This window comes from Pseudopipra pipra, chromosome 3 (assembly GCF_036250125.1).
Source record: "Pseudopipra pipra isolate bDixPip1 chromosome 3, bDixPip1.hap1, whole genome shotgun sequence".
NCBI classification, from domain to species: Eukaryota; Metazoa; Chordata; class Aves; order Passeriformes; family Pipridae; genus Pseudopipra; species Pseudopipra pipra.
Window position 1 is genome coordinate 33,112,086 of NC_087551.1, and position 282,384 is coordinate 33,394,469.

At 37.5% G+C, this 282,384-nt stretch overlaps 2 protein-coding genes and 1 long non-coding RNA gene across 9 annotated transcripts; 1 reads left to right on the forward strand and 2 right to left on the reverse strand.

The window, feature by feature from the left end:
- Nucleotides 1-15,049: 15,049 nt before the first annotated feature.
- BIRC6 (baculoviral IAP repeat containing 6) lies at nt 15,050-186,025 on the reverse strand. 7 transcript variants are annotated; one of them, XM_064648546.1, is made up of 74 exons: nt 185,665-186,025; nt 170,453-170,634; nt 167,795-167,932; nt 167,187-167,380; nt 165,524-165,635; nt 164,182-164,264; nt 162,785-163,007; nt 162,527-162,687; nt 160,810-160,868; nt 158,724-160,118; nt 151,566-151,715; nt 146,798-147,023; nt 142,394-142,554; nt 139,478-139,609; nt 138,091-138,222; nt 137,648-137,826; nt 136,954-137,084; nt 135,927-136,088; nt 135,682-135,813; nt 135,324-135,421; nt 133,953-134,100; nt 129,476-129,609; nt 128,221-128,355; nt 127,599-127,687; nt 126,573-126,887; nt 126,070-126,169; nt 125,383-125,597; nt 124,991-125,199; nt 124,339-124,685; nt 123,099-123,318; nt 122,040-122,173; nt 119,529-119,666; nt 118,665-118,807; nt 118,121-118,252; nt 116,023-116,238; nt 115,493-115,676; nt 114,935-115,090; nt 114,475-114,608; nt 112,700-112,853; nt 111,854-111,970; nt 110,750-110,904; nt 109,489-109,615; nt 108,709-108,819; nt 104,581-104,714; nt 103,466-103,593; nt 100,899-101,461; nt 97,933-98,108; nt 97,259-97,355; nt 96,875-97,069; nt 93,981-94,181; nt 93,074-93,353; nt 90,700-90,956; nt 89,438-89,546; nt 88,736-88,957; nt 85,229-86,009; nt 84,187-84,330; nt 82,467-82,596; nt 79,143-79,274; nt 76,654-76,821; nt 73,925-74,098; nt 72,390-72,586; nt 69,900-70,200; nt 67,877-68,094; nt 65,403-65,567; nt 63,471-63,639; nt 35,880-36,090; nt 28,294-28,439; nt 27,328-27,438; nt 25,914-26,131; nt 25,085-25,246; nt 24,483-24,560; nt 19,782-19,970; nt 17,490-17,624; nt 15,050-16,450 (listed from the first exon to the last, which is right to left on the reverse strand). In XM_064648546.1, the coding sequence occupies exons 1-74, from the start codon at nt 185,900-185,902 to the stop codon at nt 16,271-16,273; spliced, it is 14,472 nt and encodes a 4,823-aa protein (XP_064504616.1). In that variant the 5' UTR covers nt 185,903-186,025; the 3' UTR covers nt 15,050-16,270. The 7 variants fall into 7 exon arrangements, with proteins under 7 accessions (XP_064504616.1, XP_064504614.1, XP_064504612.1 ...); XM_064648544.1 differs by having other exon boundaries at nt 118,680-118,807; nt 127,500-127,687; XM_064648542.1 differs by having other exon boundaries at nt 127,500-127,687.
- LOC135411236 (uncharacterized) lies at nt 52,925-56,105 on the forward strand. The gene is made up of 2 exons (XR_010429058.1): nt 52,925-54,224; nt 55,340-56,105. It is a non-coding gene; the product is annotated as an uncharacterized LOC135411236 (long non-coding RNA).
- Nucleotides 186,026-189,143: 3,118 nt separating the features above from the next.
- On the reverse strand, nt 189,144-203,595 carry YIPF4 (Yip1 domain family member 4). Its single transcript, XM_064648558.1, has 6 exons — nt 203,308-203,595; nt 199,785-199,938; nt 196,637-196,808; nt 194,443-194,520; nt 192,556-192,669; nt 189,144-190,192 (listed from the first exon to the last, which is right to left on the reverse strand). Exons 1-6 carry the CDS (start codon nt 203,390-203,392, stop codon nt 190,055-190,057), a joined length of 741 nt encoding a protein of 246 aa, XP_064504628.1. The 5' UTR covers nt 203,393-203,595; the 3' UTR covers nt 189,144-190,054.
- Between the last annotated feature and the right edge of the window lie 78,789 nt (nt 203,596-282,384).

Sequence of the window (282,384 nt, forward strand, 5' to 3'; positions counted from 1 at the left end):
AAGCACAGCCAAAATCTCTGCCAACATGCAATTTGGAAAGATGCCATTTAACCTCCAGGAAAAAATCCTGCCAGAATCTTGGACTAAGAGTGTTCAGATTCACTGCCTAAATAAATAGACTTCAGAGTCTATTGGATGATCACAATACATAAAAATATATTAGTAAATCCTAATAATGGGATAATGCCAACATCTTAGCCCTACATATGATTGAAAATAAACAGAACACTTTACATAAAGGGGTACGAAGAAACTATCCAGCCCCTTTACTACTGTCCTTACTACCCTGATTTGCCAGGGAAAACAGATCTCTGCAGTCTTGCCTTGCTGACTGTCCTCATTTAATACATTCAGAATCCATTGGCATCATCCGGCCCAACTTAAACAGGGGTATAACTTGTCTCTAAGTTTTTTCTAGGTTTGTGAAAAAGATGGATAGATAAAGAGAAGAGAATTTTGTTGGTCTCCCTGCATGAAAACTTTTGTATTATTATGTAACAGAGAACTCAACCTTGGGACTGTGGGGGGTGCAGGGGAGAGGAACCTTTAAAGCTCTGAGAGCAGAAAAAACTTTGTTTGAAGTTTGCAGTCTGCTGAGACAGGAATCAGTTAGAGGCCACTAACCTTTGTGTATGCAAAACTTCTGATTTAGTTATATCACCATGATCCTTAAAGTTACTGTTTACAGCACACAAATTTGGAAACTGTTTACTTTTCCCTGTAAATCTTTCTATCTCTTAAATTCTCTTTATATAAGGCAGGTTTTTTTGTTCTTACACTTATTACAGCTTCTCCAGTGTTGTAGTGTCCATGTACCTCTAGGCTAAATTCTGTTGCCAGTGGCAATGCAAGCCACTGTCAGAATTCACTTTTGTCCTGTATTGCAATTAGTGATATAACTTTATATCCTGAGAAGCTTACATTTAAGTCTTCTTTTCATCAATAAAAATGTTTCGCTTAAAATCTCCAGATTTCAGTTCTAAACCAGAATTTTTTACTGTAACTCATGCTGAAGATTGAATTCTGATGGACAGTGATTTTCTTTGTAAAGCTTTCCTGTGTTTGTCATTGTAGTGCCAATTGTTGTCAATATGCTCCAGACTTTTTAACATGGAGGACACTTTACTTCAGGTTACGAGCACAGACTTGAAAAAAAATTTCTAAAAAAACACTAGGTAAAGAGGAAGTGTGTGAGGGAGAGATGAAAGAGAAAGGCTTTACATTTTCTCTGTTCAGTAAGATCTGCCAAAATCCTTGGATTGCAAAGTTGACAATGATTTTCTTTTGGCATCTTCTTAATTTCACCCAGGATGAAATATATATTCTTACTGAGACACCTTTGATTGGCAACAGGGCTGAATAGGGATGTATATGAGTAAGATATGCAGCATCATCCATGGCCTTGCAGTTTATCATTTAAACTAAAAAAAAAATAGGGAAAAATGAAATAGCCCCATGAAATACCCTCACCACACCTGCCTTTGCAAAGGAGACCTGGATGTTGCCTTTAAGTTCTTATATTTCAATGAAATCAAAATTTAATGTGCCACAGGGGCACCTTCATGGTGGTTCCCAGCTGCAGCGGCACTGGCTGCTTCCCTTTCACATTTAATGCTTTGTTTGGACCCAAAAAAACAGCTCTGAATTTCTGGAATGGGGTTTCTTTAAGAAAGGAATTCCTGTTTTTTACTATGAAAAAGGTCACAATTCTAAGTTACAATTAAAAAAATGCTGATGGGGAAGGTAGAGCTTCAGTCTCTGGATGAGTGTTTGAGGTCAGAATTTACTTTCTTGAAGGAGTGGTAACAAATAAAAGCCAAATAAGTTTTAAAGGAGTTTCCTCCAAACATTTATTTACAAAATTTTGTGTTGGGGATCAGAGCTATGGTCATAGTGAAAGTCAAGTATAAAACATTCTGGTGTTGCTTTTCTATAAAAAAAACACTAAAGCAAATTAGAAAACATAACATATTACTACTCCTCAGTTGCATAACCTGCAGGACTCCTAGATCAGTTTGTAGCTGGCTTCACATTTTAACCCAAGAGAATGTGAAATTCAGCTTTCATGGCAAGAATGATTGTAGGTGGCATTCAGAACTTCTGTCCTGAAAGAGCCCACCAAGAGCTTGGGGCCAGTCAAGCTTTTCTCCTCCTTGTCCTTCATACAGCAAAAAGCAGCAACCATAGTCAAAAGTAACTGCTGAAAAGGATATACTGTGGAAATATCCAGGTTCCAGAGGATTCATAGAAAAATTGTTTGCAGAATATGACCAAAATGTGAATTAGCTGTCTTGCTTTTTCTTTTTTTTAAAAAAATTCCAAACCCAGATGTCCTTATTTTGATCTTTTTGTCATTCTAATGAGTTAATACACCAGAACTAAAAGCAAAATAGATTCCTTGCTTACATATGTATTTAGATGCAATTCAAGATAGAAGAGTAGTCTAAGACACAAAGAAAGGCTCAACTCTCGGAAATTGTCATCTCCAGTATTTTCACAGTCTTCATAATTTCCCTAGGCATGAGTGAATTCGCACTTCTGTGATTTGTGACTTTTTCTAGAAGATGAAGTTAAATATAATTGAAATTTAAAGAAAGCCAGTGTTAAAGCTGATGCAGCAGCAGTCTACAGGGGTTTTTTTGCAGCACATGCTCCAGTGTTACTGTAGTCAGATACCTGCACTTGGAAAATTTTACAGATTTCTCAGGTAGAACCTTTAAATTTGAGGGTTTTTTTAAGTGAACCTCCTACTTATTATTCAAATGAGTAGTTAAGAAGTGAAAGAGATGTCTCTGATAAATACTGCCTCGTGGTGTGAAACATTGGTTTTACCTATAATTGTGGCAGCTGGTAGATTCAAATGTGAGAAATTTGGCAAGTTCAGCACAGGATAATCCTCAAGCTGTGCGTTTGGATGAAGCCACATAATGAAATAAAACCAAGAATGATTTATTTTAGAAGTGATTCATCTGCCTTCACCCCATGTAAGAAGACTGTGACAATTTTTTCTCTGATGTTGACAGTGCAGTTCAGTGCCACCAGCGAGAGCTTTGCTTACAAATGGAGTGCTCACATAACAGAGTACTTGCAAGCTTCCTATTTGTAGATATTTCTTTTTGAATAGAAAACATTTTAATAATGATTTTTAAGCCCACGTAAATGATGAACGAGGTCATTTCTTGACTTTCCAAAGCTGTGTTGTTGTTTGATCATATTTAGGGTAGTGCCTCTCATAGACCCTGCTGTGCCAGTCACTGTACAAACTCAGTATAAGAGGTTTGTCAGCTTCCAGATAAACAGTAGTCTGAATTCAGTACTGCAATCAAACTGCTTTGCTTACTCATGGCCTGGAAAAGGATTTTTTTTATTTTTAAGGACCTGTATTAAAATAGGGCACAGAAGTCCTGATCACAGCAGAAGAATTGGGTAGCAGTCCTTGCTACAGGAGTGGCAGGGCACAGTGAGTGCTGGCTGAGCCTTAAGGCCATTGAGCTGGGGTGGGGGTACAGAGCTGGTAGGACAGGATCCCCACCAGCCAGGGCCCACTGCCCACAGGGCCTGAGCAAGGCACACCTATAGACCACAGCCAGGCTCAACCAAGGCTAGATCATCATGCAAACTCACAGGGATAAGGCAGGTCCAAGGTCAAGCCAGCCCAGGGGTTCAGTTCAACAGGATCCATGGCTGTGGCAGAGCTGGAGACCAACACTGACAACCCAGCTCAAGCACCAACTGATGGCCCTGGGCTGGGCTTAAGCAGAACTCCTGGGCCCATGGGAAGGGGGTGTGTGGAGGCCCCAGATGGTGCTGGTCAGGCTTGTTAAGGCCTATTAGGGCATTGCACGACCTGATAAGAACTCTTTCAGTGTTTAAGATAGGAAGATAAGAGTTGTTATAAGATGTACTTGGAGAGGCTGTGGAGAGATAATGTGGTAAAAGGTAGAGAAAACAATCTTTTCATAAGTCAGCTGTGTGAACAGCTGCATCTTGTTGGATTTTATCTTTTTAGTGAAAAGATCTGAGTGCTACATAAATGACAGAAATTGCTGCAAACCCTCCACATATATACAATCAGTAGGTTGCAGGAGCTGTCATGGTAGATACTGGAAAAGGATGAGAAAAAGAGTGTTGAGAAGTGGCATTACAGACAAGCCTGGAGGGGGTTTGTTTTAGTTTGTCCATAATGCAGTGTGAAAGATGGCATGAATGTGTTTGTGGAGGAAAGGGTAAATAGGCAATGGAAATGGATATTGCTAGCTGAGTGATCACACTGTACCACTTTACATATGTGTGTATTAAGAGCTCTAGTGTCTTGTTCAGGAGGTGATGAATAAGGGGAGAGCGAGGACATATAAAAAGTCTGATATATTATTGTTACTGACAAAGAAAATAATTATTAATGGTAGCATTTTGTGCTGAGAGTCATGTTTGGGCAGAACCTTCTGTTAAGCTATGGCAGCATTACTGGTAGAGGTTAAGCACCTGGACAAAAGGTTCAGTGGTTGACCAATACTCTTTTGAAGTCTGCTTTGTTTCTTTGGATGCAATAGCATTTTCTAAGCAAATGAAACCTAGTCTGTGTTCTTTCCTCCACCACTAAATTTACAGGCTTTTCTCTAAGACACCTCTTGTTTGTCTTGAAATAAAGAGCATTTCAGCCTTGTAGCTCAAATACAGGGCAGATGGTGCCCTTTGAGAATTTAAATAAGATATCAGCATGTTGTCACCTGTAGTGCAGTGGTTAGAGCAGTTCTGCAGTGCAGTCACTGGCATATCAGAAACAGAGGAAATGCTGCATAGTACAGTTTTACAAATTGTTAAATGTTATTCTTTGACTTACTGCAATGCACCTGGCAGAAAATTGTTAGAGTGAGATACATATGCACACAAGAGTTTAAAAAAAATGTAACTGGTTTCTGCATGCAGTAGGTTGAGGGAATTAGAAGGAATTTAATATATCCATATCTGGCAGGTTTAATTTGTCAGCTTTTAGCATGGCTTTAGAGGATAGTGGGCCTCATTATGAATTTAAAAAACATACTATCTTTATCAACATCAAGGAATACAATAGTTTGAATACTCAGTTTTCTTAAAGTAAATACAAGGTTCCAACATTGAATGCAAAATGGAAAATATGTGCATACATTTCCCTTTTCATTTATGTTACTACTGTCATTATCATTTAAACATGATATTAATATATTTTTCGGGTGAATCACTGTTTCAATTACTGAATTCCATTGTATATTTTCATCCTAAAAGGGGCAGAAAGGTAAATAGCTTGAAAAAATAATGCAGATGGAACACATTTAGGATGCCATTTCAGGAAAAAATGGTGAAGTTTTTACTGTTAACCTAGAAAATACTATATGAGTTAAGAGAATTGGGCATCCAAATATAAGGGAAGTTCTAAATGCTACTTCAATAGCCCGAAGTGCAGAGTCTCACATTATCAGAAGAGACCATTTTTTAAAAGGCAGAAGTCAAGCTATGCATGAGCAAGGAGAATGCAGAAGGGAAAAACAATGGAAAAGTTGATAATAGTCTTTGCAGTGAGAGCAAGATAAGTGAATAGGAAAAATCTGTGAATTGACAAAGGGAATCACACAGGGAAACAGCACTTGAGAACACTGAGTTTAAAATGTTTTAGTGAGAGGAATTAATATTGGAGTCAGTGTTTTTTTGGATCTGATTCTGTTTTGAGTCTCTTGAAAGTCAGCAGTAAAGATTCTGTTTGGGGAGTTGTACCACCCAGATTGCTACCAAGGGTTGTTCTCATTTAAGGTGGCATCCTCCAAGATGCCAGGAAACCATTATGCAATTATAGATAATCCAAACCACTTGATATTGCACATTAATCTATTTCCTTTCTTTTCTTTCAGTATTGACAAATTAATGAAGCTTACCAAAACTCATCAGCAGGAAAGACACTATGCCATACCTGTCAGAACAAAGCAGAGTTATTTCATTTGATTTTGCGTCTCTGTCATGATCAGGGGGCTTGCACTTGGGTACAACTATGGAAATACAATCTCCCTTTATGAAGGGTAAGAGGAAAAACAAGATTTGTTGTCCCTAAGGTGGTTGGTTTTTGTTTTAATGTGTCATATGGGAGGCAGTAGGATTCTTGGACAGTATGCAGAAACATGGAAGAAGAAAGATTACTGTTTTCTGTGTACATTTAGGAGGCTTTACTGGTGACGGGTTTTTTTGGGTTTTTTGTTTGTTTGTTTGTTTTTTCCTGTACTGTGTGCTAAGGTTTTTCTGATGCAAGGGCATGTTAATGATATGCCTTACCCTAAAACTTTCAGAGCACACCTAGAGTAATTGGCAGAGCAGAAGAGCTGGGGCTTTACTGGCATGAGCAGCTGAGCTGGCCAAAGAGCTCACTGCCTCTGAATTGAGAGGTCTCAACACCCTGCCCTTCTGCCTTCCCTCCTTCCACACTGCCCTCTCCATTCCTTGGAGGCTGCAGTTCCTGACAGGTTCATCTTTGTACAGGCAGATTTTGTCAAGTTGAGCATGACACTGTCACAGTGATGGCTGTGGTCAGATGAGCACCAGAGCTCAGCTGCAGGAGTGCAGCTCTGAAGTGCTGGAGACCATCCTCATCCACACAGCAGTGATCTGTTAGTTCAAGTCATTCCATCTCATATGGCTGTGTGCTGTGCTTTAGGATGAAATGGATAATTACAATGTTTGTGTTAACCATTTTACAGAAATAAACTGCCCCAACAAAACTGCTTTGCCTTTGGAGTCAGGTGCTGAAGTATAATTTGTACATGAAAAGAAAAAAAATAGTGAACCAATTCATACTTTTAAGTGTTAGTTCTCTTTTGCCCAAATTAGGTGTTTTGCATGATGGTATTTGTTTCTTTGGGGTATCTAATTTCTAAGTGAAGATAAAAGTCTTGCGTGCAAAAACCTGGCTTTAAAGGAGCTGATAGAGCTACAGCCCCATGGGGCCCTTTTTAAGAGCTGGATGAATGCTGAGGGGATATCCAGCTTTCCATTTTATCCATGTAGGAAATAGATGATTTAAGAGGGACTTGCTTCCTTCATTGCAGCTGTTGTGTGTGGGCTGTCACACACCTCTCATCAGATCGGCTGTGTGGAAAGAGAACTGCTCTGCCTTACCCAGCAGAGCTGTGAACTGAGGATACCCATGGCTACACTGAGGAGGAGGGATTAAAGCTATGTGAAAGATTGGTTTGATTCAAACTTTTTTTTTTTTTCCTATTTGCTCTTTTTTCCTTGGGGGAAAATAGATGAAAAACAAAGTTGGTAATTTCTTCCTAAGGCTGATCTGGAGAAATCTTTCATAAAGAAGTTGGGAGCTTTGACTTCTAAGTTTGGTCCCAGTCCTTCCGTTTTCTGTGATGCCATATATGTATTTGTTCTACCATGCTACTGTAGGATTTCAGAAAATAGCTGCATTTTGCTTAAGGTATAGACTGCAATTTTGGACAAGGTTGGTTGCTTTTGGGGCGAAGAAATAAAATTCCCTTTCTCTCCTATACTACTGCTTCATTGTTTGAGAATTCTTAAGCACATAGGCAAATTAGATGCAAAGCTAATTTCAGTTTAAAGAATTTGTGTTCAACTATATTTTACATGTGCAAATGGTGAACATGAAGCCCTGAATTTCAAAAATTCTGCTTAAAATAAGGAATGAAATTATAATTTGCAAAGTTAATTATTATGTTAATAATCTTTTACAAACTATTAGCTGGAGCTTGATTTTTGTTCTAGAAAGGTCTCGTGTACTTGCTGCACCATTATTAAGCTGTGTGTACACTTTCTTAGTCTGTAAAAGTGTGTCTGTGTCAATATAGTATTTAGGTCTACTTCATGAAAATTAAAACCAAATTTTATTCACTAGCAGCTGACATCAATCATGTCCCCTCTCTCTCCAAGCCCTGGAGTGTGCACCCCCTCTTTTAATGCTATACAATGTTCCAAAAGGAAAATTTATTAGATCACCTATTTAGATTCTCTGACGTCATTCTGTCATGGCAGTGAAGTGATTTACATGGAAAAATGTATTACCTCTGCTTTTAGACAAAATGAGTTTATGATGATTAATGGTTTTACTGCAAGTATGAGAGAACGTGGAAATGGCCAGCCTTTTAAAAGTGAAACATGACCTATGCTCAGTTTGCTCAGTTTTCCTCCTTATTTTCTTCAAGCTATTGCAAAATGGTTTTGGTTTTGAGTAAATTATAACGTACAAATTACGTTTTGTAACTGAAGGAAGCGATAAACGCTGGGTATCCATGGCAACATCACTGTGTAACTGGAACTAGAGACAAGAGGGAGAAAGCAATTAGCTTGAAGCACAGAGTCTAAACTGTCATGATTGCAGAAGACCTAGATCACATATTCCATGAGTAGCCAAAGTCACTGAGGAAGGTACATGTTTGGTCTGGGGAAGAGCAGGCTAAAGGATGACTGCCTCCAGCTGCCCCTCCTGGTCAGCATTCCTAAGATTCTATAACACAATTGACTTTGGGCAGAGAACTTAGTATACAGAACAGTCATACAAATGGTGAAATAGTATTTTAACAGGAAAGCACAGAGAAAATCACCCTTTCTGATACATGCCTTAAAATGACACTTGAGAAACATTTCCTCTAGCTTCATACAGAGCTGTATTTTTCCTTAAATGTCATATAAATAATGAGTAATACACAAAGGCCTAAACTAAGATGAGAAGATGATGCTGAATAAGAATTTTGAAATATTTTCTTTATATATGCAAACTGAACTAAACCCCAAAGGCCATTAGGGCAAAAGCTATTCAATTATGGAAATATTTAAAGTTGAGAAAAATGTGATTAGTGGCATTTTTTTTTTTTTTACAGGGGGGCTTATGGAACAAATTCACTCTGATTAAAAAAAAGACAAAAGTTGAGGTGAACACTGCTGGCAATTGAATCTGCATGGAGACTTTGCATCATTCACAGGATGTAATGTTTGGGAATAAAAAGAGAACAACTGTATGGCAGATGAAACAAGCTTTGCTGTGGGATCTCAGATTCCGACCAGCTTAAGTGCAGGCTGTGAAGAATGCTGGGCACTGAGCACTGTTCTGCTACCTCAGTGGAACTCTGATGCCTAAAAGGTCAGTGTGTCGAAACGAGGAAAATGAACTATCAGGGAAAAATGAAAACTGGATGAATTTACAGCCATGGCTTGTCCTTAGTGACATTGACTGGACAACTGTCTTGGAGGGCACACTTGGCAATGGAAAATCACTTGCTGCTGGCTTCTGTGCCTGAAATCACATTTACAAGTAAAAGCAAAAGGATATTTAAGGTAGTGATTAAAAATACACTTACACAAGTCATACTAACGTTTCAGGAAGACAGCAGTATCACAACAAGCACTTCAACTGTGTTATTTTTATTCAGATGATTAATCCATGTCTTCCATTAGGCATACATTGAATTTAGCATTCTACTGTATTCTCTATATGCAATCTAGAAATTTCAGCACTATCCTTCATTGATTTCTGCTAGCAGTACAGACTCTTGAGAGCTCTTCAAGATAGAACCATCTTTTCTGAATTACACAGTTGTTTATCTGGAGCCATGTACTGTTGTTCTCCTGTTCTTTGTTTAAATGGCTTGGCTTCTCCTCTGATACAGGTTATTGATGTTCAGTTCCTTGCTGTGTGTTGTTTGTTCATCTGGCTATTTGTTTCCTATCAAGAATGATTTCCTCAGAGGAACAGCTACAAAAGAGTGGAAGGAGGTCTAACACATCAGTAGGCAGTGCAGATACAAAATGATATTGTGTTCTTTGGAGTACCTTTGCTTCGGTCACCATTCGCTGGTGACGTGTATTGGAGGACGTGTGACGTGTTCCCAGGGGACGTGTATTAGAACAGGTGTTTCAGTGTGACCTGCCTGCACGCTCTGTTGCCTTTAGTGACCGTGAGGCAACCAGGAGATGTGTTGAAGTGAATTTGAATTTTTTTCCCCTAGTTTGTGGCTTCTGTAGTGCTCTGGGACTTAGTCAGAATCCCACACACTATGGCCAAATCCATCCAGCCAGATGGTTGCAAGATTTCTCTTGTGACTACTACTGAGCTGGAGGCCAGCCCCTGTGAATTTCAGCTATAACACCAAGTTTCTCTGGTTGAAACCGCTTCAAATTCCAGCTGAGACTTGCACGGTGACAACTTGGTAGTTGAGAGGATGGGTCCTGTTGGCAACCACATCATTTCCTTTCCAGCAATCCTGCTGTTGGCTATTAGGTTTTGATCTCCCATGTTGCCTCCATTTCCTCTTAAATCATTGCCACAGTACACTGACAGCAAACATTTGCAAGGTTTTCAGGAGAGCCTGAACTGTAGCTACAGCCAGGATGGAGGCAGGGACTTGCATCCCACAGGACTGTTCCCAGCCATTGTGTGCAGGGATCTGGCATCCTGGATTCTCTAATATGAGAATGCTGGTACTTGGCTAGGCTGGTTGTACATATGTAATGATGGTGGCCTTGTTACATCCTGAATTAACCACACTGGTTATCCCTTGTGCAGTGTTTAGAGTTGCTGTCATATTCTAGGCTTAGAATTGTGCTGCACTGGAATCTAGCTAAGACTGCTGTACAGTTGTACAGCATCCAACTCATTGTCACCTTCTTACAAGCTGCTTAAAATAGTTGTAGAAATAAGTTTACTATTGAAAACTCCAGAATAAATGAAGAAATTTTGACTGAAGAAGTCCTAGAACTTTGCACTGATGTGCTTATTGCTAATTTAGGTATGGGCAAAGGTTTTCCATGGCTGGAAACTTAAGAGTTTCAAGGACTTCTGGAGACATCCAAGCCACTGCTTAGAAGTAGATTGCAAAACATTTTTTGTTGGCATTCTGTTTCTAAATCACATGCTTGTTTAAATACCTGAACAAAAATAGAAAAGATGGAGGGAAAAAACCCTTATGTTCTGCTTTTCCCATTTGCTTTCCTGGTAAATAAGAAAACCCTTACTGAAGCAACAGAGGCAGTCTTTAATAAAGGCAAATTGAATTTCTTTTTATTATGAGATTTTTAGTTTGCTTTCATTTTCTTGTTTTGGGGGCTTATTTTTTTAATATATGTTTATATGTTTGGTATCAGGGACTTGGATATGGTTGTTTGCTCTCAAACAGCTTTATGCACAGAGTTTATGAACTACTGATGGCTTTGTGCATGTCTGGATGGGGGCTGGTAGGTGAGAAAGAGAACAATAAATGAAGGTTCAGGACAAATAAATAAAAAAAAAATGCAGTAAGAGGTTAAGCTGAAAGTATGGAGTCCAAGAGTGGTAACAGGAAAGCATCTGCAGGTTTTTAAATGCAGTATGTTTGAGAAGCATGTTCCTCATGGAAAACCATGTTTGACTAGCTAGTCTAGTGAACTCACTAGATCAGCCTGCTTGTTATTTTTGCAAATATACATTTATACTTGGTTTAAGTATAATTTTGGGCATTACTCTCAAGGTTTAACAACTTCTGTTATATGCCTCACCACAGTTGCTCCATTCCTAAATGTCTTTGAGGGCAGCAATAACATGCTTTTTCTTATTCCCACATTTTCCTAGGGCTCTGCTTGCATTGGTTCCCAAAATGAACTCAGCTATTTTGCCATCAGAAGCAGGGCTGTTAGATGCCCTGTATGGTCTCTGACTGATAAGGAATCTGCTTCTTCCCTTTCTGGGCTTTTAACTAAACAACCTTAAATACAAAATTTTGCTATATGAATTATAGAAACGTTACCAACTCTAGCATTTGAGGGTGATGTTGTATCATTAAATGATACATATATTACAGGCACTCAACGCAAAGGATATATTGCATTAATACACCTGGAGAACTAAGTGGACCAGGTTATTACTTTTTGAGAGCCAAATCTTGGCTCTGAGGCAAGATGCACAGAGAAGAGATTGCAGCTGGCGGAGATGACAGGTCACAAACTCTCTCAATCAAGATGGAGCATTGTAGTTTGGGAATTGTTTTCTCTGAGCCGTTATTATAAATACAGGCAGTGGTGAGATTATTTGAGAGCTCTGCTATAGCAATTCAATACGATACAATACTGTATTTTCTGCATTCATGGTCTAGGAGAATAAAACAACGGCAACAACAAAATTTCTGGAGAAGGAAATATTTTTACCTGTGATTCATTCCAGTAATTGTGGAGCTTATTTTTTCCCCCACTCAGTTCAATGTATTTCAGAAAGCTCATGTTGCGATATAAACAGCTGTATGTTCCAACTAATGCTGTCACTATCTATGGAAAAGCAGAGGAAAAATAAAGCTCAGAAAACTTTTTCAAGACAAATAACTGCCAGAGTAGAGGCATTTATACATAAAAATACATATGTGTCTTTGCATATGCATGGTAAAAAAAAAATTGGGAGGATAAATCTGAAATAACTTCTATACCCTATAATCGTTCCTTATGGTAAGATAAATACAAATCTGTGTCTCCTTTCCATTGAAAAATGCTTTTAGTTTCTGTTTTCTATAGAGAGTTGACATTCCAGGGAGGCAAGTCCACATAGTGGTGGCTGGCTTTTGAAGAAACAAAGAAGGAAACAAGAAAAGAACATTTGTAAAACACACTAATACAAAGGCAGCATGGAGGTAAAAAATGAAAAAGACATGCCTGAGAAGCTCCAACTAAAAACCTAAGGCTAAATAATTATCTTTCACAGGTATCAGAATAACACAGTATAGTCCTGGCTTAAATGTAGGTTAGCTGGGTTTGTGTTCAGGTATTTATGGGTATACAGGGTAAATTAATAATATAGCTGTTTGTTATCAAGTTGTTTGCCTCAGGATGTACAACAGAACATTTCTTTATGTACCACCAGAAACATTTTGGGGAAGAAAGGTAATGGATTACAATGTTGTGTGGAAAGAAAGATCATTTTGTAGTAATGTTTTCTTAACAATGTGATCCTGCCAGAAACTGAATGCCCTATTTGATAGAGCCATCAAAAGTAGTATAGTATGTTTCCTGTATTGTATGGGAGCTTTCTTTTTATTTACTTTTTAAAGCAAAGAATTGAAGTTCTACTGCTCTTTAATACACCATCATCCAATCACAGCACTGGCAGACCCACACTGATGCTCCCTAGAACTTATCCGTAGTCCAGTGCCTTACCTGTGTCAGCACAATTTTACCTGCTGCAATAAGAGTCTCCTCACCAGGCTAGCAGACATGTACAGTATCTACCTTGAACTTATGTAAAAGATTTACAGAAGAAAAATGTTAAAAAAGCCCAACTAACAAGGCCAAACAGGCTGCTGTAGATCTTGTCAATCTATAGTCACACATACTTTATTCTGCTAGTACCTAAACATTTAACATGTAATTACTGGACTGAAACTTGGAAGTCTTTTACAGCTTTCTTATGTTTCAAATTTCTTTTTTGTTTTTTTTTTTCCCTAGATTGTCATATTTGTTTTTTCCTGTATAGGAGTGGTAGAATTACAGAGGAGCATTAATCCATACATTTATGAACATCTTTTACCCAAAGGAAATTCCAGAGGAAACCACCCAGTGTTGCAGAGGTACCATCATTCATGTCCATATGCAAAGAGTACTGTGCCTACAACTGCAGAACAGAACAGTCCTTTATGTGCAGCAATCAGTGTAATAAGGGGTTTGCTCTCATGGAGCACAGGGTCTCATAGATGGGCCAAGTTGTTTCCTCTCCCGTAGACAGTGCAGTTGAATCAGTCAGAAAAGCTTGGCATTGTTGTCTGTGATGCATCAGGAAACATTCCTCACTTACTCTGTGGTGTGCTCTTCCTCTGGCAGAGTGGCTACAGCAATTCCAATGGCTGGTAATGTCCCACACTACACTGCACAGCAACTGTAGTGTCAGCAGTGAATCTTGGGCCAAAGGCAGCACCAAAAAACATGGAGTGAAATTCCATAACGATCTAACTAGCAGTTTACTGCCCTTTGGCCTTCTGAAAATAATTTCTGTTATTTTTTAAAACATTTTCTACAAAATCAGCTTAACAGTTAAAACACAGGACTTGAATGGATAGTTAGAAACTGTGATCTATCTATACAAGTTTCTATTCAGTTTGATAAAATGGTAAGAGATGAGTCTACACACCTCATTGGATTTACTGTGATGTTACTGCAAGGTAGCATAGCTACCTTATGTATATAAAAACCTGAAAATAAGTATTTTGTATCTGTTGCCAAGTTCACAATTTACTTAGTAGACTGTAACACAGTTGCAAGTTATTAAGGATTGAATCTCTGCAATAATTTGGTACAATACCATTTTAGCTCGTGTTAGAGCAAAAAATGGATAATTGGTATGTGGATACAAATTAGAGTTTAATATCCCATGCAGCTGTTTACATTTGCTTAATTAAGCAGCAGTGACTTCACATTAGCATTGCTATGAAACCATAAATACATACCAGAGATGGAGGCACAATCATGTTAGCCACCCTCCTCATGTCAAATCAATGCATGTTCAGTACTTTTTGTTTCAATGTTGCATTTTAGTGGTAGAGAAAAAACTCTTCACTTTTTAAGAGGAGCTTCAGGTTTGATACATTTGGTTTTGGTATGAGTGCCAGGATTTTATAAAAAGACTACGCTCCTGTAGGCAGACGGTTTAGGCATAAGTGCAGAGCTTTAATGGAAACTCCTAACTTAAATATAATTGGAAGTCAGTGGGTAATTTTGCTTTTGGAGCCTTTACAGGAGTATCACAGTCACTTTGTACAGTAATAGAAAGTAAGTAAAATCCAGTCTATAAAAATGCAGTGCTGTTGTAACACTGAAGTTCTAACACTGACTATGTGGCATATGCTCTTTGTTTCATGTATTTACCAGCAATTCTGGCACAGAGCTGCTTGTTTTGCTTTTTGATTAAGGATCCCCTGAAGTTACACAGACGTCGCTAAGTTGGTATTTTGAGAGGTATGTACAATCAGGACAGGCCTTGGATTAACACAACACATCAACAGAACAGAAAAATTGGATTTTGGTCAGGACTATCAGAACTAACTGTTAACCATCAGCATAAGAACACAACCTCAGTTGGTGCCATTTTTAATGATTAGAAATAATACATTGTAAAACAAAAAGTGAAAAAATTCCAGCGTGATACTTATAAACAAAGAACAAATAGAAAACAAAAACCCTTCGGTTTTGCCTGATTTGTAGTATTTATCATACAACAGATCATTAGTCTGAGGTAACACCAGTACTAATTTTTTAGTCCTCCAAGGACTACTCAAAAATTAAGAACAGTGATAGCAATGCATGTTATGTTAAAAGCGAGACTTGATTATTAAGTCAAGCAAATCTGTTACCCTTTTTAGTTAGGGATCTGTGGCTGCAAGTATAAAACTGGAAATAAGTCTATACAGTAGGAACTACAGAACACTGGAGTCCTGCGTGGCATGTTGCTAGCCCCTGTCAGCAATTAAGAGTACAGTTGATTATGTAAAAATCAGACATTTCAATACAGTAAAGACTTTGTTCCAGAATAGCCCTTAAGAAATTTAGAATACTGTTAGTTTGCATAAAATAGCCAAAAAAAGATGAATTCAGAAGTCCAAATTTTGGCATGAGGTAAAACCATATGCATTTATTTCATCTGCATTTTAGATTTAGTATGCATAAAATTAAGTATGTTGACTGTAATGAATTCAGTCATACAAGTGCAAGTCTTCAGCTAGAATGTATTTTATGGCAGTTTATTTAAAAAATGTACCAGTAAATCATAAAAGAGGGATCATGTCCATTTAACGTTTATTGAAGTATACAGGAGGTTTTCTTTAGAATCAAATATGAGCATGAATATATGGCCAAACGTAAAATCTATCAAATTCAGTGAAAATTTTCTGACTTTAAATAGTAGCTGTAAGAATGACCAATATATATTCTTTGTTACAACCGCCCTCACTCTACAAGTAAAAAAAAATAATAAACATTCAGTAAACATTCTTTCCTAAGGTAGTTTCCCTTATATATCAGTGATTTATCCATTTTTTGTATACATAACTTTTTAAACATACCAATCAGTGGTTCTCACAATTGAAAAATAAAAGCACAAAAAAGTTTACACTCTTGTACAGGTAAATAAAAGATCATTTTTAATTAAACTGTATATCCTTAAGGGCATAGTATAGTTTCAATTTCATTACCTATTACATAATTAACTTCTTACATACAAATATTGACATATTTGGCTTGTGCTTCAAAGCCGTTGTGTCTACAAAGTCCATGTCAATGCGACTCATAACTTGAAATCAGTGGGGACATCTTTACTGCTGCTGGGTTTAACCTGTTCGTGCAACATGGTCTCTTCTGAGCTTGTTGTGGCACTGCATTTTTCTGTGGAGTCGTCAGTGTCTGGATCCAATCCTTCAGGACAGGGAAGTTTTAGAAGTTCTTCCCGCAACTGAGCTGTATGACGCTGAATATACAAACAGAAGTCAGTGTAGAAGGCCATAGTTAAAACAATACTTTTCACAACATCAGACAACATAAGACAAACAAAAAGAGTGAGTAGAAAAGGTTTAAATGTACTGTTTTAGTGACTGGATCAACTTCTCCTCCATACTGAAGGATTAGTACTTTCCTTTTATTGACAGAATAATTAGCAAGTGCTGCTAGGGACAAATTAAAGGCAGTCAACAGAACTGCAGCCAACAAGTGCATCAATATAAATGCTACGCTATTTGTCTTGTGGTTGAGTCACATTTGTGTTTGGTGATTGCAGCAGAAACTGGCTCGGACTAGGTAGGTCATACAGCCCAAACAAATTCATAAAGAGTTCATGATGAGATCTGTTACGGAGACAGATACGCAGAGATTTGTATACTGATCACAGTAACTAACAAACAGTAACTTCACTTTGAAGACCAGTCACATTGAAACAATGCAAGTCTAGCAATAGAAAAAAGAAGCCTTTAAAAATTCGGGGTTTGTATCTCAGGGGAAGAAAAAATCCCAAATATAGGTGTGTTGTCTGTGCAGGCACAACATACACAAATGATAATACTTGGCTAGGAAGGCAGAAAGCATTTATAATGGTTATAATTTGATTAAAGTTAACACAGGTAAAAGTGGCTGTAGTGGACCACAGCTTAGTAACTGTGCTTGTCTACTCTAAAAGCTTGTCTTCTGGCAAGGAATTGGTTCTAATGCAACTTTATCATTAACGTCTACCCACCCTTACTGCGAACAAAAAAACCCCTCTGTATCTTATGTAAGTATTCATAGAAAAACAGGCAGGACAGGTGGTAAAGGAAAGTCCAACTTGTAGAAAAAAACCTGAGAAAGTGGAGTGCACATACATTTTATCTCTTACCAATTAGGAAACTTAGGTTTCTTTATAGGTTTTAAAGTTGCCAGGGTTTTCTATTAGCACCATTATAAAACTCAGTCTGTGAGCAATTTTATTGCCCTTTGTCATCTTTGGATTAAAGGACATGAAATTATAAAAATCTCACCTTTAGAGCTGCTGCATGGTGGGACATAGTCCTGCCTACCCGTTTGTCACTGCTGTACTGCTGTATGTCTGCTATCCACTCCTCACACTGAGCCATGATCTCCACTCTTTTCAAGTAAAAGTGTTTGTGGATGACCTGCAAGAAAATATTCCCAATGTAACATGCATAGAAGAACCATATACTTAAACAATACCAAATCTGCAAGACATCTGTGGGTCTAACTGAATATAAGGAAAAAGACAATCAGTATAAGGATAATTCAGCATTGAACCAGGCTGGAGATTAATTGTGGAATTTCTGTCCTTGGAGGTTTCCAAGACCCAACTGGAAAAAGCCCTGAAGAACCTGGTCTGAATTCAGCTGATGCTGTTTTGAGGAGCTCATTGGCCTGGATGTCTCTTCCAGTCTGTGTGAACCTATGATTTGTGTGCAGCCTGCCATTTCAGCAGTTGCTTGTGTTATCTGAGTGCAGGGTAAATGAGTACCAGGAATACAAGAAGCAAAAGAGAAAGTGATAGCAGATTGCTACACACATTCTTCAGTTCAAGGATGAACTTACTACAAAGGCACAATGTATGGACGTTTAAGTTTGCACACAAGCAGTTACACAGATACAGTGTTAAGGCTTTTATTGCTTCCTTCACCACCCTATTTTACTAGAGAAGCACAGGTCTTCCCCTGTCTCTAATCACTGGCTGCCCGAACAGAAAACAGATATGCACAAATGCTGTCAACAGTAAGAGCATGGGAACATAACATGCTTCTGCAGAGAGAAAAAGGATCATACCAGCTGCTACAGAAGAGATGCAATCGCAGTTACATGCCCTAGGCAGAGGCAGCACCTCTGGGGACAATAGAACTCCCAGGCAATAGTAGTTGAGCTTTCCACAGTTTCGGAAGGAGCAAGTATTTGATTGGAGAGTAATTTTGGTATTTAAGTACACGTTTGCGTTTAAAAAACCCAACCAATCAACCCTCACACAAAGTTGTGAAACTTTGCTTAGTGTTGGTTTTGTCCTAAACATTTTTCTAAAACTGTGAATGGTAAAAGAAACAATAAAATCAAACAAATTTTATTGAGCACAGAGAGTTCTTGGCAATATTGCAACTTAATTGGCAAAATCATCTTTCCCTCCGGAGGTTAGAGAATATAGCTATCTGTCTAAAGAGAAACTGCATATTGAAAGTGTGACTTCAATTCTGGATGCATTCCTTAAATCCATAATGGAGCTTGGAAGAACTCCCAAAGACTGGCAGTGTAGATCTCCTCAGCCTACCTGTCATTTAAGACACTAAAGAGAAGACAGCTGAGATTTTTGAAGACAACAGATCTCAGGATGTAAGTTCTGAAAGACTTCAGTTTTCAGTATGCCTTTGCATTTATGTTACTGAATTGATCATCACTGTTAAGGTTCCTAAGATAACCCCACAAAAAACCTAGAGGTCTTAACAACAAGCAAGTCTCCCGGGGAAGTACTCAGATAATCTGAGAGATGTGTTTTCATTTGGATGGGGCCGCAGATGGAATCCAGCATTCTTCCAAAAGCTGCCTTTTTCATACCAGCAAGTGAAAAAGCTGAGCTGCAGAGTAAGCACAATATTGCTGAGACTCTTTTGAAGGAAGCTGCAGCAGCAGTAACCTGGGATTCAGTTACCAAATGCTGTAATACTGCATATCCTTCATTTCTGTATATGTGAGAAGAAACACAGAGCATTACTGTCAGGGAGCCCACTGCTTTCTTATATTTTCAATTAATTTAATCTCATTGTACTTCGAGAACTCCTTTTGCCAAAGTGATATCGTTACATTAGCTGGAAGAAAAGGACCTCTTAGCAGAGGTTATTTGATTATGTGTCACAAGATTATCATAGTCTTCTACTTACTGTCTTGGTATATCTGAAGTGTTTCCTGTTACTTACTTCAAATTCATGTTTCTTGGAAAAATACTTCCTGTTAGTTATGCAGACTAATGAGCAGACTAGTGCCCATTTGTAGGCCTGATCAACAGTTTTTACAGGCAATGTAGAAGGTACCACTCGGCATTAAGAATGAGCTGAGCTGAATGAACCATGTTCTACCAAACTGCACCAATCCTCTGTTCAGGTCAGCCCCAACTTGTGTGCAGTCCCGTTTCCCAGAAAAGAATCTGTGAAGTCAGGTGCATCCTTATTCACTTCAGTCTCTTGAGTCAGTTGCCCCAGGCTAAAAACTCATGCATGATGTTTCCAAATATTTGCATTATTCTTAATGCTCAAACAAGAGAAATATTTACTGTGTTTCACAAAACCTACCTCCTTAAAACACGGTGACGGATTTCTCATTTGTTCAAGCATTGCCCACTTGACTGTTGCCTGTCGTATATTTCCATCATATTCTCTGGAGCTCTGGGTACCACTTGGAGTACCTCTTGATCGTTCATAACCTGGTTCATTAAAATATGGTTCTGCTACCAGTATTAGGGATTGGACAGACACTAACACCTGTCGAGAGAAGAAACGAAATATTAAAATTGTGCTACCCAAATATTTTTACAAATATACATAATTCTGGTCACCTTATGTGAGTGCAAACCCGCTTCTATTGCAAAGTACTTTCATTTGTAACACAGGCTACATCCAAGTTTTTAAACTGAAACCAGCACTAAAAATACAAAAATACCAAGTCCTGTGACTGTGTATTTGGCTCGAACACTAATTAAATGACAAATGTCAGTTCAAAAAAACCCCCAAACCAAACAAACACAAAGATAGAAATATAAACACAAGTCAGTATTTACAGGAATGTCTGACTGTACCCTTTTCTGAAAGAAAGTGTATTTGTTAAGTTCTCAGTCAACAATTTTGATTTTTTTTTTCCTGTGGCTGAGCTTGCTAATTCCTCTAAATCAGAACTAGATGGAAAAGGAATGAGGGAGGTGAAATGCCAGGTGAACCATTGAAATTAATCTTGATCTACATATTCTGCCATTTTTTCTTTCTTTTTTCTTTCTTAGCCCTTTCATTTCATATTTTACAAAAAACAGTGTCATATGCCATTAAAACAAAATCTCAGTATTCCTCTTTAAATAGGAAAAAAAAATGTTGTCAATACTATATTAACAAAGCACCAACTATTCAGTGATTAGGAAATGACAGTTTTCCCTCCTTCGATTCTATGATGCAGCACATGTGGGAATAGATGTTTACATAAATACAAGGCATTTAACTATACACTCAGATATCCCTAATATAAAACAAATAATTAAATAGATACATAGGGCACTTAGGAATCCAAATGTATATGTACTGCATATTAATGATTTGATGGCTTGCTAATTTTTCCAGTATCAAAACATTCATCCCTGTCAACTAACTTTTTTATTAAATGAAGGACAGATCTTTCTTATATACTTAGAACCAAGCTCAGCAACAATTTCAGGGATTACAATTCTGCACACAAACTTAGTTCCAAAACTGTAAAGAATTCAAAAACAGAGATTTGAACACTAACATTTCCTCAATAATTGAAAAGCTGATGATATGTTACAGATGTAGGAATGGCATTTCCAGCACTGGGCATACTTAGGTGCAAGATATCCATGTCAGGGCAGCTGTTTCTGGAACTGATTCTCCCCCCAGCCTGGATACAATTTAAAGCTTGAAGACATTCCCTAATTTAGCAGCCCAGTTTGTGAATTTGGATATGGAAGACAAAAGTCCTCCTTTTTCTTGGTAGATGCAGAATGTACAGCTTACAACAGATAGATACCATGCCAGTGGCAATTCAAAACTTGGGTTCCTTCACAGGGCAGTGCCCTGACAACTAGGTAGTTCTGCTCTGTGCTTATGTGTGGCATTCTCCCAGAGCTTCTCTTGTTGCAAAGCCAGCACAGAAGTGTTCCAGCTTTCCATACTCTCTGCGGTGTGTACTCACTCCACAGACACAATGCTAAATCAGTAACTTGTATCAAAGCAACAGTCCAAGAATCAGCTGAATGACCCAGGTTAACCTCAGTCCCACTACCATCTCGTGGGAATACTCCTTCACTCCTTTAGGTGCCACTGCACCTTGTTAGTTTGTAGTTGGGTAGTGGCTGTGCTTTAATTATAGCAGAGAAGGGCAATCTAGGGCAATCTGATGGATTGGGCACGTAGCTGTGCAGCGGGAAAAACGAAGTAGCATCCCTCAGTGAGCTGAGAAGGAAAATCAAACAAGTTTTTTTGTTCCTCAGGCAGGTGCTAGTACATGATACTGTGTGCACCATCACAGTCTCCTGTACCCGCCCAGCATTCAGCTAGAAGAAGCCATGGCTATTTACTGTCAAACCTTACAGAATGTGCCTCACAAATCAGGTTCCAGCAAGCAAACCAAAAAAGGCAGAACATTAATGCAAAAGTGCTAAGCCAAGCCAGAGTACTCTAGGGCCGAGGCTTCGGGTACCAAAGGTGTTTTGGTGATCTGTGGCCTTTATGTGTTTCAGGAATTAGCTGGGTTTTGCTTTTTAAAAATTTTGTATTTTAGATCTATATAATTGTTTTAAGTAGCTATGGTAGAGAAATTTGACACTGCAGCATTGTACTTTCTGGGCCCGAATAAGCAGTTGATACCTTGAATAATAACTGTAATGAATGAGAAACTCTACACTGATCTTTCAGTTTACCTGGGTTATAAAAGTTAATTTCGTAAGTATTTTGGGTGGTCTGACAATAGTTCAATCTCTGAGCCAGAAAAAACATGTAGTGCTTAATTCTTTCCAAGCAATTTATTTAGTCCTACAGCTGTTTTCCAAGTAATAGCTATAAAGTGTTTTTCTCCCAGTATGGTGGGGATGGGACTTTTTCCAACAGTTTTCATACTATTTTCAAAATGAATCTCGAAAAAAACTTTTAAATTTTAAACTCAAATGCTGCATGTGATTTCTAACAATCAAATCTAACACTTTAATCTAAAAAAAAAAGGACTCTAGTGAAAATAAGACTTCCTAATACTCCCACCTTTCTACAAGGATTTTACAGTTAAAGTCCAAAATTGCAGTTCATCTCTTCATTAAGAAATTTTATCTTGGGAGACTTGCAGTATGTAAGGAAGTCTTGGATACCTATCACAATGTTTGTCACTCCCATGGTGAAAAAATTTTTCCTAACATTTCATCAAAATTTCCCATGTCCCATCTTGTGTCAACTGGTACTTGTCCTAGTGCTTTGCATCTAGAAGAGGTGCCTGGCTCCATCTTCTCTATCCCTTCCCCATTCAGGTATTGAAGACAGCAGTAAGATCTCTGCCACTGGTCCAGCCACTTTTCCAAACTCTTAGAATACACATCTCATCGGTTTGGCTACAAGGTGCTAAGGGAGACTGTATCTTGCTGAAGTCAAAGTGAGCTACATCCACTGCTGTCCCTTCGTGCAAAGCCAGGCACCTCACTTTAGAAGGCAAGGGTAAGCTCTGTTCTGCCCAGTAAACCCACACTGCCTGTTCTCTTGTCTTCATGTACTTGAAAATAGCTTCCAGGATTATTTGTTCCATAATCTTCCCAAGGACCACAAAGTCTTGCTGACCAGCTTACAGCTCCCCAGATCCTCTCTCTTGCTGATCTTGAAGCTGAGTGTGAGATTTGCCAGGAAGCTCCTTTGATTGTTCTGACTGTCAAAGACGAGAGCTGATGGCTCTGCAGTGATATCAGCTGGCTCCCTCAGCTAACCTGGATGCACTGGGTTTGGTTCCAAGAACATGTGGGTCCAAGCAGCTTGAATATTGTTTCCTCTGCTGTAACTCCTCATTCTCAAAAACCTTCCTAGTCAGGGCTCAGAGACATGTGAAAGCAAACCTTACCCCTAAGAGTGAGGCAAAGATGACCTCTGCCTTTTCTATGCCCCACTGAGCAGTAGGAAAGCCTAAGGAAAATTTGTTCTTTTGCTGCCAGTATACTTACAGAAAGCTCTTCTTGTTCCCCTTTATATCCCTCACCATTTTAGAGCCCAGCAGAGCTTTAGTTTTCCTAATTTCTCTCCTGAATGTTTGAGTAATGTCCTTTTATTTTTCACAAGTAGCCCATCTCCTCTTTCTGCCTTCTGTGTACTTTCTTATTGCAGTTGATCTTAGGCAGGAGTTCTTTTTTACCCATGCTGGCCTTCTCCCTCTCTTGCTTGACTTTCACACACTGGAACAGATCATTCTTGAATTTTTAGGAGACTGATCAATCAGTTCTCCACAGCCAAATCCTGAACAAGCTGAAATCTGTTCTGCTGAACGCAGTAATTCTATTATACTGAAACAGAAACTGTACAGGCTTCTAGGATTTGGAACAGAAAATGTACCTTGTGCTATGTAATTACTCCAAAGAAGGAATAAATTCAGAAACTGCCATAGGAAAGAAGCTTTACTTTTATTTAATGCCTGTGCTTATGAGTCAGTGTATTTCTATGAAATAAAGCTGCAAATTATATGGACTCCATGTCCTTATAATGGTATTTATAAGGACTGTATGTCCCAATAAATTCTGCTGTAATGTAACACTAATTGTTATTGAACACAGTATAGCTACACTGTAACTCCCTGCACCTTTATTCCTCTTGTAGACTTCGGAGGAGCACAGTTAGTGTGCACTAGTGTACTACACTTTCTCATCTCTCACAATGTGGAGTCTCTTTTGTCTTTATCATAAAAAAACTTGTGATAATTCCAGGAGGAATTATCTTTTCTTTTTCTTCTTTTTTTAATTTTAAAAAATAAAGCACTTCAAAGCATCTGAGCAGAACCGGTGCAGGAACGATCTGCTCTTCAAGACAAGACCAATAAGAAATACTGGTTTCAAAGAGCACTTTGAAGAACTTCTCTACTCTACAGTGTTCCTTTTCTAGTGTTCCAAGGGTGTTTTCTGGACTTCTGTCCTATTTATGTTTGTTTGAAGAAGAAAATTCTGCTTTAAAAATTCTACAAAAAGAATCCTTAGGACCAACAGACCACTTACTACTCCTAGATGACATCCTGAAGAGAATGAAGAAATTGCTCACCTGCAAAAAACTTGATGTTTGGGGATTCCATTTCTCTTCTGGCCTACCATGCCATGTGTTCAGTATGCTTAAACACACCTGAAAAAGTGATGTTATTAATACCACAAATATTATGACAAAACTGTTCTGCTTGGACAGCACAGAATGTTAACATTACATTAATTTATTTTTTATAAACTTTTGTATAACTTCATTCTAAAAGTCAAATTTGTTTCCTATCACAGAATCAATTAGGTTGGAAAAGATCCTTTGAGATCATCGAGTCCAATCTATGGACAAACACCACCATGTCAGCCAGACCACGGCACTAAGGGCCACATCCAGTCTTTTTTTAAAGATCTCCAGGGATAGTGACTCCATCACCTCCCTAGGCAGTCCATTCTAATGTCTAATCACTCTTTCTGTGGTGAAATTCCTCCTAATGTGGAGAAATTCCTCCTAAACCTCCTCTGGCATACCAATGGACTCCTCTGGCAGTCCACTCTAATGTCTAATCACTCTTTCTGTGGTGAAATTCCTCCTAATGTGGAGAAATTCCTCCTAAACCTCCTCTGGCATACCTTAAGGCTTGTTACTCTAACACAGGAACCAAGTTGACCTACCTTGCCATCATTGTAGAGGTTTGGATTAAATCTCACGCTGTGGCCTCCAGTTGTTTCCAGATTCACAAGTGGGGGGGAATTAGGATAGTCTTGTGGGAAATACACATCAAATTCAAAGCAACCATTTGCGTAAGGGGTGTCTGCAGGACCAGTAATGAGAACCTGTTAAAAAAAAGAAAAACTCTTAACCCCCTCTATCCTTTTATTTGTCACACAGTTGAGATTTGATAAATTACATGAAGCATTTTATTTCCACATGGTACTTAGCAGAAAATATTATTAGACATCATAACCATACACAGGCTGTCATTCTGTTCATTTTGATACTGTGGGTAAGTGAAGCCTTTGTGAACATTCCTTTTTCCAGATTACAAATGGAAAGCAAGACAGAAGGAGGTAAAACTCTTCTCCATATTGGATGCTATTAACAGAATGTTTCCTCTGGTCCAGAGACACTCTGTATACAGAGACACTCTGTGGTACTTCTTCATACCTACTGCCTACCACTTAAATGGTCACAGGCAAAGATACACTTTGACCATAATGGAGAAACAAAATTAAAGTTTTCCCTTTGGAATAGCTGAAGAAGAATGAACTTTGTTCTGGGAATTCTCCTTGGCTGACAGAACACTCCTGAGGCAAATGGACTCTCCCTGCCAAGTTATTGAGGAATCAGAATCAGACTCAAATACTACTTCTTACGTTAACGTCTGGACAGCAGTTAAAGTACACATGAAATGCTTCTGGTTTTTCCTAAGATTTAAAGCACCTTCTTAAAAATTTATATGCCAAGCTGAAGAGAGGAATAAAAATAACTTTGCTCCTTTACCTTCATTATGTCAAGCCGCTCCTCATCACAACGTACAAAAACGCTGGATGAGGATGAGAGAGGCAGTGAGGTTGAAAGAGTCACAGCTTCTTGAGCAAGACGTCGGGCTCTGGCAGCACTGTTGGCGTCACTTGCATTTTTTACCTGAGACATGTAGTGGTAATTTACTTTAAAAACCAATTTTCCGTCATCGTCTTCAGAAACCATTTCAAATGTATCTAGAAGAAAATTTTAATGCATGAGGAAAGGAGTGAAGTTAATAATGAATTAGTCTTGGATAAAGATTCTGACTATTAAAATCAGGAAAGTTTAATTTACATTACACTAATGTACAAAACTACATATTTTGTGAGTTAACAGTGATCACAGAAAACAAAGCATTAACAGTGCTGGGTTGAAATAATTTCTGCAGCAAATTTACAAGCTTTCACATGCAACTTGTCACATATACACCATTCCCAAATTGGAAAGCTACCAGCTACTCCAGATCAGGAATATAATGACACGAATACACAATAATGCTAATAATGGAATTTGTGTGATGCCAAGTGCCAATGGTATTTACTTGTGTGCTGGTTGCAATGTTATCAAAGAATCACAAAAAATTACAGTGGAGCTGGTTTTCTTGAATCACTTGCTACGCAACATCTGCAGCTCGGCTGCCAGAGGGAAAAGCTCCCATTACAAACCTCTCTATCTCCTACTCTTGGCATATACTCCAAAAACATTTGTGAGAAAAACTGCTTAAAAATACAACAGCAAAGTAAGGTTACTGCAAATGCTGTCACTGCAACTAAAAAAATACTCAGAGAACACATTTTTGCAAGAATTCTGTACCTTTTTTTGGATAAGATACTATTAGTTCTTCACGCCTTTTTCTTTGATAACACATTCCCCCTATGGCCAAAGTAAGGACTGATTCCCATCACATTATCCAAATGCAACATATTGCATTCCATGAAAGGACAGTGAAATTTACCACAGTTCCATTTAAAAAACACGTTTTGATTTGGATTCTATTCTATTTAAAAAATAAAAGCTACATAAACATATACATATAGAACCATATATGAGCTTTAAAAAAAAAAAAATCAAACAACACTTCAATGTAATTTGAGAACTGAAAGACTCACAAATCATTACCGTAATGAAAACACAAACACCATCATTAAATTCATCTAGTCCCTCGAATTACTCTAGCATATGCTTAAAATATTTCTTATTAGTTCAAAGCGTGCATGAGTTGGTAACCTGAAAATATAGACTTATTTAATTTTAATATGTGAAAGTTATTAGTGGTCACATATGTAAAATAGTTGTTAACTTTTAAAATACTAAGGAATTCCATCCAACAGAACACATATTTCTTCAGTGTCTGCTTTCTAAACACAAACATTCACACTTCTCAACCTACCAAACTGGAGTTTTTTCATGACAGCCACATACTTTTCTTCAAGAGACCGTAAAACAGACAAAGGCTTGGGCTTCACAGCAGCCTTTTTGGAGTATTCAGCCATCTTCTTTTCTGTTATATAAAATGTGATGATTATTTGTAGTTACCTATGTAATTCTAAGACAAGTACAGCAAGTGTTTGGGGATTATTTAAATTGAAATAACATTTTATGGTTACATTCTTTTGCAGAGAAGTCTCAAAACTGGGCATCATTCAGGATATACAAATCTCTTTTTCTCACTACTGTATATTTCATTATCTGAACAGCTTGAAGTAAATAAAGGTCATAATCTCAGCTCAGAAATAATTAATGACTGCTGCTGTTATGAATATTTTTTTATTGTTTCTTTTATTTTTTTTAATTTAAAACAAGAAGCTTGCTTGTGTGGATGGCTATTTCCACATGAATTCTTGGACTCTCCAAAATCAGGAGCTGATTATACATGCCTTTAGAAAATCCACTTCCCTGATTCAGCTACCTTATCTTTAGTTTTCTTTACTGGACAAGCAGATGGTGCTTTGAAATTCCGCTGGTTCAGTCCAGGTTTTAGACTTTTTTTCTGCATTCATCTAGTCAATGGTTAATCTAATTGATAAGATTTAGTTTTAAAAGCAAATGCCTTACTCTTAAAGGTCACATAAGTTGTTCTTTTCTGCCAAGAAAAACAATAATAAAAAAGGTGCTACGTACCTGTGCTGGAAGTCGTGAGGTTTACTCTAACTTACTTGAATTATTCTGTTTCCTGATCAAAACATTTAAGACTACCACAAGGTTCCAACCACCTTTGAAAACGCAGTCAGTGGTTGGGGACAGAAAGGAAGTATTTTGTCTTGCTTTTAAGCTGATTTTTAAGTTATCTGTTAATGACTGCATTACAAATAAACACTATATACTTTATATACTTATAAAAGTATTTCTATCTTACCTTGGTTTGCTTGGCGCAAACTGGTGGTAGCAGCATAAACTATCTCCGCAGTCTTTTGGATGTCTGGTACCAAAAGGGTCAATCCCTCTGGTTCTTGGTCAGAAGTATCTGGTTTTACTCCTGCTTTAGCTTTGTCTTTTTTAGACCTGTATGGGGCAATGAAATAGGATACAGCATGAGGGAATATTTTTCAGCCAGAATATTTGTAAACAGGGAAAAACATCAAAGCTAAAGGAATCAAGATTAAAACAAGCCTTCTAAAATGGAATGTCTCTCTCTATCTCCAGGTTAATCACTGAATGTAGCAATCAGTTGCGACAACACTGAACATGCCGTCCTGCTTTGACAAACAGATGTACATCTGATACAATGAGTAAAAATATGAACATAAAGCCAGCAACACCAGTATAGCAGTTTCTGCTTCAACCTTTCAGTACTCAATTGTTAAACTGCATGCTGATCTTATGTTTGCACACTTCCACTAAGTACTAGAAAAACTTACAAAATCAATCTGACAAAGATCATGTCATGTCATGAATGTGCATTTCATCCACGCAGACCTTGTGCAAAACTAAGTCCTAAACAGGTAATAAAGTATTCTTTCTTGCTACACAATACACTAGCAATTACTGAAAATACACCAATGGTAAAACTGCAGGAAACCTCTAGTGAAAATTCAGAGCATGTATATGAACGGCAACCCAGGCATCACAGGACAGTAGATCAAACATGACGTTTGTATCTCTCTGCAGTTCTCTTCTGGGCTACAGAGATTTAGACCTTTTATTTCAATGAACAGTTTAATGTAACAATTTAAAAAATCTTAATATATAGAAGGCATCTAGATTATGTTGGATGTTTATAATCTAAGTATTGCAAATTAAAATGTCAATTTAAACACCTGAAATTTTTCTAATGACATAATTTTAATATACAGTATACACTAACACCGTTGTTTGATAGAAGCTAGTTGCCTAGTAATTTAAGATATATTTAAATATTTAGATTGTGACAATCCAGTCTTTACTAGCATATATAGTCAACTGTTGAAATGAAGACAATGGTATTTGATATGAATGTAACCTAAATGTAAAAGCTTCTATGTTTTAAGAACTAACATAAATTTACACTGTCATCCTGCAAAACTTAATAGATTTTAATGCTAACAGCCCCCAAATTATTTTTTTTAAATTTATAAATTTTTTGTTTCAATAGCACTTGTTCATATTAAAACCCAAACAAGTTCAACAGCCAAGATGCACTGGTTTTCTCTTTACCACTACAATATCTAGATGCAAACCAGAGAACTATCTACAGAGGAAAAAATAGCAATTTAATGCCTTGATGTACCAAACATATTTTAGCAACTATAACATTTCTGTATTTTATTCTAGACTGAAATTGTGCATAATGAATGAGTCTCTAAACTATTCAGTAGAGGTGATTACAGTAATATTGAATACAGTCTTTGTACTCTACCTACTCAAATGAGAATATCCCTAGAGCATGAATAACAAAATTCATTACTGCAGCACAGTACATTTTCCCTGTTCCAGATTTGATCCAAAAGGATGTTAGCCCATTGTTGACTTCAAGCAATGCTGAGCTTTCAGATCCTCAAAGTTAGGAGGAAAGCACCAGAACCAGCACCAGGCAGCATCTGAGGAACAGTTTAAGACATAGAAGCAGCAGCTGCCTCTCCCATTCATACTGTCCAAAATCCTCGTTGTTGCATTTTTACTTATGGAAAGCTAGGCCAACGTTTTTAAATAACCTACTAGGCACATTCAGAAACATCTATTTAAAGCCACTAAACCTCAGTGACAACCTGTTTTAATGCCACTGACATACTAGCAGCTACCAGTCCCAAGAAAGGTATACAGATTTAGATCTGCCTGCTACTGACGTAGAAGCCTTAAGCTATTTGCTACAAAACCCTTGGAGAAATTCTGGCTGAAGTGAAATGTCAGTGGGCTTTATCAAAGAGAAAGATGTGTGAAAAGCCATATAAATGTGCTCAGTGAAGGTACTGAAAGAGAAATGAATTCTTACAAATACGTTTTCAAGACAGTTATCTTGTAGGTCTTTCATCTTCCACATGATTTCACAATTTAAACTACTCGGTTTTTTGTTTTTCCTTCTACTTTGTCTCAGAATAAAAAAAATTAAGGTGTTTGCCCCACTAAACAACAAGCTTAACAATTCCTATATATATAGTGAGTTACTGACAGAAACCACCTCAGCAGACAAAGAATATATATCCAGTTGAAGCAGTAGGAAAAGGAGACATCTAATCAAACACAAACTTTCAGTATCAATAGTATAATTTCCTCTCGTTCTCCCTGCTGTATATAACAGTTACATTTCAGCATTTTTGAACTATCAAAAGAGAATGTATTCTCCTAACATCTCCTTTGCCACCCCATGCTGTCCACTGTAACCATGAGCACAACAGACAAACCTCCCCCTTCTCCTCAGAATATACTTTTTAAATCAAGTGTTTGCAGAACAGCTCTACCCTGACACCTGTAGTTATCTGGGGCTTATGTGATGATCTACATTACCAAGCTGCCTAACTTCTGAGTCAGGCCATAACTGTGGAAGAACAGGAAGCAAAATGCAGAAATAAATCTAATTCAGACACACTCTCACCTCACCCCTGCCCCATCCTGATGTCATTTTTTACCTTGATCCTTCCTAATCAGGGATTTCAATCAGTTTCTTAGGGAGTATAAGGTAGCTGGTATCACAAAAATCCCAAGATCAGACATACCGCATCAACATTTGGTTTTCTCACACAAGTCTTCCTTGTATAGTCTAATGGTTAGTTAGGGTGAAGATAACTTTTCCCCCCACTTTTGGGGAAAAACCCAAATGATATTGCCACAACTTGCAAGACTCCTATTAGTGATGACCTCCAGTTTTATTCCCTCATTTTGTTTTCCTACCTTTATTTGATCCAAACCTTTTGCTATAAGAATACCAATTTAGTGCAATCAATCCCATACAGTCCATAAGATTATAGTATCATAGGCCCATAGAAGGGTCTGGATTGGAAGGGACCTCAAAGATCACCTAGTTCCAACCTCCCTGCCATGGACAGGACACCTCCCACTAGATCAGGTTGCTCAAAGCTCCATCCAGCCTGGCCTTAAACACTTCCAGGGATAGGGCATCCACAACTTCTCTGGGCAACCTGTTCCAGTGCCTCACCACCCTCACAGCAAAGATTTTTTTTGTACTGTTTAATCTAAACCTACTCTCTCTCAGTTAAAAGCCATTCCCCCTCATCCTGTCACTACATGCTCTTGAAAAAAGCTCTCTTGTAGGCATCTGCCTCATTATCTTATTCTCTACAACTTTATTGTTATACACAAATAGTTTGAGAAATATAACAGTACTTTACAGTTTCTTAGTTTATTTACAATCAAATAATGGTAAATCAAATATTTCCCTAGACTCTAGATGGGAAAACCTGTCAAAGGATTCCCAGCAGTATGTACTTTCACACTGACCATAATTTTTTAAAGTTCACACAGCTTTGCCACCTGAGACAGAACTGAACTTCATTGCAGACATGAGCTATTACACTTAATTTTATATTTCTTTTACATGAGAAGACCACAAACCCCCCTTTCTAAAAGCATATCCTTAAAACATGGTTTATAATGATTATTAAATAAACGCATTTTAAAAGAAAATAAAGAACAGGTGCACTATAAGATTAAAATCCCATGTGAAACAGCTGCGGACCTGAAGATGGAAGTGTGAAGCTACTCTGTGTGTCATACATAAAAATGTGTGTCATACACAAGTGCTTCAGAGGCACAAGTAGAGCCCCAGCTCAAGAGAGGGAGTTGTTGCAAATTATAGAGCTCTCCCACAACTGTATCAAGGAGGAGATGAAATACCAAAATTAAAATGATAAACCCAGTAAGATCTTTCAGCTCTTTCCTTGCACTCTATCAGCCTGCATATAAATTTATGTATGCAGATAGCTAACAGTTTTATCAAACTCCTGAGCTTTAATGTAGGACAAACCTTTATTTAAATGTTCAGATTTTCAGTGTGGAGGAGGAGCCAAACATTTAATTTAGACACAGAAACTTCCTCATACAGTTTTTCAATCACTGAAGAAAAAGCAGAGAAAATGTCAACTCATATTTATAGGGATGACAATCACTAACATATTTGCTAGAAGAGACAGTAATGTACATGCTAATAATTTAAGCCATTAATTTAGCTTGTACTAGAAGACGACAGCCTTCTCTTCATGCTGTGCTAAATGAATAATGAATGATACGCTCCCAAGGCAACTTTAATTTTCAAAGTCAATACTAATACTTACTCACCCGTGCCTGATACTTAGAGGTAAATGTGATGATACAGAATGATACCCTTATCAAAGCATTCACAGAGTAAAGCAAATGAACCATTCAGCCCCTGTGTACCACAGGGACAGTGCTTACAGCACAACATTGCTCGGTCTCAGATTGACACTCAGTTTCCTGGGATAAAACTATCATAGGTTTGCAACCACAGTATCATTCAGCCCTCATTGTCTCCCCACATTTGTGCCTTCCAGCAATTCACAGATTCTTAAACAAATCTCCTGAAATCAAGCAAAACAAGCAAGGGACCATCCCCCTTTGCACATGACCACTGGTAAACACTGGTAACCTCCTCTGAGATGGCTCCACATACTCCTCTTGGAGGCTTCAAGCACTACTTACAGGCACTAAGCTGAAGCATTCCAAAACAGCAGAGGCTGCAAGACTGCTCCCTGCAGACAACCATCAGCTCCAAACATGAGCTTGAGAGTACAGCAAAAGGAACCGACAGTTGTTCTGTCTTTTAAAGAAAAATCAATTAAAAGAAATTAGGCCTTGATTCTTGGGGCCCAATTATAAAGAAAACATTTTGTTGGCAAAATGCACCTTTGCACATCGAAGTTCTGCAAAATAGCAGTGAAGACAATGAAAAGTCATAGGAGGAAAAATGCTTCAGGCCTACCTGGTTGTATCTAGCATCCCCATGCAGCACAGTTAGCAATTTTAGACACTGGCTTGCTAGACTACACATCACACAAATAAGCAATCAGCTTATTTTGCCAAAATTAACCATTTGCCACAAAGCTCACCCAGCAGACGGTGGTTCCGATGAGCCTGCTTTGCTACACGTCAGCACCTCTGCAGCAGAGGGCTCAGCCACCACAGCAAACTACTGGCTCAAACTCAGCCCTTGTAGCAACATCAGCCTGACTGCACTGCAATGAGTGATGGCTTTTGACTCCCTAGCAGTCAAACAGTCATGAGAAATCATCTCATACCTAAATGTCTTCTCCTTATCCAGAAACTTCCCAATTTTCTAACAGAATATTATGGCCTTTGAAAGTAAAGGAAATTCAGTGTTAACTGGAGTCCAAAACTAAAACGGCTCCACTTAAATTCTGGACACAGCTGCTCCAACATGGAGATGACATTTGGTAGATGTGCAAGTTTGCTGCTCAGATGATAGGAAGTTTTGCCTTTGAAACTAGAACCCATAATTATGTTGTTGTTCTGGCAATTTGACTTAAAAGGAACAGCAGATTGTCCATCTAAGAAATTCATGCCAACACTTGCTTATATTTCTGGCATGCCTTCAACTAAAATGCTGAGAACTCAAACCTTCTACCCCAATGATTCCAGGCTGTTCAGCCTGTCGGTGTTTTCATCTTTGTCTATGAACTGCTTAAAAGATAAACAGCATTATGCTTAAACCAACCAGTGAAAGACAAGCTTTCCTTTTCTGCTGACATATCAAAGTAATACAAGAAAATTGTACAGACATTGTAACTGAATCAACCAGGGAATTCTTATCAAATTCATCTGATGCTAAAAATAATACTGATTGTGATTCTAGAATTCTTCTTTGTTTTCAGATCTTAAGTTGGCACTGAAGAACTAACTAGTCATATCATGTTTATTTTACAAAATTAAAAAGAGGTTATGAGTAGTAGTCATGTGCCATTCTCTCTTTTTAGAATTCAGCCTGGGGAAGTGACATGAGAAGATATAGGTATCCATGGCCATTAAATCTGAGGCTAATGGATGACCAGATCAGCAAAAAAAAAAAAGCTCCCAATCAGTGATTCTGGTGGATAATTACATACATATATATTGGAAATGGATTACATAGAAGCCAAATATATTTTCTTTTTTATTTTAAGAAGATTACAATATACTATGATATGCATAATATTACCAGCAAGCACAAGCTGACTTTTTTAGATGGGTATCCAACATAAAGAACTGGTTTTTGTCCTTCCTAGTTCTGTTTCTTTTACACTAATTCAGCAAAAAAAAAAATCCCATTACAGGTACATTACATGCTTGATATGCAAGACTAGCAATCTCAGTCAAGGATTAGAGAAATTTCTGGGTAAAGTCCAGTTCATCAGCAGTTACTAGAAAGAGTTTCCATTAATTAGATTCCTTCTCAGTGAGTCTTTCAGGTAATGGCTGGTAAATACTCCAAGTTTAAAGTGGGAGAAAGAACATTCTACACACACCTTTTCCTGACATTATATTTACCTTCTTTTCATGATGTTTCAGCATATGCTTAGGGATAGCACTAAATTTCACAGAGAAGGACAGGTTATTATTTCTTAACAAGCTGTCTTCTAATTGGAAGCAAGTAAATGGAATCAAGGAGCCAATTAATTGCTGGATGCAGAAAATTATTAGAATAAAGAAATGAAAATTTGTATTGCAGCATTTGCAGTTACCAATGAAGTGACAAGACTATGCAAACCTACCAGCTTCTATGTGTCACACCCAAAACATTCCTTGTAAATAGTACAGTAATACAGACAGATAGATAGATATAAATACAAATCTAGATCAAACAGAAGGTATGTTTTCACTCTGGACTGCAGCATCCATTCAGAAACATATACAGAACTGAATCTTCTTTCACTTCCATATTCATAACATGTAAGAACATATGTCCTGGTTCTGGCTAGGACAGGGATTATTTTTGCAGTAGCCAGGAGGAAGCATGGCCAGGACCCAGAGATTATTCTATAACACCTCACGTCACTGCTAGGGGTGGGGAGAAGGGAGTCTTCCAGGGAGAAGGGGTTCCTTCCAGTTGAGTAAGCATGGTGGAGGGAGAAGTGGGGTGGTGCCAGTTCCGAGCCAGAGGGAGAGAGGTCGGGTGGCATCAGTGAGCTGGCGGGAGCGGTTGGGGTGGTGTGGCTGTAGTCAGGTCAGGCTCTGTAGTCAGGTCATTTTTGCATGTGAATCACTCTCTCATTTGTGTAGTTTTGTTATTAATATTTTTGCTGTTATTGTTAATTTTCTTATCTCATTGCTGTTTCCAGTAAATTGTTCTTAATTCAACCCATAATCTTTAGCTTTGGTGCCTCCAATTCTCCTCTCCAGCCTGCCACAGAGGGAGAGGAAGGGGGAGGGGGAGGAGTGAGAGAGGGACACTGTGATTTGGAGAGTCTCAGTGGGAACACTAAATTGAGGAGTACTGTTCCTTAACCACAACAACACAATACAGTTTAAATGAAGGTTAGGGCTAATAAAAGTGATTACCTCAGTCGGTTGGTATAGGTATCTACACAGGTCTTCATTTTAGCCAACAAAGTCCCAACAGAAGCTTGTGACTCACACTGTTCTTCCTCCTCTTCACTACTTTCTCCTGACAGAGGAAGAAGTAACGGTACCATGGATGTGCAGGATGCAATAGCCCGGAGTAATTCTAGCAGAGCTCGGTAAAGGGGAACGTGTCGGGCCATATCCAAAACTAAGAGAGACAAACAGTTTACAAAAATTAATAAAATTGAAGAAGATCCTTCCACTCAGTACAGATGTTTTAAATAGAACACCTAGATATTAATAATTATTAAAATATGAATAACATTTAATGGTAAAATACAGCATTTTGTATTAGCCACTTATAATTTGTTTTAATGGACCTGTCCTGAAAAATATTGATAAGATGCGTGTAAAACAAAGGTTAACAAAAGACACAAGTGGACAAAAGTGCTAAGAGGATACCACATGCTATATTAATTTCTAGTAGCTTAATATACAGTCCTGGCTCCAGTTGTATGCTGACAGTAACCATAAGCAAAAATCTATGGAGGAAAAATTGTAACCTATGGCATAGCAGAGTAACATTTGCTGAATCTAACAGCATTAATAAAGCATTAATAAAGACTTTCTTGTCACCCACTTTATTTACAGTTATCTTCTCCTTTGGGAAAATTTGTTTACATTATTGCAAGAATATTTACGGCCCTTAAATGAAGTTATCTACTTAGTAGAAGTCCAGTTTTGCTCCTTTTTGTGGAGAAAGTATCGTTTTAAAAACCATTATGCATTCTTTGGGGCATGCAAAGGCTCTGAAGGAGATGCAAATTTTATCTCCATACATATGAACCACAAAACAGTACAGATGTGTAATAATATATACTAAGCAAACCTCACTGTCTTACTGCTTTTCAATGTGATGTATATGTATTACAGAAGTAACTTTGGGTAGACTATAGATATCAGCTCCTCTGATTAGGAAAGACAGGCAGAGATACACAATTCTAATGGATTCTCTAGCACCACATTGTTTATTTTTCTTTTCCACTTGTTTGGACAAATATGTAATGGATGTCATTTCAACTGACTTTGTATCATTAACAGAAATTCTGAAAATGTAGCAATAGGCAGATACTTTAACACAGCTGCCTCCTCTGTCCCTAGGACATGCTATTTTTAACCTAACTGCAGAAAAAATTTGCTCTAGTTTAAAGTATTCACAAATGACTGAGTTTATGATAAAATAAATTTATGCTTTTTCCAGCAAAAAACTGCAGACAACAAAAAGCCCCTGACAACTTGCATTAGGACAGAACAAAGCACAGAAGAACTCTTTAATGTTTCATTTAGCGCATCTCATCCTCCAAGCTAAAGCAGATCACAAACTTTCAACTCCTGTCACCAAACCCTCAGCTCTAAATACAGCACGATGGGACAGTATAAATAGCCAAGCTAAATTCAAGTAGCCGGTTTATGCAGGTTTAAAGCTGGATTTATCTCTACCAGGAGTTCTTTGATCAATAGCTTGCTATTTATTTCTTGAATATATTACAATGGCACAAACTCTTAACTGGGTGAAGTGCTGTTGAAGAGGAAGAAAATTTAGTGAAACAAAGTATTAATCTGCCAGGCCTGGTATCATGGCTCTAAAATTATCCTCTGTCAAAGTATTCCATATATTTAAAGAAAACTTCACTGAATTTAAATATTGGCATTAAGAAAACCAGTTTCAATTATCTGTTAATGCTTACATTTTTTATATATATTTATATGCATATATATATATATGTCTCCATTTCTTATGCTCAATCTCTAGTGAACAATGGTTGCCTACAGAAAAAGCCCCACAACATGCAAAAAGGCCTTAAATTAAACACAAATAGATCTGATGATGTATGGATTAAAAAAACCCAAACAACAACCCACAACAAAACACAAAAAAGAAAAAAGAAAAAGAGGTGGGGAGGGGAAAGAAAGGGCAAGCATAAAACCTGGCCATAAACCCCCTCCCACCTGTAGAGCTAAAGACCAAGTGGCTCCTCAGTTTAATTAATAGCTGTTTATTATGAGGATAGTGAGTGAGGGAGAGATATGACCTCTTAGATAACCACAGCATTTCACTCTGGAAAGCTTTTATTTATTTATTTTAACAATGAAATTTTCATGAGGCCAGAATATATAATTTTGAATCCTTCAATGCTGGCTTGCCCTCTCTTTTGCTAAATGGATAGTTAAGTTCAAAATTATTGTCATGAAGGGAACTGAACAAACATAACTTTAAAATGGGAATGTTTTCCAGAAAGATAGGAGAGACTTCTGGTTTTAGCCGATTCAATGCACTTGTACTGCTTTGCAATTGTTCCCATGCGAAACAAATTAAATGCATTCACTTGGTTTCAATTTAAACAACCTTTTAGGGAACAAATACTAATTTCTTTTACCTTAATGCCAGATTCTGCTAAACTCAATTTTTTTATACCATTATGTGTCTTATATTATTTTTCTCCAGAACCTTTATTATACTTACTAAGAATTATGACTCATGCAAGTGTGTTTGTCTTTCCAAAATGCAAGAATTCCCCTCCATACCCAATCTGAATCCCCAAAATGTTCATCAAGACTGGATATCTAGATAAATATCGGAAACACTTGCTGTAAAGAACTCAAAATCGGCAAATTACTGTTTATTATCTTTCTTTGGCAGTTCATCTACTCCTTGCTCCTACTCTGCTTTCAATTGAAAGAGAACGCCAAGCTGACTACAGTGTATGTTTTCTGCAGATATAGGTCTGCTTTCTAAAATAGGTGAAAAAGACTTGAGCATTTTTTTAAGCTCTGTGTAATTTTTAAGACACAGTGTTTAAGCCACTAGGACAACAAGACACTCTTGTAAATTACCCCCTTGGCCCAGGTTTGCTCTTTGCTAACCTGTCCACCTCCTCCTGGTGTGACCAGCTGACCCTACAGCTGTCCTAACAGCACTTTTCTGCACTGAGAGAGGCTTAGCAATTCCAGCAGTGTTCCAACTAGAACCTCAGGCTGTACCACGCAGGCTCCATCATCACCCTTACTGCTTTTAGTGTTTGCAGCGTATTTAGTTGGTATTTATGATAGATGTCTTTCCTTTAGATATTATTATGTATATATTTAGGGAGAGTATTTCAGAAATATAAATGATACGGCTTTGTTAAAAAAAATTAGATCCTGTAATGAAGTTCTTTAAAAGAATTGAATTAAAATACTACAAACACAAATTAAAATATAAAATACAAATCTGCGCATTAAAAAAAGCCTACTTCCATCAAATAGAAGCAATGGATTATCATCCTCTTATACAGGTAATCCTGCCAACTAAGATGGCAGCAATATGGATTTCAAGCAAATGTAAACTTCAATGAAGAAAAGTGTTAAAAGTAATCCATTGTATTCTTCAAAGTATGCTGTTCCTTGGGAACACACCTAACTTTTTTTTGCCTGGCTGAAGTGGGCAATGAAGGTGTAGCCTAACACTTTATTTGAATTAATAAGGTAGCTTCTTTTGTAGGAAAAAAAATCCAACACACCACAAAACAGAAGCAAATACATTTGCTTATAGCAGAGTTATAATTCGAATACCATTAGCACACATTTAATATGTCAGAATCTTTTTATATGGACACTTCAGTTGTGTAAGAAGGCACTAACAGTTTGATTTATATGGGCATGTACATAAGCATACCAAACTGCAAATACACAGCATTCCTAAGAAAATGAAAAACGGAGATTAAAATTCTTGACTTTGTAGAAATGGCAGATGGATCCTCTGTTATACCAGATAACGACGAACACCTTTTACAAAGAGCTCACTTTGGTGCTCTCAGGCTCCCGCACTGAGTACACCCGGATGGTCCTGGCTGTTAGGCTCACACCAGCTGTGGGGTCTGTCACATCCGTCCATTTTTGTGCTGTTGGTGCTCCCTGATTCTGTGAGGCAGTGAAGTGCTGAGGAAGGTCCAACTCCTAGCACCAGAAACCAGTTCAGAAGCCTCCCCTTGTCAACTCTCAAATAGAACTGCTGCCCCCGAGAGCCCTGAATGTTCACTAGGTTTCCTGAGCATTTCTTCAAATGACTATAATATGCTACGTAGTTATATCAAAAGAAAAGATTGAATTATTTCATTACTAGACTCAAAGCAGGGATTTGCACTCAGGTTTTATCCTGCTTCCTTGTCTGCCTTGAACAGGGCTGTCAGGACAGGGCTGCCTGGTGACAACAGTGTTTTCTTGGAAGAAGTGCCTGAAACATGGGTTCTGCACCACCTGATCAAAGCTGCTTCCCCTGCGAGCCTGCCATGTGCTTCTCAACTTATTCACTAAATACACATGAAGGTCTCACCTTTTGGCTATACCAGCAGTCAACGAGTTCAACCAGTAGTGCATAAAGTGGAGCACAAGGCTAAAAACTGCTGCTGAACCTGGACTGTGAGCAGCCAGCTGCAGCAGACCCGCACCACAGCCCCTTGCCAGGGGCCCACAGGCAGCTGTGACAGCCCAGGGTGAGGGAGCAGGGCCAGGAGGTGACAGAGAACAAACAGCAGGTCAACATCACCACGGGGTGGGCAGCAAGACGATGTCAGCAGTGCTCCTGAAGGCTAGAATTCCAGTGTTAACACAGGCAACTCTAGCAGCAGCATCTTTATTAACATCTTTGTTTTATTAGTTGCAAGAATTATGAGTGGACATGTCCAAAAAACAGGACAATGTCTTATTGTCCCTGCTAATTAGTAAGGAAGTTCAGAGACAACAGGCAGTGTACATATTTACATATTTATTAATTCCCATTAAAAAAAAAAAAGTATCTTAGATCTAAATTTATTCTGTTGCATTTAAGAAAAGTAGAAATAGCAGCAGGGTCACTGCCATTTACTAAGATAGGTAGAGATGGCAAACATCTGGAAAACATCTCATGGTTACGGGGATAAGGTCTCCCATTCCTTTGGGTAATAAAGGTCAAATTTTACTGGAATCACTACAATTCTGTTAAGCCTCTTGCCACAATGTTTGCAATTTAGAAAGACACTGAAGGCTAAACAGGTAAAATATAAGATATTTCATAAAACTAAATCTCCCTTATATGCTAGTAACAATCAGTCTGATTTGGGTGGAGGGAAGAGGAGTATGACTGAAGTTATTTTAAGAAGTCTTGACTTAAACAAACTGCTGAGCATCCTGCCTTTTGAAAACTACAGTCTTTCACATGCCTGAAGTCTTTCACATGAGATATTAAGGCACTGATCCCATTTTTTAAAACTTCTAACCTAAGCCTACTTATTCCTGGGAAACAATCTATTAACATTCAAAGATTGTGTTTGATTTGAGAATGTTTCAGTTGTTTTCCACACATCTATTTATTCATCACTAATATAGATCTATTTCTTACAAAAACCTAAGACTGCCCATATGCAATTACAACCTTAATATAATGAAAAGGCATATGAGGACAGGTCTTCACAAGATCAAGGCATCATCTTAAATGTCATATATATCTGTAACAACATAATGGCCCAACTGAGTCTAATACTACTTTGCTTTCCTTTAATATTATACAATATCAAACAAAGAATAGCCAGGCCTAATGGCCCGTTAAATAGACAGTACTGAACAGCAATAAATTTTTTTTGCAATTGATTTAACATCCTCAGCTCAACTTAACTGGCTATGAATAAGATTATAAAACTTATTTCCATTGCAAAGGTGCAAAGGATATTTAAAACGTATTGCAAAGAACAGGACATTTATTCCAAAATAAAGAAAACTATTAATATAGCGTATCCATTATATAAAAAAATCTTCACACTTTACAGCAACTTAAGGAAACAAATACAGATGAATAATTTGTAAGAAAACGATGAAAAGTTCTGCTTTGCTTGCATCTAATATGAAGACCTTCCCACTGTGATTCTCACAGAATTCCTACCCCAAAGGAACCTACAAACTTGATGTAAAAAAACCCAAAACAGACACCTGAGGGGAAAAATAAATCAACACCTTTACCAGTTTTAAATATATGGCACGGCCAGATTCAGACCCTCCTTGCTTCTGTGCTACGAGAAAAGCTGTCTATCTATATATATGCTCTCAATTTATCTCCTGTACATAATTTCTAATTTTCTTTCTCATTATTTAAAGACTTAGTGAATTTCAGTTAGAGGCCCACAGAATGACTATTTTTCTTATGTACAATTTCTTTTTACTTCTGACAAACACACGACTGATGTTCTGCCTTTGTTGAAGGAAAGAAGGTTGTGCAGCCACAGCAGAAGGCACCAATGGCAACTCTTCCCGAATTATGTCACTTTTATTTGTTTTCTCGAAGAGATTTGCCACTGCAAATATGAGAGGGATGGTCATCAATTAAATGATCAATTAAAAGGAAATAACTGGGGAAAAAAAAAGTGTATTCTGGAGGAACCCATATGTATACCCAGGAAATGTAAGGAAGGCCTCCTTCTTGCATGGGGTAAAGCTTCCAGTGACCAAGGGGGATGCCTTCAAATTTTATTTCTTATTTTGTTTTTGATCTATTTCAACAAGACTTTTTATCTTCCTGGAAAGATGAATGATTGTCTTTTGTTAAATATTCATCCAGAAGTAGCCATCTAATCCTGCCTCTGTTTTAAGGCAACGTGAAAGAAAACCACTGACAGTTACGTAGAGTAACTATATTATAAAACTGTTCTATTCATATCACACACAAATGCTCGATATTTACTATAGTGTATCCAAACCTCCCCTGCAAAAAAAATCCAAGAATATACCTTTGTATTCCAAGAGATATATTTTTCTTTTATAGTAATGAAGTTTAAAGGACACGGTATCATCAGCTTAAGAAACTAAAAGTAAAATAAGTAATTCTCATTACTGTGCTACTTATTAAAAAGTTTAAGACCAATATTAAGAACAAGACTGCAGTACCTTTTTAACCTCCAAATAAATTTAAAGTAGATCCTAAAGTTCTGTCAATTTTACACCATTTCTAAAACACACTTAGTAATTACTGAGGACATATTTTTTGATGCCTAAGTATGTTATTCACAAACTTAAAACCTATAGACATGATAAAATTAAGGACTTGAGGATCTCATTATCATATTAAAGACTCTCAGCTGCTACAAACAACACTGTTCCAAAAATAAAAAAAAAACCACAAAAAGGAAACACTCATTTTGGACTTTTAATTAAACCTTCAGACACAGTGTTTTGGCCACAAACACTGCCAAGCATGGATGAGACACACTGTCTTTCCAACAGGCCACACATCCTTTTGCTAAATATTTTAAAACTGGAGCCATTCCTCAGCGCCCTGTTACTGCATCTTTGCAAACATATGATCTATGAATGCAGTTCATGCTGCAGGCAATAGTGTCAGTTCCAAATACGTCATGCTCTGCTGCCTCTTGATTTTCTGTTTCAGAATCAACCCAGGGCAAGCCTCTTTTATAATAGGCCTAATTAACACCCTGTGTTCTCCTCTGTTTTGATACAAAAAGAGATTGCCTACAGAGTAGTTCAAAATCAGATCTCTTTAAGTATACATAAGCCTTTGGGTAAAAATAAAACAAAAGATTTTTAAATATTGTCATCTTGCAATTATTTAATTAGCTTGACTTTTTCTTAATTTTTTTTTTAATAAGAACAACACCAGCATTTTCACAGTACTATTGTAAGTATCAGAAAAAAATGACACAGAAGAGACTAGTCCCTTGCATCATGAAGAAGGAGAAAGGGGTTAAGCCTCCTTACAGGTCATGAGTTACAAATCCCATATCAGGGCAGCAAAACCCTGCAAGAAGGGTGGGCCTCTGAATTTAATGGGTACAGTGTAAGGCTCTAAGTTATTGTTATTATTGTTCAGATACAGCCTTAAAATTTTGCTGTTCTTATATCAGCACTGAGCCCACTAGCAGTCAAAAAAATAAATCAGATCAAATGTTACAAAAGGTAAAGATAAATTAGAAATTACTTATTGAGACTGCATTCAATCATTTGTACCACTTCAATACCATGTGATTTCCCCCTTTCTCAAAAACACACGACAGAACTGGAAAAGGGATAAGAGAAAGGAGACTAAACGACACAAGGTACAGAATGAGCACTATTTAAAATGAAACAAACTAAGCATTACAATCTCAGTGACTAATGAAGGATATCATAAAGACATAGTTTTTAAATTATGAGCGTTAAGAAAAGTGAACAGAATTGGACTGATCAATACATTCAAATGAGTGGGCACACTATCAGAAGAAACACTGCCATTTGTAAAAGAGCATACACTACACAACACATAACTATTAAGCTTTGGAAAAGCCTAGCACTAAGTGTCAGGGCAGTAAATATTGTTACAGGTTCAAAAGTAATTGGGTAAATTGATGTAAGAACAGGCCATCAAAGGCTAATACATGAGGGGACACCACCCCTGGCAACATACTAGCAATACCAAAGCAGCATCTGCATTTTAGCCCCATCCCTATATTCTCCCATGGGCATCTGTTATTGTCCACTATCACTGACAAAGTAATGGCCTAGCAACCTTGGTCTGTCTTGGCATTATGGCTTGTGTCTTCTAGAATATTTGAAAAAAAAAGTAACAGTTTAACTGCAACAGCAAATGAAAACTGTGCTCAATTACAGAAGCAAAATGCATTGCTCAAGGTAATTGGTCAGTCATCTGTAGTGTAGAAATGCTCTTAACCATTTCTGGTTTGCCTATTTTTAAAGAATATTTGATTTTGGTGAAGTATTTTCAGGAAATTTTTGTTTACAAGCAAAGTCAAACAACACTTTTCGCAAATTCAGAAGAAAACCTTCGCCAGAAAAAGTGTAAGGCACTATTTCATTAGGCCAGTGTGTGCAGTTGAGTAAACAGACACAATTTCCTGTATTTTGAAAGAACGGGAAAAAGAAACTCAAAAAATATTAAAGACATGAAAACCAAACTGATCTTTTAAAGCATAAGTGACTATTAAAATCATATATGATCCCCAGTTTTGGACATATTACTATTTAATACCACACTCTAGTCCCTGATAATGGAATCCATTAGACAAATCACTCTCTGCCGTTAAACAGAACTCAAAAAAACCCCCTGAAAAAGTGGCCAGGTAATGAAGAGATGCTTCTTGGAGGCTCCAGAGCCATCTTATATGGGGGTTGGGGAATACGTCATCAGGTAAGAATAATTAATGGAATCTAAAAACGCAAAATTGTGTATTCTTTTGTTTTGTTTGATTGAAAAAATGGCCTAGCAGGCATCAGTGTAGAAAGGATGTGAGTAAGTACTGAAGAGTAAGTACATACTGCCATGGGATCCAACCTCACTGCAACTTTTAAGAACCTCTTCTCTGAAAAATAGCTGGATTTATGCAACATCAGTTCTTTAAAACCAGCAAAATATGAAGAAACACAGTTAAAGCATAAAGCTATAAGTAAATCATATTTGCATCGAAAAAAAGTTGTTTGCCTGATCAAAGGATGAAAAAAACCCTTCACTAGTAATACAGCCCTTTATTATGGCATTTAGTAAGACGAAAAGGATTTGAGGTAGATGTACTGAAATAAATCTAATGTTAAAGGTAAGCTATAAGTGTCAAATTAATTTCCACTTAGCCAAGGAAATAAGAAAAATATTTTCCGTTGAGAAAAATATAAGATTTAAATACTCTGCAGACAAAGCCTTTCTTGAAAAAGTTAAAATAAATTCAAAACAAATCAGGAGGCAGAAGCTTGCCTACCATCTCATGTTAAGTGTTTTAAGTGTGCAGCACTCCACAGAGATGAAAAGAAAGGTATCACTGCTCCAAGAACATGGATCAGGATTTTTAAAGGAGTTAATCTGGCCTCCTTCATCCCTGGAGGAGGGAATAGTGATTTCACTATTTTTGGCAGATGAGTGGGCAAGCAGCCACCTTGAAATAGTCCTCAGTCAAAGTGTTACCTCTTCCAGGCCATAAAACAGTCACTAATATTTTAGAATAAGATGGGAATCGAAAATAAGATGGAAACCTGCCATTTTATTGCACATGCTGCAGAAATCAATGCAGAAATTCAAAATTAGATAATGAAGTTGGGGGGTGTTTTTAAACCATTGCTCCAGTAGATGGAAAAAGGCCAAGATTTGGGTCTTCTGTTCTGTCCAGCAGAGGACACCAACATCGTTACTGGAATGAAAGGATGTGCAGTTTCTGTGCTTTTTGATGAGCTTTCCCTATGTGTGAGCACACCTACAAGATCACGTCCTCAGGGGTCAGAAAGGAGACTACTTAAGCATCTCATTCTGCCTTAAATATCTAATTATTTTGCTTGGCCAGGATGGCAAAGCCCATGCAAAACAGAACTTCTATCACTCTAGTGTGTTCTTAGTAAAGGCAAAGCAAAAATGTCTAGGACCAACCCTGGCAAACTGTTCTGCACATGAACAGAAGGGATTATTAGTTTCTTTGGTCAGCAACTTCTTATCAGCTTACCTGATTGGGCTGTCACTACCTCACAAAACCACTAACATGGAAGAAGACAAAAAATAGTAAAAAATTGAAAAAATTCAGAAGTCTCTTGTATATCATAAAACATCTGTGCCCCCTACGCGGTTACTGTATCTTACCAAGAAGGTACAAGAATTACAAAAATAGGAAAGACGCACATGGTACATTTCCGCTATATAATATGCAACTGCAGGACATCTAGCATGGTGTCACATTCTCTTCTCAAAAAAGACTGTTGGTAATAAAAGGCATAATTTTTACAATTAATTCTTAATGCCTCCAGTAAAATCTGTGAATGTTTGTAGCATGTGGCGCTGCACAGAAATCTATTCCAGACACCCAGTACGCATATTCCCAACTGTAATTACCAAGTCTAAATGAAACCACCTGAGATGTCCTGTCTGACTAAAGTAAAATAAGAAAAAAATGGTAGGACCAGTAACATTTACACTGGAAATTTTGGAAGATGCAAGGTGGTATCTCCAATTTTAAAGGGCTGGCTAAACCTATTTACCAATTACCCTCAAAGGGGAAACCAGTCCAGTATTTACAGACTCCCAGTCTTGTCCTATGAGCAGGGATACAGCTACCAGTGCTGGCTTCGAGATAATGAAGGGAAAAAATGAGCTCCTTGATGAAATGCTCGTGGGCTTTTACAATGAGATAAATGGCCCAGGAAAGCCTAAGCTCCCTCCACACTAAACACAGCAGAAACTTTACCGCCTTGTGCCTTGAACAGACAGGTCAGTGACCTGTACTGTTTTCTCAAAATTAAACAGCTATCACAAGATGCTGACCATCCATTGGCAGAGAGAATTTCATGGAACACTCATGGCCAAAACCGAACACTTTTGAAGACAACCATCCATACCTTCTATTTCTCAAGAAAACATACAGAAACTAATTTCAGGAATGAAATGAAAAACAGCTGCATCTCATGTATGATTTGTTAGCCTCTATACGTCCTTGTATCAAGGATCAGCATCTAACTGCATTTCTCCTGAAAGCTTATTAAAAAAGATAACTCATCTGTGGGAGGCAGGAAAGCAAACATCATAGTTTAGTTTCCTTTTACATAAAACATATTACACAATGGAGTGCAAAGCATAAAAGTCTGTCAAAAAAAGTATCTCTCCAGTTAGCACCAGCAGAGTTATGTCTAAGTGGATACAAAGGGGAATAGTAAAAAATTACAAGTCCTTGGCAGGCAGATACAGATACACAAGCAGTCTGTTGCTCATGCTTTCAAGACAGTCATTTTATGCTGTAACCACAAAGGTCCAGAAATGCAGTGGTCTCAGATGAGAAAGAAATCTTGTTCACTTATGTTTTCAGGATTGTCCTGTAAAGCACCTTCATTTGGAAAAATTTCTTTTATTTAAAGCCCATTAAAAACTGACAGACAAAAGCCTCACCCCACTCTTGATTCCAGAGTGAAATATGCTGTCATTTAGGTAGCAGAATATGGAAGAGACTATGTGGGTGAGAAGCAGAAGGGAGAACAACGTGAGATGCGAGAAGCCCCATTGAAATCTAAACTTTACCCCTCTTATTTCTCATTTGATAATTTCTTGAGCATCTTTACCACAAAAATCCCTTCCTTCTGGAAAATTTAACAGGCACTTTAATTCACTGTGATCAAGTGAGTGGGGCCAGAGGTTGCAAGCTAGTCGAGGTATGCTCTGAACGTGCAGCTGCAAAATACACTGTATAAATGCAGCTGTATAAATCAACGAAGAGCCCTCCCGTTTATGAATTTATGTTTAAAAGCCATATAAAACAATGTGCAGTACAGAAACAGATAAAGATTGAAGCAGGACCAGTCTCTCAGTGATCTTTGCTAAATACTGACTTGTTGAAAGAAATACCTCCATTAGCTCTTTGAAGCAAACCTCAGTCTTGAAAAGACTAAGTACTTTATCTGTCATGCAATCTAGTACCTAATTACAACCCAAATTTAAGCTGCTTCATTCCTCATAACAGCTAGGTTTTTAATTTTCAAAGATTTCAATGCCATGATGTTTCAATACATAATTACTCCTTATAAATTACAACAAATTTCTGAACCACAGTGGAGCTAAAAGTACAAATTTATAATTTGTGCTTTCCTAAATCTTTTATATTATTAACCACTCAAACAGATAATCAGTTTTGACATTTAAAAAAATTCTGTTATAATTCTAATCCACAAGCACGATCTACTAGGAAACAGTCTGCTACTTTAAATGCTTTGAAAATATAGTAAGCATGTATTCATATTCTTTTGCAATAGAAAATAAGAGAGTTTGCAAGGTAATATTTTCATCCTCTTATTCCAAAACTAAGGATGACAAAACAGAGGAAAGAAATGTAGTAAAAGGCTCTGGAATGGTGGTATCCTCTATGTTCGCTTTGTTTTTCAAGATGAGTCATCTGAAAACTCCGGAGAAAGGAGTTCTTGTCTGTCAAAGGTATGATGCTTTAAGGTCTTTGGAGAAAGTGGAACTTGGTGTAGTACAGTAGTTCTCTGAGAGCCATCCTGCTGGACCATGATCAGTTCTCACTACTCTGCTTCCTCTTTGCTTGTCCAGTGAGGACCCAACAGTCACTTAACAGACTCTTCTGACAGACCAAAATCTACGAACATGACAGCTCAAAAAACTAATACTTGAAAGTCCTAATACTCCTACAGAAGCATGAAGCCTACACTCAAACCAGTGTGCAGAAATACTCCCAAAAAACATCTTGAGCTGCAGAGAACAGCACTGAAACAGAACTGAAGCATTCTATAAGTTACTAAACACTTTATAAAGGTACAATACCCGTACAAGAGATTCTTTTTGATACCAATAAAGAAAGGAAAAAATCAAGATTGCCCAGCATCACACATGAGACTAGAGACTGAAGAAGAAAAAACAGCCTCTTGCTCTTATTCCATCATTCCCTTCCATCACATTCAGAAGGTCACCACACACAGCTGGGGCTGAAATTCCCATCTCTAACTCAGGACCACTCATCAGTCACCTACTTCTGAATTGCTTCAGTTCATAAAGACATTGACTTAAATAGTTCCCTCAAAACAAATATGTGACATGCCACATGACACCTTTCAAAGGTCAACTGGCTGTTCTTCCTAAGTTTTTACTCAACCATCAAACATCACTTTTCTTGACAAAATACTGGTGTGCATTCTGACCATGATCACAGACAATAAAAGAGGGGTCAAGCTTGACCAGTGCTAAGAGAAGCTGGTGTTGAAAGGAGTGTGGCAGAAGAACTGGTACTATTCCATGTCCATTTAATTGACTTAACATAGAATTATTTTAGAGCAAATACGAGAAACTGGAACAAGCAAAGTCCTGGTAAGTGAAGACTGACAGGTAGGAACTTACTAGAGGAACTTCTGTAGCTAGTTATGAGAGAATTTTGAACTTTTCCAAGGATATTCTGGGTCAGTAATTAGAGTTACAAAATCAGGAAAATCCCCAGACAATAGTCAAAAGGTAATGAAATTCCTCAATCTGAAGGAAAACACAAGATGCAGACACACAGTTGAAGTGTCAAAATCATCAAATCAATGCTGAGCTGTAACACATGAAAGAGCTGTGAATGAGTATAGTAAGAAATCTAAAAATAACTTGTGTTGCTACAGATGAAGGATCTGAGTTCTTCCTTTTTTCCACAGAAGAGTAAAAAAATACTTTGAAATCTGGCTATGCTCATCACTACTGAGTCAAGGGCATCACACATCAATCTGTATCATAAAAAAATAGGATAAGAGCTCCCACAAAGAAAACATTAGCTGTGTTAAGTTCTCAGGAGAGAGAGAGAAAAAGAAAAAAACTAAGGAAAAAAGGAGTGTGGCTATCCACTTCTCACTTATGCTAAGTGAACCAGTTCATCTTAATTTGTGCATACTATTACATCTCCCAAGAGACACAGCTTTGCTCTATTGTTCTGCAATTTAACTGAAAAACTGTTAGACCTCATAAAGAGAAGTTTGTGGAGGTTGTCAGAGAAGAAAACCAGAATGCATCACCTACAGGAAGCGTGTGCTACTACATTTCAACTACCTTCTTAGGGAAAACGAAGAACAAATACAAGGAGAAACAGTCTTCATGGACAACTGATGTACGCACGATCTTTTGGTTTTCATTACAGCATTTTAACCTAACTAGATTTTTAAGTCCAGACAGTTCTTTCTATTATTTTCTCTATTTTCACCTCCCAATTTTCCTTTACATTCTACTTTAACTTGCAATCTTGTTCAGAGTATTTTCTCTCTATAATGGTAAGCTATATCTCACTCAAAACATCCTATTTTAATGAAAAAATACAGCATATAGAATAATCTTAGAGTACATGGGAATCAAAATAATATGAATTCATAAAAATACCTGAGGAACAAGAACACATACACTTTTGTTAAGAGTATTTGCCCCTTTTGTAATTGTCGTGTTATGGGTGTATTGCATTACTCGTGGCAGTAGCGTATAGCAGGATAATGATCATCAAAGGACCAAGACTGTAAATTGTTGAATTTATACCACTGAGTTTCTACAAGATAGCTTGGCAACCTCCTCTGAAGTATGAATATCTTTAAAATATGACACACATTTGTATTGCGTAAGGTTAATTCCCATGCAATAGAAGCGACATCAGCAGTATTGAACAGAGTGACCTCTAATCAACCAAATTTGTTCTACTCTTGGAAAACTACATAAATCAGTTACCAAGGAGTTGCCAAAGTCTTACTAAGTGCTTGAAAGCTCTTCCTAAATGGAAGTAACAGAATTAAATTTAGGATGATTTTGGATACTACTGTCCAAACCCCAAACATTGAACATTACATGTAATGATGTAATGTTCACTCCAAAATAGGTGGGTTTATTACTGACTTCTCTAAAAGGTCCTCCCAGACGCTAATGTTATTTTACAAAAAATGCCATCAAATATTATGGATAAAACAAGGCCCTTTCAAGTCAATCTGTATTACTCACTTCACTCGTGAGAAATCTTGCATGAAATTTTCCCCTCACAATAGAGATGCACTGTAGCTATAAGGAAGTTATTTGTAAATGCCAGCTTCCACCCAACATGGATGAATTCCTTGAGTTTCCTATAACCAACAAATGTTAAGCCTGACAACTTTTATTTTTTAATTCTCAAACAGCAACTGTTTACCCCCAGTAACAGCTTAAGCAGCTACTGCCCCACCCCTCCTACTGTACTGTGCTAGAGATTTATTTTTGGCTGGGCCTGTTTTCCAAACCTGTTTACAGCATGTCCGCACAGACACACGTGTCAATACAACGGAAGGACGTGAGGGGAGAAATCCCATCAAACCATGGCAAATGCTGGACTTGAATCACGGTGTGCAGGAGGCTTCTCTCCCCTCGACTGTGTGCAGAGGGAGCCCAGAGAGATTTGTTTCCCTGAGTTCCCTGTAGCCACTCAAGTGCCATTTGCATCACAACTATGAAAACGGCAGACCACCATGAGACCTCAACCACAGCAATAACCAGGCCAACAAATATCCTGTGAATCTTTTTCTGCTCTCTGTGGAAACATCTTAATTAGCTAGTTCTTTGCAGTGGAGCTGAAAATATATCATTAATCTTTAAATAAAATATGCATGTTGCACCATTTCTCCCTTTCACGAAAGAAAGGGTTTGACTTTTAATGTGTGAGGGTTAATACAGTAACTTGAAAATTCAGTTATTGCTAGGTACTCTCAGAAACGTGAATGGTCAGAATACACAGATGAAGATTTTCACATCTTTGTATGTCTGAATGGCTCTAAATGAATACAAAAATATATTCAAGATATACAGACACAAAAAAATTCCAAGAACAAGTGAAGATGCAGCAGCCTTTTTAGAATAAGAAAATAGCAAGAGCTTGAAATGAAAGACCATATACACATAGTAGAATATATATTTAAGGAAGCTATAATGGAGAAATTTAAATTAATTAGTTAAATCTTCTAGAGTCAAACAATTTCACTGAGGCAACGTAAGTTTCAGGATAAAGGGTAAATAATGCAGAAGTACCATACAGTACTTCAAACATGGTATTTATTATTAAAATAATGCACATGTAATATATGCAGTTTTGTTTCTTACTAAGAAATGTACTTAGACACTTTAGAAAAATAATGAGAAAAACTTTAATGTAAATTCAGTTGAAATTGGAAGAATTCAAAATAATGATTCTACTATCTGCTTTCTCACTAAAAGATTATTGAAAACTGAATCTCAAACAATGCCTTGTAATTTCTAAAATATACTGTTCTGGAAAACTATCAAGGTTTCCAGTTACATTCCTACTGTTTAAATTCAATGTAATTAATTGTGCTTTGACTTTTTATATACATATACAAAAGTACATTTTTGTACATTTGAATTCTGAATTGCTTGATGTTGCAAGTATTTTTGACAAAATAAATTTTCTGATATATGTAAAAAAAGGTTGCCTTTGCATCAAGAAGCTGTGCTATACCAATGAAAACACATTGCATTGGTAGGCTTCACAGACCAAAGCCACTGAATAAAATGATTTGGAACACAGCTGCTTGCAGAGATTATTAAAACTGTGGGGGGTTTTTATCTGAAAAGATTGGGAGGAGAAGACTTTGCAGAGTTCTCCCCCTTTCCAACTGGACAGGAAAAAATTGCCTATCTGATTTACCTAGGAAAAAAAATTACGTTGAGGGTTTCTGTGAAATCAGAACAGGAATATTTTCCTTTAAGTGTGTGTTTTCATTAATTACATACTAACCTGCATTCTTTGGGTGGTGAAATAAAAGGGAAAAAGCGTTAGAAGTAGTATTTCCTATAGAAACAATTGCCTGTCAAACAAAGCATAAAAAGACAAAAGGCAGAAACACTGTTTCAGCTTGAATGCCTTAATGTCACCATTTGTCATGCAGCACTTCCTCAGAAAACCCAGAAGTACAGTTAACTCTACTCCTCTTTACACCACACACTTTCTCTGTTGGTATAGGATTAAAATGTGCCTGGCCTGACAATGAAACAGCAGAGCCATCGCACATTGTTATGCAACTCACTGTCTGCAAGGGTGGCTCGTAGCTCCTTCTTTATTCAGCAAGTGCCAAGTGCATGTTTAATCAATGTCACAGCTCACCACAGTATGCAACTAAAGCCACCGTCATTCCTCTCTTCAGATTTGCCTGGCTGAGTTATGCAATGCTCCGAAGAATACCTTGGAATTCTTTCCAGAGGCTCTGAATGCAGGTGTGTGACAGCGTTCACACTACTGCCAGCAAAGCAGACTTCTTTTCATCCTTTTTCAGGCTGGACTAAAATTACATAGTGTGACTGCACGTAGTTCGCTGCATTTGGAATTACAGCATGTCAACGTGAGAAAGCCTCTTCAGACGGCTGCCACAAAGAGTAAATCAAAGGCTGGCTTTTTCTGAAGTCTTAATAAATAACTAAGTATAACTGAATAAAACCAGGAGCTGTTTGTAATTTTTTTTAAGACAAAACAGAATAGCATGCATTTTGTTGCTCTGCATCATCGAAGGAAAAAAAGCCACAATTTTAATGGGAATTAGTCAACAGTGAGGATCATTATGAGAAAGAGCTTTACTGTTTTTCGACTACACTTGCTTTAGTGGATTACTGAAAGAGAACACCAGTCATTTGGAAGATTCTGTAACATTATTATCCTCACCGATAAACTTCATCAAGAAACTGCTTGTGCTCCTATCTGATCTGTCTGAGTGAGGAGAGCAGCCCCTTCATGAAGATAAAAGCCTGGCTTGCCACTGAATCGACGAGTAAGAAGCATGTCTGATGACATTTTATTCCTGATGCAATGTAGGGTAAGAAATACCTTTTATATTTTACCTTTCTGTAAGATATGCTCTGAGCTGATGGCATTAATTAGACTCACAGCAGAAATACGTTAATCTTTAATGATTAAAGATGTTTGCCAGAAGAGAAAAATGCTGTTGCACTATAAGATGTGATTGTAAATCTTCAGTATATTGGAGTTACGTGAAGTAGTAGACATCCCAATCAAATTTCTGATCAATAAAGCTAAAACGGCATGGCAGATTACATATAAGATCAACATCTCAGTCACCAACAAACATAATTTTACAAGGAATATGTTTCTAGAGGATATTTGACTGTAAATTAAGAGTACTAGAGCAGCTAAGTAATAGAAACGACCTGTCAACCTCACTTTTGCAACAAAAAAAAAAAGATAATAAATCACATGTATCTGGAAATATCCACCTTGAATTCCTATATTGCATAGAATTTTGCCACTGTAACAGTACTACTGTTCTTTGGCATACTGCAAAAATCAGCATATATATCAAAAACCTTTATATTTGAAGAGATAGACATTATCTGTTAAATGTTTACTGTTGCATGGATGTCCAAAAGCTGATCTATTAAACATGAAAAAGGGCAAGATCTTACCTGCAATTGCCTACTTAGGCTCACTGGTGAAAAACAACTGTAATACTGTTTTAAGGAGGCATATTTTACACGTTTGAAAACAGCAGGCATTAACATTCTCAACTGCTTTTGTACCATGGAGTTAAATATTTAGGAATGGCCGAAAATGCACATAACCTCCCCAGGCATTTCAGAGTATTCCACAATGCTCACATACCTGCTTTCATCAATTTCAGGTTTTGTAAGGAAACAAATTATTTGGCTAAAGATAAATTTTAAATTTCTTTTATAATAAAGCACAATAACTGGCTTGAAGCACCAAGCTATTTTTCACTCCTATCAAATCTGTATCTACAGAACAATTATTTTTAACATGGAAATGTTCATACAAAAAGAAAACAAAAGATGAATGCAACTGAATAAACACAGCATTAAGAAATGTTGTGTAAGAACTACAGAATTGTTTTTAAAAAGATCGAAGCTTGCATGTTTGTCAGACCAGATTTACCATTTGCTTTCTTTTTTCTAGCTAGCTGCCAGAATACTGGTGAAGGCATTTGCAGGAAAAATGGGAACCTCTGCCATCACAACACTGGAAGATGTAAAAAGGCAAGAGGAAAAGGAGGAAAAGGAAGAATCTATTTTAGCACTGCTTGGAATCATTGGAACTGTGCTCAATTTATTTGTTATTGTTTTTGTGTATATCTACACTACACTTTGATGACATTTTTGAATATCAATTGCACATCACATAGTGCAAAGACCTGCGATGGCAAAAATGATTTCTAAATTTAAAGCAAAAAACCTCCACTGTCTGAAAGGATTATCAAAAACATTCCAGAGCAAAGTGTCTGGCTAAGGGTGCTGCATCAATGACTGATAAATGTATCTGTAAGCCCAGTTGGAGTGCTACATTATGTAAATGAAGGCAGACAATATTCAACTTCTTGTTGGCAACAGATGAAATCCAAATAGCAGGATCAGAAATGGCACTTTTTTACTGCCAGCAAACATGCAAGATAGAAATGTAAGCAAACACTGAAAATAATCAGAACAAAGAAAGACATAAATTAAATATATAAACAAATATAAGCAAGCCCCCATGATGCTTTCTATGGTTTTATGCAGTATGTCTCTTCATAGCTGAGACCAGAAAACAGACAAAAAGGGGTTTATTTTTAGACCACCATAATTTAGGCTTATAACTTACATTAATGTATGGTAAGTGTGGAAACAGGAACACTGTTATACCAGAAGTTGTAATACTATAAATAAAATTTTAACTATTGACTATATTCTGCAGCATTTTTGTTAGTCTTGTGGAAAACTGAAAAAGGTTAGACTTTCTTGCCTTTACTAAATCTGTATTTGAAATCATCATGCTATACAGACAATGTGCTTTTCTAATTAAAAATCCTTTAAAGTGGTGTGAAAAAATAAAGAATAGTTTTAGTACTTCTTTTAAGAACTATTAATAACTATGACACACTAATACATATCCTCTAAATGAAAAAAACTTAAATTACATTTTCTATATTGCCGTTTTTTGAATGTGCTTAACAGACGTCAAATACAATTCTCATGTTTTCATCCTGATGCTTATTTCCACGTAAGACATATCATACAAGGATTCAAGGTGTCTCATGGAAAACAGGTTTAATAACCTTTGTCCAGAAGACTGTACTCTCCCTTTCTGGACGAGGTCCTGAAGACATTTTCCCTTTTTGCACTGTCTATGATTGAGGCCCAGAATTGCAACTTTTACGCATACTTCATGGAATGTCCAATTTACCACTTGAAATTGATGAAATTATTTCCACATTTTAAACTAAACCTACATATGTCTTTGAATTAGATCCAAAGTTGCAGATAGTCTGAGATCATAGAAGTTTTCGTATATGTGATTTTATCTCACATACATCTTATAAGACAAAAGTTACTTTTGAGAGCTTAGGATTAAAAACACAGTAAATAAACACCACAAAAAAAAAAAACCAAAAAAACAAAACAAAAACAAACAACAAAACCAAAACACCAAGAAACTGATTTTAATGAATACTCTTCCTACTATACATGTGCCACAGCGGAACAATGGAACAGCTGCATTTCTAAAAATCAGCTCAATTTCTTCTCCTAGGTTGCAAAGCTACATCCAGTCCCTCCATAAAACAACATGCAAAGAAATACATCACTTATATAGGTGATAGTTTATTACTGTATAGAATTTCATAACTGCTAAACCAGCTGAGCCTTTGGAAGTCACTTCGAAACAAGCACATGAATAAGATAAGGTCAGGGATCTAGAACAGAATGAATTTGGCAATGATATTTCAGTCAGCTGCAGAAACCACACTGCAACACTGATTTATGGAAGAATGAGGTAGAAGATGGTATATTCTGGTTTTGCAACTCTGAGTCAATACTGGCTCAACCAGAAGAAATGATAAACACAGCTGAGGCTGCACTGGAAGGAAGCACGTGCAGACAAGAAAATTTATTCACTATCCATAGTCTACAGCAAGTCTCTAGTAATGTATACTTATTTTTAGTATATGAAGCACCAAAGCATTCTGTAAAACTAAGCTACATTCTAGAGAAATTATGCAGGTTGCTAATGTTTATTTAATACTACAGAAGAGATATAACCATTATTAATTTTTTCTATGTACTTCTTATATCTACATACTTACGGATATTATTGCATTAATCTCATAATACAAGGATATTTGAGATGGGTCTTAAAATGAAAGGTTACAAGAACCTGAAAACTGAAATTCAGGTAGAAATTACTGCTGTTTATTTTGATCCTGAAGTTATTTAAAACTTGTAGATTCTGTGAAATAAATAAACAATTTTATTTCATACCATTTCAGTGCACAGCTCTCTTCTCAAAATTGTGAATCAACTAGTACACCAGCATTGGAGTGAAAAACTGCACCTTTTTTTTTGTAAGCCTTCAACAGCAAAATAGATAAAAAACAATCCCAAAGTTATAACCAAATGTGGCAAAGGTTCAGCATTATTCTTTTACCAATGAATGAGTTCATTAACATTAATGAAGACTAGGAGAATTTTTAATTCCAGTAATTATATACTGTCTATCTAAACTGCCTCTGTACTTCCAATTTCATTTACAGCAAAGACTTTGACCCTTTGAAGGAAGTCAAAGGGTAACATTATCATTAGATTGCCCTGGCATACAAGTTATATTTTGTTTTAAAACACCAGTCTGGTATTCTCTCTCAACAGGTAACACATGTGCTCTATTCTCATGTGGACCTATGTCTAACTCTTATGTTAAATGAGCTCTGATATACCACTCTGGTGCTCATACATTTAATCCAATACATGCATAAAATCTCAATAACAACAAAAAAAATCTTAATATCAACTTCCTCTCTTTATGCACAGTAAAAAGTCAATAGTCTAGGGAAAAGCATGGTTGTGTGATGATTCAACATTTATGCTGCAGCAGCACATCACCAGTGATGGATGAATTAAGAGCTCAGTGTACCAGTTTCAGGGTACTCAACTTAGTTCAGTGGAACTGGACTATTTGCAAAAGTAAAATAACACCATATAATGCCCTGAGAATAAATATTATTAATAGAAAAGAAGTACTCTACCTTCAGCAGGCAAACTAGTCTAGTTGAAGCTCTGAGGTAAGGAGCCAAGGCCAGAACAGTATGACTTTTATGGATGCAACTAACAAAGGTACATCAAAAGAGGCAGAAAAAAGAATTCAGTACATTCACTTTCAATGTATTTGTCCATAGTACTTACTAAATAAAGTTCACAATGAGGTGTTTGGCAGCAGGATAAAGCAGCATAACTTTTTGTTAATGAATCTACAGGTCCATGGTGTGGCAGGCAGTATTTGGTAAACTATGAAAGGTGCATTGGAAGCAAATATTGGACTCTCATGAAGTGAAACATGCTGGTCAGTAAACAAAATTCTTTCAGCAAAGCTCTCCCACAGAAATGCATCGTCTCTTCTCAGCAGTCAAACTCAGGGAAGACTGAGCTAATCTAACATCACAAGCTATGCTGATCACATCACACAGTCTTTGTCCACTGAAGAAGGCAGGGTGGCTAAAAAAAGGAGCATGCAGAAAACCTCACCTGCCTGCTTTCTGTAACCCTGGGAATTCAAGCAAAGAGAATTCAAGCAGAATTCTGCAATTTGATATGAAGTCTGTTTTCCAAGGAAAAGGTGGTATCAAACTCTCAACATTTGACTTTAAACACAATTCATTTATCTCAGGATTTGCTAGATAGTAGTTTAAGGACAAACCAGTATTTTTAAGCAAGAAGAGCCTACCTAATTGTGGTATCACTGACAAAATCCCAGCTTCACTGGGCTTTTTACTGTCCAAGCCCATAAAAAAAATATACAGTCCTTGTCCTAAAAGTCATTTGATTTTCTTTCTCTCTGTTTCATGACTCCCTTCCACTGCCTTATCTCTATAAACCTTGTTAGCTACAAAGAGTATTATAAATGCTCCTTTCTTCTTTCCCACTTGAAAATACTAGCTTATATTATTAGTCTTCATAAACCTAAGTCCATCAGTCAAATAACTTACTTTTAGCAGCAAAATCATGTACTCCAGTTAGAATCTGATGGTCAAATGTTTGCTAGGAACCTCTTGTTGCACAGTGCAAATTTTATTGCTGTGCATTTTGCTCAAGGAGAGAAGTGTTCACATATTTGAAAGAGATTCAATAGCAATAATTCTTTCAAATGAAATGTGCTAGATACAAGATAACAGTGAAAAGGTCTTACATGACAGCTTTTGGTGTATGATACAGAAGTTAAGAACTACATAAATTTTACACATGTAAATATGAATTAAGCCCTTAATAAAAAACACAGGCATAGTTTGTTGCAAAGATAAACTTTTCTCATTTATAAAATTAAAGATAATAAGAGCCATGGTAATGCCATAACAAGATATGAAATAAACGCGAAAAAAATCATCAAGAAACAGTGAAGATTACAGCAGTTACTGCTCCTTGTGACTAGAGCTATCTTGCATAATAGGAAAGTCCTTCATAGACAGACAAACCTTCCCTCTCTACAAGAAAAAAGCAATTATGGAAATTAATGAAAGTGGTTAGTTCACAGTTTTCAAGGACTTCACAATCACCTCACTTTGATTCAGATGAAGCGTCAGAACGTATCAGAGCAATCTGGTTTGCACTCATCTGGTTCAAGGTGAGGTTTCTAACAGATTAAATGTTATGTGAGCACTCCTTATCTGATCAATATTATTTTAATCTGCAACAATCTAGATAACAATCTAGTCCATGTATGTTATGGGCAAATTAAGCACGATGGTAAAATACAGTCAAGCAACAAAAAACCTAGATAGATTTCTAACTGTGACATAGGCCAATCTGTCAAAACAGTCTTGCAAGAAGGATGTACCATATCTGTAGCTAATTGAACATATGAAATCAAAATATAAAATTCACATCAATACCAAAATACTTACTATCTTATATCACCACAGTGTTAGCAGCCTACTGTGCAAGAAAAGGAACAGCACGCCAGCAGCCTCATTGCACATATTTATCAAAATTTTTTCCCACGTAATTTTATGTATATGGCACATACACAGATATGTGAAGATCACTGTTATTGCAACCATCAACAACAAACCCCAAAATCTAGTAGAAGAATACCTTCAGCATAAGGCTAACCTTCAACTGGTCTCACCAGCACCCATTAAAGTCTGAGAAAGTTACAGAGGTGCTGAAAATTGCTAATTTTTGTTACCATTGTGCTGGGCACAGGTTGTTGCCACTGGGGTGCCAGAACCTGGGAACATTCTGTTAGTATTCTATATGCAGTATCCTAATTTCTCAGACTAGCATGTTACAGGAAGAATAGAGTCACCTGCTCCTTCCACATGAAAGTACCTCTTGACAGCAGAAGTTGCACCAGTATGAAAATTAGAATACCATGTACATGCATGTCACTACTGATGCTGTTCCCTTTCCTACTCTTCCCCAGGCTCCTATTCAGCCTTATCAGAGAAGAGACAGGTATTCAAGACAGAGAAGCCAGAAATTAGATAAAGGTCTATCAGGAAAGACTCAAATCTCTTCTACTACATTGCACTGGTCTTCAAGGTTTTAAAAAATAAATAAAAATAATACTACTAATAAAAAAGTAATTTCCATATTTGAAAGGTTTCAACTATTAAGACATTAAGTGAAATTTTCAGTCTTACAAGCATTGTACCAGAGCTTAACATAACTTCAGAGCTTCTCAACCTCTGTCTTGCTTGTGTTAGCTGTGTCTCCTGACACTCAATATTAGTGACACTGAGAGCCCCACATCATGTGCAACTTGCACTCATTAATGTGAAAATTATCTGTCTGCTTTTGAACTGAACAGTAATTACTGCATTGGAATTATGCCTCGCATATTATCACTAAGACAAACTGTTTTCAGGGACTCCTTTCCAACTAAATGCATCTGGCTCAAATATTAACTCAGAGAAGATGATCTCTCCAGAAGTCATCGTTTTTGCAATTTCCCTCTAATACTGGTATCCTATGGCAGTGCCAAAGACGAGCTTGACTGATATATGCCTGTAAAGTTACGATTATTTTTTAAATCCAGGAGAACATCGTTAATCACAGTTTTATGTATAGACTTTTGAACAAATACAGCAGGAAACATTCACATAACAACCCTCAGATTTTACAGTTCTAAATTTCAATAGAAATAACCACATCCTTTGTGAATTTGTATTCAGAAGAGTAGTTTTCATTTTTTTCTCTCTGAAAAGCGAGGTTTTGCTTTGTTTTAATATAGTTTAGCTGCTACATTAAGTGCTGTTCACTCTTTACTAATTGGTAATTCACAGGCACAGCAATTCAACATCCCCTGCCAACCACAAACAACAGTAGTCCCACAATGGAAAACATACCTAAAATGAATATTTCTCACTGAAACTTTGCCGTTTCTTTGTACTTTGGGAAAACAAACAGTACCTGAAAGCCAAACTAGTCTGAACTTCTCGCCAACAGCCACATATCTCATCTCTTGTATCAGTATCTGACTGTTCTTCCCCAGTTAAAGGTGACTTATACAGAGAGATACATTCTTCTATTGAAAACAGCAAAAAGCAATTTCAACAGCTGTGATTCATCTATAACTCAGGATCAACAGCTTCATCCTTTAGATAACACGTCATTTTTGCCAGACCTTTCAATGACTTTTCCTTTTTACCTCAACAAAGAAGAATTTGTGAGTATCTGTTAGAAAGATTACTTCATTCTTTTACTTTACCATTTACTTTATTGTTTTACATTGTATTTTCATTTGCAATAATGATCTTGGTATATCATTAGTTCATTTTCCTCACTGCAATATGTGCAAAATAAAACCAATAAATTCATCACAAAACTAGGGAGAGGTGTCAAACTGTGGACTAGCAAGTGAAACACCTTCATATTTTTATTTTTACTATAATATCCCAGCAGACGTTTTGAACTAGTTCCATTCCATCATACAAGATTATGTAATGCCCTAGTCACTACAAATTAAGAGAGCCATTCTTACTTTAGTCCTAAGTAGCTTTACAAATACTTAAGACAGAGATGATTTCTCTTTTACCTCTGACATAAAACATACTGTGTAATTCAAGAAGAAGCTATAACATTGTTTCATGAATTCATATCACCAAACCCTCCAACTGGCATCCAAAAGAACTGCAGTAATGTGACAAGACATTTATCAGTTACTCCAAAAATAGGGCAGGCAAAATAAGGTCCAAAACCAAATTATTCAGATTTGGAACAACTCCTTCTGATAGTTCAGAATTAAATCCATCTAAACAAAAGTAACTGAACAAAAATCCAACCTAAGGCTCATCTTCATACTCAAGTCTGTCATCTAGTGAGACTGAACATAAATCACAAATCGAGTTTGCTGGTTTTGCCATTAGTTCCACAGAGGCATTTCCTTAATTTGTACTGCTCCGTGCCACCTTATACAACTGAAATGTTTCCACAGCAAGGTACAACATATCAGAGCAAAACTACCAAAACATCTTCGTTTTGAAATTATGAGTAGAAATTTGATGACAACATAGAACTCATTTGTTTTTCCTTTAAAAAACCCAACAACTTAATTGTTCCCATATATTTGAAATATCTTCCAGTTTTGGTAAGAGGCTTATTTTTGTATTTCCTAAATAAAAAAGAAAAAGCTCTGATCAAAGCAGAACTGCCCCAGCATGTGCAACATTTACCAAATTCAAGCACATGCTTGCTCAATTTTCTTTAAAAATTAACATTTTTCTTCACAATAAGATTAATGGTTTTGCATAAAGTACTCTCTCTACATGTATCTTCTGTAGAAGTACTAACATGTAAACTTTTCAGAAGAAAATACCATCTTCCTATTAGTTTCAATATCAAAGTTAAATTCTTTAAATTCCAAATTTAAAGAGAGAAATGAGCATTTCAACAAGCATGATTCTATTATCTGATTCTGTTTTCTAAGGCTGAAGTAAACGTTCCATTAGTACAATTCTAAATTGGCGAGGGCACTGAAACCAGCAAGAACTACCCATTGTTTATATAAAAACTTATTTGACAGCAGTAAGCCAACTTGAATTTTGAAGGAGACAAAGGCACATTACCTGAATCGTTGCGGAGGTATGATGACATTGCTGGGATGAGGCAAGATTGACTGAGTAGCTCTAGGAGAACGGATGGAAGAGCGCTGCTGTTTTGTGCTCTCCCCTCATGGCTAGTTTGGGTCTCTTCATTTGATGTACTTCCTGCAGGATTTATGTAACTGGCAAGAACCTGAAACACACCCAAATATTTAATCAAAACTGATTTATTTCAGTCAAAAGAACTTTGAGTTTCCTCCCTTAAGGAAGAAGTCCTAACACTTCACTAGCTGTTTTGCTAATTCAGTACTGGCACTTATTACAGCAGTCCCAAAGATATCTCAGAAGAAATTCTATACAGTTATTAATTTATTTTTTTAATTGCAAATGTTTCAAGAATTTTTATAACTTCCTTTGGGGTTGGGACTTCAGGGTTTACAGATGAAACAATAACTTATGGTGAGCATGACAGGTACCTGGAGGAACAAATACTCATGTCTACAGCTCTTACCTCAGTAAACAAAGAGCAACCTTCCCCTTAGTGTGTCAGTGCTAAGTCACCTCACGACTGCACACCTGCTTGTCCCAGGGGTAGTTCTGGCTGGGCTCACAGGCCCTTACCATGTGTTGTAGGCATACAACCTAACACATTTCCATGGGTCTGATTTGTGCAGCTGTACTCTGAAACTAAGAAACTTTGAGGCTTGAAAGGCTGTATTACTTGAAGTCTCAGGGACTCTATTCACCCTTTTAGACTTTCTTTCATTCTCACTCTGTCTTCTAAACCCATTATCCCATTATTTTGCTGCACCATCTTACCAGCACTCCATACAACAGAATTTTTCTAAATCTTTCTATAGAAGGGACCAAGGAAACTCTGCTGTACAACTGACTGACATATTCCAAAATGTTGAAGGGTTTTCTACTGCTGACTGCCCTAAGAAAATGCCTCTTTACTTCACAACTTGACACAGTTACAGCTAAACCTCTGCCTGGAATAATACAAAATACTGCCTAGAAGCTTCACTGAGAGTAATTCAGGTGCAATTTCCCCTTTCTTGCTTAGGAAATGGTTTCAGATTTTATTTGTTATGCTTTTGCAAGGGATGTGATACTTTTGCCATGTAATCTATAGTGACTGAAATAACTGATTGCATCTAAATGATAACTTCATCAATCAAGGTATGGGCATTTTCAGAATTTTATCTCCTTTGTGCTCTACCTCAGCAACGAGGTTAGCTAATGCATTTGAGCTGATGGTTCTGTGAATTAAATTTTTGATGACCAGATACAATCTTATATTCTCTACACTGATCCAAGATAACAGGGATTGGTTGCATTTCACAATGGACTGAACAGGATTTTCTTCTCCGTAGCATGAGGCATTTGGAAGACATCAGAGTTTTACTGAAATCTGGATGTTTACTGGAGATTTATTATTGTCACGTAATTGACATAGTCAAGATTTCACTGTATCTCTGAGTGAGACTTTGCTATACTGGCATAACACATTCATGGACACCAGTAACAACTATAAGCGTTTCCTTAAAGCAGAGCAAAAACATGCAAGAAATTAACAGGTAACACTGCTTACTACACAAAACAAAATGCCTGTTCCTGTATCCTTCTCCTTTAGTGGACAGTCGTTACTTTTCACTGAGTGCAGTGATTTTGACAGAGATAGTGACAGCTCCAGGGAAATACACTGGAATGCTTCTTGGTTCACTTTCTTTCAGAACTGTCACCCAGATCTTTTATGCAGCAGCCTAGTGATGTTTGAAAATGGCCTCTCTCAAAATATGATCTATATAATTTTTCATGAAGACAGATGATTGCAAATATTTTTTCCCAAAATATCATAATCACTCCGCTATTTGACTGACAAAACTCCAGTTTTACTATTCAGTCCTAATGTCTCAAGTGCTTATCGTTAATCAAAAATTCATTGTTACACACCTGTAGAAGGCAGGTCACATGCTCTTCTTCTAGCCTTTGCTTAGTCAAAGCCTGTTCAACATCCCATCCTGAAGCTGTGGAGCCTGTTCCAAAGCCTGTACCCTTAGCCCAGTACAACTGCTGTTCTTCTGTTGATGCACTGTTGTGTGTACTTGACACCTGTGGCTAGGTTAAAAAAAAAAAGTCACAATTATTTCATGTTTTCATCTTAGGAACATTGTTTTTAAAAAGCCTTTGTTCTGCAAAAGAATGTAATCCCAATTTATTAACTTTATAAAGATATCATCAGGATCCAGTGAAATTCAAAACTTTAGATAGGAAAGACTGCCACATACATGGAGTTCTATTACAGGTCAGTGCTAAATTCTTGGAAGGGATTCTTCAATTTGACTAGAACTGTAAGCCCATTTTTGTTCTCTTTTAAGATACTATTCCTGGTTATATGATGAAAGGTATTAAAATACCTTTAATCAATATCCCGCTAAACGTTGTAGCTCTGTAATTATTACTGTTTAACACCTAGTCAAGTTTAATAACATAAGATGAAGAAGAGGGGAGTGGAAATGTTCTCAAGAGCACATAACTGAAATACCAGGATGCGCAAGCATTTGCTGATTTTGAATAAATGCTCCAAAACAGCAAGAGGAATAAGTTACCTGTATAGCTCTGACACATGATCTCTGAGTCACTAAAATACACACTATTTCCTCTCCAGATAAGAGGTGGGAAATATCTTGTCCTAAAAATATTCTGAGATAGCATTTTTCCACCAGTGGTTGTACAGCTTTTTCCAATGGTCTATCTCAGTGCATTTTACTAACATAAATCCAATATTATATTGCTTAGCCCTTATGAAACTATTTAATAACTTATGCTAATTTTGATAGTTTACCAGGACTCCAGTGAAAAAGATGCAGAAAAACTCTGATAAGCATTTTTTTAACTAATGCTTTCCTATATGTATATTTAATACCCTAAACAAGTGACTTGATACTTTCACTACTTGGTGACAATTAGCTGGAAACCAGGTCACGTAAGTGCCCAACTTTATTTTGCAGTATTTGATTTATGGCTCTGAAAAGTTTCATTTTCTGCTCAGATCTTCTTCAGTGACTTTGCTAAAGATTACACTTGAAGGAAAAGAAATGATGTATGAACAGACTGCAACGGTAAAAGAAGTTATTGTCTGTGAAGTACTGTAGTGACAGTAGTCTGGAATAATCTTCTAACTTTTACATTGGGAATGTAATGCATCTTGGTGATGAAAAAGCTGTGTGGTTATTCTTGTGCAGACATTACTCATTACGTCACTCATGAATATATTGTGTCTTTAACACTCAAGAGGACTGTTGTGAGCACTGAATTAAAGCACTTACGGGAGAACCCGGCCCCAGAAATACAAGCCTCGGTGCAGCCCTGATGGATCTCTAGTTTCAAGTTACCATCTATCACTTGATAGATATGGCTTACGAGAAGGCAAGCTATTCCAGGGTTCACGGTAGAACTAAAGCAGAGATAAGAATTAATGGTTGCCCTTTCCCTCTAAATGTGCAGAAATGCTACGGTATTAACGTATCAGCAGCCTGATACCCCATTAGAAGCAGAATCTGTCAACTTCCCCTTAAATTTGATTAGCCATTAAAGTGACTTATTCTCAGGCACAGCTTCATATCTCACTTGTTCAACCTTTCATCAGTATCAGAGCTGCTAAAATAGAGACGAGCCTATATTTTGCAGCTACTTAGCCATATTCAGCCACCAGGAACTGTTGCATTCAAGCCTCTGCTATAACAGTGCTAAAGAGGGCAAGTCTTTAAACACTTTTATAGACAATTGGTATGTTATACAGAAATGGTAACTTACAATCTTAAAAAAAAAAAAATCAAAGGATACGTGTTCGGAATAGAGGGTGGTATAATATGGGAAGTACCTTGAAAAACTTTAATTTTGGAGATTCACTAGTGATCTTGAACACTATGGAAATTTTTTGTCCTTAGATCTCATTTCCCTATCAGTGCGCAAAGGGTGTAACAAAAATCACTGCATTAATTCAGTAATTTTCACAACTCATTTACATTTGTGAAGCATTTAAAAGGAAATAATTTGCAACCAGTGGAGTTTAGATGATGAATGTAGACAATGAGGTTATGCTATCTAATGGGGATTAAAGAACCACCATCCACTGGACATTATGCCTCTCGTGCACCAAAAAAGAATGTCCTGTGAAAGAACGTGATTACATCTTAATGCCTCATGACAAGGTTTCTTTGTTGGTTATATTTCATGATTACTATGTTTATTTGCAACATGCATGGACAATTACTTCATTGAGTACTTTATAACTATTTTTGTTCTTCAGTCAAATGCCAAGTCTGCAAAAATTAGCCTATAATGAGAGCAATGAGATTATTTTGTTTTTTATAGCTATAACTCTTACTACTTCTCAGTGGTACATACTCTGCTGATAAACATACCTCTGCCTGGTTGGGACTAGAGTTGGGCACCCTTGGTGCATGGTGGCTTAGAGCAGACAGACAAGCAAGGATAAGGTGTATAGCCCCAATCTCCAGTGCCATCCGCCTAAGCAATACTCCATCATCAGTAGTCAACGGCGTAGTGCTGAACAAACTGCGCAACACATGGAAGGGCAGGGTTGGAAGCACGTTTGCTGAAGGAGACTGCAGGATATGACCTAGATTGAAGAAGAAAAACATCAAACCCACATTTTCGTTGAGTAGTTCAATACAGCCTATTAATGTCTGCAATAGTTTACGAACATACAGAAATCTACTAAGAACTTAAGCATTTGCATATATCAAGCTATCTAATATAGGTTTCTCTAAACAAAAAAATTTCATAACAAGGAGAGTGTGGAAGAAAGAATGTTTATTTTATTCATGGATTTGGTTAAGAACCAAATTTAAAAAATCTGATTCACCATTTCTAGGGAGAAAACTGGTTTGGAAGGCAGTTCAAAATAATTTTACATACATATATATATATTTTTTAACATTCCAAATACAGCAAATTAAAGAATGCACGTGATCAGCTTAGCTGACAAGGAGCTGTAGTTTATCATGACGTAGGATTCTTTTTTGTATTTATGTGCCCAAAGTGGGAACTAACTCACTGACACAGACCAAGCAGTGGATGCTATTCAAGCTGAATATGTGGTGAAATACTAACGTGATTTTAAGTAGATGAGTTGCATGTTTGAATTTTGTACTAGAATTATTTAAAATTTTTAACTCCTTTGCATTATGAGCAAAAATTACTTCTTTTAAAAGCCACATTTCAAATAATGGTGTGACCTATTAATGGAACATACTCAGATTTGGGAAACTGTCTTGATTTTTTCCTGTATTTAACAATACATTCCACATTCCTCCCCCAGGGCATATGTAAATAGAGACAGCTGACAACTGGAAATGCTTCAACTACTAAAAATACTTTGAAATAGCCAACTCCATTCAGAAGTTTCCTTCTAATTTTACATATATTATTTTCTCCCTCATTCTTAGAGTTTATCAGCTATATCATCATCTAAATGTCTAAACTGAAATACATTACAAATATGTACAAGAGAAATAAAAAGATAAACAGAAGGAAGGGTAAATGAGACTCCTATTTTTTCAGCTGGTCTCATGAGGTACATGTTGCACACCACTCTACAGACTGCTAAATAGAGACTAAGTTCAGACGACTGCAGCCTAGAAAAAACAGCACCTCTTTTCAAAGTCATAATCATGGAATCATGTAGGTTGGAAGAGACCCTTGACATCATCAAGTTCAACTGTAAACCTAACACTGCCTGATTTCATCGCAAAGCCACGACCAATGAAAGGAAGTGTCTTAAACATACTAAACCATATTTCATACACACTCTTCCAGTTTTTCAAAACAGTAAGAAACAGAAATATTAGAACTATATGCAGAGTTGCAGGTTCAGTTGCAAAGACATCAACTACAAATTGTCTCTTGGCTTGTCCATTAATTGAAGAATACCCTACTTCTCCCTCTGAACTCACACCATAAAGGCAGAGATCCTGCTTAGGCAATTTGGTCACTGTGATCTTTAGATTTTTCTCTCCTTTTCCAAAACAGTATTATTAAACAGTTTATTCTACATCTGTTGTAGCAATGCTCCTATCCATATTTTTCTCCATTTGGTTGCAGAATTATAGGATGTTTGGTCAATTAGTTGAGCGTATCCGGCTACTCAGATAGTTTTGTCTGAACGCAATCATCCTGACAGTGTCATTGTAAGTTTAATCAGCAGTTATTTTACAATTACTCTGACGTCTAGATGAGAACACTTGAGTACTGATGATTGTGATAAAACTTTGCCAGAAAGAATTTAATATTAGAAACAACAGACCATCAAAGATTCTAGCAACACAGTTCTAGCTTTCTGCTAAAGGCAATACGGTGTAAATAACTCTAAGTAAAACGATCTAACTGTGGTCTACAAAAAAAGGTAATAATTGCAGCACATACTTCCTTCACCATCATCTGTAACTCCCAACACCAATCTCAACAGACACTGAGCATGTTTCCGTTCTTTTAGCAGCACCTCAGCATAGCCCGGGAGACGAAGAAATAAACCAAAGGCAGCCAAAGAATGCGCAGGTATAGGAGACATAGTCTGAACTGTTGACTTGATGGGTGGGGGCTCTGCAGCAATTGTTTCCGGTGCTTCATACACCAATTCCCCTGATTGTTCAATGGTAACCCATTCAAACTGATCACTGTCCTTCTGCTTTTCTTGCGTGGCCGATGTAACCACTGGAGTGCTCACCTTAACCAACAAAAACAACAAAGAAATTTGCCAGTCATTCAGTTAGACACCTTAGACAAAAATTTATTGCAGTTAGGATCTAAAGGACATGCAATTTTAATACAGGACACAAGAAAGATGTCACATGAAATACACTACCATTTGCACACAAAGGGACCAGGCTAAATGACTGAAAAGGGCATACTTGCTGCACCTTCCATACAGTGCTAGAAAGTCCTGCCTCCACAAGCAAGTAAGCAAGCAAATGCATTTTCCCAACCTCAAATCCTCAGTTAAAGTGTGTTAAATGCTTGAAACATAGAGGCATAGGAGACACAAATTATACTGAAGTAAACAATACAAAGATTAGTTTATATATCAGATTGTTATCAGACTGATAAATGGTCCTTTTAATTTTAACATTAAACACTGATGGTGAACTCAAGTGTTTAATTTTTAATGACATACTGTAAAAATGAAGCAAAATTCATTATCGGGCCTTTAAAAACTAAGAATAAATTTGTACATCTTAGCAGTCTTACAGCAACTCATGATCCTTTCAATTGATTTGGCAGGCTTTATTACTATTGTACTCTAATGGAACAGTCTGTTTTATGACCTGAGGACTATGCAATCAGGCACTATGATGGGAATCAGAGTTTAAGGGGGTAACAGTTGTACAGTGCCCCAAGACACAGTCAAATAATTTTAAGGAAGGTATGACACCGAGGTCCCTCTCGTAATTAAACGTTATAGAATTTTCAGGCTTTCATGCTATTCAGATAAACTGATTCAATCATATTTAAAATTTTAGTATGTATCACCAGACTGATCTAAACTGGAAAAGATTAATCTGAAACGCCCTTGCAGAATTTATCCAGAATACCAAATTCCTAATTTAAAGTCAAAGCCATGTTTTGCTGCATTCATTCCAATCATCTACACATTAAGTGAATCAGAAGTACCAGTGACTTAGAGAAATATAAAAGTAAAATTAAAGTATTAAGGCTTTGGAGAAATCATCAGTATTCACTCTGAATATTCTATTTGGTATTATTGTACTTAATTTGTTTTTATGGATCACAGAATTCTTACTCAGTATTTGAATCCAAACATACATCTCAAGCTAAGAAATTGTGAAAAGACAATAACTTCCCAGGACTATAGAAAAAGAAGGAAAAAAAGGAATGAAACTTCTCATGGTCATACTTTGCCTTTCATCTGTTGCAGAATTCCATGTACCAGTTTTCTTTAATGCAGAGTACACATTAACTTTCTTGGATTTCATAATACAGTAACTGTTTATGTTAACACATTTCCTTAACTTTTAATTTTTGAATTGCCTTGGTATTAGACCTCTAAGACCTCTGCAGAACTATTTACAAATGATGCATACTAATTACCCAGTTTCACTACAGGGTTCCTATTGCTGCCATAATTTTACAGACAGGGTACTGAACAGCACCCTTAATTCATGATTAATTCAGTTTCAAAGGGAATAAATATTCTTTCCTATTAACAGTATCAGCCAAAGACTTCAAACGTATAGTCAAATAGAATTTGAATAATTCACAGGTTATTTTTTCCCTTTTTAGCAAACATTGTGTACCTTGAACAACAGTCAAAGAGTAATTCCAGACTAATGCCACTGCTGACACTTTTGAAATGCCTATCAGTGCCTCCAAAGAAATTCTCTATATAAGTATACAAATAAATAATGCATATATTATTTATGAGTATAAATATAATTAAGATTACACTGTTATTTATTATTTATAATAATAAATCTAAAATAAAGTTACACAGTAGATTCATAGAACTGAATTTAACTTAACCATAGAAATATCTCTCAGGGTACATTTACATGAGCAATTACATGACAAGCAAGTATACCTTTATAGTACTTCAGCAACTCTATGTTACTGTACCCTCCAAGATATTTTATGAGCTAACAGAACCGAGGCAAGCAGCAACCAGTTCATGACTTTGTCCCACAAGGACATGGCCACACAGGCAGCCTATGGCAACTACAGGGAAGTAATCTGTATAGCTGGACTGGGCTGTGGAGTTATACGCTTGCTTATTTTGAAGCAGCTTCCCCACACAGCTGAGATGTTAAACTGAACCATGGAGAAATATAAGGAAAATATTGTCCTTAAACAAACAAAATACTCTCAACATGTGTTCTGACACTTATTTTTTTCACTCACTTGCTGAATTACATCAGGATAAAGCATAGGAAGTCTCTCTGCAATAAGAGCCAATCCACCCATGCCTGCAAACACTTGCAGTGGAGACTGAATGGGACAGGTTTCAAGAAGCGATTCATCTAGAACTGCATCCATACACTCATCCCCAGGACTGATGGCTTCATCTTCAGGGCAAGGTCCCAGTAAATCTGCATGCTCTACAAAAACACAGAGGTAAAAGAAATTAATACATCATCATCCATACCGTGTTTATTTCTTTGTTCTCATTTAAAAGTGAACTTCAGAAGTATTGGTTCTTTCACAAGGAAAACCTGAGCCAAGAACCTGAAATGAATGAGGGCAAGAACATCAAAAGAAAATAAAAGTATCAGTGATAGCTCTTGCCACTGATGGCAGATCCATGTATTCATCTCAAGTTTTAAAAAAAAGTGCCTAATAATTTAATAGAAGTTCAGAGGACCTTCATGTCTTCGCATGCAACTCAACTCCTAAACTGAATCTCCTCTAATGATTTTTGAGTTTTATTCAAATAGTAATATATCTATTGTCGGTTTAGAGTTTAAATAATTCGCAAAACAGAACAAAATTATGATTTGAAAAAGAATGGTCTCTCAATACGGCAAGAGATCTGTATATCCAGCCACTATACAGAGTCATGAAATACTTACTTCAGGCCAGATATCAAAAAAATTAGATTTTTTTTCAGCACTTGTTTCTTATCTTTTCTAGAAACAGACTACCAAGTGAACAGTTATTAAAAGGAGCCTCTGTCTTGAAATAGCTGAATGATTAACTTTGGAATTTCATGCTGTGTCAGCAGGCTGATGAGAAGCAGATCACAATTAGCTTAATTTCAAGGTCCCATTTCTCTAAGTCTTTGCCTAAAGGAATGATATAAAAATATTTCAAAACAGATTCTTGGGATATAGCTCCTCCCTTCCCATCCCCCAGCACTTTCCCAGTAAGTAGATTGCAAGCAATTGGCAAAAACATTATCAAGAAATAGACCATATTAGAAAATGTTAAAAATAATGTTTTTAAAAGCTGGAGTTATAAGACCTGCTTAGATGGGCTTGAGAGAAATCACCATTTTCAAAGCAGCATTAGGCACCCAAAGATGTTGCAATAAAAAACTCCACAGGCTTCTATAACTTCTATGGTTTCAAACAACTCTTGTTTTACTTAATCTGCTCTGATTATCAGGACAAACACTTACTACAGAGAACTACTACACATGTCAAGAAATAAAATATACTGTATCTATAAAATCATATAATCATTATCACATACAACACTACAACAATGAAAATAAAAGTGAAACCAGAACAACTGTATTGGTCTATCTTATAATACAGACAGGCAATGAATTTGTACTTTATCATGAAGTTTAGCATGTGTCTAGAAAAGAATGGCTCAGGAAACTCATCCAATAAAATACAGAAAACTGCTGTTTCTTATCAAGAAAATCAAAACAATTTTTGTCCAAAATTAAAACATTTTAAAAAGGAATATACCAAAAAAGTAAGAACACTCACCTTTTTCTGTGTGAAGACGTTTAAATGAATCTGTTTTTGATAAGCTTGGATCTGAGATGACTTTGGAACCAAGTTTAACTGTCAAATCTATTGATCGATATCCTTGAGGGAGTTTACGGTCATACAGCAGAGTCAGAAGCTGGGCAAGTGTCATTTCAGCTGGTAATGGTTGACCTAAAAAACAATGGAATCAAGTCAGAGAGGAAAATTCTGATTGGGTTCTTTTAACATACATATCCAGGTGCTGTTCATTACTTGCATCATAGATGCCAAATAGACTAAATATTATCTGGCTCCAAACCAAGGCCTTAATTTTACCATTTGTTCTCTTGTGAAAAGGGGTCCCATCAGTTTGGAACCAATCCTTAGAAAGATCTATGCCAATGTTACCTAAGGCAGCTCTGTACTGAGAGACCAAGCACTTGGCATATTTAACAAATGGCTAAGGCTGTAATTTGATGTGCATTTTAAGTGGGTACTGGCTGTCCCCTCCTCTTAAACACCACCTACACATCACCTTTGAATTGTGAGGGCAGAGATGTGTGTGACCATTAGATAAAATGGCTGATGTGGAAAAAACTGAAAATCAAAGAAACCTGCAATTCTTCTTCAGTCCTATTGGTCTCAAGCATAGCTCACTACTCTTGTATAAGGACACAACTCAGCAAGAAAAATGAAGGGCACTGCCAGGAATACTTTTCTCAGCTGCAATGTAGATTTGAAATGCACATGCAATACAGTCCAAACCGATTACTCAACTCCAGGTTTTGGCCACTTCATTGATTATGAATATGTTCTTCCCTGAAATTACAAGTTACTCTGAAGGCAGAATAATTTTTCTTGAGAAAAAGTAGACTTATACATGAAATATTTTAGATGGAGCATGCCCATTTCATCCTGACTGCACTTAATTAAGTTACACAACATCCAAGAAGTCTTCAGTAACAGCCTGTTTCTTCAACTGAAGATAGTGTCTAAAAATAAAAATTAAAAGTGCCTTGCCATTGTGCAAGTTCATGCCCTTTTTGCCATCATTCTGCTTTGCATGGCTTATTTTTTTTAACAACTGTCTGCTGCACAAGACGTGACCAACCAGACCACAAACACAGAATGTTCTACATTACCATCAGCAGTTACCTTTACCAGCTAGATACTGAAAATAGGCACTGGGTTTTGATCTTGTCTCCAAAACTGCACTATCATAGAATGTCCTGAGTTGGAAAGGACTCATAACAATCAAAGTCCAACTCCTGCCCCTGCACAAGACAGCCCCAAGAATCACACTATGTGCCTGAGAGCATTGTCCAGACACTTCCTGAACTCTGTCAGGCTTGGTGCTGTGACCACTTCCCTGGGGAGACTGTTCCCGTGCCCAACCACCCTCTGGGAAAAAAATCTTTTTGTAATATCCAACCTAAACCTCCCCTGACCCAATTTCAGACCATTCCCTCAGGTCCTGTCACTGGTCACTGCAGAGATGAAATCAGTGCCTGCCCCTCCTCTTCCCCTCACAAGGAAGTTGTCGACTGCAATGAGGTCTCCCCTCAGTCTCCTCCAGGCTGAACAGATCAAGTGAACTCAGCTGCTCCTCCCATGGCTTCCCCTCAAGGCCCTTCACCATCTTCGTTGCCCTCCTTTGGACACAGCTTAATATCTTTCTTATATTGCAGTGCCCAAACTGCACACAATATTCAAGGTGAGGCTGCACCAGCGCAGAGCAGAGTGGGACAACCTACTCCCTAGAGTGGCTGGTGATGCTTTGCTTCACGGTCACTTGCCCTCCTTATCACTTCTGAAGAGCCTGTAACCATCCATCATGGCACACCAGACACAGGATTCATCCCACCAGGTTTAGCCTATCAATTTTAGATATTTTAATCCAAGTATATGATCCCCATAATAATTGTCAGGATAGCCTCAAAGCCAGTGATTTGGTACTAAGTTTCGAATTAAGATTTTATGAGTGAAAATTACTTTGATCAGAAGTTAACCACTTAATTCCATTAGCTGGCTCCTTGTTTTTATTCTATAAAACAGATAGAAGCTCTTCTGCATAATATTGAAGTGTTGCACGCATGTTTCTGTCCTGTTTTTCTTGATCTAAGTCACAGCAGTCACACCAATCTCTCTCTATACAAGAGAGATTGCCAACCTTGCCACCAGCTTTGTCCAGATAGCTCATAAAAACGTGAGAACATATCTGCTATACGTAAAACATGACTAACTGCTTGGGACATGCTGTTTTTTAAAACACAAATTTTATGGAATTCAAGAATATTTCTGAACTGGCAAATCAACCTTCCAGGGAGCAACGCAAGTTGGTTGCCCATTCAGAACATGAAATAGCAGGGCACTAATATAAGTTCAGTTCTGTCTTGCAGGTAAAAGAAAATGTGGAAAGTGAGTCACCTTACAAACCCACCCTGCTTTCATTTGTGAGTGAAAGTGGAAACTTTTTGAGATTTAGTTTAGGAACGAGGAACTAAACTTCAAGGAAGATCAACATAATTGTTATTTTTTTCAAGCCACTATGACGCTGTAATGCTGCAGTTGAAGAGGCTGTAATGCTTTCCAGTTGAAAGCCGTTACAAGCCCAGAAGGGCTCCACACTTCAAAGGCGCTCAATAGAAAGATAAAGATGGCCATTAGCATTGTAACTACTTCCTGATGACGTATCAGCCACTGAAAAAAACATAATTTTGGTGTTTAAAATGCATTATTAAAGTTACCTGGTAGAAGTTTATGGTAAAGATTAAAGACTGGAACACTAATGGTCTTGCTGGAAGATTCTCCTCCTGAGGAAGACGAACCTACTTTATCTGCCATCACTCTTCCTCGCCTCGATGGTGGACGTGGGGGGGTGGATGAAACAGCTCTTTTTGACTGAGATTTCAAACCTAGTATGAAAATAAAAAAATCAAAAGTTGTTCTAGTTTAATACCTTCAGTTAGCCAAGATACAATGTAGTCAGTACCTTCAATGATAGAAAAAAAGTAGAATTTTACCTCATTGGCTAATCAAATACCAGAATAGCATTCATATATAAAATATATTTGCATATAATCCTAGTATTTTTACATTTAGAAGCTGTGCATTCTCCTAAGCCCCAAACATACACCATAACTGTACTAGATGATATCATCCATAAAAAAAGCAAAAGCCATTCTGATTCGGCTCTAGTTAAAGTGTGTCTCACAATGGGCCCTACAATAGAACTTTTTTAAGTTGTCTTTTCAACTGAAAGCAGGAAAGGCAAAATTTTTCAAATTGACAGATATATAGACAGGTAACAACCACTTGTCTGGCCTATGAAGGTGACTTCAGCTGCAGTACCGACGGTACCATATGAAATGAACGGTGTTTTTAAATGTGCTTTTAAAGTTGCCTAGCTCAAAACATTTGAAGTAAGCACTACATGAAAATTATAAGGCAGAATAGGTACATAAAAGCTTACTGATCTTACATAGCAAGACTGCCTTATTTTGGGACAGCTTAAGTTGACTTAAAGTACCTCAAAATTATACTACAATCATGTACCCTTGTAAGCAGGTACCCTTGTAAGCAGGTACCTTGTAAGCAGGTAAAAAGCCAGCAGGCCAAGATACAAAGACACACACAATGACTGACATCATTATCCAAGAGCAACTGCAAGACTAAACATCCACACTTGAAATGCTGTAATACACTCTGGTTTCAGCTGATCATTAGGAGCAGCTCAAATACATAATGCATTCTCCAATAATCTCAGTACACTAAAGTAGCTTACTTCAGGAAGATCAGGCTCCAAATACCACCTTTGCTCTCTATTAATTCTACCAATATGTAAATAGTTAAATACTGTTCACATGAGACTCTGAGGACACTAAAAAATCGCCAGAACGTATGAAAAATCAATGACAAAATAAGAAAAGATTTCACAAACAGGTAGTAAAAACAATTGCAAATGAAATAAGTTTACATTTAAACTCTTTTACTTAACTGGAAAAAATCAGAATCAAAATAAGAAAAAACTTAAATCTGCTTCTTTCTAATATGTAATGGACTATATCAGGCAGCAGAATTAGAAATGCAGCTGGGATGAGATATGACTGACTATGCTATGTCCTATTTTCAAGGTTGGCATAATATTTTTCTTTCTTCCTAGATTCTTTATTCATGTTTCAACCCTTTGCTTGCACCTATTAATAGTATAGATATTCCTAAAACATGTTTACCACGTTTAAGTGGCACCTACTGTAAATACCTCGTCAGATAAAGGTGGTGTAATTAACATCAGATGTGTTGCTTTAAACATATACTAAGATCCACAAAACTGCAGCCCTATTCAACATTTGAGTTAAAAGTTATATCTACATCTAAAGAGCCAAAATAAAAAGCTTAAGAAATATTGGTGCCAAAAGTCAAAGGAAATCAGCATCTCTCCTTCATGCTTCATGAAGTGTAAATGAACTTGAGGTACCTCAATGAAGGCAGAAAGCCAGATAGGAAAAGAATAGCTTGAAGTTCATTAATCTCTCTCTCACAAATACACTCCCCAGAATCTCAAACTGAAACACTAACAACCTCTACAGCTGTTGTCTGAACTATAATCTTTGAATATAATAATTTTTCAGTGATATTCAATCTATATGCTCCAACAGTAGTTTTGGAAGAAAATGGTTTACATGAAAGATTTCACAAGGTTCTTCACATTAGGTTTTTAGAGGGTGAATGCTTTGGAAGAAACTCCAGTATTTGCTGCTACCAAGTGGAATGGTTTTATGCTTACATCTCCATGTGACAGTTTTTAGCAGAGTACCACCAGTTGTTACACACAGTACATGGATCCTTTTATTTCCAAAGTATATTTTGGGAGTAGAGGTGATTAAATAATGATGCAAGAGCTACTGCAAGAAGGTAGAGGTAATAATACCCATCAAGCTCCAGGTGTGTCTTTACAGAATCCTGTAAAATATCCTAGCAACAGTATTAATGAAGATATCACTGACACACATACTTAGATACAAATTTGTCAAAGTATATAATCTGCTAGAAGCAGCTTTTCTACCAGGAACCAATCGTAGTTGCCTAACAGTCAGTTACATTAATTGGGTACTACAATTTTTGTAACCATTATTAGTAGTAAAATTAATTGTTGGTAGAGATTTTCTTCCCCACACACACTTTTAGCATGAGAAAGATCCATTATTTAAAAGGTAGAAAAAACCCCCCAACATACCAGAAGCAACAACAACGCTGTAATTGTCCTGAAATCCATTTTCTGCTTTAACTTTTTCTTTCTCTTCATAGTTCTTTTTTTCTTTATCTTCCTTCTGTTCATTAATTAGCTTAGCTGTAATACTGGGTGTATCTACAGAGGGGAAAAATAAAAAAACAAACCAAAAAAAAGAGAGGAGAGAAAAGCATTTTGAGACATCACGTTGATTTCATTTCAGTTTCTAAGTTGTTAACAAGGCTATTCTCAACTATTTTAGTCTCTCAGAGTTCCAACCCCGGCAACAACAGTCTTGTAAATATCTATCAATTAATGTATTGTGGTAATTCGGGTTCCTTCTTCCCCAAAAATGTTATCTAACAATTTAAATCTGTAACAGTTTAAAACCATTACTTGTTGAGTCAAATGTATTCATGTTAAAAAAACCCACTAAACCATTTCAATCAACCAAAACTGAGATTAAGCAAAAAATCCCCCTCCAAACCCAAACCCCAATGAACCAAAAAAAAAAACTCGACAAAACAACAAGAAAAATGGAACAAAAAAAGAAATTCCAAAACGTTGTTTGTTTGTTTTTTTTAAGGACAGCTGTACACTTATTTAAATAAATGTTTTATTTAGGTCTGAGTATCTTGTATTACAGATTGATCCAATTCCAGTAGTGGCAAGTATGACTGTTCCTTTGAAATCGGAAGATGCCTAAACTACATTACATATCCAAAACCTGAACTGTTTGCTTAAGTGAACATTAGATTACTATAGTTCAACCATTTTGATTCAATCATTAGTGTAGATCACAAGTATCAGCAAGTTATTAAATCTAATCTAATCTAATCTATTAAATCACTGATGATTGGTGACAATGGACCATTTCACAGCATGTGAGGTACAACACTGGCACCCAAAATGGCCAAATGATTCTCTAATTGCTTCTGAGTATTAACTTGTTTCCACACAGCCACAGCAGCTTTAAGGTATAACCAGACTCAAGACCTAAAAGTACTATCAAACTACCTTTAATTGTATGTCACCAGTGGATGAGGTGCTGAAAGGGATGTGGTTTGGCTGCTAGGAAATATATTATGATTTGTGCCTGAAGACATTGGTTATGTCTGTATTAGTATTGGAGACCAAAGAAGATACAGAGTGTGAAACTGCTGCTACTCAGGACCCAACATTCACACATGCTCTCTCTATATATACATGTGTGTGTATATATACCTATACATATATGAGACTGGGTGTTGGCTTTTCAAAAAATTCTCATCATTATTCCTACTATTATTATTAAACTGCTCTAGCAGTTTAATGAGTTGCTCTAGCTTTGTCCCATTAAAGGTCATTAATAAAATGATTAAGGAAGCTTAAGCAATGGCATTTTCTTCTACTCAGGTGATACCCAGATTTGTTGTTCAATTTTTCTGACCAGCCAAGACCAGTAACTTAAGAGTAAAGTGCACGAAATACAAAGCAACTGGTACTCATCCTAGACAATGCTATCTGCAGGGTACTGCACATTTTCTTCCTATGGTGAAGGGATGTAAGCAGGAGATTTAGCAATGATTTTAGACTCTCTTTTCCCACCCCCCCTTTTTTGTAAAGCTGGGAGAAAACATACAAAATGAATATGCTTATTGTGATTTATTTGTGGAGAAAGTATGACATGATTAATTTGAGACATTAACAGTGTAGTTAAGAAAAAAGAAGTTAACCCAAGGGACAGACTGACACAGGATCTTCATGACTTCAATTGTTGCAGTGGTGACAGTCTTTTCTTTCTTTTCCCACCCAGTCCATCCCTTCTCTCTCCCTCTCACCCCAAACACACAGTTTACTCCTCATACATTCAAGTCTTCTTCACTCTGTCCTAACCATGGACTTCACAGAATGGCATACAAGAATCACAAAGTTTTTGAGCCAGAGAAATCACATTAGGTGAGGGGTGGAAACATCAGCGAACCTTAACGTTTCCACTAATTCTTTCCATTTAAAATGGGAGTTAAGTTGGGGCTCAACAATTCTGTAGCAAAACCCAAAGTTACGGTGCCCTACAAAATAAGCATTTGACCATTTTCAATTACAGACATTACAGTCTATCACATCATCACATTCCCCTCCCCAGTCCTTATTAGTGCTGGCTATCAAGTTGACCACAATGCACCACTAAGGCAGCTATTCAGTACAGTTTATGTCACTGTTCAACAACTGATCCCTACCTCATATGAAGTGACCATCTCGCCCATTACAGTAATTAGTTCCTTGTGCAGTTTGTGGTCAGAAAGACCTTAGTCACACTCTACACACGACTGTGTTCGGACAGTAAATAAATACAGAATTCTATCAGAAATAGTGAACAATTCCTTGCTAAATAATGCTCCAAGCATTTTGCTAGGAATCAGTATTTTTGGATTAAAATCCCAAAGCACATCTTGTTCTATCTAGTATTCTGCCAAATACCATTTTTCCATTTAGTACATTAAAACAGTTGAGTACTTCAGTACTATCAGCTTGTTAGGTAACACATTTATTGCCCTAACAAATTTGTTAAAAATGTCAACGTAAGGATTTTCAGTAGATATAAAAAAGCAATAATTCCTCTTATCTTCATTTGCCTCAGAAATTAGAAGTTGATCTACACTTTCCAAAAAAGTACACATACAAGTAAACCTACCTGTAAGAACACACATACCTGGATGTGCAACTAAGTGCACACCCTTCAGTGTGCCAAAATGGCAAAAACATAATTGCTGTAATGGTCTTTGACTTTTCTTTGACATTATTGAGAACCACATCTTAAGAATAAAGAGGAATTCCTGGGCTTGTTGTTGTGTGTGGTGTTTTTTTTTTTAATTAGACATTTATAAAACTGATTTATCACATAACATGTCCAAACAATTTCTGCTCTATTTATTACTGGAGGAGAATCAACTTGCATCTTGCCTGGTTTTACCTGCAGAGCTTTGGCATGGACATGACATCTTCAGTATGAATTCTACTCTTTAACTAAATTTAAAAATTTTAAAAAACATCATTAACCCTAATCTTTAACATACAGTTTTGTTTTCTAAAGTATTAAATAAAGTAATAATTAAATAAGTACTGAATAAAGTTAAAGGTGAGATTCATTCTAAGATTAAGATATTCACCACTCAGGATATTTAACTAACATAACTGGGAATATTTTAGTGACTGGATGAAAGACATAGTGTTTTAAAGACTTATATTTGCAGTATCATTTGTATAGTCAAACAAACAATAAGAGATTTTTTTTTCTGAAACTGTATCTTAAAAAAAAAAACCCAAAACCATGAGCTACTGCAAACTTGCCTGACACACGATCAAGAACCTCTGCCAGAGTTGTTGAGACAGGCAAGTGAAGGGTACGAAATTTGTGTCCAGCTCCGTACATTGGATGTTGAATTACATGACTAGTAGCATTAATTCTACCTTTGTACAGCTGAAAGGAAAAAACAGTCAACATTTAACATAACTTTAACACTGAGAAATAAAAACTCTTATAAAGCCACCTTGGCAAGATGAAGCTAAATTCTTAGTGTGCTAAAAAAGAAAACTGACATATCCTTTCATGTTGGAGGTATACAGTAAAAATGCATGAAGTTAGGACAAGTTTAATTTTTTTAACTCAAAATAATTTGCTTTGAAAGCCTAGAATAGTTTTAGGATCAGAAACAGTACGATATCATCTTTGCTTTAAAAAACCCAATTATTTTACGTAGCTGTAATATGAGAGAAAAATTGAGTGTCTGAGACTTGCGATTATTTATGAAATGAAAAGTTAATTCTGAAATTAAATTAGAAAAATCACAATATACTTGGAGTAGAGGAAGATAATGTTTCTCTATTGCTCTGACTTGAGGAGGAAGTTTATTGTAGACTTAATATCTACTTTTTCCTATTATGACATATAACTAAGCCAAGACTAGTTAAAACATTTCAAATATCTTATTATATTTTAGACTGAGCCCTGTTCACATTTTATATCATTCTCTGCTTTGGTAAGAACTCTAAAGATAGAAATAGGGATCCAATCTTTGAAAAGTTATGCTGTTGGATATACTAGAAGTATATGTTCTACATCCACATTATTTTTAGGGATTTTCTCCTGTTAGAGGAGGAATCATCTCAGTAAAAATAGACTTTCCCGGTGTTTTTAATAGAAGAAACTGAATTATGACAATTTCAAGATTTGTTTCCTGCTTTTCCATATCTAGTAACAGTTTTCTGTGAAAATCTGTTGTATGTAAAAAAATTAGTAGAAAATTGATGTTACTTTACTACATTATCAATGGCCCTGTTAACAACTAGTCAGGCAGGTTAAAACAAACATTTAAATGTTTGTGGTAAAACTGTATTTGTCTCTCCTTTTCCATTTTATATACTATCTGATCCAGTTTCCCTGTCATATATCTCATGTAGTACTTTACTTCTGAGATGCAGAAACCAAAACAGAAAATATTTTTTTTCCTGGCTGAGAGTATCAGATCTTTTAATAACTTCTGTTTTTCCCATTTTTTTTTATTCACAGCCTTCAATGGAGAACACTTCAGACATTAATTACAGTTCTGTTCCAGTGAAGCATGTGGAAGCATAAAGCATACATCTGCTTTATAAATTAATTCAAGTATTTGTCACTCAAGAATTTATTCATGGCATTTTGGCTAATGCTGAAGGATCTCCGCCAATTTTGACTATGACCAATCCTTAATGAAACTGATAAGGACTACTGAAAGGACTAGATATTCTATCTATATTTGCTGCTAGTGTGTAAGGATACTTATAAAAAGTCTTATGTAAGATAAATTCAGTTGTCAGAAGCAGTATATTTTCAACAAGATGACTTTATCTTAACACAGTGCCTTGAATTTTTTTCTAAAATGCCAACTTACAATTCAACAGCACTTTCCAGAATTTCATGTGTGCAGCAGGAAAAGCTGCTGTGTGACATTTCAAAGTTGAATATACCCAGACTTAGTTTATAAAGGCTAAATTTATTCCGTGTTTACCATACGGTATCAAAAATTCTTACTGGACAAGGGGACTGAAGAAACAAAGTCACTTTCTCATCCTCCAGCATCAGCTGCAAAAAAAGCCTTCTAATAAATCCTGAAATATTTCCAGAGGTTGGGAGGTTCCCACGCTGAGGAGAGGACTGAAACAATTCACAGAGAACCTGAGAATGCAAAATGACATCAGAGTTAAAATATTTCTATATTTAGGTCTCTAAAATACAGCTCTACATGGCCACAATAGGCAGTGCTTGAGATTTACCTTCCAGTTATCATTCAAACCAGATCAGAAATGAGCACCATTGAAGAAAATACCAGCAGCAAATAAGGCTCTTTATATAAAAGTTCTAAACACTGACTACAGCAAAGCAATTATGAATACATAGACTACTCAAAAAGATAAAAACCTGAAAATAAAATAGTTAGAAACACAGCTTTTGAATTTCTAAAGCAAAAATTTCCCACTGCATAATGCAGTATTACTACCAGCCATTAACAGAGAAGTGACCCAATTTTTTTACTGAGGTCTACCTCTTCCCAGGGCATCATCATTCTTAATATTGAAAAACCTTTTTTTCATTATACTCTTACTCAGCTAGGTTGGCAAGGTTAATGAATGTGAGGAAGATAGCTGATTTTGCACTAGAATGGCAAATGCAAAGCCATATTCTGCAATATATACCCTGTATTTCCTTGGACACAGGTTGCACAAGCAAACTTGCCAAGAAATTTCCTTAGGTGACTAATATTAAATATGTGTATGAAGCTTGATGTTCAAAGTCCATTTCACAGAAGTTTAGACCTATCCAACTAAATACAGTCTTTTGCATTTTGGTTCAAAGTTTATTCCTCTTAACCAAGAGGAATACAAATCTAAACACAGGACTGCATGGCCATGCCAAAACACTTTTATACTTTTCAGACTCAGATCAAAAAACTTTCCCAGTCAATAACAGCTTACAAAACTCCAAATTATACGAAAGAAAGATAAAAAACATAGAAAGTTTTGAAAGTTAGTTGAAGCTACTAATAAATTAAAACATTATTATTTTTCTCTCTCACCTGTGCCATAAGTCTCTGGTTATTCGGATGGCAAGAGATGCACTGTAAGAAGAAAGCAACTGTTGCATTTTCAATTGCTGTCCTCTGCTGAGTGGTCAATCCTGTTGTTACAGTCGAAGAAAGCAAGCTAGATCTTGCACTGGTCTGCTGCGCCGTCATATTGTGTCCTCCAGAGGTAGCACCAGAATGGCACAACAGAAATAAAAGTGCTGTCCACAGTGGATTGACTTCAGAGCCACCCAACCAATCCTTCATCATGTGGCTGTTGCCAACTTCTGTCAAAAACCTGAGAACAGGAGCAACCAGGTCTGCCGTGATAGGCATTTTATTAAAGTGCTGTGGAACATGATGCCTCCTGAGCCTGTCCTGGGTGACATCCATTGATTGTGCAGTGCAGTCAGAGCTAGAAGTATGGTTAAAGCAAAAACTAGCAAGACTTCTTACGAGCAGTGAAGGCAAACCTGAGTCCAATAACTGCTTGATAGCTTCAGGAGACTGAGATGAGGCAGCAAGAGTAGCCAGGTGAGATTCTGTTAGTGCAAGAGGGGCTTGTGCATTTTTAGAGTCATCTGTTAAAGACGAACTAAGGTCCTGCTTTTTGCTGTCATCAGTCATAGACAGTCTGTGTTGACATTGCATCGGAGGAGGAGTGATACCCATCCATCCCATCAGTAAGGAAAAATAATTTGGGTGGATGTGGCACATTGAGCAAAGCAAACTGTCAACAGCTTTCTTCAAAACCATGTTGCAGGGAAGAGACATGGACCAGTTAAACAGTGACCTGTAGAAGACAGAAAATCATGTCAATACACAGTTTGCCACTCATATTTCCATTTTTTTCATTAGTTCATAAACCATCTGTCCATATTTATGATTAACTACTGTAGATGCTGTTGTAAAACACTGTGCTGAGCCTGAAAGCAGGACACTTTACCAGATTACCCAGAAGGCATTTCTTAACTGTATGCTTAAATTACTTTCCTTGTATTGTATTTAAAATAGATATAAACCCAACTTTTCTGGTATGCTGCACACAAAAAACAGATTTCAGTCTTTTGTCAGTTGTTGACATCTTATCTGTTTTTTAACCAACTGCAACCTCTTTGTGCTGCAGCTATTAGGATCTCACACATGCACAGGTCTCAATCCTCTGTAAGAACTGAAAGTAATTTATCATCTTTCCAAAATTTTTTAGGATTTGCTTTATTGGGCTTCTACCTAAAGATGCTGCAAAAAAAAGGGAAAGTAGCAGCAATCTTGTTGGTTGAACAACACTACCCTCGCTGTCCCCTTGTTTAACTTAAATTTAGGATGCAAGTTAACAACAGAATTATTCCTCAGAGATATTAAAATCCCACCTACCTTTGACCTCACTTACATCCAAGTACTATCTGCTTGAATGCTAATCCAAGCCACATGAATGCAGAAGCTAATTTAGCTCCTGTTATTCAAGCCTAAATTTCAGAAGTGTTACTTGTAAAATAGTGAAATGATCCTTTCTTCACACAGACTTGTTTAGAGTAGGTGAAATACTTAAAAAAACTCCCGCAGTTTTCCAAACTGCATTCCCAGTACCTTGACACCATATATAAGTTACATTAGCTTAACATTTACATACGAAGGTGAACACACACTTGTGCCATTTCAATGTTAGGTTATTAAGTAAGTTTGGATGTATCATTATACATTACATTCCCATTTGAAGACAAGGATTGTTTTTCCCTCTTCTGGATGGAAATGTTATTCTGTGTTTAGACTAAGGGCACTCTAGAGAAAGCAGAACAGAGCACAGGTCTAACCAAAAGTTTATCACCAGTCTAGAGAATGGCTGATAAAAGCCCTCCCCAACACAAAACTCATTTCAGTGACCAAATGACCCATAACTCTGGAAAGATAGTCACAATTTCCCAAAGTCCACATATAATTAAGCTACACTTAAACTCCTCTCCAACTATACAGTCACACAATCCTAATGCCAAAATTTTCTGGATAAGTTCATGCTCTATGTAAAATAAGATTTCTTTTTCCAAATGCGTATTTAAAAATAACTAAGGATTAGTATCCACTGGCCAAAGCAAAAAAATTGAAATGGAAAATGGCGGTGATGAGAAAATATTTCCAAGAAAAAAGTAAGTTATCACATGAAGAAGAAACTTGGGAGTTATAGCTAGAATCCATTAAAATATTTCAAAAGTTACAATATCAAAGAGGATGAAGAATACACATGAAAAGTTATTTTATTAGAAGAATTATTTATCCATAAGTCTGACACCAATGTTTTTACATTTATTAAAAAATGTTTTTTATAATTTGCTCCAGATGGTGGCTGATATGAGATATAGTTTTATATCTGGCAGGAGGTAGAGGAATGGGGCTATACTACAACATGAGTAGTCAAACTAGGTACAATGGTTTTATTAGTATTCTTTCATTTTGCCCTGTATGAAAACAACATACTCTCCTTCAAAAGACAGGAACTCAGTTGTGAAACCCACTTATATATCTATTATAAATCTAAATCCATTGTAGGAAGTCTGTTAAAGATTTTCCTTTTCAAATGTGAAAATATATACTGAAAATGTATTTTTGTTAAAGCGTATTGCTAAAAGGACTGACTTGCAATTTAAAATCCTTAAATTGATTCTCAAAATGAACAAGCTCATTTTGAATTAACAATTATTTATATGACAGTATCACTGAAGTGTCTTCAGAAAATGTCTCACTTGTAATCGTGAACCTAATGACATCACGTTGCACATACATACAAGCTCTATGTGCTTGTACCTATAACTGTAAATTATACACTTCCTGGTGTTCGAATGTTTGTCTGTGCCTGAAGGAGACAGTAAGGCAATAGAAAAAGGGCAACAACAAAATTATGTGTGCAAAGTTCCTTTCATTAACTGGAATTGTATTCAATGGTACAAATGAAAGACGCTTGACTAGATACAGTAATTTAACAGCTGCATTTCTATAAAGCACATGAAACAAAGTTATGTGGCTTCTCTTTTTTTGTTTTCTTTAAACAGAAGAGATGGTTAAGCAACAGAAATTGTGAATATTAATTCATACATTTTCAAATTGGAGTCACTAAGAGTACATATTTAGTGTTTAGAGTGAATTCCTCTTTAGAACCTACCAACATCTAGCAAATTCATAGTTTAAGATTCACTACAGATTTTGTGCTTTTCTTTTTTTCAAATCAGACTGGCCATAACAAAAGTCCAAATAAAAAACTTCAAGAAAAAAATTCCCCCAGCTTCCTAGTTTTCAGCTATCTGTTGCAGATACTAGATACCACAGCAAATAAAATAATGCTTACATAACAGTATACTAATGAAGATCACTCATAAGTACTCTGAAAATTACTGCAAACAATATCAACAAGATTAGTCCACTAAAAGATCTCATAAACAGAAACATGAGTAAGTGCACTCATTTGTATCATTTTAGTGAACAAAACAGTTCAGTTATAAAAATAATGTGTTGCAAAACTGCTATACTTACTCAAAAAGCTCTCTGTCGAGCAATGCTGGTAAATCATATTCAACAAGCAATTCGTAACTGTGCCACAAAATTGCTGCCACGCAATGCAAGTGGGAAGGGGATGGCATCAAAAGGCCATACTCTCTCGTTGAGCTATTTGGACAAATGTAGCTGACTCGGCCACCTTTTTTCATAGCTGCAACTCTTGCAGAGTCACTGACCCATTTCAGCAATGCTTGAATTCTGTAAGGCAAGATGATGTTGCACATTATAAAGGATCAAAGAAACACTCAAAACCAAATTAGCTGGTTTTTTGTAATCCAATTTACACATTTATCTATTCCTTGGAAGTTAAGTTCAAGAGTGAGCTCAAGCTCTGTTTTCTCAAGACTTAGATCAGGGCTAAAATTAATTTAAAACACTTATCTTGGATAGCCCAACATCAACTTTCTTCAGAAAAAGAAAATATAGCAGGTAACTGAGTCCTGAGTGTTTGAGAGAAAAGTCGGTTGAAAATCAAAATTTTATCACATTCATAAGAGCAGAAAAAAAGGCATGCAAAGAGCTAGAAGAGAAAGCAGGAAAGCTTCTCCAGATTTCTGCACTTCCACTATCTTGTAACAATCAGATTTCAAAAGAGTTTTATTTTGTGCACTAATATCAAGCACCATTTAGCCAACTATTTTTGTCTATGTTTCCACATGACAACCCAAGTAACATTACCTATCTTTTGTTCCAGGGTCTTGAGTTGTTCCAAGCTGATAAAGAATGTCTATTGTGGAGTCAGAAGAGAGACCATTTAATCTTCCAAACAGTAAAGGGCTATTCAGATCTTGCCGCATTAAAAAAAGAAAAGGGGAGGGGAAATAACAGAAGTACTTACATACATATTTTTTAAGTGTACTAATGATATTATAGAATTGCAATATTAACATTTAATTAAGTTTTGCCATTAACAGAAGGATGCAATTCTTAAAACACACCACTGCCTCAAAACTGAGCATTTTGTATGTTCAATGCAATGTTCAGCTTTACTATGAAAGGAAAAGCCATTACATTTATCAGATACAGGACTTAAAAGTTTACATAGTAGGATTTTCTTCAACATATTCCAAAAAGACATGACTAATTCCAATAAAGCTATTAAACCTCATGCTTCACAGAAGCAAACACTTATTTCAAACTGGAAGCTTATTTAACTCCCATTTCCATCAATGGGACTAACAGCTGAAGATTTCCTCAGATTATTTCCTATTCATCTTCTCACCGTGTTCATCTCCTGCCCTGCCGGAAACTACTCTCTTATCTAACATCACTCCAGCAAAAGATAGCAATCTACACTGAAATGCTAACTCACGGAAAGAGAGGTCATGGAAGCCATTTTAAAAAGAGTGTTTTCTGTTAGCAACCTCCAAAAAGGAAAAACAGGAATTTAGTTTTCTTCATTTAAAAGCCACAAAACAGCAAAGTGGTATGAAACCATAAATACAACCCCCTCAGTGCATTAACAGAACAGCTTCTGCAGAATTTCACTGTGGGATATAGACTGTAGTTCTATCTTAATTACATACCTCCACATACAAAGATTTCCAACGCTTAGTGTTATTCAGAATTCATACTGACTATTGCTGCCCAAATATTGCTGTTTGTTTTCCTTAGCACTACTTATGGATGCTTTTTATTTTGAAACATCTAGACATAGTATCTATAGTAAGAGACACTTAGGATACATTGCACATCCTACTCTTTGTCTTCAAAACATTATCTAATTCCGAAAACCCAAAACAATCCTGAATGCACTGCTCTACTATTGCAGAACTACCCACGTACAAAGACTGTGATACTCAGAAGCATAACAAAACACAGTGGCAAGTTCTGGCAACCCACATTCCGAATCTGAAAATAACATGCAAATATACTGTACTTGTACTTCTATACAAGCAATGTTTTTAAGCAACAACTGAAAAGAAATACATTGCACTCACCTGCAGGATCGCTCCCTGATGCTGAGCAGTTTCTTAGAAGAATGTCAATCAATTTTAGGCCGATTCTGGTGGACTGAAGCCCAATTTTCACAAGTACAGCCTCAATATTTGGAGAATGCATACCACAGTAAGGTGACATTAGTAAAGCAGCACATGTCTGCAACAGATTAGCCGTGGGTGCTGCAGCACTAGCCATCATTCCTTCCAAATCACTTATGTGAGTGAGGCAGTGGTGTAATAATCTTAACCATCCAATACTGAAAAGGAAAACATAAAAATGAGCTAATGTATTATTTTCTTATTATGTTATTTTTCATCTATAGCACAACTACCTGTATTAAACTACAGGACAAGTACTGCAGAAAACTTCCGTGTCATGATCAAACACCATCTGAGCAAAGCAAATGCCTGAATGTAAGACAACAATGTAATAAACATTAGTAATGCTGTTACAATCATTGGATTAAGACTGTAAGAAAGGCAGGATTTGTGGGTAGGAAGAGTTAAGAGCCTGCAAGTTTCAGTACCAAAGTTTCTCAAGATTTCTCGATTCTCATAAGTATTTCTTCCAATAGGGTCAACCTACTGGGGGGAGGATAGAAGGGGACATGTTTATAATAGTGGAAGGCTGTGGGGTGGTTTTGGGTTTGGGTTCTTTTGGTTGTTGTGGATTGTTGTTGGGTTTTTTTGTTTGTTTGGTTTGGTTTTTAGTTTTGTTTGGTTTTTTTTCCTTGTTTTTTGGTTTTTTTACATTAAAAGAAGCTGAGATGCAATAGTAGTTGGCATTAAAATTATACACCTGAACAAATTCCCTGACATTACAAACTTTTATGGTCATACACATCTACAATAACTTACACTGAACCTTAAGGAACATGACTTAAAATACATACAGAAAAAGCACAGCAATTAAAAATGTGTTAGCCACTACATTTCTCTCATGTCTTTCTTATTCTTTGACAATATCATTCAGAATTCCTTTTAATAATAAATCCTGAGAACTAAGCCTATCGTAATTGAATCAATTTGGAAACACATTAATTAGACTTTATTTATAAAATCCACTACTATTCAAACTAACATCATGAACAATACAGCAATCTTAAGTCGTATGCAAAATAAATGGCATCATTTCACTGACAAATTCTAAACTAGCAGGTTAACTTGTTTTCACAGTTAACCTTTATCATAGTTCAAAAAAAGGCAAACTTACATATAGATCTTAAATTAAACTTACAATTTTATTTCAGGAATAATGTACTCCTAGATGCATTAGATTTATTAATTAGAAGAGAGCAAGTTCTCTGTTATGTCTAAACCAAAATTATATCCAAGTTTATTGAATATAGCTATCATATCATTACTTTCTTGAGATACTTACAAAATTAAGCTGAAAGCCACAATAAAACATGTCAAGACATGAAGAACATACACTTGCAATCTTTCTTTAGATACTGATTATTCTTGTGTGTCTGTATTATAACCTTTTCTGATGTAAAAATATATCAGTGGTATAATTTCGCTATAAAATTTTTTTTACTGCTATTCAAGAGCAAAGACCAATTTCAGTTATACAGCTTTTATTAAATATACACTAAGCAGAATTCATGTTCTCTAAATTTACTTATGTCTCAAATTTTTTCCCAGAAAAAGAAAGGTTTTTAAAACCAATGCTCTCTTTTCAAATTCATCAACACTGAGATTCAAAGATGAAATATTTCAGTTAATGAGTTTTTACAATTTAATAAGCTAAATTTAAGAACAAGAAAATCTCAAAAATCCACACATCAAATTCAAAGTTGAAAAACTTTGACACTTCTTTTTAAAATCTTTAAGGTTTTTTTATTTTTATTTAAAAATGAGTAAGAAACTCAACATGTCACCTAACCAAATAAAAGCTTTTGAAAAGAAATCTTGCTGATATGCCAGAATTGTAACAACATTCAGTTCCTATTTCTCAAATGTTTGCAAACACAAATATTAGATATGACTTCCAAAAAACATTCCATTGTTCTATTTCTATTCCTGCTCCAAAAATTATGTAACTCTATTGACTTCAATAGGAATAAGAAATATTTCGGTACTTCATTTTTTTTGACAACTGCCTACTCATTAAAAACACAAAATGCAACTCTAAATGCTTTCCTGTGCTTTGTATTCTTTCACCATTGCAGGGGTGAAACATTCCCTTTTACATATGCAGATTTAAGCATGCAATTAAATAAGTGAGAAGTACTGCTTATATTTGCCTTCTGTATTGGAAAAAAAAAAGGCACAGTTTGCTACTGAAACACCTGACACAGAGCAGAAAACACCATGGAAAAAACCCCTAAACCATGAACTAGTACACTGTCCACTGATACCAGAGCCTTACCTTGTTTTAGAGACCTGATCCTCAGAGGGAAGGAAGGGATTATTGACGGTTGCAGAGGAGGTGTTTCCGAAGGCTGTGAGGCCCAACAGTTTGATCTGAGAGAGCCCCAGGGTACTGGCATCCCGAGGACGATGGAGACGAAGGCAGACAGCTGAGGCAACTTCAGCTTTTACCAGCTGGATCTTTATATAGGTGAGCCCGCTTGTGATAACAGGAGTTGACAAAGGTAACATATTGACACCATCTGCGCTTATTTCAACAGACACTGACGAAGGGCAAGCTACAGAGTAAGATAAGAAGGTTTAACACTATTTAAAAATCTGTACTCGTTTAAATTTTAAGTGTTGAACATGTATCGATGTAAAAGAGAACAAAATTATTGAAATTATCTCAGGCAAATGCTACTACAGAACTGCAGCTGGAGTATTTGAGCTGTGCGATGGTATACGTTAAAATGGATATGCCTTTGGATACATGGTATATACAGTTTATTTCAAAGACTTCAGATAAAGAAAAGTCCTGTCACTAAAAACACCACACTTTTCCCTATCAGAGCTACAACAATAAGAACTGAAAATCTCATACTTATTTCCAACTACCATACATTTTGCCTGAAGACCCTTGACCAATATCATGTTCTCACTGAGGAAAGTTTTGAGAAGTATGACAAGGTTTTTTTGACATATTAACAGGAACATAAGACATCTACTACACTCAAGAAGAAACTGAGCAGGGGCAGGGCCTTCCATTCTCAAGGAAAGCAGAACTAGCAAGCTTTGCAAACTTATTTTATGGGCATTATTCAAAAAACTTCTCAGCTTTAATTCCTCTGATTACACTTTGTATTGTTTCTAAATACTACCCTTCACATTTTTGAACTGTCATCAATGTCAGTGAATCTACTTACTTGCCAGAGAGGCCAGGTGAGGCTGGATGTGGATCTCCTTGAGCAGCACAGCTGCAGGAAGGTGAATTGTGAGGTCACACCAAGCCTCCTCAGGTAAAAATATGTACGACCACGCTGCAGACCGAGCCCGTCGGTGGGGAGGAGTAGCCTGCAACAGCACTTCAGCAGGCTGGGCAGTGGGACTGCTTGAGGTGATTGAACCTTCAAAAACAGCACCATTAACATTGATTATTAATGTTTATTAATAAAACCCAGGTTAATTTACAACCTGAACTGTGGAAAACACTTTTTTTCCTGTCTCATCTGTTTTGGTTTATTGATAACATCCCATTTGTAATATTGTCAACTGCTGAGTTATTTTTATTTTACTCAGACTGTTTTAAATAGGCAGTTTATACATCTATATGCATGTGCACATCCTTGAAATTTGCTAGGGGACACCTGCTACCAAAATCTTAAACTTACTCTCAAGAGTACGTGACAAAAACAAACCAACCAGAAAGGTGCAGGTTGAACAGTATGCTTAGAACTTGAACTCATTTAATTCATAGTTAACATAATGAAGGTTTTAAAGGTTTAAATATTACAACAACATAAACAATTTTATAACCAAATTCTGCAACATGATGAGAATCAGAATGTACTGAGGAAAACTGGAAGGTTAATTTCAAAAGCAAGCTCCTGACTGTAAGTTAAATATTAAGATAGATGCACTTATGGTAGAACATCAAGAATTGCAGCACTTCATAAGTTGGGAGATAAGGTATGCAAGAGCCTACCACCATACATACTTTTTTACTATTTAAAGTGATAAAGAACCAACATTTGCATGATTCCTAAATTTACCTTTTAGAAATTTGTGAAGAGCAAGGTAGAAGATTTCTAATGCCCTCCTATTATGCCAAATAAACCTCTTTTCCTTTTCTTTTTCAATTTCATTATTTTTGACACTCTTAAATTTGAATGACAGGACTGTATGAACTTCTCTCTTGTTCAACAATTTCTCCAGAAATTTTAAAATTAATCCTTTCTTTCTCCCCTCTTGTCACTGAGACACACTGTATGAATACAGGCTGTGGATGTGGTCTACCTGGACTTCAGCAAAGCCTTTGACACTGTCTCCCATAGCATACTCCTGAAAAAGGTGGCATGGACAGGGGCACTCTCTGCTGGGTTAAGAACTGGCTGGAGGGTCGCGCCCAGAGAGTGGTGGTGAACGGTGCTGCATCCAGTTGGTGGCCGGTCACTAGTCGTGTCCCCCAGGGATCAGTGTTGGGCACAGTTCTGTTTAATATATCTACTGATGATTTACATGAGGGGATTGAGTCCACCACTAGCAAATTTGCAGATGACACCAAGCTGGGGGGGAGTGTCGATCAGCTGGAAGGCAGGAGGGCTCTTCAGAGGGACCTGGACAGACTGGAGAGTTGGGCTGATTCCAGTGGGATGAGGTTCAACAAGGCCAAGTGCTGAGTCCTGCACTTTGGTCACAAAAACCCCATGCAGCACTACAGGCTGGGGACAGAGTGGCTGGAGAGCAGCCAGGCAGAATGGAACTTGGGAGTTTTGAGACTCCCAAAAAGCTGAACATGAGCCAGCAGTGTGCCCAGGAGGCCAAGAAGGCCAATGGCATCCTGGCCTGGATCAGGAACAGTGTGGCCAGCAGGACCAGGGAAGTGATTCTTCCCCTGTACTTAGCGCTGGTGAGGCCACACCTGGAGTGCTGTGTCCAGTTCTGGGCCCCTCAGTTCAGGAAGGATATTGAGGTGCTGGAGCAGGTCCAGAGAAGAGCAACAAGGCTGGTGAAGGGACTTGAGCACAAGTCCTATGAGGAGAGGCTGAGAGAGCTGGGGTTGTTCAGCCTGGAGAAGAGGAGGCTCAGGGGAGACCTCATCACTCTCTACAACTCCCTGAAAGGAGGTTGTAGCCAGGTGGGGGTTGGTTGGTCTGTTCTCCCAGGCAACTATCAGGAAGACAAGAGGGCACGGTCTTAAGCTGTACCAGCGGAGGTTTAGGTTGGATATTAGGGAGAAGTTCTCTACAGAGAGGGTAATCAGGCATTGGAGTGGGCTGCCCAGGGAAGTGGTGGATTCTCCGTCCCTGAAGGTTTTTAAGATGAGACTGGATGTGGCACTTAGTGCCATGGTCTAGTAACCAGGCTGAGGGTTGGACTTGATGATCTCAGAGGTCCTTTCTAACCGGGCTGATTCTATGATTCTATGCAAGGGCTACACTAGGCTAGTGAGCAGCAACAGAAAACATAAAGGCACTAGTGGTGAAAAGGAGCCTTTGTAAGGTATTGCAGTACCTCTACATCTTACAACACAGGCCTTTTAGTTAACTAAAAGCCATTGTATTGATATCAAAAAAGCATTGCACTTCTAACAAATGCTCATTCAGGCAACACCAAAGCAGTTAGGTGTAGATGTGAGAACACCATCAGCAGTATTAGCCTTATGCTCCAGCTTCTTCTACTGTTTGACCCAGCTCAGTTTCATTCTCTGTCATCCAATTTTGCTATTCTTCTGTAACAGGTTCATCAAACCCGATGCGCCTCAAGTGAAATTAGTGAGTCTTAGTGTGTCTATGGCAGATGTGGGCTGGAACTAGGTATCCCCTGACCTAGGGGAGGAGAAACGGGCTCGCCTTGATGCATGACTTCATCAGATACAGATCACTCACTTTCCTTCCTTCTCCTGCCCACATGAGGTCTTATTACCTGTGGAGAAGACTAACCTCATACCCAGCATTATCTTGAAATACCAGCAACTGCTCTGATTAGACCATTTAACAGTATTGCAACATCTGACACTATTGCAAAGCTTTTTGTTAAGAACTTGATACAGATGCAAATGACCAGTGGATATTAATCTAGAGAAAGAAGTATTACTTACCCAAAGGTGCAAAATTGTGAATTCCTTCTGCATTATCAGGCTCCGAAGCTAGAACTCTAGCTTTCAAACTGCTATCTGTCGCTTTGGTGGGACCAGAATCAAGAAATTTCATAATAGTTGAAACCATGCTTCTTGCTGTGTTAACAATAGCTCTTGTGCTTGTTACCATGTTGTTACAGATAAGCTGAACACCACCTGTATATAGTGTGGGCAGAGAGAAAAAAACCCCAATACTGCTCAGAAGCATGCAATAGATTCCACACAAGCAAAGGCCTATTTAGTAAATGGGCCCCTCTAGACACATACATGGATTCTTTCTTTAAGTGCAAAACAAATCTATAATAAATCTTCTACTTGATGCAGCTAAAGAAAAAACAATCTTACCCATATCGTGGAAAGCCTTCAGTGCCTCACTTGTATCCAACACTCGTAAAATGAACCAGAGCAGTGGCTCAGATAACTGACAAGTGGCAAGAGAGCCCTGGAAGAAAAATATATAAGAAATATGTGGTTTCATACAAAATTAGTATGGTAGAAATATGCATGACAGCTCTCAGCCTCCCCTTCTAGTAGGCAAAACTCCTAGAGAGGAAATGCCACCACAGTTGACCTCTCTGCCATAGGAATGCAGAGAGGAATACCATGTTCCACACGGTTCAATTCCTTATGTAGGATAAGTCTTTGTGGTAAAGAAAAGATCAAATGCACGGGGTGAGCAGCTGAAGGGAAATAAGAATATTGAACATTAAAGTGCACACTAATATGAACACAATAAATGTCTTTCCCACCTGCACATAACACAATATCCAATCCATCTTCAAGCCTTTGGCCAGGAACATTTACAGGAATGTCAAAATATCCTTACAGAAAGTCTCTCTCTCTCTCTCTCTCAGGCAACAGAGGGAGGCTCCCTAACTGCAGCACTCAATTGAAGTGAGGTTGTAAAAAATGTTAACATTTCTTTTACGCAGCGCTAACTCAGTTTCTGATCTTATAATGGATCACAGAATTTAGTATTATAAATTTCCTTGAAGCACAGCAGGCCTAAGGGAACTTACCTGTCTTCCCATGTACCCACAGGCCATGTAGGTAAGAATTGGCTGAAGCATCACTTGAACTGTTGTTGCTTTTTTGCTAAGTGTTGTCAGGATAGTGAACAACCCGTCTCCGACTGATATTGCATCTAAGCCACCATGAAAGTTTTCGTGTTTAGTGAGATGCAAGCCACTTGCACCTTAGTGAAAACAGAAATAATTCAAAGGTCAACTGATATTTATCAAACCATTACAGCACATAAGAGAACTCAAGGATATTTAAATGCTCACATGGATTTTACTAAGTACAAATGGACCAGTTTTCAAGATCATATAAACTGCCATTAGTGTTCCTGAAATTCTGCTTCTCAGTGTTACAGCTCAGGATTTATGCATGAGGATTTTCCAAATATCAATATTCGCCAGTATTGATTATACACTACTGAGATGAAGGACAGAAAGCAAATTAATAGTCTTCCCAAGGAAGAGACTACTTCCATAAAAACTACTGTCTCATGAATCATATGACTTCAGTCTGGAAGAGCTTTTAAAACTGGGTTTAGATTGGAATGCGAGGACACCATGAAATAATCCTGTTCCATTTAGAGAAATTCAACTTATACTAAAAACGATAATAAAAACCAGTGTGCTCAAGTGATCTTTGGAACGCGCCTCAGATAAACATTTTGGCAAGAGAATTCACAGGTGTAGTACTTTAACCACCTTCAAGCTGTCAAGAAGGCAAATATTGATAAGCATTGGATGCATGGAAACAGAGAAAGAAGTCTTAAGACTCAGCCTTTGCCCAGTCTAGCAAAGTTAAATGTAATGAATTATAAAGCTTAGGTCAAATAAGGTGAGTCTGCTATGAGGACTTCCAGGTGAGGAGAAGGTAGCATAGGAGGTGAATACTGTTCAGTGTATGATTTTCATAGTTTGTTAATGACAAAGCATAAAACCCTAATGAAACAGACAAGATGGTCATAAAAGAAAAACCAGAAAGAAAAATGTTTCAAATTCATGTGGCAAGTGAATTATTCAAGGCCACCCGGCATCCTGACCAGCTGGCTCACCAGTTGCAGTATATTAACATTATTAGCACAAATTTTTACACCAGAGCCACTATCTATCAGCACACATTTGCGGACATCTTGTTTACCTTTCCTGGGAGTACCTTTCCATGCTGCATTAGTTATTATATGTTTACTAGTATAAGCTGATAACTGATTTTTGGATCATATATACCTTGGCTGCAGTCTGGGAAAAATGTTTTGTTCACAGAAATTGTCTGGAGAGAGCTTAATAGAGTTTTTGATGAAGGAACTACAACCACAAACAGCTGTGTTGCATCTTCCCAAAATACATGAACAAATTAGTTTCAATAACTTATATTTAAAGACCTTGGAAGGAACAATCCACTGAAGGAATCAGCTGGCCCAGTATCCTGAATTCAATGAAAAACATTTTGAAACAACACTATCTTTCCGAATTGCCTTTTAAAAAACGCGAAACAACTGCTGGACAGAAATTAGCAGTTTAGAAAGACATCAAATTTGAGGAGAATAATATGTGAATATCACTCAAAAAAAACACATAGTCAGAACAAAACCCCAGTCCCAGAACAAACTACTTTCAGTGTTCATAGTGTATTTGCAATATGACACTAACTACCCAGAGTAATTGAGGACATGTTCTGGAATTAATTTCGGGAAGGTTCCAACAGCACAATCCAGGCTTGTCAAATCCTGTCTCCTGTTTATTTGACTACTGGAGATTACTATTTTTTCCTATTTTTTGTGCTTTTATGCCAAAATGAACCACTGGTCTAATATACATCCAACGAGTACACTGTTTTCTGATAATAGCGTTGATTAACAGTCTCACATCTGCTTAAAAGCGATCAGCACAGGAAAGGCCAGAGCAACTTTCTTCAAAACAAGGGAATCACTATAAAAAGGAAAAATTTTACAATTATTACACCTGAAACAGAGTGCAAGGTCTTTGTCTGCACTCCTGCAAAATGTTTTTCCAGTTTTGCACACATGGAAACATTCATAGTATTTCAGCCAGTGGTGTAATTTGTGCAAATAAACTCTTTGCTATCATCACTACTCAGAAGCAAGTCACATAGGTTGTCCCTCTGAGAAAATGTACCTCAGATACAAGTCTGACAAACAGAAACTTTGCTGTTCAAAGTATGATCAGCTTCCTCACTTGTTCACAGGAGGAAGATCTGACCCATAAATATATTACTGGAACTCCTAGAATGCGATATTAATGTGATTTCTGGTAAAACAGAGGAGAAGGTAATGTATTCTGTGAAAGAGACAATATTGTAATTTGTCTTTTGCAGAAACTATTAAAAAAAGGAAAATAATCCAATATATAGAGAACAACTGAGGTAAGGTATCTGTAGTACAAACCTGAGACTCATTCTAACCCACACATAGAGGTGTGTGATGGCTACAGACTTAAATACATTTAAACAATTGAAATTTAATTTAATTTCATTTAAACATATGAAACAATTCCATTTAAACATATGAAAAAGGCTTTTCTGTCTCAAGAATGATTGAACATTGTAACAGGTTGGCCAGGGCAGTTGTGGAGTTTCTACCCCTGAGGAATTAAAAGCCAACTGGACTGAGGTATCGAGCAACCTGCTGTCTGAGGCAGGTTCTGAGTTGACTCTGTTTTGTGCAGGAAGGTTGGACTAGACAATCTCCAGAGGCCCCTTTAACATTAACCATTCTGAGATTCAGCAAATTCGAATGCCAAACACATTCCTGTTTGGTTTCAATTACTGTCTCCCACCTCACGATAGGAGTTTTTTTACATATCTCTTCCCCCTTTCACTTCTTCTCTGTCTCTTTTTTCCTGTCATTTCTGTGACACATTCTTTCATGTCTACACCCAAGTTATGAGTTTGTAGAAGTTTTAAATGTTTCACCACCCCTAAAGAATGTCCGCTTTTTTCAGGAAATACCTACCAATAATCATTGCCATAGCACTGCTGTTACACTGGCCAAGCGCAGACAAAATCTGGCTCATAATTTGTTGGTTGGCTAACACCAAGTCTGCCACATATGCAGTTGATCCTTGAGTATTAGGGTTGCTTCCATTGCCATCTTTGCCTCCTGAAACCTTTTCTTCATCAGACACGCTGTCTGTAGTACTGCTTGCTACTGGAACACGGGCACTGTATTCTCGGTTACTGGAGAGCGGCAGTTGAACTAAAATGTTTATCAGCTTTAATAAATCAAACATAAGCTGATCCCTTGTCATTTCTCCACAAACTGCTTTGGCATCACCTGGACGGATAATATTGGCAAAAAGCCCTCCAAAACATGCTCGAGCACCCACAGAGCTGTCTGAGCCGCTGCGAGACATTACTTTGTCTGAACATGTAATGTAATGATGCACAAGAAAGGTTATGGACTCAATTACTGCAGAAATAGTGCTAACTGATACAACTTCAAAATTCTGTTCCAGGGTAAATTCCAAGAGTTTCACTTGTGCGTCCAGTGGTCCCTGGCCTGTCTGGAAAGCACCCCTGAAAGACAAAAGAAAAAAGGAAAAAGAAAAGAAAAAAGAGATATTACAAGCTGCCATTTATAATTTTTTAATATATTGGTCATTACATAGCCTGCTCATGCCATCACTTTCCTGACACCTCAAGGGATCAAAAAGTGACCTTCTAAAAAGTCTGGGATCCAACTTTTTTTTGTTTAGAATTCAGTTCGTTTTGTAGGTATAGACTTGGAATACAGTCCTGTTCAGTTCTGGATGAAAAGTGTCTTATGTTTGCAAGAAAATACCCATGGGAAGCAGTCCCCTAACACTTTAATACCATTAGATTATTTCTTTTCTTAAAGGAAATCATGATGGGTTTTTTTTCTTCCCAAGGGTTTGTTTTTTGTATGTCCCCAGTCCCCACCCCAGAGGTAGGATGAAGAATGGTCAGGTTTTTGCTATCTAAATAGTAACTATACATAAGACTATGAGAAGGTACTCAAAATATCACAGGTTAGTGTGGGAAGATGGATTGCTTGAAGGATCTCTCTTAGGGATACGTTTATTTAACCAATTGCTTTTACACGTATAGTGGTGGACTACAAAATGAACCTTTTGAATCAATATATCTAAAATAGAATTTATGCTAATTCTTGTAGCATTACTTACTGATTTTTTATATACTTCTCTGTATCTTTTCACATTGATTAATGTTCCTGTAACTTTTAAAATTACATACAGACCAAAACAGTTTATAGAAAAAGCCTTGAAGAAAATATTAGGCATTTATTAATTCTAAAGAGTAAAATACTGCTCTGCTCTTCTTCACAATTAATTGTATGCCTTGATCAGATGTGGTACCCTTCAGTAGCTACCTGAGTTCTTAGAAATAACAATCTAAATCCTTTTATGGTGCTCTGCTTCCCATTTTATGATATTTCAGTCTCCCACTTGGTTTGACTCAAAAAAACCCTAACACATTTTAAAACCTACCCTTGCAGTGCTCTCATTAGCTTATTTCAAATAAATGCTAGCATGCAGACATGTATTCCAAGATTCACTGTGAATTAATGATTTTATTGTATTATGACATGTCTTATATAAGTCATTGATCATCAATGTAACCTGGTAAACACCACCCCCATAAATTAAATCACTAAGGTAAAATCTCTTAGAAGGCAGAAATCATTTTCTTTACGATTAAACAATAGGTAACACCAAAGTGCCACCTACTGGGAAGCCAGAACTGAGGAAGCTCATCCCTAATTATACAAAGCCTTTGTCTGGGGACGAGCGTAATACCTATACTAGAACGAAATTATTCCCAATGTACTTCAGAATAAACAATTGCCGTATTTCCGGTGTAACACTGTATATACAGTCACTTGCCCATTGACCAGCCTTGAAGAAGCAGAGTTGTAAAAGACAAGCCATAAGCTTTTATCTCTCTCCTGGCCAGAGGCACTTGACTACACTAGTGGGCATCAGTAGGCCCCAGGAGAGTCGGGCAGAGGATGTTTTCCACTGTCATGTGAAGAGAAAAAAACCTCACCAAAGACAAAGCAATAAATACACATATTGCATAAAGAGAATTCAACAATCTTATATTTCATCCTACCCTGTGCAAAAAGCCATCCATATTATCTTCACAATGTATTGAATAATTTCTAAAATCTTGTGTTAATTCAGGCCTCTTAGAATAAATACTTTTTATAATAGGTAAGCTCAACAGTGTCCTTATTTTAGGGATTACTTCAACAAGGCCTATATCTTAGCTCTAGTTAAAATCAGTTCAGAATTCTAGTGCTTCTCTTCACTGTCACTCACACACAGACGGCTGTGGGTGGATTCCAGATGCACTCTTCCACATGCCGGAAGCAGCTCAGAACCTGCTTGTAGTGCTGCAGCAACAATGAAGATTTCCATTGATACATAATTTGATAGTATGACAAGGTGGGATATATACATCTTAGTTATGATTCCCAATCACACAGATTTGAAAGAAAAAGAGGGCATGAAAGGAAAAAACATCAGTAAGATATACCTTTCTGTTGAAAGTATATGTATTAATTTCAATAAAAATTCACTGAACATATGAGGACAAGTTGAAGAAAGGTGCACTTGTAATCGAGTAAGAAATTCTTGCATAGCTTGTGTTGCTGTTGGTCCAACCTAGAGGGAAAGACATTTTAGTAAGTATTATATATGAAGACTGAAATGTCTTCAAGAACATTAAGCAGTATCTAACAAAAACATCTTCTACAAAGAGAGAAGTATTCTAAGTATTGCAAGTAGCTTAACTTGCTTTTTGAAAATTTTACAGCACTTTTACAGAACTAATCCGTATCAATTTATATTACATATTTTTCAATTCCTAACCCTGAGTCAAAAGCAAGAAATTCAGTTCTTTGTCTAAGACTCGTTTTGCAGCTTGGGAATCTCTTTTCAGTAATGCAAATTATATTTCACACAGAATACATTTCTGAGCTAATCCGAATGTTTTTTCACAAGCTACATATTTACATAAGTACTTTAAATTAGCAGCACTGTGCTGAGTGTAAGTTCTGGAATAGACTATATATTTTCTGGAAAATTTGCTGGGAAAAAAATAACCTGGAAATACCAGGTATTTTCTGCCTCTTAAACTGAGACTCTTGTCAAATATTACATACAATTAAGTTAACTTGGCCTTTTTTTAATCACTATTTGCAGACATTTCAAAGACTGCAAAAAGCAAAAAAAAACATTTGTTGAAATTAGGAGAGGTAGTGTACACCAGATGAATCCAGAAACTAAAAGCACAAATCAGGCAGCAAATAAAAGCATAATTTTAAATTCTGGAATTCTTAGATACTTAAACTCAAAATCTTCATTGGCATTTTTATCCCAATCCAACAAGATTCAGGAAACTAAGTGAATGGAATACTTCACTAACATCTCCCTGTGGCAAGTCTCCAGAGAGTTCCAAAAACATACTCGCACTACACAGAGTGTATCAACAACATGAACTTCCCTATGGTTGCGCATTGGAACCAACTAAGACTAGCCAGAAAAAGAAACAAGACAAGGATATAATACATAACAAATAACACATGTTTCTGTCCAGTGTGTTGAAATTCTACTACAAAGAGTTTTTCTCTTATTTTAATTGCTCATTACCTGTGGACTGTGTTGATTTGTTCCATGAGGATTAGTGCCAGAAAGAAATTTCACTAACACATGAATGAGGTTTGGATCTGACACCAACAATTGGGCAGTACTTTCCTGAGCTCCAATGGCACTGCTTGGACCAGCTTAAAAATAAAGACATAAAAATTAAATCTGTAATCTTAAGCACTAAGTGTAAATCAAACATTTATAGTGCAAATTCCTTATATTTATTTCATGATACAGAAATATTCTCAGCTAAATCAGCAACTCAAAGCTGCTTACTCAGGACTACAGTTTTAACTTTTCTTTTAAGTATACATATAAACCCTCAAAACTGTTCCATCACTGTTCCAAGCTTGCTAAGGCAGTATTCCTGAAAATAGCAATTAATTTTGTAGAAGCAATACATACAGATATTTTGACTTGTTTCTTTTTGTTAGTCCAACATTTTAACAAGGCTTAAGTGCATTTTTTAGTTTGTCAGACAGAGACCAAGTGTTCAGTTATCCTGTAAAAAATCAAAATATTTTTGTCCTTGGCACATGCACAGACTTCTCATCATTGACTAAAACTGCAGGGAGCTTAACAGATCAGAACTTTGAAGACCAGAATTTGAATTAAAATACACCCTTCAGTGATCAAATGAATGAGCTTTATTAAATGTGAACTCTTACTCCTTCAGTAGTGATACACTGAATCAATTCAAAACACAGTTTGAAAAAAGCACACCCACTTACTGAATAAAAATATATTCTTATATTATTACACCTATCTAAATGAAGTTACAGTTTATTACATGCTGAAGATGTGATCTCTTTCAGACTATGTCATCATATATAAACGTTTAAATCACGAAGAAATGATGCTCTGGAACAACAGCTTGGATGGCACTCCTTCATATCCCAAGATAAGTTTCTTAATTAGGGAAGTTGTTAAAAGAAACAAATCCTGACCTACTTACTAGTCATTCTGTTTTTCAGAGTCTTCATGATTCACAATAATTTCCTTAAACTAAGGAGAGTTAAACTAAAGATCACAACCAGAAGGGAAACATCTTTGTCAAAACCAGAACTAAACTCTGACTGCTTCCATCTCAGTTGAAACACTTTTGGCACAATGAAATAAATACAGCATTTGAAAAACACTTGCTCTAAGAAGAAATCCTTACAGGAAGATGGGAGGAGAAGATAACTTAGAGTAAGTTTTCCCTTTACCAAATCTTCGACTATAAACAGATATTTTTGAACTATAAACAGATTTCTTGCTTTAGATAAAATGTAGAAAACTAATGCTTACAATACAAATAATTTTGCATTGATTTATCAAGATCAGCAGTGGAACAAGTCTGTATGGCTATGACTGATGGTATGGCAATAGCTGCAGTTGAATAAAAGCAAGAAAGCATCCCATGGCATTCCAGTTCCACTGTAGACAACAAGCCTGCTCTAGCACACATTTGATAATGCAAAGGATGAACGGGTTAAGGCTTGTCTGGGTGGGGGACAAGCCTGTAAGAAGAAAGTACACAATTTCACATGTTTTTTTTAAAGAAAACTGAAGATGTCAGAAAAACAGAGAGGCCTTCCATTGCAGGATGTGCCTTTATACAGCAGTCTGGGTGAACCGATAAAGTTTATTTTCCCCCTACTGAATCTGAGCATTTACTTAAATAAAATGTAGAGAACACTGATTTTTCCTCTAAGGAAACTAGGTATATAGATTGTTGGAGAGTGGTTATGGTGTTGGTTGGCTGTTTTTGGGGGGTGTTTTTGAGTATATCATGATATAAGTTGAAAATGAAACTGATACTCAGGTTACTAAGAGCCCCCTAAGCTCATAGCTCTTGAATTTATACTTACTACTGCCTTCTGTCGTTGGATTTTTGTTTGTTTGTTTTTTAAACTTCCACTTATAAACTAATTCGAAATTTAAGACAAATCATTATCACTAAAATTCCATTCAGCTGCAGTTGACATAAGTAAGGGGCTTGTATTTTAGATACTAAAAGGGAAAAGAGCCTCATTTTATAACTACACACATCTAGCAAGGCTAATTTAAATTATTCCCAATGGACTGTAATTGACATCTTAGTGGTTTAAAAATAAATCAATAAATAAACCTAACCACAATCTGTCAATACAGTCAAGACCTGAACAATTTGTGCTTCATCTTGAATATTCTAAGTTGATGAGAACTTCTATGAGATGCTGTCTGCAATGACTCAAGAGACTATTATAAGCCCCAGTTCTGAACAAAAGAACACAAAAACCAAAATAGTTGATTGAAGAAGTGCTCTGACGGATCTCACCTTCAATGGTCAAGAATCTAATACAGATTATTTCACTCTTTAAATGTGACAACTCAATGTCATTGAGAAAGAAGATTATGTTGAATTATCAGCTGCTGAGGAATCCTGGCACAGAAGAGATCTGATGGGTGCTTATACCTACTTAGCTGCTGGTTCTCTCAGTGAGTATAGGAAAAGGGGCAGTTAAGGGATATACAGCTGTGTTAATCCACACACATGTATAGGAGACACACTTTCAACCCTATTCTTTACCCTCCACCAAGCTTGCATCTCCAACCCTTTCCAACTCAACTCCAACCTTGGGCTCACAATCCTAGATACAAAAAAAATCCACAACCATGTGGACATGCTGAAGTGTGCCCGTGATGAATCACATTGCTCTTGAGCAGCCTTTTATTCACATAATCACCTACTGATCTCAGGCAATTACCAAAGAAACTCCTGCAAACACACAGCTGCCTGTTAGTGTCAGAGCACACCACTTAGCCTCATACAATTTGGAAGAGATTCACGTATGATCTCAGTGATACACACCACATAAATTTTGGAAAATGGTACTCTACAGTCACAAACTGGAGCGTTGACAATACATGTGCTTGTTAACTGCAGGCACTGTTATCCTACAAATCTGTCCATGTTCCATTCTCAGATATCAAGAATAAGATTATAATCTCAGTTTGTGAATATTACTTAAGTCTCCTTAATTTACTCAGAGCTCGACTGCTTTACTTAATAGCAAAAATTTCAGCAGATTTTTGTAAGACTGAATCTAAATAACATCACAGAAAGGGGACAGAAGGTAAAAATTTTAAGAAAAAACTGCATCCCAAAGTCAATGATTTGAAATGGCAAATATGAAAAAAGATTCATAAGAATCTTTGATGAAAATTCTGGAGAACAACTGTGCCACCCCAGGACAGCAAACTGCTTCATAGAAGTGTGATCTTCAGGTGGTTCATGCCTTCTTCAGGTGGTTCATGCCTTCTATATGTCTCTAGTCATATGCTTGGAGGGAAAACAGAATTTAAAAGAGCTCTTACGTGGCTAACATGTAGGTTTTAAAACATTCCAGTGTCTACGTTCTCACTATTTGGTATTTCTTTAGCCTTGAGGACAAGGTCACCAAAGCTTTCCTCATGACAGCTGTCCTATGATAGTGAGCCATATAGAAACTTAATTTCCTCATTTAAAAACTACTTCCTTTAATTTCTATCAGTCTTGTGTCAAAATCTCATCCACAAAGTGACATTATTTCTAGTGTGCTATGGAGCAATATAGAGAATGTGAGATAAGCTGGTGTGGATAGGGAAACGAAATGAAATGGCTGGATTTCTTTTTTAATAGATTCAGCTTCTGGGGGCTTATTTCCAGATAGCTTAACATATGTAGTGATTGGAGCTTGCATATTTACGAAAATATTCCTACCACATCAGAAGAACATGAATCTCTCTCATAGCACCTTAATCCTTCCTCTCTGATACTTCTTCGCATACTACAAAGGCAATTTCCAGGGATCGTTAGAATCACAGAATATTCCGAGTTGGAAGGGACTCATAAGGATCACCCAGTCCAACTCTAGTCCTAAAATGCACCTTTAAAAGACATTGCCTATCTACTTATAATGACATTCTCTTTTGTCAGTAGGGTTTTTGTTTCCCATGGTACAAGCAATTCAAGGAGCTCACTCTTGAAAAGCTTGAAATTACGGAGAACCAACAAAAGTACTTATATGAGAAAGGGAATGTTCTGGATTGGAATCAACACTCGTTCTTACATCACTAAAACAGGCAACATAAAAAAACCAAAACCAACCCCAAACCCAAACTTACCATTAAGCTGCATATTTGTCATGAGTGTTAGGCTGTGAAGCACAAGGCACCACGTCCGGAGTAAGGTATTAGGATACCATGCCAGAACTGACAGGAAGCTAGTTACTGAAGCTGTCAAGAAAAACAGGTTTTTCCAAGCTTTAATCTTCAGGATATTACTATAGATTTCTTATTTTTACTGTAAGGTGCTATATGTAGTATTGTTATTTACTTTGTTTTGACAACCATTGTTCCAGGAAATTAGGAAAAGAAGCCTCACCAACACTTCACAGGAATTGGCCCACAGAACTTTCTACAGTGCCCAGATCCTGACATCTCAAAGAAAACAATGTAAAGAAACTGATTTCAAAATGCTAAAAAGTAATAGGGCTTTCACATTCTACTGACCCCTTTCTTAAGAGAAGGATCATAGGATGGTATACAATGAGATGAAATCTGTCAGAAAAGTGCATACAGTTGCACAGTTCATCTTATACTAAGAAGTGTATTTTGAAGAGTCCTCTTGGGAATAATGATGAATTAAACCCCACAAATTTTACAATTTAATTTCTAAGGAGATTATGAAAATTCAATGAATCAACTCTCAGTTACACATTAGCAACATATTTTTCAAGTTGAGACAGTGAGCCCAAGAGTTCTTTAACAAGAACACATAAATTATCTCAATACTGATCTTATAAAAAGTACTTACTGTAGTACTTTTTATTAGCAAATATTGGGTATTAAAAAAAAACAAACACCAATAAAACAAACTTATTTCCCATATTTAATATATTTTACCTTGGTTCAGGGAAACGACAGGTATTCGGTTAGCATTATAAAGGAAGATATCAGCGCCATTATCTTTACTTCCAGAGGAGCTGGAATTCAGGCTTAATGTGAGCCATAACTGTAATAAGGATTCAAGCTGGAAAAAAAGGAAACAAACTTCACCATGAGACCGAACTCAGAACCCTAGAGCAATAAAAGTTTCAATTTTAAAAACTTTATCAATATTCTCAGCTGCTACTGTTTCACTGATAACACACCCACTCTCTCCTTTACAGGATTTGAAAACTCTGCTAAACATAATGTTCAAGGCAAATTCAGCATAACTAGCAAATGCTTCTGCAATGTTTTTGTAATTGATTTGTTCTAAATATATTAAAGTTTCTCTTAAGAACTTTCTTCAAACTTGCGTTGAAAAAGCAGCTTTACACACTGCTCAGAAATATCGTTATCATAACCTTACACCTGTAATACTGGTTTGCACATAAGCTTTTGAAATGTTATTAAAGTGATGCTTCCCAGTCAACCAAAATTATTCAAAAGGCCTATTTATTTAATGGGAAACCTCAGAGACACTGATGTGTACTCGGAATAATTCCCTTGAGGAAAATAACTCATTAGATATTCTGGAGAAGCATCAAGGTCGTTTACACTACAAACTGTATTCTGGATGAGATATTTAAAGAACAATTGAGGGATGGAGTCAGTTACTTTATTAAAATAAAAAGAGGCAGACAGGCATCCAATCATTTATATACAAGGCACATGGCATTCCTTTAAATGAATCAAGAAAAGCATTGCTAAATCAATAACCTTTTAAAAAGCAAACTTTTAAATTTAACATATAGAATCACTAGATAATTCAGGTTGGAAGGGAGCTTTGGAAGTTACCCAATCCAATCTTCTGTTCAAAGAAAGGCTAGATTGCTTGGAGGTTTATCCAACTGCGTTTTGAAAACCTCCACAAATGGAGACTGAACACACTGTGACAGTTTTCATTAATAAGATAACAATTATCATTCAGTGAATATACAAACTTGTTTTTAAATACAAAAATGTATACCCACTTTTTCAGCTGTAACAAGATATGTCCTCTGATAAAAGCTTTCAGCAGCTGGTGTTACGTTATTAGTACTGTTGTCCATGACAGATTCACAAGCAAAAAAGTACATAACAGGTTACCTGAATCTTAAGTATCAAGAAGTATAGGAAAACAACTTTTAAATTTAGAGAGAAATATTATTAAAGCATTTCAAAGTTCAAAATGCTATACCTGAACATGGTGGACTTGTAGCATGGAAAAGAGTTTGTTGAAGCACGCGCTCAGCATAGGTATAGATGACAACTGCACAATCAACTGGGCATTTTGGTTAGCAGCATGTAATCCTCTCAGCAATGAGTCATCTGTTCCACTAGGAGATTGTGTTACTAGAAAAAAAACAAGGTACCATCCCCCCATTAATTATTTTGAAAAGTTGCTAAAAGTAATTTCATTATTAGTTCCTTGCATTTTATACTTAAGGAAAAGACACATTTTATAATTTACAAGAACATCTTCAATGTAGTGTTCAGTAGTGTTGGACTACTGACTACCATACTGTGAAAGGCATACTTGAATATCAGACATCTCCATCTCCACAAAAACCATTTGGAAAGTGAGTTATGCAAATACATTTTCACAGTTCTTGCTAAACACATATTATAGCAATGTCCTGATAACACAATGGTAAGACAAATAATTGGAACATGTCCTTCAGGCATTATGGCACAACTAGTGCAGACAATAATGAACTTCCAGAGAAGTAAAGACTGAGGATTGCACTAAACCTATTCCATCCCTAGATATTCAACCAATGACTGCATGCATATTAAGGTACACAGAGGGCTACAAAGTAACACATTTTAACCAAATGGGCAGCACAACTCACTGAAAACAGGTTCAGAAGTAAACCCCTCTATGAATGTTTTTAAAACAAAGTTTACTGAACAGCTGAGTTCAAAATTGCATCAAAATATTTTCATTCTCATCATAGAATAGGTGAAACTGGTGCAAAGCAGCTTTCAAACAGCAAGAAGGAAGCTTCACACAGGAAACTTAACATTTTCTTGTACCTAGATCAGAAAATGAAAACTTTCCCTCCACTGCAGTATAAATCATTGTAGAAGAAATCATGCATATTTGACCAGTTTCACAAAATGTCTTAGAGGTACACACGTAATTCAAAAATCTGAATAAAGAACTATCTCTAAAGCTTCACCTAACAAGAAAATTCAAGCAAAATACAACTTTGTACTAATTTTTTCTGCAGTCACTTAGAAAAATTTCAAAGCATCATGATCATTATGTGAAAAGAATGATTTGACAACATGTAGTTACATGTAGGAGATGTATTTGTTAATGCTTGTAGAATGGAATCAGCCTCCAGCGTGGACATCATTTTCAGCATCAGCTCAGCCTGCTGTTCAAGTCCAACTTCTAGACGTGCATCTAAAGCTACACAAGGCAACAAACAGGGTAAAACTGAATTATATCAAGGACATATATAGTTAGTTACTCTAACTTCTTGTGCAGGCAATATAGATATACAGTATACAGAAAACTGAAAAAAATCTCAGTATCCCTAACAAGAAGATTGACTTTTATACATGATGAAAGCAGATTGTAGAAACTTATACTCTGAACTGAACATAAGATTCTTATAGACCTGAAATACATAATTAATAAAATACTAAATTTCTGTGAAACACACCCTTATTTCTTTTCACAGTCACTTTGACATCACACATGACTAAATCTGCATATGTTTTTCCTAAGGCAACAGCTCTCAAACAAGAACCAAAGTTTTTTTCCCCAGTGTCTTGGGGGAAAGATCTATCACCCTAGTTCAGTAGTGCTCCCTCAAACCAAACAAGTGTGCCACTTCATTCCTTAGAGTTAGAGCCAGCTAGAAAATAGCTTCCAAAATTTCCTGCGAAAACAGGAAGGATTTAAAACTGCCTATAGTGCATTCAAAAATGTTAGAAAATAAGATTTTCTGCTATGTTGGGCTGTTTTAAATACAAGTTTCACACCATATTCTCTCACATAAAAAACCTGTGGCATATAGGAAATGTAATTCTTTCCATGTAACACACAGATTGTTAAAATAGTGTGATGTGCTGAAGTGTCGAATACAGTATAACAGAAAAAAAACCTGGAACAAAACTTCACTTCATTGCTTACCTTGGGAGACTGATATGCTGACAGTCTGTGATCCATTTTTCTCTGTCGTTACTGGTGGTTTTGCAACTGGAATTCCAACACCTCCAATGTAAGGATTGTAATTGTAGGTGCCATATTCGGCACCCCAGTAATCGTACCAGGTGCTGCTTATAGGCTTAAAAATCAAACAAAACAAAAAAAAAAGGAAAAAAATAAGCAGCAATTCTTTAGACTGTCAAAAAGCTTTTAATGACTAAAAACAAAAACTGAAGTTACAAAAAATTAAAACCAGAAGATTGGATTCAATAGCTTTAGAAAATTTTGTTTCAATTCTTACTGCAGTATAAGACTGAATCCTTAGTGATTGTCAAAATCTAGCATGTAGTTAGCTGTCTCACAGACTCAAGAAGCCAATTTCAAAAAGGTTATCATCGGTTTTTATTCACACGTTTGTACCGTATTGTAAATTTGGAAGTAGAGTATCACACAAATATTTTGAGGAGTTATTTATCAAGAGAGAATACTACACTACTAACTGTACTAGTTAAGTACCTTGAAGCCTCAGTGAGGCTCAGGGACTATTTGTACTGGCTCTGCAAAAAAAAGAATTGAATAATCTCTACTTGTGTCATAATTTAAGACACTAAGAAAGCATATGCATCACAAGAAAAAAAAGCAATGTAACACTGCATGAAGGCAATTTGTGTATGCCTATCTTTTTTATGGTGACATTCAATACCAACTCTCGTTTTACAGATACAGAAGCAAATATGAAGAAGGATTAAGAATGAAGAAGTGTTTTTATCTGTTTGTTAGAGGACAACAAATCAGGCAATAAGATTATGAAGGTACCTGTAGATGAAGTGGACTAAGGAGTACTGCCACATGAAATCACAGTAGAATAAAGAAGGCAGGAAACATCAGTAACAAAAAATTAAGCAGTAAATGTAATTTTTGGTGGTAGGGTGAGATTTAAAGAAAAAAATCTTTACAGGATAGATAATTCGCAGAAGGACATATGAGGAAATACAGAAAAAAATTTAGTGTTTTCTGAGCAAGTGGTGAGACAGGTAATTTAGGTTAATTCAAATGAGACTAATGGTTTAAGTCAATACTGAGAGGTGTGCAAAAACTCCAAATGTCATCCTTAAAAACAAACAAAAGAGACTTGACATTTTGTTATGAACAGCTGTGTTTCTTTACAGCTGAAATATTTTTGGTTTTTAACACACATTGACACTATATATACTATTATATCTAAATGTTATTGTACTACCTCTGATATGGTTAGCCCTTGTTTTAAGTATGAAAGCATTTAGTAATTTTCTTGTTCCACAGTGAAATAAGTTTGGAAGTTAGTTGCTTCTCTTTGTAGTCTGAAGCCAGTCTGAGCACTGGTCACTGCTGACTTCCTTTTTTTTAAACACAATACTAATAGTATAAACTTTTAAGACTAATTGCAGCAGTAAATGGTACCCTATTCTTAATAAGAAAGGACAAGACTAGATCTTATTTTTCCTTTATGTTATGCTTTTGTTGTCTTTAACATGTGCTGAAGTATGAGTAAATTCAGAACCTCTTCTTTATATAGGAATCTTCATCCAAAAGCAAGATATTTTGTGGTCAACTGAGACTGAACAATCTCTACATTCTTTCCTGTCATTCTGCATTAAACATTTATAAGAAACTAAAAGCAAGTCTAGGACATCAAATACCACTATTGAAGCAGTATAAGAGAGAAAGGATGTTCATATTTCACATGTAAAGGTTATCTTGAAAACTCAGGTATGATATACCTTGAAGACTTTGGCTGCAAGGGGATCTTTTTCCAAATCAATATCCAAAGGATCAATATCGACTTCCATCAGGTCTTGCAGTAATTCAAGATCAATGTCCTTATCTTTTTCCAAAGATGACAGTGGTGGAGCACCTTTGATTGATTAAAAGAGTATTAACACTACCAAGTAAAAATTATAAAACACAGATGTATCATACACTTAATGGGTAATTTTAAGGCTTTTAATATTACAACTTAGTGGAAAAAGTTAATAAACGCAACCAAGTTGCCTTTTAAAAATAATGGCAAAAATAACCATTTTTTAGTTATCACAGAATTGTTCATAATCTGCCTATATCACAAGAAACTAAGTATCCTACCACCAAAAAATCATTGATTGGTACCTCGATAGATGAGTAAAAGTTTTTTTTTACTCTTTTCAATAAACATATATACATCAACATTATGGAATAATTTACCTGTGATGTCATGTGTCAAGGGCTCATCTATTGTCTCCACTAACTGAACTGTGGACTGCTGGAGAGAGTCATCAGAATCCCCAGCTGAAGCACCAGCATCTTCTCCCAAAGCACTTTCTTCCATAGCTTCAGCTGCTATAGGTGCCAACAACTCTCCTATGTATTAAATTAAGCAGACAACTTCATTTCAAGCTTTATTCCAGTTACAACTTAACATCCCTGTGTCTAGGCCAACTGTCTTGTTTTTCTTCATCTAACTCTAAATTCTCTAGGGGCTACTTCTTCAAGGGGAGAAGTTTTGAATAATTTTCCAATAATCAGGTTCATATAAATCTGACCTTTTCTATGCACAAGTCACTAATTCCGGATTGACTGTAATTGCAATTTTAAACTGCATTTTTACACACTAAACTAAATTTTATGATTTGCTTGTGGCTTTTTTTAATAGTCTTGTGTCAGCAGATTCTAATATAGTAATAAAAAAAACCTCCTAAAACATTAAAGGAAAAAAGATTCAAGTGCAATGTACATTCTGAAAAAAATGAACTTAAAACAAACCTGCTAGAATATCCTGTAGCATACAAGTCAGAGAATACTGAGCCCATGCTCCTCCCCAAGAGATGTCTCCTCTGTTAAAGTCAGTTCCAACAAGAAGCAGCAATAATCGTTCCAACTGAGTCTCATTTACAATCTCACATAAATGAATTGTTGGTCTTGTAGCGTTTGCAATTCTAGCAAGAACCTATAAAAAATACATATGCCTATTCATATTTAATCCTATAAAGTATAAAACAGCTTTAATTTCTATGATTATCAGATTTTGTTTACAAGTAAATTAGGTATCTTTACCAGCTCAAATTTTAGAATTTTGTAAGTGTAATCACATGAACATATTTTTTTAAAGTTAATTTTTCCAGGCAATTTTGAAGCCATCATATTCTAAGTTACACAAAAAGTGACAGATCAGAAAAACTTCCTCACTAGAAATTACTTCAAATTTTAATGCTGTAGCTAATTTTTACCATCAGGCAAGCAGAAAGCAGTAACAGAAAGCTAACTTAATGTGGTCACTACAGAGTTCTGTTTACCTTACAAACAAAAAGAAGTAAATCTGCATGACAAGTAAAGTCCATGGACAATAGAAAGAGTGCCAGCTTTTGCACTACAGAAATACAGCGTTCATGGGCCAGTGTAAATGGAAGTGGTTCAATTTCTGGAGTTTCCTTTGTTGTTGATACTTCTGTGTCTAAAGAAGAACGAGGCCATTCTGCAGTTCTACGCAAGCGTATTAAGTCCTTGAAGTGCTGCAGAAATTAAATTTGAAAGAACAGTTACATTTTAAAACTAACGTCGAAATCTTTTCCCAGTGAAGCAGTGATGCAGCAATAACAGTAAGTGTAAATCTTCTTAAGAAAATAAAAAAAAATCTAAAAATATTCGAGAATCTGGAATGGAATTCAGGCGTTATTGGCAGAAATTTGCTTTGGCAGCGTGGTATCTCAGGTGACAAACTCAAAACCAAATCCAGTTGTGCAGAAGTACCTTTATTAAGCCTTTATGTTTGCCGTAAAACATATTGCAAATATCTATTTTAGAAGTATTTTTCATATTTCCACACCTGTACATAAAGCTATGGTTACCATGAAGCAAACTGCATATAAAAATAGCTAATATGGAAATGCACCCTTACAAGAACACTGCCTTCTCAGTTCTTCACGTTAGATAAATCATCAGTAATTTCTAAAATTCTTAATACTTTCACGGTACAAAATGTGCATTAGCCACCATAAATTGAACTAGTTTGATAGTGGATCAGAGTTCTAAACTACAACCTTTTGACAGAGGGCCTACAAATTTAAGGGAGAAAAGAAGGTGCTTTTATTAATCCTCTCATGCACCAAGGGCATACATTTAGCAGCTCAGCTCATGGTATCAGCTGCACTAGCAGTTATTAGATGACACAAATGCCTCTTACAGTCTCGCTTGAGAAGGAGCTACTGAAGTAGACTGAAGAAAGAGCTATTTACTAACACAAAGGTTTCAGCTTTCTCCTAAATACAGTACATGTTTTAAATTACACAGAGCTTGTCATAACTGAAAGTGATTAGTAGGTGAAAGAGCAAAACCTGCATGAAACGTAGCTATCAAGTATATGGTAATACCATAACTAGAAGTTAAGAAATGGTAAGGGGAAAGTTCTTTAGTTCCATATGGTTTTTTGATGCAACATAGCAGCTATAAAGTGAAATTTAAATATCTGGACAGCATAGTTCAGCCAGTGGCTCAAGGGGGCCACCAGTGGATATAACCTGCTGGAATAAAGCAGAGGACAGTGCAGGAAAGAACAGCTCATGACAAGCATGGTTAGTGAAAACTTAGGGCTTATTTTTATGCTACTGTTTATTTTTTTTTCCCATCTTTACTGGAAATTGTTGTAAGATTTCCCTTTAGATTGCCTGTAAGGTCCAACACTATAATCTCTTTCCATAGACCTACTTTCAGTCATCCTAACAGACATGAGTACTACTGAAACTAGTGAGTAAATATTTAAAGAGATATCTCAGTTTGGTAGCTAGAAAGATTTATACATTTTTTGTGTTCCTTGCAAAGTCCATATTGTCATCTCCAGAAATCCCTAAATTTCAGCACCTCATCTCATAATTCTTTAACTACTACATCCACACTCAGTACCTGGGGCTTACTGCAAGATGCCATAACTTAAGCAGCAAGTACTTTTAGGAAGCTATGAAGCTTATGAGAAAGTTCAAAAAACGTTCTCAAAAGTAATATTTATTAGTTTGGGGAGACATAGGCATGATTATTTTCTCATTACTTAACCAGAAAAGCATCCAGAAGAGCATCAAGCATAAAAGCTAGCCATATAAAGTATTATTTTACGTTTTCATTGGTGCATGTCATCCAAAGTTTAATGACATGACTGGCATTCCCAAAGCTACAAGTTTATTAGTGATTTTGGCCAAGACTACCTAAAAAACCCCTGCAGAAGGATAAACTATTTTTCACAGAGCAGTAAATTTCCAGATGGCTGCTGTTTTCAGTATTAGAATATACCTGATAGCAGCCATAATGAAACAACTTTTTATAGTAAGGTCAAAGTAGGACAAAAATGACTTTGCAGGAACAGGTCTTTTCACGCAAAGGACAAGAAGTCAGTTACAATCATACCTTTGAAGTAGCCTGCTTTAGTTTTGCCTGTTCTACTAAAAGTTTGTATGATGATCCTTTGTTGCTTTGTATTTTCTCTTTTTCCATCTGTTCCACCAAAGCCTTCTGTTTTGCTTTTAATAAGTTAAGTTGCTAAAAGAAAATGTTAATAGGAATAAATGAAAACTTAAGCAATAAGATGTTAAAAGGATCAGTATATGTTCATATGATAGCAATCTTCAGTTTGAACCGTAACTCGAGCTTTTAAAATACTTTTAAATCACAGCTTAGGTACTTGCACTCAGGTGTACTCATATTTAGAAAGTACATTATATTTATTGTCTAATATGGGCCACAGAGTGCAACAGAACACTCCAACATTTGTTCTTCCAGTAGATCCCATGCCCCATGGTTTAAGACAAATGTCAAAGAAGTTAGGCAGCCTTTAGCTACAGAACCAGACCAATGCAAAAGCAAGGCTGAATGAGTCCCAAGGCCAAAGCTGTTCATTCTAGAAATGACAAATCCTGTAAATAATATATACTTATGTGAAAATAGCCACTACCGTGCTGGAAGTCACCTGTTTATGATGCACAAGCTGTTTTCTGATCTTTCGGGAATACAGTCTATCTAGGCTACTGTTGCCTTTAGTAGATCTGCTCAGACTCTGAGTGTGAAGGCTATTGTTTATAAAACTCCACTGGTTTCCTAATGCAAATAGAAAAAAAAAAGGATATATTAATCCATCTTATTAAATCTCACTTAACTCCAGAGACAAGTCTTTGTGTTTCAGCAATGGTTAGCATCTCAATAAACTAAATACTAGAGAAACAAACAAAATCTAACTCTCTTAGCGTTATGCAACTATCACCCCTGACAGTGTGATTTTAAAATGCAGTGGTACCATGTTGTTTTCGTTATTAAAACATATATGGAGGTTAGCAAGACTGTCCTAAATAAAAATATCTGAACAGCTTCATAACATAAAAACTTTATGTTTTTATTTTTAGAAAAGATGTTCAAAGAACATACCTAATCAGCACAATAACAACAACAAACCAAACAAAAAATGCATTTAAAAATACTGGATACAAATACCAAAACAGTGTGAAGTCATACTGTTGCCCTTTCTAACACTACAAAGTGTCTCAATTCTCTCAGTTGTATAGTCCACAGCCACAGGACAATATACAGACATTTTACAACCCAAAAATCTATCCTGCTTTTTTTTTCCTTAAAAAAAATGAAAGAAATTGTATTTCTAATGAGAAGGGAATGCAAAGAAGTAGATAAGAGTGCAAATAAAATTATCATAAAATCCATTTTTAAAATCTCATTTTTCAAGTGAATTGAAAATACATTTTTAGTATTTGAACAGTTCCTAAAGCAATACTCATAGAAGCAAGTTTTGATAATAAGTGTGATATACCTGTCAAAAATCGTTCTCTCTCTTTCCCATTCAGAGGTTTCTTGGCCGTGGCTGCTTCATCTTCAACAGTAGCTACATAATCCAGTAGTCTGGACACCAGCATTACAACCCAACTGATCATGGGAATGTCTAAAACTCCTTCAAAATAAACAGATTTGAGAGCCTTAATTTGAAGCCATAATAAACTTCACACATACTTTACTAGGCCACTCCTCTCTTTTTTTTTGTTTTTAAAGAGGATAAGAATCTGAGCACTCAAAAATGAGGGGAGAAACCAAACATTCAGCATAAAACTTAGATGCAAAACAAAATGTCACTGTTCTCTTAGTTTGATGAAGTCAGAAGTCAAAAGCCTCATCTCTACTATTCAAGCTAAAAATTAAGCAGCATTTTTTCAAAAAAGTCAAAAACTATATGCCTAAATTTCCTAAATACAAAATGCACAATGACAGTTATTTGCATTAAAGCACATAAACCAGATGTCTCAAATTCCATAGTGTGAAATTCCTCCATCAACCAGGGCTTCAACAAGACAGTTACAACTGTGCACACAAATACCTTAAGTTTTATTCCTTTATTAGTGTATTTCCACGTAGCCACTTCAAATGCCGTGTTTTTGTAAGGGCAGAAGGGAAAAAAACAGATCTTGCACATTGTTCAAGAAAAACCTTTGTGTGTGTGGAAAAGTCTAAATGAACAGTTCTAAAGTGAACTCATGAGTGCTCAACAAAGACCAGAAACCTACAAATAATGACCACTTAATTACAGTCATTATGCAAATGGCATACTTCTACATAATGCAATACAGCAAGGACACCAGCACTAGAGGTTTAATGCACATTTTCATATCTGTGCAGCGTGCTGAGCCATGTTTAACTACTCTGTGCTTTTCATGCACTGACTTCAAAAAAGTCTAATTAACTCAAACTATTATTAAGTCCAGACCAAACAAGAAAACTAAGGCACAGAAACAACTTGTCCAAAATCACATGTAGCTGGCATCCAAGTAATAGGATGCAGCCTGACCTGTTAATTCCAGTTTCCTGACCACACTGACAGAAAACAGCCCACCCCAAGCAGGCAGAGGAAGAACCCAAACAGGTAGGTCCATAACAGGACCTGAACAGGAACAGGTCTAAATTGCAAGAACAGAAATGAGGAGCAGTGGTGACCACTACACACCTTTCTAGTCGGCAGAATAAAAAGAAAGGAGCCTGCTGCAGAGTGAAGTACATACCTTTTCATACTTGACTTTAAACAAGAGTATTTCTTTTCATATCTCACAAAAAAAAAAAAAAAAAGAAATTCTCAACTTCTCTCCCTCCAAGTGTCTCTCAAACTTTTCAACTTCTCTCCACCCACAACACTCACCTCTTGCTCTGATTGTCCTTTGTTCCCCGACAAGTTTTCACCCTCTGACCCTTAGTTATGTGTGATAGTTCTCAAACAGGAATTTCTTCTGCCATACCTGATGCTTCCGCCACACATAATATTGCCCTAGTACTCACCTGTACTGTCCAGGAGGAAGGAAGCTGGAAGACCAGCAAACAAAGCTCTGAAGTATCAGTTACCTCTGCTTCCTAAAGTCCTCCATGAGGACAACTAGTAAGGCAAGAGCTATGAAAGGAATTGGAAGCTGTGGGGAGAGTGCAAACAGAGGTAGAGGAGATGTAAGCTTGGGTTTGCCTCAAACTAGTTAGACTATAGCAGGATATGGCCATGATAGAGAAAGTACAGGGTAGACCAGTGGAAAGCAATAGGACAGCTTCTGACACCAGCTGTATGTTTGTTTACATCAGGAGACAAAGTAAAAGTAAGGACAGAGTCTCAGCTGGTATCTACAGACCTCACAAGGCTAAGAATTTTAAACAATATATCTTCTGTGAGGCTCCACTACATATACATAACAAATGAAGTAGCCTACAGTGTGATGTTTTTAAAAGTAAGACTTTGGTTCAACCTCGGGGTGGTTAAGAAAACACCCAAAGAAAATAGAGTTCGAAGACTATAATTTCAGTAATTTTTTGGGGTCAAAAAATGTAAATGCCTCATAATCACCAAAAAAACCCCAAACTCCATGTAGCTTGCAGAAACCATATAGATACACCCAACAAAGTTGTCTTCATATCTGTGTTTCACCTCAAAAGCTTGAAACTTAGAAATGATCTCATGAGCAAAAAGGAGTATTTCTTTCCAAAACATTAAATTCCAAAGTCACTAGAGCCACTAGAGCTGTCTACACATTGGATGCTCCCCACACTCTGTCAAAGCTTCCTAACTGAACTAAAATCAATCAAATAGATTTTGCTCAGATTTAAATGGGATGGGGGAGGAATCTCTTTGACCACCTAAAGAACAAGAAGATTCATCACATTTTGAAAGACAACTGTGTTTTGGAAATATAAGTAAACAAGCAATTTCTTCTTTTATTACACCAAAAACTGTGAGTTAGTCTCTCAATTTTCTAGCTTAGAATTAATATGAAAATAGTTTCCCAAATTAGAGGGCTACCTTCAGTTCTTCTGTGCACAGGTAAATGAGGTTGCAGTGGTGACAGCAGGTTATCCAGGAGATTAAGTAAACTTTCTAAAACACCACTGTTGCTAAGCGATCTTTGGCCAATGCAAGAAAGCAACATGAAGACCCTAAAAATAAAATTTACATATTTAAGATTTTATCTCCTTTTCAGATTCAGTAATATTCTGAAACACCCCTTACAGAGCAATATCGTCCTAGTCTTTCATCTGAGACACAGATTGCTACAGAAAGCAGTACTGAGGCCCAGCAAGCGAACTGGATTTCACATCCTATTGTTTTAAGGTTAATGCAGCATTTTAGGGTGAACATTTTCTCTTTCACCCTCAAGAGGCCAGCAGAGCCTTCCACACGCAAAACAAGATCTCATCCATTTCATTTGCTATTACATATTACTGAATAGCTGGGACAGATAATTAAATCCATGTATTCTTATATCCTTGAATTACCTTATTTTAAAAAAATATGAAAATATAAATGTTGCTGTCCAAAGAAGGCAGAAAGCCACAGAACAGCAACTATGTCTGATTAAAACAAAATGCTAATGTTTAAAATATCAAAGACCTCAATCAATAATCTGAAATAACCAATACATCTAACATTCAGTGCTCAACTCTACACATGCTTCTCTTATCTCAGTGTAATCTTTTGCATTAAATGCTAACAGTGTGCCTTCCAGTCTCAATCCTACTTCCAAATGCAGCAGAAGAGCAGCTCTATGATGAGGGTACATTTAAACTTGATAAAGGAGGACGCTAGTTTTGACACTTGGGAGCAATCCTGCTAGGTATGCAAAGATCTCCAAGTAAGGAAAACCAGGAACTTATTGTAGTGCAAGCACCAAATAGGTGAAATAAATAACTGCAATCAGACATTTATCGTTTGTACTACTTTTTTGGGTCTATTTCTTAAATCAATGAAAATTATGGATAAGTATCCTTCAGTCATATTTTGTCAATTCCAATGTTAAGTTATGAACAACAAAATTACTTCAGTGATCCACAGCTAACTTATCAATATACACTTATATCTTACCTGTCCTGTGGGAAAATGAGAAGTTGTTCTGAATTGTATAATTCCTGCAGTACGTTTGAGAGAAACTGACCCCACCACCTTTCTCCTCCACAGAGCTGAACAAGCAGAAGGCCAGTATGCAATCGTATCTTTGGGGTTCCACTAATACACAGGTGTTTAAATAACTCTTCACAAGCTTGAGCATGAAAAGTACTTTGCAGAACCACAGGAACCGAGTGTCCTTTAAGAAAAAAGAGCAACTATGTTTAAAGAGACAATGACTCGAAAACATAGCAACAAAAAGTATGCAGTAAGGTTTTTAAATGACTAGGATTTGACTAAATGGCACAGGAGGAAAGGAGGGAATACATGGGGAGATGGTAATCTGCAGGTAACTCAAAGACCAGGCCATTTGGTCAAAACCAAATCAATTCCATGTCAGTGGAAATACCCTCCACCCCGAGTCTACACAAAGCAAAAACCAAACCATCACCACACTTAAGAACAAACTGGCACAGAAAATTACAAGACAGCAAAAAAAGCAAAAAGAAAACTAAATCAAAAAACCCACTACTCCTACTAAGACTTTTCAATTTCAATTCTCCAAGAATTCTTTCAATGACAAGCTTAGGAGATAAAAATCTTTACTGGATATTAAAAAATCATGAACTGAGTAGAGATACTGGTTTTATGAATTCCCCCCCACCATCTTCCTTGAGGCAATTTCTGCTTCCCCTGCCCACTTCTAACTGCCTAATCAATCTCCAGTGCTGCAAATGCTTCAATGCTTACAGATCCTTCCACAAGGTGATTCTACTTATGAAAACAACATGACTATTCTGCCTGAGCAGTTTTTTGTTACTTCAGCAAACTGAATCAGCCCACAGAAGGATCACGTGACTATGTGAACAAAGGAATATGCAGCCAGGACTACAGAAAAGGGAGAAGGACCTTGACACCTTCTCTTATACTTTTTGGGAAGTGGTTAAGTCAGCTTGGTGCCACTGATGAAACTGAACACTTATGTTACCAGCTACTAAAATCATAGTAGATGTAGCTTTGAGGAACCTGCCTAGTAGATGTCCCTGCCCATCACAGGGTGTTGGAGCTAGATGGTCTTTAACAATTATACATTTCTATGATTCTACACCCAAATATAGTTTAAAAGATTTACAGTAGGAAAGTATAGCTCAAGAAATAGAAATACTTGTAAATTGTTTCTAAAACATGACAAAAAATAAAACCTCAAAAAAATACTAACCATTGGAAGAATGAAGCAAACTAAGCAAAGTATCCAGTAAGTATCTAATGATGGTGCGTAACTGTTCTGTGGATGACATCTGAATCAACTCTTTTGGATCAGATTGCTCCTTGAGAGTTTTCCTGCTTGCACCTAAAGCTACTTTGAGCCTCTGAACAGCATGGTGAGCCAAGTTGAGTTGAAGCTGTAGCTGAATGCAATCCTGGTAAGCAGAAAATACTCTGCTATCTTCTTCTACCGCCTTGTCTGGCTTTCTCAAAAAGTACTGGGCATTGTTAGCACTATTGAGTGGTGGCAGGTCAATACTCTGCAGAAGAATTTCTAACCGATGACAGGCCAAATTGTACCTAAAGGGAAATATTCGAAGAACACAATTCAATACACATTAGCAAACAGCAATATATTTGACAGTCACCCTTCCAGAAGATAGCTTCTGGTCCATTTTGAATGCACTGTTAAAACAGACACTGAAAAAAAAAACAGTGCAGTCTTTGTTACTGCTACAAAGATATTCACTGCAACAACCCTACAACACAGGCAGAGTTTTCTTCGGTCTGAAGAATACAATGGGAAGAAAAAAGATCTGTAACATTATTATATCCCAGTGTTTTACATCAAAATAACTAGTAAATCCACATTTTTTTCTTCTAACCTGCACTGTATGTCTTCTTGCAGTGCAACCATCATTGCCAAATGTTGGTCAATGTCAGGCTGATTTGCAGCTTCACCTTCTCCTCTGAGGGGATCGTGCATTAGTTTCAGCTCATTTTCAAAGGGTAATATATAGGTATGGCCATAGTAAAATCCTAACGGGATTTTTGCTCTGGCGTTTGTGCTGCCGTAGCGACCAATAACAGTGATCTGAAAGAGAATGCAACTACCTTGTAACACAATTGTAACGAAACAGGTAAAATAAACACCAAGTCAAAAACACATCAAAAGGTTATAGCCAAGTAAAGTTTGGTCTGAAGAGAGCTTAAGTTAAAGTTCACATAGTAATAAATGTCAAGACTTTAAAAGACAGAGTATGCAGTCTGTTTTTACCTTCATAAACCTGCAAACTGGGGGTGGCAACAAGTCATGTAAAATAAGTGAGTGTGTGCTAATGTCAGTAGCAACTACCAGTCGCCTCCCATCCACTTCTTCTCCTAAAGTCCAGATGTCAATTGACAAAGAAGCCAAATCTCCACAAGTGGGAATCAATACATCCGTCAGTAATATAGGTCTTCCAAAATCCAAGGTCACGAATCTTCTTGCTCCTAGAGGAAAAACACAGGGTTGCCTAAAATACCAGTGTATGCTAACCAGTGAAGAGATGCTACTTCTCCAACCATAAAGCCATTGTTTATATATTGTTTAAAAGGTATATTTGTATATTTGAGGCTAAAACCACCTGCTCCATCTCAGAAACTCTCACTACAGCTTGCACACTTGGAGAAGAAAATTCTGGCTTCAACTTAATAAACTTTTTTTGCTTTTTATGCACTATTTCAGAACAGGTGCTTTGTCCAGAGAACCAACATATTTATTCCCCAAGCCCCCAGGATTTTTCAACTGTCACCAAATGCTGGGTCTTAAACCTCCAGATATGACAGAATAGAAACTGAGAAATATCTTTTCTCTGGAAAGCCAAGTGAGACTGTAGCTAAGCAACTTATGTAAGGTCCCAGAAAATATTCCATTTCTTAATAGAAAATGTGTCAAAATAATTATTAGGGATTGTGGTTTTACCTGAGTGCATTCGCTCTATAATAATTGACTGATGAGGCGGAGGCTGAAGAAAGTGTGAAGCGTGAGATATTGCAAGAGCAAGACCAGATCCAAGTGGATTCTGAAGAGTGGAAAAACATCAGTAAAATTAAGTGATTAAAATCTACGCATTTATAATGAGCTGTTCTCTACAAAAGACTGTAAGAAAATCTCTTGTGATTTAAATATGTACAATTTTGACAAAACCTCACTACATTTAGATCTGAGCATGAACCACCAAAATATATTCAAAGAATTAATAACTCCTTATACAGTCAAGATAGCTCTAATTAAGAGAAACCATTCGAGGTACTATAACATATCTTGCTTCCTTTAAGTCCTTTTCATATTGTCTAAATTTAGTGATATAGTTTTCACATCTCACCCAAATAAACAGGTATTTACTAGCACTCAAGTGCAAATTAAGACCCTGGTAATGCTTACAGCATCTTGTTTCTCTGAGAAAAATAAATGAAAATAATTACCGTTCTAGACTTGCTTGTATTTTTGTTATGTGCTGCAAGGTTAACTGTTGGGGGGTCAATGACTGAACCAGGGAAAAGTTGAGCAAGCTCAGCACTAATAACAGCAGAAACTGCTTCATTAGGTGGAGTCAAAGGTGGAGTCATGAAGAGAGGAGTTGTTTTTGGTGTGGGTGGAATGACATCTGAAGGATGAATGAAGAACCCTGGGGCTGCTACTGGATTAGAAGGCACAGAGTTGTGAACAGGACCAACTGCTGATGCTGCTGCTGCCGCTGCCGCTGTTGTCTGATGTAATTTTGCTTCCAGTTTAGCTTTCTGTGGGGAAAATGAAAGCAGAGTATGTAGCAGATAATACTGCTTGTGAACACAGGAGTAGTACTGAGCCACTAATTCGACTTTTATTATACAGCTAGATTTAATAAACCTAAGCTCCTTTCAACATAGCCATGTTAGATGTCCAACTACAAGCTGAAAAATTAAACTCTATTTAATTTGACTCACTTGCTGTAATCAAAAAAATAATAAAACCCCTACCACTGATCAGCAAAGTAGAGCCAACACAGCCAAGCCTCATACTGACAACAGCTTTATGACTGGTACTTCGCTGTGTCAGCAACTGTCCTTTTCATTTCAGCGGGCTTTTTCAAATTCAGACCGATATACTTACGCATTAAGATTTAGTTTTGATTACAAACTCCCAACCCACCCTCAAAATACACAAAAAACAAGTCTGAAAGACCAAAGCAGCATGGGGGACACTCTCAGCACTTTGTTTAATAACAGTGATCCAGAGTGCAGAGCTGTTCCTTCCTCAAATACACTATGGAGAAAAAAAGAAGAAAAAAAAAAGGCAACTAACTTTGCAACTACTTTGTCAGCTTTCGAAGTTTAGAGACAGCACTAAAATATAGCCAAATAGCCTCCAACCTGTTGCTGAAGCTTCAAAAGCTGCTGCTGTTTCTCTTGCAGCACCTGGAGCTGTTGCTCGGCTGAGGCCATTGCATGAGAGAGAGACTGCAAAGCTACCTGGGCTGCTGAACTCAGTGCTGTCGAGGCTTCCCCAACCGTTCCAGAAGAGAGGCCACCAACTGCTGGGGTAACCCCAAAGGTACTCACTGGCATGAAACAAACAAAACAAAACAAAACAAAACATGTATGTAGAAATTGTAAAACATTTAATTCCTTATTAATTGTTCAGAGCAATGTAAAAACGAGAAATATCTCCTTTTATCCAGTTCTTGCTATAAAGTAATACCATCTTGATTTACAAAGTATGTGGCTTATAGATTATTTACACTGGTCATACATGCAACACTTGGACTACAGAAAAGCCACCTCATGCCCCAGAATTCTTCCATCACATAAGGCTGTAAGGTAAAGATGCAAGCTTGTATGTTATACTCTCTGACAGAAACAAATTGATTCAAATTAATAAATTTTTAATCCAGTTTGTTTGTTAAGCTCCAAGAAGTTTAACTTCACATATAGCAACTACTTAAAAAACCCATGTACAAACAAAACACTTCAACACTTGCAAAACTACGGGCAATCTGTTTGTCAAACAGTGTTTTTATGTCCAATGAAAAATATATTGTGGAACAACGTTAAGTAGAAAAAAAAGAAAAATTGTATATACCAGTAAACGTACTTGCATCGTCCCTTTCTATTCTAGTTCCATCACTTGTTGAAACACAGGTAAAGTGCAGAGGTTCAACTTCCAGAAGTCCAGTAAGGGAAGTAAAACTACCTTCAGCAGCTGCACAGCTACCTATTTTCCCATTTCCTGAAAGAGAAACATGTATCTGCATAATCAGGCAATGTTTTCTTGATAGCAACATTTCAAGTCATGAAGTGTTGAAAGGGACAGCTAAACATAATCTACATATTTTATTAGTTCATGTTGTGGAACAAAAACCTTAACATTATCACATCCACAACATAAAACGAAGTGTATTTTAAAAAGGATAATGCTGCCAAATCTTAACAGAGTATATTAATAAGTCAAACTATCAAATGTGACAGCAGAAATGTAGTCTAACCTTCTTAATTCCAGAAATAAATTATACATGGATGCTCTATTCTTTCTACATTGAAAGCAAATTAGCTCGCAAAAACACATTGATGTTACTACAAAGGAAGAGGAAGAAACTGTCAGACCAACTAAGATCATACACCAACTTAGAATAAAAACTAGACTGTTAATCAATTTCCTAAGAAGTTCACACAGTTGTATGGAGGGAGACATGGGACGGAGAAGGACAATAGTATACAAGAAAAGGAAAGGAGTCACTATGAAGGATGAATATGCTTGCTATAAAAAGAATTTCCTGACAGGTAAAAATTATCTAATTCTTTGGACATTCCATGGCCTAAAGATTCACTTACAAACTAACCTGAGAGGATAGATACAAATATGCTTTTAAAGTATTTTAATGGCTCTGAAGCAGAAAAAATACCCAACAAACATGTAATATGTAAGTAGAGGAATGCCATATAGCAGCTTCCCAACTTTGGGAAAATTCATTTAGGTTTCCCTACCTCCCTAAGTGTTGCTAGTCTAAATGAATAATAACACATCTCAAGGAAGCTACTCCATAGAGGTGACAGATGCTTACTAGATGACTCTGACCCAGGGAATGAGAGTAGCCTTTCTGTTTTATCTCTACCTTAGATATTCTACAGGGTAAGAAAATAACAGATTCCAGAAAGAGACTTTTTCCTTGCCCTAAGGCCACAGGAAATGTAGAAGACATCAGGAAGCAAGAGACTATCTTGAACTTCAGCTTGGCTGCACAGCTATGAAACAGATGGCAAGTATAAAACCAAATCTTCACCGAGGGAAAACAGTATAACAGAGAGATTTATCAACTCTTCCACAATAGATTACTGCTAAACATACATACCTGACAGAACATCAGACAAATCGATTTCATCTGACTGTACTCCAATGCTGCTGTTGTATACATTTTTACAAGATGAGCCACATATTTCCAGATCAAACAGAACTGGATCAAAAGGTGAACTATATAATCCATATCTGCAAATGGAGTAAGACAAATAGCACTATTCAAACAATAAGAATTCATATAAAATAATTTACAGAAAAAGGCCAAGTATTTCATCACCAGGATTTATTATATTCTAAACTATTCATTTATATGTATCTTAGAAATTATCATTTACTTATACTTCATTAAACTAATTTATTAGATGGCCTTTTCAAACAGTTTATCATGCTAAACAGATAACTCTTTGTTACTAAATAGTTTTGAAGATGTAGTCCTGGAAACATGATGCACAACCACACTCAGACATGGAAACTAGAACTACAAGCCTTAGACAATTAGCCACAATACACATGCCTGCACATGGTAAATCAGACATTTGTCTGAAGTCAATAAAAGCACAGTACCATTCCAAAACAGCAAAAGAAATTCCACCTCAGCTTGTTCTTCCAGCTGAAGTAAAAATTTAAAAGGAAATGCTGCTAGGCATACCAATCAAGGCTTGCAATAAATATCTCAACAGAAGAAAACTCGTAACATTTACTCTGGCAGTGCTGCAGGAAAACAGAACCATCATTCAGGTAAGAGGGTGGTCCCAAATCAATTAAGGTTTTATAAGCCAAGAAAAAGGAAAATCCAAAGTAGTATCAAAATCAGTGTTGGTTTGTTGTGGGGGTTTTTTTGTTTGTTTTTTTTTTGTTTGTTTGGGGTTTTTTGTTTGTTTGTTTTTGGGGTTTTTTTTGTGTACCAATACCTATTACCAGCAACTGACAAGAGGAAAACAATGGAAATCAGGCCAAATTATTAAGCAGGAAAGAAAGAACACGTGTAGATACAAAAGTGAGAAACAAGACTCTGCACCTTGACTGGCAAGAGACAGAAGAAATATGAAATATTTCCACAAACACACCAGCAGGGACAATAAGTTCTTCTGCCTTTTCCCTCTGCCTCCAAGCAGTTTCTCTTTTCTTTAGCAGGTGAGGAAAGCCCCCAGCAGGGGGCTGAGAAGGCTGGAGTGTTTACATGTCTTTTTTGACCAGGTAGTCACAAATGTGTAAATGTCCACCTGAATACAACACCAGCAGCAAGGCAGAACAGATACCAGACGTCTGTGAATGTTAAAATGCTTCCGCATTAGCTCAAGGTTTTTTTGCCACAAAATACTATGACTGTAATTAGTCAGAAAATGATGAATGATGTTACAAAAGGGCAATAATTGCTACAGATCATGTGAGAATTACAGTTCAACCCATTTCATGTACATTTCCCAACCAAGTTACTTACAAAGTAGCAAATTTAAGATGACAACTTTATACTAAGAACAACACAAAAGAGACTTGGTTGCTCTCTACAAGCATGCATTGGACAGGACCAGGGCACAGGGCACATCTGACAAGACTGACCTGTTAGCTGCCTGACCCTGTTTCATAAGCAAAGTGGCCACTAAAACACACAAAAATGCTCAGACAAAATTCAGTGGGGTACCTTCACAGCCTGTTTTACACCTCAGATTTACAAATTCAATAAATAGGTCAGCTCAACACTAACACAATACTTGCATGATTTAAATGAAGAGTTTGACTTATTAAGTAAGCTTTGTAGAGTTGAGTCAGAATTTGAATGTACAGCAGAGAGTTAAATACATTCTGTCCAACCCAGATTAGCTGGTTGGAGCATGGTGCTAATAATGCAAAGTCAAGGGTTTGATCCCTGTATGGGCCATTCATTTAAGATATGGATTTGATGATCCTTGCAGGTTCCTTCCAACTCAGAATATTCTGTGATTTCAGAAAGCATAGTGCCTTTTACCCATCCTTCAGCTGGAATGATCGGGTTCATAGTTTTAAGCTGCATTAGCAACACTTTTCTCAAAAGATTATAGAAGTTACATCAACAAAAAAACAAAGAATGAATCAATAATGTCACATAAAAACCCATCCCCCTATTCAACTGCGCAGTAATGAATACAAAGTATGCAAAATGCCTCTTCCACTTAACTCCTCAGAATATGCAACTGGAGTAATGTCTAAGATTTTGTGTATCACAATACAAAGAAGATAAGGACCAAAGAAAAGAGCTCAAGGAAATGCTTTAAGAATGACTACAGATCTGGAGAACACAATCCAGATACAAACAAACCCTGGACATCCAAAATTTTTAAGAATGAAACAATCTGCTCTCCATTGCCAATGTGCCAAATTGGACAACACAAGCACTAAAAGGTTTTAGTTGCAGCAGGAGAGATTTCAGATTAGATGTGAGCAGGAGACAGTTCAAGTGTTAATGATAAGAATAATTAAGCCATGTAACACCTTACAATATTTAGAATATTTAAATTCCACCACTACTCGAATCAGGTACTTTTAAGAACAAGTTGGAAAAATTTTGTCAGATTTGTTAGAGACAAATCAACCTGCTTTGTTGTAAGACAGCCTAAAATACTGTCTGAAATCCCTTTTTTGGTTGTTCTTTGAACTGCAAATCATGTATCACACCCAATTGCCCTTATCCTTTCAAGTTGTACTTGCTCTATTGCAGCACATGTAGTAAAATGAGTACTACTCTCCCTGAAGACAACATGAATGTGAAGATCCTTTAACTAGACATCTGCTTTTATCTGACTACCAGATGTTAGACTATTGCACCTGGGACCAATAGAAAGAGAAAAACCACAATACTATAAACTCTGCAACACAAACGCACACAAATATGATAAAATACAACTCAGGGAGAGGGAAGGGAAAAAGGGCAAAGCAATGGCTGCCTACTAATTTCTCTTAAAGATATCCCCAAACTAAAATGACAGTATTCTCTTGATCTGTAGACATATGAAGGAAAGGCCAGTAAATTTTGCTTACATTAGTAAATTAAATCAAATAGTAAGTCCTTGCTAGAGAGCTATAATAATCAAATAAGGAATTAGACAGATGTGTCTGCTGCTTTTCTTAAGCTAACTATAGGGTTACCAATTTAAGAGAATATAAATTTAGTTCCAAGAAAAAAAAAAATCAGTAAAACACCATCTAGAAACATTCAGAAACCCTAAGCTTGAAGGATACCAAGAACAGAAGCTCACTTCAGAAATCTTTCCTTGACATGCAGACACTTGTGCTCACCACTAAGTGATCTGAAATATCACATGTACCCAATTCAAAACTGGGCAACTAGAAAGGAAAAAAAACCTTCCACTTCAGATATGCTATGGTACTTGGAAGCAATCCTTATGAAAGAACAAGTCAATTCCCACAGAAAGGTGCCATTTCTCATGTCAAGTGTAATTTTCACATTTTTCTCCTTCATTGGGTTTCTGAAGAGAATTCCACGTAAGAACACAAAACCTTTTTTCAGTTCAAAATTCCCAATCATCCAGGTACCATTTCTATTGCTGGGATAAGTTTTCTGATCAACTGCAAGGATTACAGATAGTGAAATAAATGAATAACTACGAAGAGGTATGCAGTAGACAGCATGATAAGGATCCAAGTATAACACCTGAGAATAAGTTTTTATCAAGTATTTTGGAATTATAGTCCTTTAAAAACAAAACAAAACAAAACAAAACCCCAAAAACCACCACCACCAACAAAAAAAAACCTAACATCCTCCCTGCCTCCAAAACTTTGCTTACTATATTTTCTACTACATTTACCATTTTATCTGAGAATTCTGAACTAACCTCCACCAAACCTCTTCTACCTTGATCTTACTTGACTTTGAGGAAACCTCTTGCACCCAAACCACAGCTGAAAAAGATGTCAAAAAGCAGCATGTTCCCATAATGCAGCTTTGGAAACTGCTACAAAACTGAACCATCAGAGATTTCCTTTAGGCATCACATAAATACAAATCTAAGTGGCAAATCAGTTCAATATGTAAAATATGCAACATCACAGTCTGAAATTACATTGATACATAATTTAAAATAAGCACCTGCACTCTCAGTAAATTACTCCAGATCTCTACACTTAGAGACCTATCCTTTAGTAGAAATACATCAACTGTATGGTCAGCCTACAGAGAGACTACAGTTTTGTAGAACTGAAACTATTTGGTATATTTGATTCCCTCCAATACTCAAAATAGGACATGCTTTGTTAGTTTTTACACTAAAAATTATAAATATTAACTTAAGGATTGCACAGACATCAAACATTACATACATATTTGCTGATATAAAATGTGAGATAACAATTAAACTCATCTTTAACTTTGCACAAGTTAAAACTGTTTTCCAGAGCTGTAGCAAATTAATCCTTGCTCAAACAAATATGGTAAAATGTATCTTTTTTTTAAAAACACCCAACTTTTTTCAGAACACATTACACATTCTTATGTTTGTTTTTATCAGGTTTACATCATCCACATTTCTTAGTACCTTGTTTGAAGTAACGCTTCCATTGGTGTTAGGCGATCCTGCAGCTGGCGGGACACAGCAGTTAGCAGTGATGCACAAGCTGTACTACATCCTGCCAAATCTTCATCCTTTACATAATTCAGCAATACAAAATACCAGTATACAGATCCTGCATTTAAAAAAAAAAAAAAATCAGGTGAAACATGATATGAATTTTTCACTGAAAAAGCATACTTTGAAGGATAATTAACGGAAGTGATAAACGAAATATCTAATGGTTACTGAATACAGACTAGAAAGTATTCTACCCCTTCTCTTTTTTGAGACTTCAGTTTAGAATCATTCTGTAATCATTAGTTTCCACAAGTACTTCCAGTTGTCTTATCAACTAACACATAACTGAAGGCAAAAAGGTTCCCAAGATACAGCTTTGCACACTTCCTTCATTGCTTCTGCCCACAACAATCAAAATCCTCTTGATCTATTAAGGTGCTAGGCTAGAGGTTCCAATCCTATCAGAGCCAAGCCCTGCTCTAGATTCAACTCTTTTTCTGCTTTTATCCTCTGGTTTTTGATTGCTGTCTCCTTAATCTGTATTTCCTGGAGTCACTGTTTACTTACAAATCAGTTCTGTGAGCACACTGCGGTGGTACTGCATGGAAACAAATCTCAGTTTCCTCCTTCTTTTCCCCTCCCCATCCATTCCAAACCCCTTACAGCAGTGTGTTATGTGGTTCTACCTGGGTGGCAGCACAACCAAGCCTTCTGGAATGCAAACTAATTTTTCTGCAAAACCCCTTGGTGATGCCAAGCTGGAAGTAATTTAACAATGTCCTAGTGTGAAAAGCAGGCCTTGCCACCCCAAATATGTGGGTAAAGTCATCTTCCCATCCCATCTGGCACTCAAGAAGCTTCAATAAGGTGCTAAGACACCATTACTCTGCAATGTAGACAAGGAAGGAATTTAACTTGGTTAATTTCCTTTAGGTGCAGAAAAAACAAAAGTGGATTGCTAGTAGGACATCATTTGGATAGTCGGGTTTCCTAGAATAAATCTTCTAATTTTAAAAAATAACAGACAATTTTGACTGTCACTTATGTCAACAGAATCTGTTGTTGCCGAACACCTTCAAAAATTCTTGCAAAACTTACTTAAGCTCTTCCAGAAATGTCAGACTTGGCATTTTGGTTTAAGCAAGCTCATTTGCTTAAAATTCCACTATCTGCAAATGCCTCCTTCATACTTGGATACCACCTGACCATACCACTCCAAGAAGCATTTTGTACTAACCAAACAATTACCTAATTCTTATCTCACAAGAGAGTCCAACAAAACACGACAAACAGCAAATGTACTGTGTCTATTTACAACAATGAACACTGCATACGTACCACCTGTCGCAGCAGCGGGCAAAAGAGGCATATTGTCAAGCAAAGCTTTTAGAAGAACTGATCCAAACCCCTGCTGACTCGGGTCGCACCTGCCGTTGCTACAAAGAAACACATACACATTTTAACATTTATTTAAGAAAGAACCAAGGATGACATCTCCTCCCGAAGACGAAGCTGAAAGACTGATACTCTTTGCAGTCATACCCTAAACACATTTTTCCTGAACAGATCTTCCAGATCTTGTTCCTTTATGAATTCAATGTCCACCAATAACAAACACAGACTGCATGCAAATCCCCCAAATACATGTAAAACAGAAATATATAAATAAAAATAAATGTAAATAATTAGCACTGACCTGATGCACAGTGCAAGAAATCGTGCACATTTGTGAGCTATGCTCCGCCCAGCTTCAAAGAAGCAAACACGTATAATATCAGAGACACATTTACGTGTTTTAGAAAGCAAACTGTCATTTCCTTCCTTTGAGCTGTAAAAACAAGTTGCATACTTTAGAAAATCATATAAAACTTTTTTTTTTTTTTTTAAGTGAACTGATACTGAGAAAGAGCCGTGATAATCTGAACACAATTCCTCCCTTACCTGCCAGGTCCGTTTGAATACACTCCGGCCAGCCAACAAAGCGTGTCAAGTACAAGACTCTGAGAGTGTTCTGTACTCAGACCATCGTCTGTCTTCTTGCAAAGAGTGGTGAGCAACTTCTCATGGAACTCTGAAAACTGTAACATGGCACACCGTTGAACTCTAGGGAGGAGGGGAAGGAGATAAAAACCAGAATTATCCAATATGGCCATTCTCCCATTAAAGTGTCCCTCCAGCTTTGTATCCTGTCATAAGAGCAGCAAAACAGAGAATCCTAGATAAGCGTAAAACCAGTACACAAGCATATATAATACCTTCCATGCACACATTCCCAATCTTCCTATTTTCTGCTCGCAGAACTTCCTATTTTACTATATACCTAGTAATCTTCTGTGAATTTTTTCCTCCTATTAACTTGTCTAGCAACTTCTAAACATAAACAAACTTTCACCATCCAGGACACTCTTTAGCAAACATTTGCACATACCTCTTTGCAGCCTCTTTGACCTCTTTATGCCCACTACAGTCAGTGCCACCATTGTAGGGTGGTAGCTGGTAATACACTTTAAATACTATATTGTTTGCATTGAGGTCTGCAGTACCAATCCAGAGACTTTAACCACTTCTTTGAGTAACAATTTGTGAGTTATAATTGATTCTAAACTTTTCAACAAATATAATCTCTGCTGTAAGAAACCAGACAATGTGGAAATAGAAAGGGAAGATGCTTCCTTTAAAAAAAATCTGTCCAGATAATTTATCTGCTTTACCCAGAAAACTTATTTGCTTTTTCAAGTCAGGCAAAATAATCACTCAACATATAATTTCCTGCATGATGTTTTTCTACCACAGCTTGCACAGAACAGTGCCCTCTAACTCATAATTTATAGGATTTTCCAAACATAATAAGCTTATGAAATGACAACTTAAAACAGTGACTTGACCCAAGCTATTTTGAGGACAAAACTTTTTATGCTAAGTGTAACTAAAGCTAATATTTCTTCAGAATTAAAAAACACCTACTAACCTTTCCTTTGAAATTGAAGTTTTTTTAAATCTTCGAATTGTTACAGAGACTTCTTGAAGTAAGTCACAGCCTCGCAGATTATCTGATTTTCTTGAAGAATTAGTGCCTTCAATTTTGCTAGATGGCTTTTCCTGATGTTTTTTTGGAAAAAAATAAAATTCAAAAATCACATTAATTTTGATTAATTTTTATACCTTGTTCAGTAAAATGCAAACAGTTCAGTAAAATCTCTCAGCTTGAGCACTGTATTAAAATAAACTAATTTTGTTCACTAATTACAAATTTAATAATGTTCTGTAATCTACAATGTTCTAACTATTCTAATAACATCCTCAAGATGTATGTCATATCATCCAATCTTAGAACTACAATGATCAAGAGTAAAATACACACACACAGATCTTCGTAGGAGGATGAGGCGTATCAGCTACTGAAAATACTCAGGGAAACAGAGGTTTCAAAAACAAGCGCTCAGAATGTGAAAGTGCAGAACAGACCTTTTCAACTAAATATGCACAAAACAAACAACTTAAGAGATGTTGAACTCTTAATTCTTGAAGGTGTCAACACAGTGTCATGTTTACAAAGCAATTTTTTAATGGATCTTAATTCTCCTAACAGTTGTTTGGTTTTCAGATCACATAAATCACACCAAGTCTACAACTAACACACGTCTTCCTTGGCTGTTCATTACCTTGCCTGCTGCAACTTTTGCCAACAATGAAGCAAGTGAATGGCCCTTGTTAGTCTGAGGTTTTAGAGGTGGTATTCTAACAACTGGTCTAATGCCACCATTGCAGATTTCTTCTGTTCCTCTGTCATTCACTGCTTTAACATGAATTAAAAATGAACGATACTTGCCACCAGCCATGCCTAAAAGTGGGGGGAAAAAAAAAGGGAGGGAGGGAGAATATGCATAGTTTACTAAGGCAAGTTGTAAACAGATTTCAACTTCACAGATACAGTGCACAAGCAGAGCTCAACCATATTAATTACAGTACTTGATCATCGGTTTGAAACTGTTACACAGCAAAATTTGTCAATGTGAAAATGAATAAACCTAAGTCTGACTACAGAAGTATGAGATGCACTTTAGTCACACATACTTCATGCAAATAGCATAATAAACTGGTTTACCTTTAACAAGCTTTGGACTTGTTAGTGTCAACATTCCAGCATGTCCTGATAGATCAAGTCCAGTAGCCAGCCATACTGGACCGCAAAGTATATCTTCCTTGTGTTCCTCCAGAAATGGACACAATCTAAGACCTTAAAAAAACATGAGTAACACGGATATGAATTAGCCATAATTGTCACAAAATCTGATCGTTTGCATGGATTAAAAATACACCATGTCAAACTCTGATTACTAAATGCACATAACTCTACATCAAAAAATTACTTGAGGTTCATTTTTAGACATTTTCCAGCAAAATCAATAAAGGTAAATGACAGTTTTCAAACCACTTTCAGCTGTATAATGTGGATAATACCTATGTTGACCAGCTTATCAAAGTCAGAAAATATACAACTGATGAAATAATGAACAAATATTATAGATCCACAACTCTTACTCGGTCTTTACTGAAGCAGGACAGAACTGTTTAAAACAAAACAAAATTAATAATTAAATTTAAAACAAGAAGACTGATTTGTTTCTCCTGTGGTATATTCAAACTATTGAAATCATCATTCACTCATCTCTCCTGCTCCTTTCTCAGCATTAAACATCTCCTTTCAGCATTTTTATCACCCCTTTGATTCCTCCCCTCATCCTTTGCAACACCTTTCTTGGAGGCATAGAATCACAGAATGGTTTGGGCTGGAAAGGACCTTTCTAGTCATGCTCTAGGATAAGCTTGATAACATGAGTGAAAAGAAAGTGTAAAGTAAGACTGTTAAAAAGACAAGAAAAAGAATCCAGAATACTGAATCACTACAGTATTCTGTAGTGATTCTGCAGACAATTTTTAGTCTGCAGCTCTCCTCACTCAGACCCACTCTTATTGCCTTTCACAGCCTAAGTGATCTTGTGGAAGAGTGCTGGTTAACAAAAAGCTATAAAAACAGGCACAGTCAGTGTGATGTGACTCAAAGTCAACAGGACTAGTTATGAATTCTTTAGCTGTTCTTTATTTTGTTTATGGCAGCAATCTCTGTAAAAGCCAGGTATGCAAAGAAAAATTATACTAAACCTAGTTAAAGAAACAAAGTAAAATAATGCTGGAACAGTGTAAGAATTTTAGTTAGGAAGGTGCCCTATCAATCTACTTTATTTCTAAATTCAAATAAATATTAATCTGCTTTTAAGAAACAAACCTCTTCAGTAGTTTGGGACTATTTTGGTGTGTTTGTGTTAAACTTTCAACTCATTAAGCAAACAGACCAGTGAGAGAAACAACTCTGAAGAGAGATGAGAAATTAGTATATTTTAAATGACTGAGAATTCTTTGCAGAGGAATTCCAGTGTATCATTTAAAAAAAAAAAGCTCAAACAAAATATAGCAAGATAAATAAAACTTACATTGTGGTTCCTCTACATCCATATACTGCATTTCTTCATTGAATTCCACCAGTCCTGGTTTTCCATTTCTCTCCACTTCAATATTAAGAGCTGGAGATAAAGGAAATGCGATCTGTCTATCTACTGCTGCTTCTGGAAATAAAAATATTAGCAAGATTTCAAACATTGCTGAAGGCTCAGGAAAAACACAAGCAATAGTTTTCATAGCAAAATTATCAGCTTTCTGCCCCCAACACTATTTCTAATACAAAACCACAAAAATAAAAAGGCACATTTTTCATATTAGGACTGAACTGAAGTTGCAGCAAATAGTTAAAAAAATACTTCCAAATGAGCTCTAAAGAGCCTGTTTTGCTTTAATGCTGCCCAAATTCTTTTCCCCTAATAATCAACTGCAGATTACTCCTAAGCAATTAGATTCCAATACTGAAAGTTTTATAAACTTTAAATACTTTAAACTTAAAATAACTGGATTGGTCCCACTGAACACCAAACATTATTTTGATAATACTTAAATACAGCCTTTTTTTCAATTAATGGATCACATGAATCATAGATGAAGAGGACATGCAAGCAAATTAACAAGAAACATATACAGTGAAATAACTGCCACACCAGAACCATTAATTCCAAACTGGAGGAATTATGCCTCTGGCCTTCCCATTACTACACACTGTATATTTAACTCTTTCCAAGGTTCCTGTCATATAAAAAAATGACTGAATAAACTCTCCCCTATACATCTTCCCTAGGTCTCATTATCTTAAAATTTCAGTTCCTTCCTCCCCTATGGAAGGAGAGAAGGGAATGGGGGGAGTTAATTGAATTTCAGACTGAGGTTTTTATACATTTTCAAGAGCCATCAAACACTCCTGAATATTACTTCTCTCTAGGATTAGAACATTTTGGTTAAGATCCATCACAGATATAAATTATCTAGGTTTGTCTTCCCTTATAATGAAACCATTAGTACCCTATTACTTTATTCAATAGTGCATATTAAAAAGGCAAATGTCACTAAGGTCCTTTTCCAAAATTCGAGAAATTGAAAAAGGGGAGGAAACAACTGCAATGCAGTCACACTTTGGAAACATGTTGGTTAGTTGTGCCTCCTCAATCCTACTGAATAAAAAAAGAAAAAAAAACTTTGCCAAGGCTGCCTTGCAGGCGCTCTCACATTCCCCAGTCCTTTCCAGGCTAACTGACCCCCCATTCCATGCTTTTTCCACCCTATCTATAACAGAAAAAAACAAATTCCAGTATATGTAAGGAAGTGAAATATCATTTTCTGGAAGAGCTCTGTGCAAAAAAGCATTCACAGAGAGCTCTGGCAATCTAGTTCACAGCAAAATCAAGTCTCCAAAGAATTACCAAATTATGAAACTCTTTCCTCAGAAATATTTAAAACTGAAGCATTAAGGAAAAGAGTTTAGTTTTTCTTCTACTGTTTTGTTCCACATGTGAATATTTTCAGACTAATTCTGACATCCAGATCTGCAAATGGACTGACTTCAGGCTGAAAACAAAGCAGGTTCCATTCAGAAGAGCAACATGGCCTATCTATCCCTGTCTTTTAATTTGACAGAACAAATTTCTGCTACATGTTAAAATTAAGGTTTTACTTCAAGCATTAAAAAATGAAGAAACTGAAAGAACACCTGTTGTCTGCTGTCCTGCAGTCAAAGCTAGCACTTCTGCTAAATCTAAACCATCTTGTATCCTAAAAGAATTGACTTTTCACAAAGAATATTACTATGCTAGAATATTTTGTTCTTGGATAACAACCAGTATTTAAAGGAAGCACATCCAGGACACATTTTGTGTTGTTAAACACTGGGGGATGTTACAGAATGAGAAGTTGTTTGGAAGCATGTCAATGATCTTTGGTATCTCTGCACTCATTTTTGAAATTTACAGCACTGTTACCCTTGTTTAACTGGGATGCTCTTACTTAGCAATAAAAAAAATAGGAAAAAGGAAAAAAAAAAGGGCTTTTATGATCATGCTTGCTGTTCTCCCTAACACATTTTATATCCAGAAACCAATTTAATAACATCTGACAGCAAAATTTCTCTGAAGTACTCAGTTCCCAGAAGCTTTTGGAAAAGATGTGGTCAGATAAAGATAACCAATTAATGTCTCAGTAAGAGGAGGTGTTGCATGTAATATCTTCCTCTCCTAGCAGACAGGGCAGGAGAATATGCAATGAACACTCTTACCACAGGAAAATCCCAATGGAGGCACAAACTCTTCCACATCAAAGAACTGACTTTTCAATTTACACTACCCCATCATAGGTTCTCTGAGACCTAGTAAGATGCACAGTCCAGTTAGGAGTCTTCCCAAGGCAAGAGTGTTCCTAACTTTGGTCTCCTCTGTCAAAGCTGCAAGGAACAAAACGTGAAATCATACTGCAGCTTTCACAGAGCTTAGTTAATGAGCCAAAGGATGAGAGAATTCCCAAGCAAGCCAGTTTTTTTCTGCTGCCATCAAGAAAAGCCTTGTCATTTTCTCACTGGCAAATAATTTCCTTCTGTGATTTGGAACGATTTATTGTAATTTTTTTTTTTATATACCAAGACCTTAGAAGAGCACCACTTGCTTTATCAGTCAATCTCTAAGACGATTTACAACTGACAATGTATTTTTTTAATGACTGTAGGATTCAAGCAGTACAGAATAATTGAGTTCAATCTTTTTGAGCTATGTGCTTTTATTTGTACAAATGTCAGGATTTTGACACTGTTTATATTCAAACACGGTAAGTGAAAACAGCCCATGATGCTGAGAAACACAGTGAAATGGAAATAAGTAAAACTGGAATACTTACACTATTTCAAGCAATTTTTATCAAAGAGAATAATGAGTTTAAGAAAAGAAATAATGTTCTGAAAGTTATCTTAAGTTATTTCTTACCATTGACTTTCCCTAAGCCTGGAGCTTTATTTTTAAGTAAAGTCACTTGAATCTGGGGAATGTTGGTGATGTTTGAATTCAAAACAAATTTGAAGTCCACATGTCCAACCATACAGGCTTTGGGTAGAACCAGTTCAAAGACATGCTCATCCCAGCTGTTGCTGTTGGGAAAAAAAGACAAAGACCCAGTGTTAAGAGAGAATTTAGATCAAACAAGATGCATCACACAGTGCATTTTCCATCTATGCAGTGTCTTCAACAAGAAGAAAAATGTACTTTGCACTAGTTGACATCAACATGAATTTCTGAAGTAGTGTCTTTTAAGTTTTCAAGTTAACCATATTAATTTTGTGAAAATGATGTTAAAAAGCCAATCAATAATACAGGGTGAAACAATGTTCAGGTAAAATCAGCAGTTTAAAGATTCCCTGTTACCTTCATTGCAGCACCCTCTTCATATTACTATAAATAACAGTTTCCATGGTTTCCATGAAAAAAAAGTATGAGAAAAAACCTCCAAATACAACATTAAAAAAGTGAAGTGTACTACCAATCAGTGAAGTGTATGAAAGCACAATCTTAAGTACCTACCTTGCAATCTCTTTTAAGCTGCCCTTGATGTTGTTTAACACTTGCCAATGTCACTGTCCAATAGTACAAAAGCCACATCCAGAGACTCAAAACACTAGTTTCAAATTATTTTTAGAACACATTTGATAATTCATACAGGATGAAAAGTGCTTCTTACCAGATGCACACTCAGAAACCTGTGCTGTGCAAAATGGGCACAGCTTTCTTTTAGTAAGTCACATTTTTGTTTTGAAGACAAGTTTGGTTTACACTGAAAGTGTAAACTTGAGATAATAAGTACCCCTCAATAATCCATTCCATAATTTTACACACTAAGGTTCAAAAGGTAGTTCAAATCACAGAGTAATTAAAATAAAACTAACCACCTGTCAATTGTTCTGTTTGTATACATTTTTTAAAATACTGAACTTCCTGATCCTCTCAAGTTAGCAATAAATATTTTTTAAATGTAACTGATAGACTGTGCATATTCAGTTGTATAACTGAGAACACTAAGAAATTGAGTTTGCTGCTATAAATATTTTTGAGATATCTTTCTAACATCTAAATCACAAAAAGGTATTTTAAATCAAATAATATGTTCTACATCGAGTATTATACAGAAAACCATTTGAAAATAGATTAAGGAATGGTGCAACTGTATTTAATTCTTTATAGTAATATCCCTGAAGGCCAGATCTCCCTCAGGCACATATCAGGTAAAAGTAATGTTGCTTTCCAGAGCAAGCAGCACAGAAAAGCAGTGATTTTGGGAAGAAAGATGGACAGAAGGCAGCTTGTGGTTATGATTTAAGAAGCAACAGTGAAGAATTTTCAGCTAACTGTACAGTAACACAGGTAAACAAAATAAAATGGAAATTTATCCTATGGCTCTGGGGAAAAAAACCTCTAAAACCTCTGTAAGCAACTGTAACCCTAAATACTTAGAATCACTAGTGCCTTTCCTCTGGCTTGGAGAATATATACTCCAGTGCAAAACAGGTAGAGGTTTGGGGGTGGTTTTTCATGTCATGCAAAGCATGGACTAAATGAGACATTCAAAGGAGCCAGACTTCTGAAAGACTAAGTAGTATTCTGCTCATCCAGTTTTAGTTAAAGATCTAGTACAAACCCAGAAATTAATAACAAATCACTCTGTCTGCAGTAATCTTTGGTAGTGTGTGTTGCATAGTGAATTACAACTGTTATATGTCTGCTCCAGAAATCTATTTCTGACAGAACTGAGCAGCAGATGCTCAATAGGCATGTATGGAATAACAAACCTCCATGAAGATCTTCCACTAATCCAACAGTAAAGAGATCTTATACCTGTGGCAATAAACTTTACAATCTGATTCTGTGATTAGATAAAAAAATACCCTTTAAAGTGTTTTTTTTTCAATTTCCCCTAAGTGCATCCTGTTTATTCACGTGCAAAGTTTCAAAGTAGTAAAAAAAAAAAAATTTACTCCTTATTATTTTCCTCAATATTTGAGTATATCCACCCTAAGTATCACTTTTCTATCACAATCTAATGCAAGGTCTTTTAGGAACTCTTCTCACCTTTGACACCTTTCTACATCTATAGCATTTTCCTAAAGAAGAACATACAATCCATACTGTATTCTAATATACCATCATTCTCCCATCTACAAAATATTTTCCAATGCACTTATTCATTCCTTTTCTAAAACGTCTCATCATCTGCTCTTCCGCTACAACTCAACTTTGAACTGCAGAGCCACTTTCAGAGTTTAAACACTGGACAGAACATCAGTACATAGCTCTTTCTTCTTTCACATATTTTCAAATATGCCTCCATAAAATGAATACATAAAATACATCCTACATAAATTTGAGAAAAAGCCAGGAAACTCAGACGTCACTGTTTTATCCATGCACATTAGGAATTCATCTATCTCTTTTAAAAGAATTAGTCCCATTCAACATTTCAGTTGAATACCACTGAGGGGACAGCACTGATATTTAGATAATTCACAAGGTAAACCACAGTCTGCTTTTCTGTTTTCTTTGTTACACAGTCTTTTATAAAAAACAAAGTAGGATTGAAAGAGCAGGAGTATAATATAATGCCATTCCCTAAATGCCATTCCCTAAAACACATTTCTATCTGTTTGAGAAACAAAAGAATCACCATATCAAATTGCATTACTCATCCATCTAACCCTGTAATCCCACATCTTGATAGGTATCAGTATGAGGCACTCAAAGAGGAGATAAAAGGAACCTCATATTAACGACCAACAAAATAATCCAGAAATCAAAAAGTTTCTTCCCAGATAACTTTTAATTAAGAGTTAACATTGCTTTCAATCTTAAGCTTCTACCCTAAGAACAAAGGAACTCTAATAATTTTCATCGTGAGTCATTTAGCAGCTGTCATAGATTTCCAGTACTAACCCAAAACTTTTAACTTTACCTCTTTACAACCTTGCTTTACTTGGCAGCAGGCATACTTCTTTTTCTTTAATGAAACAATATTCATAAGCCAATTTTCCGCTTATCACCTTCCAATTAACAGCAATCACCTTCACTGTTTGCTTCCCTGTATCTTCATATTGGTAGCCTTTTACTTTTCAACTGCTGCTGAGCACACTTGGATAATCAATTGTTTTAACTAGAAGTTATTTTCCAAGGAACCATCTCCTTTCCACTTGTTCCATACAGAATATTTTACTTACACAAAGCTAAACCACAAGATAAAAAAAGGTTTTAAAACCTATAATGCACTGCAAGTTTTTAACCACAGCTTATGAATATTTAATTAAAGCAAGTTCAGCTCCTGTTAGGTGTCAGCCCTGACAATGCCTGCAACTATTACCTGTTTTCCCACCTGGAATACTTCATTATCACATGCCAGCTATCACTTGTTTCCACAACATGCTTTTTCTGCCCCATGTATGATCTCTAGCTCCCTTTGGTCATTTCATTGTTTCCACTGTATGGCCTTTCCAAATCTTACATATCAGTGGAACAGATGTGTAACAGCCTGACCTAAAAGATCTTTGTAGTGTCTTAAGCACATCCCTTCATAAAACACACAATAAAACTTATACCTATGTTTTGTTTCTCCATGCATTTTTCACAAAACCTATGCAAAGCTACTTCCGGTAGGTTTTAAGCAACTCTTCAAAGGAGACTGCAACACTGCTGTACTTGTATTTAGGATCTCAGAGGAATTTCAAGTTCTCACATTGTGTGTTAAAAACTAAGTACTACTACATATATCATGCTGGTGCAGTTCATTTCAACGAAAATACTACCTAAATTGTAGCACAACTAGGGCACTGTAGTGGCTTAAGTAAATGTATCATATAAAGATTTAACTTCACATGAACAGACATAAATCTAGATTCTATCTTCATATTTTAAAATAAATTACAATACCATTTAATTTAGGACAACTAATTAGTCATACTGGCACCGTTTTCTGATTAAAAAAATATATTAAGAACATGTATACGCATAAGAAGGGTGAATCAGACTTTTAAAGAATATATCAAGAATATCTGTAACTCTGGCAAGTGTGCTTGTCTAATTACACAATGAAATGGCCACATCTGGCAAACTAAAATACCCCAATTCAAAACCTGATGTTTCAATTTGTTTCAAGGTCCACTAAAACAACTCTGGCAATCTCATAAAGACCTGTAATGCAAACTACCAAGTAGGGATTATCATCTTTAAAATTACACGTTCTTAAACTTGCACACTAGTTAAGAACAATTAAATTGCATGAAATTTGTGACTGTACAGCTATATGAACTAGTTGAGCAATGCACACAATTCCTTCTGGGCTGTTACCCTCCTTACCTGTCTGTCTGTAGCTTCCAGGTTCGAGTGTGCTGAGCTGCATCCCCGTGGTGCTGCTGGTGCAGATGCTGAGGGTGCCGCCTTTGCTGCTGCTCTTGCTGGACTTCTACCCAACAGGGAGGGACAGTGGCTGAAAACCGTGGTGTCAAGGTCTCAAAACGGGTCAGTTCCACCAGGGATGTCAGTGTTTCAAGGGAAAATGGCTGGTCCACCAAAAGATCAACTCCTGAATAATTACAGAACATACAGTAATTACTGTGCAGATTTCTTTTTTTTTTTTCCCCAAGAACATCCTATGAACAGTTTGAAATATATCCAAACTGCTACAGATACAAAGAACTACATGTTATATGAAGGTTTTTCAGTTAAAAAATAATAATAATAAAAAACACACACAAAAAAGCACCACCCTAAACAAATAAAAACACCCAAACAAAGCAACCAAAAAACCCTAGCCTTGAAGCCATTATCCTTTGAAGGCAGTTCATTTGGAATAAATTTTCTAAGTACTGAAAGCTCTGAGCATGCTGTCTGGGATTTAACCAGAATCATCAGCCGTAAGTAATTAGCCAGCTACACTTTGAAGATGTAAAGCTGAATAAACATTTTTTTTTTTAATATCTCTATTGACTCAGATTAAAAAAAAGTTTTATATTTCATGAAAGCAGACATACAGAATTACTCCGTAATTGTGACATTTTTATCACTGTTTAAGACATCACTTTGGTACTTGTTTATCAATACAGACTTGTTTTATGGTGAATTACTAGAATGTTGTGAAAGGTTCCCAATTTAGCTTAAAAGAGGGGTAAGTGAAAAACAAACATGCTTTAGGTGATGCACTTAAATGTAATGCACTGGGCCTAGACAATTATACTGCCTTCTTGTCTTCATATTGAAGCCTTGCACTGAGGAAACAAGGATATTAATTGAAGTACTGAAAACTGAAATATCCCAGGAAGCCAAACACCTAAAGAAATCACAAAGAAACTCTAAAAATAATCAGATTTTCTGACAAAGACCAAACCCCCCCCCAAAACCCCAAACAAACAAAAAAAACCCCAGCCAAACAAAAAACCCCAAAACCATAAAACAAACAAACAAAAAACCCCAAGAAAAAATAAAAAAGCCACCACCACCACAACAACAAAAAACAAACAAAGGGAAAATAAGATATGCACAATATAAATTTTCTTGTATTTTGAGCATTTTCTCTTAAAAATGCATTTTGAAGAAAATCTCTTACTTGTAAAGAAATTATATTTTTCAAAAGGAGAAAGTTTGCTACCTGACTACTACTTTCACCACCCTGGCTGAGGGGATAATAATACACAAATACCACCCTCCCAGTGAAGTCTGAACCTAGAGACTGTCTTGTAAAGCAAGCCAGGTTGAGCTCCAGGTGAGACACCCAGTCATTGCAACTACAATAATTTCTAATCGTCAATCTAAGAGGCAGGAAAATGCTGAAGAAATTAGAAGTGCTTTAAAAATTGAATTTCAATAATAGGGCAGAGACCTTCATTATTTTAACTGCCAAATGTGAACCTCATTAGCTGGATGACACTGCAATGAGAAGTGAGATCATTGCTTAAACTGTACAACAATTCTATCTTTGACTAGACTGGATTTTTCCTGCTTCATTCTCCTTCCCTCTCCAACAGATACAAATACAAATTCAAAGTATTCAGAGCAACCACATACATGTGGTATCAACCCCTAAAATTGAAAAATGAAGGACTTAACTTTCCCGTGTTGCCAAGTATGCTTGACTTCTTTTGAAAAATTATAATACTTTTATTATATTCTAATAGAATGTTACAGCAAGTTGGTTCTAACAGCAAACTTGAAAACAGGTTTTAAACTAGTCAGGAAAACCAATATTCTTTTTCAATTCACTTAAAAAAAAAAAAAAAGCATTATTTTAGGTCATTTCACCACAAAAAACTCTGCTCCTTAGAAGGAAACACCAATCTAAAATTAGTATATTTCTATTAGTAAAACAGAAATATTAACTTAATTCCTTCTAAAACAATACAATTTAAAATGCATCTAAGTTGTAAATTCAGGCTAGAATATAAAATTTAACAAATGCATTCTAGAATGCCAATAATAGAGAAAAATAAACACACAAACAAAGCCCACAATATATAGGAACACCATATGGGCAAAAGCTTCTGCTTGTTGCAGGAGTTCATCTCCTCAAAGAGAAACCCAGAAACCTCTGTTGAGTTGTGTCTCTGTCTGAATAACATGCTAGGACAAAAGTGGAAGAAAATGTTTTTTTCTACTGTATAGTATTTAAGACTAAAAGGGAATTAACACTGATGTTATAAATGTTGGGGACAAAGGCTCATCATAATCATACAGACAATGACTCAGAAGATGTTGGCAAAGTCCTGGCAATCATTCACATATATGCTGAGAATCCTGTATTATTGACTTTAGTATCCTTAACCTGGATAGTTTGGCTAAGAGCTCTGCAAACACCATTTCGTTTCCACAATTCCCACCCAGTCTCCTCATTTTAGCACTGGCTTCCTATGACTATTAAGCTACTCTCACAGCTTTTAGTGGTTCAGTTTGATGGCACAACAAAATAGTTCTCAATTTATCTGATCATTACTCTTTGGAAAGCATTACAGACCAAGATCAAGCAACACTAGACTGTCTGAATTATACGACTATTTAAAGGAGGACCTGCAGCTTGTGGACAATTTAAAGCTACAGCTACTTTGAAATCTATGCATAAATAAATCAATTTCTTGTTCCAATAAGCCATATTCAAGCCTATGCTGAAGGCTGGATGAGAAAGAGATAAAAAAAGGGAAAAAAATCCCCTCTACAGTACTGGCAGAATTTAAACAGTAATGATCAGCTACTTGATTCATTAGGATAGTCAAAGTTACCACTTGATTGGAAGTCACTGAAATCTGCTAATAAGCTACTGTACAGGGAATGCATCCATTGAAGCACATCTATTTCCTTGATATTTATATTCTCTTTTTTGCTTTATTCACCATTAGCAAAAGAAGGGTGCAGAAGAAAGTCACGGACCTTTTTTGCTCATATACATACAACAGTTTATTTCCTAGAGATTTTCAAACTTCAGGAGTGGCTTCTTTGGTGAAAAAGGGGAGGAACTGGAGAAATTCAGTCCTCAAAGCAACTGCTGTAATGCTGCTTAGAAAAAATCTTATGACAAAAAGCATCTTTTCCTTCCCTCTTTTGATCGACTCTTGCAGAATAAAATTGGGATTACACAAACACAGAATAACAGAACTAAAAGTGTCAGAAGGCTGACAGCAAGCAGAGGTTTTGGGAGAAACACAGCAAGTAGCCTGTTGACAACAAAGATGCCATGATCCAAAATGGTCCCTGTACTTCCAGTCAGTCCTCTCCCACCTTTTTTTGTCCTCTGCAGCTGCAGGCAAAGACACCCCTCATCACACACATGTACACGCAAAATTAACATAATTTCTCTGAAACAGTCATAGCTACATGAATGGTTTATTTCCATTGTATCACTGTTTTAGCCTCATGCTTTATATTGTTTAATTTTTGTATTTTATATTCTAGGTAATCTATTCCCAGTGTATCCCTATTTCTGTCCCAACAGACATGACCAAAATTTCCAAACTCCAATCCAACTAAAACAATTATGCTTTCTTTCTCTATCTTCAACAACCGCAGGTTAAAATAAAATCAAAATAATAATAGTTTTACAGGTCTCTCATAAACAATTCCCTTTATAAACTCAAAACAAGAATATATATGTATATACACCCTTTAAAAACCTCAGCACGACTCAAATCTTCCTCAGGCTAAACCAGCAAAATTAGATTTGTTGTTAAGTTTTAGTAGCAACTGATCTACACTGAAGCATCTTTGATGAGCGCTGAGAAAAGACTGAGAGGCCCACACAGGAGCTCCCATAACCTGCAAACTCACTGTTCTCCCTGACAGACAGGAAGAGTCCCTCACATTTCTCCCCTTCTGCTTGCCCACAAAAGGAACAACCCTCTTGCTCAACTACTTATTTAACCTTAGTGGGCTGGGAGACTACAAAAAGCAGCAGATTGTTGCAGGTCAGTATATGAGAACCTCAGTAAAGAGAACACTTAAACAGGATGTTTAGGGTAAAAACAGAATTTGGACAATTCAAAATAATTATTTCTTGCTGTCCAAGGGTGGAGAACCTGTTGAGGAAGGAAACTAATAAGTAAAGGACAGAAGAATTTGAGCTCAACCCAGGCAAACTACTAAAAACAAAAATCCAAGAGTTCACATTGTAAGCTTAATTTATCTACAGCAACTACACTGCCTGATGTACAGAAAGTATCAATTCCACTGTGTGCAACAGTACCTGTTAAATACATGCCTTGTACAGTTTTATTAAGTAGACCTGTACAGCTTCTGTATGAAACTTTAAGGCAACTTTACATAATAAAGACATGATTTTAATTCCGAACAAAGTTCTCAAGTCTATTTAAACTATGTGGGAATCTCAATCACTGCACAACTACCTGTTTCTCACTGTCTGCCACACTTAAAATCACATGTAGAGATTAGAAAAACAGTCAACTACATAGAAGGAACTGCTGAAATATTATGCTTGTACATAATCAGTGACAGCAACTAGAGAACTCCAACTGTGGGCAGCAAAAAAATTATAAAGCAGCATGCTACTAAATAATTGAAAATATGCAACTTCCAAAAATTACAGAAGTTTTTTTACTCATGGTACATTCACACATGTGAAATTTACCTGTAATGCCTGGACTAGAAGGATTAGATAAGGGTTTGGTGCCTTCTGATGACTGTTCTGTGCTTTTGGAAAGGGATCCATCTACAAGTATATCGGCTTCATCTATGTCATCACAGGTCCCTCCAATCTGAAGGAAATGAAGTTCTCCACCTAAAATCATCACAGACAACAAAAGAAGAAGGTTTAGACAGGCATAAAGCTAAACTCGATTCACAAGGCTGGCTTGCAGTTGAACTGCTATGCAATTACAACAGCAACTATGCAGGACCTGAAACCAGTAAGATTATACAGGAACACTCATTTTGCTTTATCACTACAATTTTTTTTCAGGGCAAATGCAAACCAGAACTTCAAAAATACTGCAGTTGTGAACTGCATTAAAGGTAAGACGTTGGGGGGAGGCATTTTAAAAGGTAATTAACACAGGAAACCTCAATAGAGACCACAATTCATAACCATTATGTCACTTTCCATAATCCAAAATATGTTTACAAAGAGAAATATTCCATCATTGAAGTAAAGGCCTACACTACCTCATTCGTACAGGTTACATAAATTTCCTTTTAAAGTTTGATATTTGAAAACTGAAAAATCAACTAATTTCTCTGAATTCTCCTAAGAGGCTCTTCAAATTATTTCATCAAACCTGGAACTACCAGCACTGATCAGGTCAACAGACAAAAGAGCAAGTCCAAACTTTTCAATGGACACAATGTAGTGATGGAATTTTGAAATCATTCAAGGAGGTTGCCCATTATTCACCACTACAGATACACATAGATGAATTCTGTCATTTACAGAGAAGTCATAGAACCATTTAGGCTGGAAAAGACCACCAAGATCATTAAGCGCAACCATTAACCCAGCACTACCAAGTCTACCACTAAACCATGTCCCTAGGCATGACATCTACAGTCTTTTAAATACCTCCAGGGTATTTAAAAGTACTCAACCACTTCCCTGGGCAGCCTGTTTCAGTGCTTGATAACCCCTTCTCTGAAGAAATTTTCCTAATATCCTAGCTAAACCTCCCCAGGAGCAACTTGAGGCCATGTGCTCTTGTTCTATCATTTGTTAATTGGAAGAAGAGGCCAATCCCCACCTGACAACAACCTCCCCTCCTTTCAGGTACTTGTAGAGAATAATAAGGTCCTCTTTGAGCCTCCTCTTCTGCAGGCTAAAGAAATCCCAGCTCCCAAAGCTGACACTGACTTACTCAGTTATCACAAAGGAGACAAATTGAAAACCAGCACCATAATATTTCCCTCAAAAACCAGGTAACAAAATCAAAACATTGGTAATTTAATTCTGAAGTGTATTTAAAATCTGCAATTTGCATGGACTCAAGAACTTGGTGGGTAATACAAACAGAACATAAGAATCATAAATCCATTCAAATAAACTACAAGCTTCCTTCTGGCAAACCAGTTACTGGTTCCAGGAAAGCAGCACTGGCACAAGCTAGACTACATGTCAGAGACTAGGCCACCACAGTCTAAGCCAATCTGGTGAGATGTTCAGTATCCTGAATGTATCCTGCACTCTGGAAGGAGTCTGGAAGAACGACACAATCATCATCAGCAAATCACAACTGAAGGACATAGTTAAACAATATCCAAATAGTTAAAAGGAATTGGAAAACAAAGCCATATCACAGGAAACTATGCACTAGACAACTTACAGTCCCCTACTTCTCTTGACACTGGGCTGTAGAGGACGGGTTAGTTCTAAATGTGCAAGTTAGAACGCTTGAAAAATGTCATCAAGAGAGCTACCCCAAAACCTCACTCCAACACAATTTATACTATTCTTGGAGATTTTACCTATAAAATTTCATCCCAACTTATGGAAAAATAGAATGCAACTGAACAGGGACAAGTGAAAGTTACTACACCTAGCAAGAAATAACTAAAAGAGCTATTATGGGATGAAGAAAAATCAGCTAGCCAGCAGTTCTGCAAAAGAGGCTCTTGTGAGTCAGAAGATAAACCTGGTTCAATTTCCTGCTCCAAAGTGCAAATATTTCATTATGTACACATGCACATGGTACATACAGACTGCAGAGCTGCTTAAGGAATTCTTCTGTTCAAAGACATCTGTAGGATTACTGTGCCTGGTTTTGGCTATCTCATCAAGAAACATGTGGACTGACTTGAGCAGGTCTTTTGGGAGGGGTAAGTAAGGGTTGGGGATTTTTTTTCTTTTCTTTTAAAGTACCTAAGGAAAGTTTAAAAGGATTGGAGATACTCAGCTGGAGCAAATAAATGATTGCAAAAGAACAGCATCTAAATAAACTCTGTCTTCCCCTTCTTTTTTTGAAGAAATCTTTTTGCCATGTTCCTAATGAATATACAATCAGTATGACTCCAATGAGCAAAGATGATATAGGCTAAACACTAGGGGGAAAATCATCATCAAGGACAGCATGCAGTAGAAGAAATTTCATGACTAGGCTGTTAAATCTCCATGCTGAAGATGCTCAAAAATAGGGTGATCACTACTCTTCTGCTGAATGGGTAAGCGTAATTGATCCTGACTTGAAGATGATCTTTCAGCATCACTTCCAACACTAATTTTGATATGTAAAAACTTGACCTCTCTCCAGTCCTATTAGACTCCATTGCCTAAGGAGGTAGAAAACTGAAAATACTAAATTGATTCTTGAACTTCAAATACACAGTAGACAAGGCTGACAAAGCCTAATGACAGGGAAGACACAAATAAGATATCCAAACTAAATCAGAAAAAAGCTACGGAGTGTAATTAGTACACTACTTACAACTCAAGAGCAAGCAATCCGCTGTAAATGAAAGGTACAAGGTTTGGAGGAATCAATTCTTAAAGCTATCAAAATGCCATTCAGTTCTGGCAGGCATGCCATAAGAAGTATCAGCACAGACGACTCACTTTTGACCTACCAAACTCCAGCCTGAAAAAAATACTTTTTCCAACAAAGGGGAGTGACGAGAAAAACTCTTGTTATAATTTAACACCGTTAAAATGTTATAATGTAACACATTTTAAAATGTCAGCTGAGCACAATCCAGCAATGCTTCACTCACTAGAAGGACTTCGAGCACTCAAAGAGATGGTATAGATTTTAACACCTGCTCAAATCAGACAGTATGTGCAGAAAGTACCTTCTTCACCAGAACACCATGAACATTTCCACTTTTTACAGCATTTGTTTGAAATGCCACCACAGCTTCCTATTCAATATTTCTTCAGAGAGCGCAGATACTTCACAAGGGAGAACATCAAGAGCAATGAAAGACAGAAAATTGACACATCTTTATGATCTTTTAAAAATACTCCCAGAAACACAAACATGGACAAATTTCAAAACAAAACACAAGCAGAGATTTGCATCTTTATACTGAACTAAAATAGGTTCAGATATGTCCATTTTTTTACCTAATTCTGTATTGCAAAGCAGAGGTCAACAAAATTGTCTGAATGATAAACACAGCTAAGCAGCTAAAGTAAGTAAGCGATCCAAAACAAATTCAACAAAGGAAAAAAGTAGAACATATGCTGTGGAACATCTTCTTAAGTAATTTTTTAGTCGGACTCTAATTAAAAAAAAAAAGTTAAGATGAAAACTGAGATATCAGAAAGACAGTGACAACTCTATCTCTGGAAATTTATGCATCCACAAGAAACTATATCTGATCCTCTTAAGCACCAGATAATAGGCTTTAAATATCATCAAAAGACCACCCTACAGCTGTATCCCTACTCAAAAACAATGCCTACTGCATAGTTAATGAAGAAATTACTTATTTCGTACTTATCATTTTGAATATTACAAAAGCATAAAATAAGCTGTCTTATATTATATAACACAAAACATTTAAACCCCCATACAATAGCACACAAAGTACTATTAAGAGGAATATTAACTATAGTCTACCTTGACCAAGGGGAGGAGAAGAGAAGAAAGCAAAATACAAAGAGAATAAAGTCCACCATGTTTGTTTAACAGAACTGGAACCAAGAATATACTTGCACACTTCTTCCCAGAGGTCAACTCCAGGTAATCCTTGCAGAAACAGGTAAGTACCTGAAGCTGACACCGAGAGGTAACAATTTGAAGTGGGACTCACAGGGATGGATGACATCAAATGCAGGTCTAAAACATCATCATGGCTAGGCTTTGCGAATGAAGATTTGGGTGGTCTGAAACACCTCTACATTAAACCACTCCAAATCTAAATACCCATCCACACAGAGCTTCCTTTTTAGTCATATCTAAAAGACAGCTATGGAAAAATTTTATGATGTAGCAGGAGAAGGAGAAAAAAAGAAAGGTTTTTCTGCATCCAAAACTTTCAGGTATTAAAGTACCTCTTTCCCTGCCCTCACCATCCGAGCAAGTAAACAGGAAAGAATATACTGCTTAGCTTTTATTCCTGATTAGTTTTCCAACAACATCCAAGCATTTCCAATGTGTGTATGTTCCAAAACTTCTACTTAACATTTTCACTTATGTCTTTGCACTACAAGGTTCTTTCTAGAAGGATTGAATACATCAATGAATACTGTTATTCTGCTTTCAATACGTATCTTCCTAATGCTGTCGGACTGCAGGCACTATCTTATATGAGGCAATAAACCTAGTGGATTAAAAACTCAAAGTGATTTTGGAAGAATTTTGGAAGAAGCCTAGGAAAACTGCATTTGAGAAAAAATATCAATAATAAAATAACCCATCTTCATCCACCTAGCAGCTAAGCAAGAAATTTTATGCACTCACGGCAGAAAGTTTAAAGGGTGATTACGATTCAAGACAACAAAAATTATGCAAAACCTGTTCTGTATAAGAAGGTATTCAAATGTACGACAGGATGCAGAATTAAAAAAGTTATATTAATAGTTGAGGTTCTTGATTTGCTTTTTCTATTAGTGTTCCTGAATTTTATGCCTTACAGTTATTTATAAACATTTCAGATCCAAGTCATTCTTTACAAAGCTTCACATTTTAGCATAAATGTTTTGACTCTGAGGCTTCAAACATACCTAGCACCAGATCCTGAAATCCAGACTTCTAATGGACATTGATCCCTAAATATTTATGACGGCTTTGGGACCTAATTTCTCGAAAGTGAGAAAAATTACACTGGGAAAAGTGATTGAAATGTTAAATAAGGACTAGAAATTGAAAGCTTCTAAAGCATTAATACAATAAAAATAACAAATTCCAAAGTCCATTTTAATACGATTGCAGAGCAGAAGATGGAAGTTCCAACCAGAGGTGCAATGGGTGTATATAAGAGATAAGAATAATCAATGGATTTTTTTTTTAAGTAATCACAGTACTATATTCAAAATAGGAAACTTGTGGGCTGAGGAGTACCTGTAGCATACTGGACTACAGAAGAAAAAAACCCCAAATCTCAGCCATCTTCAAGGCAGCAAGAACAAAAGAAGTCCCAACAAAGCTATTTATAAATTGCTAGATGGATATTATAGTACTCAGAGAGATTTACTGAAAAAGCAGAATGATGTGCTTGTCTGTTATGAGGAAGATGAAGTATCCTCCACTCAGTAACAGAGATGGTGGTTGTCTAGGCAGAGGCAAATACTCCAACACACACAGAATAAATGTTTCCAACTCAACAGACCTGTTATCTTACACTCCATGTCCCAAAACAGGTTCAGATTATAGCAAATGCTACAAGAATGTAATTACCATACACAATAACACCTGATGGGAAAGTACAATGCACAGTAACAATAAGCCCTTTAACTTTTATCAAGAAAGACAAAACAGATTTTATGCAAGACAGAAATTAATAGTAATACAATGCTGTAGATAAAAAAAACACCTTAGCAAGGTTTGAATTTCTTTGTAATGAGATTGCAGTTTGATCAGCTAAGTATAGATAAAAACATTATGACATGGATATGATATACTAACAGTTTTCAAAGGCAATTAACCTTTCAGTTCCATCTTAACCAGGAAGAAGCGTGCATTACTAAATACAGCTGAAACGGTTTAACAGACATTTCTTCAAGAGTAGTTATGAAAAGAGAACAATTTAGTAAATATGAATGTTACCATTGGGAATCTGCAAACATAAATACTAGTTGCTAACATACAATATTTTCATTCGTATTTGATAAGCAAATCTAAAATCTCCACTTCTAAAACTCTTGGTAGGTAAATGATAAACATGGAGCCCTTAACAAAACTGAGATTTTTACACTAAGCTTGACTTTATCTGTTGGAAATAACAGGTAAATTTGATTTAACAACTACTCATAGGATGACTGTGTCATCAGTGTGATTTCCAAAGAAGGAAAGGTATCGATGTAAATTCTTCTAGTAGAGAGAAAGTTCAACGTGATATTGGTGGGAATTAATCTGCAATGTATGAATCATCCCATCAGCTTAGCCCCTCTGAGAGCCTAAGCATTTCCACCAGAGCTGCATTCAACTGCAGGAGAACTAATAAAACACTGATGTGTGGAGGAACTCGGATGACAGGTAGAGCTGTTTCCTCTGGTCCAATGTGACACAAGGGAAGTGGGAGTTCTGTGGTGGTTTAGGGACTTCTATTTGTTGCCTGAACTTGAGTTACACTCCCCTCCTACCCGCACCTCCTTCCCCAAAATGTCTTGTGTTCATTTGAAAAAAAAGATTTAATAATCCTGCATGGATAATCTGGCTCTCACACTCAGGAAAGTACAATCCCAACTGCAAAAAGCTGAAGCAGAACCAGCAGCATGCTACCTGAATGAAGATACAAATGACCACTGGAATAAGGTATAAAAGCATTATCTTCTCTATCCTCTTGAATATCATCAATTACAGATAGGAGACATCTTTCAGAAATGCGATTTCTTTAGCACAGAAATAATTACTTACAAGAACTACTTTTATTTGGTTTGGACTTAAGAAAATCTGTGCTTCTACAAGGCCAAATTTACCAATACATTGGACACATGCAAGAATTCTTGCCATTCTAGAGATGAAAATCTACGTTTAAGATGAGGAATTAACTCAAGTCTATGCTTCCTAGACCAGAATTAAACTCTATGTAAATTCAATAAAATTTGCCTACTACTGTTCTGAAATTTTGGTTCTCAATTCTATAATATAATCCAAATACAGTAAAATCAATAATTAAAAAAAAAATTAAAGAATAGTCTTACCTTTGGTGCATGCACATAATCTGTCTGTGCCCGAACAGTATATCACAGAGACAAACATATCTGGTTCCTCAGTGCCCTCTTTTTTAGGTGGCTCCACTTTGGCTAGAATTTCAAAGTTCGAAAGATCTAATATTTTTACATATCCTCCCTGAGTAGTTATTACCAGGTGTCCAAGAGTAGAGATCTCAGATCTTCTTTCTCTCCCACTGCCATTTTTAGAAGTTAATTGTATTTCCTCTACAGGCTCCTCACAGTCGTCCTCTCGATTATCCAATATGTCTGGTGGGAGCAAAATCATTGAGGTAATTGTGTCTTGGGGGTCTTTGATATGCTGGATTTTTACTGGTTCCTCCTCTAGAGTAACTACTCTAGTGGCATAATTCATCTTATAAAGCACTAGGTATCCACCACTAACACTTCTCTGTTCAGGCTGAATTATTAAAGGAGTTGGTACATCTGCTGGTGACTCATGCTGGATCACATCAATACTCGTGCCATTCACTACAGCGAGACTTGATTCTAGTTCCCCCTTCCTTCTATTACATAGTGCCGAGTTTAATTTATTTAAATTATTCAAGGCCTCTACTTGATTTATTGCACTCAGAGATTCGACAGGACAAGTCCGCAGTCCTACTAACAGATGAACTCCATCTGCACAAGGTGTGATTGAATCTACACACAGGTTCTCCTCCTCTGCAAACTTTGGCAGACGCAGGCACTGAACCAAAGTCCCAGGCTTGGGAACCATGGAGCTCCACTTGTCCGAGTCCGGAGATGTTAGGTTGGCTGCAGCATCTGCAAACTGCTGAATGTAAGTCACAGGGGGATCCTGTAACAGCAATTGTTCCTGACTGTCCAGCTCCATTTCAATGATCTGTGGAACTGTGAAACCATCATCATGTATACTTTTACTCATAATATTGTTCATCTGTGAAAAGAGTTTTCCTGCTTTTTCATCAGATTCCTTAATGCTGTATAGCAACAATACAGGCAAAGTCCTCCTTACTAGAGGGGAATTCAGTTCTGAATTAGTGCAGGATTCATTGTCAGTTGATCCCTGTTCCGAGACACTCTCACCTCGAGTCCTACTTAAACCATCCAGTGATCTCTGAGAGTTACTGCTAACAGGAGAGGTAGCAGGTGATTTGTATGTTAATAGACCTCCAGCTAACAAACAAGGAAAAGGAATGTTGTGTTGTTCTAGATGTTTTTCCTTCATCTTTTCACTCTTACAGTTGGCCAAACAGGGATTTGCTCCAAGTTCTTCTAGATCCTTAACCGTGTCTTCCAGAACATTTGCAACGATTTCCCACTGAAGTTTTTCAGGTTGCTGAAGAACGCTGAGAGCTGTTATATCAAGGCTGACTTCCATAGTTTCTTTTTGTGATGTATGCCCTTTAAAGCAAAAATGTTGAACATAATACGTATGCTTAAAAAAAAAAAGGAATAATATTGCACATATTGCTGTTTGTTGAAAAAAAAAAAAATCTTTACATCTCATGCTCTTTTTTTTCCCCACTTGATCATCCTTACTCAAAGACTTAAACTGGATTATGGGAAATAAACATGCAATCCTCCCCCCATCAAAATTTCTGATTAAACCTCTAAGAAAATGACACAAGAACATCAAGCACAGCACTGTTCTGCTTCCATATGAAATACTTATTCAGGAAGAGAAGTACTTTATTGAAGTGCATACCCCCACGGAAACAATCAAGATATAGGAACTCTTTCTGGCAATCCCCTGAACTTAAAGGGTTTTGTACAGCTGTAATTTGTTCCTGTTCTAAGCAAGTTCTTTTATCTCGAATTGTGTGCTTTATTGACAGCAAGATAAGCAATGATTGTTGTCAAATAAGACATTTATTAACCAACAAAGTAGGGTTTTTCTTTCCTCCTGTATGTAATCTCTCCACCACACAAACAGTGACTTAAATACTAGCATTGCTTTCAAAGTAAATCCTTTTCCTTTTTTCTAATATGGTGAATTCAATATCATTGGTTTTGACAAACCTTTTTTAAAAGCCTGAGAAGAACAATTTCCCCTTTGACCTCTAAACTATTACATAGGTCAGATATAACCTACCTGTCACAGATTCTGATCTGGAATGCTCTTCACTGTCTGAATCCTCCAGTAGGTCATCACTGAAAAAAAAAATAAATGCATGAATGACACCATGTATACAGTAACTCCATGGTTATATTTAATTTATTTTTAAAAATAGTAAAAAAACAATGTTTATTATAACTGGACATTCCTTTTAGTTGGCACTGTAGAACCACTGATCAGTTCATCACAGACACTAAAAACATAGACTTTTTTCCTCCATTATCAAAACAGTAGACCAGCTTTCTGTTTGCCTCATTCTACTATTTTATTTCCTACAATTCAGACATAAATGCAATTAAAATGAAAGCCAGTGTACTGCTTCTAAAAATACTACCAGATTAATCATTTTTTTGATAAAAGCGGATTCTGTTCAAGAAACCTCTTGAAGAGAAATAGGCCATTTAGTAATTCTAAGAATATATTAATAATTTATGCATCTGGCTTTTCCAATATAAGAAATTATTTCCTATTAGAGGCTCCTTACACACAGGAAGAATAGTAATGCCTTTGCAGCTTCAGGTATAACTACTCACAGTACCAAGTCAGATTCTCAAATTTCAACAAACTGGATGCTTCGTCCTCACATCCAAGAAACAGATCTTTTTTGGTCCAAACCTGATCAACTTCACAACATGACAGAGAGAATTCAATACTTTGAAGTAAAATGTCTTAGTTCTGAGCAGTATGATTGCACTATCCTTCAATCATCCAGCTCTTAAAATTGGTTTAATTCTTTAATTCTTAAGGAGTTCACAGCCCTAAAGCTACAGCAGAAGTCCAGGCAGCTGTTAGGCCCCACCTGCTGATGTTGCCCATGTTTCTACATACTCTCTTCAGAAGAGCTTCATATTTTCTCTGCAGTACTGTAGATATCTCACCAAGCTTAAACTCAAAGATTTACTTTCCTGTGCATGAAGCAGCACTGTTAATTTCTGTAATACTAAAGTTTAAGAAGAAACATTCAGAAAAATAGCAAGACTTCCCCAAATACCTTCCATCCTGAATTTTTCAACAATTATTCACTCTTTTGTTTGAGTTTTGGCAATATGAGAAAGGAGTTCCCAGTAAGAGACTGCAAGAAGCATAAATGAAAGAATACCATTTTTTCTCATGTGACTCTTTCTGAGGACTGGCATACTCTCTAGCTTATCCAAAAGCTTGGAACAGCACTGTCTAATTGTTTATAGACTATGTACATATGTATTAAAGGCACACAATGAAGTATAAATTCCTAGCACATCCACATAACTTGTTTTCAGAATGACATAAGCAGAAATTACAGAAAAGCAACCAGAGGAAAGTGTGTTCCAGAAGTCCATGAGTAGCCTTTACTTTCAAAGTCTGAAATGGATAATTCATAACTAAAATAAAAATCCAAAAACTGATCCAAAACTTATATTCCTTTCTCTTTTCAACCTGCCTCTGAAACACTAGCACAGGGCAGCAATGAGATCTGCAATGTCTCTGCTAGAGGAGTATACAAACTGGAATAGCAGGAAACTGGCTTTAAAAATAGAAATTTAGACTACTGTTTTTCAAATGTTGAATTGTGTACAGACATATAGTGACTAAAAATATTATGTCCACGAAAAAAAAGTTTACCAATCTTTTGTTTCACAAAGCATAACAACTAAATGGTATTTACCACTTACACAGCAGCATTTTTTATTTCTAATTTTGTAGATTGGCATACCTGTCTCCTTCTAATTTTGGTATATCTGAGCAGCTAGATGAATCTTCTAACCATGCTAGTGTTGGTCTCCTTGAGTCAACCCCTGAGCTCTGTTCTCCTGATAACATAAGTTGCTGCACAATAGCTGGATCATATGCATTGATTTCAAATTTTAAGTGGACCTGAGAAACAACAGAAAACAGAAGAGGTAATTGATTTGAATCAAAACATGCTTAATAAGTAAATAATTAATAAAAACTGATTGTTTATATTGCATACCTTCATAAGTTTGGAAACATCCCATATGCAGATCTTTCCTCGTTTTGTCGCAGCAGCTAGAAAATGAGGGCAACTTCCAGATCCAAAGCAGGCTATTCTGTCAGTGCCATCTGTGCAGGGAAATTGTGCTGGACTTGTTGCCAGTGTGACTGAAAGAGGTACATTCTGAGTGTGCTCACCCTTGACAAATGGGCAGTTTGGGGAATGTCTCTCATGTTCAGACCTTTTCGCATTAAAAACAAAGAGAGCAAATATTGATTTCTTGCTGTGAAAAATACACACATCATATACAAGCTCAGCCCTAGAAGTAAAGCTGAAAATTAACTGTTTGAACTGTATTGCAGTCAACCATACAAGAGACTTCTGAAGCTACTAACACAGCTTTCCCTGCTGATTCTCAAGAGCAGACTGTATTAAAGCCTTTGATCACTCAATGCACATTCATATTCAAATGGATGAATCTACACACAGTGCTATTAATATAAGTAGTCCAGTAAACAAACATAATTATTCTATAGGCAGGAGCCTATCATGTCCTCATGAAGTAAAGCACAGATTAAATTCTACAGAATGTACGTTAGAATTCCAATTTTATGAGCAAGATATCATAAGTAACTTTAGAAGCAATGTTTTACCTTTAGTTCTACATTCACAGTTACAAAAATGAAAACTGAAAACAGTCCTGAATGACACATTGATGAAGAAGCATGAAGAAAGCCCTAATTTCAATATACAACTAAAGCAGAGACATGAAAGAACAATTACACAATTACAAAATGTCTGTAAACGTTATGTCACAAGGGAAAGGAGCAGACAAAGACTTTGAAGACAATATTATAAAGGAAAGGTTTCCAAAAGGTCAGGAATCTGATGTGTTCAAGTAACAATTATAAATTACTAAATAATCAAGACAAAAATTATGTTAAGAACTCTTCAATCAATATAAATTCCTGCATTTCTGTCACTACGCACAATTTTATGATTTGGGAAACTAGTAGTGGATGTTGCAACTTTACATAAAAGGCAAACATGCACTGCAAAGCCATTGGAGTTTATGGACTTGAAAAGAGACGTGATCTAGTCACAATCATATAGAAGATTGAGTTTAGATCCCTGCAAATTGTTTCATGGAACAATTCGAAATCAAAGAGCAAATCAATTTTAAGAAATAAAACCAACTACCATTTTTTGGGTTTAGTATTATACAGAAATTTGACCTACTACTGCAAACCATTTTGTGATTTGTTCCATGGTATCATTTTGGAAACCCATTCTTGTCAATGACATGCCCTAAACTCAGCAGAAATCCCATCGAGATAATGTTGATTTTTGTCCTTCAAGGATTTCCAACCTCTTCAGCACAAAATTACGTTTACTTCAAACATCATTAAACTTACCAAGGTTCATCTGTAGGTTCCCAGCACACCAAGCACACACTACAGGTAAAGCACATGGCTCTGTCATCTCCTGATGAAGCAGGCTATGAAAATAAGAAGAAACACTTGAAATTTATACATCTATGTACTATGGAACACTTTAACTAAGTGATCAAGTCTTTTCTGCTAGTGACATAGTAAAGCACCACATCAAACATATAAAAGGTCAAAATTATGTACTATCAAGTGGCAGTATTTCACATTAAATAAAAAAGGATACACTACATTACTATAGAAGGGATTCAGAGCCAACATCCATGCAAGTAACTGCATAAAAACCACCAACATAGAACAGAACTGACTTTTTTTAGTTTGGAAAAAGTTCACAAGGTTCAAAAGTTAGAACTGCAGCAGAATAAGTGTACCTCTGCATGCTTGGATAAATACAGGTTAAAAAATATTCCTTCCAATCTCCTAGGACATAAAAGTATTCTCTATTACTCCTATGCAAAGAACAGTTGTTACTAGCAGAAATAACTGAGGAAAAACAATGGAAATTTCCAATCTCCTAACATTTAGCATTCTCATGATCTCATTTCAAGACATGCTTGGGAATATGCAGACACAATTCCAATATATGAATTTCCTGCATTTCTCCTCCTGTACAAGTTTAAGAAATCCTCCAAAATCTTTATCCACTTGCACCTATCAGGCTTTGTAGTTGACGTGAGGCAGACAACATTGCTGTCAAATGATAGGCACTGCCCACCTGTCATTATCTAAATCCATACCATAATTATTTTTTTTACAGTAGAAATAATTTCAAAGAATGAAAAATAGAAATAAGCAAAGGTAGTGGAATAAAGTGTTGAGGTTGTATTTATTCACTAAGCCTAACAATTTAATGTGATCTAGGACCTTTGTTATAATACAGTGTAAGTTCTACTAAGAAAGCATGGTTAGAGAACTCCAATGTCAAGCTTATTGCTTTTTTTGCTTTACTTGTAATATAAAAAGGATGTTTACTCAACAATCTAACAAGGAGAAAGAGATTCGACATAACCAACTTCATCTCTATAATTGTTGTTTAACTCAGATCAATCTGATATTTAGAGATGTTTTATATGCTGAAATTCAGAACAGTGTTTTCTGTGCTCTGTACAAAAAAGAGAGGCAATCTCAAGGCATTAAAAAACTCTGAAGCTTAAAAAGCAAAAGGCGCTGGATGACAAAGTTTTTATGGTTTATGCATCACTGAAGGAATCCATCAAAAAAAAAACAGCAAAGAACCCACACCTTTTTTCCCCTGCCCCCTCAGACCTTCACCTCAGGAACAAATACTAAGAACAACTGAACCTTTTACCTGGTGATAGAACCCAGCTTGAGCCATAGGATCTGGCTGTGCCCACCGATAACCCACATGAGGCCATGAAGTGAATGTCTCCCGTCTGTTAGCTTCACTATACATCAAAGACCTAGAAAGGTGAAAAATTCTACATTATCCAAAATTGACACTTAAAAATAAAAAAATAAACTTTTTTAATTTAGGAAATTAATTTAGTTTATGAGATACTTTCAATGTTTTAGTAACTGTTAGAAATACCAGAGATAATTAACTACAACTTATATTTCAAAATATAATTAACCATTACTGAAAAGTTACGAACTTCCCTCGAGTGCCCAAAGTACAACCCCAGAAAAAGACCAAAAGCAATACAGCAATCTACAGGCTTTAAAAGCAAGATTAATAAAATAAGATTCCAGGTAGCCTATTTGGTCTAACTGCAGAATAACATTAGATACCCAAAGCCAGGCTGCATCTAAGGCAGATGGAGAATCTAGCCCAACAGAACTAGAGAATTGGGGTTTTTTTTAACATGACAACTACTGCAAAAATTTGGGTGTATTAGTTGAACAGATACGAATATGCACATTTAAAAACACTCTAAAGTGATATTTTAGGCTTTAGGCTTAATTGAATACATGGTACAAACCTCCCCAACATTACTCATTCACCACATACTATAATACTTAAAAATTGCAAACTAAGTCACAAAACATGAACCCCTCTGCAACTCAACAGCTACAGACCTTCATGTCCCTTGTCTGCAAGAGTACATAAGAAATGAGTATCAGTTTTTCTTTTCCCTTCACAGAATTTTGTTCTCCAGTATCATTCCAAAAACTAGTGCTGTTAGATGGATAGGTGCCTCATTTCATGTTTCTGCCCCTCAGTTTAAGAAGATTTTTGCTGTTTTATAAGAGAATGGGTATATTCCTGCCAAGGAAGTAATCTATTCTAGCAACACCCACATAAGGGCTGTCTTAACTTGACATTATACCACCTTAAGAGACAGATCTTGGAGAGCTCTAATCAAAATACAATATGGCAAGGTACAGGTAGATCTGGAGGCTTGGGAAGGGGAAGTAAGAGATGAAATCAATTTCAGTAAATTGTTTGAGTAGTAAGAAATGATAATGTGCTTGCAAAATAATATTTGCATAGAAACTTTCACGAAGGAATTAATTTATAGATTTAGAAGATTTATCACTATTCTAATTAGTCTTAGCTTATGAAGGTTAAAATAATGGGTTCCTTGCTTGTTTATACATTATAACTTGGATTAGAAAGAGATGAAGCAACAATTTCAGGTAAAACTTTCTCTGACTCCAAACACTTAGCAGGTGACTAGCAGGTTCCGAAGTAGCATATATATGCTCTGCAAAGCTGTATTTAAGGCTGCAATTGTTACCTTTCTGAAAGTATATGCTGGATTTAAGAGTGAAGTGAATTCAATTTGCCTGGCAATAAAGTTGAAACCCAAATAGGCTTGTGGCATCCATAAAGGCTTCGCTAAGTTTAGTAATATGTATGGCACATTGTGCATTAAACAGTTAATTAACTGTATGCATAAGAGCAACAAAATACAGAACATGACTAATTCCTTTGGCAAATAAAGTCATCTAAGAGCTTATTTTGATACAAATAAGGGGTCAAAGTAATCACTTATTTTGTCTTAATATACCTGTCCACAGATCGACCAGGTCCCACACCAAGTTCTGGTCGTGCGCTGGGTAAGAGGTAAGATAACCTATCCATCACAGAGGATGCTACAGGTAAGGCAGCAATATTTTGATTTATCTTCTTGAGTTCATTTACAATGGCACTGGCGACAGACTTCAAAACATGATGAGGAAGGTGGAACGTAACCGTTGCCCACTAAATTAAGAAAAGAAGTGTTTTGAGTTTTAAAATTGTAACATCTAAACAACAAACAGATCACAAAAGTGTCAAAACCAAAAACAAAAGCATGTCTTCCATACTCCCATGATATCAAGAAGTAATACAGCAACAGATAGACAAAACCAACACATACACAATGCAAGGAAAGTCAGTAATTTCAGATTTTAAGCTCAGTTGGGTTCATTAGTTGACTTTATCTGCAAGAAACTAACCTTGTTTGTTCTCCTAACAAGTGAAGCTTCATACAGAGGAACTAAGAAACATAATATATTCTACTGTCTTCAAACAAAATCCACCACACTAAATCAAACATTTTGTATGTTTCAATAATGGTAGACACACAGATTAGACTTGGGAATCCATTTGGACAGTACAGAGACAATTTCTTACCTTTGCAACTTTATGATTTGCTGCTGTTTCATGTGAGGTATTTTTTAAACCATCCTTCAGTTGCGTGATGAACAAGTCGTATCCCTCTGTGCTAGAAACATCTACTTTTTCTATGCAAGCAGATAACAGCTGCTGAGCCTAAAATGCAGATGTGTGAGAAAAGTTAGCATCCACAACTACAGACAGGAATTACATCCTGTGTCATTACTTCAGGAAATGACCTTTGTCATATCCTACTTTATCATATATTATATCAGCATAATTCCCATAAAAGACCCAAAGTTCCAAATTTTATTTTGTAGGCAAATCAATAGACAAACTTCAGCAATAATGACAGTAATTACTACAAGTTCCCTCAAGGGCAATATTACCAAATGTTAAACAAGTCAATCATATAAACAACAATAACTGAAGACATATTAAAGACAAGCAATAAGGAGACATGTATTGCTCAATGCTTTCTCTTCAAAAGGATTCATTCAGCTTTACAGACAAAAAGTGAGAGCATTTTTCTGCGACAAAAAGTGACATTTCCCTGAGTAGCTTTGCATCTTCAAAAAGCTAGATGACAGTGGAACAACAGTGCAACAAAATTAGAGGTAAATTACTTACAATGCTAATACAAGGAAGCTGAAAAGTGAGGCAGAAAAAACCCGGGCTAGTTTAGAAACTACAAACTCTTAAAACTCAGAAATAATGCAGCTAAAAAAGAATGCTATAAACATCCATTTATAGACTTTTTCTTCCAAGTCTCATTCGTTTCCAGCTTATTCCTCTGTCTGCTAACTTCGTGTTGACAGGTAAGATTTAAAGTTAAGCTTTATGTGCAAAGCACAGAGTATTCTATATCTGCTGTTAGGTGGGTTAACTACTGAAAAATAATATAGGAATTTTTTTCAAGTTACAAACACAGGGAAATATTTCCCTGAGGACAACAGCCAGCCAGTCACACACTGTTCCAAACAGAATGGATCAAATGGCCCCTTGGTTATACCCTTGAGGAGTTCAGGGAAAGAAAGACAGAAATAAGGCAAACCAGTCCCGTAGCTAGGGCTGTATCTGTTTCTCAGATTTCAATAAAAAGACAATTACAATTCTTGTGGCATCTCATACTTTCCAAATTTCTTGCGGATGACAGAAGAATAAGAGATAGATTGTGGAAGTTCCTAAATTTACAGTGTTCTGTGGGGACTTGAAAACAGCACAGAGGTTGCTCCATAACTTCTCAGTGCTGCCAATTAAAAATGCATAAAGATGCATTGCATTACCAGCAGATCAAACATATTAAAAGATTATTTAAATTAACAAATTCACAGAACAGTTCTAGAGACAAACAAAAAAACCCCACTCTTGCCTGGATAAAAGTTCCTGACCTTTTTAGGGTGAAAGAGATGGGCTGGTGCGTTTGTATGATATTTGCTTAATATTTACTAAATTTTTCCAAGGCCTGGGCTGCCTCCTCTTTAAAATTAAAAGAACTGAAGACAGCTAATGTTTTGCTTCCTGTCTCACTGATTTGGCCATGAACTTCCCAAATCTATTCCTACTGAACTATAATTTCCAAATTATTTTAAACAAGAAGGACCTTTACAGAGAACTGCTGTATGATAACCTTGAAATAAGGGTCTGTAAACTCTTCAGAAGCAAAGAATCTTTAGTCAAAACTGATACAAACTTAGAGGTTGTACTGAACCATGTGAGACTGCAAACCAGTGACAGCAGAACTTATGAAAGGAAACCCTGACCTCTGCCAGTTTCTTCGCACTCAGCCACACATACCAAGTTTCTTTAGTAACGCACTAACAGTGTAAAAAAGATGCCAGTGGTAGCAAGCCCGAGGAACCTGGAAAGCTCTCTTCAGAGACCTCTAGGAAGCAACATTCTATTGCTGTTGCTCCTACTCAAGACAAGTAGTTAAAAACCTCATATATAACACACATTCTTGTACCATAAGTGCCTGTTATTCAATATTCCAAGAGCACATAAATATTTTACAACAATGCTGAATGCAACAAAATCCTAAGCATTACGCTCTAAGCAGAAATGTCTACATTAGCTTCTCTTGAAGTGATACTAAATGCTCAAACCAGGGAGTATCACATTACAGCTAAAAGGGAAGCCAGGTTTACAGGGAGAAAAGTCTTTTGTTAGGCCAGCTGACATAGCTAGAAAATTTACATTCCAGCACTAATTTTTCATGTGTAGAAACACCATATTAGCCGATTTTAATTGTCTTCCTTTCCCTGAAAGCCTATACCAAAAAAAAACCAAACCAAACCAAAACAAAACAAATTAACCAAAAAATCAAACTGAATCAAACCAAAAAAAAATCAAGGATACCCAACAGACTGACTTCTAGGAGTGCATGTAGATTCCATACTCAAGCACAGACAAAGCTCAGGAAACATGTCCTTATCTCTAGTCACTAAGAAGTTCTTTCATCTGAAATAATGTGTTCTTGAGGCACACTCTTACTTGTTTGAGATACAGGTAACTGCAAAAAGCTATGGCCTTATGACAGCTAATAACTAAGAAACTTTTCCATTACATGCTGTTAATATTACCCTAGAAACTTGGGGTTTCAAATGTCTAGTTTCAGTATTTCTGACAGAGTTATTTACATACCTCGGGGTTTTTTTTCCCCTCTCCACATCTTACCTCTGTAACCGGCAATTCAAGCTGAACCACATCATCTTGTTTTGAAACAGGCGTTTGCAGAGCTGTGTCTAACAGTAAGATGCCATTGAGATCTTTCCTACATCCTACTGCATAATCATCCACAAAGATCACTTTATCCACAGCAGAAATATACTGACATTTCACCCGTCCACCTGGTTTAGCTATAAAGGGAAAGACAAAAAGCAAGATCCAATTAGAAAACAGTTTTTATATAAGAGACCTTTAATACCTGTTCTGGAAAGCGATGTAACACTTTGCCAAGATCTTTACGGCTTGAGACAATAAAAACCTAACATTTCAGCTATCACAACTTTCACCAAACTTTTATTTCCTACATTAAAAAACAAACTACCAAAATCTGTACACCCCATCAACAACTCCAACCATTTTATTCCTACAATGGAAGCCATTATTCAAGTCCTGCTCCTACCACGAGGCCTAAACTAGTGTTTTCAAGCCTAATGCAGATGCCTGGTACACTTGATATTAGCTGACAGTCAATAATAAGAATTAAATTGTACAAATCAGCACAAAAACTAAGACACAGTTGCTGAACTACCATTAAGGCACCATTTCATCAAGCAAAACAGTACTCAAACTTCTGAAAACTAAGTACAGCACGTAACATGTACCAATGTTAATGTGTTCCTTGAGACACTAAGGTAGCTTATTTCTGCTCAGTGCTGCACACGTGATATCAGTAACAGGTTTGAGAAGTCTGCTGGGGGTGGAGGAAGACTGTCAGCAGACAAATAAGGAAAGGCTGTGCCAATGGATATTATCCTCAGAAATAATAATACTAATGCTATTATTATTATTATATATGTGTCTAAGGCTGGATGGATTGTAAAACTGCAATCCATGTAATATGCTACCTGTATAGAAGGCCACCTGCTTTAATTCACATAAAGTGTGACCTGCGGCTATAGAAGTGGAATGTATGTAAGTTATAAGTATATGGACACATTCTCCAAAGGGCAAAGCTGAAATTGCTGGATTGTCAACATAGATGTCTTCTTGTTGCACAGGAACAGGCGTTCCATTAAATTTTGCATTAATCATGTCCCGTCCCTGTTTTCAGGATACCATTTTTATTGTAAATAATTAAAAATCACCATTTCGGTAGCTAGAATGCAGTAAATTATCCAGGTAAGGACAGCTATGTAATTCTCTCATCTTCATGTTTTGATATAGTTAAATGGAAATAAAAACTTCTGGAAGTAATAGGGCACATGAATCTGACCACATTACATTTGTGGTATCCTCTCTCAAAAATGTAGGTCAAGAACAGTTTTCTGGTGCCCTTCTCACCAAAATTTTTGAAACAATGACTCATATAATCTCAAAATACAGGCTATATCCCTTTGCCTGCATTAAGGATACTGCAATTGTAATCATTGCTATAACAGTCAGAAACACTTCAAGAGCTCTGGAATCACTTGACAGTTGTGAAGTCTTTAGTTCTTCCTCGTCAGAAAAGCATTCTCTGAATGGCAAATCAACTAGTTTCAAACTGCGTTTTTGCCAATACATTTGAGTTCCTCACACGAGACTTTCTACAGACAACACAGCTGCAGACAAGGAAGTAAGTTATTCTACAGGAAAATAACAGGTTTTACAAAAATTCAAATACAAGTTGTAACATCTTTAAAAGTATTAATTTCAACAACGCACTGGAAACTGTTATGTAAATAAACTGAAAGGTATCTCATGCACTAAACTAGAAACCTCAGGAGATTCTGATGGTCTATCCAGTGTGATCCAAGTGATGGATCACTACAGGATGCTTTCTTTAACCCATTACTTCTCCTCTTTCCCAGAGAAAATGGGAAAAGCAGCTCACCCTTTCTGGCAGTGCCAACACCATAACACTTTCTTTTGCACTTGCCTTATTTCCTGTCAAGCTGCTCATGCCCTATGACTAGGAGTTCAGCAGTTTGTAGGGGCCCCAGTCCTTGTGGTTTTCCAGGCTAGACCATTCTTATTTTATGATTTCTGCAGTGAAATCTCATGTCTAAACCAGCAAAAGGCTAATATCCTCTAAGTAAGTAGTCCAAATCCTTAGAAGCCAATGAAGATTACTAAAGAGGCAGATAACATGCCCAATCAGCATAATATTTAGTTATAACAAGAAGTTATAACTACAGCACAAGAAATTGTGCCTAACAGCTATGATTTTCACTGTCTTGGTATATATTTTGTTGGTTACATTTACAGAAAGACTTTAGCCAAATTATCTCTAGAAAATTATTTACAGCTGCACTTTATTTGAAGCACATAAAAACAAATCAAGCTCCCTTAGGCTAAGTCGATGGAGCTTCAAGGAAATTATTCAATCAATATTTAATATTGTTCCAAAACCCAGAGAAACACATTCTGCAACTGACTGGTTTACACTTTGAGTAGCCTCTGAGCTGCTGACAAGCTGTTTTGCAAAAAGGAGTTTAATTTTTGAAGTTCACAAAATACATTTCAAGGTGGTTCACAAACAATAGTCACAAACTATAAAACAGTCTACTTATGGTTGGCCATATCATTATAGTAGTAGACTGAGAACCAGGAAACTGAAGAATTTAGAAGTCACCATTAAGAAGTAACCACAGTAAAAGAAATGCCTAGAAAAGCTAAATCATTCTCAAAGTATTGTCAGATGCGTCCTTTCTAACTCAGGATCAATGTTCAACAATCTGCCAAAGGACTCCAACCAATACCCTTTGAAAAATGTACTGGTGGCACTCTAACATTATATACTGCCTGTCCAGCCTGGCTAAGTTTACTAGCAATATGTAGTGATCTGCATCTTCACAAACCACAGTTCAAAAGTTTCACAGGAACTCACCAAATTACTTAAGCCTGATCATCAAAATCCAGCTGTTACTCTCATTTTAGCCATAATTCCTTCAGCTGTAATTTATTTTGAGTGGTGGAAGGAGAAATAGTCATTCAAAGTTTTTAATGATTTTGCTTTTCAGTCTTGGCACAGGTGGATCATAGCTTCTCCCAAAATCTCCGGCCTATTTGTTTAGGACTGAAACCAAAACAACTTACAAGAAAAGGTCATTAAGCCTTTTGTCAGTACCTGTAAGGAAACCTAGCAGGCTGCTAGCACGCTAGAAGTGCAAACCCTATAGCATACTACATTATGGTATGTCATCTACAACAACCTTAGAACTAGCAAACTGAAAACTTAAAATAAAAGTAAATAAACATCAGCTTGCAGAAATTAAGAATCTGAGAAAAGGAACATTTACCCTCCACCTTCTTTGTTTCTAAGAATACAGAACAGAGATTGGCAATTTCCTGTGATCAAAACCTGACCTTCAAAAACATTACAGAAAACAAACTTGTTTGGAGAATTCATAACAGTCTAAGCAGCATCTATTGTACCCCCATGACTGCAGGCATTAAGATGGACCAAACTAATTAGAGAATTAGCTTTACATTTCAAGACGTAAAAGAATGAAAAAGTTTGTCTCTGTTTCTCTGCTATAAGCAGATTGAGCCTCAAAGCTTTAGAGCTTAAGAGAAAGTGGCTGTCACCTGAATATGCGTGGCCATCATCATGAAGAGATATAGGTTAATGTTAACAGTAACACCCTTATCTTTTGTATTATTGAAAAAAGTTAATTCACCTCGAAAACTGCTAGCCAGGAATGGCACTAAAACATATCAAAGTCAGTAATTCTCTTGACAAGAATCTCCTAGTGTGCAGCAAAAACCCCAAATAGTTTCTAAATTACAGTACGCTAACACTTTTATCTGCAGCTATAAAGTGAGAGTGGTAAACACACACATTACAACACTAACTCCATAATGCTAAGATCCAAGTCCAGTCAAATATCTAAAGGAACATTTATAACTTTGATCTATGAATGCTGTTAGGTCTTTAGATTAGGAATTAAAATAATATTTTTGGAGAAACAGAAATCCCATCAGCTCAGCAGAACTGATGCACCAATACCAGTTTCTGCATTTCCAATTTAAACTAGAATATCCAAACAGTATCTCAGTACTCATTTCAAAACACTGCAAGCCTGGGAAACTAAATGAAGTTTCAGGAGATCAAAAGCCCTTCTATTCCATTAACTTTGTATCATAAGATTTGAACATCAAGCTGTTTTAAAGGCAAGAGAATCTAAAAACGCAAGAAAAGGCCGAGTTGGCTGACAGCAAAACTATCATTTCCATTAGAGGCAAAAACGCTTCTTGCAACCTTACCCAGATTCTTCTCACACAGTTTTCACAAGTACCTGGGATTAGAAAACCCCATATGTATCAGTTGTCCTCATTTGTAGCAAGGCAGGTGCCTTTCCTATTGCTACTGTTTCACATAATCACAAAACCAACTGAAAGTTAGCAAGTATAATATCTAATTATATGCTAGCTAAGCCACACGCTGCCAAATCAAGAATATCAGGACAAATGCAGTTTGAGGAAGTTATACAATACAAATAAAAAAACCCACCCCATCTTAAAGTTCAACTTGCTGTCTTAACTTCCTATATTTGGAGGAAACTATTTTGAACTAATACTACAGAAAATCACAGCTATGGATTAGCTGGAAAGGTTCATACAAATGAGAACAAAAAGCAAACCAGTGCAAGTCTGGTTTAAAAATTAGAAAATTGTCTCCAAATTGTTTTACCTCAGTGGCTCCCAAATGAAACTAAAACATGGTGGTTATGAACATCTGGGAACACAATAATGAGAAGATGTCTAAGGCATGTTGAAATTAGGCCACAAATGCTCATCACTACTGAATTTATCAGTCACAGATTCTCTCTTGTTCCTCCTCAGTGGAAGTTTCTCAAACTTGAGGAAAAGATAGAAAGGAAACTATTAGATGATCACAAGTTTAAGGTCCTATTTTAGACAAATTATGTAAATGGCTTAAATCAGCTATACACAAGCAACATTTTCAGATTCCACTACATGCACACACCTCTATCTGCCACATCAACTGGAAGAGCTGTCCAAAATGACTGAATAAAGCAAAAACACATTCAGAGCTGAAAGAGGAAAGAAAACTAAAATTGTTCTCTGAACAGCAAGAATGCTAAAGGAGGCAGAAATACCCAGCTCAACATCATGACGTGCCTTCAAACCCATTATTTGCCAATACTGGATTTAGTTAATCAAAAACAAGGCATGATCTAAATTTTATCTTTTTCTTTAGCAACAAACAGGACAGAGCTGTTTCAGTATCAGTTTCATTATATGATAGCTGGTTTTAACAATCCTTATTAGCAGTAAGATGTGTTATCTAGGCCAAAGCATTGGAGACTGCCACATGAATATTAACTAAATGTGTCTGATCAAGCAACTACTAACAGAACACTAAGACTTAAAAGGTTTCAGAACATAAACAAACCCCCACTGAGATCAAGACAGCTCATACCTCACTATCTTTGCAGGCAAAGGGTCCTCTTCCACCCTACAGACTTACAATGAGACTGAATCAGCAGGAAGATGCTGGTGAGCTCTTTGTGCCCACGCTCTTTATGTGGTTTCAGATCTTCATGTATCTAACATTACTGCTGCCGTGTATGCTGCACAGTTTTATGCAGTTACCCTGTGAACAAATTATGAAAGATTTCACAGGGTATTCTACAATCCTTCCTGCAAACTCAGATAAACTGTGAAAATGCAAGTTCCTGCAATTCTCCTGCAAGCACCTCACAGAGGACACTGTCTTCTTCAAAATTTTTCTCAAAGTGGAAAACTACGCTTAAAAAATTTCAGGGAAGTTGTCTTTCCGAAGTTGCAGACAGACAGATTACACAGCATCCACCCAGAACCAGAGAGAGGCAAAGAACACTTCTCAGTCAGTAACAGGAAGTTCCCGTTTTTCAAGAGCAAGTCCCATCACAGCATTTCACAACAAAGAACCTTTGCCAGATGAAATTTTACCACCAGTTCCTCATTTTGTCCCTAGAGTGGCTAAGACATTGGAGTTCACCCATTATGTATCCTGCAGCCTCTGCAACAGGAGAAAACATCTCCAGTTATGGCACTTTTTAAAATCCCAAGACTGTTTGGCACGAAATGGTTTAGCTTCTCTCTCTCCCAGGCCCCAATATTATAAGGAGCTTCCAAAGCATCATGCTGGGAGAAGCAGCAAGTACTCAAAAGCAGATAGGTCGGTTAGAAGGCAAGTGAAAAACTGGTTGTCACGTTCAAAGTTAGTAATTACTGACTCCACACCTCGCTGGCAGCCAGTTGAGTGGCATTCAGTGAAACTCAATATGGTTTACTATCTTCAATGGCTTGGATAATGGGACAGGCTGCACCTTCAGTAAGACTGAGGATGATGGGAGATGACTGAGGGCAACTGATGCATTAAATGGAAGGGCTGCCTTTCAAAAGGATCTCAAAAGACAGAGAAATGGCTTGACACACATCTCCTGATATTCAAAGAAGACAAAAGCAATGACTTACATCTGGTATGGAATATAACCCCATATATCAAGAGAAGCTGGGGACCAACTGTCTAGGTGGCAACCCAAAAGAAAGAACTTGGGGATCCTGATGGACAAGCTGAACAAGAGGCAGCAATACATCCTTGCAGCGACAAACTTACCATAGAGGGGATCAAGGGAGAAGATCCGTTTCCTCTAATCAGGAATGTTGAGCTCACATCCAGCTTCGCTCCTCCATCTGAGATATCAATACATATTCAAGTCCCAGGAAGGGCTACTAAGACAGTTAGAGGGCTGGAGCATAGAAGATGTGGGGAAAGACTAAGATAACTGGGCTTGTTCAGTCTGCAGAGAAAAGGTTTAGGAGGAAATCTAACAGCAGTTTTCCATTACTGCAGAAGTAGTTCAACAGCTATGTCAGACTGCAGAGTTACTACCTACCTACTACCACCTTTCTCTTTTGGACATTACTTTAAAAAAAAACGCAAGGGTTACGCTGAACAAGAACTAATCACACTGGATCAGAGGAAAATGTGCATAACTCCACAGTTTGTCCAAGACGGTTGTCTAAGTGGTTAGTGAAGAATTTAAGAAAGGATAGGTATACAATGGCTCTTCCCTGTAACACTCTCAGCCCCTGCTAATCTTTGCTCAGGGACCTTCTGCAACAAAAGGGATTTCGTTTTTCATAGTGACCTTGGATAGGTTTTTCATCTATGACTTTGTCCAACACTGTTGTAATTCCACAAACACATAGTATCCACAATGCCCTGTAGCCAGGAGCTCTATATTTTACTATTTCTCAATTATTTCTTTTGATGCCCTCAGCTTTTGTACTAGAACAATCAATTCCCAATTTACATTTTTCACATGTCCAGAATTTTGCAAACCTCTCACTCTCTTACCTCCCCATTCCAAATCATCCCCATTATCTTTTTAAGCCTGAATATTGCTTCACATGCATAAACCATTCCACACCTTTAGTTTCTAGTTCTGTTATATTCTTTTTGCAATGGAAATATCGAAACTGCACACAAGCAGGCATTGAAATAGACTTATATTATTAGCTGGGTTTTTGACAACTTCTCTAGCAATGCCTTATATGATAAGAACTGAGCAATTAGCTGGTATTTCATATTCTTAGCACAACTTCAAGACCTCATTCTGGCCTTATGAGTCAGTTCAGACCCCAGTACACCAGACTTCAACTCTACTAAATTCTTATGAGTACATCAAGTTAATTAAGTGCATGCATTCTCACATTCTCCTAATAACTGCTTCTACATAGGAAAACTGAAGTAGAACAGACTAGATTCATGCATGTTTAATTTATATTTAAAAGTGAAACTATTCTTTAGAGAAGCTGGCAAAATTGAAAGGCCTTGAATGTTTGAAACACTTATTTGCAGCCTCAGGATATTTGAACATGGTGACTATGTAAGTTTAACTTTAGTTCTTTCACTAGAAGGGAAAACTCAGAAAAGCTAACTCAAGTTTGACTGTGCTAGGCTCCCTCTATAGGCAATGGAACCAGGTTCCTCCAAAAGTTCAGAGTAAGGACTTTTCCTTTCTCTGTATTGCATGGAGAGAGAACCTAAGATTACCTGTTGAAAAATGCCAACCTTGTTATACGAAAGCTATAGAAAACCAAACAGGAAAAATCCATTATTACAAAAAGTCTATCAAGCAGTGTCACATCTTATCATTTACATCACAACATAAATCTAGGATCCAGAAGACAGGTCTATTAGAGTCTACCACAGTATTTCTCCATAAAAACCACAGTGCCTTCTTGCACTCCAATTAAGCACTCTCCAGTCTTCACTGCCATCTTCGCACTGTCATCCAGCTACTCCATCATAGTTCTCAGTCCCATCCTTTACCCTCCCAGCTCTTCCTTTCACTAAGGAGTTTTTTGAGTCTCTGTAGCCTGTTGCCAGTCAACAGAGTTTACCCAACTGTTCTCCTACAGCTGCCAAATGCTCAGATGAGATCCTGATTGCTTCACACTCAGGTCAGAGAAGCGCAGGGGATCAAACAGTTTTCCCTCTACAAACTGCACAGGGGACTGAAGAACTGCCAAGAAACTGTATGCTATACAAGCCTTCATTAACCAGCACTTGAGACTGGATATGTTTTCACTACTGCTACCAATTTTCAAGACTACTTAATTGATAAGCAAATTCCCCCCTAAGTTATACATTAAAAAAGTTATCAATGCTCACTGAACTGCCCTAGCAAATACCTCAAGAAAATTTTAAACATAACAGTGTTTATATTCACATGACAGATGAGTTATTATTTCTATAATTTTACACTTTTAAACTTATGGTAAACAACGTTTATTGTGTATAATTCTTTTCCATGGAGCGTTCTTTCCCCAACAAGCACATGACATCTTCAAAATAAATGTTTTGCAGACTTCCTATTTACTTTTTGACTAGCAGTGTACTCTGGGTCCTTACTAAATCTTGATACTCTTCCCAAAGACAAGGCAGCAAAGGAATTGGGCCAATACACAATTCAGAAACCAAAAGAAGCTGCAAGTGTTAATATTTATGTATACTTCACAAATGAAAGAACTGAAGGCAATAGCTGTTCTTTTTTGAATCCTCTACTCAGTGACAGGCACTCATCCGTGATTGCAAGCAGTCGTTGCAATTAAGAGAGCATTAACTATTTAAAGGACAGCTTTCTAACAGCAGAAAGCAATACAGTGGCATCACTTAGGAACCATCAGGAAAGTGAACTGATCCATGTGTAAATTTTTTATTTAAAAATTAAAAAAAAATGGTGAGCAGTTACTGATCCCAGTGAAACAGAAAACACACAACAAGCTATCTCACATGACCTTGGGCATGATACACTCAAAAGTTGTCCAGGAGTCCACATGGTTGTAAGCCCCATCTCCAAGACAGCCTAAGAAACGTTTTTGAAATGTCATACTGCTAGTGGAAAATCAAAAAACCCTTGTAACAGCAAGGATGGACAGGTTTGTTCCCTGATTTTAAAGTCACTTGGAAAGAAAAACTGAAATAACAGATCAACAAATCAGAACAACAGATCAAAAAATCAGATACAATCATTATTAAAAAAGAGATTAAGGTGAATTTTCAGTCTAGGACAGATTTTTCTTATACTCTGTCTTAAAAAATCCTAGATGTTCTATTTTCACTTAAGCTCAGGTTATGAATATCAATGCAAAAGCAACCATAAAAATATAAACAATATAACTAAAGACTCAGAAAGTGGTTCTACTGAGCCAGCTAACATTATGGTGGGCTGCCAGAAATGACCAGCTATAGGACAGGAGGGTGTACTAGATCCAAACCACTCATCACCAGAATGTCCCTAAGAGTAAAAAGGTCAGGGCTTTTAAACATCACTAGGCTGGGCACTCAGAAGCAAAAGTGCTCTCAATGTTTTCCCTACTTCCAGTCCAACAGAGAGTCACCTGCTTCCTTTCATAATGTTCTAGACTCGAACTATCAATTATCTGTCAGAATATATTTCTGCCAAGTTTCTTCTACATTTTACACAACACAGTATACAACATGACTGGGAGTTGAGCTGAAGGGCATGTCATATAAGCATATTAAAAGCTGACTTGACCAAAGTTGGATCACAATCAGCATTGAGGGTGAAAGTCAGGTTTTTCCTCTGAGAACTCTTCCTATCAGTGAGAAATTCCTTAACTACCTGTGAGATAATTGGGACAGGGAGTCAAAATTCAAATCCCTGACAAAGAGCACAGTATTTCATTTTGGGTCACTAAGAAGCATCTAAAGATTCATCTTTCTGCAGAAGACCTTCAAAATCCATATGCAGAGGTTTATGAAATTTCTGATTATCTGACATTAAAGCATTCTGCAACTTTTAATAATACTGCACTACTGTTGCAATGATAACCATGAATCCATCAGTCCAGATATGAATGACCTGGCAAAAAAATGAAAAAATGTGCTACCATGCCTGGCAACATAACATATGCCTGCACTGCTGCCTGTTGTAACATCTGAGTCCCTGTAAGAAAAACAGAAATGAAAACATCCCTTTAAAGGCATGTGTAAAGAAAATATCTCTACTTTTACTCTATTTTAGCTTCTGCAGAAGATAATCCAGATGTGCTTCAACAGAGCTTGGAAATATCAATTAACAGCACCTTGACAGTCTGGCAGGATGCCTGGCAAGCAAGAAGGGATATCTACATACTCTGATTAAGCTACCAGGCAAATGGAGCTCACAGTGGTTTAGAATCGTTGCTGGTATGAAACTGAACTTAAATCTAACAATTCTCCTATTCTGTTTTCAAAGTCCTTAAGGTTCCTCACGAATGAACTTACGATCATATAAATCAATGGAATGATCTCTTTGAGAAGTACTTCACACAGATTAGCAGTCACCTGAGTACACTCAAATGCAAGGTGGGCTGCAGCAAATCACTAGATATTTGACAGTATTCCCCATGAGATGAGAAAATAAACAAGGAGAAAATTCTGTACTAAGAGCAACAGGCTTCATTATTACTAATTTTTTGTTTCATAATCAAATGAAAGAAAATAATAGACAAGGAGATGAAAAACTTGCCCCAATTTTGAGGAATGAAGGAGACAACTTGAGTAGTATTACCAGTGAGTTTCAAACAGTTGAAACTGCTGATGGTGTCTTCAAATAATTCAGGTGTAGAATTGGATAGCAGAATATCCCAACAGTTTCCTCCTAAAGATTATTACAAGAAGTGTAAACTCTATGACTTCCAAGCTGCAAAAGAAAATCTTGTTTTCCCTTCTGCATCACATGGAAAAGAATCAAAAAGAAACAGAGCTGGGTATCCCTTGAGAGATTTCCAAGGCACCATAATTTGAAATGAGATGGCTGAAGACAAACAAGACTTCCCAAAAGGGATCTCTGACAGACAGACAATGGTGTTGAACTTGCTGGCACAGGTGAGCCTCCTGGGCTGGGATCTATTTACTTCTATATTCTTCTGATGGAGGAACAGTAGTTGAGGGCCTCTTGTGCTAATGCAACATCTCTGTTTCCCCTGCAGGAACTGGTATATGTATAATGACTATGTCCTTCCCTGTACAGATTCAGAAGTCTCTATTTTGATTCCTGTTAGGGTTTCTACAGTAATTTAGAAGGCCTTAGCTACAAAACACTGTGCATTTTAGCAAATGAGGCTCTGAATCAATTGCTACCTCAAATTAATGTAGACAAACATTCAAAATGGTCACTGTTCATGTGACAGCACATTTTAGATTCTGCCCAAGCTTCTCTGGGAATTATAGCACTCTCCCAGTGTGAGAAAACAGTTCAGGCAGTTTTCTTCTTTTGTTTGTAAATAGAAGGAACTGATAAATCAAACATCTCTATGAACACTAAGAGTCACTTGAGATTATTCTGGGAAATTTGTTTAGATTATTTGGGATTTTTTTGTTTGGCTATTTTGGTTTGCTTTTTTTTTGAGACAGAGGAAAAGGCTCATCTTTAGTGCTGTATTTAGAGATTGCTCATTTATGCTTTTCGGCTACCAGTGTTCAACTTGAAACTGAAACCACAAAAATATTTAAATGTCTACGAGGGAAAATAAAGTACTTGACAGACTTGCATGGCAGATTCAAAACTAGTCTTGACTAACCACTACCAGCAAACAAACAGAAATGCATAACATCCAGAAATCACAATTTTCCTTGCACTCCCAGTCTGGCTCTCTGAAATGCACACCACATGTGCAACAGTCTTGATGCAATAAAAAGGACAACCTTGTGACCAAGTAAGACAGAGTTTAATGCAAGCGTCACCTGATTCCCCCCTACTTTTATTCACTACTATGTTCTGGGCTATTGCAAATGATCACCTGGTCCTCTTGAATAGGCCTACAGGGCTCACACAGGGAACAGATTAAACGTGATCACACACTTTCAAGAGATAGATCTGATGAAGATTCAGTATGGGACAATAAAAATCATAATCCTCACTGAACTCCTACCGTTTGGGCTCAGAAGAACAATCCCTGCATCATCACACACGTTAGACCAGTGATATTCACATCAGAAACTGAAGCACACAGACCACATCCAAGTTGTCTTTTGGCTGTGAATCTTTTGCATTGCTCTTTTACACACCAAAGAGCAACCTGCATTTACATTCTAAGGAAGGCAGCCTCCATTGCTCTACCAGATTCAGCATTCCACAGGTTCAGTCTTTTCACAGAGAATGAGCTCAAAGCTTAATATATATTTCCGCACTGAACTGTGACTGCACACTAAGGCTTGGTGGCGTTTCTTTTTCTCCCCTGTCCTGTCTTGATGGGGGATTCTTTTCTTTGCTCTGCTTTCTAGAAAGAGAGGCCTGCTACAGTTTGTTTTTCCTTGGGTAAAGATTTCTGTCCAACACAAATCTTTTGGCAGGGCAAAAGACCTGCAGCCTCAATTACCAAGGAGGACAAGCAGTCTCCCAGGAGAAGCAGTTTTAATTCCTAGAGACTCTATTTTTAGTTATAGCACCAGAAGTCCCTGAAGCAACAATATCCTTTGACCTGTCATTTATGGCAGGGGAGGGAGCAGCAACAGAGTTGGTCTACAGGTCTGAGTGTCCAACTACTACTATCCTACATTACAAGAGCTCATGCTGTACAGAGCAGGCAGACATCAGAGAGCAGCTGAATTTCCTTTTCCTTCTCTTCCCATAGGCAGGCTGAAGAGAGAGAGAACAAGAGTGAACAGTGTTGCTAATAGCCCCAACAGACACCAGCTGCTGAGATGGACCAGATTTCTGCCAAGTCTGAATCTAAAAGAAAATTCAGCTAAAGTTTCTTCAAACTAAACTGAGGTTATAATTTTTTTTCCAGTAATGTAATCATCAGCTCTACCGCACAGATAAAATTTGGGTAGATTGCAAGCAATTCTGTTGTTTTATGTGAGGAGGAGTATAATCCATCTTTTACAGCCATGCTGTCAAAGAGAAGACTGACACTAAAGGAAGTATACATGACTGAATACACGTAACAGAAGCAAAGCAATATGTTATTTTCAAATAGTTACTATTTAGGGGAGAATTGCCATTAGCATTTTGAATACTAAAGCAAATCCTTTGCAAGGATTTTATCACAGCACTTTGATTTACAGTTAACTTCTTTTTCTGTGCCTGAGAATTAAACATCTCCTACACAGACAACCAATTACAAAGGAAGTCCTCTATTTATGCCCCCTTCATTCCACAACTTAAAAGCAATCATCAAATTCCTGCAATAGCTTGAAGAAAAGAAATTAAGTTATTAATAAAAAAGCGCGTTAGGAGACAGCATGGTAGAAGAAAGGGAATTACAGAAGCAGAGTGATCTGAACCCCAAACAATGCAGGAAACACCACACAAGAGCCTCATTTTCCATACGAGCAACTGACAATAAAAGCAGCCGGCACCTTCTTAATTATTCCACAAAACCTTCTTTTTAATTGCCCCAAATGCCTAACCTTTACACACAACGTACCAACTTAAACTCATGAAAGGAAATCACCGATTTTTGTCCTGTTCTTTTCAGTCTGACATTGCAACAAAGTTGCTGGATTTCGGGGTGAAAACATACATACTGCATAGACTATGGCATCCCCTTATAGTTCTAGGCATTACTGTACCACAATCAGGCAGCAAACAACCTTTCATCAACACTACTCAAAGGTACATCTATTAGCAAGACACAACTGTAAGAACCTGAATGTGGAAACACACAACTGGTAAGAAAGTGTATCTTTCTATGCCAAGGGCTGGACTCACAACATGCCAAATAACCCTAACCAGCACCCCATCAATATTCGGACAAGTACAACAGTCTAAGAACCATTAATGAAAAAGGAACAAAAGCTGTTAATTGCATGTGGATCTTTTTCAACAGAGACAGTTTATCAACAGTGTAAAAACACTAATGGTCAACACAGAAAGTTGCTTCATAGTTATGGAGATGCTACAGTCAGCCTCCACTAATTCAGTACATAATCATGCCTCCTGACCACAATAGCAGGGATACTATTACTAGCACCAGAGACAGTCAGGGTAGTCAGCAGCCTGAAGAACTATCCAAGTCTATATAAAAATGTATCATCAAATAACTATGAAAGATTCTGATCTTAAATAATTCTAAGCTGTAAGACAAATGACACTTTTGAGAAGTACACCTTCTTAACAAACCCAGGGTAAGGTTTAATAAATAAATTACTACAGTATCACATATCAATTAGAACTAGAACTATGCCTGTCCTGTCTAACATGCTGCTTCCAATCTTTGGAAGGTTCAACGTCATGTGACCCAAAAGAACACCTGAAGAGCTAAAGTAAAAACACATAGCCCTGTACACCACAGCCTTTCATCCCCATTTAATCTTTTAGTAACCACGCCAACACATTTTGCAGAAGAAAAACACCTGGCGCTGTCTACACAGCGTACAGAGTATCTCTGCCCCAAAGAGCAGAACACAGAATCAATTAGGTTGGAAAAGACCTCTGAGATCCCCGAGTCCCAGCCTATGGCCGAACATCACAATCTCAACCAGAGCATGGCACCGAGTACCATGTCCAGCCTTTCCTTAAACACTCCCGGGGACAGAGACTCCACCACCTCCCCGGGTAGGGGAGGCCGTTCAGGCCAGAAAAACAAGGAGGGGCGACAAAGAGCCAGGGGGACTCCCCAACACCAAGGGGACGAGCCGAGCCAGGCCTCTCCCTCCCGAGGTTGCCCCCGCCCGCCGCGACACCTGTTCCCGCTTGCCCGCTCACCGCCGAGCGCGGACGCCTGCAGCGTGGCCCCCGAGGTGCCATCGATGACTTTGATGGCGCCGCGCGCGGTCACGGCCAGGATGGCGTTGAGCGCCGGGTGGTAGCAGAGGCTGCAGAGCCCGTCGGCGTCGCAGCGCAGGCAGCCGTCCCGCAGCAGCAGCCACTCGCAGGAGCCCGGGCCGGGCCCGGGCCCCGCCGCCGCCGTCGCGGCCGAGGAGCAGGAGGCCGCCGCAGCCATCTTCGCGGCCGCCGCCGCCGCCGCCCTCAGGACAAGAGGCCCGGGGGGAGCCGCTCAGTGACAGTCCCTGGAGCCGCCGCGGCCGCCGCCAGTCACCATCCGGGTCCGGGAGAGGGGGAAAGGGAGAGAGAGCGCCCGCGTGAGCGGGAAGTGACACAACCGCGCCGGATGCGGAACCGACCGCCCGGCCCGGGGGGGGGAGGGAGCCGCTCGGCGCGGGCAGGGCCGGCGCGCGGGCGCGGGGGGGCGGGGCTACGCTTTGCGCGCGCGCCCGCGCGAGCCCCCGCGCAGGAGGAAGGAGACGGGAGCGCGCGGGGAGCGGGTCCCGCCTCGGGGCGGCGGTCGGTCCCGTGAGGGGCCGGGGGTCTGCTCCGCTCTGGCTCCGTGCCCGGCGGGGCTGGAGCGCGGCCAGCCGGCCCTCGGCTGGCCCCGGCCCTCGCCGCTGCCGTGTCGTTACCGACTCGGACAAAAGCCGGCTCGTAGGCGGGCGAGCGCGTTGGCCGCCCCCCGTCTCGGGGAAACCGGAGCGGGGATTTGCGTTTCGTACCCCGGCTCCGAGACTGGTTTTGTACGCGAGCGATGCGAGCGAGCCCCGGTGTGAGCGGCTTCCAGCGCTGGTACCAAGGGACGGAGCCACAATGCCACGGCTCCCTCCGGGAATGCGCTCGGCCCGCGGGAAGGGTGTGCCTGGCCCCGGGTCACTGCACCTGTGACAGCATTTTACTTTGAAGCAGTGCTTCAAAAATAACCTAAGTTTAATAAAACCTTTTGTATTTTGTTAAGATTTTCCCTTTTCACCCACTAGAATGTCAGTGCAGTTCATATAGCTCAGCCTACCTGGATGCATTACTTTTTATCTCCCATAGGCATTATTTTATTTAAGTGACATGTTATACTAAAATATTTCAAAATGATTTTAGGCTACTGATGTTCGTAAATATATTTTTAAAATATAATTAAGTTTCCTACAGAATATTTTTATTAGAAGGACCCAAACTAGCAGAGGCTGCTGTAGCAGGAAAATGATTTAAGAAATGCAACATGTAAAGAAAAACTAAAAGAACAAAACCAAACCAAACCCACAAGTATGTGTGCCACTCAGGCTAATCAAAATTGTGCTGGGAGTAAAATAAGCAGCTTTTAAGCCTGCTTCACTACTTCAAGTAAAGCACTAGGGGTAGCGATAACATTCACAGCAGATCTCAAGCTGTATGTTGTCTCCTCATCATAACAACTGGTTTCACACACTTTTCAAGGAAGCATAACTTTTCTGATACACAGCAGAGTATGTCTGATGGGTAGAAGAGGAAAAAAGATATTTACATGTCTAGCTGCTCTGTAGAGATCATCCAAAAAGCACGTCTAAGGTGTGATACCCATGTCTCCACCTCAGAAGGAGGTATTGCATCTCAGAAAGGCAACTTTTTTGCTAGATGAATATGCTCTAAGTTTCCAGTTTTGACAGACTGAAACAGTATATATATTATCACAAAACTTCTTCATAGCCTCAAAGCTGTTGATGCTATATACATCAATATTTATCGGTGACATGTATGGGATTAGAGATGTGTCTTAATTAATCAATATTAATTATTCAGTATTAATTCAGTAAATATAAATGAGCTTCATACATTCTGTAAACAAGTTTAATTCAAAATTTTTATAAAATACATCTTGTATTTACACACATACCTTATCTAAAAATATGAGTTTGTTGAATGCAAAGTTATTACAAACTATCAGAACCATTTGAGAGTTGTTTGTACATATTTCTTGCACAGCATATGCAAAAGGTGACCCTAGAGACACTAAGATTAAAAGGTGCAAATTTGCAATTGTGTACAAAATATGTACTATGTTAAGTGCATATCTACATTGCATATTACACATGTGCCAAGTCTGTGGAAAGGAACAGTTAAAACTGCACCTATAAATTTCACAGAAAATTAATGTAGAGGAAATTGAGATACTCGGAGACTCAACAGAACGTTCTTGCATCCTTTCAATATTCATAGTCATTTCAGATGCATGGGATCCATTACGGACACCTCACAAACAACTATGCAAAGAGGAACTAAGCTTAAAGCTCTCTGGCAGCCCAGTAACCTAAATATGTCCTTGCCCTTCACCTTGTGGGGATGGTAGTTAAACATGTATTTACAGGGTCTGGGTGGAGTCTCGTAACACTACTTGCATATTCCTGTTAAAAAAACAACATAAGTAATGAAAAAAACAAGGTAAGACCAGATTATCGTGCAAGATTCCAAAGCTAATATGCTTTTTTAAAAATACACCATAACTTGTTTTTTCTTTTTTTTTTTTTTTTTCAGAATGTGATATGAATGCTCTTAAAATACTTGCAGGTAAGAACTAAGTTGCTGGTATAAATTGGTTCAGTATGACTCTGCAGTAATTCTACCAGAACTTCTGCAGAAGTCAAAAACCAGGTGAAAAGTCCATTGCTCTACAAGTTTTTCTCCTTTTATATATTACAAGCTCAAGTATTACACTACAATTTACGTCCAGCATTAACTTCAAGTAGTTCCATTTAAAACCAACACAAGCATCAGCCAGGAAAGCAGACTGAATAAGCAAAAGGTCTGTGGGAGAGTTGGAATTTAATTATATATTTTGCATCAGTAATGACTGGTAAAAATAAGTTACCAAGATGGCAAGTTCCACAGTCTAAAAAGCTGAAAAGCTACAGTTCTGATATGGAAATATGTCCATCAGAGGCCAAGGACAGCCCTTGCAATTACCTTGTCATGTCTGTTTTTTATTTGCAGCATCAAAAAAAAAAAAGGGGGGGGGGGGGAAACACTTTTTTTCTGTTACCAAAAAAAAAAAAAAAATAAAATTAAGAAACTTAAGATCTATTTGTCGATACCAAATACTGAAGATTGCAAATGCCTAAGTTAGTACCATGCAAAGTGAACTTCAGTGGACTTCCCTTGTGAAGATATCTTACCATAAGGACTATTACATAAGCAATCAACACAGTACACAGGAAATATTTAACATGTCATCACATTATTACATAATCCTTGGAGAGTCAAAATTAGCAAACCTGTAACTGTTACTAAGGCTGTAACTCTCCCTTGTTTAGTGGAGGGAGAATCTGGCCTTCCAAATCTTTATTTCTCTTTACAAGGGATCAATATTATTGGTGAGGAAAAAAATAGATGTGTGTTAAATACCGTGCTATTAAAAGCAAAACAGAGCAAGATGTTGTAAAACATAGTTAGGGAAGCATTATTTTTATTTTGTCATCATAAAATAACATTGTTTAAAGATCACACAAATTTGATGGATCATCTTTTTTCTCCAACACTAAGCCAGCACTAGAGTTGAGAAAGGTGTTCACCCATTTCTCCATAAATTTATACTTTTAAGTAAAATAATTTGATTCTCTAAATATGCATTTTAATTAATTATGCCACACTGTAAATATCTTGCTCCTTTGGTCAGAGATAGTAAATGAAGACTTCAAATACTTGTATCTTCAATTTTTAAAAATCCAATATACATCCTTAACCAAGGAGTATTTACGGTACACACAACAATAGATACAAAATACACAGTATATACATGTTTTGAAAACAAATTGGAATTTATAAAAACTCAACAGCCAAATCAAAGTAATTGAGGCACTAAATTAAAAGTAGTATCTTCTTGTCTTGATTATACAGACTATTCTGTGAACAATCAGGACTGTTTCATAAATATATATTATCTACAGAATTTGCTGTGCCAAAAAAAGCCAGCTGTGTTTAAGCTCAAAAGAAAAATTGCACTTTGAGATTGTTACAGTTAACTTCTCATTTTTTCTTCTTGAATATAGTAATATGGTCCCAGTGCTTTTGGCACAGGTATTGAGTTGTGGTTTTGCTACGCGTTATTATAAAACACAAGGTTCTTTTATTTTGTTCATTAAAATCTGAAGAGTCTTAAACAAACCTAGAACTTTGATACAAATCTATATAGCTACAATTGCTTCATTAAATAATATACACAAATATGCTCTTCGATCTTAAAACATCTTGACAACTGGATACAAAACAGTCACTTGTATTAGCTCCAGCCTCCTCAACCTTACACATTATCAGTCTGCAAGTGACTAAAATATGGTTTCTGGCCCCATCTTACACTAGATCACACCCCAGTGTACAAGGACAGAAAATAAATGTATAATAAAAAGATAGGATAAATTAGAAGGGGTTTCTTGGTCTTGAATTCTTCTCCAACTAGTAATGATGCAGCACTGTATGCAGCCCAAAAGACTCCAAACAGCTGAAAAAGAAGATGAACAGTCTTAGCTGACACCACAAGAAAGTCTCGCCAAATACCATGAAAAAAATCACTCTCAATACAATTAAAAAGAAACTCTCCAAAAAAGATTTTGGGGGGAAGAACTCCACACACACAAATACGAAGTCTATACTATGCATTTTCATTGAAGTTTAGAGAAACAGAGCATGCTATTTTTGCTTGAGACAGTTTTACTGAAGTGAGCAGCTAAGGATCTACAGTAAGTTTTCTCTGTGTAAGACATATAGATACCACAAAGCAAGCTGTAAGCTGTAATCTTACATACACCAAAAATTTGAAACCTCACTGGATTAAATTTCTTTCTACCTTGACTGTCCTCAACTATTACCCCACACACATCTTCAAGCAAAATAGTTACTATATTTGACATTTCCTCCTTTAACATACACCAGAGAGTTACAATTAACATTTTTTATTTCAGGATTAATTTGGCTCATAAATTTTTCTTTACTTATGGTGCCCCCACCTCAAGATAACTGAACCTCATATTCCTATTCCTTTCAGGTGCAGTGAGAAGCCTGCCAAAATACAACCTTTATCACAGACTATATTGCTTACTAAATTGAGGAAGAACCAGCTTAAAAGACTGGTAGAAAGTAATATCACTTATGAATATCCACTAAGTTATATGAAGTCAGCATGCACACTTTTAAAGAAAAAATGTCTTGAAGTCAGAGAACTTGACTCAAACCTCAAACTAAGATTAGAGCAAAAAGAAATCAGATATTATTATCCTCTAGCAGCACCCTGAATATTAACAAAGAAGGAAAAATACTTAAAACTGAGTGGTATGCAAAACCACTATACTCTTCTGCAAAATACAAGACCAACAATGGGAGACAGAACAGGACCCCAGCAAAGAACTTTCTCCACAGTTCTGTCAGAGGAGCTGAAGCCCTTGAGGGATCATGTGGCCCATTTAACAATCACTGTAAAAAAAACAAACCAAAACAAAAAAAACCAACAAAAAACCCCTAACCCACTACCACCAACACCACCAAACTGCATGTCATTGCATACTTCTAGTTTTGCTGCTTTACTCGAGGCTGCAGAGATGGACAAGAAGGACAATCAAGACTATGACTGAGTTCCCTAAGATACATTAGGAAAATTGCAGCAATTAAATCAATTGAGGTGCAGTGACTGCAACTAGAAAAGAACTGGCTGGAATTTCCCTATTTCACTGTAGGTTCCCCGACTTCAGGGCTGTGAAATTTTTCCCCAAGCACAGAGCCACAAGAAGTAGTACTTGTCACAGCTTAAGTAGTTTTGGCCATATGGGGCTTGTAATGCATTTTCATACTTATGGTGCAAAGGCAGGAGCCTCAGACAGATTCGCCCTGATGTAAACATAAGACTGGTAATAGTAATCAAGTAACAGAGGTTTCATTAACATATATTTATTTTCAAGTTATATATTAGTTAACTGGCAAGTTAATGATTTACTTCCTGACTATCACTTAACAGTAATTGCAAGTTATAAAATCACAAATACAGCAATTTTTTTACTTATCATACACTTTAGTTATACTTCAATTATACTGTTTACCAGCAAGTTAGAAGGACAAAAATAATCAAATCAACAGAACAACTCCCCCAAAAGCATACAGCTTAGCTGTATGTATGTAATAAAAGAATTTTCCCAGTTAACCTTTCCAGAAGTTCATCAATAACTTCAAAGACTCCCCAAAAGGGCTTTAAGAAGTATTGGAAGTGTTCAAGAACATTATGTAGTTCTATCAGGGAACACTGCTGGTTTCATAAAAGGTGTCCAGCAGCAGGTGGTATCAGGCAGGTTATTCTCGTGCCTTACATTCCACAACTGTAAATCAGAACAATACTTACCTTCTCTGCAAAGAGTACTGAGAGCTTTGTACAGCTATACTATGGGAAGGTCTCAGAACAATGACTAATGTCATAATCATGCTAGAGCAACTAAAAATAAACTGGATGTTGGGGGAAGGGATAGAACAGCTTATTTTCAGGTTCTTCATTCTGAGGTTTAATTATGCATCCTCTTGTCAAAATGAGAATCCTTTTTTTTTTTAATGCAACTATTGGGGCATAGCAAAATACTTAAATACAAGCTAGCCTAGTAACAACAGGTGTTGTTATAGCAACAGCACTGTATTATCCCCAAGCACTCAGGAGCATTTAAGACAAAATTCATTTTCCACCATTAAACAAAAGGATCACAGAGCTTACACCGTAGTTCTAAAAATTCTGACACATCGTTATGTTTTCCTGAGCATATTAATACTTGAAGTATTAGGAAAGTGACTTAAAATTAACCAAACAATTCTCAATAGATGATATGAACTTACTTTTATTAGGGTAGAAACAACTTCAAATGATCCAACCACCAAAAGTACAGGTGCTATGACAATGAGGGGAAGTAGGGAATATCCTATTACACCAAGAACTTGGCCATAAGCAACCTGAAATTTTCAAGCACATATAAATAAGCTTTGCAGTACTCAATCTTTGCCACCAAATGCAATTTGATCTTGTTATAACACTGTGAATAACGATAATAATGTCTTAGGTATTCATGAAATTTCAGCTAATGGAAACTTGCTAGTGTGAAAATTGTTTCTGTATGCTACCTCCTAGAATTAAAAATACCTTGTCTTTTTCTGTTGTTGTTTTTAGACAATGTACATGATCACTTTCAAAGGAAGTATTACACAGGTTAAATACATAAATCCATCCACCCCTCATATTTTCATGTTCTGCCTTAAGTGGTTCTCAACTGTCACTCTCCAAGGAGTGTACATATGATACCTAGGAGCACAGAACTGCAACAGACCTCAAGCAGCAAAGACATAATTTTCTGTATTAACATACTCATACCCATTATATATAAATAAATAAAGTACATGAACGCTCTTGGTGCCAGCGGAAGACCTAGACCTTGATCCCTCTAAGGCACAGAATTCTTCTGATTTCCAGCTGAAATTTATTATGACTATCTTGAACAGCGTCGTTCAAAGTATTTCCATAACTACTTTTAGCTTCAGAATGAAGTGTCTGATTTCCCCCTATCAGAGTTTGAAATGTTCCTGGGCCCAGCTATGCTTCTTGGATTTAACAGGAAAAATAGTGGTCTCTTGCAAGCACTCTCTTGTTGACAATGATCGCTCACAGTGAACTCTGCAGACCTATACTTTCTCCCCAGTTTATACATTCTGATAATTTCACACTGTGAGCCACAAACCAGACTGATTTAAGGGCACCTAGATTGTGTTGATATGCAGAAATACAACCCAATCACATTTATAAAAGCTTTCATGTTCTCACGAGAAGACTAGCAATTATGATTAAAAGGAAAATCTAAAAAATTTAAAGTAAATAACATGGTAAGTCTGCAACACTAGTGCATCGTTAATGAAAGATGCATAGTAAAAATATAAAAATCAATCATCACTGAATATTTAGTTCTTCATGACACAGTTCAATGCATTTTATTCTGTATATACATTTTAAGAAGTTCTATGCTCCTGACTGTTCCGCTGTAGCTGTCTGTGGGCCTTGCTCCAAGTCATTTTTTGTTGTTTACACCTGAATCGATTAGTGACTCAATTTGTAAACAACTCAAGCAGCTATTCCAACTCTGCTGGTGCAAGCAGCTGGAGGAAGGAATTCAGGCCCAAACTTCAACTGGTTTTGCAGTTGAGGAATATGCATTGGCTTTCATCCTTTAACAGGTTTGAACTGCATCAGGCTAAGCATGAAAACAAACACTGATAGGTGCTTTACCCACAAGGCCATCATACGACTGCTGTTAGGCCCCACTAAAAAAAAAATAAAATTAAAATAAATAAAGGATGGTGCATGAGCAGTGCAAAGGAGGAGAAAGGGCCCCATTTAGGCCAGTGACCAAAAAATTGAAAGCACTTGTCCCTTCAGTTCTGGATCACAGGAAGCTGTTAGAATTTCTGGGACTCACAGTACAAACTTCCAGGTTGTTTATCACTTCCAAGGACACCATCCATTGCACAGAAAGATTAGCTGACCATCTCTGTATTTTAGATTTTATTTTGGAGGCCAAGAACCTGAAATGCTGACTTTACACTTACCAACTGCATCCATCCTTAGCTGGCTACAAGGTCCAAAGCCAAGCACTATGAAAACTCAACTACTGCTGAAAAATGTAACCAAGAGGCTTTATGTTACCTCTCTCTACATCCTTTTCGCATACAGGTACTTACTTCTCCTCCAAGAACTCTGGCCAGTAAAAAAATTGTCAAGGATCCAAATATCCAAATAGTTATAATCCAAGAAACAACCTTAAGAGATAAAGAACAATTCATTTATATGAATAATTTTCATTGTCAGAAAGGAAAACTCATTTCCATTAATCACTTTCACTGCAGTCAAGGATTTTATTATGCAAAACTGAATTCTGAATTGCAGCAAGAATAGTTTTAGTTAGTAGCACAATGCAATTTGCAAATAAAATTAAGAGATTACATTTACAGATTCACATTCATGGTAAATTTGCTGTACATGAAATGCACATGCAATGTGTTTTTTAAGTATTGCAATAGGAATAGGAAGTTTAGCTAAAAGTACCCTAAGTGTCTTCACATCCCACCTATTACAACGTGTGCTCAGACTGATTTTAAAGTCAGCCCAACCAATATAAGGAGTTGGAATTCTCCTTCTTGCACCCTTAAAGATGCCACTTTATTCAAAGAAGACAAAGGACTGCAGTTCTCAGTGGAACTTGGTGATAATCATAACTGAATAAAAAGCCCTAGACTCCTGGGACCAAACCTGTCATTATTTTTTTTGCTTCTTTCATAGTTCTGCTCTTAAGGTAAAGAAGAAATCTTAAAATCATTCTCTGGCTTCAAAGTAACTCAGCTATTTTTGGAGTTGAGTCACTGGGAGGACTAGAAATGAAGCTCTCCTTTTTGAAATGCCTTTTTAGAAGTAAACAACAGCATCAGTACAGTCCCCATATTTCCAGTACTCAATTAAGTCAGTACTTAATCCAATACTGTGCTTAACTAAAAATTCCAGATTTCCAGAAGAATGAAATAGGGAAAAAGGGATAAAAATCACAGCATCACTTAAAAAAACCTAAATAACGGCTTTATGCTATTTGTGAAAATAGCACATGGTCTCCTTTTATTTGCTGCTTTCCTTCACTGTCTAAAAGACGAGGATTGGAATAAAGTCTTAGATCAGGAGTGTTCATCTCTCTCCAGGTTTACAGCTCACTGTTCAGTTCACCCAGTCTAGCTGTTGTCAGTCATCCTGTTGCTAGCTGCTAGCTTTCCCTCCTCACTCACATATGGCACTCTGGCATCCCTATGGTAAATCCACTGCTCCTAAGAAACATTAGACCTAGTGTTCCTGTACAGGAGGTACACCAACTGCAGGACGTAGTTCATCTGTCATGGGGTCAAGGAATGGTCCTTATTTTGCTGAGGAGACAGGTAAGTACCCAGAAGACTTGAGTAATACAGTGGTTTAGTCTACTCACTTAAAGCCTCATAGGGACAAGATACTAAGGGTGCATTCTTAGTCACCATTTGGTACACCATACAGAAGCCAGAGGTCCCAAAGACAATTTTATTCCACCATTCACACAAATCCTTTTATAAGCACTTTCTGCTCCCTTACATATGGCTTATTGCTGTACTTCATTGTATTTAAAACAACTGTAACCACAAATATAGAGATTTCCAAAGCAAGATCACCTAGGCTTACATTCAAATTGTTATTATAATTGATAACACTTCTTTATTTTAATCTAAACATAAAGAAAAAAGGTAACAGTGTTTATGGAGGCCAATTAAATATGTGCAATGCCTCTGAATATCTATTCACCCTGGAGTTCAAAAGGAATTATGGAAAAAGTCTATTGACCAGAGGAAAGCTATTTGATTGTAACTGAGTAGGGAGGACAAAACAGCAAATGGCAGTAATAAAGATTAAATATAGCAGATAACAGCAGTGATATAATATGAATTAATCAAGCAGCTTTATTTGTCAGGGAATTAACATTGATGGCATCCAAACAAATGCTTTTCAGTAACATTTTTTAGCAATAAAAACCAAGTTAACAAAAGGTCACAATTAAAATTGAAAGATTCACTAATATGAATATAAACCCACTAGTATCAATCTGGTTCCTCTAGAAACCACATCTTTCCTTTGTTTTACTGTGTAAAAACAAACCTGACATTTCATCATGATTAACTTATCCGTGGGCTATTTAATAAATTTCTTACTGCTGTCTTTCTACATATTAACTTGAGAAACAGCATTTGAAATGCCCCACATTAGTATGTGAAAAAAAGGCTTTCTACCTACGTAAGAATGCAAATTACTTAGTAATCACGTCCCCAGATTTAGCTTAGATTTCTTTTTAGGCAGAAAACTTACACCTACCTTAAATTGTCCATATAACGAAATCATTGAGAAGAAGAGGACAACTGCCAGAGGACCCCAAAAGTCTGGATTGTCTCTCACTACCTGCCTATTGAACCCAAGAGATGGCATAGGCATCAACACACATCGAATTTTGTAGTAAATATCCTTCAGATCAATGTCAAGTTCTTCCCTGAAATTGTAAAGCAAGAGAGCATTACTAAACACCACAGTAATGGAATAGAGCATAAAAAAATCAGTGCAGGGCATATAGTAGGTTTACAGAGCAAGTCTCCTGTCACCCACAAGGCTTCCTGAAGGAACAGTTTGTCTACAATAAAGCAACACCATATCTTCATCCCACATTCAGTAACTGGTGTGACAGTTAAGATTTATTTAATTACTCAAAAATAAATTGCATGACTGAGAATAGAAAATGTACACAACATACCCAGGCCAGGTTGGACGGGGCTCTGAGCAACATGGTCTAGTGGAAGTTGTCCCTGCCCATGGCAGAGGGTTTGGAACTAGATGAGGTCCCTTCCAACCCAAACCATTCATGATTCTAATATCCTAATAGACTGCATTAAGAGAGCAGGTCTATTTTTCTGACACACAAGAACACAACACACTTGTACCACTGTAACTACTTAAAAGTCAAAGACGTACATACACCAAAGTCTGTGTATTCCTATGCCAAGCAGTTTGCCATGAGCACACTTACTGTGGAAACATTTTATTTCAAATTCTACAAGAAAGAATACCATCATATTCACTAATCTTGCAGCACTCCAAATACAGCAGGTAAAACCAACTTTTTAAAATAAAATGGAGTTTAACTTCCCTCACTAACAGTAGTTTACAGCAGACCAGTTTATGCCAATTGTTTAATTTCTGGCTTGATTTCAATATGGGTAAAAATAAATAAAAGCCAATTTAAACTACCAGTAAAATCTATCAACAGATCTTGCCCTTCTCTCATTGCCTTCTGTGCTTCCTGCTACATGCTCTCTGCAAGCAACTACAAATTGATCAGAAGCCCTATTCTGCCCAGGAGACTCTTAACTGGCTCATCTTGCCCTGATTGTCCTAGCATCAAGGGAAGGAATCAGACTTTGCAAGTAAGGGGCAATCCACTTCCTTATGTGCTGAACCTCAGTCATGACTGAGAAGTTCTGAATGTAAGACACTTTTAGAAGATATCCTGCTCTCCAGCAGATATCCTGCTCTACATTTAAGAGTACAGTGAAGAAAAATGTAGAATCATATCCTAAGTTAGGTTGGACTTCATGATATCAGAGGTCTTTTCCAACCTAGTTGATGCTGTAATTCTGTGAAGTCCATTTATGAAGGTTTTGTAAAAGGTTTTGATTTTTGTGTTTTTTTCCCTCAGAAAAGCTGAAGTGAGAAATAAGTGGAAAGACATGATTCATCACAATTTGTCTTTTTAAAAGAAAAAATTAAATAGTGCTCACTGAGTCTCTCATGGCAATTTTTGGATTTCTATTACTGAAGCTACTTCAGAACTGGTATTACTACATAAAAAACATTTTTCTCCCTGAATCTAAGGAGTAGACTAAAAGCACCTATTTTCCTCCATTCATCTAAAAAGGATGTAGAATTCCCATACTTTACTCTGAAGACTGTGTAACACAAATATTTGCTGTCTAGAAATAATTCTTTGTCATTGTCTAGGGCTTCTGACAGTTTCTTATGTGAATGAATTGTCTTTTCCATGAAGCTGACATCTACCTCACCTAAGAAGGTAGCTGTAAGAAGAAACAAGTGTCTGTGAAATAGGATGTCCAATGAGAAAGTAAAATAAAAAAACTCATTTTATTGAACAAAACATTTGCAGTGTAGCACCACACGGGTGAACTTTCCTTAGCTGGCTCCTGTTCTTTCAATCCTTAGTAGAATTTAGATTGCAAGACTTCATTATGGCACATGTTCTGTGAGTAATCAAAACTGCATAAACCTGCATAAAAACTGCTTCATGAAAGTCAGATTATGGTCTTCTCTTTTAGGATTATTGTATTCATCTGTTTGCCAGAAATTGATCATTTCCCTGATGTGTTCTCCTCACTTACAGCAATCAGCAGCTTAGAACACCTAGCTGTCTTTGAATCATAAACTTGGGGTTTGTGGTGCAAAAAGTTACCCAAAAGACAGAATTCATATGTTGTCACCTCAATACACCAGTCTGTTTCTTAATTAAAAGCTAGAAGTCTACAAAACAGACTTATTCACACAAGGAGCTATTTCTCCCACACTTCAAACCAAAGTACTTCTCAAGTAGCAGTGTCGTTATTAAGCTCTCCAGACACCCTTTCTCTCCCAAACTCTCATCTGAGTCCTCCAGAGTACTCTCTGTCTCACTTCAATTTTGTAAAGCATCATTATCTTTAATTCACACAGAAAAACACTGAGACACTGAGAACGAAGTTGCTTAGGTGCAGAACAAGGACTAAGACCTAGGCTGCCTGACTGTGCAGTGTAGTAATCTTAAGATACAAACTTTCTTCAGCCAATCACACTTCTGTGTACAGAACAAGGGATGCAGAGATTTTCGGTTTCAAGGACACTATTGTCTTTCAACACTAGCATCCTTTTAATCTAGCTTTACAATAAAAGACAGCATCAAAGATTATAAAGTTTGTGCTACCTTGGTTCTAGCATCCCTACTATAATAACCTTGATTCAGGATGCTTTTGCTTCAGAGTAACTGACAGAATTGGCTTAGATTTACTTAAGAGAAATCTTTCCACAGGATTGTCTTAGCCTTTGATTCCTTGACAGTATTAAGAAACTTGCAACAAGAGTGCAAAAAATAGAAAGAATGCAATCTCATTTTTTTAAACCATTACAGGATCAACAGATAAAGGCAGAAGACCCACAAAAGCTTTATACTTATAGAGATTAATAACATTTGATTTTACTTCCTCCTTCCTTCCTCCCTGACAGTGAATAACAAGCCTCTCTCATTACACTAAACACATAATGAGAAACATAATGTTTTCATTCTCGCACCAGCAAACACTCATTGGTCAATTCTGTCACACAGAATTCTAGTTACAGCAAAAGGTTGTGGGACAACGAGCGGCTACAAGTTGATTGTTTTTCCTATAGAGCTAATAAAGATAGATACCCCAAAATAATTACAACATACAGGAGTGGCTTGTTATCTTCTGGGTCATCATCTTCCACTTCCAGAAGCCAGCCATACCCTCTCTGTCTTAGGAATGTAGTCGCAGTAGATTCTTTGATGAATTCTCCTCCAAGATTTAACTTAACATCTGGAGTTGTTATGGAGCCACTCAGATCTTAGACAAAAAGGGAGAGAAATATAGATCTTTTTATGTCTTGCCAAAAGCCATTTGATTTCAAAAGTACTGGAAGATAAACAATATACATACAAAGCTACATGTGCTGGTCATCACCATGAAATATTCAAGTTACAGAATAAAATTATACTTTAACAGATACATAATTGGAAAGCATACTTGTGGTTTTAATGCAATAGTACCACTGTTGAGTTAGGTCTCAAATTACCAGGTTTTAGCTTTTAGATGGGAATCTTGTTTTATGACACAGTGTTATGGTATGACAGAAAGGCTTCCACTTGTGCTGTATCATTAAGTGTTTAAAGGCACAAAAGGAAGTAACTAATAGTCTCAACATGCTGTAAGCTGTGGATTATTTTTTCTGACATATTCTACCTCCTTTGGAGCATACTTTTGCATAGTGGCATTGTTTCAGGCAAAAGAACTCCCTGTTCCTATGTGAAATTTTTCATAAAAGGAATATATCTGAAGATGTCTTCATTTGTAGCATGCCTGTAATATAGCTGAAAATGTTAGAGAAAGAATATTGTCAGAGATTCTTAGGCTCCAGCCAGAAAGAAATACAAGGAGTTCTCCTCAATATACTATGATCTTGCTCTGCCACAGTAATAAACAAAACAAAGAGCAATTTATCTATGTTCTGGTTGTGCCAAAATCGCCAATAAATATTAATTTTGTTTGCTCGTTTTATTCAGTTATATACAGATGAAATGTACAAAATAGTATCAGAAAATAAATGAAATGACTTGAAGAAAGAAAAAAATATATAAGAGGGGAATAATTATTCCTTTAGGAAACCATGGATTTCCATTATCTGCTAAAAAGGAAAAATACAAACAGAAACATGCTAATTTTTTGTACAAGGCTTATTACAAACATAATAAGAGAAAGAAACTCTCTTCTCATCCAACAACTTTTCACCTCACCACAGAAAAGCTTTTTTCGCCTTTCCATTGTTGTGTGTTTTTCACATGTAAAAGTTCCTTGGCACAAATTTCCCAAAACACCCAGCTATAGAGCAAGTACTTCTGAAACATGTACTCACAGAGGTAAGTCAGGCCATAGTCACAGATTACATTTGTGACATCTTCTTTAAAAATGCAACACAGTTTTATAGAAACAGAATTTGTATATGACAGAATCTCGCACAGTCTTCAGCCAACATGTCTTAAAGTGTTCACTGATCACTCACTATCTCAATTAATTAATCAGAATTCTCCTTCCCAAATCAGCTTGCTAGGCCACTAAAGCTTAAATTTAAGCTTCTCCACAAATGGTTTTCAATCATTTCATAATCATGAGAGTTCTCACCAGACTCAAGCAAAACCTTTCTCTGCTGTTTACAGAGGGAGGAAAAAAAAAGTCTTAATGGCTGGGCATTAAGGTAGAGAAAGCCTCAGAAGTTTTCTCTTGTCACTAGGACCCCTTTGTCATTTAAAAATATTTGTTTCTGCTACAATACAACACTTTCTGCAAGGAGACATTCTTGCTCTCTGTGCATAAATGCAGCTGTCAAACAAAGGAAACACAACATCCAAGCAGCCATTTATTTCTCCTTTCTCAGGGACAGCTAACAATCCATCCTGAGGAAGGAAAACTCCAACACTAATTTTATTTACCAAGACTCCTTTTAGCAGTCAATGATCAGTGGATACCTGCAAGTACACTTTTGAACTGTGAAACCTATGAACACGATCTTAAGTCTATTTTGCAAGACATGAAGCTGCAGAAACCAAGGGGGGGGTGTGGAAATCGGTCACCTCCTCTTGTATAGGCTGCTTTGAATGAGCTGAGTAACAGAAGGGAACTGGGCACTGAAAAATCTGCCAAGAACTGAGGGCTCTGATGCTTCCTAGTGAGACTCTGGGTGCCTTCACTCCTGCTGTCTCAGGCTCAAGACCACAGAAGCAAAATGTAAGTCTCTCAGCTGCCTCATTTCAATCACACATTGTGAAAAACCAGTTTTCAAAACAGTCTTGGCTCTTAATTTTTAAAAAAACAGTACAAGAGGCAAAACCACAAACATTCTGTTCTTCATACCGTACTGTCCACTTAATTGAGAACACCTCTCCAGCATTCTTTCTGACAGCTCCTACCTCTCATGGAAATAAAACGGGGAGAACAAACAGTTTATATTTTTATTTTTTTTCATATGGATCAAGATTTAGGAAACATAAAAATTGGAGTGCAATGTGCTGTACTTCAGGTTTGTAATATTAAGCTGTTTATGTCTTATGTCTTCCTTTGCTACAGTAGGTATGTGCAGCACACAGGACTACACTTGAACGGGCAGGAGATCACACCTTGTTTGTGTTCATAAGGAACACAGAGCCAAGTCAGATTCAGCACAACCTACCAGAAAGGTGGCCATACTGGATTGGGTTCAGCATTGCCCAACAAATACTTCCAAGGGGAAAGCAAAGGTACATGGATGCTTTTTCAAGCCAAGGTAAAGAAAGAGAAAAAACAAACCAAACAAAACAGCAACAAAAAACCGAACGGCCACGACTGTAACTGTTGATTGTTTTCAGAAGGACTGGGAAATGCAGCAAAGAACAGGTATTCTACAGTAATTCTTCCACTTCAGCAATTCTTTTCCAGGGTGGGACACATGAGCAAGGATTTACGTGATTCCCTAGTCACAATTGTATGAGTAACTAAATACATACATAAAAGCAGAATGCTTGTTGTTTAAATGGGGAGAGCCCAACAGATCACTCTCCACCAAAATAAGTTTGCCCAGTGTTGACTCCCATATGTTCAGTTTTGATGTACATGGCATCCTGGTGCACCACTGCTATTTGTGCAGCAGTTCGGCAGCGGGCCACACTTCACCCCCTAAATTACACACAGGGCTTCTTTTTCTCCCTTATGACGGTGCTGAAACGAGACACGACGCAGGCACCTCGGCACAGCATTACAGCAAACGTGAACACAGGACACAATCTTCGACAGACACCGAAGTGATTTCCCAGCACCGCGGGAGAGCGGGAGGGGCGGTCAGCGACAGCGCTGGGCACGGCTGTGCCAGGTCTGGGCACAGCCTCGGCCCCGGCTCTCGGAGAACGGGACACACGGGGCGCCCCGGCCGCCTGTGCCACGCTGGTGCTGCCGTGACGCGGAGCGCACGACAGCGGGTCGCACCCGCCGCAGCGGCCCGAGGGCAGCGGCCACCTCGGCCACCCCGCTCCGCCTCCAGCCACGACACCAACCCAGGAGGCGGCGGGGAGGAGGGCAGGGAAGGCCCCTCCCGCCTCGGCGGCCCGGCAGCCGCCCGCCGACGCGGGGCCCCGCCGAGCCCTTCTCTCCGGACAGCGAGCGAGGCCCGACCCGCGGCCCCGCGCTCACCTTCGGCGTCCGCCGAGGAGACGAAGGTGAAGTCCCCGCTGCTGGGCGCGTAGAGCGGCGGCTGCTGAGCGCCCGGGGGCTGCATCTCCCCGCCCTCCGCGGGGGCTGCGGGGCCGGTGAGGGCGGCGAGGGGCGAGCGGGCACCGGGGCCTGGGGCCTCCCGGGTCCCTCCTGCGGCGGCGGCGGCGGCACCGAGCCCACGGCGCAGCCGCCTCACGGGGCGACAACAAGCGGCGCCGCCCCTGCCATTGGCTGCTCGCAAGGCGCGCCCGCACTGGCCGGCGGGGCTCCAGCGCTCACTGGATCCGGCTGTCCCGGGCAGTGAGGTCACTTCCACCCCGATGTAAGGCTCCTCCTGATGGGACGGCACACGGCTGTTTCCCCCCTCCCTCCCTTCCTCTTTTCCTTCTTTCCCTTCCTCTTTTCATTCCTTCCCTTCTTTCTTTTCCTTCCTTCTTTCCTTCCTTCCTTCCTTCCTTCCTTCTCTTTCTTCCTTTCTTCTCTTCCTTCCTTCCCTCCTTCCTTCCTTCTTTTCCTTCCTTCCCTCCTTCCTTCCTTCTTTTCCTTCCTTCCTTCCTTCCTTCCTTCCTTCCATCCCTCCCTCCTCCCCTCCCTCCTCCCCCCCGGTGACATTGAATCCATCCCTGGAGCCGTGCAGAGCCTCCTGGGCAACGCACAGATGCCGTGGTGGGATAGGGAGCAGGGACTACAGCCCTGACATAAGTCGCCACCGTTTGCGGGCTTCTAAATGTACCCCGTGTTCCAATACCGCCATCCAGCAAAAATGGTATGCCCTGGATATTTGCTACTTTCAACATCCCAACCCTGCCACCAAAAAAAAAAAAAAAAGTTCCTCCAGCAGATGCTGCTCCAAGGGGAGGCCAGCTTCTAAACATGAAACAGCCACCTTGCACCAGAGGCTCTGGAGGACTGCTGGGGCAGCACTGGCCCTGCTGCTGCTTCAGTGCAAGAACTGCTGTCATCATCATGGGCGGTGTCAAAGACCTGAGATCAGATGTTTGCATCCAGTCTGACCTTCCAGAACTGATCTGAAGGCTGACAGCAGAAACTCGGCATCTGAGGCACCCTGGGATAATGGCTTCATGCCCTCACAGAGTCCCAGAATGGGTAAGGTTGGAAGGGACCACAGTGGGACGTAATGGTCCAACGTCCCTGCTCAAGCAGGATTATCCTAGACCAGATTGCACAGAATCGTGCAATACCTGCCTGTTGCACTGCTTGGTCACCCGCACACTAAAGAAGTTCTTCCTCATGTTCAGGTGGAGCTTCCTGTGCATCAATTTCTCCCCTTTTCCCCTGGTCCTATTGCTTGGCAGGAGCAAGAATATAAAAGAATAACTGACAAGAGCCCGGCTCCATCCTCTTGACACCCTCCCTTCAGATACTTGCAGACATTGATGAGATCCCCTCTCAGTTGTCTTTTTTTGAGGCTGAACAGGCACAGCTGTCTCAGCCTTTTCTTGTAAGAGAGATGCTCCAGTCCACCAGTCATTTTCATAGCCCTTTGCTGGACGCAGTCCAGAAGCTCCATATCTCTCTTGTACTGAGGATTCCAGAACTGGACACAGCACTCCAGATGTGCCTCATCAGGGCTGAGTGGAGGGGCAGGATTACCTTCCTCGACCTGCTGGCAGTGCTCTTCCTAATATACCCCAAGATACCATTGGCATTCTTGGCTGCAAAGGCACACTGCTGGCTCATAGACAGCTTGTCCACTAGGATCTCCTGGTCCTTCTCCACAGAGCTGCTTTCCAGTAGGTTGTCTCCCAGCCTGCACTGGTGCAGGGGGTTATTCCTCACCAGGTGCAGGACCCTGCATTTGCCACCTCACCACCATCTGCAACAGTTTTCCCTGCAGCAGCAGAAAAAAAATCCCCTATAATTGTATGTATCTTATTTGTAAATTGAAAACTGTCTTGATAGTACAAAATGCCCCTACAGATCAGATTTTCCCTTTAAAATGTTAAGCAAACAAGACATATGGTAAGAACAGCTCATTTTCTTGTGAAACTTCTTTGTTACAAGACCTTTGCAATAGGTTTCCTTCAGTTTCTAACATCTCTTCCTCTTTGCTCAATTCCAGCGAGCCTGTCAGAGTTCAAGGAGCTTTTGGATGTTACTCTTAGAAATATGGTTTATTTGTAGGTAATCCTGCGAGGAGGAGCAAGTTGGACTTGATCATCCACGCAGATCCCTTCCAACTTGAGATATTCAATTGTATTTACCTACACTGGTATGAGTGTACTGTTATTTCTGGGGTGTCTTGGACGCTTATAGAAACTGCACCATCCAGAGGATACCAAACACTTCTGTTCTTGGACAAATTTAGACTCATGAAATCACAGGATCATGGAATCATTAAGATTGGAAAAGACCCTTAAGATCAAGTTTAATCATTAACTTAACACTACTAAGTCCACCACTAAACCATGTCCCTAACTGTCACATCTACACAGTTCTTGGACACTTCAGGGATAGTGACTCCACCATTTCCATAGGTGTCTTGTTCCAATGCCTAACCACCCTTTCAGTGAAGACATTCTTCCTAGTAGCCAATCTAAATCTCCGCTGGAGCAACTTGAGGCCATTTCCTCTTGTCCTGTCACTTGTTACCTGTGAGAAGAGGCTGACCTCCACCTCACTACAACCTCCTTTCACATAGTTGTAGAGAGCAGTAAAGTCCCTCCTGAGCTCCTTTTCTCCAAGCTAAACAATCCTGCCTCCATCAACTGCTCCTCACAGGACTTGCGCTCCAGACCCTTCACCAGCTCTGTTTCCCTTTTCTGGATGTGCTTCAGCACCTCAGTGTCCTTCTTGTAGTGAGGGGCCCAAAACTGGACAGAGGACTTGAAATGTGGCCTCACCATGTGGCCAAATACAGGGGGACAATCACTTCCCTGGTCCTGCTGGCCGCACTATTTCTCATACAGGCCAGAATGCCATTGGCCTTTTTGGCCACCTGGGCACACTGCTGGCTCGTGTTCAGTTGCTGTTGATCAGCACCACCAAGTCCTCTTCTGCCAGGCAGCTTTTCAGCCACTCTGCCTCAAGACCGTCAGGGGGCAGAGCATGGGGTTGTTGTTACCCGAGTGCAGGATTCAGCACTTCACCTTGTTGAACCTCTTACAACTGGCCTTGGCCCATGAATCTGGCCTGTCCAGATCCCTTGTACAGCCCAGACTCCTTTCTTAGTTTTTTTCGTTTGTTTGCTTGATTTTATTTTTTTATTTAACTACATATAGTGATGACAACAAAGAATGCCATGTCAAGGAATTGCTTGCACTTTAGGCAAACCTTTCATTGCAATTTGCTTCATTGCAATTCTTATTTATTGAAGTAGTGTTTTAAAGGAGTTTGGTGCCTATCTCCTAACAGGACCAGCAACATACACTGCTAGAATAAGACTTGGAATTGTGGGGGACAAAAGTAGGGTACCTCTTGATAACATGAGGAGTAGCCCCCAGGGCACTGTAAAAGGGTAGGAGGAGAGAAAGTGGTGAAATGTCACATTATCAGCTTTGAAGAGGAAAGTTGAGACAATGATAGTTAATGACAGAATATTATGTAATAAGATGAGTCACAAATGCATATTTTATTAAAGAGGAGCAGTGACAAATGAGATTGCATGATAGGCTGGGTGACTCGTTCTGTCCCTCCTTGTTTCATGGTTTCATGCACTGGACCCAATGTTATGCATGTGCTGTATCATCTTCCAAGTATAAATAAATTACATGTAGGTTGATGTAAAGGAGATGACAGTTTTGTGACACTGCTGATGCCTAGCAAAGACAAGATCTTGTTCGCTATTTGGAAACATTTTCTGTATTTTCTCATTGTCTGTGATTCTGACTATGATCTCTGTATGAACGCAGTCATTTGATTTCTCTGCTTTCAATAGACTATTTATAAAGACATTAATTATTTATTAACTACTTTTTAAACATGATTTTGATAATATAAGGAAACTTCCTTCAATTATTTCCTTTTCTAGGGACTTTTCGACCAGCTGAGATCCAGATGGAATTTCACAAAGAAGAGACACTGAAGGAGACAAAGGAAAGATGTTCTGCCTATACTTAGCTAAAATAAGAACAGCAAGTAGATTTTCAAGAGTTGCTCCTCCTGATGCCCTGTCATACACGAGCAGTGAAGGATTGAGAATACACCTGAGCCAGCCACTCTATATTTTTCTCAGCATTTGCTCAAATATTAGCATTTGGCTGTCCTCCCCCTCCTTTCAGCCCCCTTCCCTTCCCCTCCCCTTCAGACTCTACAAATGAACAACTCATTGTCCTCTGCCTGGGCTGTGCCAGCGGAGGGCCCTCTAGTACAGCTTTTGCCAGATCAGACCTTGTCTGGGCTTCCAGTTTAGGATGGGATTCTGAAAACAAAACAAAAATAGTATTTGAAATCAGTTGAGTAACGCTGTTTCCCCCATACACTGCTACTAGATTTCTGAGCATTTTCTGCATTTTCTCTTTCTGCACACTTTAGAAATGACCTTTGCTGATTAAGGCCCAGATTACATGTAATGCTCTGGTTGATCTGCTGAAGTTTAGGTTGTCCTGCAGCTCTTTGCACATAACCACCTGTCCATGTATCTTAGCTGTTGGCAAATGCTGGCTTCACTCCTACCACCAGTGGGATGATTTACTTTCCCTCTGGCTTATTGTATAGTAGAAAGAGAAAGGAAAAAGGGAAAGACTCTCTGGTTTAGTCTAGATATCAGTCCCACAGTAAACATCTTAATTGTGAATTAAAGGTACCATATTTCAGTGAAACCATTAAAGAATAAATGAAGTAAATGCATTGTAGATACACTCCTTCCTACTGGTAGCAGAAATATCTACTAACTTGACCATTAGCTCTAGACAGAAAGCCGGGTTTTTGATAACTGCTGTATCATAAAATTTCAAATAGTTATGAACTGGAACTTGCTGTACATCAAGAAACAGTTCGGTATGTTTCTGGCAACAGGAAGGCATTGCACAACTTACCCTTTAGGCAAACAAGATATTAAGTAATTGTACAGGGAGGAAACTTGCAGAGCAGAAAACTTCAGATAATACGAAGACAGTGTTTGACAAGCACTACAACACTTTACTGCTTACTCTCTCTTAGCTCACACCTTAATAGAGTATATAGTGCTGAGAATGTGGTGTTTTAACAACCTCCAAAGTTTGTACATTATTACAATTTGAAAATCCCTTTATCTCATTTAGAAAAGTAATTTCTTACACATTTGCACTGAAGTCTTGATATGTGCTGTATCCTAAATGCCACAAAGTATCAGAGTGCTCCTTCAAGTTAGTAATGCATACTGTAGTCAAACAAATCTGACAGACTGGCCCCAGAACAGGCTAATCTGCGTGAACTGCTAGTCAGATTGCAAAAGTTCCTTCACCTGACCTATTGCTGACCTTCTGTGAGGTCAGTCACTGGATACCAAGGTTGAAAAGTTTGAATAATGTTTGCTAGTGCCACACAATCTAGTAACTGAAATGGAAATAGCAATTCATATGTCTGCCTTTGATGGCATGGAAAAAAATGCTTCTCCTGGATTTGTTCCACAAGAAGATCCTATTGATCTTCTATGAGTTACTTTCTCTGGGCTGAGGGGTAGTTTATATTGATTACATGATACAGTAGCTGATCAGTAGGTTGTGTTTATCATTTCAGCAAACAACATCTACCATATATTTCATGGCATCAAACTATAGTTGTAGTATGTGAGGCAGTAAACATCTAATTCTGTCTAGCTGTTTGCTGTGATCAAGATATTATAAACATACCAAAATAGTTCACCTAACAACATGACCTGTTTTTTTTTCTCCATTCCATTCATAGCTGAAGGTATCAGAAACTTGAGAAAGCTATGCTTATTATACATGAATCATTTGACAGCTATTGAGGATGGCATAACCTACATTGTAAGATGAGTCCCTGATGAACCAAGTGACCTTGAAGAAATCCAACTAGTCAACTGCTATATCTTCAGTGATGCTGTGGAAATTCTGGGTAGTTATAATAATAGCAACTTTACAAATTGAATATGTGTGTTTTGAAAATCAATACATAATTCTCTAACACAAGAAAAAGCATATGATTCTATGGTACAAAGTCCTTCTTTGTCCTAAACAATATTTTAACTGATGGCTTAAGTGACAGAATGGAGGATACACTTATAAAATTTCAGATGATACTGATCTTGGAAGGCTTACAAGCCCTGTTGGAACACAAAACCACAAATAAAATTGGATGCATTTAAGAGGAGGTTTAGAAACAGCAATAGGGAATTCATTGTAAAGGGCTGTAACTGGGAATGAGTCATCAGATTCATTAAAATAAGTGGAGATTTATCTGTGTAACAGAAAAAAATCAGAGCTCTTCTGTGAAGGATGGGGAAAACTATGCTACTGCAAAAAAACCTGTACTGGTGAGTCCTGAAAAACAAATCTGTGCTCAGCCTCAGTATGATTATGAAGAAAGGTACAGAGAGAGAGCACCAAAAAGTTAGAGCTTAAAAAAACATGACTTATGAGAAATGGTTTAGTTTTGTTTTGGTTGAGACAGAAGTCTGAAAAAGAGCTTTCCCAGTGGACTTACAATCTTTCATATTTGAGAAATGCTTTTCTCCAGAACCACATATTGAATCAGCAGCTTGAGGATTATTTGGATTTCCTTGTTTGCAAGTCAGACTGGAGTGAGCATAGTATCATATCCTCTTCTGGAAGAAACAGGTCAAAAAAAATTGAGAGATGATCTTGCATAAGCCCCAGATCTTGCAACCTGTAACACCTCTTGGTCTTTAAATGATTTCAAGCAGTGTTCACTTTATCTGTGTGCTTTTTATGAGCTCATTTTTATTAGCTTTGACATTTAACTATGTGAATTAGGGAAAGCTCTTAAGAAAAAGGTAACAAAGCCTGTAACTTGATGGAGAATAGGTAGGTGTTTTACCAGTTTCACCAGTTTTTTTTTCAGTTATATAGTATAGTTGCCTGACCTAGCAAAGAGAAACTTTTCCTACTGTCAGGGCAATTCTAGTATAGTTACATCTCTATAATTCACTATGGGAAAATTTATTGCTGGATAGAATATGCCAATGAAAAGTTAGATGTCTAAAATAACAACAGGATGTTTAGGGCATATTAGTTCTACAAGAGAGGGCATTAAACAGAAATGTAACCAAAGAGCTGTTCTGTAGTTACTTGCCACAAACAAATTCTTACTCCACACCAAAACACTGGATAGCTTATTGCAGGCAACTTTTACCATCTTTAATCTAAAAAGAAGTCATCCTTTATTTCTCTCTTTCACAGTAAGCCATCTCTCATTTAACATGTGGTAAGAGTTTACATGTGGACACTATAACAAAGTTACAGGTGTGCTCTCAAGTTCACATTGTCGTCCACTTTACAGGAAATGATTGTTTTCTGATACCTTTAGTTCCTGATGTAGACAAGCCAGGATGCAGTTTCCAGGCCCTCACAGTACACAAATATCGCAGGAGAGCACTGTGTACACGAGGAAGCTCCAAACAGAGCCAAAGAAAACAGAGGAGTCACTTGGCCACTTCTGTAAAAAGTGGTGGCCAATTAAAGGCAGTTGCAAAAACTCTGATCTAGAAAGCTGCTGCAGAATAGAGTTAATGGCTATTGTTGAACCTGAAGAAGAAAGTAGGCATAGACCAGGCAGGGAGCCTTGTTAAGAACAAGATCTTGGACAGTTGGTGGTTAAAGTTCAGTCCTCGAGATTGAATGGAGATGGGTGACCTTTTTTTTTTTTTTTTTTTGAATGAACAAGAAATATTTATTTCATACTTCAGGTGCCTGTGAAGTTTTGTTGCCAACTGGCATCTCAAACATAATAATACCAAGCTGGAAATGTGAGCTATAGAGCAGTCAAATTTTGGTGAGGTCAAGAAAGAAAATAAGAGCCGGATGAGGGCTTATGTCTGATGCTATGCCGAAAGCCAAAAGACTATGCAAGCACTGAGGCAATCTTCTTCCTATAAATGGATATGTAAAGTTTTTCAGTAGAGAAAAAGAAAGAAGAAAACAACTGAAAAACTTGCCCATGAAGTCACAAAATTGAACATATGATGTTTCTCAGATAGCTGGGGACAAATCTCTACAATTGATTTGACAGTGTTATCAAACTGAATTGCTTACTTCACCTGTTTTTAGACTCTTGTGCTATTCAGCCTTATTGTTCCAGTCTGAAGACCTTCTGTTTTCTATGAAAAAATTAACAAAACCACACATAATTTCATTATTGTAATTAAAGGACTATTCTGTTCTTCCCAGTGTGTTGTGTTGTCTTTTATCCTGGATTGTCATGTTTCCAGAGGGACTGCACTGCAATGGCAGCCTTTTACCCTCCCTTTGTGCTGATGTGAGTAAATAATATAGTGCACGGCAATAGAAAATCAGGCACTGGAAATGTGGAATATTATGTTGTACAGAGAACTGGAGTGTGTTCCATGTCTTGTGAGATAAGAAACAAGTGCCATTAACTCTAGTCCTTTGAGGAATCCCTTACTTAGGGTAATGAGTGGGAAAGTCTTTCTTAGGACTGTTGACAGGGTGAAAAAAGCAAGCATCTGAAAAGCAGTGCTTTATCCACTTTCAAAAATGGGTAAGCCAGCCTTTGGAGGACTGTTCTAAAGAGGAATCAGTTGTAGCCTGTGGACAGTCTCAGTCCTACCAAAAGAAAGGCATAATAAGACCAGACCCTAGTTGTTCCATTGTGGAGTCACTGAATAAGCTTCCATTTTGTTGTACTGTTTTCCTTGCTAAACCAGCCCATTTCAGTACTTCTCTAAAATATTTTTTAAGTGAAAAATTAACCAGCAGTGTCCATCCCTCCATCCTATAAAGCAAAGGAACCTGAGACATATAAAGCTGATTTTTCACATTCTCTCGGTTGCTTTCCCCAGTTTTCCTCCACAATATGTTGGATCATATTCTTTTATATTTTGTGCATGCTTGTAGTAAGCACAGTAGTGCTGTCTACAAACATGAACAATTTTAGGTTTGTTTTTATAGTCTATGCCCTTCCTTCCTAAAGATCTGATGATTAGCAAGCTGAGTTATAACACCATTGCTACACATTCACAACTTCAGGATAAAAAGATGTTGATGAGATACCTAAATTGTCAAAACACAGATATATAGAAAGCAGGAAACTGCACCCTGCAGAAGATCATTGTTTGTTGCTACAATACAGTATAGTGTATGCTTTCAATGATTTGTGAACGATCATTTAATCTGCCTTCCCAGCCCTCTGGACCTGAATTAGTCTCCTGATAGCTCTGATTAACTTGACCCCCTTCAGTCATATAATGCTGGTTTTGCTTGTAGATAAGCAGCTTTTGGTTCGTTGTATTTGGACTGTTTCCCACAAGTGGTATAAATGTGTCCTTAATGCTTCTTACAAGTTTGTTAATAAGATTAGAAGGATGATTGTAATATTTGTTGATTACTATCCAGTATACTGCTAATCCATTAGTGGTGAGGAAAGGGAAGTACACAGCATGTATTTGAGCATAAATCTCAAACAGTAGCACTTGTTAACTTTCAGCAGCTTATGTATTTTATTGTACTCATTGCTAATTAAAATTCTTACACGGAAAGCTTACTTCACCCTAGGCTTGACCTGCCTCATATGATGCACTGAGGTGGCAGTTTCCTTGAATTAGGGTAGTTTGGGCATGTGACAAGTATTCTCTGATCACCTTCCTCACTGTGAGTCTCTAATAACTAGCTAGCACGCAAGAAGAGTATTAACGTCCTTATTGTGTTAGTCCTCCTGTGTGAAAACATACTGGGTTTCAGCAGGGGGGAAATAAAGTTGGGACTATTTCTAACCATAGAGATGCCTTCCCATCTGGCAAGCAGCTCTTTAAATTTGTTCCTCTGCATTTTCTTTCCTTTTCTTCTTTAGCTTTACTCGTTTCTCCTCCCTTCCCCTTTTTTTCCTGTGAATCTTCCCTGACATCCTTTTTTTGTAATACAAAGAGATTTTTAACAAAATGTATTTACCTAGATTTTTACTGGGATTTAGGAATGATCAGGTTACTTTTGTGGGAGCTGCAACTGCTCAAATTCTTTCAAAACTGGGACCTCAAAAATTAGCTTAAGATTTGGATCAAATGGTACCACCTACCAAAAGGCAAAAAAGTAACAACAATAATGGATTTGTTAGTGTTAAAACTCAGATTTTTTTTTCTACAATTATAAAAATGTAATAAGGAAAACAGCAAAGGGTTATTTCCCTTCAAGCCTATGAGCATTCCAGGATCCAGAGAGAAATTACATTGATCTGGAGACATTTGCAGAAACCTAGCCACTTCTAGTCCTTCTTCATGGCACAGAAGAGGCCTCAGAAGCTCTATTCACATTTCCTTAGGTTCTCTACTCAAAATTACCCCAGACCACTTCAAAGATACAAATGTGGAGTGCACCTAGCTCCACACAGCTGGTAACAATGGTGTCTCAGTGTGCAGAAGCTCATGAACTCAGGGCAAGAAGGTATGTCAGGTCACAGATAAGCCTACAAAAAGGCCTAAACAACCCCGGTTCTGATGTATATATTAGAAGATGAACTTCAGTGATTGGTGGAAGCAAACTTTTTCCAGTACGACATGAAAAGAAGTAAGGGTGACTGGAAGTTTTTTTCCTCAGGCTCTAGGACAAAACCAAGTATTTCATTAAAGCAACAGCTTGGAAGATGAGTGAGCATACAAATACACCACAACAGTCAGGGTGCCATTAGTCAATTCATAAGCATATATCTTCCCCAACCTTGGGGCAGATGGGCAACAGCATGAATCACCTGGGCCAACACCCAGAGGGAGTTATGCTCTGCTGATGTCAGAGAGAGTTTCTGTGGTATCTTCAGAGAAGCCTGGACTTCTCTGCTCCTTCACCTCCCCTGACTCTTGAACGTGCACAACCTTGTCTTTCACAGTGTACTAATGCTGGTCTGTGCCTGGCATAGAATTGTCCTTACTATACTGTACTGATGACCATAAGAACATAAGAATAACCTCTGTGGATCTTCAGCAAAGATTCAATAAAAGTTTCAGATTGAAGGGAATTGAATTACTGAGCCTCTGCTCTACATCAATGACTCTATTGCTGCTAGATTAGACACCGGCAATCACTCCTCAGTATTCACTTAATTTCAAGGAGGAAACTTCTTATTTATGTTAAAATGATGCAAGAGCAATTTGTTTTTTCAGTAAGCCTTGCACCCAGTTTCCATTTTCAAGATTTACTTGACTCCTGAAAAAAAACCCCGACATAATAAAATTTCAATCTACACTTCAGAGGCAGAGCAAAATCAAATTTGTTCTTTAAAATATGATGAGGTCTTCACACACTGTCAACTGTAAGAGCAGATTTGCTATCCAAAATGCTAAAATAAAGATGGAATAATAAATTGAATGTAAACCATCCTAAAGACAACAGAGCATATTTTCTCTACAGACTTGATTAGCAAAGATTTTGTGACAAATGAAAACAGCTAATTATTTGAATTGTCCTTGAGCCAATATGACTTTATTTAGCAAGGGTTCTATGAAAACATTAGTTTAACTTCATGTGATTGTGGGAAGCTGGTAGAATCCACAGGTGCAGGGTTTTCTTTTCTGGAAGGAATTTTTCAGAGGAATGTACAGAATTCCTAAACTAAAAAGATGCAAACTTATGACATTTCTGTTATTCTTTGCTTTGTAAGATTAGTTTTATGTATTTCTATTTTCTTTTAGTTTGGGAGCGTCAATAAAATATATAAAACAGAAACAGGTATTGAATCACGGTTTTTTTCAATGAACAGCATACACTGGAACTTTTCTGATCCTTGAATGCATATGAGCTAGTTTAGTTAATGGTCAGATTCAGTCCCTCAAATAAATTATGGATCAGTCTTTTATATTTATTAATAACCACTAGGTGTCACTGTGTCTCTACAAATACAGCTAAAGTGGGCTTGATAATATATTAAGGAAATAAATCAGTTGCATATAATACATACCATTATTGTGGCTTTTTATGGAACTGTCAGGTTGCTAATTCTCCTATGTATATGAAGCTTTAAAAAAAACCAAAGTAATGAACAGTTAATGATAGGAAAACAAGCAGTCAACTAGGAGATTACCCTAGGAAAAAGAAACTCCATCTACTTTTTATGCAATCTGTGATTACTGGCATCAGCACAGGTGTAGTTCATTTTATATTTCTTTCTTGGCCATGCACTGGCTACAAGAACAAGAAAAAAAGACTACCACACATTTTGTCCAACATCTGCAAGTATTGTGTTATTAGAGCCTTGTACCTTACTGAAGTTAGAGGCTGTTCTCCTTAAAAGATTCACAGCAGCTATAAATATCAACCTCAACATGGAATTTACCCTGTAAATAACGTGTGTTCCAAAAGGAAGTTCTTTCTTCAGTGAGTATTTTAAAAAGATTTATTATGGTGCACAACAGCTCAAAACTCTGATTTCCAACCCTCAGTTTCACCAACAGCTTCATTCTGACCAAGAAAGCAAACCCCAGAATGACTTTCAGTCTCTGTACAGACCATATTACTCCCCCTGAATACTTCAACTATTTAGGTTTCAGAAGACAGTGTTGTTGTCAGTGAAGTTTACCATGCCCTACTTGCACAACTGACCTCAACAGTAAGCAGCCCAGTCTGGAGCTGAGCTGTGCTGAGCTCCTGCCAGCAAGGGCTGAGGGGTTGTTGCAGGACTGACAGCAGGAAGAGCAGAGGTAGAAAGAGGTGCTGCTGTCAGGGGAAGAAGGAACCTGAATCCTACTCACCAGCATATTTTAAAGTCTCACTGGATAGTCCAAGCATGTGAGTGGCCTCTCACAGTCTTTTTCCATAAGATTCTGCCGTGTGTTACTGTCATGAGCTGCACATAGGGAAGGCTCAGAAGAAATATGTGGTGATACTCTCTTGGCATCTGTGGACAACACCAACATAAGTAAAAAGTATTGAGACTGGCAGATTCTCCTGAGGATATGAGATGCAGCACTTCCTTAGTCTTGCTGCTATGGTTATCACAGAGCAAGGACAGAAAGTGCTGGCAAAGTGGTTTTTTTGTTTGTTTGGGGTCAAATTCATGTCATATATTCAACTATCTGAAGCATTTATGAAATACACGGGCAGGTGTTGTTATCAATTACAATATTCTAATTGATCAATCTCAGCAGGAGAGGCAAGAAGGTCAGTGTTCTGATGAAAATAGGGGAGAGAAGTACTGACTTAGTGGGAGCCATATATATTTTATCTTCTAAAGTCTGAATATACATTAGAAACATTCCCCAGTGAAGAGCTGAAGCAACTATGCAATTAGCTCTGCCTTTGTGAGACTGTTGATGCCTAAGCAGTTGCAAAGACTGGGGCCTTGAGACTGCAACTAGAATTGCCTAAAACTTTGGCTTTTGTACTCCAAAACATGGCATATTTCCCCTCTGATCTGAAATGGAAACTACAGGCATTGTCATCCCCTTGACAGACTTTTTCAGTCTTCTTTCTTTGTTTCCGTTTTTGTTTTAGTTTTTTGGTTTTTTTCAAAAGGCAAGGAAGCTGACTTATCTCCTGGGGACACCCCAGCGGATTTGCTACCACAGCCCTGCAGCTCAGCACAGCACTCCTTTCTGTGGCAGAGAGCCCAGGACACTCAATAGCCCCCACCTGTATCCTGGCCTCTCAGCTCCTGACCCTGGCCCAGGCAGCCTAAGTTACTGTAGTGTCTACATTTGACATCCAGTCCTCTGCTGAGAAGAGGGGAAGTCTTGTGACACCCTGTGTGAACTGTGTCTCCCAAAGCTCTCGTGCTCTGTGTTAGAGCCTGGGAGGTCAGCAAGAAGGGAATCCTCCAGCTGCACAGGCAGGGGATTTGAAATCTGAAGATCTCTAACCATCAGCTAGCCTGAAGAGCAGACTCACCTGCGCCTTGTGTATTCTGTAAGCACAGAGTAAATCTACATGGGGGCCACTGGCAGTCTGCCGTTAGCCAAAATGGCAAATTAGCCCCTGTCAAAATTTAAATTTGATCTCTCAAGCCCCAAATCAGGTCTATACCTGTGGAACACAGATTTATGAAGAACTGCTCTCTGTAGTGCTTCTTCCCAAGATTATAATGGCAGTGTTCTCATCCTCCTTCTTGACACCAGGTGGAGACCCATGCTATTTGGCCCTTCTGTTTTCCCAGCCAGGTTTTACAAGGGTGGAAATGACATGAGCCGTCCCGTTGCTCCCAGGATGGAGTCTGTAATACAGTATGATTTCTGCTTGGTCATCTTCTGTCAGGAAGGCTGAGCAATGGGCCTTGCTTGCTCTCAGCAGAAGATGTCATCAGCTGCTGTAGCCCAGATGCAGGGCTGCAAGCAATTAGGGGATTTTCTTCTTGTCAAGTGCTCCCTTCTGCAAACTGCCTTTCTGTTCACAAACTGTAAACTGTAAACTTCCAACTCAACTCATTTTAAGCTTTGCCAGGGCTGGCCAGAGCTTTAGACCTTTGAGATGCAAATTCCTGAACCGCTCTTTACATGAATTGTCAGAAAGGAAATACAACTGTGATTTGGAAAAAAGGTTATTGAAACCAAACTATTTCCGAAGAATATGTTGCTTTTGACAGGTCAGCATTTTCCAGTGGCATTACATTTTGTCCTCAAATTCCTGAACAGCTCCAATCAGGTCTCTGTTCTGGTTCAGAGACAGCAATGAGATCATCCAGTCAGCAAACCCAGTTTTGTAAAAGCTCCTTTCTCAAGCTGTGAGTTTCTGCTTTGTGAGGGGTTTTACTACTACCTTAAAGTGCAGTTTGCATTTCAAATTTCCCTTTCTTGAAGGGAAAAATCACAGGATGCTCAGAAAGAGGAACACCAGAGGCATATGTTTATAATGAGATCATTCATTCAAATGTAACCAACTGCAAGTGCTGATGACAGTTTTGGAAAGGATGGTTAAAGTTATTACCTTAAGCCAAGTAACAAGAAATCAGGGTGTTTGTACACTCCTGCCTCCATTCTACAAATATAGAAGGAACATCTGTGGATGTATGTCTCTTGGTTGAAGGCAAATTGGAGCTGTAAGGTGGAAATGACAGAACTAATAGGAATTTGTTGACATGTAACTCACATGCTATTATTAAACTGTCATATGGCCAAATACCCAGCAGTTAGAGACACTTGCAATACAGCTAAGAGGGATCTTCACCAGGAGCACCTCTCTTCAAATATTTAGAATCCCTGTGTACAGGATTACCTCTGAGGTCTTACTTGGTTTACCATCTTACACATGCTTTTATCAGCTATGTTTATTTTCTATCCCACTACTGCAATTCTTAATGATGTGGCACAGACTATATCCAGTTTCCTACCCCAAAATTCTTTTTTTTATAGGCTAATGTCAGAGTGTTCTCTGATTTTGTTTTTTTATATGTAACCATTTTGAATTGTGGTACCACATAGATAATATGATTTTGATATTGGAGTCACTAGTGTTCAGATTGCCACCAAGAGCACGCAGATTATGTTGGTTTGCACCAAGTTGAGTGTCAGAATTATATTAAGTGTTCCCTGTTTCAAAAAGGCCTGTGGGTAATATTTTTGAATCAACAAGATCCATCAGTAATAACATTTTAATCCTTTACATTTCAAGTGACTGATTAATTTGGATTCAAAGACCAGGATCCAAATTGGCCTTGGAAGTGCTTGGTACAAGACAAAACAAAATGTAATGGGACTTGCTTTTCAAGGCTATTTCTGATTGTCTTCCTTGCTAAGGAAATAAGAAGTTGACTATAGGGGGAGAGACAAAGCATTCTGGAAATATCAAACAGGAATCTGGTACCATCAAACTTCACCTGGTTGGCACTTAGATTTTTCTTCCAAGTGAGACTGAATGCAAACTAGTCATAAGGCAGATGCAGTTCCAAAACTTTTCAGTCCACTTTTAAGCAACATTAAACACCATGACAGCTGTAGAAGTCCACTATGTGCCAAGTAAACTAGTTAAAACATGCATACTTTTGATCACTTGAGATAATAAATAAAGAGAATAGCAAGCACCCTAGACATGGGACTTCAGGTGAGTCCAATTAGGGTCCAATTGAAAATACTTACATTTATTGACCCTATAGTGAACTTTACTGAATTGTGGACAGACAGGGTTACCTTGCACCATTCATAAGATGCAGTACTGACACAACTCCTGGTGGATCAGGCACTTCCAGGCCTGATTAGACCTGAAGAAAGCAGTTAAGAATGAGAATTCTCTTTCTCTGGCCTTTTGTACACAGACATAAGATTTGTTCTGAGCTTCATAGTTACGCTTGGGTCCGTCTGCCAAGTTCTATGATACAGGGATTTACCACAAACTTCTTTACAGGTCACTTAGGACTCTCTAAAATACATAGCATGTGGGCAGCTTATTGCTTAAGTTTTACGTGACTCATGCAAATAAAACTGAATAATAACAATATCTCTTGAACTCAATAAACCTGGAGGACTTTTAGATACAGTTAAAATAGTGCACAAGCCAGAAGTATTATTAAAACTGACTCATCTCAGGACTGTTTTAGCCTGAGAAGCTTGCAGCTGGTTTATGTCAAGGTTAGTGTGGCTGCAACATCCTGATGAAAGCAATTTAAGCCTCCTTTATTCATTTTTCTACTGTGTTATAGCTGTCATCAGTGTATAGACCCAGAGTTAACCTCAAGGATATCTTTGAAAAATAAAGGTAAACTTGAGTTTATAGGTTTTGGTTAAACAGATAAAAACCCCTGTAAGATCTTCAGCTTAATGTAAATTCAGAGGATTGCCATAGAAATAAGTGCCTATTTTTCATACTGGAAGAAACTAATGAATTACAACAGTGAGTTAAATAATTTAGAAGATGAGTAGGGATGGCTGCTTAACTCTCAAGCAGCAAGTTTGTTCTATTTATAGCACAGTTTCCTTTTTTTCTCCTACTCTCTCTATGCATTTTAATAATTTACTTATTCCCTGATAAAGTATTCAGTGAGGTTAGTAAGTCCAGTGCTCTGTTCTATACCATTGAAAATGGGAATTCGGGAGACTTGCTTCTGAGGTCAAATGAAGAGGATGCAAAAAGAAGATGATCAATTTGAGGGCAGAGGCAGTGATGCTGACACGATGGCATGTATGAACAGTTCTGTGACCGATTTAGCAAATGTAGTGTGATGACACCATTGCATGACTGACAGTTTCATTGCAGAATCTGAGATGACACTACACAATTATCCTTCTGCCTAGAAATAAAAGGCAAGTTGAATGTTGATCCAGTTAAATAGTTCCAGGAAGAGAATATTTCACTGGAAGAAAGAGCGGCTGCAACGCAGAGGATCCCATTTGAATGAGACAATGCATTACTGAGTGCATGATGTCTTAGTTGAAAATAGGACATGGGCAAAATTTCTCATCATGTTTGAAAGCGGCACATAAAGACCAACTATTATGCCTAGATATTCAGGCAAGTGAGAAGACAGCAAAAAGGTCCCAAAGGCAATGACAATTTTGGGGAGCAGCAAGTCTCCAAAATATTTATTTCAGTAGAAGTTGATTAAAAAAAAAAAGGGGGAACTATATAAAAATGAGAACTCTGGGAAAAAAAATACCTAAAAGGGGCAACTAAAGACTAAATGTTTGCAATTAACATGAAGACTATTTATAGACAGTATATCAAAGGCTCAGAAGGATGAAAGGACTTATACCACACAGACTTCAGAGGTATCAGCACACTCCACGCTGAGCCCAGCAAATTAATTGACATGATTTAATGTCAGGTTAATGGAAGGTGTTTGAACTAAGAAGACAGGCTTTCAAATATCTGAGGCTACATTGAAAGGAAGAAAATGGAAAATAATATAAAAACTGGTAGGTTAAATATAGATACATATGAAGGCAGGTTGGAAAAGAGTTTGAGGAACAACTCAAAAAAAAAATGGAGATTCCTTTTCAAATAGGTGAAGAATAAAAAGCCAGTCAGAAAATTGGCAGAACAATTGATGGCCAAGCATAAAAGGGAGTACTCAGAAGACATAAGGTCAGAGCAGACACAGTAAAAAAAAATTTGTAATGTGCTTTCTTTGGAGACTTTGGGAACATTTCCCCATCAGACTCCTTATTCCTAGTGGATGAATCTGAGAATGTGTCATGAAATGAATTGTCAGTGAAAGTGGAACTATCAACAAAGTGAATAGTAACAGAGCACTGCACCCAGATGTAGTACAGAGCAGAACTGAAAAGAATTTCAAGCTGAAATAGCTGAACTATTAACTGTTACATATAACATCTTGTTTATAATCACCTCAATACCAGCTGAAAGGAATTTCTTAAATTTGTCAGAAAAAAGAATTCAAAACTGTTGAAAACACCCGCTAAAGAGGCAAAAACAGTGATAGAGAATATAATCAATGAGCTGGAAAAGGGGTTAAACAGTGAAGTGGAAAAATTTGCTGATGCTACTGTATTGTTCTGAGGTAATCAAAATGAAAACTGATGGTGAAGGTTTGTAGGAGATCCCTATGATCTTGAGGCAGTAAGAGAACAACAAATGACACTGAGTGCATAAATATGAAGTAATGCCTGCAGGAGAAGCAATCTTATATACATGTTAGATTCAGAAATAGTTTCTGTCACTCGGGAGAGAGGTTTTGAAAGGTATCCTTACTAATGAACAATTAAGCTGCTAAAATGCTGGAAGTTCTTTGGAAAAGAGTATGGCATGAATCCATAGTGGACCCAGAGCTTGAAAACTCTATGCTCTTCCAGTGCCATCATCTCAAAAGGTTTATAGTAAAAGTAGAAAAGATAAAGACAAGGACAAGAAGGACCACTGAAGCCAGAGAATGGCTTGCCTGAGAGGAAGAGCACATAGCCCAGAAAACAATGGAGGGATGCTGAGGTAGACTTCTGCAAAGAGAGTAGCAAAGAAAAGATATATTGGAGTTAGTTGTCTCCTGCCTTTTCTACTATAAGAACTATGGATATCAAATAGACCTGGCAGGTGACAGATTCAAAACAAGCAGAAAAGAGATGCTTCATTTAATGCATTACGAGTCCTTAAATTCCTGAACTGACTATGCACCACTGAAGCATCACTAGATACCTTCCCTATTTTTATGCAGTAGAACTTGGAAGTTTCCGAAGTTTCCAAAGTTTCACTTGGAAAATTTGTATCCTTCCAAATATAAGAATAGGGACCCTCCTAAGACTTGAAGTCTTAGGGGAAGGATGTTATTCTTATGTCCTAGGAGAAGGTTGCTATTCTCAAGCCATAATACAAATTAATTTCATTCCCGTCCTTTCCATTTTCTGAGTTTATTTGTTAAAGGCTCTTATCATGTCAGCAAAATACACAAGGACCTGGAATTGAACCACTGTAGCAAGAGCTTCCCAAGAAAACTGGGGATAAATAGATAAGTTTAGTTTCTGTTGAACTTCAAGCAGGAGTCATTTTGGTAAACACAGATCTCCATAGAGAAAGCATCCCTTTTAAGGGAGAACAGTATTAGATTACAGGGTATGTGACACCATTTTTCCACATTCCAATTTAACATTCACACAAGCTCTTCCTCACAGATGTGACATTTCGCTTGACACTTACTGCATGTCATGCACTGGCCTGAAGGCAGTAGGTGAAAGTGACATGGCATTTAAAGAAAATGTTCCCGACAGCCTTGTCATGATCTGCAATCACATGGAAATCACTACCGTTTATTTACAGTGGCTCGGTTAAAGATCTGTACCCAGCCCAAGGGCACAAAGCAGTGACCTAAAGTCTTAAATAGAATTCCACTTGAAATAAAATAAAACAAAGGAAATATGCCACATTGATAATATTTGAAAGATCTGCTGAGTGGCAAAATAAACACTGCCTCTATTTATCTGGCTATCAATCCATGGAGAATATGAAGCAATTTGTCATGCTGGAATGGTGATACTCATGAACATTTTTGAGATCACTTAACTCACATACATGAAGGCTTAGTGGGAAGTCACTTTTTTAACTTGATGTTGCAGTCAACACTGAGTAAATAACAATATTCCTTTCCTTTTCCCAGTGGCCATCAGTCTTATTTACCACAGAAATTCCAGCTATTCTCAATTTTAATTTAATATCCGAAATAATCTTGTAATGTGCACTAAGAAAGCATTTTTGATTATTTGCATATTTTTAAAAGGAATTTACAAATAAGATGGATTTGTTTAAACAACTACATTTTAAAGCATACATGATGTTCTATAAGGGTAGCTGAGAGAGAGGATGTGTGTATTACAGCCATTTCCCTTTGTAGATGTGATAAATAGGCTTGGGAACCACATCCAAGTGTCCCCGTTGTACATTCCATATGGAGGTTTGGAGTACAGAGGAGGAGTGGGTGCATGGCATGTGCTCACACCTGCAGTGCCTGCTGTGTGAGGCACACCAGCCACATCCCTGCAGCTCACAGAGTGCCAAGGGCTGTCCCTGTCAGCCAGTTGGAAGAGCAGTACCTACCAGGCAGAGCAAAGTGCCCATGGAGATGGGTGCTTGAACTGCCACTCAGGTGCAGGATATGCTCTGACTCTCTCCTCTAGTATGTGCCTGATCCCACGGCCGGGTCACACCTTACATTCACACAAGGAAAAGGAACAAGTCTGAGTTCAAATATTTCCCAAATGACACCACAGATGCAACCATGATTCTGGGGAATTTTCTATTTAGTCCTCCTTCTGGGTCATATTTCTGACTGCCTAGTAGATGGGTGTGAAGATGCTCACTCTTTTGCACTAGAAGAACAGAAGCAGCCATAGATGTTCCTAACAACTACCTATCCAGGTACATAAAATCAAATCAGAATAACAGGGCTGTTCTTTCATTTTGTGTATTCTTGTGCTGCCTCTACCACGTGCTTCCACATTTTCAGTAAATGAGGTAGGAGTGCGCCAGACACTCTCAGTCTGCCATGTGCACCACTTACCATGTACACCACTGAACATTGAACAGAAATGTTGTGGACAAAGCAATAGATAAAACTCTCAGAGATTCAGTGCAGTGCTTAGCAGCAACGAAAAACAAGTCCACGATATGTAAATAGAAACACTGCTTATAATCTGGCAGAAATAATTTTAGCATGATTTCAAGTGGACAGAAGTATGCAAACATGAGCAACACACACAGAGATGAATATTCAGGGACTAGTATAAGGGGAAACGGTGACTGGAGTAGTGTCTGAGTACATTTTCTGGGGTTACAGAGAGGGTAATGGAGCAAATGGCCTGGTTCTCAGAGGGGAGCTGCATGAGGAGTTCCAAAAGGACTCCATTTTACATCCATGAACAAAAGTAAGAAAATGACCCAGAAACAAAGGATAATCTACTTAGCGTTGAAATTCTGATGCCATCAACTCTTTCTGTAAATTCAGTGGCCTTTTGATGAAGCCCCTATGTTTCCAGAGCAGGGAAAAGAAGAAGGCATGACCAGGAGAAACATCCTGAAAGGTGGCTTAGTTATCTGCTTGGAAGATGTAAAGAAATGGCAAGGAACGAGGCCAGGGCAATGACCCTGTTGAATGTCTTGTCTTCTTTACATAGGTTTCTCATTAGAACCAAATCTCTGATCTGAAACAGTAGGAGTCAGCAGGATAAATGTACTGTAAGAAACACATTTTCATCCAACAGTTCAAAAGCCTCATTAAAAATGGTAAAGCTTAATCTGTCCGCTGTGGGCTGTAGCAGCAGACAGCACGGGTGGGGCCTCAGTGCAAGTCTTGGCTGCCTGTTTTTTTAGGGAGCTTGAATAAAGATATTTATTCTTGGAAGAAAATAGGTCAATTATTTTCTATGGCAACTGGAAAATAAACACACAAACTGGCAGCAAAACATCTATCCCCTGTGTTTTTTTTGTTTTTTTGTTTAAAGACCAAGTAAAAGGTTACTTTGTAATATTCATTGCTAAACTATTTATTCAGTTAAATTCCATGTTGGCTTTTTACAGCCTTGCAGTCCGCATTGCTGGGAGCTGATGGGATGAGCCCCAAGAACTGCTGTGGAAGCTGAGCTTCAGCCTGAGCCTGAGCCTAAGCCAGACCTGGGCCACTGCTGACAGTGAATGGGGAGAAATTTCACCTGGGTGCTCATGCAGCAGGAAATGTGAATCATGATCACTGTCTCACTTCTAAGCAGGATTTGTGTGTGCATCATTTGTATATAAATTAAATCTACATCTTAAAAATTGTCAGTACTACTGGGTTGTTGAGGTCAGATGGAAGATGCTTATTTACATTCTTCCCTTGTCTCTGTAGAAGCCAGCACTACTTGCTTTCAACACAGCAGTCAGCCTGCAGTTCATTCACTTCTCTTAGGTTTGAGCAATTTTTGTTTCTGTAGGTAGATTCTTCCTTCCAAAAGTCAGAGAGTTTCCTCAGAGGGAGGAAAGGAGCCTCCTGGCTCCTTTCAAAAGAAAGCTGACTGACTTCTTCAGCATCTCTTCTCCCTTTAACAAAGAGGAGCATTATTTTGGACTTTCAGTTGTATGTTTCCCAGTTAGTCTCTCTTCCTCTCTTGTCAGTGGGTGACGTGCCACGCACTGATTGTGAGAAAAGACAGGTAAGATTTACCATTAAGGTCTATACTTGTCAGCTGAGTCTTGTTTCTTGTGTAAACTTGGAGTAACCTAAAGGATCTGATTTGCTGTATTCACTTCAGACTTAGAGTCAATTGATGAAGCTTCACAGAAGTACAGCTAATGCGGGAAGCTAGCAGATCTTCTTCTCGGGATAACTCAGAGTTTTTCAGTTATTTCAAAACAAAAGGCTCAAAATGATGGACTACAACTGAAGTCTGGTTTTATAAAATAGGAGCATCTTTGAATGACATGAAAGAGGGGCAGGAGTAGTGAGGTAGTAGGCACAGCACTGAAATATAAAAATACGAATATTCTTAAAAATATCTTCACATTCCCCAGGAGCAGAGAAGAAAGCTTGCTACTGCTACTAGCAGCATGTTTTCATCTAATCAGCTCTTAGATCAGGATCTCTTTGGATCTGCCATGTGGGAAGAAAAATTAGTAATGGATTCAATCACACACCTTCTACACAACTTGATTTACAGGAATGTACAAATCTCACTTTGACTGCAGAAAAAAATTAAACAACCTATGACAGCTTCTTCACTTACCTCTCCAAGACTTTTTCTGCCAGAACCTTAATCCAAGAGTTACCTCTCCAGGCTTCCCACAAGCCTACACAGCAGTTCTCTTCAGACTGATGAAGCTGCTTTTTCTCTCTCTTCCAGTGTGTGGTCTGACTCCTCATGTCCCCGAGCCATATCACACACACACAAGCACACAGGCACACATACACACACACACACACACACACACTCCCATGCACTCACACATACTTTTCCTAAAACCTCATGCAGTCAAAGTATCTCTGCTCAGGGCATTCAAATTCCTCAGCAGCTTTATCTTGCCTTCATTTTTTATTTTGTATTGAGTATCTAAAAATGCAGAAAGGGCCAGAAAGAGAGCGAGAAAATTCCAGCCTTGGTCCAGAGGCTGTATTAATACGGTTCATCATCCCTGAAAGTGGGCAGATATGGGTTTTACTGCCAGTTTTCTTGAATTACTTTTCTCTCATCCAACAAAAAAAGACTCTGAGGTTAGCTTAGTTAGTTAAAACTTGGTGCTAATAATGCCAAGGTCACGGGTTCAATCCCCTGTATGGGCCATTCACTTAAGAGTTGAACTTGATGATCCTCGTGTGTCCCTTCCAACTCAGAATATTCTGTGATTTGTGATCTAATAAAAATTAAATTAAAAGTGCACTGTTTCCTACACTCTTTGTGGTGTGCAGAAAAAGATTAGTCTTTTATTTGTTTGAGTGCTTTAAACAAGGGGGCAGAATCAACATCTCCCCTTGCTTGCTCTAAGTGACATGGCACTATTCCTCTCCAAGTTCCCAGCATGGCCCAGCTACTCAGCCCTCTCCTTAGAAACCAAACATGTGACACAGTAGAAATCCTTAGACCATATTTTTCAGAGAAGGTCTGTGAAGGGTCGTAGGTAAAGAGGCATGAAGAGCTAGGTAACAACAGAGCTACATTCCCAGATTAGGTTGCTTCTAAACATGTACAATATCTACATTTAGACATCTAACTAACTTCTGATCTCTAGGTACTTTTGAGATTAAATATTTTGAGGCCGTAGGTTTTCTGCATCTCCTTGAAATTCCTGCCTATATACAGCATAGCTAAAGTTCAGATAATTTGTACAATGTCTTCAGTTCTAATATTGCTTTTCAGTCAAACTAGAGCTATTTACTTCAGTGACATTAATCTTTATTTTTTCCATTGCAAATGAGTTAGGATTGAGCCCAGAAACGGTGAGCCACCAGAGCATAACTCTAATAAGCTCTTACCTTGGATAATGTTAATAATTTTAAGATGTCCATATCCTATTTAAGCCATGACTGCCTTATACTTAGTAGGCATAAATTTCTCAGGAAAGAGAGGAAGCATGAGGGTTTTTTCCCTTCCTGTTAGTTTTCATTATTTCTTCTCCGGCCTCGGCTCCACCACTCTTCCTATTCCCAGAACAGTAGTTCTGAGGAGTCTGAGAGAAGATAGGGAAAAACATTGTGTCAGAATATGGAAGGAATGGCTGATAGGAAACAGTGGGAGAAAAGAGGAGAGGAGTTAAGCTTTGTCACTACAGCTGGCTAGCACAGTCATGAAGCACTGGCAATAATCCAGTGTCCCATGTCTAGACTGTTCCAGAGTAGACTGCATGCTGGTGATGGAGGGGCAAGCCCTGTCCTCCTCCCCATTCCTGAGATGTCATTTTAGAGGTGTGAAATGGCCTTCAAATATGGATATAATTATGCTTGAGAAAGAATATTTCATATCACAAATGAAAAATCTGGAGTTTCATATGTGAAATGTGTATTTTAATATTGAAAAACACCCCACAACTTCCTAAAGATTCAGAGTACTGGAGAGTTAATTAGTTACTCATCCTGACTGAAATTCTCCCTGCAGGCTGGTGTGAACAGTTTTAAACATCTACACATATCACCTTACAACATATAAATTTTTATTCCCAAATACAAAGAGGAACAATGAATGTGGTTTATTATTCACTTCAGTGAGTAATTATTACACAGTGGTAACAAAAGGCATTTGGGGAAGACAATGCAAGTGACCACTAAGCCTATTTTTGGTCAGTGTATCTGCGGTATTGAATAAATGACTCCATTTGGTTTGATTTGCTGGCCTGCCACAGTGCTAAATGTTAGTTTGTTCCCAGCATTTCCTTAATACCTTCTAAAGCAAAATTGGGATGTGGGATTGGACATTGTGGTGCCAAGTGAAAACTCAGGGCCAAATGCTCTGTGCTATGTTTGACATTAGACTGCTCAGGAAGGAATCTGCTCTTGTTTCCAAACAACCTGTCAAAAAGAGGCACTGACACTGGTGTTGGGTTTGAGCAAGATGCTAAAAAGGATTTGGAAGTGGAGGCAGAGCAGAGAGGGGAAGGACAGACTCAAAGTTTTGGTGGTTCTCAGCTGTCTATCATCCATCAGAATCTACTTCCTGAGAACAGCGTTACAGGGTTATGTTTTACTTGACTGAACTGAGCACTCCATCAGGTCTCTATTTGTTTGGATTCCCAGATATTTTGATGAGAGGCTAGAAGCCTCAGGAAATTAAAATGAGTGATATTTTTAGAGCAAGGAACAACGTTTTGTAAGCCCTTCTATCAGCTTCTCCCCAAGATCCTGAGAGAAGAAACAGGATGTACAGCTGTCTGAGGGGGCTGCTGAGGTCTGGTTGTTTTCTACATATGAGGGCCTGTACTTGGAGAAAGTAGAGACATCAGAGTCTACCCTTTAAAGGAAATAAGATGAAGTTCAATGGATCCATTAGATAATGCAGCAAAAAAAAGCCATTTTTTGTTAAATGGATCCATATTTATTTTCAGGTTCATGTAGCTTAAATCTAAATCACAAACTTTGTTTGGAAACTTTTTGCCAGCTAGTGCAGACAGGGTATGTTTACAAACAAATGAGGAATTCCACATACAGAAGGAAATGAACAGTAAGAAATAAAATTGGAATATTTGAGAAAACAGTAAATTTAAGGGAAAGAAAAACACTTAAACTCTGTCAATGGAATATACATAGTTTTTCTTCAGGAAACTGGAGAGTTAACTCATTTACAGACAACATGGTACTTTCCAAAAAGCATTTTCTTACATGTGAGAGAGTTGATTTGGTGAGAAGAAGATTTATATCTTATCAATGCCTTGTTTATATTGAGCATTTATAGCTTTATGAGACTAACAGGATGATTTATCAATGGCTCTGAAATACTGTAAACATGTCATCCAGAACTCCTACATGCACTACATGGGATCTCTAGGATGTGACTAACTGAATCGGTATTTACATTTGTTAGGACAGAAGATATGGTTACTTTTCACATTTCTAGAAACATTACTAGATGTGGCAAGCAAAGAAAGGACAAATATTAAAGGGAGAACTAGAAGGATAAAGCTTAATTATTACTTACAGTAATTTATTATGAAGTCCTATCAGCTACATGGAAAAATGCACTCCCTCTTAACATTGTTGATTCTACACTCAGAAAGAAAACAGTAAAATAGCCTTTCTTTCCTTTTTTTTTTTTTTTTTTTTTTTTTTTAAGGTGGCATCCAGGATTGGTCTAATTAGCAATGGGAGACTGAAACCACACAAGAAAATATCTGAAACATAAGCTTCAAGCATTTTGGAAAAGAAGACAAAATTCCTCAGTGTGCTTCCTTGTTTAAGACTGAAAATGGACTAGCTAATTTGTGCCACAAATCTGTTTGTGACAAAGGTTTGTGTAGTCTATTCTCTCAAAATGATGGAAAACTGCAGTATTTAATCAGAGGAACAACTACTTTTGTAATATTTTGTCTGATCTGATCAGAACTTCTTACTATGTTCAGCACAGGGAAAAAAAAAATAACTAACAAGAGCCAGTGTCATGGAAGGACATGTAATAGCAAGTTGTAACTTGTTAGTGGAATAGGAGACCTTACTGTGCTCTCCTGTTGTAACAGTGAGCTGCAAGGTTTTCATAACGACTATGTGCTTTAATATGCTAGAGGTACAAAGCATGTAGTCAGATGTTTCATTTGATAAACCATCAATGCATTTTTCATTGTCCATTTCTTTGGTAGGAAAAATGACAAAGTGTATATGTGGACAGGAGAAGCAACAACCCTGATACAGCTGTATTCAAACTAGAATCCCTGGAAGTGCTGACAATAAGTAAACTCATACTTATTCCTGGTACTTTCTTGTCTTTATCAGTCATTAGGCCCATCATTCACGATGAAAAGACACTCTTAGAAAGTGAAGCAACACAAAACAGGTGAGATCCAGAGGGCTTTAAAGGACCTTGGTGGTCTGCTCACCTTCCCTGCACCACTTACCTCTCTACTTGTTTGTTCATAATATTGGAGGGAGATTCTGTTTTCTGGGGACATGGTGGAGCAGACATACAGCTAGCACTTACTCAGGGTTAATATGGCTGCAAAAGTCTGGAAGGAATATCTTGGGAAGAAGACAATACATAGCCTGTGAGAAAGAGACCAACAATGTAGCTGAAAGACACACTTGAGCTGAATCTGTTATTTTTCACTGGGATTACTGACAGATTTAAATGCCCTGCATACATATGGTCCCTGTGAAGTTCTGTAAAACTATCTATACGGAGAGTTAGCTCTAATGAGCTTAAAACTTCACTCCAGCATTATGATACTTAAAAAACCATTAAAATTTATTCAGAAAATATACATGGGTTTATTTTGATATTTCTGTCCATGCGAGAATCATTCCTACAGTTTTATTCTGCCTATACATATGTAAGATTGAGAGGGGAACAATTAAATGTAATCTAACAATGGCAGAGAGACTAATCTACTCTTGCACAATTTCTAATTTCACTTCCACATTGATGAAACAGTTATTAGACTAAAGATACTTTACTAAATAGAACTGTAAGAAATATGTGAAAATGATACAAAATAACATTGAGGTTTCATTGTGATGGCATGAGACAAAAGGAATAACTTAATTGTCCATAAATCCTTAATTTCATCCCTTCATACAGTACCAATAATTAGAAGCTGATGTATGACTTTTTTCCTGCAGGACTTCTATTTCATTCAGCATGATGTATCATTATATTTGTCAGTGACTTCTCTAAAAATCTCATTAGATCCTTGCTGGCCTCAAAAGATCCGAAACTATTGAAAAGAAGCTCATTTTTTCCTTATTTTTCACAGCAGCAGCCTGCAAAACCCTTTGTGAGCTGGGCTTCTGAAGCCCAGGGTGGGGTCAAAATCTTTGTTGAAGCCTTCAATTTACATCTAATTAAGTCTATGAATAAGCAAATCTCGCTTTTTGCCTGCCATAAATGCCATGCTCTTTGACACTTTCAATTGTCATAAATTCACTGTTGAAACCAGTGCTGAGCTCTGAATATCATCTTCAATAAAACATACCTCCCAATATCTACTAGTAGAATGCATATAGCAATTTTCAGCACTGATTATAGCTGCTATTCTCTAAGACACTGTCAGCACTTACCCTTTCCTATTGTTGGGGCCTCCTTTCTGCTGCATCTTTACTGCTTTGATAATAGAGCAGCAGTGCTAGAATTATTTATATTAGGATTATATACTCATGGGTATCATAAGGTAAAATTTATATGCAAATTTAGAGAAAAAGTTGATATTATACTTCTTCTATTCTTGCTCCTGATTGGAAATCTAATTGTAAGAATTCAGCATTAATAAAACTAGTACAATTACCAGCGCTTTCAATTCTTAACACTCCTGCAATAGCTGTTGTTCCCTCAGATTCTCAACTGCTACAATAAGGTTACTTAAAGACTGCAGATGTTTTTGTTACGGAAAAAAAAGCAATGAAAATGTCGCACATTTCAGTTTTGAGGGGAAAATTTTTAAATGCAGATTTAAAATGCTGACAGCAAGAAACATTTAAAGAGAACGGAAATTCATTAATACTTTTGGATTATAATTTTATTTAAAAGCCAATCTCAGTTTTGGGGGATCTGCCTCACATTTTATAAGAATGTTTGATACATGACATTTTATTGTGAAACATAGAGCACTGTAAAGCGGAAGAAAAAAATTAATTGAAAGACAGCAGAAAAAAGAACTTGAAAATGTTACTACAAATTAGGAAAAGAATTCATCCTAGAGGAATAAGGCAAAAAACCCCTTTTATCACATTACTAGGAAGCAAGATCTGGATTGCTGTAACGCCTGCAATGGGCTCACACCGGTTTCAGTCCCAAATGAACTCTTTTGTGCAACTGTATGGGACAGGAGCTACAGTCTGCTAGGCAGCAGATTTTGAGAATGGCAAGCAGAGTTTTGCTCTTTGCTCTTGAATTTATCATATTTTCATTCTATTCAACATCATCAAACAAAACGATAAATGACGGCTACTTATATCCTACATTTAACTTTCTGTCATAAAGCTGATGACAGTGTAAGTAGAGTCACCTTGTGAGATATTGGACACTCATAGATCCTTTACTAAATCATCTGATTTTTTCCTGATCCCTAATTTGCCATCCAGCCAAAAACTGATTTTGCATCTTAGTGCTGTCAGACAAGAACATGATGATGACCTCATGCTCTTTAATTGTGTCACTGACTAGGTGATACCAGAATCTTCTGGATATTTTTATATGCCCTGAGGGCTCAAGTATTCTTAAGATATCTTCTTTCTGACTGCATCAGCAGATGAAATACACTGAAAGACTGAGCGAAGAAATCTCTAGTTTGTACAGTCACCTACCCCAAACTGGCTTTTTTATAATCTGAGACAATCTCACCTTTCTGAAAGAAAAATCTTTAAGGATTGTCACAGCTAATCTTTGGGCAGCATTTTTATAAGCATAGGGACTGCACCCATACATCTGTCTGCAACTGAAGGGGTTAAGTCAAGGCCCTCTTTCCAGAAGATCCCTGGAATTCAATAGCAAGAGGCTCCATGAAGAAACTAGGTTAATAACCCAAAATCCAAAGAAAAAGAGGTGATCTAATCTGGCATGATTGTGACAGAAGAAGCAACTTTGCAGAGACGCAGTCCAAAGCTGAGATTAATTAGTAGAAAGGAGTATTTATCTGACCCAAATGGCAAATAAATTAGATTGGACTGACATACTGTAACACAGATGCGTAATTATCATGTTGCCTAAAGGAAGGAAAGAAAATTGCAAGAAACATCAACTTTTCTGATAGCGAAAACTATAAAAAATAAACATGCATGGCATTACCCCTACAAAATCTTACTAACATTCTGTGTACTCGGCTCTGATGGTGTTCATGAAAGTCAACAGTGGGGCTGGCAGCTGCATTACCCCCATTTCTAACCTGGCATTTTCAGTCATGCACAGCAACATAGCTCTGTTTCCTCATGTATTGTGTATGATAGAATTAGAACCAGTTAACTCTTAGCCAGTGTATTTATTTCATAAGTTCCTCACCCTGTAGTACTCAGTGATAGTCTGGGAATGTCCTCTTTGATATGCATTTATTGATGTCTCTCAGAAATATGATGCTGTTTGTATGGCAAAGTCAGAGCACCAGTGGGAAGGACATGGACGTATCCTCTGAGCAATTTCTCGTTTCTACAGCCTCACAGACAGAGCTTATCAATGGCTGTTGCCAGAGCAACTGAAACCTCTCACAAAATAGCATGTCTGATGTGACACAGCTGTGCCCCTGAAGATAGAAAAGCAGCTATATTTAAGTGGCTAGTGTTGAAGTAACTGGTTATGAAAATGCCACACTATGATAAACAGTAGTAAGAAATGACAGTTTCATGGGTGGTGAGATCACCTCTTGTAATGCTGCTTTCCTGATAAACAGAAAAATAATCTGCAAAACAGTGTTTGTGAGGAAGCTTTTAGGATAAATTCAGCCCTTTTCTCCATGGATGAAAAAAGCTCTTGATATTGTAAGCCTGATGACTTGGCTATCGGATAAGTTCAAAGGACTGGCTGAAAAGCATCATGATATCCTCATCAGTTCCCTAATCTGTCCAGGGAGGAAGAAGGGGCAAGAAACCAAGCTGTGCAGAGCCTGAAGAACAACAAGAGAAAGGAGGCTTTTGGGTTTTGAGGTTCAAGACTATGAGTCTGCTTTACTGCTTTTATATAGATGCTAAAAATAACACTTCCATGAAGATTTCTTTTCCTGTTTGACTTAGCATACAGGGCAGCTCTGCAGTGAGGAAGCAATCCCATTTCAGTCTTTAGCAAGGGAAGATGCATCTAGGCTTATCAAATCTTTTTAAAAGTGACTGGGGAGTATCTGAAAACAGAGAGTCCCTTATTCATAACAAATATATCCTTCACCTAGTCACTGACTTATTTATTCTGTATCTTTGGGGTTTTTTTCAATTTGGGCTCAATTTCAAACTGAAATTGGTGAAGATGTTAAGAGAAGGTAAGAGAGAAAGAACATACACAAGCTGACATAGCATATACAACAAGTTAAGTGGCATCAAGTTATTTGAGCAAGCTGTTTTCCATCCTCAGATCACATAGTTTCCCCATATTTCTTATACTACAAGGCACATGAACATATACAGGCAGCTACTGGCACTGGATGCCTTAATACATTACATTCAGAAAAATGGGGTCATATTGGAAAGTGGCTGTGACTGAATAGAATTTCCAGGGCAGCAAATGTAATTTCTCAGTTTTCTTGCAGTTGGAAACAGTGATAAAGAAAAGTTGTGTTGGTTACAAATGTCACTGACACCTATAGCCTCCTTCAGCTCTGATATGGAAGAAGATGAAGGAAAGACTGGTAGGATTAGAAAGTGAACATTGACTTTTGCATTTATTGTTCTTATTGGGGATATCAAACTGCAGAGTGCTGAGCTTGCTGCCCATTATTGGACCAGCCCTGTTGATTTCAGTGACCCTAATAATTTATTTAATTCCATCCCTGAAGATTTTGCTGGATTAGGATGACAATGTTTGATATTTTGCAGAATAAATTTCAGAGCTCTCTCACCAGCGTATTGTTCTTCAGAAGAAGTAACCGGCATGGTGCTTATTTCAGATGAGTTCAGCTTTGGTTATGTTTCAAAGTCTCCTGACACCAGCTGCCACGACAGTAATGTTATCTGAAGAAAAGTCTACTCTTCTACTACTAAATTGTCTACTCTTTATAGGAATAACTGTGAGTTGGTTGGTTTTTTTTTTTTTAAGAGTTTAGGACTATATCATGCTATCATCTTCCAAACTTATTGAATTGTAGCATTCTATTTTTCTTCTTCACTTTCACACCAGTACTCAGAGGCATAACTAGAATCAAAGAGAGATGGATTTTGATGTCACAGCTCTGTTAATCAGGAGTCAGTCCATAAAAGTTAACTGATTATATCAGGTCCAAACTGAATAAGCATTGTTGACTCAAAGGAATCAGTACAATACATTGAGAATCACATTAGTAAGAGCTTCTGGGAACTTTATTCTGAATCAGATTAGTTCATCTAAACCATATTATATGCTCTCCACTTTATGTCATTGTTTTCTGTTTTCTCTCATTCTTCTAAGTGGAAGGTTCTTGTTTCCTATAAAATACAAGATTATGAGTATTTGAATTGCCTGCATAAGGTGTGCCTTTCCTGATATCCAGCTTACTTTCTTCAAGAATTAGGAAAAGAGATGTAGTTCATAACAAGACACTGAAAGAGAATGCTCTAACATGGTAATATCTTTATGGGATTTTGAGCCATTTCCATTTGAATCAACTTAATCTTACAGAGTTTATATGTCTTTTAAAAATCACTGTTAGCAATGTTTGGACACAAATGTAAGTACAGAACAGATTGCATTTCAAAATGTCTGGAATCTAACTATGAATACTTTTCTAAATAATGTTTCAGCTATCCAGCTTCCAAGTGCCCCAGCACTGGAGTACTTAAATTAGAGCATTTGTATTAACTAAACTCATAATTTCTAGACATTTATTTGAAGAATCTTTGTGTAATTAATGTTGTTTCTATACTGATTACTTTTAAAGAATAGAGCTTTGATCACTTTATTGCTCGCTTATATGATACTATTAAAAACATCAAATGACTATTCCATAAAGTAAAGGCGACACTGTTTATCTTCATTTTCTCATTTCTTCACTTCTAACAAATAAAAGTCTATCCACTGTTAATCAGCTTACATAAATTGAAAAAATAATTTAATTTCAGAAATAACTTCTCTTATCCAGATGTTTGTTTTATTGAGGTGGGTTTTTTTTGCTTTTTTTAATGCCTTAGCCAAAATACAACAGTGTAATGATGTGAAGGCATCTTCTAAATTATGAAAAAGTATGTCAACCCTTTGATCTCATCCTTTCTGTGGATCCAGTGCACCTATTTACTCATATAGTATTTCCTTAACCCAGACAGGATGATTCAGACTTCCACATAGGCAAAGGCCAGAAATGAGAATGCTCTGGTGGCATTTCATAAGTCTTCATTATCAAAGGGGAGATACACATATCTACTAAGCCAGTTCTGAGAACAAATGCTGAGACAAGAAGCAGGAATTTCCAGAGTCTGAATGGAAACCTTGTGTGTCTACCAAATATCTTGAGATAAACTCCTGAAGTACCTTTGATAATGTCATGGAATTAAATGGGAATTTGATTATTGACTTAAGCACAAACATGGTTTTGCTTCTGTGTTAATAAGCTGAAGAGTGTGCAGTCTGATAGATGTCAGGGAGATCAAGGTCCTTCACAAATGGACCTTTGAACTATTTCTTCTGTCTTCAAGAGCTCCTTCAGACAACCTGACTGGGTGGAGAGGGAATAAAATGCAGGCTCTTTTCATTTCCCACATTTTTCTCATAGTAGAGTTGAAAGAAATTATATTCTTTTTAAGGCCCTTAGTTATTAAAACTCTTTGGACCCTTCTCCCTGTTCTTTCATGACTGTCCTTCCTTTGCCCCAAAATTCCCTTTCCACTTTAAAATCACTTTGGCAGTTGGGATCTGAACATGGCCCAAAGCTTTTACTTTCCCAGCAGGTCATGAAGTCCTGTTTGCAGTTATGGGGTGTTTTACTTTAAACAGAATATATGCAAGCATTGTAATATTTTCTGTCTTTGAAACACAAGAGAACTTTTTTTTTTGTGAGATCTTAATCATAACTTGGTTTCTTGGACAGGAATATTCACTAAGCCTTAAGCAACAGTAAAGAGCTTTTCTTTTGCTCAGGCTGCTTCAGAATATTTCAAAGGCTACAGGAAATATTCTTTCTATGATTTATGCTCTATCTTAATTGTGCTGCAGTATTTCCAAAACAATATTGAAAGATGTTCTTTTGCGGGTAGCTAGGAACAAAAATATCTTGTTTAACTTTTGAGCTATGTATACTTTCTTGGCAAAGATTAATTTGAGAGATGGAGAAAAGATAGCTCTTTTGCTCCGAGGAAGGGTTTTACTCCAGCAGATTGAATTTTGTTACTAGTACAAACTTTTTATAGATTGGGTTCAATTATAAGAAGCAAAACTGGGAGAACTGACATTTGTTTGGCTATTTCCCAGACTGTTGGTTTGACAGTTTTTTTCCTAAGTCTTCATCACGCAAGGAGTCCTAGTGTTTGTCCTATATTTCTTATTTTTGGAAAGGAAGCCCCTCTCAGGGTCTAATAAAGCTCAGCATGGAAAAGGTAAGTAGTGAAGAAGAAAGACTTTTGTTGACCCTAGCTTCTCCTGACTTGTATGCTGGGCTTTTTTATCTTTCTTTTTCTACTACTGCAACCCTGGGCATGGGAATAGAAACAAGACTCTTTCCAGAAGCCTGATGAAAGGAAAAAGTTAATCTAAAACCACGCCTCCATCAGACCCAATCTCAGTTTATGTGCAGAACCCTGGCAGCGAGGAGCACTGGGATGCCAAAGGAAGGGAGATTTCCATATGATGTTGTGTTAGCAGAGTTGAGGGAATCTAAAGTTAACTGGCATTAACATATGCTTCAAGTGGCTAGGAATTTATCACTGAGTACAAATATTTTATGACAATTCATTCTATTTTTTGAGTAACTTCATGATGCAGGTTTTTGTCACAAGAGCATGGCAACTGTGGGATGTGGTTCTGTTTTTTTTATTTTTTTAAAAAGAATCTGGTAATATCTAGATTTGTCTAAATGGATACTTTCTTTCCCCTTTATTGTAGACCCTGAATGTGGCAGCTGAATTTAATTTAATAGACGTTAGAATTCATTTAATAGGAGTCATGTCGTATCTCCTCTGCTTATGTTTTGTTTAACTTTCCTACTGCTATTTAAAATACTGTATTATTATTAGTTTCTGAGATCTTTCGGAGAGTTTGTATGTTGACCTGAAGTGCAGGTTTACTTAAAAGTAAAGACAAAAAGTGACATAGTGCAAATGTTCACAAATTTACACTATGACTTTTATTGGGTAATTTTTGCATTCCTAGTATCTGTGCATCAGTTACAGTCAGCAAATCAAAGTGAGGTGGAACTCCTATTATAATGACCTCTCATCCCTGGTGATGGTCAGTGCATCCTGCCCAGATGTGAACAGCTAACTTCCACCTACTGACAGCCACACTTGCCTCCACATGTACATGAATGCATCATGTTGTCATCAGAATTACTTTTATTCCAAAAGAAGGTTGTTCATTTGCCACAGCTATGCTTCCCGCTCCCCAAAATGTGAAACTGATACATTTCTCTCACCACTTTTGCATTTGAAGGGACATTTCTACAGACCTCTGGGTTCTCTATATGCCCCTTTTGAAATATGATCCCCCTCGGTGTTTACTTTTTACAAAAGCTGATATTCATTTACCTGTGAACACAGCTGGAACCACAGCAGCAAGCTTGTACTTGCTTTCAATTCTCATATATTGTACTTGGTTGCAAAGTGGCTGGTTTCTTTCCTCAAAAGCTGTAGATGTTTTAAACACATCTACAGTGAACTTCTGGCGGTCTCTGAAACTCTAATGCTGATGGGTTGTGTCCACCACTTGTGCACAGACAGACTACAAGGAAATATGGAATATAAAATAAAAGAACACATAACCTCTTGAACATGTAACATGCAATAGTTCTGACTTAAAATGAACCTTATGAAGCAGAATTGCTAGTAAGTTGGTGTGCCTCTATAGCTAGGGAAGACTCATTTTCCTTCTTCATGTCTCCTTTTGGCTGTGCTAAGAAAAACAGGCTATATTTAAAACAAAGTGTGGCAGTTACAACTGAAATGTGGGCTTGTGCTGACAAACACACTTAAAGAGGTGTCTAATTGTGTTTACACTTATTTAACTGCAAATTTCTGTCTACAGAAGAATTTAAATGTTTTCAGTCGAGGTCTGGTTTTCTAGCCTAGACAAGGTGGAAACATTGCCCTCTCCAAAACAAATGTATTTTTTCTAAATTTGACCTACCTTTAAGAATTTCCAATTAAACAGCTATTTGTCCTGTTACTGGTTTCGATCAAACCCCAAGCCAACATATTTGTATTTCATAATGCTGTAACTGAAGATACTAAATTTTCTTCGTCTTTATTAAGTTGAACACAGCATACCAATCTTAAGTTGCAGGGATACAAACCAGAACTGGAGTATCCAGAAATTGTTGATGCCCAAGTAAATCAAAATTGGCAAGGTCTGCAGAGGTCTAGCTTTTGGGTTTGCTCCAAAACTATTAATATTGCAAAACAAACTTCTTAGCTAGGAATCCTAAAGATGCTCAAATAATTAAACATTTAGAGAAAGGAAAGGCTGTACAAATATTTACTTATGATTATTATTGTGGTACTTTCAGATCCAAGCCTCTAAACACTTAATAGATATACTTAACTTTAGTGGGAGTACTTCCACTGTGTTAGTAGAAATATTCATAGGCTTAAAGTTAGACACAGATGTGTTTGCTGGGCTGGAACTTTATATTTTATATGATTGGTATACAATTCACCTTCCAACTGTGGCTTTAAAGTTCATTTCATAATGGGACTCCTGGGGAAACAAGCTTAGAAATAATACAGGGTCCTGGAAAAATTTGGAGTTCATAAATAATATGATAGAGGATATTTTCAAACTTTGTAATAACTTTTCCATGGAGGCAGGTTTAAAGACTGTTTAAAAGAAACATAAAGCTTGATTTAAACATTGGAATATATTGCCAGAGGGATGGGAGTATATATTTACACTTTTATGAATTAGGTTTTACCGAATTATCTTATTTACTGCAATCCCATTTGCATTTGCAAGGGGCTTATTTTAGAAATCACAAGAAGAGAAAGGACAATTCATGCCTAAGGGTGATTTTCACCTCCTGTGAAAATGTGTGATATATTTCTTGAATCTGAAATTTGGATGTGCTCACATGCTATAGAAGTAAGAGAATTCAGAACACTTGGTCCATATTATCCTTGCTTTTTGCCCCTTACATTGTTAGTAACATTGAAACAAAGTCTGTAAAACTCCATCAGGTCACAGTGCCACCTGCTCTGACAACAGGGACCAAATCTGGTGTAGAGCAGCAGTGCATAGGACCCAGCACACTCCTCCACCAAAACAAAGCACTGTTCATAAAACTGTAGTAAATGGGAAAGGGTGAGTGGGACATAATCCCCTGACTGTGCTGTATGCGAAAGCAGGATCTGACCTAGAGCTTGCAATGCAGTGCTGAAAGCTGAAGGAAGTGCCTGAGAAAGAGAAAAACCACAAGAAAATGACAGCAAAGCCCTCTTTTATAGGCCGGCTGAGAGGGAGAGCAAAGCACTGGGCTGTAGAAGTATTTGGGAAGACAGGAACTAACACTAAGTCACCTTTTTGGGTAAGGTTGGTTGCTTTTTTTTTCTCAGATGATTTCTAATTTTAGGCCACAATTAAATTTAAAGTTTTAGGACTTTTCTATGAGGCCAAGTGGAACATCCTTGTCTAGTTCCACACAGTACTAACAAACCTGAAAACTGATACTCGGGAAATATTTTTCCCCACTTGAGGAAGCACTTGTGGAAAAGCCATAAAATGTAAGAAGACAGAAAACCAGTAGGTTTTTGGAAAGACAGAAATGCAAAAAAAAATTATAGAGCAAAGAAGATCTTCTCCATAAGTTTCATTAAACAATCCTGGCATAAAAAGATGATAGTTTTCTGTCATATCCTCTGAGACTGCGTGATAAGGAACCACTGGCATGTGCAATCTAATAAAAACAGAAGAGGTGTTTTAATGCAATCAATACCTTATGTTTAGGTGGTAAGATTTTCTAATGTAAGATTCAGAACAAATAAAAGACCAGATGGTATAAACAGAATAAAATTTCTATGTTTGTCTAGGGAAGGACTGCCTGAGCAATATAATGAGGCAACCATAAAACTTTTCCTCTAGGACCTCTTTCAAAGCACTAGAAGCATTCTGAGGTCAGAAGGAACAAGTTTAAAGAGGGTTAAATGCCATGCAATGCTTAGGAAATTACAGACAGTGCGGTCTAAATTAAACCCAACACTTCTCCAGTCCCTGGGGTGTCGCTAAATGGTGTGAAAATTGTTTAAAGCTACCTTGCTGGTCAAAGAGCCAAATACTGTACAGCTAGTTTCTTATGCTGTGAGTATATTTCTTGGCCACATATCTAAGAGACAAATGAACTGGGCTCTGCATTGACACAGATCTACTGAACAAGCTCCTACCTTTCTTCAAGCCACTTCCCTGACGGGATGTAAATTTTGTCATGAATCTGCTCCAAATGTAGTCACTTGGTCAATGAAACTTCTGAACACTTCACTCAGGATCTTTCTTCCTAGGAGAGAATTAGTAATGTCATCCTTTAGGATTTATGAAACTGAAATCTAAACATGGTTTCTCTTTTAGTAAACATGTTCATCTTCTATGAGTAGTTTTGTGACTCCCATAACAGAGTTTGTAGGATTTATCAGCTTTCTATCTAACAGAGATATACATGTCTGTATTCACTTTGTAGTACCCACTATTTAATAAATTATTACTGGAAGATAGTTATTTCACTCTCTTGAGGTGATCTACAGTTAAAGAGCTGTCATTTTATATCAGCTTTACCTATATTAATGATTTGATCCACATTCACACATTTTATGTTGTCACTGGTTAACTATCATTCCAGGTGTAATGCCTGTGAAACCTGCAGAGTTCCATCGCTGATAAAGTCATCCCAATAATCTTTTATTTTAATGTTTTTGCTGTAGCAAAAACTCACATATTAGGGAGCAAGCATATTTTTTGCTTATATCTGTATTAGCATCAGTGCAATAGAATTGGATCTGCAGAATGAAACTCTGCAGAGGGCCCAGCCTCAATACTCTGTGTTTCACATGCAGCACTACTGTCATCCCATAGAATTAATGTTTATTTTCAGCGAAAGACAAATATTGATGATTCTGCTAAGATTTTCATTATCCATGACTGTACAGAGCACTGATTTAGACACTTAATTCCACCAAAGAACCCAGGCTGAAAAAAATAATCTCAGGGCTGTGACAACATAAAGAGTTAATGCAAACCTTGTGACTGACAGATCAACGTATGAATTAGAGTAATCGGAGATATATTAATCCTTGGCAGAACAGATTAGTTTCAGGTGATCTTACCTTAAAAAAGTCATAACTAGTAGAAAAACATAGTTCAGATCAAGACATGATTTTTTTTAAACATGCACAGTGTTGTCTGCATGTACATGGCTTCTTGAAGAAGAAGCAGAGAAGTAAGGTAAAATTAGGAAGAGGAAGACGAAGGAGGAAGAAAGCAAAGGTAGAGATTAGGGAGTATGCTGCTGTGCCAATGAGATCAGATACAAAGCCATCATGTTTTCTGATTAAGGATTTAAAAATCCCCACTGTTGACTATGGTAAAAGGCTACAATATGATTCTAATTTGTTAGGAGATACAAATAAAGTGTAGAGAGATCAACAGTAATGCAACTAAATCATGGGTGGAAAACAATTGTGAAAAGAACATGTCTAACAAGCTAACACATTGGGGGAAAATAATCTGAAGCATATGGAAATAATACTAGAAATGGAAAAGGACTATTTGTAAGGAAACAGTAATGCTGAAAGAAGTTCTGTAATAAAGAGAAGAGAGATTCTTTGTGTCACCAGAAACTTGATATAATTACAAGAATGGACATTGTAAAGGGAGAATAGAGTGACAGAAAAGTGGAAAGAGTCTGATGAAGACTCACTACCTTCACAATCTTCACAAGGTATTTTTATGGGGAAGATCTGCTGGTCTGTCTGGCGAAGAAAGAAGGGATACAGGCAGCCTAAAGAGACTAAAGACTAAGGAACTCTGGGGCTAAACTGTCTTTCCTTATTCATAGTAGCCTTTTGAAATCAACAAGACAAATACTGTGAGCAAGCCACATGTAGTTAGACCTTCAAGAACTATTTGTGTGTAAAACTTAGATTTCTTCAGGCAATGTGCTTCACTGAGTCACTGAACGGGGACTCAATAATACTACTGATAATATTTCCATCTCCCTGGCTACAAAATTTTGAACATGTTCATTTCTCTGCATAGTTTCATCTCTTTTCTTTCTTATTTATTTAGTTTGTAAACCCTTTGAGGCAGAAAGTTATTCTTGCTGTGCAAACACACTTAGCCAAGGATACGTTTTTGAAGGCAATTTCTAGGTACAGTTATCACACACTAATACATATTCAATATAACCTTTTAAACACGTATTCACAGTCCAGGTTACTTACCTTCACATCACCAGTAAGGTCTGAACCCTATTCATGTTACTTTGGCTTTTTTTTTGTTTTAGTCATATAAATACACTTAGAGAAAAGTTATGTTTATCTGCGAGGGAGATCTTTGGATTAGCTGGATTTGAATAAAACATTGTAACTTTTGTACTTAGCCAGAGCTGTAGCTTTCCACTATAATTTTTCTAGTATTCTATTATCAGTTCACTGTTACAAGTGAAATAGTATGTTGGTACTAGTGCACTATGGATACTTAGGCAAAAAACAACTTTACCAGGAAGTTTATAAAATATTCTGCTGATGCAAATCAATTAATTTTTTTTAACCAGAATTACCATGTGGCCCTGGCAGCTGTAGTTAGGACTAAGCAGCATAAAATACTGAATCCTGAAGCCAAAGATTGCTTTGTCAGCCAAATGTACCAAGCATGAATTCCCAAAGAGCCTCAACAATGTATGAGATAATGGGAGATAAATCTTTCGGAACAGCAAGTTGACATATGTGTAGACTAACATGTGTACTCCAAGCATTGTAAAAGGAAATAATTTCTTCAAAAGCCTATGTTTTGTTCTTAAAACACCATTTATGGCATGAAATCTTTTTCACCTCTTCTATCAGCAAGTTCATTAAATGTAACACAATTGAACTTTGCCACATAATGCACCATTGACAGCCTCCTAATGAAATGGTGGGTATTTGAAGATGGTTTTTTTAAACACCTTATGCATTATTTGGGCAATGACACAAAATTAGAAAAATCAAGATATTTTGATTATATTTGCAGTTTCAGACTCTTACATACCAAGCATAGTGAGCCACTTCCTTTCCTTACTTGGAGTCATGGTGGGGCTCACACTCTACCAAAAACCTCACTTGGTTTCAGGTCCATTTTCTCTCTACTTTTGAGTGACCCCATCACCACCTTATATTTCCTGCATGAATTTTCCCCTAACCCAGCTCTCTCCATCTAAGCCAAAATATAAACTTGTCCCCACACCTTACCTTTTAACATTTCTCATTTCCACTTACACAAAATATTTCCTAAACTGAACTGTTGGGGAAAGATTCCTCATACCATGTAAGAAGGCTGGAAGCGCACCAAAGGGCCCTGAAGTATTGTATCTGGTGAGGAATCTAGTCCAGTGCTTAATCATTTTACAGCTGGGAAGTCTTCCCTTTGTGTCTGACCTGAATTCCCTGCACTGCAGTTTGAACATATTTTATTTTTTCTTGACCTTCAATAAACAAGAAGAATAATTTGTTTCTAACCTTTCCATAGCAGTCTCTACGTACTTAAAGACTGTTCCCACATCTCTCCTCACTTCTCCCTTCCCTAGACTAAACAAATTTCATCCTTTCAGTCTCAGAGGTCAGATTTTCTCAGATTTTGATCATCCTTGCTGCTTCCCTCTGGTTCAAACATTTCTTAAAAAGGGCTGCTCAAGTTTGAGCATAAGGCTTCAAATGAGGTCTTGCCAGAGCTAACTGGGAGAGTTATGACACATAGTTCTATAGTATCTTACTCATTTTTGTGCATCCTTCATTATATTCAGTTTGTGATCTACTAAATCTCCTAACCATTTTGCCTAGAAAGGCCCTATAACTATTTTTTCTCCAATTTTTAATCATGCAAATAATTTTTTTCAGTGTACTACTTTGTGCTTGTCCTTATTGAAACATAATTTACATACTTAGAATTTTAATAAAATAAAGTACTTTCCCCCCAAACGTCTAAGTCACTAGTGAAAATGGTGAAAATATTGATTTAGGAAAAGACTTTTCTAAATGTGCTTAATACAGTAATCTATTTTGACAGAGTAATATTAGTAAGTATCCTTTTAGCACAATTTCCAGTTACCATATTATAAGATTTACTTTACCATATATCCCTAAGTTGCTTATATCATCTAAGGCCAAATTAAGATAGCCATTTACTATTTCTCTAATATCCACATGGCCAATTACTGTGTTATAGAAGGAAATTGGATTAGTACTACATCTCTGCTTCTTTATAAGCTCTCCCTGCTCTTTACTTATTACCCTGCAGCCTTCTAGAAATTACAAATACACTGCGTAAATACCTGGTTTGATACTTTTCTGAGAATTGAAGTTCAGTCAACCTATCTATTTTTTAAAGAGGAACACTATGTTTCTTTTCCCATGAAACTGGGGAAAATGACAAAAGGCTGTCTTCGAAGAATCAGGATCAGTACTAGAGGTGTTGAGAGAAGGGTACAGATGGTGAAAATATTAACAAGGGTTGCTGCACTGAAGACTTTCCAGATGACACTGTTACATGTTTGAGACACAGAAAATACATTATAGAAATTACACTTCATTCCTTGTCTGCCTGCCCAAAGCTGAACATGCTTGACACATCTTACCTATTATCGGGTAAAAGAACCATAGAATCATTAATGTTGTAAAATATCTCCAAGATCATCAAGTCCAACCTTCTTCTTCTTTATAACATTCATCCAAATAACTGACATCTAAAGCTATACTTTACAGAGTCTGAGCACCTTTCTTAATGGGATCTTAATGAACTGGCATGTCCTGGTGCAAAACACCATGAACCCTGACAAGTGCAAGTCATTCTTCCCTGTTCAGATGCTCAGTGTCTCTCAATGCCAACTCCCCAGCTGGCCTCATGCTGCATAGTTCCCCCGTTTCACCACTACATAACACAGGTGCTATGTGCTTATTATTTTATCTAGCCATTTTTCCTCATCATTCTGATAACATCATTTTCATTCTTTATGTTATGCACCAGCTCCCCCCTTCCCAGCCACATGAAACTGTGTGATAAACCAAAAAGAGGCAGCAATAATCACCCCTAGCAGCTATGTTCACACCTCTTCTAAAATCATTTTTGAAAGTGGTTGTGAGCATGCAACAACTTGCCCGTCTCTTACTGACGTGGGTGACTTGTGGACACTTGCAGTCAGGCAGTGCCGGCCTGCCTGGATATCCCTGTGTTGTTTTAATTCCCTTTGGCACACAGGAGCTTGCATGCTCTGTTAGGCACTATCACATCAGGTGTGGGGCCATGTTTTCAGGTTCACTGTGTGCACAGACAGTGAATGTGATTTCAAAGACAGCCTCGTTGCTCTGCCCAGCAGACAGCGTGGGTATGTCTAATGGTTTCCTTGTGGCATTTGAATGTGCTGCTGTACCACATTTGAAAGCCTATGTATGCAGGGATTCAGACCCATTTCACATCCAGTTACTGTTATGAATGTCTGAGTAACAAAAAGCCATACACATTAATTAAAATATTGACCAGATATATAATGTGACTTCAAAAAAAAATTATTAATGATCACATTATTTTATCTTCTAGCTAAATAGTTTTCTTCTTGAATGCTTTCCAAATAATAAACCTTTCTTTGATGTAAGAATGTGGCTGGGTCCCTGAATTTTTTTTAAGGGAGAGACAGAGTCCAGTTGTTGATTTTTATCACAGAATATTCTGTGAAAGGGACCCACAAGGATCACTGAGTCCAACTCATAAGTGAATGGCCCCTACAGGGATCAAACCCACAACTTTTGCATTGTTAGCACTGGGCTCCAACCAACTGAGCTAATCTCAGGGTCTTGAACAGGATGTGTATATTAAATATCTACATCTTCATCCTCATAGATGCTGCTGCAGTAGAATGAGTTATGCCAGGCTGGAGTCAGGAGGGTAATAACATAAGATCTGATATTGGCAGAAGAAAATAAGCAACATCCTCATAATGTCAAAAAATTTCATAAATGGCAACGAAAGAAAATAAGTGGTGAGGAACATACTAATTATTTGATTCCTTGGCCATCTGAAAACTTTGAATGACTAATTACTCACACAGCCGAAAGTCTAAGTATGAAAATTGTAAAGAAATCTTTTAGACTTGCCTGTGCAACCAAAGAGAACTTGTGTAGAAACAGGATGTGAAGATTTAACATTAAAGATGGTGTGCTTTGCTTTTCTCAATATGTAATAATTTTTTTTCTGTCATGTATTTTCTAGCAAACATGTCAGAATTCACCTTTTACTTAGTTTTGTGACTACAGAGAGATGCTTATCTCAATACAGGGATAACCCAGAGAGTGTATAGTGAAGTAGACTTTGGTACTTAATTATCGTTCCTTGTCCATTCCTTCAGAGACCCTCTGAAACCATGGAATGTTCTCTGCCTTGAGTTACAACTTTTCCTCTTCAGTTTTGCATCATATCACTGGGAATTTTCCAGTTCTTTTTGTGTTTTCTTATCTGGTTCCAGGCTTTCCTAATCAAAGACTTCAGTAATCTGCCATATTTCTCAAATACATGAGAAATGTATTAGTATGCTCAAGCTCTTTGCTACAACTATGTCCACGTATAATGTGCTCCCACTGGACTTACTTACTCTTTCATTTTTGTACTGACAGAAAAAATAAATTGAGCAACTGCATCTCTTAATTGGTAACCTTTGAACTGCTCAGCTTTATTCTTGTATTGATACTGTGTCCCAGAATGCAGTTGAGGATTTGTTTGCTTGCAAAATAGAGCGACCTTTTTGAGTCCCTGGAATTCCAGACTACAAGATATGCTTACCTGCCTGAGGGCCGAAGGGACAGATTTGTTCTGTACTTGAGTTAACCTGTTGCCAAAATAACTCAACCCACCATACTGTATGATATATTATGCCCTCAGAATAGAGGAAAAAAAAGTAAAGACATTGGGAAGCTTGTTTATAGGCCACTCTAACATGAGTCATTAAATAGGAGAAAGTGACACACATAACCCTATTGCAGCCATTCAATCAATATGAAATTGCTCACATAATTAGAGTCTGTGAATGAGCAAGGTTCCTTCAGCCATTCTCCTTATCATGGGTTTGGGAAATAGCAAGATTGTTTTTTTGGTTTTTTTTTCCAGAAACCTAGGCCAACATCTGTTTTATAAAAGTATTTTTAAAATTTTTTTATGCATTTAATCACTTTTGTTGCTCCTCTGAGTTCTAGCAACCCAAAGGAACAAGTAGCTTAACTGAGCTTTCAAGGCTAAAACTAAATGAATACAGGGATCCTTCAGTGACTTCTGCAGCTCTGTTTTAAGAATGTTGCAGAATATCTCTCTATCCTCACCTTGCCTTCCCAGGCTTTACAGAAGATCTCCATAGCAATGCCTATTAGATGGCAAAGAAGAAGAAAACAAAGGTAAAAGGCAGGAGAAAATCAGCAATAAGATGAGATTAATGAGGGAAGGGGCAGACAAAAACTGTATCTAAACAGAGATTCCTTTCAGCAGCTGAACTCAAGTTTTGGGATTAAGTGCTGCAAAATCATGTCCATATCTTTTATCTTCTTACCCAGCCATCGAGATAGCCACTGACAGAGGTAATGGTCCACTTCCCCAGCCTTTGGTACTCCCACAGTAAATTGCTGACCTGTGTTCCTGATGCTCCTTTAGGAGGGAAAGGTGTTATTTATGGAGAGATACATGCAACATTTTTCATGTAGAATTTTTTTCAAAAATAATTAGACACTACAGCATTGTTGCAGAACATAGATTGCTACAAGAATAGACTACTTGCAAGCACATCTGCTCCCAGTACATGATGATCCTAGGCCTGAGGAAAAGATGTGGGAATGTAGGAAGCGCTGTTTCCAAGATGCTAATTCATTGTCTGCGAGCAATGGCAGCAATTATTTGCCTGTCAGACTTCCATATGAATAAAGCATGATCTGGATATGCTTCTGATCCCCTTGGTTCTCTCTCTGTGCAGTATGAGAACAATGTTCTTGAGTGTTAATACAGTTTTCCCGGTCAGCCAGCCCACGAGTGGGGGTTCAAGAGTCAAAAAAGGCTTTAGCAGGGACACAAAACTGTTTTAAGACTCAGAGGCTGAGCTGTCAAGAGCAACCAGCATTTGCTGGGCAAAGGAAAAACAGTGTTGAGGAAAGAAATTCAGAAAAAGAAAAAGGAGGAGAGGAGCACTAAAGAACTAATGAAATCATAAATTTTCATGTGACTAAAACAAATGGCTGAAGATCCAAGCTTCTGGGATCTATTGAGAGCTTTCCTAAAAACAGACCTAGCCTCTCTCCTTGTGCAAGTTCCCAGTGGTATAATTCCTATTTATTATATTATACCACTTACCTATGTAACAGTCGTGCTGAAGGGCTTTAAATGCTTGGAAGAAAATTATCTGATGTGTGCCAAATTCTATCATTATTACAAGAGATTAGACATTGCAGATAAAACTCATCTCTCTTCTTCAGATTGTGTCCCTGGAAGTGCTCTGCAGTTGTGTTGAGCTCACCAATTGACTTGCTCCATGGTCCATCATTTCCACTGATCTATAGCAGCTTTGTGGTTAAGGCACTCCAGAGCCACTTCTTATCTCTCTGCCACTGACTTCTCCTGACAAAACACAAATTTCTCTGTGGCTTAGCTCCTGATTTATAGAATGAAATGTTCCTAGCAAACACATTACCAAGATCAATCCATTTATGATGTGTTCACACAGTTCAGAGTTGTACTTAGGGGAAAAAAAATTCTGACATAAACAATGTGTTCGTGAGGCAGGAAAAGTAGATTCTCAATCTTTTGCTCCTGTCCAGCACCTACATTCCCCATTACCAGCACAGATGATATCTGCATCTAAAATTTCATGAGAGTGCATTAAAAAAACCTGGACAAGACTAACACATACCAGAGACTGAAATAATATGCACAATTATCTTGTTGGAAAAGAAAAAATAAACACAATTATCTGAATAAAACCAGAACTTACAATACTTAGATAGGAGGCATACCAATTTTGATTTGAATGAGTTACCAATTCAGTGCTTGTATATCTACTTAAGCTGTCAAAACATTACATGCCATGGAATATATTATATATATTAGGTGGGTCAGATTTAGGCCACTTCCTTCCCACATACAAAAATCAGAGGTGGTTAAGTAGGGCACAGATTTTAAGCTTGTTCGTGGCCTCCCATAATCCTACTCTCAACAATTCCTGTTGTGGGAGCCAAAAAGAGAACAGAAGGAATCAGAAGGAATAATTTATATTTTTTGTTATTAATGCCTATCAGCCTGATGTTCTAAATGCTTTCCTTTGACAGAAGTCCTTAAACAGCCAAGCATGATATGGAGCAGATGACTTATCATTTGACTACATCTCTCACTCTCCAGAAGTTGCCTGAGATTTTCATGCACTTACAGCATGTTGTTGCAGTCTCTCTACCATTCTGTCACCCCCCACATCAGAAGTATTGGATTGACCTGTCATCTACTGCTCTGCAATCTGCAGACCAGCTGGCTCTTGCACATGACCTGTGGAAAAGGGAGGAGACTGGGATGCTCTGAAGCAGATGCAAATTAGCTCTCAGCAGGGCTCTGTGTTGAAAATAAGAATATAAGAAGTACCCTACTGTGCTGGACCAGCATTCTGCCTTCACCAGTGTCTAGGAGATGCTATTCAGGGAGAATATGCACTCTTGGCCACTATCTCCCTACTATTCCTCCCATGTCTAGAGTAATTGATTAAGGAATTCCTTTTTATTTTCTTTAATGCAGTATTAGACTTGTTTCCCAGAGTTTTTAATTCCTTGTAACCTCTGCTGAAACTGTCTCCAAAATTTGTGGAAACAAATTTCAGGATGATGAAGGGTTCAGTGCATTAGCAGCTCTGCATTCACTTCATTGATTGCCTTCTAATTTCTCACTGGGAGTCCCACTCGAAGTTTAGGATTTAGCCCTTTGACTCTCATTTTAATACAATTACTTGACATGCTTAATCACTTCTCCTGTCTTTCTGTGCACCTTTTCTAGCTCCACTATGACTCCTTGTGATGTGAGGATCAAACTTCAGACAATGCCCAAGATGTGTGAGATTTTGTACTGTAGCAAAATTATGCTTTCTCTACATCCTCAGTGCCCTTTCTGATGAAGTTTGACCTTTTTTCTTCCTTTTGACTGCTTCTGTATCTTAAGTTAATTACTTCAGTGAACTGCTGGTGATGATTGCTAGCTCTCTTCCCTGAGGTGTAACTGTCAGTTACAAGTTCAGAATCCTATAAGCACTGTTTAGACTATTTATCCTCAAAATAAATTACTTCGCATTTTTTACACTGACATTAATTTGATAGTTTTTTGTCCTCTCACTCAGCTTTGTGAGGCCTTTCTGGAAAACAGAACCTACCAAAAGGCACATCCCTCACTGCAACTGCAACATGCAACTGTGTGAGATCCCTCATGTTACTGAAGCACCTCCAGCACACAAAGCTCTTTGCAGATCCCCTGCAAAGAGATGACTCAGCACAAGGGAACACCTATTCTCCTACCTGAATAGGCTCTCAGGTGCTGGGAGAGCAGGCAGTTGAAACACCTGCATGCTTAGCAGGGATTGTATATTTGCCTGACTGTAAAAGTGTTCTTCAGTCATTTCTGTAATGATTAAAATATAAAATGCTTGAATTTGAGTGGTGATAATTTAATCTTTAGGATCAAAAAAAGGGAAAGAATTTCCTTGCCTGAACAGCTATGACAATTTTGCGGCCAAGTGAAGAGTTCATACACCTTCTCCTTCGCTGGCTTCTGTGTGCAGTGACAAATGGTCTGTCAGCTCCTTTGACTATTCAGTTTGTTTTTTCAGTCCTTTGGGATCCATCTTTTATGTCAGGCTATTCTTATCTACAGGGACATCAGAAACACCAATTCCTCTGCCATGTCCATTAGGATTCAGAACACAGAAAGGTAAAGGAAGCATATTTTACATCCCATCATGGATTTAAATAACATTGCAGTGTCGTATCAGGCAGGCAAATTAATTTCAGTTGTAATGACAAAGCCAGATAACTGTTTTCAAAATTTCCCCAACATACAACAGATTTAGCAATGAAAAGTAGTAAATGAAGATTTGTAACTGGCCAGGGAAGACCTGGCCAGGGAATGTCAGAGGCAGGAGACATGTTAGAATCTGTAAGAATCATGCAAAGGCTGTTAGATTCAGAGTAGCAAACACCTTTTGGACTCTTGAATCCAGGAGCTATAATAATAGTAAAATGAAATAAAAACCAGTTGTTTTGATGGTCTGTGCTTTATGTGCTGCATGAACCTTGCTTCCTTTTATCCATTCTTTGTTTCCAACGCTAGTACTGAAATAAAATGCTTCAGAAATAGACATACTTGACAAGCAGTCTTCAGTAATGTATGCGAAAGACAATTCAATCTTCAGTGCTCTTCTACAATGGAGAAATTATTGGTTCGTCATCTTCACGGTGTTTGTCTTTTGTTTAAAAAAACACCACAATAAGATTACGCCATAAAAGACAAATCACACGTTCTGCCTCAGGTGGCCACTCCTAGAACGCCTCTCACAGAATACTTAGTCTGTACTTTAAATTAGCATTCCCTGGAAAAAATTAGCTGTTTCCTCATAGATCCTGTCTCTGCATGCCAGAAGCTTTCACTTAAACCTTTCTCAGCAGGGTGGCCACCTGCTTCCAGGGCAGGGTCCCTCAGGCAAACAGTGTCAGCCTCTTACAGGACAGCAATAGCCTAATCTTATTTCCTGACTGTGACATACGGGGAGAGGCTGATAGAGCTGAGACTGTTCAGCCTGGGGAAGAGATGGCTGAGGGGGATTCTCTCAGTGTGTGTAACTACAGGATGGTGGGGAGCAAAGAAAACAGAGCCAGGCTTCTCAGAGGTGTCCAGTGAAAGGACAAGAGGACACATATTGAAATACAGGAAATACCATTTAAACATAAGAAAAAGGTCTTTACATTGTAAGGCTGTTGTAACACTGGAAGAGGTTGCCAAGGAAGATTGTGAAGCCTGTATCCTTGGAGATAATTGAAAATCCAATGGGACTTGGCCCTGAGCAACCTGCTTTAGCTGACCCTGTTCTGAGCAGGGGGGCTTGGACTTAGTCTATCCAGCTGTTAAAGGCCCCTTCCAAACTTGACCCTTCTCTGTGATTTGGTGTGAACATTCACAGGTTTGCAAACATTAAACTCACTGATCTGCTTTCTTGCAGATTTGTCACAGGATATACAAGGGTTTGAACACAACTCTCGAGCAAGTGTGTTGGGGTAGGATGTATTTACACTGAGACAACTCAGGAGAAAAAGAGCAATAAATTTGAAACACACAGGTATAATTTATGTTTGGACATTTGTCTCTGTCATGGGCTGTAAGGCTGGCTCTCCACCAGGAATTATAAGGCAAAATCCTCCAGAACCAGCATAATAACCATTAAAGACCATGCCTCAGAAAAGAACTTGCACATATAATTGCCTACAAATTTTAGTGGAACTTGCTTAAGCACACTGCTGTATCAGGACTAAAATCCACTAAAATCCACCAGTATTAACAGGCACTTCACCTCTGCAGTAGGGTGACCTACTTAATTACACTAATACCTTTCAAGAGATTTATTCCTCTCCTGAGGTATGCATTTTCCCTGGTGTTTTAGGAAAGTCTATGACAGACATTATGATGTGTTAAGTGAACTGCTATAGATTCCAAATAGTCCCAGATAACAAAGAACACTTTTTCTTTAATGTGCTTTATAGGAGTAAAGTAAATATATCCAGAAATTTAAGAGCACAAGTTGAAGTGTTTATGAAGTTGTACATGAGCTATTTGGTTGTAACAATGCTTGACTGTAATTTAGTGGTCCTATGTGCAAAACGTTTTGTCTTGGTTTTTTATGGGACTAGGCAATTTGCAGTGCTGTGCCCAGTACATCATTCTACAAACTGATATCCACCTTTTGTTGTTCCAAATGGCAGCCAGGCTTCTTAGGTAGTTCTAGGAATCATTTTCCACAAATATGTGTACAAACATGTGTCAGACTCATTTGCTCATCTTGAAGTAACAAAAAGTGTTTAGACCAAAAGAAATCCCTTTGGAGAGACTTCAATTGCCTAACCAAACCCATTAGCTATTCATTTCCATAAGAATGCAAAGATGTAAGCAGAGTACAAATATTGCTAATAAATATACCAGAGCTTACTTCTCCATCAGATAGTGATGAAAACAGTTGTCTTTCTAGCATGATCAAGGTTAGATGAGTTCAGCACCTGTTGTAGTAAAATGTCTTAACTATTGAGCATGTTTTTCTACAGCAGGTGTTGAACTCCCTTGACCTTATTCGTGTCAGCCAGACAAATGGACAACTGTTTTTCCCCAACAAAGAGCATGTGTGTGATCTTGACATACAGTAGTTTCTGTGATTTTAAGAAAGCCTAAGAGTAAAATCTGAAGTTTGCTGCTTAATAATCTCAAAAAAGTGGAAATCAGTCCTGAACTAAACCACTTTTCCAAGCTAAACTTGAACTTTAAGAGGTTTGTAATTGACTAGTTCATGTGATGCCTCTTACAAGGACACGAGTTCTTATTGTCTCTGATTATCTTTTTTTTCAGCCTTTCAGAAACCTATAGTTGACCTCTGCCTTAAATATCTCCAGATGCACTTCTTTTTCAACCTCAGCTACTTCTGAAATTCATGGCACCCTTACCTCTGTAATACCAATCAGCACAGGGCTGTTGCTTTCTGTAAGATGTGTTTCTTGGACATTTATATTAGATAGGTTTTCCTTATTTCCTACCAGTTCCTCCAGGAAGAGTAAGTGAAATTTCCCATTTTGTAATGTGCTGGTGGTGTGAAAATTGCATACCAAGTAACAAGATTTATCTGTGTAGATGTTTTCCTTCTAATTTAGGTTTTATTTCCTCCAAAGTTATAACTGAGTTACCCTTTTCCAGAGGGAAAATAAACTATTCTATATAACGCCTTTCATTACAAGTTAATAACAGTGTGGTTCACAAGGCTTTACCCTTTTACTTTTTTTGTGATTTCGAGATGCTTGGTTCAAAGGACCAAACAGTTGTGCCTCCCATTTAGAGAGTACCAAATTGTATTGGAAAAGAATTCCCTTGAAAAGTCTGTGGTTGGATGCAATCATGAAATAGGAATATTTTAACTTGTTTTCAAATCATTAAAATTCATTAGCATTTATATTTGAGTACGAGATTAGAAGAAGAGCAAAATGTACAGCAGTGCATGATAATGTTCACATAAAGACATAATAGAAAATATAGCTAAACACAAGTGCTTCTAAGATATTACAATAATAGAAATCCTGTTCCCAAAGCAAATAGAATATCACCTAATATATAGAAATAAAGCAATTTTAATTCTTTTGTTTAATTTCATGAATGCCCACTGTGAGCCATATCTAAAAATTGGTTCATTCAGAAAAGAGATTATCATGAACAGACAATTACTTTCATATTTTTCAATTTAAAAAGGGGGTATAAAGTTAGCTCAATATATAGGCTGGCAGTTCCTAGGACTTTTCAAGACTTGCGTCATGTGAAAAAATGAAATTATTTTCTACTTTGACTATGTTAAAGAAACAAAGGGAAGAAAACAGCCTTATAGTTTGAATACTGAACTGGAATCTGGGACTCAGTACAGCATGCACGAATAAATGTCTACTTGCTTTTGGAGTTAGCACCTGTGGGCTGGAAAAGGTTACTAAGTTTTCCTGAAAAGAGATATAGATATATAGATATAGATTTAAGTATCTCCAACTTTTCCCCATCTTTTTATTTTCTGGCATAAGGGCTAACTGTTTTGGAAGGGAGATAATTTCTCCTTCATGATACAGAGCTAGTTGTTCTATAATTACTTTTACATGTAAAAGTAATTACTTTTAAGTGCAAACATGTAAAAATATAAGTAGACTACAAAAGAAAAGCAAGGCATGTGTTAGTGTGATGGACTCCAGCAATTTGTCATGCAAGTGAGATTGTTATTTTCCTCCTCTTTTTCAAGCAGCTTTCTGGTTTTACATCCTCAATGTAAGGCCCCAAACACATGGTGGTCTTCCTCCCTGCCACAGGTGCAGGTCTGCTGCACTGTTTCCAAAACCTGTAGTCAGAACATTCACATACTCTTTGTCCTCTCGTGTGTGGCTTATCCTGGTCCTCTCCTTGCTACCAGACCTTCTCATTTCAGGTCCATCAGCTACACTCCTGAACCACAGCACCTCCTGTGATGGGACCCAGGTTAGCTGGTTCTGACATGCAGAGCACATGAACACCTCATATGGCAAATGCTTTAGCTGGCAGTAGTAGAAAGGATTGTATTTATGTGCTCCTACAAAGCCAACTTGATCTCATGTTCCGTTTGGTACATTTTTGCAATGAAACCACCCAACCTATGTTTAACTACGGCTGAACAGCAGAACCATCAGCCCAGGCAAAGAGTAGTCAGTGGACTACTGACTCTGGCCTTTCTTACTCCACTATGGTGGAATTCACTTGATGTGTTAGTGAAGGGGTCTGCCAGATAGCAGTCCTAGTCTTGGAGGAGTTGAATCTGTCCCTGACAGGTCAGCATGAAGCTTGCTCCTTCATTTCAATGAAAATAGCCTTTTTTTTTCCCTGAAAAAGTCATGCTCAGGACTGCTCCTGGGTGTCTCTCTGAGAGTAAGTCCAGTTTTCGTCCTAATTGAAAAATTAATCTATTTTTTTCTGCCTAAAATACTCTTGCATGTTCCATATAATTCATATGTTTCTTAAAATTATCTGGGCAGGGTGAAAAACACAGAGAATTTTTTCTGTCTTCTGAAATTTATGTTTCAAGGCTTATAAAGGGTCAGTTATCTCTGCACAAAGACTGTCTTACTGGGTTTCAGATGATGTTAAAATCTGTTAAGCATCAGTGAGGCAGGGCAGCACAGTATGGTCTGAACCTCCATTACAGCTCAGATGGTACTAGTGACCTCTCTGTAGGGTGTTTTCATCTCTGCAAATTGCAAAGCTGCCATCTGGACTGCATTCACCCTCTCTGTAACAACGCTACACAAATACAGACACTTTTAGGCACAAGATTGCTCTGTCATGAAAAAGAGAGTCCTTCTGTCTTGATTCATTTAAAGGACATCAGGGCACTTCTCCAGCTACACAGTGGTATGCTGGAAGTGCTGCCTGAAGCCATATACTGTGTGAATACATGTAGAAGCACTCAAAGAAAAAGAGATTTTACTGGTAAATGAGATTTTCTCGGTTTGTGTTGCCTATGGGTATACTTGCAGCTTTCTCCTCAGCCTCTCTCTTTGGGGTCCCTGAAAGTGTGCCGGATTTATGAAGCCCAGAGGAACAGCTTAGGACCATAGCATCGCTTACATGCATAGCCTGGCTTTCTCGAGAGGATAGCTGAGGGAGTGGGGTGCTGAGCACTGCTGCAGGTGCTGTTAATGAAAAAAACCCTACTCTGCTGTGCCTACACCATATATCCTGAAGTCCAGCTATTGGTGAGTGCCTTCTCTATCGTAGAAAAAGAGCTGATGTTGCAGACACTTCAGCAGTGGTCCTTGGGGCATTGTACTGCTGTCAGAAGCGCAACATTTTGTTCCATCACAATATTATTACCCAGCTACAGGTTTTGTTTCAGGTTTTCAAGAAATATGTCATTCATTTAATGATTATCAGCTACCCTTGAACTAAAGATTTATTTAAATAGTAGGTACAAGAGTACTTTCAAAAATACGAGGGACATAATTACTTACAGGGGAACAGGTAGAATTCTGTCCCAAACCAAAATAAGTGAGAAATTAAACAGTTGAAGCTGAGTTCTCCTGCAAATATACATTAAGTATTTGCTTTATTATACTACTATATAGAAGGCTGATAACTCAGGCAGAAGCTCAACCAGTACAAATGCTGGGCTGCAGCAACTGAATTTCTGGACCTGGAGTACATGTTTAGGGGAGGCAGAAAACATTTTCCATCTACTAACCCTTCTACACAACTCCTGCTACTCCAACAATTTAAATTAATAGAGTACCTGGCCCCTACTGAGTCTCCACCTTATTAGAAACACATTGACTCTGATGTTTGCTTGGGAAGCCAAAACCCACATTTGTCACTGGGGTATCTCATCTGGCATCAATGAGATCAGAATTTGGCTTTAATCCTCCAAAATGCACACCATTTTTACACAAAGTCTATGTAAGAATTAACTTTGACTGCTAGACTAATTCTACTGTATTTGGAGAAGGACTCTGAATGCTTCTCTTTGTTCAAAACTTACTCCTAATAGCATTTTGCTTTGCAGCAGCAGATAGGGCTGGGCCTTCACACTACATGCTGTCAGGAATATTGTAGCCTAGAGAACAGTCTGGTTTCTTCTCACTGAAGAATGGAAACTTGCAGTATATTATTTGATTTGTATCTTCTGATTTTGTTATGATTTTGGCTGCTGAATAGAAATAGGAAAACAGAATGAATTTGTTTAATGGAAAGAAAGTCTATGAAACAAGATATAATGGAAAAGATGATTGTGTATGTACTGGTTGGTTAAAACTACTTTTCTTCTTAGTCTCAAGATCTTTCAGAGAACCTTTATTATTTTTAAGAAAAGCTTTAAATGAAGCAAGGACTTTTGGTAGAAGACTTTACAGTTATAGTTTTATTTTAATTGGATTTTGGATGAAAATTGTTTTTGTATTCATAAACTTTAATGGTAATTCGCTAACGCCCTATGGCATCAAAGTGTATATAGTGTATAATTTGTCTCCTACACCGTGCCAAAATTCTGGTCTTTATGCATTAGAACTTTCAGTCACAGGCCTCATTTTTGATACCTGATTCAGATATATTTTATATGTTTGCACTTTGAAGAGGTGGCTCTGATAAAAAGCGGTCGGAGCTTAATTTTCAAACTAAATTTCCAGCTGAAAATCAAAATCTTCTTAGTGCCTTGGATTCAGCTAATTTGTCACTTTCAAAAATTTAGACAGGTTCTTGCAATAAATTAAGTAGGAGATATCCATCTCCAACACAGGGTAAAACCACATATGCTGGACATTCCTCTCACTTGACTGTGCATGTGTATGCATGCATATATGTATATCACTTATGCAAAAGTTACTAAGTTGTTTATAACAAAGCTTCTCTAGCTACTTGATAATTTTTGTTGTTCCACAGACTGGGAGCAATATTTGCTGGAGCTCTGAATAAGTTAATTTTTACATAATTATCATAAAATCATCTTTATGGAATATTTCTTATGTAATAAGCATTGTTTGGAAAGTAGTTCTACGTCTTAAAAATTATAGACTTTTAATTAACCTCGCCTTTCACTGGCCTTTTTTAATAGGAAAAAATAAGGAAAACAAGGCCCACTGATAGAATCGATTATGCTATTTATTACAGAGCTTTAAAAAACATTTTCATAAATGGTTGACTAATGACACAAAGATTTACATCCAGCACTCTGACTTCTTGCTCTAATGATGCTATCTATAAATGACTGGCAGGTTTATGGCATAGGAAAAAGTGGAATTTTCTCTGGTTTTCATCACAAATCATGCCCAGAACATGGTGTTCTGGCATCCTAAAAACCAAAATAGAACAAGAATGTGTTTCTTAGTATGAAATATTAATCTACATTGAAGTATGTTCACCCTCTGGGGGTTCTATTCTGATTTTCAGTGATTGTCAAGTATCTTTATAGATGACTGATTTGGTGAGTGCTCTACCCTGCATTCAGCAGCACAAGCACTAGAAATATGTCATTGCATAATATTATAGTGATGTGATCTTGCCAGTAAGAGACAAACATAAATTGCAACTAAAAAGTAAGAAGTTTTTACCTCGTCCTGTGAAGAGTGCAATTTCTTAGGAGACTCCACCTCCCCTCTCCACCACCTGTTATCCTACCTATGGCAAAACTCCATCTAGAATAAAGCCAGTCTTATCTTGTCTAAATGGTGTAAATCTGTAGCAACTCCCGTTGCTGCCTTCTCCAGGTATCTCTTTTTGATTTTGGAAATGAAAACTGAAGACTCAGTAAGTATTAAGCTTTATAGACTTAAAAATCATGTAAAGTTAGTAAAATTATGAGATATATGAATGTTAAGAGGCTATCTAAAATATATTTCAATTTTAGCATTTTGTTATGGTTTAATTTGAAAAAAACTGCAAATTGGTGTCCAGCAGTTTATATCTACAATTGTAGTTGCCCCAAGGTCTGATAGAAAAGAGACTTTTTTGAAAGGTAGTCTAAAAAATATTCTTTATGGCTAGAAATAAAGAAAACAAGCCAGTATGCATGTATGCAGATGAGAATGTAGAGGCGTTTATCTTTTCTAAACTGAGTGGGAAAAGGCTCAAATGACAAGTGAAATAATTTTGGCAATTTGATGAAAGCTTGCAGTACACAGGCAGATCTGTCAGAGGCAATGCCCTCATCAGAAGTAACACTGAAAGGATAACTGATAAGAAATGGATATCCACAAAATGCTGGAAAAGGCCGGCAAAGCAAACAAAGAATTGAAATCCTGCCATCTCTGTATCACTTGTTTATATATAGATTGTATCTATGCAATGACAAAGTAGTTAGGTCTACATGTTACAGAGGAGCAGAGACTATTTCCATTTGATAATTATTATCCCGTTTTAACTTGCTAAAAACGCCCATCAGGATGCTACTTCAAGGTGTAAAACACAGTACTAACAGCATGACTTCATAGGTTGGAGTTTGTAGACTCCATTAATTTCTTTGTGAGTTGACAAATGAGATAGTGTGGAATAACTTGTAAAAATAAGGAGTCTTCTCAGACTCCATTCTGTCACTCTCTCTACCAGCTGTTCAATGCCTTTCATTCATGCCACCTCTTTGTTCAAAACCAATGGTGATTTTAATATTAAAAAAAGCACAAATTAATTTACAGTGTCAGTTGTTGAATCAGAACACTAAAGAACATATCTTTCCCTGTTTCTGCTGGCAAGATCTGCAACAGCATTTCATGATTGCGGTGTGTTTCTCATTGCTAAAAAAAGCCCTGCTTAGTTTTGAATCCATAGGTAGTACTGGTGCTACACAAAGTCACTTATTTGTAAAAGGCCATCAGAAAAGAAGACAAAAATTAACCTGTACAAACAGCTGTCAAAATTCACCTTCTGCCTTCAGGAGGTGATTATTTTCAGTTCCTCGGGGAAAAATCATCCTGTTCTTAGGCCCTCTCATTACTCTCATCCACCATCCCTAAAAGGTACCACTTACATGGGGTGTATAGCAAGCTGGCTGGAGTGATGCAGTCTGACACCTCCTCACAAGAGTGCAGCCCTGCTCATCAGGCACTGGCTGACACTACAGAAAATTTTTGCTACACGTGATCAGGCTTTCACTGCACACATCTTTGTGATTAATGGTTTTGTTAATTGTGAACTACATTTTTTCAACTTACTTTCCTGCAGTTACTTCGTATAAAATGCTGGGAATAGAATTTTTTTACCAGGGCAAAAAAAAAAAAAAGTCTTACTAAACTGAAAAAATGCTGAAAGGAATTTGCTCCATCTTTCTCCTCTCACAGTATATATACAGAGTATTAATCTTCAGACAGGCGAAGGATGATAACTGGTGTGAGCAGGCATGCACTACAATCAACAATGATTTAATTCCATTCTGGTTCTAACATTTAAAAACATTATCCCTTCCAAGTATCATAAATCAAGTCCTTGTTTAGGAAATACCAAATTAGTCACTGCTCCTAAAAGGCCATCGATTTTTATATTTAGAGGGAATATTCAACTGCTCTTTTTTGTTCAGATTTGGTTGTTGGCTGTTAACATTTCAGTAGGAATGTTACAAAAGGCTTGTTCAGCACATCTCTATCTTCAAACTTGAGACAGAAGAGAACCATCTGCAGAGCATAAAGTATCCTCGGCACGACCATCATCTTGCAGGCAGCTGCTCTCCCATCATCAGAGAGGGAGCTGGTTTCAGTGTCTGTGATTTCCTTCTAAATTATTAGAAGTTAATGAGGTTCACACAAGTGACTGGGGTATGTAAGTAATCTAATTAAGGTTGATCACTAACTGAATAACTGTGGTTTACTAAACAGTCTAATGGGAAAAAATAAATATGTTCTGTACTGAGTAAGAATGAATAACAATTAGATGTGATTCTTCAGTTACCAACTCTGCTTTGAGTCACCCCACTGAGTTCAGTGTAGCTTGGTAAGGAGAGGAAGGGAAAATTTGAGCCTGTTTTCCCTCTAACCCAATTTGTAGTTTGGACACTTACACTCAGTTTATAATAATTTTCTTCCATTTCTCCTTTTATATCTTACTTTTAATAGGTAATATGACCATTTTTGGACAGATTAGATTCCAGGCAACTTTGCTGCACATTTTTTGGGCTCCTACATAGTGAGTATCCTGCAGTAACACGTGTTTGCACAGTTGAAGGAAGAATGGATTGAATAGAAAGCATGACCATTTGAAAGTGTGGTTCTGTGTATGATTAGTAGAAAACTCTATGAAGATTTGAACAACTTTGTTAAGATGAGTGAAATAGGAATGTGAGCAACTGGTTAGCTGCTTCATGAAATGGATGCTCCACTAAACTGATCTGAAATTGCACCAATTTTCTACAAAAATGTCTGGCACCTGTTTCAAGCTACATTTTTTGTGGCCTGATCGCAATGTTCAGAATGCGGTGGTTCACAGATAACATCATATTTTTCTAACTGAATACTTCAGTGAGGCTTTAACTTTTAGTCTAATCCAATGTCTGCTAAAATCGCTGGAGAGTGCTTGAAAGATTTTTAATAAGCAGTGAATGTACAGAAATGGTAGAGTTCTTTGTAGAAACACTCTCTTTGGCATTACTCTTACTTAACATAGAAGTTGCATTTTTATCTTGTTCCTGGACAAATTTAGGAAAGATTTGCAGCATCCTATAAAATATGTAGAAATCAAAATATACTCAATAACCTGAAATGCAAAGTAACTTTCCTGGGACAATGAATCCAGTGGATGGCAAAATCATAATCAGAAGCAGTACAGACATCTGCCTGAATCTCTAGGCTACAATAAAATACCTTTGTCCCCAAATGCCTTTCTAAATCATCTTTTTCATCTGTAACATTGAAGAGTACCTTACATAGCAAGGATTATGTTGTGCTTATGTCTCAGTTACTTCATATGAACTTGCCAGTTAACCTAGGTGTGTGTTCAGGTAGGTTTGGGAAATGGTTTCCTAGAGGAGTAGTTTATTGTGGAAAGGTTCAGACAAAGCAAGTGTCAGTCACTACAAATACAGTACTAACGTAAAGCTGATTAGGAAGATAAACGAAAATTTTCTAATTTATTTGGATGCATGTATCTTGATCCTTCAATGTAATTTCGCATCACAAGGTCATCTCTGCAGGAATTAACATGGGCATGCAGAAGATTGGCTTTGCAGCAGCATATATTGTGGCAGCTATAGTTACTCTGCCGTTTCTGTAATTTGTAAGCAGTGTACAGTCTTTTGCAAAAGAAAAGAATATGTGAACAATGGATAACCTCTTTCTCCTACCTTGATGTCTTAAGACAAGAAAGTTGTTTGGGGGTTTTTCCTTGGCTTATTTTGGGTTTGGATTTTTTTTATTTTATTTTTGGTTATGTTCCTTATCTGCTTTAGAGTACCCTTTCTTGTCTATTTTTCTTCCCTATGCCCCAGTGTTTTCACATTCCTTTTTTCTTTATCATTCCCCAAACATTTTCCTTATTCTCTGTTTCTATTTATTTTTTGTTTTTGTCAACAGTTAATTCGAGTCTCAAACAAAGTCTCCCTTCCTTACTCATTCCTCATATTTAGTGATGTTTGCCTTAGCCTCTATTCTCCTCTAGCTGTCTCTGCTTCCTCTGTAGTGGTTTTCTACACCACTTCTAACCTCATTGTCATAACACTCTCACTCTCCCATGTATTTTTTTCCAGGTTCTTCCTTTTTCCAGGTCTTTGAATCCCTCCTTCTTAACTAAATAGAATGAATAGTTTCTATTCCCTGTTTTCAGTTTTGTACTCCTTGTCTGACACTGTTTCCATGGCTTTCCTCTCTTCTATCAGTCTTAAAGCCGTCATATTTTTTTTCTCTTCCCTGCTCTTCCTTGCTGTCGCTTCTGGCCCTCCATTCCTCTTTCAAAACACCCTGCATGTCACACTTTTCTCTGCATGGCTGTCATCTCCTGTCAGTTCTGGTTATGTATTGTGGCCTTTCACAATCAGCACAAGTGGGAAATGAGATATTTTGAGTTCAATTCAATGCAATTCTGAGAACAGGCACCGGAAAGACAGCACAGCTCCTTCAGTATATAAGAGGCTGGTGCTAGATGTGACAGTTTGATATAATGAGATGAACATGAACATATCCCTGTGTTAGAGATGGATTTCCCTGTCCTGAACAGTTTTGTTCATGTGTCGGTATTAAAGAATTTCCTAGGCCACAACTCACTCACATCCTGCAAAATTTCCAACAGACTAAAGTCCTGTGCAAGCTGAAGGTGCTCTTGCATGTCCTATCCATGATTTGTGCTTCCAAGTGACTGCTTTTTCTTTAGTGTGATAAGCTTTCAAAGCTGAAGCTGACAGATTTCTAGAATGAGACTCTTAATTCTGACAATTAATTTTTTTCCTTGCAGTCACCAACTAAAGAAATTCAAGGCATGTTGAACTCTTGGTGAAGCATCAAAGTCCAATTTTAAAAGCAATGACAACCTGGCAGCAGAATATCCTTGCATTTTTTATTAAAGATTACAATGCACCGAAAAGAATATAAAATTGTGCACAGTGATCAGCCAGCCTGTCCAGTTTCCTTCTTTATGGCAGCAGTCTTTGCCTTCAGAAGACATACTTAAATCCAATATACCTAATTTTGAATAACTGTATTGAAATAATCATTCTCTTTCTCTCCTTTGAGGAAGAGTGACAGATCAGTGGAGCTTCCATAAAGAGAAATGCAAAAGTGCGTGTGTGTGGGCTAAGCTAAAGATTTCCTTTTATCAGTTCATAAGGACAGCATATTCTGACACATCTAGCAAAAATCTGGAATTTTCACACAAGGGCTTGGAAACGCTGTCAGCACTGGCGAAATTATCCACATTCTGCAGCTGGCAAAACAGTTGCTTGGGTTTTGTGTCCTTGAAACATATTTAACACAACCTGCCACTGACAAAATTGGATTTCAGTTATCCTAACAAGGGAGTTTTCTAAGCTGAAGGAAGCTTGAAAAGGTGAAGCATTTCCCTGCTGTTCATGACTACCAGAACTGTTCTTCCCTGAAACTGCTGCTGGCTGAAGTTCCTGCTGCTACAGATCTGTGAACCATGTTATGAGAAGAAAGGTCAGATAAGCACTGATTCATTTTTCTAGTGTGCTTGAATATATCAGTAATAACTATGAGATTGTAACCTGGTGAGCTAGACTTTGTGCAGCTGCCAGATACAGGAAAGTTTCTTATGCTTAACTTTTGTTTCATTTAATTTTTCTCTATAGTTTCTAATATAATTAGCACTGCTTTCTTTAACGCAATCTTGTTTCACCAATTGTTACTGAAGCAGGCTGCTCCAAAGCTATGCGAGTGAACTTCTGACCTCTGGGGGTGATAGAAGGGAGGTAAAAGATACTTGACCTGTAGCCCTTTTCAGCAGATATGAAGTCAGAATGCTTCCAAGATGCTGGCAAAAGTTACTTAGTACACAAGGCAAGTCAAAAAAGGGGGGATTTGTTAGCCACAGGACCAAATACTGACAGGTGTCAAGAAAAACCCTCTTCTATAGCATCAATATTTTTGCTTTACTTTATAAAAATATTTGCCCTCTGATGTCCTACAAACAGCAATATTAGAAACACATTTCCAAATTATATAAACCATCACAGTTGAGGTGGTTATTTCAATAAAATGTGTTTCATTTAATCTGGACACACGCAATTGTGACAGATGCTTTATTGAAAAAGCTTCTAGAGAATCCATTCATTACAGTGCACAGAAAAAGCTGGGACTTCATTAGGACAGTAGTCACAAATTTTCCTTAATGAGGTGTATTTGGCCACTGCCATCGTGTTTAACCAGGTGTTAAACATGTGAAAAATTAAACTTCAATCTTTCCACAGAAACATTGCCAAACAAAGATTTAAAGAAGCACAATAAATGAAATCCAAGATTATTATTCTTGTTTCCTTTAGCACTTTATATCATTCTGAGCCTGCTGCTCCCTTTTGTGTGAATTTCAGTGTCAGGTCAGGGAAATGCCATGGATTTTCATTTGTATATGTGAATGTCAACATTACAAAAAAGATAATTTCCTGAATGAGCTAGAGACCGGGAGGGTAGCAGGCCTCCAGATCTTGGAAGGCACATGTGTCATTCCATTTATATCACTTTACCTCAAATGTCACAGTTTCAAACCTCAAATTGGTCTGGAGTCCAGAATGTGGAGACCTGAATTATTCAAAATTACTGAAACACTATTCAAACAGCTTTTTTCTAGCAGTAGATGTTTTGGCATGAGGATTGGGAGCACAGCTTTACGTGAAGGAAGTTCAGCCCACGAGTTCCTCCACTGATAACCAAAAGATAGGGAAACATTTATTTGCTTCCATGGGAATTCCACCAGAAACAAAGCAAAGAGTTCTAGTTAATGAAATTCAAGGCCTTTCAAAATTTTAAGTGAGGTTATCCCAAATCCTAATGTTTTAAAAGTAAAATACACTCTTTATCACTGCTTGATATTTACATTCAAAGATCCTATCTACACAAGAAAGGTATTTTTATCTGTACAGCTTGAGTTGTGAGCTTAAACTGAGATAAAGAAAATCCTTTCCAAGCAAATAATTTGTTCAACTTTTTATTGCAGTATCCAATTTAGTTCATTCATTTTGAGAACAGTTAATTGAAAAGTTGTTCTAAAATTTATTATCTGTAAGGAAAACTGGGGACAAATATCCTTTGTTTTCAGTCTTACAAAGGATAGCATGGCAAGTTAAAACTGGAGTTCTGGTATGTCCTGTGGCAAAAGGGGTCAAGGACACTGATAATTATGATTTGCAAAAATAAAGGATTTTTAGATGTGAGATGTTTCTTCAGTTTTTTTCTAAAGTGCATAAAGTTAAATCTTTTGCTCACTCTATTCAGGACAGGTTCATTTTAAGGCATTTGGGTGTCTAAACATAGCGGATAGGTTCCTAAGAGAGTCCTGGTGTTGTATGCTCGCTCAAGGTGAAATCAGCCCTTGGAAACTGTAAGAGACAGCTAGAAATAATATTTTAAAACACAACACAGTACTGAAGAATGGGATCACAATTACTCATCAGAAACTAGGCTTCTCCCAGGTAGGAGCCTTGTTCAAGACATAACAGAACACAGAGATCCAGTCTCTGCTCCTGCTCCGTGTAAGGCCAGCTCTGTCCCTATAGCCATTGTGGTATACCCATAGAAGAGCTTTCCATACACATGATTAGAAAGCATACTCTTGAGGCCTCCCACCCTTTTTATTTTTACAAGTTAGATCTGCAGCCCTTATCTCAGTTCATGTATAGAAAATATGCCCCTTAATACCTTCAAACTAATACAGAAAGCAGTTATATTTGGACTGCACATAACTAGAGAAGTGTCCAACAAAGCATGCCAGTAGAAATCCAGCATATTTCCTATTTTAACAGTCTGTAATTTGAGTGTTTGTTCTCTTGAGTGCCTTCAAATTATGCCAATTTCTAGAGATTAAAGTCTAGGCTAAGTACTCTCCATGAACAGATAGACACTGTATCTCTGTTTTAGTTGGAATAAGGTATATATTTGAATGGATTGCTCATTGCCTGAAAGAGCTATTCAACTGGCTATAAAAATTGTGGTTTTGACATGGGAATGTTCCTGTGGCATTGTTTTACATAGTAGTGGCGGAATCTGAAACTTCAGATTCTCTTTGGACACTTCAGCTGTGATGTGGTTTGAACTGGAGTACCCAAGTTTCCCTTTGATTCCCTACCAGGGGAGAAGTAAAATATTATTGCATGGTTTTGATGTCCAGAGAAGTCTACGTTACTTTCTCTGCAGGATCATCTTGCTAAGTTGCAGGTACACTTCCTTCCTGGTAAGTAATGATGCTTAATTTATTTTTCTGGTGCAGGAAAGAAAATTCAAGGAGTCAAGCCTATAAACTTGAACTTAGTCTAAATCACCCATTGTAAAATGTTTCTGTTTACATACAGAGTGGTGACTAAAGGTTGGGAAAAGTCTCTTATTAATTCCACGTTTCCTGTACTGACTCAAAGCAGAATCATGCGCATATGCCAAGACCTTGTCAGCTTCAGGCAGCTCAAATTAGGTTAATAAATAAGCATTGTGGATACTGAGTCCCATATACCACCTGAATGTGCTTTGAACAAATTAAAATTCTTGAAAAGTTCAGATGAAATGGGGATGTATTACAAAAAAGTTTATGTACATGGGTGGATTATTGCACTCCTTACAAAAGAATGCTGCCTCCTGACAGAAGAAAGAAATCAGTAAAGTGAGCTGCTCGTTTACATGACCAAGTAGAACTAGAAAAAGACTAAAAAAATGAAGGCTCTAGATTTTATTATTTAATTCTTTGGATAAATAAATATGTTACTGATTTGGGAAGACTGATGTGGTTCAATTGCTGCTGCAGATAAGTTCACAAGGCAATGAGCACTTTTCAGACTATCTTGCTTACTATTAATTGTTTAAAAAAATAGCTTAAATTCAGCTATGGGATAGTTGGAATTTTATAATAAAGGAATTTCTGATGAATATTTTTGCTAAGTTTTTACATTTATGTTATATTTGAATTAGACATTTTTGAATCATGCATGAGCTGCAGCTGCAAAAAGACAATCTGAACTTTTTAGAGTACACTGTGAAAAATACGGAACTGCTAAATTCCACTTCTGAATGCTCTTAGATGAACTGAGGCACAGTTTCTCTTGGAATTTTGCTTGAATGAGTCCTATAGGATTTGTCCTAGTTTTGCCTGTCTTCAGTAAAAACAACAGTGCAACTGGTCTGTTCCTTGCCTGTCACAACACAAATGGTTCCTTGAAACAAAGACTTACAATCTCAACTTCAGTACGTTGTATGAATATTGACTGTAACTCTGCTTAGTTAAGAACATTATAAAAAGAAAACTGCAAATGGATGGAAAAAAAGCAGACTTTGGAATGAAAAGATTCAGTTGTTTAAAAATAGATTGGGTCCTTTGTGACTATTTAAAAAAAAAGGTACAGCAGTCATATTTTTAAAAATAAAATAGCTCTACTGTGCAACTTTTTCTTTATTCCAACAGAATGGTGTTGTGTTGAATTTCAAGGCTGACCCTGGAAAACATTCTAGGTGGCAAAGCAAAGATCAAGGCTAATGTCAAATTTTTCTAATTTATCTCTCTCCTATGCTTTCAGAGTCTGGAAGAAAGACAAAGTCTGACTGGATTGAAGGTATTATATTCCCACATATGTCTCATGAAGAGATTTCTTGGAACTAAGAAAATCATAGAAGAAAAATCTCTTTTTGGCTCAGTATAAGATGTGCGTATGTGAAGGGTAACACTCAGGCAAGGCTTTTCAAAATCTCTTGTTTCAGACCGATAGTCATTCCTGTGGTGGGTATCCTCGAATAATGAAATTGCTATCAGCAAATGACCCTTCTCCAGGATCACATGAATGCCACTGTGCTGTGGAAGAAAATGAGGTCGTATTTCGCTTAAGGACAGAATGAAAGCTGGAACTGATTTCATATTTTTCCCCCATGTTTTCTTTTCCAGTCTCAGTCATATCTGCATGGCTGATGGTTAGCAGGGTGCTTTGCTTCCATGTGAGGAAGCATTTGTTATTGCTTGCTCGCTATTTTCCATAGTAACACAATGTCTCTGTTTAAGATCCAGTGGAGATGAGCAAACAGAAAAGCCTTTAAGAAGCAGTTTGTAAAAGAAGCTAAATTAAACTTAACTCCTTCAGGTTAACTGTGCAGTCAGTATTTATTCTGGTATCTAAAAGGTGTCATCAAGGGTCAGAATGTCCTCAATCTTTAAGCACAAGAATGGACATACTGGGTCAGATCCACTGTCTCCTTAGCACAGAAAGCCATCTCTGCCAGCACTGGATAGTGGATTACTATGGAAGAACACAAAAGTAGGGCAGCCATGACATGATAAATGCCTTGCTATATCCTTTACCTCCTTTCCTACCCAAGTTTCTACAAGCTGCAGCTGAGGAACTGTTGTGACTAGAAGAGGTGTCTGTGTTTTTAAATGCAGGTATGTACAAAGTAGTTAGATTGGAGATAATTTTATCCTTTATTTACTCCACTAATGGCAAGAGACAAATCACAGTTTCTGTATATGGTTACACACTGCACTCATTGGAACATGTAAGAAAAAACAGACACAAATCAGAGATGGGATCAGAGACTACTTGAAAGGTCCAAATCATTTCCTGAGCCTTTTAAAACTGTGGAATCAGTATAGAAGTGCACAGCATTAAAATATCTATGCCGATGACCACATTTTGTTTCCAAATAATTAGAAGAGCAAGCGAATCATAAATTAAGACTCATGTCACGCTGTGAAAGATGAAGTATCCTAGAGAAATACTCAGCACATGGAAAAGGGTACAAAAACACCAGTAAGGATATACACAGCAAATGGTTTGTGGCCCAGCCTGAAAACTGAAGTATGTGCAGGACTTTGTGCACAAGGGCAGCCCCTTGTAGTGTAGAAGCAGTAGCCATTTACAACCTGCATTTCTTTAGAATCCTTTTCCCTACCATATACATAGCAATAGTAGCTAAGAACAACAGAGGTAGGTAAAGAGCACTGCCTGCACAGTATTTCCTGCAAAAGATTCTGAATTGAACAGACCATTCACCAGCACTGCCAACTCTTTCAACTTTTGTCATAAGTCCATCAATATATGAAGGGTGCTTCAAGCCTCAAGTCCTGGAGTAATTTCCTATATCATATTGGCTACACTTTTCCATTCCTTGCCCTTATGTTTATGTCCTTCATGACCATGGATAAAACCTTGAAACACATATGCTGAAGTCTGAGAATGTAACAAATGAAAAGAATTATCAATTTTTAGCTCCCGTAATTACCAAACCAAACCCAGTTCACACGAGCCTTGTTCAGGCCAGCCTGCCAAAACCTCACAGAGTTGTTTGACTTGCTACAACAGCCCTGATTTTCCATCACCATGGTCTTTTTATTTAGTGTCTGTCCAGTCAGGGGTGCTCTCATTACTTTGACATGACATCCTAAAGTAGTCGTGTACTTACTCTTCAATTTAGAAAAATAAAAAATTGTCACTGCTTTGAAAATAACATTTAAAACATATGTTACCTAATCTCTGATTGCTCACAAGCAGTTCTTGAGTTTATAATGTTCATTTTCCATTTAATAGAGATAAATTTGGATTTCAAGTATAATACTCTGATATTTCTACTTTTAAAATCATTACAAACCATATGGAGGTGGTTTGCAAATACTAGCAAAACAAGCACTGTGAGCGCAGCAGTGCTCTGGTGAAAAGGGCACTGAGTACATCAGGGCACGAGGAAGGGTAAAGACTTAAGTCTGTAAGCAAAACCCTATCTTTTTGTCATCTAAAATGGCAAAGGACACTATTCTCTCTCATTTATGGTTTTCTTCAACTTTATTTTCATGGTTTCTTCAACTTTATTTTCACCAGACCCACAGAGCTGAAGAACAGCCATTTTACACATGACTTAGAGCTATTATACTGTATAAAAATATTTATGTAGGATATTATAATTGGGATTTTTCCTCTGCTACATCAAAATTGTGGTTATAGACACTTTTAAATATGCCCAAAGATTTATGAAAATACCAAGTGACAGTGAATGATAATATAGATTTCTACCTCATAAACATGGAAACAACAGACTGACAAAATAAATAGCAGCACAAAAGAGAGTAAGGAGAAAATAAAAAATGCTCAGAAGTATAGGTCTTCAATCTAAGCATGCAATAGCAACAGACCAAGAGCAAGAAGACACACAGGAAAGCATACTGCAGTTTATGTAGATGATTTCTATTTTCATGATTCAATCTGACAGTCTTTTGCAAAAGCTACATGTATGGCATGGGATGTTTTTGGAGTAATTTATGTTACACAACTACGTGTTTCTTGTAGTAACTCCTATTACTGGCTAACTTCTTTGACCAGCACGTCTATGTCACAAACATAAGACAAAAATAACTACTTAAAGTCTGAATTAATTTCTAAAGTTTATTTACATGTGGCTGGAATCTACCACCAAAATCCAGACATGCTGACAAAGTACCTCAGATCCTGTGTGATGTTAGACCTGTCAGCTTACCATCCATGAGGTCTGAACAATGTTCCTCTCTCACATGTCCATTTGCAGATCTGATGTGCATGTGCACAGAAATTTTGGCTTTTTACCGTGTGGTAAAAAGCAGCTCACATTGCTGGCATACAGGACCATGCTGGAGCACCTGAGCCTGCCAGGTCACCTGTGCCAGGTCACCTGTGCCAGCACATTCACCACTGTGAGCTGTGCAGCAGCTGTGCCTCAGGAGTAATGCAGTCCCCTTACTGTCCCCAGCTGGGGGTAAACATCCACGGCATTCAGAAACAAATGAAGGAAAGGAATTAAATTCAAAGGAATTTAAAAAAAAATTCAAGTTAAAATAATCTTACTGCTGTGAATGGGACTGTTCTGGAGCTGCCTCTGCTTCACCTCAGGAAGGGGTCAGTGATACACACAGGTCTCTCGCAGAAAGAGCAGGAGCCCTGAGGGAAACCCTTGGCTCTCCCTCTCTCCTTGCTTCACACAGCCCCAGCTTCTCCAAGCTCTCACCGCTCTGCTGCCTTCTGGATCCATGACAGGCCTCTTCAGTTCAAGGTATTACATGTCTTTATTACATTCTGATTAAAACTGAAGAGTATGGTTTCAAAAGGCACAGCAGGCCGATGAAAAGCTTGCTGCTACCAAAGGCCGAGTGTGCGCTCACCTGCCTCCTCTCCCCTTCTCACCGACAGGGTGGTGCTGGCACTTGCCAGAGCCCTTCTTATGTGCCAATTCCATTAGCTAAAATGGCAAAAAAAACCTACCCAAAAAACAAGGAAAAATGGAATAATTCTCTGCCATTCTAGTGAATTAAATTAGAACACAGCAGGGCCTACAGTGTGCCAGAGCAGGTGTAAGAAAGGAGGTGCACAGTCAGCAACAGGAGGAGTGGGAAGAGGAGGCTGAAGAGATTAAGTCTCCTCTGGGCCCTGTTTGGTTAGCTTATCGAATTTCAGTCCCTGGCCTATCAGCCTGGCATTGTCAGGCCTTTCCCTTCAGTCACTGGTATGTGCCAATGGAGTGCTGCCACCATTTTGGACCTTGGCTAAAGCATCCATCACTGCGCCTCTCACTGCTCAAGAGCTACCAGTAATGAGCTTTCTCCTTCATAAAACAAAAAAAAAGTTCCTAGGACAGGTATTACTTTTGTAATATTTAGGAACTGATTCTACCATTATGCTACAATGGCTGAAATGCAGCCTGAGCCCCATTCATGAATGAAAACTAGAACCTGCCACAGTGCCTAGATGTGCACATCCTCAAGGTTTTGTTCTAAAAAACAGCCTTCTAGAAAGTAATGTTAAACTTCCCCTGTGCAAGGCAATGGACTGATACAAATGCCTGTAACTTTTCTGAAGTGGGATGTAAATATTTTTCTTAAAAATCACTCAATAAAACCATGAAGAAAATGCTGTGCAGGCGAAAGCGTTCTAACTTGCATGTGGATTAATCTAATAAAGTGTTCATATTGGCATAATATCAGAAAGCTCTCTTGAGGGTGATAAAATTTAGCAACTAATGCATCATGTATTTTTATGCCTTTCCTGGAAAACTGGAGAGAGCAAATCAGTTGCCTTTTAGCTTTGCTCATATCCTTCGTCCCACCCTACAGACAGAAGATTTTTTATGAGTACTAAGGGCAGATTGAAGAGTGTCTAGTATAAAGGCATAGGGATAGCAAAATGCAGTGGTTGAAGTTTAAATCAGCAAATTTACAACAGGAAATAAAATATATTTTTAACACTGAGGTATGTAACTACTGGAGCAGTTTACCACAGGCATGAAAAACTCAGCATGTTTTGCACTCTTTGAATTTGAACTCATAGTCTTTATAAAAACATATTTTCTACTGTGCTTTTTGGGGTAGCCATGGAAATTGCCAGACAGGATAGGCAGGAGGTCAGGTCAGGCCAGACCATTATAGCCATCCCTTTTTACTACAAACTATGATTATCATCTTCTGCACCTAACAAGCCATAGGCTGATAGCCTTTCATTTCTAACAAAATTGACTTGAAGGCTGAAGCTGGAGTGTGCATTCCCTGATTCCACTGAAGAGCAGATGTCCTGGGTGGCCTGCAGAGAACTGTGAATTTGGAAGAAACACTACAGTTAGGGCCAAATACAGTGAGTTCACCTTACATGACTATGGATTTTAGAGAAAGTAATCAGCCCAGAGTAATGCAAGTGCTATATAGTCATACATCTTTTGCTTTCCAGTTTCATTTAGTATTGGCCACCTTCAAAAGTGTATTTGGAAAATCTTTTTTTGCCTATATTGGCAATTTCCCCAAAGAGCAAAGACAGAGATGTCATTGATTTTAATTTCATTAAGTGTATTCGTTGTAATTATCCACTACCAGAGTCCATGTTACCCAAAAAAGAAAATCGAAACCTAACTTCGAAAAAACCTGACAAGTGTCAAGTCCTATTACCTGTTGACTTGAATAACTGCACTTGATATGGGATATTTTTTTGTCTAACATCCCTTTAGAACCAAATGTTCGAAAGGAAAATTTTATAGAAAAGAAATAAGAAAAAATAATAAGCTGTAAACATCAATACATAATGTAAAACTACAGAAGGTTACTTAGCAACAGTAATGCAATTACATCAATATTCTGGCATCAATGTTATGTATTTTAGGACTACAAGTTTTGGTATTTTCCAGAGTCTTTCACCTTATAGCTGCCCATTAATTACCTTCATTTTTCAGCTGGCAATACAAACAAGGTACAAATGTTTAGTCTGCTGCTTGTGTTAATATCTAGGAGCTGCAGTAGACAGAAGGTTTCCAGAACTCTGAAATTGCTTAGCTCTGATGTTTGCTAGCACTACTAGCAAGTTTTCTTTTTCTTACAAATAAAGTAACAGATGAAAATGTCTCAAGCCAATGCCAGATTGTTTGCATTCTTAACAAAACCATTTTAGTGCAGAGCAGTAATTCCACCTCAAAATCAGTTTTAGATGTGCTTACTTACAAGTTGCATTTTAGCATTCAGTTTTAGGGCCAGGATGATTTACACAGTGGAAGATTTGCGTAAGCTGCCTTGTGTTCCCACCTCATGAATAACAGTGCAGGCAGAAATGGAGGTAAAAGCAGGTCCATAAACTAGCCTGTTCTGCTGGTCTTCTCAGACAGTGAAGCAATAGCATAATGAGACAAGAAGCACATTGAATGTTACTGCTGTGCTCCCACCAAGGGAAACAAACTTGATCCTAGGCATTGGCTCCCTCAGTCACTTGTTGCAAACCAGAGTATAAACATGGATGTGCCTAGAGCTTTCCATCAAGCCTGGCATCGGACCAGGCTTCCTCATTGCCATATAAACCAGCCAGTGCAATGCTTCATCAAAACTGACTGCAGATAGCATAAAATTCCTTTTCTGAAGTACCCATTTATCAGCAGCAGGCAGTTCAATATTGAGAGAAATCCTAGCTAGGACCCTGTGTCTAAACTTCTACTGACACTTCGCTAGGAGGTACCATCAGCCTGCTTGGTCACTTAGCAGGACTGTAACTCTGTCAGCATTCCTTGGACTACAGCTTTTCTATGAGCAGCAGCATCAACTGCTCTTAGTGCTACCTCTTTTTTTTACCAGCTGGAAGCTAACTGAATAGATACAGGTGAGATTCAGTGCTTTTCCTTAAAAGGCTTTCCCAGAGACTAACACTGTGAATATTTTGATTTACACTTGCTTTCTCAGGATCTTTTTGCACTGCAGCTGAAAAAAAAAAAAAAAGTGTCAGTTCAATGACCTACTAACATTTTCCACATAAAAAACCAGCAGCAGAACTGGCATATTAACCTAGTTCCTCATGTTGCAGTAGGTTGGCATGGATGTAACAGACAGATATGATAGGTACCCTGATCTTGCAATGTTTTACAAATGTCACCTAGCATTAATAATTAATATTTGCAGGATTAGTGTTGAAGTCACGCCCAATAAAACTATAGGTCTGCACAGAAGAGAGAAGGTAAGTGGCCTTTGCTGCTTGTCCATGTGGAAGACCTGCTTCATCTTGTTTGTGACAACTACCGAAGACAGCAATAATGCCAGTTTACTCGTCTATATATTAAAGAAACACGATGATGATTTCTGTCTTCAGCATTGTTGCTTCTGGCTCTTGCTGAGGCAGCCTACAGGTTTATACAGCTGAACTTTCCTCTTTTATTTTATACAGATTTTTTTAATCAATATAAACACAGACCAAGGCTAAAACGTTTTAAAAATGAAGCTACAGACAAAAGAGGGCAGCTGGTCCCCAGAGGGAGGGTTTGAGCTTCCAGGTCAGAGCAACTGGGGAATTTCCTCCTTGTGTCTCAAAGGCTGTTGCTAAGGAGACCACTTTTGCTTCAATGAGGCTGTGGGATGGACTAGTTTGACATATATGCGATATTTCTGCTACTAAGAAAAAAGAAGTTCAAGCTGCGGAGTCTTTGTCAGGATAGAGCATAGAAACCCACGTACAAGGCTCTTTTTAACTGCTGTACTTGCTCCTACTGACAAAAGTTATTAACCTCACTACTTCTTTCCTTTGCAGTCAGCTTCATTTCAGTTGAGAAGGAAAATTTTGCTGTGAATGGCTAGGAGATGATTCCTTACCACCAGCAGAAGTCCAAGGGGAGCACAAGATTTCCCAGGGAACAGCTCTCCAGCTAGGCATAATCCTTCCTTTACAAGTTCAGCAGGTAATCATTCTAAACTTAGTTCCATCTGTGTATTCTTTATTAGTATGCTTTTACAATAACAGGAGGTACTATAAATGAACAGGAGCTTGTTTCACCCCAGATAGTGCTCCTGTGCTACTGAATAGTTTCAATGGTGCTTCTAAGTAGCAAAATTATTTGGCTTGGTTTAAAGCTTAAAATTACTATTTTTACATTTAATCTTCCAGCATTCCCAGTTTTCATTTTATGTTTTTTCCACATTGACATTTGTATCAATAGGTTTGACATTCACTTCAGTTGTGTGACTGAAGTTGCAAGACCTCTGTTGTCCAATCTATTGTTTCCCTATGATGATCTTTCTATGAGATAAATTATGAACATTTCCTAAAAAGGAAGAGAGAGGAGTTTCCACTGCAGCACTATTGAGAATCAAAAGGTCATTCAAATCTGATATACTTTTAAAAGTTTTACTGTTATTACTGCTTTGATTAGAAGTGTACTGTTTCACCAAAATAGTTATATGCAGGAAAGGCTGTTGGGTGGGCATCCATATATAAATGTATTCCACAGAAATAGCTACACAGCTTCTAAATAAGTTCTACTTGCATAAGCATGTTCATCTGCACTAAAGAAACTCTGTAAAACCCTGTAGCAGTGAAACTAAGGCTCCCCTAGCAGTCTATGGCTCATCTAGGAATAATAAACAATAAGCCCTTCCCCTGTTCCCTGAACCTAACTTTACAAAACAATTGTACAATACAGAGGAAGGACATGCAGGTTTTATCAAGGAGTTTCATTCTCCTGCCAGGTAAAGTGACACTCCTTTCCCCAGTAACAATGGCATGTTATATTCTTCACTTGGCTTTGGCTCCTCTAAACTCGGACGCATTTTTTAATCTTTAACCTTTAAAATATTGTCTCCATCAGTGATGTAAAGTGGCTTACAGTGTATACTTGAATAGCACAGATCTTTCACATCGAAGGAAAATGTAAGCATGTGAAGTTGACAGATGGCAAAAGAGGATTCAGAAGCCTTAATAATTTCTTTTCTGTTCATCTAAGCTCTTTTATTTCACTATAATAAACACATTTATTCTCAGTCTACAGGGAAGTAAAAGTAAAAATGGAGCATGGCAAGACAATGAAGAGCCGATGTGTTTCCTTTCAATTGTCTTTAAAGAGAGATTAAAATAATTTGTCTAAATAACCAATTAATTCGATAATACAAATACATGTATTTACATTTACATTTTACATGTATTTACATCAATTAACTGATTCTATTAAAGGAATATGAGCATTATTAACTTTGGAGTAAACAGGAACATAAACTATTTGATTCCTGATGGTCTTTTGCTTTGTACTCCCATGCTTTGAGGGAAGAAAACCAAAATATTAAAGGTGTACTAAGGAGGGGGCCAAATTCTGAAAAATGTGCCATTTAGTACCAGCTACTATTCCTACTGCTCAGAAGGAGCAGGTTCCAAAGCAGGCAGAGGAGTGAGGGCTGGTGACAGCTGGAGAAAAGTAAGACTCATTTAGTGGTTTCCTAAGGCCCAAAATTGCAGCAAGAACACTTGGAAAAACTCTTGAAATGACCTAATGTGCCATGCTTTGCATGTCTTTTGTAAACTAAAAGGTAATTTTGTTGTTGTTGTTACTTTTTGTTCTGGGGGAAGTATAATCATGTTCTGCAATACACTGCATTTTTATAGAGCATTGTTTCACAAAATCATCACCTCCTTGATGCTGAGCTAGTAGGAAAGAATGAAATTTCATTGTAATGTCACTTAGATCTATCACCAATCAACTCTGGTTTCTTCTCACTTAATTACTCATCTCATCCTAAACTATTTATATCTTAGAAATACTTGGTTTATTTTTCCCACTCAGAAGGAATGCAAGTAGAACAAATTGAAAACAAAAGGAAAAAGCCAAACTTGCTTCAAAATGAGTGAGCATGGAGTTATTCTTCTGAAAACACTGTTAGCTCTTCATAAATTACTAACACTTAAAAAAGAAAAAGCCTAAATCATCAGAGATTTAACTGCAGACTTCTTGTGCTGAACCTTTTTTCTTTTTTAAAGGTTTATAGTAAAAACCCTGTTTTGTTCACAATGCATTAATTCTTACTGCCTGTAGAAATTATTTTGGAAGGTATCATGTTTTAAATACGAGTTTCCAGTAATTTTTCCACATTACTTCTTTGCATGTGGGACTGAGCCTGTAGCCAGCATTAGGGCTTCACTCTTTCAAAGCTGATGTTTTATACTCTGTGTATGTTATTCAGTTTCTTTAACACAGTCTGAAGAACTTCTGCAATATATGAAGCTGGAGCTTCTCAACACTAAACCAAAGTGAATCGCTAAGTTGCTGTGCACACATTTAAACTTCCTAACACTAGTTAGGAACTAGTTCACTATTTCTGTATTTTAAATGTGTGGGGAACATTCTTTGCTAAGAAAATGTGGTTTCAGCTAAGCCGTGACAATTCTCTGTAGCCGAAGAACTCCTATCATGTGTTGTTATAATTCACCTTCTCTGTGATAATATTTGTGTTACAGCTATTAAAATCTATTTAAAATAAGCCACATGCAGAAATTTTACCTTTACCAAAGAAGATGACAAATAGAAGCTGTGATCTTGTACATTATGGTTAGCATCCAGGTCATCTGGGCCCATGGAAAGGCAAAAGGAATTTTGCCATTACTTTAAATGCCACCAAATTTTCACCAGATTTTGCAATTGCATCTATCTAGTCACAATCAAGACAAATTCTTTCCCTCTTTACAATGGCATGAAAAATGAGAAATTTTCTCAGGAAATTAGAATTTCTCAGAAAATGAGAATTATATCCACACAATACATTCACAGTCACTATCTCTAGAAGGGTTGAGCTACCTATGTGGTAGGCTCCTGTTTCCTCCAGTCCTGAGGAGGACCCTCAGTGGTGGCTCAGCTACATCAGGTTCGAGCCTTCCCAGATCTGTGGAGCCTCACAACACCTTATCAATAAAGGATGAGATGGCAACTGCATAAAAACTCTCTGAGATTTCTTGACACTATGGATGTGCAGGAGGGAAGTAGCTCAGGTTCATCCTTCTGTTTCATGAGGATTTACTGGAGACAACATCTCTGTACTCCATAACAGGCCTGCAGAGAACTGACTGTTTTGGTGCTACAGTGTGGGTCATGGTACAGGAACATGTGTGGCAAGGCAAAATACTGCACTAATAACTGGTGGACAGTATCCACTCTACAGGGTCTTCCTTTCAAATGCACATGGAACAACCCTCCAGCTTTCCATCAAAGCAAAACCAACCACTGCTTTGAGAATGGCCAGCTGGAAATGAGGGGGACACAAACTGGGCCTTGTAGCAAGAGGTAAGTACTATGGGAAAACTTCTAATTCACACAAATGCTCAAACACATTTAGGTTCTTTCAAGCATTTCAGTGCTATTAGGTATCCAAATAATGTCTGGTTATGCCTGAGGCTGGACTTCCCTTCCAGAAGTAGGTCTGACCACAGGGATGTCCAAGTTCAGGAATTCAGGACTATGTTACCATAACACGAGCTAGGAATAAAACCACAGAAGCTAATGTAGCCTCTAACTGGTTCACCACATGACAGACTTTCTACTTAGCAACAAAAGCCAGCACTAGCATCTCACTTCACTGCTTTGCAGCCTGTAGTGGCTTCTTAAGGCCCAAGTCTCTAGCAGGCTCTTCCAGTACAAATTGGGAAGTCCATGTACTGGTGAAATCACTTTTGGGAAACTGCACAGTCGTGTGTACAGGAAGGATAAACTTAAACTGGAATATTTGCAGAAAAGAGCTGGAAGGATCATCAGAGAACAAAAGGCCTTTTAAGAGATTTAATAGAGCAGCTTGTTTAGTCTAGTAAAATTAAGATTGAGGGAGAAAATGAAAGCTGACAACAAATACACTGGTGAAGAGAGGTAAACACCAGGAGAAAAAGCTTTTTAGGTTAAAAGACAGCACTGGCACAAGGGTACAGACTGACCCTTAATGATTTTAGAATGTAAAAACAAGAAGGTTGCTGCAAGAGTGAAGCGATGGACCTATGACAGCAGCAGTGGAAACAAAGGGTTTAAGATGGAGTTTGACCTTGCTATGAAAGGGTCTATTACATAATGGTCTATATATAAGCTATGATCAGTCTTGTTAACTGTGATTCTTTAATGCAGTTTTATCTTTTTAAGACCTAGTCTACAAACAAACATGTACTGAAATAACTCCAGACATTGCCTCTCCAGCTGTGAGCAGGACCTTCACACAGCAGATAAATTCCACAAAAACAATGAAATGAGCCCAGGCTCCCTTGTGAGCAACACAAAAAGAGA

Coding starts and splice junctions, on each gene's coding strand:
- YIPF4 (XM_064648558.1), bottom strand. CDS start 203,392: ATGCAGCCCCCGGGCGCTCAGCAGCCGCCGCTCTACGCGCCCAGCAGC. Junction 199,939..203,307: donor CTCCTCGGCGGACGCCGAAG/GTGAGCGCGGGG, acceptor TTTTTGTCTAAG/ATCTGAGTGGCTCCATAACA. Junction 192,670..194,442: donor CCAGAGTTCTTGGAGGAGAA/GTAAGTACCTGT, acceptor TGAAAATTTCAG/GTTGCTTATGGCCAAGTTCT.
- BIRC6 (XM_064648541.1), bottom strand. CDS start 185,902: ATGGCTGCGGCGGCCTCCTGCTCCTCGGCCGCGACGGCGGCGGCGGGG. Junction 109,616..110,749: donor TACAAGTCCACCATGTTCAG/GTATAGCATTTT, acceptor CTTTTTTTCCAG/CTTGAATCCTTATTACAGTT. Junction 19,971..24,482: donor AAACATCAAGTTTTTTGCAG/GTGAGCAATTTC, acceptor TTCTCTCGACAG/GTGTTAGTGTCTGTCCAATC.